Source organism: Lepidochelys kempii, chromosome 11 (genome assembly GCF_965140285.1).
Source record: "Lepidochelys kempii isolate rLepKem1 chromosome 11, rLepKem1.hap1, whole genome shotgun sequence".
NCBI classification, from domain to species: domain Eukaryota; kingdom Metazoa; phylum Chordata; order Testudines; family Cheloniidae; genus Lepidochelys; species Lepidochelys kempii.
In genome coordinates this window covers 80512321-80799467 of record NC_136390.1, presented here as the reverse complement: position 1 = coordinate 80799467, position 287147 = coordinate 80512321, and the positions used below count along the sequence as shown (strand labels likewise).

The 287147-nt window shown below is 47.5% G+C and overlaps 5 protein-coding genes and 1 long non-coding RNA gene across 18 annotated transcripts; 2 read left to right on the top strand and 4 right to left on the bottom strand.

Moving 5' to 3' along the window:
- Positions 1 to 47221: 47221 nt before the first annotated feature.
- On the bottom strand, positions 47222 to 49747 carry LOC144930938 (maestro heat-like repeat family member 5). The gene is made up of 4 exons (XM_078854717.1): positions 49730 to 49747; positions 48494 to 48742; positions 47611 to 47766; positions 47222 to 47368 (listed from the first exon to the last, which is right to left on the bottom strand). Exons 1-4 carry the CDS (start codon positions 49745 to 49747, stop codon positions 47222 to 47224), a joined length of 570 nt encoding a protein of 189 aa, XP_078710843.1.
- Positions 49748 to 72373: 22626 nt separating this feature from the next.
- On the bottom strand, positions 72374 to 136302 carry LOC140895978 (2,7-anhydro-N-acetylneuraminate hydratase). Of its 6 annotated transcripts, none has more exons than XM_073306994.1 (14): positions 136068 to 136302; positions 134578 to 134688; positions 118904 to 118988; positions 115640 to 115713; positions 105441 to 105500; positions 103782 to 103889; positions 96227 to 96283; positions 88490 to 88620; positions 85528 to 85582; positions 80967 to 81059; positions 77957 to 78091; positions 77251 to 77352; positions 75030 to 75194; positions 72374 to 72746 (listed from the first exon to the last, which is right to left on the bottom strand). In XM_073306994.1, exons 2-14 carry the CDS (start codon positions 134668 to 134670, stop codon positions 72597 to 72599), a joined length of 1308 nt encoding a protein of 435 aa, XP_073163095.1. In that variant the 5' UTR covers positions 134671 to 134688; positions 136068 to 136302; the 3' UTR covers positions 72374 to 72596. The 6 variants fall into 6 exon arrangements, with proteins under 6 accessions (XP_073163095.1, XP_073163096.1, XP_073163098.1 ...); XM_073306995.1 differs by having other exon boundaries at positions 136072 to 136302; XM_073306997.1 differs by lacking the exon at positions 136068 to 136302 and adding an exon at positions 135217 to 135235.
- Positions 136303 to 139710: 3408 nt separating this feature from the next.
- Positions 139711 to 239865, bottom strand: MCM3AP (minichromosome maintenance complex component 3 associated protein). Of its 4 annotated transcripts, none has more exons than XM_073306988.2 (29): positions 239719 to 239865; positions 227939 to 229253; positions 213742 to 213962; positions 213163 to 213241; positions 209683 to 209830; positions 207831 to 208027; positions 204964 to 205103; positions 195328 to 195525; positions 194818 to 195086; positions 192744 to 192906; positions 191806 to 191966; positions 188005 to 188246; positions 186906 to 187090; positions 185645 to 185745; positions 182510 to 182641; positions 180347 to 180460; positions 172285 to 172437; positions 162353 to 162550; positions 161910 to 161978; positions 158665 to 158799; positions 155185 to 155338; positions 153903 to 154161; positions 153400 to 153497; positions 150864 to 151254; positions 150192 to 150449; positions 148695 to 148824; positions 145602 to 145799; positions 142427 to 142577; positions 139711 to 141823 (listed from the first exon to the last, which is right to left on the bottom strand). In XM_073306988.2, the coding sequence occupies exons 2-29, from the start codon at positions 229158 to 229160 to the stop codon at positions 141665 to 141667; spliced, it is 5925 nt and encodes a 1974-aa protein (XP_073163089.1). In that variant the 5' UTR covers positions 229161 to 229253; positions 239719 to 239865; the 3' UTR covers positions 139711 to 141664. The 4 variants fall into 4 exon arrangements, with proteins under 4 accessions (XP_073163089.1, XP_073163088.1, XP_073163091.1 ...); XM_073306987.2 differs by lacking the exon at positions 239719 to 239865 and adding an exon at positions 232717 to 232784; XM_073306990.2 differs by lacking the exons at positions 227939 to 229253; positions 239719 to 239865 and adding an exon at positions 220621 to 221179.
- Positions 232774 to 247896, top strand: YBEY (ybeY metalloendoribonuclease). Of its 3 annotated transcripts, XR_012154405.2 has the most exons (6): positions 232774 to 232855; positions 234469 to 234704; positions 239754 to 239885; positions 243948 to 244041; positions 244789 to 244857; positions 247403 to 247417. XR_012154405.2 is itself a non-coding variant. In XM_073307001.2 (5 exons), the coding sequence occupies exons 2-5, from the start codon at positions 234495 to 234497 to the stop codon at positions 247487 to 247489; spliced, it is 498 nt and encodes a 165-aa protein (XP_073163102.1). In that variant the 5' UTR covers positions 232775 to 232855; positions 234469 to 234494; the 3' UTR covers positions 247490 to 247896. The 3 variants fall into 3 exon arrangements, 2 of the variants coding, with proteins under 2 accessions (XP_073163102.1, XP_073163103.1); XM_073307001.2 differs by lacking the exon at positions 243948 to 244041 and having other exon boundaries at positions 232775 to 232855; positions 247403 to 247896; XM_073307002.2 differs by lacking the exons at positions 232774 to 232855; positions 243948 to 244041 and adding an exon at positions 233890 to 234086 and having other exon boundaries at positions 247403 to 247896.
- On the bottom strand, positions 240950 to 255189 carry LOC140895980 (uncharacterized). The gene is made up of 3 exons (XR_012154406.2): positions 254798 to 255189; positions 246489 to 247260; positions 240950 to 241064 (listed from the first exon to the last, which is right to left on the bottom strand). It is a non-coding gene; the product is annotated as an uncharacterized LOC140895980 (long non-coding RNA).
- Positions 254075 to 282855, top strand: POFUT2 (protein O-fucosyltransferase 2). 3 transcript variants are annotated; one of them, XM_073306991.2, is made up of 10 exons: positions 254075 to 254325; positions 255070 to 255320; positions 260555 to 260699; positions 268044 to 268154; positions 272496 to 272562; positions 277245 to 277370; positions 279087 to 279267; positions 280307 to 280430; positions 280657 to 280757; positions 282441 to 282855. In XM_073306991.2, the coding sequence occupies exons 1-10, from the start codon at positions 254174 to 254176 to the stop codon at positions 282698 to 282700; spliced, it is 1518 nt and encodes a 505-aa protein (XP_073163092.1). In that variant the 5' UTR covers positions 254075 to 254173; the 3' UTR covers positions 282701 to 282855. The 3 variants fall into 3 exon arrangements, with proteins under 3 accessions (XP_073163092.1, XP_073163094.1, XP_073163093.1); XM_073306993.2 differs by lacking the exon at positions 282441 to 282855 and having other exon boundaries at positions 254087 to 254325; positions 280307 to 280448; positions 280657 to 280746; XM_073306992.2 differs by having other exon boundaries at positions 254088 to 254325; positions 280657 to 282531.
- The last annotated feature ends 4292 nt before the right edge of the window (positions 282856 to 287147 follow it).

The following is a 287147-nucleotide window of genomic DNA, read 5'->3' as shown; positions in this document are numbered from 1 at the left end:
AATGCTCTTTCTTTTCTTACTTTGACAGTGTAAATATTTGTAAACCATCATCCTAGAACGTGAGCCCTGTATTCTGTGTTTTCATGGACATCAGTATATTTGAAAAAAGGAGAAAAACACCCCAAAATCTTTAATACATTTCAGTTGGTATTCAATGTTTAACAGGGTGATCAATCATACCTAAAAGAATCACAATTAAAAAATTAATCATGATTAATTGCAGTTTTAATTTTTTTAATTGCGATTCATTTTTTTGAGTTAATTGCATGAGTTAATTGCGGTTCTCCCTGCCCCAGCCCAGAGCCTGCACCCCCACCCTCTTCCCACACCCCCTCTCCTGCACCCAAACTCCCTCCTACACCCCCACCCCTTCCCCCAGCCCAGAGCCTACAACCAAACTCCCTTCCACAGCCTGCAGCCCCTCCCTCCGCAGCCCCTCCCATCCCCAAACTCCCTTCCAGAGCCTGCACCCCTCCACCCATCCTGCACCCCCACCCTGTGCCCCAGCTCGGAGCCTGCACCCAGCACCCAAACTCCATCCCAGAGCCTGCATCCCAGACTCCATCCTAGAGTGGTGAACAGGACAGATTACTAACTCATCACGGTGGGTTTCAGCCCCCTACGATCACCTGTCAGGATTTTTCCTTCCTTTAAAGAGGGCAGAACCCAAACCCCATTCAGAAGACGCGGGGAATCTTACAGTAAAGTCTTCCCACATAGTCCCCTCTGTAATCCCATCTGTCAGAGCTTGCCTTAGCACACGAAAATAAGGCCACAGAGTGGTAACCACACAAACAAGACTTTATTTACGATGGGGGAAAGGACTAGGATAGGCTAGAGAAGGGGTGGAGTAACAAAACTTTAACTCTGGAAATACTCCACTCTCACAAACAATTACACCCAGGAGGAAATGTTGATGTGCTTTCTACCTTCTCTTGCAGGGAGAGCGATGGACAGCTTCTGCTCTCTTGACATTGGACGTCAGGGACAGACTTCGATGATGGACACAGGACCGGGTGAGTAGACCTAACTAAAAACCCTCCCTATCCCTCTTTGCGTCGTCTCTGCCTGGAAGTTAGACCCTATCTACGCGGATTCAATCCGTGCGTGGGAGTGTGCTTCCCAACCCAAATGAATATAGCCAATGGCAAAAGGTCACCAGATTCTTTTGCCAAGTCCAAGATGGCCACCTTATAGATAACAGAAAACGTACATGCCTTTCTTCCCTTCTTTTACGAAAATTTGGCAGGGGCAAACACCATTTTACACACCCAGAGAATGCATTTGACCAATCAGGGGACGTTGCGGGGCAGGGTGACCCATCCAGAAGGGGGTTGTATCTCCCCTCTGAGAACTCCTCCCTCTGTCCTCTACAACTGAAGTGGACGTCAGCTCTGTAGGACCACCCCGAGAGGGGATTTGACCAAATAGGGAAAGTGCCATAGTGGAGTGAGCTGCCCACAACAGGATCCTGTGGTCCCTAAAAAGTCCTCACACCGCCCTCTACCAATTGGCGAGGGTTTCTCTCCCACCTTAGGCCATCTCAGAAGGTAAACGTGTACCAATCCAGAACAGGTTTAGCCCGAAGGCCTAGGCCACGATTTCTGCAAAAGACATCCTTGGAACGAGACGGGATCTTCCACGCAGTGTTGTGTTGCGACTTCCAGGAGGATGCTGCCAGCCACGCAAACATGGAGCTCCAGAGATCGGCGGCTTCTGGCCTAGACCTTCGGGCACTGCCTATTCTGATCGGTACGTTACCCTTCTGGGATGGCCTATGGGGTGTGTGAAACCCTGACCGATTAGTAGAGGATAGTGGGGGGATTTCATGGAGCGGTGATGGGCCCCTCTTACGGGCAGGTCACCCCACCACGGCACTTACCCTGTTTGGTGAAATCCCCTCTCTGGCTGGTCCTAAGGGGCGGAGGCTCACCCCAACTGGGAGGAGTTCTCGGAGGGGTCACGTGACCCACTTCCGGATGGGTCACTCTGCCCCAGAACTTTACCCATTGGTCAAATCCATTCCTGAGGCACATGGATGGAGATAAAACACCCCCAGATTGGTAGAGGAGTGGCAGGAGCTCTTAGAGAGGTCACATGCTACTCCTTGCTTCTACTCAGATTTGCATCCTGATCCCGAAAGTCTTATATCATGGTGTGGGTCTTATGGTGACAGATGGGCGATGCCTTAGGGGTAAAGGAGCGAGGTCCCATGGGTGAAACTAAATAACTGTCCTTAGCCTCAGGGTGGTTTGGCCTTATGGCCAGAGCCAAAATGGCTGCCCTCTGACTCAGGGCTGTGTGGCCCAATGCCCAGAGTCCGTGCGGCCGCCCGCTCCGTCGGGGCTGTGTGGCCCAACGACCAGAGTCCGTGCGGCCGCCCTCTCCGTCGGGGCTGTGTGCCCAACGACCAGAGTCTGTGCGGCTGTCCTCTCCGTCGGGGCTGTGTAGCCCAAGGACCAGAGTCCGTGTGGCTGTCCTCTCCGTCGGGGCTGTGTAGCCCAACGACCAGAGTCCGTGCGGCCGCCCTCTCCGTCGGGGCTGTGTGGCCCAACGACCAGAGTCCGTGCGGCCGCCCTCTCCGTCGGGGCTGTGTGGCCCAACAACCAGAGTCCGTGTGGCTGTCCTCTCCGTCGGGGCTGTGTGGCCCAACGACCAGAGTTCGTGCGGCCATCCTCTCCGTCGGGGCTGTGTGGCCCAACGACCAGAGTCCGTGTGGCTGTCCTCTCCGTCGGGGCTGTGTGGCCCAACGACCAGAGTCAACGGCTGTGCAGTCTAGTGGCGCAATGGGGACGTGGGCAGCCACCCGAGGATGAATGGCAGCCAGGGCAGGGGGACCCAGACTCTCCTTACTCCCCCTTGCCCTAGCCCAGGGCCTTGTCCGTGGCCAATGTGTTTGCCGTTGAGTCAGTGGGGATCCAACCAGAACATGCTGACGTCACTCAGCATGACAATGGCTCGTTCACCCAGGTTACTTCAGAGGAGAAGTCTCTCGGCCACGGGCTGGGGGTCTCTGGGCTCCCGGCGTGGGAAACTCCCAGACACTCCGATCTCCCTTGCACGTCTGCAGGCACCCGGGGGTGCGGCTGGGTCTCGGCGCCTCGGGGCTTCAGCTGCTTCTGGACTGGAGCCTCCAAGGTGCATCCTCCATTTTCGGTGCTCTGCCTAGCGTGAGCTGAGCTGCTCCCTTTCACACTGGTGCTCCAGTTGTAGCGTGTCCGGCAGGGCTGGGGAGGGGCTTGGCTTCCTCCGCCTAGACTGTGGGGTTACGTGGGGCTGGTACACCCCGGCACACGCTGCTCGGCCTCTTCTGTCTCCTCCTACCCGTGCAACAGCTGCTTTGCCATCTCACAAGAGATGGGATCAGTGGTGGGCTCAGTTGGCTCCTGTTGGCCTCTAGATGTCTGGAAGAGGGAGAAAGGGCAGGAGCACAAATTAGAAAAACAAAACCTTCAAGCAGGGTGGTTTTCCACAGCACAAAACCACCCCACTTTGCTAATGTTCATTTGCAACTTCCCGGAGAGCTGGCATTTCTTAAAGAGAGCACCCAACCCCCGGCAACCTCCGCTACCCTGGGGGCTGGCAATGGTTAAGGGGAGTCTGGGAGAATTTCTCCTCTCTCCGCCTGGCACTGATGAGTGAGGGAACCACATGCGAGAAGCTGTGTGAATGTCGGGCTCTGTACGGTGGGGTGAGATGTCCTACATGGTGCCCAAAGGTGGGGTTGTGCTGACTCTGCAGTGACTTCATTCCAGGGAGAGAGATGTCAGAGATCAGCTCCAGGGTGCTGCCCTGTAACAGAGGGTGGGAATGGGGCAGAAGTGGGGCAATGGTGCACTCAGGAAAGGAGCAGGGCTAAGGGGGGCCCGAGCTGCAGCCCCTAAAGCCCCTGTGTGCTGCGTTCCAGCCGGGCCGGCTCTGCCTGGCTGGGGTGGGGGCGAGGAGGATCCACGTGCTGCTCTTCCTGTCCCCCCGCAGCCACGTCGCCACGATGAGCACTGCACCGGGAACCTCTGTCCCGGGGGCTGCTCTTGCCTGTCGGCTCTGCCCTCCCCCCGCGCGTTCCCCCGCAGCTCCCATAGGCCGGGAATTGTTAATCCGGCCCTGGCCCTACTCCCCAGCCTGTTCCAATCCTGCTCTTGACTCCTGACTCCAACTCCAACCCTTGGCTCCCCTCGGCTCGACCTCCACCACTCTGAGCACTGGGCCCCAGCGCCCTTGCTCCAACCACTGGGCCCAGCCAGCCGTGCTTTGGCTTCTGAACCCAGCGACAAGGAGGAGTCGTTCACCACACTGCTTTCCATGTGTATGGCCCTGCCCTGATCAGCGCTGGTTTTCATCTGCCATTGTGCTGCCCAGTCACATGGCTTGATTAGATCCCTTTGAACTTCTTCAAAGTCTCCTCTAGGCTGATTAATCTGCATAATCTTGTCATCTGCCAATATCCACCTCGTTGTTCAGCCCCGGTTCCAAACATAAGAACATGAGAAAGGCCAGACTGGGTCAGAGCAAAGGTCCATCTAGCCCAGTATCCTGTCTTCCGACAGTGGCCACTGCCAGGTGCCCCAGAGGGAGTGAACAGACAGGAATCATCCAGTGCTCTATGCCCTGTCACCCATTCCTAGCTGCTGGCAAACAGAGGCTAGGGACACCAAAAAGTTGATAAGCGCCTGGTGTACGTACCATAGCAGGACAAAGAGCTCTTCTGTGTCGGTCCCGGTTCCCTAGTCAAATGCAGAACCCGACACGAGATTTACAAGCTTCTGCAACCATTTATAATGTCTGTTGAGGATGTACCACGTGGTCCTGTCAGATTTCAAAGGCACTTCCTGAAAAGCTGAAACCAAGAGGAAACGGGTTGAAAAGCCTCTGGTGCTGATGTGCCTGGTGCCTAGGAAATCTCCACTCCCAATGGCCATCGCCCCCTGCTAGTAGCTCCCCAAGAGTCTAAGGGCACAAGAACAACAACTCCGCTCCTCCCAAAATAGCCCTGCACAGAGAGGAGACCCCATTCTTGTCACTTCCCCCTCCGCCGGCCTACACCCGTACACACACCCCTACACACAGACGGTTGGGGGCACTTGTTCTTTCGATGGAACAGGAAAGTGACAGCCGCAGCGACATTAAACCATCCAACATTTAGGCCGAGATCCACAAAGGGATTTAGGCTCCTAATGTCTACTGAAATCTTTTGTGGCCCTGTGCCTTCATTCCTCAAGAGGTCACAGGGAGAAGTGTTTCCCATGTGCCCTCATGGGATTTCCTATGAGCTGATGACCAATCTCGGAGGGAATCTCCCTGGCCTGCAATCACTCCATTACAGGGAGGGCAGGTGATGAGGGTAATTGTCATCATCATCATCATCCTTAATAACTACGGCTCTTTTCAATACTGTCAGGCCTTCCATTACAGACTTTCAGACCTTTATGAAGACACTTTCCCCACACAGCTTTAAGGTTACGTCTATACTAGGAGCTAGGGATGGAATTCCCCTGCTCCCATACACATATTGTGGTAGCTCGATGACGCTCGCATGACCATCCTTCTTCCTTAAACGCTGTCCTTAGACAGAGAGGGACCTGTGTCCACATTCAAACCTGTGTTCGGGCCCTGTCTGCACCCCTGTATTTCCCACAGAGGCACAAACACACAGAGGTATTTCCTTACCTTCATACAGGCGGGAGATGCCATCTTCATTCACTGTTTCAGACAACAAATCACAGTAATGGTGGATAGTATTTCCTAGACATACAATGAATACAATGGATCTCATTACTTTTCAAATCCTTCGCTGAAAACTGCTGAAGATGCAGCCATTTCCCCAAGACAGCCCTTCGGAAAATTAAATACATTCCTTACATCTGTTCACAAAGCACATTAGATAAAGCATCAGATGCCCAGCAGTTACTGAGAAGCTGATTTCTAAAGGAGACTGAATTCACATCAAACCAGCATGATGTGAATTCAATCTCCCCTAGGTGCAGCCAAAGAGCTGCTGTGGGCAGGGGAAGTTGGTGCAGTCGATACAGCTAAGTTGCTCCCTTCATCTTGGAATACATGTTAATTCTCTCTCTCTCACACACACACACACCCCGTTTTAGGATTCTGGTGCTGTTGGAGGGAACAGAGCAGCTGTCTAGAAAAGGGCTTTGAAGGAAACATTTAAGAAAGCTCAAGTGAATTTGCTCTGCTTACCAATGAACAAGGCTGCAGAGTGTCGTATTGTTGTCTGTGAGCTTTCCAGGTAGTCTAGGGCCTGGAACAGGAATTTGGGGATGTGGCTCTCGTTGTTCTGCATCTGGAAAGAAAGAAGGAAGAAATGCACAATATACAAATGGCATATTCTCCCCACAGCGAATAGTCCAGGAAAGCCAAAGCATATAGCCAGGCCATGGCAACCGCCAATACGAACCCATACACCAGAGCAGCACCTCTCTGAAGTCACTGTTGTGTTCTCCAGAACCTCCGCTTTCATTTGAAAAGACAAAAGTTTGGAGGTCTGACAGTTGTGGAGGAAACTGTCAACAATGGGAACGGATTGTAACTCCTGCAGAAATGAACCAGCAGAGAGCCTGGAACAGAGTCTTGCAACCCGACCGAAGCGGATGGGTCCTCAGGCTGTGGGGTTAGAAAGGTCTCTCTCAAGTCCCCATTCACCCCTCTCAAGGCACAAGGAATTCACCTACCAGGCACTTCCCGACACTCTTCAAGAGCTGTGAGGAGCCATCCCAGGCCATGCTGCGGAACAGCCTCTTCAAATGAGCCCAGCCGAGAAACACTGCGCAGCGGAAGAGCGTCAGTTTACATCGCTGCAAGAGAAGGGGAGACCAAGAGGGTTCTCACTGAGAGAGGGATAGTGTGGGGGACACTGGACCTTCTCCACCCCTTGTGCTGTGTGCTGTGAGGATGGATGAGGCACGAGGCTCCAGCAGGGAGTGAAGCCGGGAGAAGACTCTGCTTGGGCAAGGGGCTCTGGTGATGACTGGAGTGGGGGCCCCAGGGGATTCTGGCTCTTTGCTCTGAAGGAAATAATGTCCGTGGCACTTACCAGTGTCACACTCTCCTCCTGGTCTGCAAGATGCAGCAGCAGCGGGAGCAATCAGTGGATGATTTCCTGCTGCACGAGGGCTTTGTCCGGGTCCTGCACCCTGCTCACCACGTTGCCAAGCAGTGAAATGGCAGCTGAGCACACACTGCCCCTCTTCTGGCAATGACACACGGGGGGTGGGGACGCCTGGTTAAAGCCAGGCAGTATCAGAGCAGAACGCGACAGTGTCATAATCCGCCCGCTGCTCCGGTTCCCCCGTGTGAACTGACTTGGGTGGGGGGAGCAGGGCGGACACCAGGCCAGCGCCATAGACATCTTGTGCAGGCGTGACACCCTGGGCAGGACAGCGCAGCCCCAGGGTGTCCCAGAGGCAGTTTCTGTCTGGAGAGCCTAGAATCCCAGAACCCGAGAAGATTTGGGGAGAGGGAGGGAAGTCTGCTGGAGACTGGTCTGGGGAAGGGGAGAAGCCGCTGCTGGAGCCTTGCAGGGATTCGCTGCTACAAAACACAGCATTTCTTTTGCTCTTCGGTGCCCCCGAGAGCCGGGCCATTCCCGACCCACCTCTTTCCTGCTGAGAATCTCCACCTCTTTGGGGGCCTGTGTTCTCCAGACAGCTGGGCATCTGCCCAGGGCCAGGCCCCCTCTCCCCCAGGCCAGGCTGCAGCAGGGGCTGGGAGCATGGCGCTGAGACTGAGCTTTGGCGAGAAGAGCTCTGACAGAGAGGTGGCTAAGCAGGACATTCCCCACCCATGGCGGGGGCGCTCCTTGGAGGCTCCATGGCAGGCCTGAAGGGCGGGAGCCAAGGAGATGGGGAGAGAGAGACAAGGGCATCAGAGACAGCTGGAGGGGGGGAACGGGCTTCTCCTGGGGTTCCAAGCCTTACGTCATCAATGAAGGGGCGAAGGCTGACTGCAATGTCCTGGGAGATGGAGCCAAGCCCCTCCCTCTTGAGGAGGTAGATGATGTCTTGAGCTTTGTGCATGGCCTCCTTGACACACCCTCCATCCCGGTCACAAAACCTGGCAACGGTTCCTGGCAGCTGGGCCTGTAACCATCTCACCTGCAGGAATGAAGAAGGCAACTCATTACTTTCCGGGGTGACAGCCTGGAGCACGTGCTGCACCACTCCCGCCTAGGAGAAACCACGGATGGCAGAGCCCCCCAACGGGGCAGAAAGTCGTTCTCCTGTCACTCTGTGCCAGCTGCTCACTGTAACCTTTGTCGTTGCTCACCCCACCTCCCCCATTGCATCCCATCTGCAATCAGGGCTCCGCTCATGGGAGCAGGGAGCATGTCATGCCTTGATTTGCTCAGGAAAGCACCTCCACCATTTGAGGGCTGTGTGTTAAACAACAAGGTTTATGTGGGGATCTGGCTCTCGTTTCCGAGCTATTTGAGAGACATCGGCTTCCTTGGTCCCCTGGGCAATCCACGCCTCTTACCTTTTCTGGCTGGAACACAATACTGCCAAGGCCTCGCAGACTGAGCTTACATATGCCGGGATTTGTGTCCTTGGTCCATTCCATGAGCTGCGCCCGGAGCTCTGATTTTGTCAGCACTGTGTCAATGGAAGGACTCTGGAGAAACTGCAAAGAGGCAAATCAACATCAGGTTGAGGAGCAGAGGTCTTCCTGGGGGGTCTGTTCCCTGGACAGTCGTCTTTACCAAAGGGCCACTTACTCCCACCCAAAGTCTCTGGTGCGTAGGGAGCCAGTTGCTGCTGTTTCAGTTGGTTCATTCCCAAAAGTTGGACTCATGCACAGCTCACAAATCAACCCCCAGGGAAAGGGGCATCTCCAGGCCTCATTGAGCGCCATACAGAGACCCCTGGGACAGAAGAAAAGCAGAACCTCAGAAAAAGGTGAGGAGAGAAGCATGGTCTTGGGGCACTGGAGAAACCTCTCCTCTTGTCCCATAATCCCATCGAGGCACATCCAGCCAGGAGCAATCTCACCCTGTCTCTCCCTCCCTCTCTTTGCCATGCCCCACAACCATCCTTGTGCAGAGAGGAGCTAGCTGGCGGTAAGGCTGCTGAGCTGCTGACAATGTGCCCCAGAGCTTACTGGCCTGAGCTGCTCTCCAGAAAGCCCCCTTGTGCCTATCAACTAATGTATCTCACCTCAATACAGAAAGCCATGGCAATTGTTCTCTGCTCCTCCTCCCTCTCACTCTGGACGATGGTGATTGCCTCTCTGAAAACTGCAGGGAGCTGAGGGTTCTCACACTCGATCATGGCTCTGGAACATGGAACAGAAAGTCCCTTGTGATTTTCAAGGGGGAGAGAGAGTTCCTCTCCAGTTGCTGGGCTGAGCTGGCAGCCTGGAACAGAGGAATATTTCACACGGAAATCCCATTCCCAAGAGAGACCCAGTGAGGAGGAAACTTTGGGCTCCTACCTTGCAATCAGGCCAACACCCTGTGAGTAGTAATATCGGGAGGCTATCGTGTCCCAACCCTGCTGAAACTGGATGATGGCAAATTCCTTCCAGTAGCCGGGCATGGAGAAAAAAGTCTTCACAGCCTCCACTGACGTGCTAAAGAGAAAAAAATACCAGTCTCAGGCAACGAGATCAGCCCCAGGCATGGAAAATCTGCACAAGCCCTGGGAAACACAGCATGGTCAGCAGTAGCTAGCCTCCCCGAGGATAGATCCAGTGTGATATCGTGGTGCTTCCCTGCCCAATGGGCCCTGTCTACACTGCAGTTTCATTGAGTTTCTAACCAATTAGTGACAATGTAGCTTCTTAAGATGATTGGTGTCATCACTCCCTATGGCTGAATACTTGACTCTTTACTGTGACAGGTAACAGGACTCAAGCTGGCATGTGGGGTCGGGTCCTTAGTTGGTGTAAGCGAGCAAAGCGATGTCAGTTTACACCACCTGAGGTGTCTTCCAGCGCTCTGGTTTTCCCGTGTAGATGGAAGCCCCTCACTGTGCCCACAGAGCCAGTTGAACGGGTCCCTCTTCCTCCTGCCTGCCTGTGAGGCTGAGATCCTGCAGGGCCTGGCCCCATGTGCTCCCAGTGTGGCTCTGTCTGCGTTCGGGGATGGAGGCCCCCAGATTTGCTCAGCAGACAGTGATGAAAGCACTGACCCTTTGGCGGGTGGCACAGGTGGATGGATGCACAAACATGGCTGCTGCCTGAGTGTGTGGGGAAAGCAGCTGGCTGTGGATGGCGTCAGATGAGTGACTGTGACTCACAAGAACACACGGCTCTCAACCCTTTTCCCTCAAGAGAGACCTGCACCCAACTGAGCCTGGGCTAACGACAGCACCCGAACCACCGATGGCCATGAACGGACCCCAGGTGTTTAGCAGAACAAATCTGTTCTTCCTTTTCCTTTCAGTCATTACCTTAGGAGACTGAGGCAGCTGGATCCCTCCTCGGGGCTTGGTGTCTCGCTGGCCATGTAGGTCCCTGGCAAGCGCAGATCCATCACATACTGCACTTGCCTGACGCAGAGGATGAGCAACTGGGGATACATTTCCAGGATGGCTTCTCGGTATCCCCATAGGAAAAGGACCTCATAAATGGTCTTCATGGCCTGGAGGGGGGAAAGCATTTCACTCAACTATCCCAATCTGCCCCCTGCCCCCATTGCCATTTGCGACTGTCCTTTTGTCATGTCTCATTTCCTCTCCAGCATGTTACAAAAGAGGATTGGCTCCTGAGAGGGGAGGAGACATTTGGAAGCTCCTAAACCTTCCCCCATTGCTGGAACGGAAGCAGGATGGAACCCTATGGAAAGATCAGAAGAGTCTGGGTGACGTTATTCCCCGTTATTTCTCTTAATGGTGCAGACCCTGCGCTTTGGCTTTCCAGCCGTGACTGGACGGGCTGAAATCATCCTGAGGAGACGCGTTTCTCATAGGCCCAGTGTTTCTGGCCCAGTCAAACGTACTGGACATCTCAAGATCCCATGCTGGGAAGGTTTCTAGCCACAGTTTACAAAGCCAGAAACCTGGATACTTCCAAGAGACGCCCGAACTGCACCTGCTCACTAAAGGGCCATCTAAAGCAGAAGACGACGGAGCCAGGGTACCAGCAGAGAAACCACTTAAGATCTGTAACTTTTACCTGGGGGAAACTTTATTTACACCTCTTTGGTTTGATTGGAGGTGGCCAGGACACACGAAGGTCTGATCTACACGACAGAGTTAGGTCAACACAAGGCCACTTACCCAGCATCACCCTAACTATGGAATTTCCTTCCCATTGGCAGAACTGCTCCTGGGGGCCAAGTTCATAACTCCACGTCCACAAGGGGCAGAGAGTCCAAGTCAATGCAGTTCGGTCGATGCAGTGTCAGCGTGGACACCGCGTTGTTTACGTCAACTGACCCTCAGGAGCCTTCCCGCAATGCCCCACCCTGACCGAGGAATCGCGACAAGCGCTTCTGGTGAGGACGTGCGCTGCTGGCACCAGGGCTGGCTCCAGCTTTTTGGCGGCCCCAAGCGGAGAAGAGAAAGAAAAGAAAAACCCGATTGAGCTGCCCCCGAAGTGGCGCTGAAGAGGAAGAGAGGGAATGAAGGACCCGCTGCCGAATTACCGCCAAAGACCCGGACGTGCCGCCCCAACTTTCTATTGGCTGCCCCAGGTCCCTGCTTCCTTTGCTGGCACCCGGAGCCGGCCCTGGCTGACACAAGCAGCAAAGTGCAGCCCCACCCAAGGGATGGGCTTGCTGTGGCGGCTGTGAGCCGAGGGAGGTTAGGTCAGCTGAGCTGTGTAGTGGAGCTGTGGCCTGAAGCTCAGAAGGGGCGAAGCTCACACACAGACACACACAGACACACACACACACAAAGATGCACCATCCTCCCTGCGGTGGTGCGTTCGCAAAGTGACATCTCAAATCTCACTTACAGCCAGGGACACATAGCCGCTCTTCTCCTCCCGGCGTCTCTGCTGGAGCTTGTCCAGCAGCTGCCGCAGCACCTCCCTGGTGAGCTGGGGTTCTTCACCCAAGGCCTTCCACAGCTCAAGGGCACATCTGCAGAGTCCGAAACAGAAGTCAGACCTTCCCTGCCTGGCCACCTCTCGCCCTCCCCAGGGAGAGGCTTGCAATGTAGGCAGGAAAGGCGTCTCTCAGTGGAAACAACGATTGGTGTGGGGAGGCTGAGGCTGGGCAAGTCCCTTCAGAGAATGTTGTATTTATTCAAAGCTGAGGCACGGCAAGAAATTCAATTTCTTTCATGCTGCTCTTCAATTTGCTCTCCCATGTGACACAGATTTGTCTCTGGGCAGTGCAGAACAGCATTGCAGAAGATGCCGAGGAAAGCCGGAGTTGTGACCTCTGGCTAGGGTCCAAGTTGGGTTTCACGGCCCCTCGGGACATGGGGATTGTGTTCTAAACACCTCAGATGGATGACTCTGCAAAGTGACCAGCAATAACCAGCAGGACTCAGAGTTTACACCATATTGAGATGAAAAGAGGCACTCACCCCTCTCAGAGCTATTACTGCCGGCTGTCTGCAGACTCAGGCAGGCTGCACTGCATTTACGCTCTGGTCATGTGTGGATGATTTTTTGTCTTTTTTGCAACAATAAGCCCTGGAAATTTCTGTCTTCAGAGATTTACCTCTGCTGCACAGCTCCAGAAGAATGAGTGTATTTTTTGACCTATTCCTCAGCCATGGAATAACTAGGGATCTGACGACAGGTAACAATCCTGCCCTGGTCTGCAGAGGATAGACAGATGGGGCTCATGGGCCATTTCCGTCTCTGCCTTCTCTCATGCACTAAGGAGCAGCCAGACTTCATGAGCGAGGGATGTTGAGTGAGCCCCAAAGTCATTTATTGGCCCTGTACTGGATCTGAGAGGAAGTGGGTGACCCATAGAAATCAGGACAATGCTGGAATTCTCCAGAAAACTGGCACGTCTCCATCCCGGGGAGTGCAGGAGGAGGGGTTGGCTCCTCAGCGGCTGGGTTTGGCCATCTCCTTTTAGTAAGCATGGACAGCTCTCTGCACAGCAGGAAACTCCCTCCAACTGTGTGAGCCCCAGGGACCCTTCCCGGCCTGTGGCCTGTCAGTGGGAGCAGGAAGAGAAATAACAGACTGAGGTGATAACAGAGCAGCTTCCTACCTGTGCGATGACAGCGTGTGAGCCACACAGGTCAGAACCACGACCTGGGGGTGGGAGCGAGCCAGCAAGGCCGTGGCCCTCAGCGCTGCTTTTCTGGCTCTGGGATCACAGACGTTGTCGAGCCAGATTAAGATCCCTCCCACGACGTCTCCAACCTGAAAGAATGCCAGGAAGTTGAGGGATGGATTAATCAAAGAGTGGCTTCCTCCCAGGGAAGCCCTCCTGTCAGCCCTGCAAGCCGCCTCTGACCTCAGTTTCCCATCTTGGCTCCTCCCTAATCTGAAGAAAGAGGCTTTGACAAGTCCAGGAACCCCAGTCTTCCTGAGGTCTGGTTTAGCACCTTAAAGCTCAGAAACACACACAAAAGCCTTCCCCAAAACCTAACAGGGGGCACAGCCGAAACTCCCCTGATGTCCCAGGGTCTTCCCTGCCATGGCAAACTGCTCTCAGCCCTGCTCTCAAAGGCTTCCCTGCAGGAGCCTTTCCTCAGTCTCTGCAGCTTCCTGTTGCTCTTTCTAGCACAATCAGTTCCTCCAGACCAGGGGTCTCAACCTAGTTTCCATTGTGGGCCACATCCAATCCTACCTGTTTGGCCCTGAGGATGTCCCATGGGGCGCAGCTCTGTGCTGATTGGGACGCAGGCTGAGAACCACTGCTCCAGACCCCAGAGCCCATCCTAGAGATGGCAGGCCGGGCTAGTTGGATGGGGCGAGCCAGCTCCAGACCCCAGTCCTAAGGAGAACCTCTTTGCTGTGGGATTGTAAAACCTGCCGTAACAAATCTTAAAGCCGGCTCTCTACCCTCGGGCTCAGGCTCTGGCACCAAGAACAGCAGTGTAGACATGGTGACTTGGGCTGGAGCCCAGGCTCTGAAGCTCCCCTCCTCCCTGGGCTTCAGAGATCAAAGTCCAGCCCAAGCCCAGAAGAGTCTGCATTCCTCTTTTGGCCCCACAGTGCCAGCCCTGGGAGCCCAAGTCCATAGGGCCAGGAGGCTTTCAGACTCCTGCTGCAGAGTGTGCAGCACAGGCTAGACAGACCCTAAAGGGACAAGCCCCCCCCGAGGGCTCTTCCATGAGGAATTGGTCATGGCTCTTGCCTCTCTCGAACAAGGAGCAGGAGTTACAGCCCTGGGTGGAGGATTCTGGTGACCTGTTCTGCTAGCGGGGTGGGAAACGGGATCAGAGCTTGGGAGAGACAGAGAGAGACGTGCAAAGCCAAATTCTTCCTGATCCTTCAGCTGGAAAACAAGGCCCTGCAGCATGTCTGAGGAAACCATGTCTGCTCCTGGAGCCTAATGTGGAGGCTCGTCAGCAGACTAGGTGAGTGCTGCCTTGCCAGGGCTGGGGCTGTCACACTCCTTCAGTGTGGCTGGGCGTCCTCAGGGAAGTGTCAGAGCTCCTTCGGGCAGAGAACACTTCAAAACCTGATGCCGCGGATCCCCGCGGCCAAGCGCTGAATGGCAAGGGGCTGAGCCAACCTTCAAAGCACCATGCCAGTGTGTCCCAGGAACGGTTTCCTAGGAGAGGCGATTCTCCCGTCCCCCACTCTTCCCAGCATCCCCCTGCCCCACTGCGGGCGTCTCTTACTCTCTCCATCTTGTCTCCGTGGAGAGATACGATGGCCCTCAGCTCTTCCTCTGCGGCTCTAAATCTCTGCAGGGTGGGTGTTGTCAGACCCTGCACGGCTGTCATCAGCAGGGCGTGGAGCGGGTCTGAGGAAGGGTGCTCCCCGAGGGTCTGCAATGAACAGGGACAAAGCCTGTGGGGACTGAGTTTTTCCCTCGGGCAGCTGCCCTGGAACAGTCTGTCCCCGGGGGAGGCTGCCAGCGCCGAGGGAGCCTGGAGACTCCGGCTGAGCCCATTTCTTAAAAAGCCTCCCCAGGTGCCAAGGTTTCCTCAGCCTTTCGTCCACGCTCTGTCCCCCTCTCCTGAGAAGAGACGGGAGGTTCTCGGGCAGTGCGGGGACCCCAAGGGCCACCCCATTTCTTCCCTCTCTAGCCCCTCCTCCCAGGATGCCCAGCTTTTGCTGAGAAAGCCTCAATGTCCTGCAAAGCCCATTCGAGTTGCTCCTTGAGTGTCGCCGAGGGCTCACTGGAGAACCTGCCCCATGTCCCATCCCACCCCGAGCGCCTGAGGAGATTGGCTCAGCAACTCTGGCAGCCCACAGTGTCTGCGAGGAAAGGAGTGAGAATAGGGCCCAAAGGGAAACGCCCTCTTCCTTCCCCACCCCGCAGCGTGAGGCGCTGCCAGAAAACAGGCAGGAATCGCCGGCAGGAGAAAAAGTAGCTGAGACTGAAGGAGCGAGTCTGCCTGGCTGAGGAGAACCCCAAACCGTGGGCCTCCGGGGCCAGAGCCCTGTGGGTCAGAACTCACTGGGCACAATGTTACTCCTGGGGGCCCGGTTCCAGGGTCACCTCAACCCAGGGCCTGGGGTGCTGGAGGCCTTTGCCCGGGTGTCCCAGGGCAGCCCCTGGGGATTGCTGCGGCTGGCCTGCGTGGCGCTGGATTAGCACCGTCTGTCCTGGATGCCCGCAGCTGAGGACGCAGCAGAGCACACCGGAGTGGCCGACTCGCCTCCACACTCCAGCCCCCCGGCACCTCAGGAGCTCCCAGAATTGCAGACTTTTGTACGTGCTGCAGGGTGCTCTGTCCCTGACAGCAAGAGTCACAAGGGCGTCGAGGTGCCTTTGTAACTCGGACGGAGCCCAGATGTCAGCAGGCGGGATCGAACCTGGGATCTCAATGCAGGAGCCGCTGCCACAGGAGCTAAAACCCATGCAGCTGTTAGCTCAGGCTGGAGAGCAGACTCATCGGTTCTGTCTCGAAGTGGTCCTGGTGCCACGAGATGGGCCAGAACCCCACAGCCAGGAGATATGCGGGTCACCCCAACAAGGGCAGGGATGGGCCTGGTCTGACTTTCAGCCGTGCCTGTGGGCCATGGGAAGTGCCTCAGAATCAGGCACCTGAGCCAGGCACATCTGCCAATCCCACGAAGCACCCCTGGGCTTCTTGAGGTGCCTAAACCCCCTTGTCAAACTGGGCCTCCTTCGACAACCAGAGAAACTCGTAAAGACTGGCTGGAGTTGATCACACTTCAAGAGTGTTCCTTTTCAGCCCCCTGAGGAAGGGGCAGGTCGTTCTCCTGTCAGAGATCCCAGCTCCGGGAGATATGAACACACACAGCAAGGGGTGCTTTCCATGAGCACAGCCACACAGCGTCATTACCATCGTCCTAGGGGAGATGCTCGTTAATGAGGAGACGGGAGCGCGCTCTTCTTCCTGCTCTTCTGGGCTCCCTTTTTCCCACTTCTCCTTCGTCTCCGACGGCTCCTTCTTCGTCCCTGCAGCAGAAAGAAACATTCTTAACATTTTGCTTTTCCATGTCTTCTCCCTGGTTTCCAGAGGGTGGAATCATAGAATCATAGAATCATAGAATATCAGGGTTGGAAGGGACCCCAGAAGGTCATGTAGTCCAACCCCCTGCTCAAAGCAGGACCAATTCCCAGTTAAATCATCTGGGAAGCTGGGCACAGAGCCCTGAAGCGAATTGCCCCGGCTCAGACTGAAGGTTGTTGGCAGAGCTGAGCAGAGAACTCCGATCTCATGCCTCTTAGCCGGGGCTTTTACCAAAGAAGACTTCTTCTTACCTCGGGGCCGGTTTCTTTTCTTTTCTACTCTTCCTCTCCCCTTGCCCACCTTTCCTGTCAGTGACGGGCGACAGGCCTCATTTTGCATTTAACCCCCCAAGAAGGAATGACTCAGCTCTGGTACGGTTCCCAGCTGTGACCTGCTGAGACCACGGGAGCATTTTCCTGATGAAAGGGACCCGATCCAGTGTTAGGATATAGATATTCAGGCCTGTCTGTGAAGGCCTAGACTCTAAGAATTTAGGTGTATTCTTATCGCTTGGCTAGTTCTAGAGGTATAAAAGAAAGAAATCACTGTCTGCCGGTGTAAGGGCCTTCTCTTACTGTGACAGTTTGTGGCCCTGTGCTTAGGTTCAGGCCTTTGGCTAAGCAGCAGAGGCAGCCATAAGCTGGGAAGCGACCGGTCACATCCTCACATTCCAACCTAGTCACATTGAAATAAGGTGCTATTGGGCTGTTAGGCACTATCAGGACAGGATTGTATTCCTATCACCTCCAGAGAAAGATAATCTAGGCATGGCCCAATATCTAAACAAATACTTTGCCTCAGTCTTTAATAAGACTAAAGAGGATCTTAGGGATAATGGTAGCATGATAAATGGGAATGAGGATATGGAGGTAGACATCACCATATCTGAGGTAGAAGCGAAACTCAAACAGCTTAATGGGACTAAATCAGGGGGCCCAGATAATCTTCATCCAAGAATATTTAAAGAATTGGCACAAGAAATTGCAAGCCCATTAGCAAGAATTTTTAATGAATCTGTAAACTCAGGGGTTGTACCGTATGATTGGAGAATTGCTAACATAGTTCCTATTTTTAAGAAAGGGAAAAAAAGTGATCCAAGTAATTATAGGCCTGTTAATTTGACATCTGTAGTATGCAAGGTCTTGGAAAAAATTTTGAAGGAGAAGGTAGTTAAGGACATTGAAGTCAATGGTAAATGGGACAAAATACAACATGGTTTTACAAAAGGTAGATCGTGCCAAACCAACCTGATCTCCTTCTTTGAGAGAGTAACAGATTTTTTAGATAAAGGAAACGCAGTGGATCTAATTTACTTAGATTTTAGTAAGGCGTTTGATACTGTGCCACATGGGGAATTATTAGTTAAATTGGATAAGATGGGCATCAATAGGAAAATTGAAAGGTGGATAGGGAATTGGTTAAAGGGGAGACTACAACGGGTCCTACTGAAAGGTGAACTGTCAAGTTGGAGGGAGGTTACCAGTGGAGTTCCTCAAGGATCAGTTTTGGGACCAATCTTATTTAATCTTTTTATTACTGACCTGGGCACAAAAAGTGGGAGTGTGCTAATAAAGTTTGCAGATGATACAAAGCTGGGAGGTATTGCTAATTTAGAGAAGGACAGGGATACCCTACAGGATGATCTGGATGACCTTGTAAACTGGAGTAATAGGAATAGGATGAAATTTAATAGTGAGAAGTGTAAGGTCATGCATTTAGGGATTAATAACAAGAATTTTAGTTATAAGCTAGGGACGCATCAACTAGAAGTAACGGAGGAGGAAAAGGACCTTGGAGTATTGGTTGATCATAGGATGACTATGAGCTGCCAATGTGATATGGCTGTGAAAAAAGCTAATGTCGTCTTGGGATGCATCAGGAGAGGTATTTCCAGTAGGGATAAGGAGGTTTTAGTACCGTTATATAAGGCACTGGTGAGACCTCACCTGGAATACTGTGTGCAGTTCTGGTCTCCCATGTTTAAGAAGGATGAATTCAAACTGGAACAGGTACAGAGAAGGGCTACTAGGATGATCCGAGGAATGGAAAACTTGTCTTATGAAAGGAGACTCAGGGAGCTTGGCTTGTTTAGCCTAACTAAAAGAAGGTTGAGGGGAGATATGATTGCTCTCTATAAATATATCAGAGGGATAAATACCAGAGAGGGAGAGGAATTATTTAAACTCAGTACCAATGTGGACACAAGAACAAATGGATATAAACTGGCCACTAGGAAATTTAGATTAGAAATTAGACGAAGGTTTCTAACCATCAGAGGAGTGAAGTTTTGGAATAGCCTTCCGAGGGAAGTAGTGGGGGCAAAAGATCTATCTTGCTTTAAGATTAAACTCGATAAGTTTATGGAGGAGATGGTATGATGGGATAACATGGTTTTGGTAATTAAATATTCATGGTAAATAGGCCCAATGGCCTGTGATGGGTTTTTAGATGGGGTAAGATCCAAGTTACCCGGGAAAGAATTTTCTGTAGTATCTGGCTGATGAATCTTGCCCATATGCTCAGGGTTTAGCTGATCGCCATATTTGGGGTCGGGAAGGAATTTTCCTCCAGGGCAGATTGGAAGGCCCTGGAGGTTTTTCGCCTTCCTCTGTAGCATGGGGCATGGGTCACTTGCTGGAGGATTCTCTGCTCCTTGAGGTCTTCAAACTACAATTTGAGGACTTCAATAGCATAGATATAGGTGTGAGGTCTTTTTTAGGAGTGGTGGGTGAAATTCTGTGGCCTGCATTGTGCAGGAGGTCAGACTAGATGATCATAATGGTCCCTTCTGACCTAAATATCTATGAATCTATGAAAGGGAAGTGCCTAGAAAATGTAAAAGGAAACTTAGTTTGATAGCATCCTGTCTGGCAAGAACTCACTTATCAATAGCTGGGATGTGAAATCTTCACTTCTGTATTGTTTTGTCATTATAGTTCCCACTTTGCTATTGTTTGTCTGTATAATCTCTCTGGTTCTGTGATTGTTCCTGTCTGCTGTATAATTAATTTTGCTGGGTGTAAACTAATTAAGGTGGTGGGATATAATTGGTTACATAATCATGTTACAATATGTTAGGATTGGTTAGTTAAATTTCAGGAAAATGATTGGTTAAGGTATAGCTAAGCAGAACTCAAGTTTTACTATATAATCTGTAGTCAATGAGGAAGTGAGGGGGTGTGGGTGTGGGTGGGGGTGGGCATGTGGGTGTGTGAGATGGGAACAGGGAATGGGGGTAAGAAAATTGGAATCATGTTTTGCTAAAGGGGGAGATGGGAAAAGGGAATGGGGGTAAGAAAATTGGAATCAAGTTTTGCTAAAGGGGGAAATGGGAACAGGGAATGGGAGTAAGGAAGTGGGAATCATGTTTGGCTAAGGGTAGGAATGGGAACAGGGACACAGGTGTAAGGCTCTGTGGTGTCAGAGTTGGGAAGGAGGATACTTAGGAAGGAAACTGGAATCATGCTTGCTGGAAGTTCACCCCAATAAACATCGAATTGTTTCCACCTTTGGACTTCGGGTATTGTTGCTCTCTGTTCATGTGAGAAGGACCAGGGAAGTAAGTGGGTGAAGGAATGAGCCCCCTAACATCCAGGAGAAAAGAAATGATTTCCTACAACGTCCAGCCTCTCTGTTCCCTTTACAGCCTGGAGTAATGTTAGTACTCCCCACCCCACAGTGCCAGAATCCAAGAGGGGGTGACCTGACATTGTCAGCTCTCCCCACCTCAGCGATGGACCTCTGCCACCCTCTCCAAGAGGATCCGGCACTAAATGGATTCCAGAGTCTGTGGTACCCATCACTGTCCCATGAGACGGCCCTGATGTGGAAGTGTAAGGGGACTATTGGCCCCTTACTCAAACTCAGTGGGGTTTTTGGTTGGCTAGGTCCCAGTCCCAAAAGGAAGGGGAAGGGTGGATGGGAAACCAGGACTCTGATACTGACAGTCCTCAGGGGCCATGGGGAGAGGCCAACGCTCCAGGTCAGCCTGATGGACAGGGCGGGCAGGCTAATGACGGAGTCAGGGGGTCAGAAAGGTCCCCGTCCTCCGCATGAGCTGGAATTGCCTGGCTCAGGCAGCGTGGGGCCGAGCTAAGGAGAGAGCAGGGGCCCGAGCTGAGCTGGGGAGCAGAGGCGGGCCAGCCAGCGGGGCAGAGAGACAGCCCAGGGAGAGCAGACCCTGGGCTGGGAGCAGGGCTGCAGCCACAGAGCCAGCGGGGCCGGAGAAGCAGCCCCGGGGGCTGGAGGCAGAGCAGCAGCATCCGTGCTGAGGCAGGGTGGAGCCGGAGCTCGAACAGTGGGGCTGGGGCTGGATCAGTCTGGAGCTGGGTGCGGAGAGCAACGGGGGCCAGCCAAGGGGGGACCCTGGCAAAGGGCCCAGCGCAGAGAGACACCCCCAGCCGAGGGTCCTTGCAGGCCAGACTGGGAGGGGGATCTGAACCCGGGGGGAAGGAGGGACCCACTCCCCAAAGCCCGGAGGGGTGTGGTCACCACCAGAGCAAGTGTCCGACCCGCTGCATCCCTGCGGCACAGCCAGGGCCGGAGAAGGGGCCTGGGACCTACAAGGAACCAACTGTGAACGGCCCTGACGTTCCAGAGACATGGTTTGTGACGTTCCCTGCCACAGAGCGGGGTGATGTGTTTTCCTTTCATCTTTCCCATTTTTCCTTATTCTTTTTTAAATTAATTGCTGATTAAATAAACTGTATTTGCTTTAAATCGTATGTAATGATCAGTGGGTCAGGGAAGCGCCCAGTGCAGAGAGAGCACCCCGGAGTCAGGACACCCTAGCCCATGTCCTGGGTTGCCACAGCAAGGTTGGGGGTCGAGCCCCCCAGGAATCCTGGGCCCAGCCTTGTTGAGGACTCTGCCAGACAGAGTGGAAGGGGAGTCCTCCAGGGCAGGGAGGCCTCTGGGGAAAGGAAGTGGGAGCGAGGACTCAGATCCTTCCTCTAGCCCACTTCACTGGCGTAGTGCAGAAGCCAGGAAAGTTCCCCACAATAGCGGGACCGTTCCCCCGCTTCCATAAGGCTTGTAGACTGACTGGTGAGAGTATTCCTCACATGCTCCTTGCTAACCATGTGGTTTGTATCCTCACCTGTAAGATCCAGTTCAACTTGGTCTTGCTTCTCCTGCAGCTTCTCCTCCTCTGACTCCACCTGGTTCTTGGCTGCTTTCTTCTTCTTCTTCTCCTTCTTCAGGGAAAAGCACGTCCACCTTCTTGGAGAGGAAACTGTTCTCTCCTCATCGCTATCTGCCATTGAGTTGTCAGACTGGCTACAGACACAGAGTCTTTTCATGCCTGATAGGATCTTCCACGAGCATTTGCTTCTCGTGGGCTTCTCTGGCAAGGCCTGTTCTTGCTGGCTGATGGCAGAGCATGCCTCCATGGCTGCCGGTTGGACGAACACCGTGTGCACATGGCTCTCTCTATGCTCCCGAGAGGTGAGTCTTTGAAAAAAGGAACAAAGCCTGGAATAGAAAGACGGAGGAAATGGGTTTTTCTGTCCTACTCTAAAGGAAGGGAATTAGTCTGCCCAGGATTCCCAGATCCAAGAGAGTGGTCTTTTGAAGCCATCTGCTCCTCTAATAGTCAGGACTGGTTCATACAACAAAAGAATATAAACAACAAAAGACTGGCCACACTGGCTCAAACGAAAGGTCCATCTAGCCCTGTATCCTGTCTTCCGACAGTGGCCAGTGCCAGATGCCCCAGAGGGAATGAACAGAGAATCATCAAGTGATCCATTCCTGTTGCTCACTCCTGGCTTCTGGCAAACAGAGGCTAGGGACACCATCCCTTCCCATCTTGGCTAACAGCGATTGATGGACCGATCCTCCATGAATTTATCTAGTTCATTTTTGAATCCTTTTTTGTTTGAAATTTGCTACTTATTAACACAGGCTTCAATGGGGGCACTTCGATTTGAACCAAGGACCACTTAATGTGCAGTCGAACACTCTATCACTGAGCTCTACCCCCATGACTAGACCCAGCCCCAGGTGAAGACATTTGAGACCATGGTGAAAGAGGAATTCTTCTGGGGAAGTTCCAGGTCCCGTGTTATGCAGGAGGTCAGACTTGATGATCAGGCCTGGCCTTAGAGCCTTTGAAACTGTGAATTTATGAACCTAAAGTTGCCTTTAACGGCTAGTATGAAAATTGCTGCTCCTGTCCAAGAGGAAATGCTTTGAGATTTCCTTGGGGAGAGGCACCAGGATCCCCGTTCCACCTTTGTCACAGTCTTTCTTGGACACAGCACATCACAGCTTCTCCCCTTTTGCTCTATAACAACAAACCTCCACGCACCAGATCCGTAATCCCATCCTAGCCCAGTCACTGGCTCCAGTTCCTAGTCTGACTCTCACCCCATGGAGCTCACGCCTCCTCTGCCAATGGACAGACATGGAAACAGCCAAGGTCAATTTCTGTTTTCTTTGCTCATTGCCGGGGCCTAGTTGCAAAAATGCTTCATTATTAACCCCACTCCTTTGCGCACAGAATGTTGGGACTCTGGGAACAGACAGGGCCAAGCCAAAAACCAAGACACCTCTGTTCCCAGAGAAGCCAGGAAAAGGAACAAAGGATTGTCATCTAGAAGGCTTGAGGGTCTGGAAGGATGGATTAGCAACTGCAAATATGTTGACTTATTCTCAACTATTCCAAAATCTGGACTGTATTAGCAGGGGGAAAATAACCAGTAAACTTTAAGTGAAGAATTTCCCATACTATTTATAACGTCCAATGAGAACAATAGGCCACCCAAACAATGACAAAGAAATCACAGCGAGACCCATGACAAATTTAGGCTGCAGTTTATTTAAACCCCTTTCCTGGAAAGGAATTGCAGGGGGGATTTGACACGTCTATTTTATGTAGCCCAATGGGGGAATAGTAGAATTTGTAGAGAGTTTTGAAGTCTCTCTCCATGAGATTATTTCTGAGAGAACTACCAAGATGGCAGCCAGGGGATGGGAGTGGAGCTGGGTCACTTTCAATAGCTTCAGATTTATTTCTTCAGCATATTTGAGCTCATTTATGTGCCTTTCAATCATGTAAATTCTGAGACCGATCTTGTCTCAATACACATACATTAGACAATCATGACATGAGACAGACGGTTTCTATTCACTACTTGAAGGCAAGGAGTGCATTAGGGGCAACTCCGAGGGAAATACTATTGATGGAGCTATCAGTCTAAATTCTACACCAGTTTTTTATCTTCCCTTTAGGTTATAGCCATGGAAATTCACCCATGCTAGTCTGCTGAAAGATAAAAGCATCGAAATCTGCCTCCAAAGACCGTGACAGGCTGAAGCAGACGGAGAAGGGAGAGATGCCCACATTCAAATCAAAACGGAACGCTGAGACCTGACTGTTGCAACGCTGGCCCCCACCCGTCCCTGCACCGGTGGGGGGCCAAGCTGAGCCTGAGAAGAGCCAGAATTGACCAATGAACATTGCCAAAGAGCCCCAGTAACACGCCAGCAGCCCCCCATCCACCACCCCTTCCAGCCCCCTGCACCTCCCGCCCAGCGGCAGCCCCCCCTGTCAGCGCCTCCCCCTCCCTCCCCACTCCTCCCGCCCGCCGCAATCGGCGCAATCGGCTGTTCTGCAGTGCGCAGGAGGCTCTGGTGGGGAAGGGGCAGGAGCGAGGGCATGGCAGGCTCGGGGGAAGGGGCAGGGGACTAGGGGGAAGGGGTGGAGAGGTGGCAGGACCTGGGGCAGAGCAGGGGGTTGAGCAGTGAGCACCCCACAGCGTATTGGAAAGTTGGCATCTGTAGCTCCATTCTCGGAGTCAGCGCTGTGCAAGGAGCCGCGTATTAACCTCTGACGAGCCGCATGCGGCCCCGGAGCCCCAGGTCGGCCACCCCTGCCCGAGGGGAAGGAGGCACCAACCTGTCATGTGCGATCGAAGGAGCAGGAAAAGAATCTGGGAATTACCTTCTGTAAAAACTCATCTTTTGTCGAAAACCTGTGGAAAAAGCTGATGCAAGAAGTTGTTGACAGAGGGATAGTCCGCGTCTCTCAGCAGCTCCTTGGGTCACCAGCCGTTGTCAACCAAGGCAGTTGGCAGACTGAAGGCAGGGCAAGAATGCTGAGGCCGAACAGTCTTTGCTGTTGGCATCCGTGACCTCACAATCAACTTAAGCATCAACACACACAGACCCCCCCACCCAGAGAGACACGCACACACAGAAGCTGGTAACATTTACAACATGGAGAGATGCACCCAAAATCTTGAGGACTTTTGATTTGGGGGAGGGCATCATCGGCGCTGACTGCATGGGTGCCCCGAGGCTGGAGCACCCATGGGGAAAAATTAGTGGGTGCTTAGCACTCACCAGCAGCCAAGCTCTGCCCTCCCCCAGAGCATCTCCCACTGACCAACTCCTCCCCCACCCTGCCAGGGCCCAATATTCCCATTGCTCTGACTGCTTGCTGTGTGCGCCATGATCTCTGTGAGAGTAAGGGGGAGACGTTTATGGCGGGCTGGGAAGTTGAGGCAAATCGCCTGGCCGCTGGTTACGCGCAGCCAGGCACCAGGGCGGTTCGAAGAGCACAGCGGGGCGCGCTGCGCATCAGACAAGCATTGAAAACCAGTTTCATGGCTGGCCAGGCTACGGGGTGACAGTTCTGTTTGTTTCTCCTTGATGAAAACCTGCCCCCTTGGTTCTCTCTACGTCCCTGTAAGCCAACCGCCCTCCCCTCCCCACTTCGATCACCGCTGGCAGAGGCAAGAAAGTCATTGTTTCAAATTCATGCATCTTTATTCATTCGTCACACAAATAGAGGGAGAACTGCCAAGGTAGCCCGGGTGGGGTGCGGGAGGAGGGAAGGACCAGGCCACACTGCACTTCAAAACTTCTTGAATGCCAGCCGTCTGTTGCTTGAGCAAACCTCTGGGGTGGAGTGGCTGGGTGCCCGGAGCCCGGCCCCCCGTGCTCTTGGGCGTCTGGGTGAGGAGGCTATGGGGCTTGGGGGGAGGGCGGTTGGTTACACGGGGGCTGCAGTGGCAGTCTGTGCCTTTCCTGCGCCTCAACCATACGCCGGAGCATCTCAGTTTGATCCGCCAGTCGCCTCAGCATTGCATCCTGCCTCCTCCCATCATGCTGCGGCCACCTTTCCTCTTGAGCCCGCCAGCTCTCCTGTTGCTCCCGGCACCTGTCCTCTCGCGCGTCCCTCCTGTCCTCGCGTTCATTCTGTGCTTTCTGGGCTCTGCCACTGTCTGCCTCCACGCATTGGGCTGGGCTCTTTCAGGCTGGGTGGACGGCACGAGCCCAGAGAACGGTTCATCGCGAGTGTGTTTTTTTCCCCTTCTTATCTGTGCCAGCCCCTGGGATGGAGATGCGAGTGGCAGCCTTGAAACATTTGCAGCTGCCGGAGGGAAAAAAGGGAGAGTAAAACTGAAAGAGACACACTGGCCATTTCAAAGGAGGGGCTGATGTTTTCGGGTTAATGCGCAGCACAAACCCAACTAACCGCCCCCCCAACACACGCCCCCCCCTCCAATTCTCTGGCATGATCGCTTCTCCCCTCCCACCACCGCGTGGCTAACAGGCAGGATGATTTCTTTTCAGCCACAGGCAAACAGCCCAGTAGGAACAGCCACCTCTGAATGTCCCCTTAATAAAATTCCCCGATTTCAACCAGGTGACCGTGAATGATGTCACTCTCCTGAGGATAACACAGAGAGATAAAGAAGGGATGTTGCTTGAATGCCAGCAAACACCGGGACCACACGCTGCCATGCTTTCTTATGCAATGATTCCAGACTACGTGCTACCAGCCTGCCGTGGGAAACTGTCCTACCATGGAGGACGCGATAAGGCTGCCCTCCCCAGAAACCTTTTGGAACGGCTTTGGGAGTACCTCCAGGACAGCTTCATTGAGATGTCCCTGGAGGATTTCCCCTCCATCCCCGGACACGTGAACAGACTTTTCCTATAGCTGTACTGGCCGCAAATGCATCCCAAGTCTTCAGGGCAAATTAATCATTAAACACGCTTGCTTTTAAACCGTGTATTATATTTACAAAGGTACACTCACCAGAGCTGCCTTCTCCGCCTTCAAGGTCCTGGAGCCCGGGTTGGGAGGGTACCGTCTCCAGGGCGATCAACAGTTCCTGGCTGTCAGGGAGAACGGTTTCTCCACTTGCCTGGTGTGTGCTATCTTCAACCTCCCCCTCTTCATCATCTTCCTCGTCCCCCAAATCCTCATCCCTGTGTCGTGAGATGCCCTTGCAGGAGTCCACGTACAGGGGTGGGTAGTTATAGGGGCACCCCGAGAACTGCATGCAGCTCAACATAGAAGCGGCATGTCTGGGGCTCTGACCCCGAGTGGGCGTTTGCCTCTTGGGTTTTTTGGTAGACTTGCCTGAGCTCCTTAAGATTCACATGGCACTGCTGCGGGTCCCTGTGAGAGCCTCTGTCCTTGGAGATTTTTTCAAATATTTTGGCATTCTGTCGTTAAGAACGAAGTTCTGATAGCACGGATTCGTCTCCCCATACAGCAATCAGATCCAGTGCCTCCCATTCGGGCCATGCTGGAGCTCTTTTGCGATTGTGGGACTCCATGGTCACCTCTGCTGATGGGATCTGCACGGTCACCTGTGCGGATCAGCCTGCCACGCTGGCCAAACAGGAAATGAAATTCAAAAGTTCGCGGGGCTTTTGCTGTCTACCTGGCCAATGCATCCGAGCTGAGAGTGCTGTCCACAGCGGTCACAATGGAGCACTGTGGGATAGCTCCCGGAGGCCAATACGGTCGAATTGCCTCCACACTAACCCAAATTCAACCCGGTGATGTTGATTTCAGTGCTAATCCCCTCGTCGGGGAGGAGTACAGAAATCGATTTTCAGAGCCCATTAAGTCGACAAAAATGGCTTCTTTGTGTGGACGGGTGCAGGGTTAAGTCGATCTAACGCTGCTAAATTCGACCTCAGCTCGTAGTGTAGACCAGGGCTAAGGGCTTGTCTCCACTTCAAACACCACTGTAGCACAGCTGTGTGCCTCCATGGAGACACCCCCGTGCCAACGGAACGCCATCGCCGGCTGCGGAGAGCTGGGGGACGGACGAATTCTCTCCTGGACCGAGCACTGTCTCCGGGTCGGGGCGCGGGGGGAGGAGGGACGTCTGTTGGCTCTGCTAGGCTGCGCAGGGGTCTGGATTTCACCCTTGAATGATGTCATTCTATTGACCTCATTTTCTAGTGTAGCCAGGCCTAAGTAAGACACCTCCTCTTCCAGCCTCTCTTTTCCCTTCCGTATTGCTTTTTCTTTCTCCTATCCCTCTCCTTCTGCTTCTGTTCAATCAACATTTGACTCAGCCGGCCAAGACTGCATGTTTTGCAACACTGCCGTAAGCCTGTGAGCAGAGCGACAGCTAAATGCCATGCCCCAAGCAGCCTGAGCTGAAACAAGTTTGCTCAGTCTCAGAGTGGCTGGAAGGCCTTGTGCAAGGCTTGTGTTTCTCTGGCAGTGAAGCTGCAAGAGAAGGTCAACACCAGAGCCAGAAGCTGCATCTTCTATCTTTGCTGTTCCTTTCTTTCCCCATTTGGGTGTGTGTTTGCCTTATCTTGCCACCTAGGAAATGGGATTGGACTTTTACAAGAAAGACCACAACAATGACAGCTCCAGCCCATCTCAGCTAACCTCTTCTATTTCCCCAGAAGGACAGCTCTTACCATCTTAAATACCATCTAAGAGACTGTCACATAAGGAAAATATTGCTCGGGCATGTAGGAATAAAATCAGGAGGGCCAAATCGCACCTGGAGCTGCAGCTAGCGAGAGATGTTAAGAGTAACAAGAAGGGTCTCTTCAGGTATGTTGGCAACAAGAAGAAAACCAAGGAAAGTGTGGGCCCCTTACTGAATGAGGGAGGCAACCTAGTGACAGAGGATGTGGAAAAAGCTAATGTACTCAATGCTTTTTCTGCCTCTGTCTTCACGAACAAGGTCAGCTCCCAGACTGCTGCACTGGGCATCACAGCATGGGGAGTAGATGGCCAGCCCTCTGTGGAGACAGAGGTGGTTAGGGACTATTTAGAAAAGCTGGACGTGCACAAGTCCATGGGGCCGGACGTGTTGGATCCAAGAGTGCTAAAGGAATTGGCGGCTGTGATTGCAGAGCCACTGGCCATTATCTTTGAAAACTCGTGGCCAACGGGGGAAGTCCCGGATGACTGGAAAAAGGCTAATGTAGTGCCAATCTTTAAAAAAGGGAAGAAGGAGGATCCTGGGAACTATAGGCCAGTCAGCCTCACCTCAGTCCCCGGAAAAATCATGGAGCAGGTCCTCAAGGAATCAATCCTGAAGCACTTACATGAGAGGAAAGTGATCAGGAACAGTCAGCATGGATTCACCAAGGGAAGGTCATGCCTGACTAATCTCATCGCCTTCTATGATGAGATTATTGGTTCTGTGGATGAAGGGAAAGCAGTGGATGTATTGTTTCTTGACTTTAGCAAAGCTTTTGACACGGTCTCCCGCAGTATTCTTGTCAGCAAGTTAAAGAAGTATGGGCTGGATGAATGCACTATAAGGTGGGTAGAAAGTTGGCTAGATTGTCGGGCTCAACGGGTAGTGATCAATGGCTCCATGTCTAGTTGGCAGCCGGTGTCAAGTGGAGTGCCCCAGAGGTCGGTCCTGGGGCTGGTTTTGTTCAATATCTTCATAAATGATCTGGAGGATGGTGTGGATTGCACTCTCAGCAAATTTGCGGATGATACTAAACTAGGAGGAGTGGTAGATACGCTGGAGGGTAGGGATAGGATACAGAGGGACGTAGACAAATTGGAGGATTGGGCCAAAAGAAATCTGATGAGGTTCAATAAGGATAAGTGAAGGCTCCTGCACTTAGGATGGAAGAACCTAATGCACCGCTACAGACTAGGGACCGAATGGCTAGGCAGCAGTTCTGCGGAAAAGGACCTAGGGGTGACAGTGGACGAGAAGCTGGATATGAGTCAGCAGTGTGCCCTTGTTGCCAAGAAGGCCAATGGCATTTTTGGATGTATAAGTAGGGGCATAGCGAACAGATCGAGTGACGTGATCGTCCCCCTCTATTCGACATTGGTGAGGCCTCATCTGGAGTACTGTGTCCAGTTTTGGGCCCCACACTACAAGAAGGATGTGGATAAATTGGGGAGAGTCCAGCGAAGGGCAACAAAAATTATTAGGGGTCTGGAACACATGACTTATGAGGAGAGGCTGAGGGAACTGGGATTGTTTAGTCTGCAGAAGAGAAGAATGAGGGGGGATTTGATAGCTGCTTTCAACTACCTGAGAGGTGGTTCCAGAGAGGATGGCTCTAGATTGTTCTCAGTGGTGGAAGAGGAAAGGACAAGGAATAGTGGTCTCAAGTTGCAGTGAGGGAGGTTTAGGTTGGATATTAGGAAAAACTTTTTCACTAGGAGGGTGGTGAAACACTGGAATGCGTTCCCTAGGAAGGTGGTAGAATCTCCTTCCTTAGAAGTTTTTAAGGTCAGGCTTGACAAAGCCCTGGCTGGGATGATTTAATTGGGGAATGGTCCTGCTTTGAGCAGGGGGTTGGACGAGATGACCTCCTGAGGTCCCTTCCAACCCTGATATTCTATGATTCTAACTTTCCTTCTAAAAACTCTCCCAGCTAAAGAGAAAGGGCACAAGGGACGCTGTAAAAAGAAAAGTCTTATTGAATATTTTACATTTCTATTGCTTTAGCTCTTTCTCTTTTTTCCTCTGTATTTTAATAAAACACTAACAAGGATTTTAGAGGGGTGTTTGCCTTGGGACTAAGCAGGCTGAAGTTTCTAAATACCAAACTGCAAGCCTTGTTTTACCTGTTTAATGTTGGACAGTGACAGGGTCACGTTAACACCTTTGTCTCTCTTTGAGCCCCTTGATTCTCTTTAAATTACCACCAAAGTTCCCACCCCCTGTGTGAGTGGCATGGGGGACTGAGTGTCTTTTCTCCTTTCTCCCCTCTAGGATGTCAGAAGCACCATAGACAGGTGCCTGGCTCCTTCCCCTTCACACCTCATTATTCTGGCCACAGGCTGAGACAAAACAACTATCCCAGGGCACAACTGCAAAGTGGGGAAGGTGACTCGTGGGGTCGGAATCTCCTTTGGTTTTATTACAAACCTGGGGTTCCTGCATTTCCTACAAAACTAAAGCGGTTTTCTTAATCACCTCTCTGCTAAGGCTGCGTCTACACTCCCCCTTGTGTCGGTAGAACGTATGTGGCTTGGGGTGTGAATAAGCCACCCCCCGAGTGACACAAGTTACACGGACCTAAGCGCCGGTGTGGACAGTGCTATGGTGCTGGGAGAGCTTCTCCTGCCAACCTGGCTACGGCTGCTCGTTGAGGGTGGAGAGCTCCCTACCGTCGGCTTCCAGCGGCTCCACTCGAGACTGCCACTGTAAACTCCCCAGTGCAGCCACAGCCTTAGGGCAGGGATGATGCCCCGGGACTCCAGGGACACAGTCCGGGCCTGTCACTTCCAGGGCACTGGGGTTCTCTTTTGCCCAGGGCAGGAGTGAGCAAACGTCTGTAGGACGTGATGACCGTTCAGAAACCAGTGAGGAATGAACTGGTTTGAGGGGAGTTGATCTCGGCCCAGTTGCAGGTGGGCAGATGTCCACAGAACAAAGACCAGCAGGAACATTGGAATCTATTGGTCACTGAAGGATGGAGGCCGAATAGTGAATTGCCCACGGGGACTGAACTCCCATCCTGTCCCCAGAGCTGGTCTCAGTCAATCAGGGCTGAAGCACATTGATGGGACACCTCGGGGAAGCTTGCCCAGCCATTGCTGGGGCTGTAGCTATTCTGTGGCTGGCTACACAGAGATTCATTCTCCAGGCCCCTCAATTCAGCATTTTGCAGTGGCAAGAAATTCATAGTAAAATACAAAAATAAAATAAATCATGATTATTTGGGGAAAAAACCTGTTTCTTTCTTGATGTGAAAAAGGAAAGTTCCAGCAGCTGGAGGACACGTCTCCTGACCTGGAAATCAGACCTGGTTATTGGTGCCAACAAACCAGTGATCTGAAGGAGACTGTGAGGAAAATCAAAGGTACCGAGAAGGGAGCTAGGTGGGGAAACTGAGGCACGCGTCTGGGACTTTCGAAAGTGACAGGTTCTGACCAATTAGTTGCAAGAGACGCGAACATAAAAATGAAACAAATCAGAGTGAACCAATAAACCATAATTTCTGACTTAGGGGAAGAGGCTGGGGTGGGGGGGCTGGTGGGGGGGAGAGCAGTTTTCCAAGGCAACAAAAATAGCAAACGGTTGGTAATCTGTAGTCATTTGAATGTGATTCATTTTTCCACTGAGAAGTTTCTCTGAAGGAATGAGAAATCCAGGGTCCAGGTGAAGGGAGCCGTGTCCCATTCTCCCGGCTGACAGTCCAGTCATGGCTTAGTCCTGTTTATAAAGAGAGACAAGAGACAATAAAAACAGGGGAATCGAGCAAGACAGTCAGGACAGGGGAGGATAAAGCAGGGAGGGGCAGAGCTGGGCTCTAACTCCCTGCGTGACCTTGGCCAGGTCAGTGAACCTCTCCCTGTCTCCCTTTACAGTGGGGATAGCAACAATTACAGGCCCCACAGGAGGGGGTTGGTTTGATGTTTAACCACATGGCTAAGCAATGAGAACCCCAAATCCCCTTGTGCTTTGGGAGCCAGGATTCCTGTTTGAATTCTGTGTTTCTGATGACTTCAGGCCTGGGCACTGTGATTATTTACCAGTTTCTCGGGCCTTAGGGGGTCACGTCACTCACAGCTGTGAGGGCCGAGCGGTTAAGGCGTTGGACTCGAAATCCGACCGGGTTTCCCTGCGCAGGTTCAAATCCTGCTCACTGTGTTTTAGCCACACTTGCTCACCAGGGCAATACATCTCCACCGGCCCTGGGACGCTCTCCATACACTCCCCACCCCAGGTAAACCCTGTTCTGCTCCTTTCATGGGGATGCCTGGGATGGTGCCTCACGCTGTATCCCTGCGGTCTCAGCTCCCGAGGCCTCTGCCCCTCACCCAGCGCCTCCCGGCTCAGCCCCACCCCTGGGTGCTGCTCCTCTCCTGAGAGTGGAAGGAGCTGAGCACGGGCAGCCCGTATAAAAGGCCACGGGAGGCTGAGCCTCCCCCAAAAGGCCGTCCATGCGGGGGGGAAACGCTGGGGATGTGGGGCGGGTCTCCCCTCCGGAGGCCCGTGGGCCCGTGGTCATCTTTCGAGCGCTGGAAGCGAAGCTCCAGAGAAGTGGGGGCCCCGCCTGCACCCCGCTCCCCTCTGCCTCTTAGCCCGATGCCCTGCTCTTGCTCTGCCTCTTCCCATCCCCCCTCCGCCTCTTCCCCCAAAACCTGCACCCCACCCCCCCTCGGCCTTTTCCCCCGCGGCCCCGTCTTCTCGTGCCTCTTCCTGTCCTGCTCCACCTCCTTCCCCAAGGACCCCCCTGCCCCCCGCTCACCGAAGACAGAGAAAAGGGACGGGTGCCTGGCCCCGTGGCCCCCCGGTAGCCCCCCTGCGGGGAAAGGGGCAGAGAGGAGCAAGCAGGGGGTGAGTGGAGTCCTGGGGGAAGAGGCGGAGAGGAGCGAGGGGCAGGTAGGGGGACCTCGGGGGCCAGAGGAGTGAACAGTGGGGGGGCGGGGCCTCGGGGGAAGAGGATGACCGGGGGCTGGGCCGCTGTGGCAGGGCCATGCTCTAGGCCCCGGTGGCCCCCCAACTTCTCGGGGTCATCTGAAACCCAGGATGAAGGTGACACAGGGCCTGGTTCCTCTTTGGGCTAAGATTCCATAACAGCTCTCCCTTCCTGGCAGTGTGAAGGGGCTGGACAGGGGCATAAAGCCCTCCAGACACGGCCGGAGACAGGGAAAGGGCCGTCAATGCGGAAGAGGATCAGGCCCAGAGTTAGACAAGGGGTGCAGAGAATATTCTGGATTCAGGTCATTGCACTTCGCCCTTGCTCGAAATGCTTCCTGTATTTTCTCCATTTCACTCCCTGACTCTCGGTCTCTGCCCCTTTCCCCGTTTCGTCCTCAGAATTAGCACGTTCAGCCAGTTAATCACAGCAATCCCGCCATAAGACGGCAGCCTGAAATCTCAGCTCTCCCCCGCCCCTCGCACGAGACCTGCTGCCAGCTGAACTGGAGAAAGAATGGGGAACGTCTCTGGCAGAGGGTGTGAAACAGACACCCGGAAAAGGTGAGTTTTCACAGGGATTTCCTCAAAGTAGGAGAAACTTGGGGTGCCAGTTAGTGTCCAGAAAACCCTTCAGGGATCAAACAAACCAAGGCCCAGCCCACCCCGATCTGGGCTCCACGTGGGAGTGAGCAGGGGGCTGCTGAGACACACACAGACTGCTGGGCACGCACGGACTGTGGCTGGGGAGGGGGCTGCCAGACCTCCCTCGGGTGACTAGACAGCAAGTGTGAAAAATCGGGACGGGGGTGGGAGGTAATCGGAGCCTATATAAGAAAAAGACCCAAAAATCGGGACTGTCCCTCTAAAATCGGGACACCTGGCCACTCTAGACCTCCCCCACAGACTGCCACTGAGTGAGTGGGGGGCAGTTGCACAGACCTGCAGTGACCACACGGATTGTGAGGTTTGCTCCCCTCCTGTCTCCAGTGGGGCTGAGGTTTCTCCCTGAGCCTGCTGAGCCCTGTGGCCCTTCCCAGCCATGCCCGTGGGAGCAGAAAACACCGAGAGACCAGGCCGGGGAGGTCATATGGTTTATTGGACCCGCTTCTGTTGAGGAGAGAGACCAGGGCCTGAGGACAAGCTTTGTGGAGCTCAAAGGCTTGTCTCTCCCCAGCAGAAGTTGGAGAATGAAAGAGATCCCCTCCCCGCCTTGTCTCTCTAATCTCCTGGCACCGACCTTGCAAACAGAGAACTCTGAGGCAGTTCAGTGCTTCCGACCGAGCCCCAGGAGCCCGTATGTAACACGGACGTTGCACTCATTCAAACAGTGCCTAGCGCAGCTGGGGGACGGGCTTCAAGCTGTTGCCAGCCACAGCCCCTTCTGTGCCCCAAACCGGGGGCGACTGCGCCTACCGGCCAGACCCCTCTGTTCCAGAACGGAGGTGCCCTTTGGTCTCTCAGCCCGGCGCTCTCACACAACCACAGCAGCTCCAGTCACCAGGTCCCCTCTTGGCGCAGTGGGAGGGGGCAGCAGGACAGAGCAGGCAGGCCTCCGAGGGGGAACTGTACTCCGGGAAGCCGTGACTCTGTCAAGGATTTAGGTGTCATACCGGGCAAGCCGCTCAACATCCGCTCCCGGTGCGATGCTGTGGGGAACAGGGCCAAAGCCTTCGGTGATGACGGGGGGATTTTCTTGGTTTTTCAATGGTTTGCATGCCTCAGTTTCCATGGGTGCTGTTTGTTTAACGAGGTGGGAGAGGTAGTTTGTTGTTACAGAGGACCAGCGGTGATCTCTCCTGTCAGTTGGGCCCTCAGGCAAAGGCCTGGAGAACGGATACCCCAGCGACTGGTGAGCGGGAGGCCCAGCTTGGAAGTCACAGCCAGGTCGGGCCAGTAGTAGGACAATGGGCTGAGGAGAGAAGACCCGGTGACTGCTTCCAGCCAGGGGGAAAGAAAAGAGGGAGGAGAGGAGAGGCTGAGATAGAGGAGACCCAGGCAGCCTGTTCACCTGGGACAGAAGACAAAGGACACAGGCTTGTGGGAAGGTGATATCGGACGCTTAGCTGGAAGGAGGGGGCTTCTGGACTGGGGAGAGAAAACAGCCAGAGCCCACACGGGTGCAGGAGAGACCTAGATGGACTGTGCAGAGGGAGATTAGGCCTGAGGCCCTGAGAGTTTCCTGTGCTGTGTTCAGATGCTCAATAAACCCCTCTCTTTTACGCTGGCTGAGAGTCACGGCAGTCTCGAGATCAGGGTTGCTTTCTTCCCTCTGGGAGTAGAGGCCCCAGGGGTCCAGAGTGAGGGGACTCCCTGAGGGGGCCCACGGCAGACAGTCATGCTCAAGGCTCAGAGAAGAGGGGTTCCAGGAGGCGGAAGGGCCTATGGCTTAACCCTCGAGAGAGTGGATCTCCAAGAAGGGCTGTCACACGGAAGGGGGTTCCTCCCAAGGACTGTACGAGGCTGAGAGAGAGCACAAGTCCTGTGAGTCCGTGACGCCATCCATGGATAGATAAAGAGAGGATGGAAAGGGAGCTGATTCAGCAGTGGGGAGACTGACACTGGAATATTGCATCCCGTTCTGGTGTCCACATTTCAAAAATAACGTTAAAAAAAACTGGAGAGGGTGCAAAAAAGAGCCATATTTGAGGGATGGAGAAGACTTATAAGGAGGGATAGAAAGACTCAGTCTGTTTAGTTTTTAAAAAGATGGAGAGGTGAGCTGATGGCAGCCTGCAAGTGCCTTCGCTGAGAGAAAACACCAAGTATTTAAAGGGCTCTTTAGTCTTGCAAAGAAAGGCAGAACAAGAACCAATGGCTGGAAGCAGAAATCAGAAAAATTCTCCTGAGAACAAGGCAGAGATTTGTAAGAGGGAGGGCGACTCATCACTGGAACAAACTGGCAAGAGAAGTGATGGATTCTCCATCTCTTGATGTCTTCCAGTGAAGACTAGATGCCCTTCGGGAAGGTGCTTTAGTGCAAAAGCAGCTCTTGTGACACACGGGAGGGCTGGGAGATGCAGGGCGTCATATTAGATGCGCCAATGGTCCCTTCTGGCCTTAAGTCGACTAATTTATGAAAAACTGGTGGTTTATTGTATAGCCGGCTCCATCCCCCGACTCACCAGTCATTGAGTGCGGAGATCCGGGGGCAACAACTCCAAGCTCCAAGAGGCTGGGCAGGGGCAGGACATCAGCTGGGAGGGGAGGGGTGGGGGGGCAGTGACATCACAAAGGCCTTTTGCAGGACCTCAGCCCATTGGGCAAAGGTGGTGGGGAGGGGGTGACCTCACAGAGAGACCCCGACATCAGCGGGGCAGGGCCAGGGCAGTTGCTGAGACCCCCCCGGCTTTGCTGCTGCACGTCTCCTTCTCCCGGTCTCCCCTCGAGGACGGGGAGAGAATTAGGATTCACGTTGTAGCATGAGGAGGAGCCTCTGTGGAGTTTTCTCCTTTCCTACCCCTGGTTGTGCCAGAAAACGAACGTCCCTTGGACAAGGTCGGAGGCTGCGAGAGGTTTGGAACCTGTTGGGTCTGATGCACCTGCTGCAGGCAGGATTCTCGGCACAGAAAACACTGGCTTAAGGGGGCAGAATGTGATTTCCTACCGAGCGCTTTGACGCTTGGAATCACTGGGGACCTTGGGGTTTATCCTTTTGGGTTTCCCTTTTCCTCTTTCCTCCCTCCTTTCTCCTCTTCTCTTGCTTCTTTTTCCCCCGTTTCCCTCTCTCTCCCAAGGAGGGGTGTGTGAGGAGGGTGGGCAAGGGGGGGTTGCTCTCATCGCGGGAGGTCCTCACAAAGAGGTGGGTCTGGATCTGAGAGCGATCCGCTCTGATGGTGACCTGGCCGTCCTGTGGGACCTCTGGTGAGACCTCTCAGCCGCCCGCCCCTCAGAGTCTCAGGGCTGGTTGGCCGAGCGGGGGGCTATCGACAGCGAGGAGACTCAGGTCCTTTTGGTCTCGTTTCAAATCAGGCAAATAAGTCACAATCAATGCAACGTATGGGATTAATCTTGCTGCTTCAGGGGCGGAAGGAGGCAGGGTCTTGGGGGAAGGGGTGGAGCGGGGGGGGGTCTGGGGAGGAGTGGGGGTTGCCCCGAGCCCGCACCCCCCTCGGGACGGCCTTGGCAGCAGTATTGGTCCCACCCCGCGGCAGGGCCGGGCTGGAACCAGGTACGGCTGGGGCAGGGCAGGGCAGGGGGTGGGGGAAAGCTGGGCGGGCGGGAGCCGGGGGAGGTACCTCTCTCCAAGCCAGACCTCGTAACCTGAGATCCAGAGAGGCAGGGGGGGCTCAGGACACACCCCTCCATCGGCCTTTCCCGTTGGTTGGCGTCGGTGTGGAGATGTCTCGCACACTGGGTTTTGTGGGTCCTACTTTCAGGCACCTCCTTCTTCCTGTAAGCGGGGGAATAGTCCCGCTCTTGTAGGGAACTGTCCTGGCTTCTGCATGACCCCGGTGAAGTGGGCTAGCGAAAGGATCTGAGTCCTCGCTCCCACTCCCTTTACCCAGTGGCCTCCCTGCCCTGGAGGACTCCCCTTCCACTCTCCTGTCTGGCAGAGTCCTCATAACCCTGACAAGGCTGGACCCAGGATTCTTGGGGGGCTCGACCCCCAACCCTGCGGTGGTCAGCTAGGACAGGGGCTAGGGTGTCCCCACTCCGGGGTACTCTCTGCGCTGGGCACTTCTCTGACCCACTGACCATTCCATACAATTTAAAGCAAATACAAGTTATTTAATCAACAATTAATTTAAAAAAGAATAAGGGAAAATGGGAAAGGTGAAAGGAAACACATCACCCCGCTCTGTGGCAGGGAACATCACAAACAGGGTCTCTGGAACGTCAGGGCAGTTCACAGTCTGCTCCTTGTGAGTCCCAGGCCCCTTCTCCGGCCCTGGCCGTGCTGCGGGGATGCTGCGGGTCGGACACTCGCTCTGGTGGTGGCCACACGCTCTCAGGCTCGAAGTGGCAGGACCCTTCTTCCCAGTGTGGCCCCCGCCCTGTCGGGGTTATGATCCAAGCCTGGCCTGCAGAGCCCCTTGGCTGAGGCGTCTCCCTGTGCGGGGCCCGCTGCCCAGGGTCCCCCTCGCTCTCCCCAGCTGCTCACCGCACCCAGCTCCGGACTGCTCCAGCCCCAGCCCCACCACTCGGTCTCTGCACGGCTGCTGCTCTGCCCCCAGCTCCCTGGGCTGCTTCTCTGGCCCCTCTGGCTCTGGTTGCTCCCACGACAGGTCTGCTCTCTCTGGGCTGCTTTACTGGTCCCTCTGGATCGGCACAGCTCCGCTCCCCAGCTCAGCTCGGGCCCCTGCTTTCTCCTTAGCTCGGCCCCACTCTGTCTGTCTGACCCAGGCAAATCCAGCTCTCACAGAGGACGGGACCCCCCTGGCCTCCTGACTCCCTGACATTTAGGCTGTAGCTGGTGGGGGGGGGGGTTTGAGGATCGGCGGCATCTCAGTGTCAGATTTAGGGAGCTAAAGTGAAAGTAGCAGCCAAGCCCAGCTCAGTATTTTTGTGGAGCTAGCCCCTGGTGCCTAACCTGTTTTGAACAGCCCACTAGGCCCCCATCTGTGTGGTCAGGTGCCCGATCCCAGACCTACATTATTTTAAACAGATGCTTTTGAAAAACGTACCAAAAGTCTAACAGCCTCTAAAAATCAGCTGAATACATTCCGGGCCTACAAGCGCTAAAATACTTTCATCAAAACAGTGTCTTGTGCTTTGAACGGTATCACGACATGGCAGGGGCTGACAGTCAGTGCTAAATGTGTGAAGACCCATTTTTAATGATTCTTGCTAAAGCCAGTCAGCAAATGTCGTCTAGGAGTAAGTGCTGTAATTATGGGGAAGAAAAATCTGCATTTTTCACACGTAACAGAATGGAATAACTGCATTCAAAAATAAAACGATGGAAAACTTGAAAGGCCACAAGCCCTCTCAGTCCTACTGCTTGTTCAGCCAATCGCTCAGACAAACAGGGGTTTGTTGACATTTGCAGGAGCTAATGTTGCCCACTTCTCGTTGACGTGTCACCTAAAAGGGAGACCAGGCATTCACAGGGCACTGTTGTAGCTGGCATCGCAGGATATTGACAGGCCAGATGTGCTGAAGAATCATACGTCCCTTCGCGTTTCAACCACCGTTCCAGAGCTCATGCGTCCATGTTGATGACAGATTGAGATGTCACCAGCGGAAGGTTCATTTCCTTGTTCGGTGGTTGGGATCTTGTCGTTTCCACATTGGCGTGTTGCTCTTTTCAGACTTCTGAAACCACGCGCCACGCCTCATCCCGCTCAAATTTTGGAGTCCAATTTCAGACTCTTAACTCTTGGGTCAAGTCCTGTGGCTATCTCTAGAAATCTCACATTGGTCCTTCTTCGCCTTTTGTCAGATCTGCAGTGAAAGTGTTCTTAAAACGAACACCACGTGTTGGGTCATCCTCCGAGATGGCTAGGAGATGAAATCTGTGGCAGAGTGCAGGTAAAAGAGAGCAGGAGAAGACAATTCTCCCCCAAGGAGCTGAGTCACCGATTTAATTCACACATTACTTTTTTTTAACGAGTATCGTCAGCATGGAAGCATGTCCTCTGGACTGGTGGCAAAAGCATGCAGGGGCATACGAATGTTTAGCATGCCTGGCACATAACTACCATGCAATGCTGGCTACAAAAGTGCCATGCGAACGCCTCTTCTCAACGTCCGGTGGCCTTGTAGGCGCGAAACGTTGACACTGTTTTCCTTTTGGGTGCAGTTCTGGAACAAAACAAAAAATCTACATTTGTAAGTTGCATTTCACGGCGAAGAGCTTGCACTGCTGCACTTTTATGAGGGGAACTGAAAAATGCTCTTTCTTTTATTACTTTGACAGTGTAAATATTTGTAAACCATCATCCTAGAAAGTGAGCCCTGTATTCTGTGTTTTCATGGACATCAGTATATTTGAAAAAACTAGAAAAACACCCCAAAATCTTTACTAAATTTCAATTGGTATTCAATGTTTAACAGTGTGACCAATCATAACTAAAAAAATCACAATTAAAAAATGAATCATGATTAATTGCAGTTTTAATTTTTTTAATTGCGATTAATTTTTTTGAGTTAATTGCATGTGTTAATTGCGGTTCTCCCTGCCCCAGCCCAGAGCCTGCACCCCCACCCTCTTCCCACACCCCCTCTCCTGCACCCAAACTCCCTCCTACACCCCCACCCCTTCCCCCAGCCCAGAGCCTACAACCAAACTCCATTCCAGAGCCTGCAGCCCCTCCCTCCGCAGCCCCTCCCATCCCCAAACTCCCTTCCAGAGCCTGCACCCCTCCACCCATCCTGCACCCCCACCCTGTGCCCCAGCCTGGAGCTTGCACCCAGCACCCAAACTCCATCCCAGAGCCTGCATCCCAGACTCCATCCTAGAGTGGTGAACAGGACAGATTACTAACTCATCACGGTGGGTTTCAGCCCCCTAGGATCACCTGTCAGGATTTTTCCTTCCTTTAAAGAGGGCAGAACCCAAACCCCATTCAGAAGATGCGGGGAATCTTACAGTAAAGTCTTCCCACATAGTCCCCTCTGTAATCCCATCTGTCAGAGCTTGCCTTAGCACACGAAAATAAGGCCACAGAGTGGTAACCACACAAACAAGACTTTATTTACGATGGGGGAAAGGACTAGGATAGGCTAGAGAAGGGGTGGAGTAACAAAACTTTAACTCTGGAAATGCTCCACTCTCACAAACAATTACACCCACGAGGAAATGTTGATGTGCTTTCTACCTTCTCTTGCAGGGAGAGCGATGGACGGCTTCTGCTCTCTTGACATTGGACGTCAGGGACAGACTTCGATGATGGACACAGGACCGGGTGAGTAGACCTAACTAAAAACCCTCCCTATCCCTCTTTGCGTCGTCTCTGCCTGGATGTTAGACCCTATCTACGCGGATTCAATCCGTGCATGGGAGTGTGCTTCCCAACCCAAATGAATATAGCCAATGGCAAAAGGTCACCAGATTCTTTTGCCAAGTCCAAGATGGCCACCTTATAGATAACACAAAACGTACATGCCTTTCTTCCCTTCTTTTACGAAAATTTGGCAGGGGCAAACACCATTTTACACACCCAGAGAATGCATTTGACCAATCAGGGGACGTTGCGGGGCAGGGTGACCCATCCAGAAGGGGGTTGTGTCTCCCCTCTGAGAACTCCTCCCTCTGTCCTCTACAACTGAAGTGGACGTCAGCTCTGTAGGACCACCCCGAGAGGGGATTTGACCAAATAGGGGAAGTGCCATAGTGGAGTGAGCTGCCCGCAACAGGATCCTGTGGTCCCTAAAAAGTCCTCACACCGCCCTTTACCAATTGGCGAGGGTTTCTCTCCCACCTTAGGCCATCTCAGAAGGTAAACGTGTACCAATCCAGAACAGGTTTAGCCCGAAGGCCTAGGCCACGATTTCTGCAAAAGACATCCTTGGAACGAGACGGGCTCTTCCACGCAGTGTTGTGTTGCGACTTCCAGGAGGATGCTGCCAGCCTCGCAAACATGGAGCTCCAGAGATCGGCGGCTTCTGGCCTAGACCTTCGGGCACTGCCTATTCTGATCGGTACGTTACCCTTCTGGGATGGCCTATGGGGTGTGTGAAACCCTGACCGATTAGTAGAGGACAGTGGGGGGATTTCATGGAGCAGTGATGGGCCCCTCTTGCGGGCAGGTCACCCCACCACAGCACTTACCCGATTTGGTGAAATCCCCTCTCTGGCTGGTCCTAAGGGGCTGAGGCTCACCCCAACTGGGAGGAGTTCTCGGAGGGGTCACGTGACCCACTTCCGGATGGGTCACTCTGCCCCAGAACTTTCCCCCATTGGTCAAATCCATTCCTGAGGCACATGGATGGAGATAAAACACCCCCAGATTGGTAGAGGAGTGGCAGGAGCTCTTAGAGAGGTCACATGCTACTCCTTGCTTCTACTCAGATTTGCATCCTGATCCCGAAAGTCTTATATCATGGTGTGGGTCTTATGGTGACAGATGGGCGATGCCTTAGGGGTAAAGGGGCGAGGTCCCATGGGTGAAACTAAATAACTGTCCTTAGCCTCAGGGTGGTTTGGCCTTATGGCCAGAGCCAAAATGGCTGCCCTCCCACTCAGGGCTGTGTGGCCCAACGCCCAGAGTCCGTGCGGCCGCCCGCTCCGTCGGGGCTGTGTGGCCCAACGACCAGAGTCCGTGCGGCCGCCCTCTCATCTGGGGCTGTGTGGCCCAACGGCCAGAGTCCGTGCGGCCATACTCTCCGTCGGGGCTGTGTGGCCCAACGACCAGAGTCCGTGCGGCCGCCCTCTCCGTCGGGGCTGTGTGGCCCAACGACCAGAGTCCGTGCGGCCGCCCTCTCCGTCGGGGCTGTGTGGCCCAACGACCAGAGTCCGTGCGGCCGCCCTCTCATCTGGGGCTGTGTGGCCCAACGGCCAGAGTCCGTGCGGCCATACTCTCCGTCGGGGCTGTGTGGCCCAACGACCAGAGTCCGTGCGGCCGCCCTCTCCGTCGGGGCTGTGTGGCCCAACGACCAGAGTCCGTGCGGCCGCCCTCTCCGACCAGGGCTGTGTGGCCCAACGGCCAGAGTCCGTGCGGCCGCCCTCTCCGACCAGGGCTGTGTGGCCCAACGGCCAGAGTCCGTGCGGCCGCCCTCTCCGACCAGGGCTGTGTGGCCCAACGGCCAGAGTCCGTGTGGCCGCCCTCTCCGTCGGGGCTGTGTGGCCCAACGACCAGAGTCCGTGCGGCCGCCCTCTCATCTGGGGCTGTGTGGTCCAATGGCCAGAGTCCGTGCGGCTGTCCTCTCCATCCAGGGCTGTGTGGCCCAACGGCCAGAGTCCGTGCGGCCGCCCTCTCCGTCGGGGCTGTGTGGCCCAATGCCCAGAGTCCGTGCGGCCGCCCTCTCCGTCGGGGCTGTGTGGCCCAACGACCAGAGTCCGTGCGGCCGCCCTCTCCGTCGGGGCTGTGTGGCCCAACGACCAGAGTCCGTGCGGCCGCCCTCTCATCTGGGGCTGTGTGGTCCAATGGCCAGAGTCCGTGCGGCCATACTCTCCGTCGGGGCTGTGTGGCCCAACGACCAGAGTCCGTGCGGCCATCCTCTCCGTCGGGGCTGTGTGGCCCAACGACCAGAGTCAACAGCTGTGCAGTCTAGTGGCGCAATGGGGACGTGGGCAGCCACCCGAGGATGAATGGCAGCCAGGGCAGGGGGACCCAGACTCTCCTTACTCCCCCTTGCCCTAGCCCAGGGCCTTGTCCGTGGCCAATGTGTTTGCCGTTGAGTCAGTGGGGATCCAACCAGAACATGCTGACGTCACTCAGCATGACAATGGCTCGTTCACCCAGGTTACTTCAGAGGAGAAGTCTCTAGGCCACGGGCTGGGGGTCTCTGGGCTCCCGGCGTGGGAAACTCCCAGACACTCCGATCTCCCTTGCACGTCTGCAGGCACCCGGGGGTGCGGCTGGGTCTCGGCGCCTCGGGGCTTCAGCTGCTTCTGGACTGGAGCCTCCAAGGTGCATCCTCCATTTTTAGCGCTCTGCCTAGCGTGAGCTGAGCTGCTCCCTTTCACACTGGTGCTCCAGTTGTAGCGTGTCCGGCAGGGCTGGGGAGGGGCTTGGCTTCCTCCGCCTAGACTGTGGGGTTACGTGGGGCTGGTACACCCCGGCACACGCTGCTCGGCCTCTTCTGTCTCCTCCTTCCCGTGCAACAGCTGCTTTGCCATCTCACAAGAGATGGGATCAGTGGTGGGCTCAGTTGGCTCCTGTTGGCCTCTAGATGTCTGGAAGAGGGAGAAAGGGCAGGAGCACAAATTAGAAAAACAAAACCTTCAAGCAGGGTGGTTTTCCACAGCACAAAACCACCCCACTTTGCTAATGTTCATTTGCAACTTCCCGGAGAGCTGGCATTTCTTAAAGAGAGCACCCAACCCCCGGCAACCTCCGCGACCCTGGGGGCTGGCAATGGTGAAAGGGAGTCTGGGAGAATTTCTCCTCTCTCCGTCTGGCTCTGATGAGTGAGGGAACCACATGCGAGAAGCTGTGTGAATGTCGGGCTCTGTGCGGTGGGGTGAGATGTCCTACATGGTGCCCAAAGGTGGGGTTGTGCTGACTCTGCAGTGACTTCATTCTAGTGAGAGAGATGTCAGAGATCAGCTCCAGGGTTCTGCCCTGTAACAGAGGGTGGGAATGGGGCAGAAGTGGGGCAATGGTGCACTCAGGAAAGGAGCAGGGCTAAGGGGGGCCCGAGCTGCAGCCCCTAAAGCCCCTGTGTGCTGCGTTCCAGCCGGGCCGGCTCTACCTGGCTGGGGTGGGGGCGAGGCGGCTCCGCGCGCTGCTCTTCCTGTCCCCCCGCAGCCACGTCGCCGCGATGAGCACTGCACCGGGAACCTCTGTCCCGGGGGCTGCTCTTGCCTGTCGGCTCTGCCCTCCCCCCGCACGTTCCCCCGCAGCTCCCATAGGCCGGGAATTGTTAATCCGGCCCTGGCCCTACTCCCCAGCCTGTTCCAATCCTGCTCTTGACTCCTGACTCCAGCTCCAACCCTTGGCTCCCCTCGGCTCGACCTCCACCACTCTGAGCACGCGGCCCCAGCGCCTCTGCTCCAACCACTGGGCCCAACCAGCCGTGCTTTGGCTTCTGACCCCAGTGATATGGAGGAGTCGTTCACCGCACTGCTTTCCATGTGTATGGCCCTGCCCTGGTCAGCGCTGGTTTTCATCTGCCATGGTGCTGCCCAGTCACATGGCTTGAGTACATCCCTTTGAACTTCTTCAATGTCTTCTCTAGGCTGATTAATCTGCATAATCTTGTGTCATCTGCCAATATCCACCTCGTTGTTCAGCCCCGGTTCCAAACATAAGAACATGAGAAAGGCCAGACTGGGTCAGAGCAAAGGTCCATCTAGCCCAGTATCCTGTCTTCCGACAGTGGCCACTGCCAGGTGCCCCAGAGGGAGTGAACAGACAGGAATCATCCAGTGCTCTATGCCCTGTCACCCATTCCTAGCTGCTGGCAAACAGAGGCTAGGGACACCAAAATGTTGATAAGCGTCTGCTGTACGTACCATAGCAGGACAAAGAGCTCTTCTGTGTCGGTCCCGGTTCCCTAGTCAAATGCAGAACCCGACACGAGATTTACAAGCTTCTGCAACCATTTATAATGTCTGTTGAGGATGTACCACGTGGTCCTGTCAGATTTCAAAGGCACTTCCTGAAAAGCTGAAACCAAGAGGAAACGGGTTGAAAAGCCTCTGGTGCTGATGTGCCTGGTGCCTAGGAAATCTCCACTCCCGATGGCCATCGCCCCCTGCTATTAGCTCCCCAAGAGTCTAAGGGCACAAGAACAACAACTCCGCTCCTCCCAAAATAGCCCTGCACAGAGAGGAGACCCCGTTCTTGTCACTTCCCCCTCTGCTGGCCTACACCCGTACACACACCCCTACACACAGACGGTTGGGGGCACTTGTTCTTTCGATGGAACAGGAAAGTGACAGCCGCAGCGACATTAAACCATCCAACATTTAGGCCGAGATCCACAAAGGGATTTAGGCTCCTAATGTCTACTGAAATCTTTTGTGGCCCTGTGCCTTCATTCCTCAAGAGGTCACAGGGAGAAGTGTTTCCCATGTGCCCTCATGGGATTTCCTATGAGCTGATGACCAATCTCGGAGGGAATCTCCCTGGCCTGCAATCACTCCATGACAGGGAGGGCAGGTGATGAGGGTAATTGTCATCATCATCATCATCCTTAATAACTACGGCTCTTTTCAATACTGTCAGGCCTTCCATTACAGACTTTCAGACCTTTATGAAGACACTTTCCCCACACAGCTTTAAGGTTACGTCTATACTAGGAGCTAGAGATGGAATTCCCCTGCTCCCATACACATATTGTGGTACCTCGATGATGCTCGCATGACCATCCTTCTTCCTTAAACGCTGTCCTTAGACAGAGAGGGACCTGTGTCCACATTCAAACCTGTGTTCGGGCCCTGTCTGCACCCCTGTATTTCCCACAGAGGCACAAACACACAGAGGTATTTCCTTACCTTCATACAGGCGGGAGATGCCATCTTCATTCACTGTTTCAGACAACAAATCACAGTAATGGTGGATAGTATTTCCTAGACATACAATGAATACAATGGATCTCATTACTTTTCAAATCCATCGCTGAAAACTGCTGAAGATGCAGCCATTTCCCCAAGACAGCCCTTCGGAAAATTAAATACATTCCTTACATCTCTTCACAAAGCACATTAGATAAAGCATCAGATGCCCAGCAGTTACTGAGAAGCTGATTTCTAAAGGAGACTGAATTCACATCAAACCAGCATGATGTGAATTCAATCTCCCCTAGGCGCAGCCAAAGAGCTGTTGTGGGCAGGGGAAGTTGGTGCAGTCGATACAGCTAAGTTGCTCCCTTCATCTTGGAGTACATGTTAATTCTCTCTCTCTCTCTCTCTCTCTCTCTCACACACACACACACACACACCCCCCGTTTTAGGATTCTGGTGCTGTCGGAGGGAACAGAGCAGCTGTCTAGAAAAGGGCTTTGAAGGAAACATTTAAAAAAGATGAAGTGAATTTGCTCTGCTTACCAATGAACAAGGCTGCAGAATGTCGTATTGTTGTCTGTGAGCTTTCCAGGTACTCTAGGGCCTGGAACAGGAATTTGGGGATGTGGCTCTTGTTGTTCTGCATCTGGAAAGAAAGAAGGAAGAAATGCACAATATACAAATGACATGTTCTCCCCACAGCGAATAGTCCAAGAAAGGCAAAGCATATAGCCAGGCCATGGCAACCGCCAATACGAACCCATACACCAGAGCAGCACCTCTCTGAAGTCACTGTTGTGTTCTCCAGAACCTCCGCTTTCATTTGAAAAGACAAAAGTTTGGAGGTCTGACAGTTGTGGAGAAAAATGTCAACAATGGGAACGGATTGTAAATCCTGTAGAAATGAACCAGCAGAGAGCCTGGAACAGAGTCTTGCAACCCGACCGAAGTGGATGGGTCCTCAGGCTGTGGGGTTAGAAAGGTCTCTCTCAAGTCCCCATTCACCCCTCTCAAGGCACAAGGAATTCACCTACCACGCACTTCCCGACACTCTTCAAGAGCTGTGAGGAGCCATCCCAGGCCATGCTGCGGAACAGCCTCTTCAAATGAGCCCAGCCGAGAAACACTGCGCAGCGGAAGAGCGTCAGTTTACATCGCTGCAAGAGAAGGGGAGACCAAGAGGGTTCTCACTGAGAGAGGGATAGTGTGGGGGACACTGGACCTTCTCCACCCCTTGTGCTGTGTGCTGTGAGGATGGATGAGGCACGAGGCTCCAGCAGGGAGTGAAGCCGGGAGGAGAAGACTCTGCTTGGGCAAGGGGCTCTGGTGATGACTGGAGTGGGGGCCCCAGGGGATTCTGGCTCTTTGCTCTGAAGGAAATAATGACCGTGGCACTTACCAGTGTCACACTCTCCTCCTGGTCTGCAAGATGCAGCAGCAGCGGGAGCAAGCAGTGGATGATTTCCTGCTGCACGAGGGCTTTGTCCGGGTCCTGCACCCTGCTCACCACGTTGCCAAGCAGTGAAATGGCAGCTGAGCGCACACTGCCCCTCTCCTGGCAATGACACACAGGGGGTGGGGACGCCCGGTTAAAGCCAGGCAGTATCAGAGCAGAACGCGACAGAGTCATAATCCGCCCGCTGCTCCGGTTCCCCCGTGTGAACTGACTTGGGTGGGGGGAGCAGGGCGGACACCAGGCCAGCGCCATAGACATCTTGTGCAGGCCTGAGACCCTGGGCAGGACAGCGCAGCCCCAGGGTGTCCCAGAGGCAGTTTCTGTCTGGAGAACCCAGAATCCCAGAACCCGAGAAGATTTGGGGAGAGGCAGGGAAGTCTGCTGGAGACTGGTCTGGGGAAGGGGAGAAGCCGCTGCTGGAGCCTTGCAGGGATTAGCTGCTACAAAACACAGCATTTCTTTTGCTCTTCGGTGCCCCCGAGAGCCGGGCCATTCCTGACCCACCTCTTTCCTGCTGAGAATCTCCACCTCTTTGGGGGCCTGTGTTCTCCAGACAGCTGGTCATCTGCCCAGGGCCAGGCCCCCTCTCCCCCAGGCCAGGCTGCAGCAGGGGCTGGGAGCATGGCGCTGAGGCTGAGCTTTGGCGAGAAGAGCTCTGACAGGGAGGTGGCTCAGCAGGAGATTCCCCACCCATGGCGGGGGCGCTCCTTGGAGGCTCCATGGCAGGCCTGAGGGGCGGGAGCCAAGGAGATGGGGAGAGAGAGACAAGGGCATCAGAGACAGGTGGAGGGGGGGAACGGGCTTCTCCTGGGGTTCCAAGCCTTACGTCATCAATGAAGGGGCGAAGGCTGACTGCAATGTCCTGGGAGATGGAGCCAAGCCCCTCCCTCTTGAGGAGGTAGATGATGTCTTGAGCTTTGTGCATGGCCTCCTTGACACACCCTCCATCCCGGTCACAAAACCTGGCAACGGTTCCTGGCAGCTGGGCCTGTAACCATCTCACCTGCAGGAATGAAGAAGGCAACTCATTACTTTCCGGGGTGACAGCCTGGAGCACATGCTGGACCACTCCCGCCTAGGAGAAACCACGGATGGCAGAGCCCCCCAACGGGGCAGAAAGTCATTCTCCTGTCACTCTGTGCCAGCTGCTCACTGTAACCTTTGTTGTTGCTCACCCCACCTCCCCCATTGCATCCCATCTGCAATCAGGGCTCCGCTCATGGGAGCAGGGAGCATGTCATGCCTTGATTTGCTCAGGAAAGCACCTCCACCATTTGAGGGCTGTGTGTTAAACAACAAGGGTTATGTGGGGATCTGGCTCTCGTTTCCGAGCTATCTGAGAGACATCGGCGTCCTTGGTCCCCTGGGCAATCCACGCCTCTTACCTTTTCTGGCTGGAACACAATACTGCCAAGGCCTCGCAGACTGAGCTTACATATGACGGGATTTGTGTCCTTGGTCCATTCCATGAGCTGCGCCCGGAGCTCTGATTTTGTCAGTACTGTCTCAATGGAAGGACTCTGGAGAAACTGGAAAGAGCCAAATCAACATCAGGTTGAGGAGCAGAGGTCTTCCTGGGGGGTCTGTTCCCTGGACAGTCGTCTTTACCAAAGGGCCACTTACTCCCACCCAAAGTCTCTGGTGCGTAGGGAGCCAGTTGCTGCCGTTTCAGTTGGTTCATTCCCAAAAGTTAGACTCATGCACAGCTCACAAATCAGCCCCCAGGGAAAGGGGCGTCTCCAGGCCTCATTGAGCGCCATACAGAGACCCCTGGGACAGAAGAAAAGCAGAACCTCAGGAAAAGGTGAGGAGAGAAGCATGGTCTTGGGGCACTGGAGAAACCTCTCCTCTTGTCCCATAATCCCATCGAGGCACATCCAGCCAGGAGCAATCTCACCCTGTCTCTCCCTCCCTCTCTTTGCCATGCCCCACAACCATCCTTGTGCAGAGAGGAGCTAGCTGGCGGTAAGGCTGCTGAGCTGCTGACAATGTGCCCCAGAGCTTACTGGCCTGAGCTGCTCTCCAGAAAGCCCCCTTGTGCCTGTCAACTAATGAATCTCACCTCAATACAGAAAGCCATGGCGATCGTTCTCTGCTCCTCCTCCCTCTCTCTCTGGACGATGGTGATTGCCTCTGTGAAAACTGCAGGGAGCTGAGGGTTCTCACACTCGATCATGGCTCTGGAACATGGAACAGAAAGTCCCTTGAAAATCACATAGAGTTCCTCTGGGAGAGAGAGTTCCTCTCCAGTTGCTGGGCTGAGCTGGCAGCCTGGAACAGAGGAATATTTCACACGGCAATCCCATTCCCAAGAGAGACCCAGCGAGGAGGAAACTTTGGGCTCCTACCTTGCAATCAGGCCAACACCCTGTGAATAGTAATATCGGGAGGCTATCGTGTCCCAACCCTGCTGAAACTGGATGATGGCAAATTCCTTCCAGTAGCCGGGCATGGAGAAAAGAGTCTTCACAGCCTCCACTGACGTGCTAAAGAGAAAAAATTACCAGTGTCAGGCAACGAGATCAGCCCCAGGCATGGCAAATCTGCACAAGCCCTGGGACACACAGCATGGTCAGCAGTAGCTAGCCTCCCCGAGGATAGATCCAGAGTGATATCATGATGCTTCCCTGCCCAATGGGCCCTGTCTACACTGCCGTTTCACTGAGTTTCTAACCATTAGTGACAATGTAGCTTCTTAAGATGATTGGTGTCATCATTCCCTATGGCTGAATACTTGACTCTTTACTGTGACAGGTAACAGGACTCAAGCGGGCATGTGGGGTCGGGTCCTTAGTTGGTGTAAGCGAGCAAAGCGATGTCAGTTTATACCACCTGAGGTGTCTTCCGGCGCTCTGGTTTTCCCGTGTAGATGGAAGCCCCTCACTGTGCCCACAGAGCCAGTTGAACTGGTCCCTCTTCCTCCTGCCTGCCTGTGAGGCTGAGATCCTGCAGGGCCTGGCCCCATGTGCTCCCGGTGTGGCTCTGTCTGCGTTCGGGGACGGAGGCCCCCAGATTTGCTCAGCAGACAGTGATGAAAGCACTGACCCTTTGGCGGGTGGCACAGGTGGATGGATGCACAAACTTGACTGCTGCCTGAGTGTGTGGGGAAAGCAGCTGGCCTGTGGACGGCGTCAGATGAGCGAGTGTGACTCACAAGAACACACGGTTCTCAACCCTTTTCCCTCAAGAGAGACCTGCACCCAACTAAGCCTGGGCCAACGACAGCACCCGAACCACCGATGGCCATGAACGGACCCCAGGTGTTTAGCAGAACAAATCTGTTCTTCCTTTTCCTTTCAGTCATTACCTTAAGGGGCTGAGGCAGCTGGATCCCTCCTCGGGGCTGGATGTCTCGCTGGCCATGTAGGTCCCTGGCAAGTGCAGATCCATCACATACTGCACTTGCCTGACGCAGAGGATGAGCAGCTGGGGATACATTTCCAGGATGGCTTCTCGGTATCCCCATAGGAAAAGGACCTCGAAAATGGTCTTCATGGCCTGGAGGGGAGAAAGCATTTCACTCAACTATCCCAATCTGTCCTCTGCCCCCATTGCCATTCGCGACTGTCCTTTTGTCATGTCTCATTTCCTCTCCAGCGTGTTACAAAAGAGGATTGGCTCCTGAGAGGGGAGGAGACATTTGGAAGCTCCTGAACCTTCCCCCATTCCTGGAACAGAAGCAGGATGGAACCCTATGGAAAGATCAGAAGAGTCTGGGTGACGTTATTCCCCGTTATTTCTCTTAATGGTGCAGACCCTGGGCTTTGGCTTTCCAGCCATGACTGGACGGGCTGAAATCATCCTGAGGAGATGCGTTCTCATAGGCCCAGTGTTTCTGGCCCAGTCAAACGTACTGGACATCTCAAGATCCCATGCTGGGAAGGTTTCTAGCCACAGTTTACAAAGCCAGAAACCTGGATACTTCCAAGAGACGCCCGAACTGCACCTGCTCACTAAAGGGCCATCTAAAGCAGAAGACGACTGAGCCAGGGTACCAGCAGAGAAACCACTTAAGATCTGTAACTTTTATCTGGGGGAAACTTTATTTACACCTCTTTGGTTTGATTGGAGGTGGCCAGGACACACGAAGGCCTGGTCTACACGACAGAGTTAGGTCAACACAAGGCCACTCACCCAGCATCACCCTAACTATGGAATTTCCTTCCCATTGGCAGAACTGCAGTTCAGTCGATGCAGTGTCAGCATGGACACCGTGTCGTTTATGTCAACTGACCCTCAGGAGCCTTCCCGCAATGCCCCACCCTGACCGAGGAATCGCGACAAGCGCTTCTGGTGAGGACGTGCGCTGCTGGCACCAGGGCTGGCTCCAGCTTTTTGGCGGCCCCAAGCGGAGAAGGGAAAGAAAAGAAAAACCCGATTGAGCTGCCCCCGAAGTGGCGCTGAAGAGGAAGAGAGGGAATGAAGGACCCGCTGCCGAATTACCGCCAAAGACCCAGACGTGCCGCCCCAACTTTCTATTGGCTGCCCCAGGCCCCGGCTTCCTTTGCTGGCCCACGGAGCCGGCCCTGGCTGACACAAGCAGCAAAGTGCAGCCCCACCCAAGGGATGGGCTTGCTGTGGCGGCTGTGAGCCGAGGGAGGTTAGGTCAGCTGAGCTGTGTAGTGGAGCTGTGGCCTGAAGCTCAGAAGGGGCGAAGCTCACACACAGACACACACACACACAAAGATGCACCATCCTCCCTGCGGTGGTGCGTTCGCAAAGTGACATCTCAAATCTCACTTACAGCCAGGGACACATGGCCGCTCTTCTCCTCCCGGCGTCTCTGCTGGAGCTTGTCCAGCAGCTGCCGCAGCACCTCCCTGGTGAGCTGGGGTTCTTCACCCAAGGCCTTCCACAGCTCAAGGGCACATCTGCAGAGTCCGAAACAGAAGTCAGACCTTCCCTGCCTGGCCACCTCTCGCCCTCCCCAGGGAGAGGCTTGCAATGTAGGCAGGAAAGGCGTCTCTCAGTGGAGACACCGATCAGTGTGGGGAGGCTGAGGCTGGGCAAGTCCCTTCAGAGAACGTTGTATTTATTCCTTTCCCCTCATGGGTTATTGTTCCTGAAGCCAGCACCACTGCTTCCAAACAGTGACCATGAACTGACCACAGAGTGACCAACACACTGCAGACTGCAAAATTCGGCTCTCTTCCGCTAGGGTCAGTGCGGAGGAACTTGCCTGACCTCATTGGAGTTACTCTGGCTATTTGGGGGTGTAACTGAGACCCAGCGTTTGGCCAAGTGTCTCAAAGCACCTCAATCCTACTGCAGTGTGGTGGATGGGATCAGACACTGAATGAGAACATGCCCTGATAGGAGAGGATTCAGGAGCTTGGAAGGGGAGATTGTACTGCCCAGCGTGACAGAGATGGAAGGAAACTAGCATTGAAATCCCTCTCCTCTCTTCTCTCCATTCTTGCTGATCTAAGTCCTGCTGGTGCCCGCAGGCATCTGCAGAGGAAGACTGCAGACGGATCCAAAAGACTTCCAGTCATTTGACTTCCAAGTTTGGTGAGGAAGCTCGGACATGGTGGTCAAGCCCTGGGGACACTGAGAGCTAGGTTGGACAAATCAAGAGCAAATGGCCTGGAAGCAAGGTCTTCAGGAAGCTTGACTGAAATTCTGTGCCGTGGCTGCCGAGTTTCTACAGCTTGTGAGCACAGCCCCTGGAAAGCACTGTGGCTGTTCCAAGGAATTCAAACCTGAAAGGTTTACAAATCAAACACTCAAAGAAATATGAAAACCAACACTGTATTCCTCTGGTAACTGAATTGGGCAAGAAATTCAATTTCTTTCATGCTGCTCTTCAATTTGCTCTCCCATGTGACACAGATTTGTCTCTGGGCAGTGCAGAACAGCATTGCAGAAGATGCCGAGGAAAGCCGGAGTTGTGACCTCTGGCTAGGGTCCAAGTTGGGTTTCACGGCCCCTAGGGACATGGGGATTGTGTTCTAAACACCTCAGATGGATGACTCTGCAAAGTGACCAGCAATAACCAGCAGGACTCAGAGTTTACAACATATTGAGATGAAAAGAGGCACTCGCCCCTCTCAGAGCTATTACTGCTGGCTGTCTGCAGACTGAGGCAGGCTGCACTGCATTTACGCTCTGGTCATGTGTGGGTGATTTTTTGTCTTTTTTGCAACAATAAGCCCTGGAAATTTCTGTCTTCAGAGATTTACCTCTGCTGCACAGCTCCAGAAGAATGAGTGTATTTTTTCACCAATTCCTCAGCCACGGAATAACTAGGCATCTGACGACAGGTAACAATCCTGCCCTGGTCTGCAGAGGATAGACAGATGGGGCTCATGGGCCATTTCCGTCTCTGCCTTCTCTCATGCACTAAGGAGCAGCCAGACCTCATGAGCGAGGGATGTTGAGTGAGCCCCAAAGTCATTTATTGGCCCTGTACTGGATCTGAGAGGAAGTGGGTGACCCATAGAAATCAGGACAATGCTGGAATTCTCCAGAAAACTGGCACGTCTCCATCCCGGGGAGTGCAGGAGGAGGGGTTGGCTCCTCAGCGGCTGGGTTTGGCCATCTCCTCTTAGTAAGCATGGACAGCTCTCTGCACAGCAGGAAACTTGCAGGAGAACCTCTGTGCTGTGGGATTGTAAAACCTGCCGTAACAAATCTTAAAGCCGGCTCTCTACCCTCGGGCTCAGGCTCTGGCACCTAGAACAGCAGTGTAGACATGGTGACTTGGGCTGGAGCCCAGGCTCTGAAGCTCCCCTCCTCCCTGGGCTTCAGAGATCAAGGTCCAGCCCAAGCCCAGAAGAGTCTGCATTCCTCTTTTGGCCCCACAGTGCCAGCCCTGGGAGCCCAAGTCCATAGGGCCAGGAGGCTTTCAGGCTCCTGCTGCAGAGTTTGCAGCACAGGCTAGACAGACCCTAAAGGGACAAGCCCCCCCCCGAGGGCTCTTCCATGAGGAATTGGTCATGGCTCTTGCCTCTCTCGAACAAGGAGCAGGAGTTACAGCCCTGGGTGGAGGATTCTGGTGACCTGTTCTGCTAGCGGGGTGGGAAACGGGATCAGAGCTTGGGAGAGACAGAGAGAGACGTGCAAAGCCAAATTCTTCCTGATCCTTCAGCTGGAAAACAAGGCCCTGCAGCATGTCTGAGGAAACCATGTCTGCTCCTGGAGCCTAATGTGGAGGCTCGTCAGCAGACTAGGTGAGTGCTGCCTTGCCAGGGCTGGGGCTGTCACTCACCTTCAGTGTGGCTGGGCGTCCTCAGGGAAGTGTCAGAGCTCCTTCGGGCAGAGAACACTTCAAAACCTGACGCCGCGGATCCCCGCGGCCAAGCGCTGAATGGCAAGGGGCTGAGCCAACCTTCAAAGCACCATGCCAGTGTGTCCCAGGAACGGTTTCCTAGGAGAGGCGATTCTCCCGTCCCCCTCTCTGCCCAGCATCCCCCTGCCCCACTGCGGGCGTCTCTTACTCTCTCCATCTTGTCTCCGTGGAGAGATACGATGGCCCTCAGCTCTTCCTCTGCGGCTCTAAATCTCTGCAGGGTGGGTGTTGTCAGACCCTGCATGGCCGTCATCAGCAGGGCGTGGAGCGGGTCTGAGGAAGGGTGCTCCCTGAGGGTCTGCAATGAACAGGGACAAAGCCTGTGGGGACTGAGTTTTTCCCTCGGGCAGCTGCCCTGGAACAGTCTGTCCCCGGGGGAGGCTGCCAGCGCCGAGGGAGCCTGGAGACTCCGGCTGAGCCCGTTTCTTAAAAAGCCTCCCCAGGTGCCAAGGTTTCCTCAGCCTTTCGTCCGCTCTCTGGCCCCCTCTCCTGAGAAGAGACGGGAGCCTCTCGGGCAGTGCAGGGAACCCAAGGGCCACCCCATTTCCTCCCTCTCTAGCCCCTCCTCCCAGGACGCCCAGCTTTTGCTGAGAAAGCCTCAATGTCCTGCAAAGCCCATTCCAGTTGCTCCTTGAGTGTCGCCGAGGGGTCACCGGAGAACCTGCCTCATGTCCCATCCCACCCCATAGGGCCCAAAGGGAAACGCCCTCTTCCTTCCCCACCCCGCAGCGTGAGGCGCTGCCAGAAAACAGGCAGGAATCGCCGGCAGGAGAGAAAGTAGCTGAGACTGAAGGAGCGAGTCTGCCTGGCTGAGGAGAACCCCAAACCGTGGGCCTCCGGGGCCAGGCTCCTGTGGGTCAGAACTCACTGGGCACAATGTTACTCCTGGGGGCCCGGTTCCAGGGTCACCTCAACCCAGGGCCTGGGGTGCTGGAGGCCTTTGCCCTGGTGTCTCAGGGCAGCCCCGGGGGATTGCTGCGGCTGGCCTGCGTGGCGCTGGATTAGCACCGTCTGTCCTGGATGCCCGCAGCTGAGGACGCAGTCGAGCACACCGGAGTGGCCGACTCGCCTCCACACTCCAGCCCCCCGGCACCTCAGGAGCTCCCAGAATTGCAGACTTTTGTACGTGCTGCAGGGTGCTCTGTCCCTGACAGCAAGAGTCACAAGGGCGTCAAGGTGCCTTTGTGACTCGGACGGAGCCAGATGTCGGCAGGCGGGATCGAACCTGGGACCTCAATGCAGGAGCCCCTGCCACAGGAGCTAAAACCCATGCGGCTGTTAGCTCAGGCTGGAGAGCAGACTCATCGGTTCTGTCTCGAAGTGGTCCTGGTGCCACGAGATGGGCCAGAACCCCACAGCCAGGAGATATGCGGGTCACCCCGACAAGGGCAGGGATGGGCCTGGTCTGACTTTCAGCCGTGCCTGTGGGCCATGGGAAGTGCCTCAGAATCAGGCACCTGAGCCAGGCACGTCTGCCAATCCCACGAAGCACCCCTGGGCTTCTTGAGGTGCCTAAACCCCCTTGTCAAACTGGGCCTCCTTCGACAACCCAGAGAAACTCGTAAAGACTGGCTGGAGTTGATCACACTTCAAGAGTGTTCCTTTTCAGTCCCCTGAGCAAGGGGCAGGTCGTTCTCCTGTCAGAGATCCCAGCTCCGGGAGATATGAACACACACAGCAAGGGGTGCTTTCCATGAGCACAGCCACACAGCGTCATTACCATCGTCCTAGGGGAGATGCTCGTTAATGAGGAGACGGGAGCGCGCTCTTCTTCCTGCTCTTCTGGGCTCCCTTTTTCCCACTTCTCCTTCGTCTCCGACGGCTCCTTCTTCGTCCCTGCAGCAGAAAGAAACATTCTTAACGTTTTGCTTTTCCATGTCTTCTCCCTGGTTTCCAGAGGGTGGAAGCTGGGCACAGAGCCCTGAAGCGAATTGCCCCGGCTCAGACTGAAGGTTGTTGGCAGAGCTGAGCAGAGAACTCCGATCTCCTGACTCTTAGCCGGGGGCTTTTACCACACGAGGGTTCCTCTTACCTCGGGGCCGGTTTCTTTTCTTTTCTACTCTTCCTCTCCCCTTGCCCACCTTTCCCGTCAGTGACGGGCAACAGGCCTCATTTTGTATTTAACCCCCCAAGAAGCAATGACTCAGCTCTGGTACGGTTCCCAGCTGTGACCTGCTGAGACCTCAGGAGCATTTTCCTGATGAAAGGGACCCGATCCAGGAGAAAAGAAATGATTTCCTATAGCGTCCAGCCTCTCTGTTCCCCTTACAGCCTGGAGTAATATTAGTACTCCCCACCCCACAGGGCCAGACCCCCAGAGGGGGGTGACCTGACATTGTCAGCTCTCCCCACCTCAGCGATGGACCTCTGCCACCCTCTCCAAGAGGATCCGGCACTAAATGGATTCCAGAGTCTGAGGTACCCATCACTGTCCCATGAGACGGCCCTGATGTGGAAGTGTAAGGGGACTGTTGGCCCCTTACTCAAACTCAGTGGGGTTTTTGGTTGGCTAGGTCCCAGTCCCAAAAGGAAGGGGAAGGGTGGATGGGAAACCAGGACTCTGATACTGACAGTCCTCAGGGGCCATGGGGCGAGGCCAACGCTCCAGGTCAGCCTGATGGACAGGGCGGGCAGGCTAATGACGGAGTCAGGGGGTCAGAAAGGTCCCCGTCCTCCGCGTGAGCTGGAATTGCCTGGCTCAGGCAGCGTGGGGCCGAGCTAAGGAGAGAGCAGGGGCCCAAGCTGAGCTGGGGAGCAGAGGCGGGCCAGCCAGCGGGGCAGAGAGACAGCCCAGGGAGAGCAGACCCTGGGCTGGGAGCAGGGCTGCAGCCACAGAGCCAGCGGGGCCGGAGAAGCAGCCCCGGGGGCTGGAGGCAGAGCAGCAGCATCCGTGCTGAGGCAGGGTGGAGCCGGAGCTCGAACAGTGGGGCTGGGGCTGGGGCTGGGGCTGGAGCTGGGTGCGGAGAGCAACTGGGGCCAGCCAAGGGGGGACCCTGGCAAAGGGCCCAGCGCAGAGAGACACCCCCAGCCGAGGGTCCTTGCAGGCCAGACTGGGAGGGGGATCTGAACCCGGGGGGAAGGAGGGACCCACTCCCCAAAGCCCGGAGGGGTGTGGTCACCACCAGAGCAAGTGTCCGACCCGCTGCATCCCTGCGGCACAGCCAGGGCCGGAGAAGGGGCCTGGGACCTACAAGGAACCAACTGTGAACGGCCCTGACGTTCCAGAGACATGGTTTGTGACGTTCCCTGCCACAGAGCGGGGTGATGTGTTTTCCTTTCATCTTTCCCATTTTTCCTTATTCTTTTTTAAATTAATTGCTGATTAAATAAACTGTATTTGCTTTAAATCGTATGTAATGATCAGTGGGTCAGGGAAGCGCCCAGTGCAGAGAGAGCACCCCGGAGTCGGGACTCCCGAGCCCCTGTCCTAGGTGGCCACAGCAAGGTTGGGGGTCGAGCCCCCCAGGAATCCTGGGCCCAGCCTTGTTGGGGTTACGAGGACTCTGCCAGACAGGAGAGTGGAAGGGGAGTCCTCCAGGGCAGGGAGGCCTCTGGGGAAAGGAAGTGGGAGCGAGGACTCAGATCCTTCCTCTAGCCCATTTCACCGGAGAAGTGCAGAAGCCAGGAAAGTTCCCCACAATAGCGGGACCGTTCCCCCGCTTCCATAAGGCTTGTAGACTGACTGGTGAGAGTATTCCTCACATGCTCCTTGCTAACCATGTGATTTGTATCCTCACCTGTGAGATCCAGTTCAACTTGGTCTTGCTTCTCCTGCAGCTTCTCCTCCTCTGACGCCACCTGGTTCTTGGCTGCTTTCTTCTTCTTCTTCTTCTTCTTCTTCTTCTCCTTCTTCAGGGAAAAGCACGTCCACCTTCTTGGAGAGGAAACTGTTCTCTCCTCATCGCTATCTGCCATCGAGTTGTCAGACTGGCTACAGACACAGAGTCTTTTCATGCCTGATAGGATCTTCCACGAGCATTTGCTTCTCGTGGGCTTCTCTGGCAAGGCCTGTTCTTGCTGGCTGATGGCAGAGCATGCCTCCATGGCTGCCGGTTGGACGAACACCGTGTGCACATGGCTCTCTCTATGCTCCCGAGAGGTGAGTCTTTGAAAAAAGGAACAAAGCCTGGAATAGAAAGACGGAGGAAATGGGTTTTTCTGTCCTACTCTAAAGGAAGGGAATTAGTCTGCCCAGGATTCCCAGATCCAAGAGAGTGGTCTTTTGAAGCCATCTGCTCCTCTAATAGTCAGGACTGGTTCATACAACAAAAGAATATAAACAACAAAAGACTGGCCACACTGGCTCAAACGAAAGGTCCATCTAGCCCTGTATCCTGTCTTCCGACAGTGGCCAGTGCCAGGTGCCCCAGAGGGAATGAACAGAGAATCATCAAGTGATCCATTCCTGTTGCTCACTCCTGGCTTCTGGCAAACAGAGGCTAGGGACACCATCCCTTCCCATCTTGGCTAACAGCGATTGATGGACCGATCCTCCATGAATTTATCTAGTTCATTTTTGAATCCTTTGTTTCTTTGAAATTTGCTCCCCCTTATTAACAAAGGCTTCAATGGGGGCACTTTGATTTGAACCAAGGACCACTTAATGTGCAGTCAAACACTCTATCACTGAGCTCTACCCCCATGACTAGACCCAGCCCCAGGTGAAGACACTTGGGACCATGGTGAAAGAGGAATTCTTCTGGGAAAGTTCCAGGGCCCGTGTTATGCAGGAGGTCAGACTAGATGATCAGGCCTGGCCTTAGAGCCGCTGAAACTGAATTTATGAACCTCAAGTTGCCTTTAACGGCTAGGATGAAAATTGCTGCTCCTGTCCAAGAGAAGATGCTTTGAGGTTTCCTTGGGGAGAGGCACCAGGATCCCCGTTCCACCTTTGTCACAGCCTTTCTTGGACACAGCACATCACAGCTTCTCCCCTTTTGTTCTATAACAAGAAACCTCCACGCACCAGATCTGTAATCCCGTCCTAGCCCAGTCACTGGCTCCAGTTCCTAGCCTGACTCTCACCCCATGGAGCTCACGCCTCCTCTGCCAATGGACAGACATGGAAACAGCCAAGGTCAATTTCTGTTTTCTTTGCTCATTGCCTGGGCCTAGTTGCAAAAATGCTTCATTATTAACCCCACTCCTTTGCACACAGAATGTTGGGACTCTGGGAACAGACAGGGCCAAGCCAAAAACCAAGACACCTCTGTTCCCAGAGAAGCCAGGAAAAGGAACAAAGGATTGTCGTCTAGAAGGCTTGAGGGTCTGGAAGGATGGATTAGCAGCCGCAAATAAGTTGACTTATTCTCAACTATTCCAAAATCTGGACTGTATTAGCAGGGGGAAAATAACCAGTAAACTTTAAGTGAAGAATTTCCCATACTATTTATAACGTCCAATCAGAACAATAGGCCACCCAAACAATGACAAAGAAATCACAGCGAGACCCATGACAAATTTAGGCTGCAGTTTATTTAAACCCCTTTTCTGGAAAGGGATTGCAGGGGGGATTTAACACGTCTGTTTTATGTAGCCCAATGGGGGAATAGTAGAATTTGTAGAGAGTTTTGAAGTCTCTCTCCATGAGATTATTTCTGAGAGAACTACCAAGATGGCAGCCAGGGGATGGGAGTGGAGCTGGGTCACTTTCAATAGCTTCAGATTTATTTCTTCAGCATATTTGAGCTCATTTATGTGCCTTTCAATCATGTAAATTCTGAGACCGATCTTGTCTCAATACACATACATTAGACAATCATGACATGAGACAGACGGTTTCTATTCACTACTTGAAGGCAAGGAGTGCATTAGGGGCAACTCCGAGGGAAATACTATTGATGGAGCTATCAGTCTAAATTCTACACCAGTTTTTTATCTTCCCTTTAGGTTATAGCCATGGAAATTCACCCATGCTAGTCTGCTGAAAGATAAAAGCATCGAAATCTGCCTCCAAAGACCGTGACCGGCTGAAGCAGACGGAGAAGGGAGAGATGCCCACATTCAAATCAAAACGGAACGCTGAGACCTGACTGTTGCAACGCTGGCCCCCACCCGTCCCTGCACCGGGGGGGGGGGGGCCAAGCTGAGCCTGAGAAGAGCCAGAATTGACCAATGAACATTGCCAAAGAGCCCCAGTAACACGCCAGCAGCCCCCCATCCACCACCCCTTCCAGCCCCCAGCACCTCCCGCCCAGCGGCAGCCCCCCCTGTCAGCGCCTCCCCCTCCCTCCCCACTCCTCCCGCCCGCCGCAATCGGCTGTTCTGCAGTGCGCAGGAGGCTCTGGTGGGGAAGGGGCAGGAGCGAGGGCATGGCAGGCTCGGGGGAAGGGGCAGGGGCCTTGGGGGAAGGGGTGGAGAGGTGGCAGGACCTGGGGCAGAGCAGGGGGTTGAGCAGTGAGCACCCCACAGCGTATTGGAAAGTTGGCATCTGTATCTCCAGCCTCGGAGTCAGCGCTGTGCAAGGAGCCGCGTATTAACGTCTGACGAGCCGCATGCGGCCCCGGAGCCCCAGGTCGGCCACCCCTGCCCGAGGGGAAGGAGGCACCAACCCATCATGTGCGATCGAAGGAGCAGGAAAAGAATCTGGGAATTACCTTCTGTAAAAACTCATCTTTTGTCGAAAACCTGTGGAAAAAGCTGATGCAAGAAGTTGTTGACAGAGGGATAGTCCGCGTCTCTCAGCAGCTCCTTGGGTCACCAGCCGTTGTCAACCAAGGCAGTTGGCAGACTGAAGGCAGGGCAAGAATGCTGAGGCCGAACAGTCTTTGCTGTTGGCATCCGTGACCTCACAATCAACTTAAGCATCAACACACACAGACCCCCCACCCAGAGAGACACACACACACAGGAGCTGGTAACATTTACAACATGGAGAGATGCACCCAAAATCTCGAGGACTTTTGATTTGGGGGAGGGCATCATCGGCGCTGACTGCATGGGTGCCCCGAGGCTGGAGCACCCATGGGGAAAAATTAGTGGGTGCTTTGCACCCACCGGCAGCCAAGCTCTGCCGTCCCCCAGAGCATCTCCCACTGACCAACTCCTCCCCCACCCTGCCAGGGCCTTCTGCCCACCACAAAACAGCTGTTTGGCTGCATTCAGGATGCTCCCATTTGGTGGGGGAGGAGCAAAGCCATAACTCACCCAGAGATGTGATTGTATTAAATGGTTCGGAGGCTCAGAAACACGTAGAAAATGTTCCAAGGCCCTGAGCTAGTGAAAGTGCCAATCACCCAGAGAGCAGTGGGAGCGGGTCCAAGATGTAGCAAAGAGGGTTTCCTGCAGGGAGAAGGGAAGCAGGGAGATTGCAGCTCTTTGGGACAGAGACTGTCTGTTTGTTCTGTATGTATGCAGCACCTGGCACAATGGGGCCTGATACCTGAGTAGGGCCTGGACACAGTGCTAATAAAGCAAGGGCATTTGTTGAATTACTGAAGTGCCCTGAGTCCCCTGAGTGGAAAGGTGGCAGGTGAAGCGGGGCAAACCCTAGACAGATGGGATCTGCCCAGCCTGGGGCAGCATGTGCGGGAAGGGGGAGGGGAAAGGCCATTGGGAGTGTTTCCACAGAAGGCAAGAAATCAGGGCACCAGCCCTAGCATGGCTGAGTGAGGCTGTTTCCTGGGATAGATCTCCACAGACAGCATTCGTGGGCAGGCTGGGAGGGATGGCCTGGATTCACTTTGGAGTGGATCCAGTGTAAATGAGACTAGACTTGTCCCAGAAGGGCCCAGATACAACAGTGACAGACAGACACTGTGGGTGGAGCCTGTGAATAAATAAATGAGGTGCATTATAAAACAGTAGTAAAATAATCCCCCTGCTCTGTGACCCCAAGTCTGACCTTGTACCTGTCAATGGGGCATCATCACTGAATGGGGGAGCTGTTAATGAGGCCCCACAGGGATTGGCTGTAGCCCCCTCACGTCTCAACTTTTTAGTTAACGATCTGGAAGGAAGTATAAAATCACTGTGGCTAACACAGCTTGGAGGAGTGGTAAATAATGCTGATGATGGGGCCGTTGTATGGAGCAGCCTGGAGAGTTTGGTAAACTGGGATTAGTAAAACAAATGCAGCCAAAAGCGAGGCCCTATAGCTGGGAATGGAGACGGGTGGCCGCACCTAGAGCCTCGGGAACGGTAGCCTGGAAAGCAGTGACTAGGGAAGGATTTATGTGTCACAGAGGACAAAGAGCTGAACACCGACTCCCATTGCTAATGTGATCCTGGGACGTAGAAACAGGGGAGCAGCGTTGGCTTCTTTGTGTATGTAATTAAATCACCTCTTCATTTCTTTAAGTAGCTCGTTGCTTGTTCGGAGGCTTTTCTGGGGGCGCGGCTTCTGCTTTGGTTTTGGTTTTGTTTAAATTTCCCGCTGGTGAGGGCGATTGGCTCCTGGTTGTGCAATCGACTCAAAAAAAAGATTTCAAGGGCTGCTGGCTACTTCCTCTGCTCAGGAAAGTGCGGCCGGACCATGGCTGCCGGGGACCTGGCCAAGAGCTTCCAGGACAAAGTGACTTGCTCCATCTGCCTGGAGTATTTCACAGACCCGGTGACCATTGAGTGTGGGCAGAACTTCTGCCGGGCCTGCCTCAGCCAGTGCTGGGGGGAGCTGGAGCCAAACTTCTCCTGCCCCCAGTGCAGAGAAAGCGCCCTGCAGAGAGACCTGCGTCCCCACGGGCAGCTGGGGAACCTGGCGGAGCTAGTGAAATGCCTGAGGCTGCAGGCGGGGCCAGAGCCCGAGGGGCAGAGAGTGGGTGACAGGCACCAGGAGGCTCTGAAACTCTCCTGCGAGGAGGATCAGCCCCCCCTTTGCTTGGTGTGTGACCGATCCTGGGCGCACCGCACTCGCACGGTGGTTCCCATGGAGGAGGCTGCCCAGGAGCACAGGGTAGGGAACAGTTATCTGCATGGTTGGAGTTACAGGGGCAGCTTCTCTGCAGCTACAGAGCCCCCCCGTGTGTCTGACCAGCCCTGGGTTAGAGCCAGGGAGCTGCGTAATAATGGGATTGTTGTGCAGTGGGAATTTTTCATAATAGTTTGGATGAATATTGTGTGTGCCTCAGTGTCCCCTATGTGGTGCATGTTTAACACCCACAGACCCCCGTTGTCGTCAGCTGGGATCAAAGAGGGGGACCTGTGGAGCTTAATGGATGAGCCTCTACTGCGTGAGCTAAAAGACCTGTTCTCCTCTCCAAGACTGTAGGAGGTTCACACATCTTTAGTTGGTCTAGGTGCTGCTGAAGGGGGACAGAGCGCCACACCAAGCAGGCATGGGTTACACATGGTTAAGGCTATGAGTTTTTCACAGAGGTTGCAGAAGTCACGGAATCCGTGACTTCCAGAGACCTCTGTGACTTCAGCTCGTAGCTCCAAGCGAGCCCCCACAGCTGCCCAGCCACTGTGAGAGGTGTGGGGACCCCGCAGCTGAACTCCCCGTGGACAGGTCACGGGCTTCTGTGAATTTTTCTTTATTGCCCGTGACCTGCCGTGACTTTTACTAAAAATATCCCTGACAAAATCTTAGCCTTACCCATGGTTAGGTAGGTGAGAGGAGGGCGGAAAGGTGTTACTTGTAGAGACCCAGAGATACAGGCATGAGGGACAGCTGGCTGCCTGGGGCCCCATGCCCATGGAGTGTCCCAGAAGACAATGGCCATTCCAATTGTCTGGACATTTGGCACCAAACAATAAATGACCATGGACGGCCCACCCTCCATGGGAAGCCAGCCAAGTGTGCCCAGCTGGAGGACAAAGGACTAGGCTGGGGTTCTACGTGTGGGCTGCTGGAGGCAGGAGAGGAGCTTGTGGGCTCGGACGACAGAGGGGACAGAGGGCTCTGGGACTGACCCAGATGGACCTTTCCATTCTCTGTCTTCACTAAGCACTGTCTGCGTTGTGTTCCAGACATGTCAAAAAACAGGGAGAGTCAATTATTTTTTATAAAGGTCCAAATTTCTTGGTCAAGGCATAGTCAAGGTCCAGACTTCAGAGAAAATAATAAAAAATAATAACAATCATAATCATAATAAAATAATAAAAAAGATTTCAGGATCTGCTCAAAAGCATCTGGTGGTCCAGATTTGGCCAGCGGTCTGCCTGTTGATTGCCCCTGTAATAATCCCCCCTGCTTTTACAATGCTAGCTGAGAGTCACTCCAGGGTAAGGAAGTGGGGTACATGGCTCCCTTGGGGCCTACAAGTCTCCCTTGGGTGTCCAACTCAGGTGGACTTGCTGATTTGAAGCAGGGGTGCTAAAGGCTCTGAGATTCAGAGTCAGGAGGCGGTGAAGCCAAGTGACTTTCCTCATTGGAAAAAGTGTGACCTTAAGGGGGTTACCACACTAAAGAGCTCCTCCCAGGGACTGTTCAAGAGCACCAGACCTATGGCAGGGAAACAGCCTGGAGATGATGGTGCTGGGCCGGAGCGGGCCAGGCCCAGCAGCTCTGCCGGGGAGATACCTTGGAGCTGAGGTCACTTTTTCAGAGGGTTGGAGAAGGGGGACCTGCTCCCACAGCCTCACTCTGCTCAGTGATGATGTTATCGCTGGACACAAACCAGTGACCCCAAACCAGCCCCCAGAGCCATTGTTTGTTTGCAGGAGCAAATCCTGACCCGCCTGGAGCATCTGTGGGAGGAGACAGAAGAGCTCCTGGGCCTGAAATCCGACTGGGACAAGGAGAGGGAGAGGCTCCTGGTAGGTGCCCTGCCCTGCCCGGCCGCTTTGCACAGGGGTGTCAGCAACAGCAGCAGGGGGTCTCTGCGCTGCTTGGGGTCTGGGTCATTCAGAAGGTTAAAGGGTTTCCAGGGTCGCTACAGGGAGACAGGTCAGGGCCATTTTAACCAGTGCAGCGCAGACTCTGCTCTCAGGTACCTGGTGTACACCAGGAGTGAGCCCACCGAAGTCAGTGGGGTCAGGTCAGACTCCTCTGGGACCCTGCTGTTAGTTCCCACTGGGGTCAATGGGTTTACACCAGGGTAGCTGGGAGCAGCCTCTGGCTCTGTCTCTCTCGCGCTGGGAGAGGGGGCGGAGGGAGAGGCCAGTAAAACACTGAATAGGCACAGATGTGGCAGGGGTCGGGCGGAGCAGGGGGAGACTTTTGCTGATCCCAGGGTTCGAGTGTCAGACGTCCCAGTGATGCCATTGGGCAGTTTGGGAAGCACCATTTGCCACGGCCTGGTCTGCACTTCACTCTGGTGCTGGGACAGTGGTGGGGACGGGCTGGGGGCTGGTGATTTTGGGTCACGTTTTTATACTAGCAAAAGCTCTCGTGTAGCCACGGTTACTCTGGCAAAGAGATGGAATGAAACGCTCTGGGGAGCCCGGACAAGGCTTTGTACCATTTCCCAAGACACCCGCTCTCCCCATGTCCCTGCCCTGCCCCTGTGTCTCTCTGTGCACCCAGAGCCCAGTGCAGGGAGGGGACGGCCCCTGAGTCACTCGGGCTGACAGGGTAACTCAGTGCAGGGAGCACGGCCCGGGGCGTCTGCAGGGCCAGGGGCCCAGGGCTGCAGAGAGACAGGAGTTTGGGCTGTCGGGGAGGTGGGGGAGGCTGGTGAAAGGCTGTTCCAGCCCTGGGCTCAGCACAGAGGACCCGGCCGTCCCGTCCCTGCGGAACATCTGGTGTGAACGGGGCTCTGCTCCCTCTAGCACAGCCCTTCAGAGTCTCCACCCCACTGGGGGAGCAGCCTGTGGGGCCGGGCTGGGGGAGCAGAGTGACCCGTCTGGGGCAGGGGGCCGGCTGGGCCATGGCCACTGACTCTCTGCTCTGTCTCTCCTTCCCCTCTGGGGTGTCAGAAGTGCTGTGAGCAGATACACCCGGGCTCCGTCTGCCCCCACAGTCAGGGTATGTCTACACTATGGAATTAGGTCGAATTTATAGAAGCGGTGTTTTGGAAATCGGTTTTATATAGTCGAGTGTGTGCGTCCCCACAGAAAATGCTCTAAGGGCATTAAGTGCATTCACTCGGCGGAGCGCTTCCACAGGACCGAGGCAAGCGTCGACTTCCGGAGCGTTGCACTGTGGGTAGCTACCCCACAGTTCCCGCAGTCTCCGCTGCCCATTGGAATTCTGGGTTGAGATCCCAATGCCTGATGGGGCTAAAACATTGTCGCGGGTGGTTCTGGGCACATATCGTCAGGACTCCGTTCCCTCTCTCCCTCCCTCCGTGAAAGGAAGGGCAGACAATGGTTTTGCGCCTTTTTTCCTGAGTTACCTGTGCAGACGCCATACCACGGCAAGCATGGAGCCGCTCAGCTCACCGTCACCCTATGTCTCCTGGGTGCTGGCAGACGCGGTACGGCATTGCTACACAGCAGCAGCAACCCATTGCCTTGTGGCAGCAGACGGTGCAATAGGACTGGTAGCCGTCATCGTCATGTCCGAGGTGCTCCTGGTCGCCTGTGTGAGGTCGATCAGGAGCGCCTGGGCAGACATGGGCACAGGGACTAAATTTGGAGTGACTTGATCAAGTCATTCTCTTTAGTCCTGCAGTCAGTCCTATTGAACCGTCTTATGGTGAGCAGGCAGGTGATACGGACTGCTAGCAGTCCTACTGTACCATCTTCTGCCGGGCAGGCAAGCGATGAGGATGGCTAGCAGTCCTATTGTACCATCTTCTGCCGAGCAGCCATGAGATGTGGATGGCATGCAGTCCTTCTGCACCGTCTGCTGCCAGCCAAAGATGTAAAAGATAGATGGAGTGGATCAAATAGACCAGATTTGTTTTGTACTCATTTGCAAACACACACACACACACCCCGTCTAGGGGACTCATTCCTCTAGGTCACACTGCAGTCACTCACAGAGAAGGTGCAGCAAGGTAAATCTAGCCATGTATCAATCAGAGGCCAGACTAACCTCCTTGTTCCAATAAGAATGATAACTTAGGTGCACCATTTCTTATTGGAACCCTCCGTGAAGTCCTGCCTGAAATACTCCTTGATGTACAGGCACCCCCTTTGTTGATTTTAGCTCCCTGAAGCCAACCCTGTAAGCCATGTCCTCAGTCGCCCCTCCCTACGTCAGAGCAACGGCAAACAATCGTGCATCTGAGTTGAGAGTGCTGTCCAGAGCAGTCACAATGGAGCACTCTGGGATAGCTCCCGGAGGCCAATACCGTCGAATTGTGTCCACAGTACCCCAAATTCAACCCAGCAAGGCTGATTTAAGCGCTAATCCACTTGTCAGGGGTGGAGTAAGGAAATCAATTTTAAGAGCCCTTTAAGTCGAAATAAAGGGCTTCATCGTGTGGACAGGTGCAGGTTTACATCGATTTAAAGCTGCTAAATTCGACCTAAAGTCCTAGTGTAGACCAGGGCTCAGAGCCCAGGCAGCAGACCCAGCATCCCGACCGTGGGACGGTCTCACCCTCTGGATCCAGCCCCCCTCCATCCCCATAGCCCTGGGGCTGCTGCCGCTGTGTCTGTGTGACCCACCCTGGGAAGGGGAGTGCCCCACAGCTCTGGGCTGGAGAACCCTCCCTGGGACCAGGCTGGCTTGGGGGATCATTAATGGGGCTGAGAGCCTGTCACCCCGAGGGCCCAGCTGGGACCTGGCCCCAGCTCTGTCATGGCCCAAAGCCTGTCCCGTGTGAGGGGGGCCCAAGGGCCTGTGGGGAAAGAGCTGAGTGTCCCAGCCCCGGCCCTCGTAGGGCAGTGTCTCGGTCCCAGAACCCCCACCCCACGGGGAGTGACCAGGCCCCTTGGAGGCTGAGAGGAGAAGCTGAGGAGAAGCTGGGCCTGGAGAATGAGCCCCTCGCTCATCCCTGGGAGAAGCCCCTCCAGGCCCTTGTGGGGAACGTGGGGCTGGGCCAGGTGTGAGGGGAGCTGGCCCTGCCTGGGCTGGGTTTTCTCTCTGGATGGAGAGAGGCCCCCAGTCTCCAGGCCGGCCCCCCCCCCCCGGCAGATCGTGCAGGCAGTGAATTCCCTGGGCAGCAGAGGTCACGGCCCCGTTAGCCCTGCCTGTGGCCCAGCTCCCACCCACTCCCCATCTGGCTCTGGGGGGCAGGAACTAAGAGCAAAGGAGGGGGAGGAATAAACACGCTCGTGTCTCTGCAGGGATGAGAAGGCCATGTCTCCGCATCCGGTGCCTGAGTCCCGAGCTGGAAAAGAGAATCCGGGATTTCCCTCGAGAGAACAATCTCCAGGAGGCTGTGACGGGATTCCTGGGTAAGGGGCGCTGCTTGTCGTGAATTCTCCATCACTGACAATTTAACTTGAGATTGGATGTTTTTCTGAAATATATATGCTAAGAATTATTTTGGGGAAGTTCTATAGCATGTGTTATATAGGATGTCAGATGAGATAATCACAGCGCTCCCTTCTAGCCTTTGAATCTGTGAGTCTAGAACAGTCATATTGCAACTCCAGCTATAAACATAAATCATCTTTCTTTCAGGTCTTTCTGGATTTTTCCCATTGCATCCTATGACAATCACAAATGCAGAAAGATTAAGGAAGAGAAGAGCCTTGAAAAGCCATAACAGCTTCTGAGGAAGAAACTCCAGGTGACTGATAACATCTAACTGAACTGAATTACTCAAAAGATTACTGTACAGACAACGATCAGAACAGTGTGCCAACTAAAAAGGACAATATATTTACTACAGGCAAAGAAATGATAGTGGATGTGAATTATTTCATAAGAACATTATAGTATTTTGAGGCTTTAGGAGTCCTCAGACAAGGATTCTGATTGTCCTCATTTGTTAATTACTTCTTATTTTTCACAAATTATTAATCTTTCATGTTTGTCAAACTGCAGTTACTTAGGCCCAGATCCACAAAGGTAAAATTTAGGCTCCTAAATTCCACTGAAATCCAATGGAAGTCAAGAACCAAAATACCTTTGTGGATCTGGGCCTTCCAGATTACAGCATTCATACAAACTGAATACAAACTCCCGTTTTCTAAATAGCTCTATTGTGGAGGTAGAGAGAGCGTTACTGACTGTCGTAAGAGTCTAATGTATAGGAAGTTGTGCTGGATCAACGAACAGGTGAGGATGCACCTGGAGGCTTCCTTCTAAACGTCACCTTACCATTACTTAAGACAAGCCACAGTTGGTTTTTAATTTTACAGGGACACTCAGACCTGGCCACTGTTGCTTCTTTATTTTCACCCAATGAAGCTGCAAATAGTGTAAGCAGCAGAAAATCCTTTTTTCGGTGCAGGAGTGCAGCACAGAATGTGACACGAATTACTTAACCACACTACTGTTCTTCCAGAAGGTATCCCACAGAACATGACCGCTCTAAACATAGCAAATACTTGGATGGTTTTATACCTTTCTCCCTGAACAGTATTTGATCAAACATTATACATGCATCCCGCTAAAACAATAATTTAAAAATCCAGGAATTACTACATGATGTTCACAGATTATCAGCCACCCATAGCAGCCATTCATATTCCAGCGTGTTAAGCACAATAAGAATTGAGCTATGTTCAGAGGCAGACGGCTATCCCTGTTACTTGGAGGAACTCGCACATCATTCATTCTAGAGTCTTCCATCCACATTCTAACTCGCTTAAATGTCTTAGGTAAGGCTTGTACCATCCCCGAAGATCACCAACCTCAGACTCTGGTAGACCAAACAAAGCCACTGAGTTTGAGTCATAGAACCATCACCCCAAAAGCCTTAATGCCAATCAGTGCAAATCTCAGAATTGATGATGGGGAGCACATGAGATCTTTCTCAGCCCACACAGTGCAGCGCATCACCCCTTTTAAAGCACTCGACGTAACAAAGCTGAGACACGCTCACTGGACGATCACAGTATCCTGCTTATTTAAGAAGAGCACAATACAATAGACCACTCTAGTGCTGACAGAAAAGTCGCCTTCCTCAGCTGTTGCTCCAAGATGGCAATCTGCTGCTGTTCCTGCATGTGAGGAAGTTGGTGGGGCTCAAAAGGAGGGCAGCTCACAGCAAGAGAAATGGCTGAGAAGAGCTAGGCAAGTTAGAGGCACTTGAGATTCATTGCAGGCCTGTGTGTTGCTCCCTTGGCAGCACACCCATAAGGGTGCGGGGAGAACCATGGAAACTCAGCCAGCTCTCACTTGCCAGGCAGCTGGGAATTGGTTACATTTTTAATGGAGTCGTAAAATCTGAGCAAATGTATACATGGAACCAAAGAAAAATAAGATCTTTTGGGTGATACCTGAAGTCCTGCCTGAAAAGGTTCAGGCAGACATGGCTGGTTTGGATTTTGCCTATTAGTACATTTAAACCAGGGGTTCTCAGAACACATTTTTTGGTGGCCTCGGACTGTGACCACCGATTCTTGCTGGTGGCCGCACTGACACTTTTCCCTAAAATACTTAACTGTAGGAAAAACAAATAAATATGCACATACGCGTGTCCAAATCCTTGTAATTTATTTATGTAGGGTTTTTTCAGACTCACAAATAATATGAAAAATTATATTTGTATGTTGAATATTGCTTTTCGCAGCACACTCAGTAGCTAGCTGGGAGTTTGTGAAAAGTGATATTAACAAACATACAAGTATCACTTTTCACAGCCTCCCAGGTAGCTAGTCAGTGTGCTGTGAAAAGTGATACTTGCATGTTTCTTTGTTTCGCTTTTCTCAGCAAGCCCCGGGTTTGGAGAGGGAGGCAGCAGGGGTCTGGGGAAATGGGGGGGATAGAGGTGGAACCAGGGAAGGCAGTGGGGGCTGGGGGCGATAAATGGGGGTTCGGGGAGGCGTCGGGGAGAACGGTGAGCCCTGCTGCCATATGGCTGGAGCTGGGAGGCAGCACCCCCAGGGTCCAGAGCGAGCGGCTGGAGTCCAGGGTTGGTGGCGGCTGCTGCTGAGCAGCTGGAGGTGTGGATCAACACCCACCACCCTGGGGCTGGGGCTGGGGTTAGGGAGCGGGGTGAGGGCTGGGGGTCGGTGCCAGAGCCCGGAGCCAGCACTTGCTGCTGCACAGACGGGGGTTAGCGCCCAGGGCCAAGGTCACGTGGCCGGAGCCTGGGTCAGAGCCCGGGGCTCAAGCCGTGCAGCTGAAGCCCTGCGGCCAGGTTCTCACCCAGGGCTGAAGCCCAAGCCCCAACGTGCCCTGCCCACCTCACAGGTGAGTCAAGAACTCACCTGGCTCCTGCAGCATGGTGCCCCACCTGTCTCCAGAGGCGGTGCATGGTGGCTCATGCAGGAGCACCAGGGAGGGAAGGGGAGAGGCTGATGCTTTGGCCTCTCCACCACTGCCCAGGAGGCTGTTAGGCCTGCACAAAAAGCCCCTGGTGGCCGCATGCGAGAAATGCTGAGTTAAACTCACTTCCATGCTCTCAAAACCTTTGCCATTGTACCTCCTAACTGCTGGTTGCTCAGGTCAGAGTGTACTTAAGGGTTAAGTGAAGTGCTGCTGTAAGAATAAGCTTCGTGTCCTTTAAAGGAAACCAAGACAGAAAAAAATACTGATGATTTTTAATATTTTTTCTTTATCTACAACAATTAATGAAACGATATAGAAAATTCTATTAAACACACCTTTTGCATTTTACAGATTTGTAGTATGCAAAGTTTGATTTTATGTAATGCCCATCCCCATATATATTCCAGATTAGTATAAACAAGACATGATTTCCCTGGTAACTGGGACCAGTTTTTATTCTGTCTCCTCAAATTTAAAAGTTCATTTGTATGTAGGCTTTGGGAAGAGTTCCTTTCTCATTTCTAAACACACAACACGGTTTTCTTTTCTGGATTTCTCAGCCTCAAATACAAGGAGGTGGGTCTGCAGGGTTGCTTCTGGACCAGTCTGAATGAGGGATGGTTTATTCTCCTGTTTAAAAAACAAAATTATTTCTAGTGTTACAGGAATAAAAGACAGAGAAGTCTGGTTTATAAAGCTGGATCTCTGCATCCCTCTCCCAAAAGGACTGCATGATCAGGCTCAAGGGAGTATTCAGAAATAAATTGTTTATCATCCCTTTAATCGAGTTATACCAAAGCAAGAGTTAGACAGTGGTTGGGCAATCACCATACAGTTAAATGGAGTAAATATTAATTAGAATGTTACTGCCAACAGGGCAGGTGAGTGGCAGGGCTCGGGGTGTGGAGGGGGGATGAGGCGTGAGTCAGCCCTGTGAGGGGGAAGATGGGGGGTTTTGTGGAGTGGTTTGGGCCAGCCCTGCAAGGGGGAGGGGAGAGGGCCAACTCTGTACAGGGGGAGAGGGGCTCGGGGGAGCTCAGTGCCACATGGGGGGGGGAAGGGATGGAAGAGGGGCTCAGAGCACCTCCATGCAGGGGAGAGGAGCAGGAAAGGTAGAGGGTCTTGGGTGCGCGCCATGCCACACAGTGGTGGAGGAAGGAGAGGGGCTTGCTCCAGTCCCACACAGGGAGCCCCTTGCTCCAGCGCCAGGTGGGGGGCTAGGGCCAGCTCAGCATGGGGCTTGGGCGAGCAGCACTCAGCCAGCTCTGTCTGAGGCGGGGGGATTCCTCACCACCTCCAGGCTTTTCTGGCTGGCCTGAGGTGGGGCCTCCGGGGGAAGAGGAGCCGGAGGGGGAGAGAGAAGGAGCAGGGGCCACAGCTAGATTTCCAGCTGCACCTGTGGGGCCCCCCAGTTGGTCGGGGCCTCTGGGCACGCCCCTGTTGGCCCATACTGGCTGTGTACTGAGCCCTATTACTTTAAAGACAGTATCAGCTACACAGTACTCAATACCAAACATAACCCAGGGTGACAAAGTGCACTTCTCTGTCCCCCCTCGATTGACTGGGCCGCATAGATGTTTATTTGTCTGCTACAGCCTTTTAGCTCAGGCAATAAATAGAGGCTTGTAGTTTTAGATCCAGAGGTCCAAGTTCAATCCCGGCTGCTGACCCTCATGTACACAAACGCTACTGGAACATAGAGTCATATCATTGCATGTCTATGTTCATAATGTTATACAACACAACGAATTAACAGCTTATAATTCACATTGTGCATTGCTGTTTCAGTTAGCATGTTGGTGTGGCTTCAGAGTCCAAGGTCAGAAGAGACCACTGTCATCATTTAGTCTGACCTCCTGCATAACACAGGCCATAGAGTTTACCCAGAAATTCCTGCATCCGGTCCAACAATTTGTCTTTGAACTAAATTGTATAGGTTAGAAAAGCATCAAAGCCTTGTTTTAAAGACAAAGTGTGGTAATTTAACCACTGGAACAGATTATCAAGAACTGTGGTAATTACCTTCCCTGATAGAACTGGTGGCATCTTACTGCAAGTTTCAACTTTGCTGACTTCAACTTCAAGCCAGTGGATCTTCTAACACCTCTGTCTGCTAGATTAAAAAGAGTCCCCTAGTATCAGATATCTGCTCCCTATGTAGATCACTATAGGACCATCATCAACTCACCTCTTAACCTTCTCTGAGGTAAACTAAATGGATTGAGCCAAAGTTTCTCTTTGCGGGGTATGCTGTCAGACCACACATCATTCTTGTAGCTTTAACTCTCTCCAATTTCTCAGCATTCTTTTTGAAGTGGTTGAGTAGCATTATGGTAGTAACCTAATGCTTGAGAATGAATGTTCCTTTAACTTACGTGTTTCGCGCTTTCTAATGTTTGTGTTTTTGTGAAGACATGCACTTGTGCAACCCTAATTCACAGGGGGTTTTTACATAGGATTGTCATTGTTTTAAAAAATAAAAACAGAAGTAAATGTGAGGGCTGAGGCCCGAAGGCTGTATTAGATCTCTTTTACTTAAAACTTTGCATCTTCAGAAGACAAACCTGAGCTGATGTTCCAGCTTCCTCTGACGCTCAAAGTTTTAACATTTGAAGGAAGAGCCATTTTATAAACCACATTTTATTCACAATTAGGAGATAAGGGACAGCCAACAATACAAAAATATTGTCATTTTAAGTTGTAAACGCATTCCAAATCCACACTTAAGATGTAATTATCCCCTCATCACCCAGAAATCTGACTATAGTCGAGAGAAGTTTCTCACAAGGGGCTTGTAGAATGAGGGAGGAGATGTCTAAATAATGGGACTTCTGCTACCACTGCTGCTTTTATTGAATGTCTGTTATTGTGGAAATCCCTACCCTTGTGGCAGGGTTGACAAAGAGAACTTACAGTTAAAGCTGAAATAAAGCTGTCCATCAGATAGTAGTCAGCTCCATCGTGACCCATTAAATGGCTTGGAATGAACGTGGATTTGTTTGTTGGATAAGAAGTTTTCTCTCTTGTGCAAAAGTCAAAAACTTGCACTGGTCCCCCACCATCACAGAATAGTTCTCCCTAGAAGTCCAAAGTAAAGAACAAAACACACCTTACTAAAAACGTCACTCCGAATTTTTGACAGTGTTTCTAGTGTGTCTAAAGCATGTCTACATTGCCCACGGCGTGGCCTCGCTTCAACATGGGCAGTGTAGACGCACCCTAAATGTAATGTCCACAATGAGTTTGTATCACAATAAAAATGTATATAAAAATCTCTAAATAAGATATTAAGACCACTCCTAGAAAAGTTACGTTGTATGTTTTTAATATCTTCGCTATGGACAGCATCTACGTGGTATTAAAAGAATGGCTAGCTTAATCAGCAGGAGGATCAAAAATGCATGACAGAGCTATTGCACTTGTTTATTTGCTGGCCACTGACCTCCAGTTTGACAAAGGCCTCATATGGTCACAGGCCTTTAAAATGGGTCTCAAAAGTCAACATAAAACAGCAGGAAATATTATATGGTAAAATAGTCTTGGAGAGGCAGTTAGCATACATAGCACTGAATTACTAGACCATCGTGGTTTGCGTAACAGAGGTGTCCAATAAACCAGTGCAGCAACAGAGATGAAAAACAGTTGCACTCAGCAAGACGTTTCCCCATAACGACACTTTGTTAGCAGTTACACACATAGTATGCTGAAGGGTTAGTGTTTATAGCAAGATATTAATTCAAAAATCGCTAAGGCCCATAATCCAGGCATCATCTTTGATTTGGCCCTCTTTTGACTCACACACGTTCAAGCCTTGCTGCTTCTCCTCACATAATGCCGACTGTTCTACATTCCTACCTTTCCAAACTACCATCGCTTTTGCTTAGAATCTCTCATACTTTGAATCCAGGCCCTCAGTGTCTCTGTCTCTCTGGCCTTTAATGGGAATGAGGTAGTGTCCCCATAAGTAAGGTCCTCAGAAAATAACAGACTTTTTTTTTTTCTTTTCTTTTTTAAATTCACGGTAGCGTCCCAGGTAAAAGTTTGCATTTCATGGGACAGGCATGGCTGCTATCACCCCTGAACTGCTGTGATTTTTCCAACAGTGCCAAGGCAGAAGCACAGTTAGCGGGTCAGTCCCATCCCAGAGTGTGGTAGGAGGTGGAGGGCTGGTCCTATCGCAGGCAGTGTTGGTGTCTTACCACACGATGCTGGCCAGTCCAACCCAGCCAAACCCAGGTCAGGGATTGGGGCCCAGCTAGCTCCATGCTCAGCTCCAGCAACTGCTGCTGTTTCCTGTCTGTCCAGTGGGGAGAAGGGGGCAGCCCTGACAACACCACGATTCGATGCCCCAGCCTGGCCCGCCCCATTGTGACCCCCGGCAGCCTGGGAGGAGACAACACAACACCAGCTGGCGGGGAGCTGAGGCCAGGATCCCTCCCCTCAGCCTGATCCTCACACTCTGATCGCCCTGCAGGGAAGAGGGCTACCTCAAGCCCCGATCTCTCCATCGGGGTAGGGCCTCCTCACGCAGCTGCTCATATTCCAAGTGGCTGCAGTGCTGGCCGTTGTCGTTGTGTTGGCTACGGTGGGGGATGGATCCTGGTCTCAGCTCCTGTGCTGTCTCCCCCAAGGCTGCCAGGGGCTGCTCTGGGATGGGCCACTCCTAATCGCTGCATTATCAGGGCTGCCTCTCTCTGCCTGCTGGCCAGACAGGAATCAGCAGTGGCAGCCTAAGCTGGATCTCAGTGCGGAGTGAGCTAGGCCCTGATTCCTGCCCCAGACCATCTAGTGCCATGCGGTCAGACGCTCCCCTCACCACGCCCTGGGATAGGACCAGCTCACCATCCTCCTGCCCCCCTCCTGAATGGGACCAGCCTGCTAACCCCCGCAATGAGCAACCTCAGTGGGGACGCGGGAGCAGTGATGCCCACTTCCACCTCCCTGCTGTTGGAAAGGGCTAATTCCATGATTTCCATGCAGTCCATGAACGTGTGATTTACAAAGGGCCTTACCCATAATATCCTTATAATAGGCCTTATCCACAACTCTCATTGATTTCAGTGGGAACAAGATTATGCTCAGTAAATAGAAATGGTGAGGTACTGAACAGTGGGGCAATCTCCCGTTCATTTACCTTGGTCCCATAGATGGTGGTTTTCCTTCTACACAGCTGCTCCGTAAAGGCCATCATGGTAAAAGCAGCTGTTGCTCCTCCTTCAAACTCCATGTTAACAACCTGCAGAGAGTAGAGAAGTTAAGAAACATACGGCCCCTCTAAAAGTGCCGAGGGGAATCTGGCAGGAGCGGGTGAAGGTGTATTTCCTGTCATCTATCAGATAACTAGGAGTTACAAAGTAGACAGCACAAACAGCTGAAAGATGAAATTAACAGAAGTTACATCTCTAGCACAAGAGGCAAGCTGTAAAATCCATGAGTTGTGTGTTGTGAACATTTCTACTAGAGCAGCACAGAGTTCAAGTGTTGTACAGGCTTTATTTGTCACAGAGTTTTACTTGGTTTTATCTTGTGCTGCGCACAGTATGCTTTTCAACAGGCGACTTTTTCCAGCGGGTTCACGCTGTATCGGAGTGGTGCTACTAGACCTATGCTTGTGGAAGCATGTCCAAAAGACTAGAGCTTATACACCAACGTTTTCTCAAGGGCCAATCTTTCCTTACAAAATCTCAAACAGGGAAAACTTTAACCAAATAAAACAGCTTAACTGATTTATTTGAAGACATACTGGTTTCATACTCAGGACTCATCTCTACAATTTTTTAACGTAAGTAAATAAATAAAATTTTACATACACTACTTAGATGAACAAAAAAATATCATACCTGGTTACTGACAACATCATTGTCACATTCATAAACGCATCTTCCGTATGGACCGCTGCGTAGGCCCTCTGTCACAGATTCTATGTCACAAACTCCACTGTTGCACACAACAGACACTGGCCAATTAAAATAACCCTACAAAAATAACAACAATGTTACTTATGCAAGACATACTGTATTCTTATCTCATCTAAAAAGGCAAGAAACTTGCCTCTTCTTATCTTGGACCAAATTCTCATTTATATGTACAGAAATCAGAACCATTTGCTGCAGCTGGGGCGCAAACCTGTTCCTGTCAGTAAACAACGTGAACTCACAGCATGATGCTGTGGCAAGAGAGGTAGCATGATCCACTGAGGTATAAACAGGGGAGCATCGAGTAGGAGCCCAGAGGTGGTATGATCTCTGTGTACACCGGGTCCACTTCTGGTGTCCACACTTTAAAAATTATGTTAACAAATTGGAAAGAGCTCAGAAGAGAGCTACAGGAGTGACTCTAGGTCAATAGGCAACTTGATTAGTCTAATTTCCTACATGAAGAGAAGATTTCTGATAGTTGGGGGGTTTCTAGGCAACAAAGGCATAAAAAGATCCACTCTCTGGGTGCAGAAGCCAAACAAATTAAGATGGGAAATAAAATTAATTTTTTTTTTAACTAAAAGGGTAATTAGCTATTGGAACAACTTACCTAGGTAGCTGGTGGATTCACCTTGAAATCTTTAAATCAAAATTGGAATTCTTTCTAAAAGATACGCTATAGCTAAGGCTCCGGGTCTGTCTGTCCGTGTCCGACTTCTACAGCGGCCAGTATGGCTGAGCCTAGGGCTCCCTCCCTGCAGCTGGTGCTGTGGGCCCCCCAGGGCTCCCTCCCTGCCCCCTCAAGATTCAATCAGGGTTATTTGTGGTATAAGTCATGGACAGGTCACAGGCCATGATTTTTTGTTTCTTGCCTGTGACCTGGTTCATGACTTCTACTAAAAATACCCGTGATTAAATCGCAGCCTTAGCTATAGCTCAACTGAGGAAGGTGAAATTCCATGGGCTGTGTTATGAGAAAGATCAGTCTAGATGATCATAATGGTCCTTTCCAGCCTTGAAAAGTCTTATGAATACTTGCTATCTTTGGGATTCTCCACTCACCTCCTCAGGTCACCCCTGAATCACAACAAGAAAAGATGAGAAGACCCTGAATGATGCAATGCACACTTTGGAAACTGGTATTTTGTGTGAGGGTTGGAATGATATACTTCAGCCATTCAGCAAGTGCAGTCTAAGCTTGCAAAGTGCTCAAATTGACCTTTCCAGTGCTGTAAACCTAATGAGGAGCCTTGGAACTGTTCTTCAACAAATGTGGGATAGTTTTAATGCCTATGAAATTCAGGGGGCTGCAAGGCCTGCTAACTATGAGTAGAAGTCTGCCAAATGCTGCAAAAGACAGAAGACATGCAACGATGCAACTGCCCACTCATTCAGTGACAAGGAGGCCTTCACAGTTAATACCTTCATCACAATCATCGACAAACTGAAGAGTGCATTAGAACATCGGATTGAGGCTTATGAAAATATTGACAAAACCTTTAGAGTACTGACAAATTTTTTGCCTAACATTTCAAGTTCCAAAGTCAGTGAAGGTATCAAATGTCTGTGTCAGAAGTACCCAAACGATCTTCCAGTAGATTTTACTAAAGAATTTGTTCAATTTGTTGAATTTGCATCACACTCTCAGATATAGAGAGAAAAGATGACAAAAGCAAATCTATTTGGATGTACCAAGTTATCACTGAATCCAGTGACAGAAAGTTTCCCAAATGTTGAAACTGCATTATGGCTGTATTTGTCACTAATGATCACTAACTGTAGTGGAGAATGTTTCTTCTCTCTTCTAACAAGGGTCTAAAAGGTCCTCCAATCCACCATGACTCAAGAGCATCTCAGTGCTTTGTTCCTCTTGAGCATTGAGAATTAAATCATCAGGGTTTTGAATTATGATGACATCATTCATGACTTTGCCAAAGCTAAAGCTAGGAAAAAAATGTGTTTGAAGAACTGAGTGTCATGAGAGCAGAATAACCTTGTTAATTTTACATAAATAAATAATATGTAAATATGTAAGTAGAAAAATGTTTGATGACTTCATAATTTTTTTTGCAATATGTAATTCATACTTAGACCCTTCCCTCCATTAGCCTTAGGCTCCTCATAATCTTAATCCAGCCCTAGGTGGCACCCCGAGAGGGGGGACAACCCATCACACCAATTCCTCACTTTCATACTTGTGTCCTTGTAAAGAGATGTGCCTCTTAGATAAACTCAGCCATCCCCCTACATTACTACAGGAATGTATTGAGATATTCAGCATCTGCAACTCCCACTCAGTTCAATGGAAATTGGGTTTGCACAGCACTTCTGAAAAAAAATTAGGCCATTTCTATTCATATGCTTCTAAATTTACATTTAGCATCTTAAAAGGGTTCTGGTGGATTCTCCATCACTAGAAAATTTTAATCAAGATTGGATGTTTTAATAAAGGATATACTCTAGTTCAACAACAGCTACTGGACTTGAAGCAGAAATTAATTCAGGCAAGTCCTATGCCCCATGTTATGAGTCAGACGAGATGATCACAGTGGTCCATCTGGCCTTAAAATCTATTACTGAAGCTCCCTCCTAACATTTCTTTGATCCCATTTATTTATAAAACCTTTAAAATTCACTTTTATACAAAGTTGGAGTCAGAAAGAAATCATCCCCTTCCCATGGCAAACACTCAGCAAACAGCTTGGATACATTTTGGCCTTCTTGTTTCTTCCAAAACGTCAAGTGTTGGCTATCGGAAGCAAAATATTATCCTTGATGACACAATGGTCTGATGTTATACAGTAATTCTTATGTTCCAAGATCTTAGGAAAACCAAAAGATGAGTTCCTTTTGCTTGGAAACTGAACACATTTTGAGATCAATGTAGTCAATATTTGGAAGATATATTGCTTGAAAACAGTACTATACTCACCTTCTCTGCACGTTGTAGATAAATCTTCTTGGCTGAATATGGACAGGTTTGTTCAACTGAACAGTCTAAGCACCGACTGGCAGCTCCTTTGGGCTAAAGCAAATTTACAGTGGTTCATTATTTATTAATTTTACTCATGTATTTTCATCCACAGAAAGACACTTATTGCAATATTAGGAAGATTTAGCCCCTGGGCCAGCACCAGCCACTGCAGAAGTCACGGAGGACATGGAAAGTCACGGAATCCATGACTTCCGTGACCTTCATGACAGACTTGCAGCCTTATTCATCATCTCCCAAGAAAAAGTGGTTTACAACCATCCAGTTGAGCCTCCAGTCCAAGGTGCTGCAACTAGCCCTCTGTCACCAGGGAGCTAGATAAGTATATGCTAACAGTACTAAATAACATGCTCATGCAGCAAGTACTGTAATTGGTAGTTAAAGTTGGAAAACTATTTTCATTTTACCCCATTTTCACGTGTTCACAATCTTCCAAGAATTCACCTTTGGGGCTGAAACCTTTGATCTCTGCCCAAAAATTATATTTTTTTAAAAGTCTGAGCAAATCTTCTCCCTCGTTTTAAGTTATGGGATAGCAGAAAATATTATGCAAAATATTCATTGTAAAAAATTAAATCTACACATTCCTCAAGATACAGCAGAAGCGGCCAGGGACTAAAACTTTGCAGTTAAAACAGACATAAACACTGTGTTTGGTTTGAGGGCAAAAAGGAAGTTAAAATTATTTCTGAATTAGCTTCATTGGCATTTGGTGCCTAAAGCACTTAGACTCTTGAAAATCCCAGCATAAGGCTACGTAAAACTATTTCCCCATGTTTATTTTCCCCCCTACTGTTCCTCACACATTCTTGTGAACTGCTGGAAATGGCCCATCTTGATTATCACTACAAAAGGTTTTTGGTTTTTTTGTTCTGTTTTTTCTCTCTCTCTCTCCTGCTGGTAATAGCTCACCTTAACTGATCACTCTCATTATAGTGTGTATGATAACACCCATTGCTTCATGTTCTCTGTGTATATAGATGTAAGCAGAGTCAGGATGAGCTCTACCCTGACATCTGGTGGGGAGTCATGGTGGGCTGTGGAAAAGAACTTTAGGGGCTGATCTCATTTGCATAGGCACACCCACCCTGCCTAGATGGTCACTTTGGCTGCTGTAGGAGCCCCAGTTTCTCTGTTATTGGGGCAAGAATAAACTGTTATTATCCTGATTATGTGAATCAAGGACAGTGGAACTGTACTCGGCCTTTTGTTATGATGGAGGGACTCACCATCAACTAAGCAGCACTTGCTAGGCAAGGGTCATGGGTTCCAAAAACCCAGTGAAGGGAGTGAGGCTGGGGACAGGTATTAATACTTGGTGGTATGGGCTCCCTGGTGAGGGCTTTACATGCTAATTGTACTTCCTCCTCTCTCCACTGTGGAATATCAGAGCTAATTTTGATTCTATTAGGAGTCTGGTTACAGGCTGCTGAGCTCAATTCACTTTGGGCTAATGGTGCACCAGCACTGAGGCTCCCCTACTACAAGCTGAAATCACAAAACAGCTAAACTTACTAAGAGCTGAAATCACTGAGTGTTGTGTTAAGTATAGAATCATAGAATATCAGGGTTGGAAGGGACCTCAGGAGGTCATCTAGTCCAACCCCCTGCTCGAAGCAGGACCAATTCCCAGTTAAATCATCCCAGCCAGGGCTTTGTCAAGCCTGACCTTAAAAACCTCTGAGGAAGGAGATTCTACCACCTCCCTAGGTAAAGCATTCCAGTGTTTCACCACCCTCTTAGTGAAAAAGTTTTTCCTAATATCCAACCTAAACCTCCCCCACTGCAACTTGAGACCATTACTCCTCGTTCTGTCATCTGCTACCATTGAGAACAGTCTAGAGCCATCCTCTTTGGAACCCCCTTTCAGGTAGTTGAAAGCAGCTATCAAATCCCCCCTCATTCTTCTCTTCTGCAGGCTAAACAATCCCAGCTCCCTCAGCCTCTCCTCATAACTCATGTGTTCCAGACCCCTAATCATTTTTGTTGCCCTTCGCTGGACTCTCTCCAATTTATCCACAATTTATCAAGTAGTGGGGAGCCTGAAAATATATGGCGGAGCAGTTTGCAGGACGGTGAGCAGAGCAGGGTTTGTGGAGCAGAGCAGTTTGCGGGACGGCTGGCAGAGCAGAGCACTGCAGTTTGCGGGACGGCTGGCAGAGCAGAGCACTTCAGTTTGCGGGACGGCGAGCAGAGCGGCTGGTGGAGCAGAGCAGTTTGTTGGATGCCTGGAGCAGCTCACGGGGCAGCTGGCAGAGCGGAGCCCCATGGAGAGGTGGGGCCATCAGCTTTGGACCACGTAAGGTGCCCCTTAACCACCACCCGCCCCCCCATCTCCACCCAGGTTGGGAGGTAAAACTTTGCAGATAAACTTTCGAACTCTGGGGCTGCCCTGACCAGGGACAGAGACTTTTGGGTCATTGGACTTTTGGGACTTTGGGTGATTTTGGGTTGCTGGGCTCAAGAACCAAAGGGAAAGGACACACCCCAATTTGCTTGGGGGGGTTTTTTTGCTCATAGGTTGTGTTATGAATCCTGTTGGTGGTGTTTCCCCAACATAATGCCACATTGTTTCTCTCTGTCATTAAAAGGCTTTTTGCTACACTCAGACTATGTGCTTGCCAGAGGGGAAGTATTGCCTCTTGGAGGCACCACAGTATATATTTGTCCCAGGTCACTGGGTGGGGGCTCGAGCCGGTTTTGCATTGTGTTATTGGAATGGAACCCCTAGATACTGAACCTGGCCCTTGTTGCTGCCAACTCTGACGGGCAGAAGGGTTACATATATACATATATCTTCCTACTGTATTTTCCACTGCATGCATCGGATGAAGTGGGTTTTAGCCCACGAAAGCTTATGCTCAAATAAATTTGTTAGTTTCTAAGGGGCCACAAGTCCTCCTACTATAAATACAGGCATTTTCCCCATCCTGCTCTTGGAAAAGAAAGCAAGTGCCAGTGGCTAAGTTAATGAAATGCTGAGGTTGCACAATTACAAAAAGTCAAGATCTGGAAAATGCGAAGGGCTCCAGCAGCCACAATAATTCAGCCTCATTGCTCATATACTAATATCTATTCCTACTCATCTGGTTAAACGTTTAACTCAACAATGGTGTTTAGATACCCACAACTACAGGTACCTTAGAAATGCCCAATGTTGATATTATCCACACCTGAGATTCACATTACAGTTTAGGTAACAATATGTATACTACAAGACACAGAATTTACAAGATGGCTAAATTAATGTTGATGATGGATCCTTAAATTACTTTACTGCTTATTATTTGTATTGTGGTAGTGCCCAAAATCTGCTAAGACACATTTCAAGCCCCAAAGAGCTTATACTTCGCAAACAAACCAAATATATGCAGGACAGGGGAAATGGATACATTACACAAGAAAAGTGATCTCGATGATGGCAGGCACATCTTGTTAGCTTCATAGTGGGTTTAGGGTGGTTTTTTTCGGTTGGTTGATTTTTATGTAAGTGTATTCATATTTTGTAGGCAAAGCTGCAACAGTGGTTTTTAAGTTCTGTGTTTCCTTTTTGGTGAATCCAAACAGACAACCAGACAGTTACATTTACATGGCCTTTGCATTTTTATAAACTGATCATGACATGAAACATGATTGTGAGGAATGAACACCTAAGCAGACAAACTCTTTTGTCCTGACTTTTTTTAAAAACAAATTCAGATTATTTAGCTGAATATTTATTCTCTTAAAAGTTAGCTTACAATTAATAGATGCTTTAAATCAACATTAGAAAGTCAATAGTTTTTCCATTAAAAAAAATCCAAGGTCCCAAACTGTGAATCCAAATATTCTATGAACTGTGGGCCCAATCTAGTAAAATTTATGCACATGAGTAATTTTACTCATGTGAGTAGTCCTATTGACACAAATTAAAATCCAAATCTAAAGTAGAGTTAGATACTGAAAGTGGTGTGGAACAATTTTATAGCATGGAAGGTGCTAAAGAGAATGGAAGGCATAATGGGAAAGCCAGGATGAACTAGCTTGGTGCGTCTTTAGACGTAATGCATACTATACTGAGATTAAATATATATTTTTTTAAATGGCATAAGCAGTTTCTGCTTGGGCTATGTCATTTTAGGCTCTCTACACTCCTGAGTTATTTCATTAGGGCTTCAGGAGCTTGGCTACTGTAAGATTAGGCTTCTGTTAACACAAAAGAAGGAATTTCCTGCAATGTTTATGTCATTTTCACTATATTTCAAAATGCACATTTTTAGCAGAAAAAACACTGATAACTACAGGTATGTTTAAGATGGTCACATACTTCCTGGAAATAAAATAAAATGGAGAGTAAATGATAAGTTAGACCCCAAGGTAGCAAAGAAGTATGAACTTAATTTACAGCACGTGCTTAAGTGGTCTGTTGAATCGAGATAGACTTAAGCACATGCTTAAATGCTTTGCTGAAATAAGGCTAGAGACTTTGAGTATTCCTTTATATAGTAGTATTTATACAAACCTTATGCTCATTAGTAAAATGAGAGAGACTGCCAAAAGATGACACCTTTAAGCACCTGAAATAAAACAGATATTTTCATAAATAAACAAACCTGTCAGTATAAAAAAGTGTAGAAATTGTCATTTTCTTAACTGTTCATTTTGGGCCTGATCCAACACACACCGAAGTCAACAGAAAGGCTTTCACTAATTTCAATCTAACCTAGATCAGGCTTTTAGATATTCAAAGTCCTTCAACACCAATTAATTGTTGGTTTTCTGTTACACTAGTGGGGCAACTGTTTTCACTAAGATTTTTTTCTGATGACATGTCTTAGTATTGGAAATAATTTTATTACTCAGTGTGACGGGGCAAGGCCAGATGGCTATGGAAAAGTAGTGGGAGATAGATATATTAGCTCCAGGCTAAACAAATCCCTGGTACCAGGTTAAGTGAAATGGAAGCTGCTCCAGGTCAATTAAGACACCTGGGGCCAATTAAGAACTTTCCAGAAGGCAGGGAGAATGCTATGTTGATAGGGACACCTGAAGTCAATCAGGGGCTGGCTGAAACTAGTTAAAAGCCTCCCAGTCAGTCAGGTGCGGGTGCATGTCAGGAGCTGTGGGAGGAAGTTGAGCTGTTGGAGAGGCTGAGTAGTACACACCATATCAGGCACAAGGAAGGAGGCCCTGAGGGAAGGGTGAAGTGGAGCTTAAGGAAGTGAGGGCTGCTGTGGGGGAAGTAGCCCAGGGAATTGTATATGTCATGTTTCTAAAAGGTCAGCTACCATAGGTGATACTAGTAGGGTCCCTGGGCTGGAACCCGAAGTAGATGGTGGGCCCAGGCTTCCCCCCCTCCCCACCTTTGCCCCTTGATTAATCACTAAGGCTGGGAGACAACAGAGACTGTGCAAGGAAGAATAACTTCTCCTCACCTCCCTCACTGGCTTATGATGAAAATGGCTCAGTAGACTGTGACCCTTGTCTCTAGAGAAAGAAGGGTTACGTGGAAGATCACAGTGAGCCTCTGAGGCTAGCTAAATCCGCCAGGAAACATGGGACCCACGGAGGCAAGGACAGAGCTTTGTCACATCAGGAAATCTCTAACTGAGCAGGGTCCCAGTCAACGGAATGATGTCAGAAGAACTCAGATTTTTTTCTCTTGTCTCCAGTTTGTTATAAGAATTTACAAACAATAACTGGGCTGCCTTCAAGGAACTGGAAAAAAATATGTCTTTAGTTCTATACTAAAAAAATTCTGAGACTAAAATGGGTCTGAGAATACAAAATACAACATCTCTATGTTTATATTTTTAAGTCAAGGATCACAATTTCTTTATGACCTCTAGTCCAGGATAAGTGCTGCATAATATTTACTGGCCCTGAAGGTGTTTGCATTGGTCCCACTGGATGTTCTGAGAGGTGAGGAGCTATCAAACCGTAAAAATCACATCATTCTGATTCTCATCTTCTTTTCCTCCCTCACCCACTTCAACTCTGGCACGATTTTTAGAAACTGATACTTCACAGACTGTTCAAGATTATGGACCAGTGAAGACAAATGACTTCAACAGGAGCTGCACAACAGTAACTGAGACTATCTGAACAGTTAGAAGATGTAATCCAACCTGGCTAATTCTAGTGGTTTTAGAGATAATGTTACAGAAATTAAGTATTTTACAAAAATAAAAGGGGGATAATAAAAATAAGATATTATGGTCTGATATCTCAATCTCTCAGGATAGAAAAATAATGTATGTCATTGAGAAATGGAAATGCTTGGTTTTCCACAAGCTGACCTTCCAAGGAATATTTCTAGCCTTGAAAATTAGTAAAATTATCACACCTTGAAAATGTCTCTGTGGCATTCAACAAAGCACTTAAGCAGGTCCTTAAGTCCCATTTAAGCATATGTTTGTGTTCTTTGCTGAACTGGGGCCCTTATGCACTGGTTCACAAGTAGACACAGCGAGTCCCAGACTCAGGGCCATTGTCATTCCAATTCCTCCATTTTTGAGGATTCTATCCTTTTCTGATAAATACAAGTTTTACATTCAACTTGCAACTAAATTTTCCAGTGAAGCTATAATAGTTTAGTTAGTTAATTTGGCTAGGTTGGTGATTTTGGACAGCCTGGAGATGCAATTTAAAAAAGAAATTAGACCGTGCTTGGAATACTAAGTTTCAGGAGAGAAAGAATGACCTGTGGCTAAGGTACTAGTGTTGGACTCCGGAGGTTTGGGCTGAGCTCCCAGCTCTGTCACAGACTCACTGTGTGGCCCTGGAAAAGTCACAGACTTTGCCTCAGTTCTCAATCTATAAAATGGATATAAAACCCCCTACCTCACAAGGGAGTTGTACGGATAAATTCATTAATATTTGCAGTGCATTCAGATACTACAGTGATGGAGACATGCATGTCCCTAGATAGATACTTTCCGCCACAGTCTGATTACCGCCTTTGGTTTATTCTTCCTGCCAGGACGTAATAACAACTACGAGCATTTTCCTTTAACTAACGTGAACGCCAATATTTAAATCAATGTAATTTAATCGATCATTTTTTGTATCACTGCAGGAGATCTACATTTAGAAGAAGGTTCAGGCTTCTTGTTCTCTAGGAGGGTGACGGTCAATTACACTCAGCGGGGAAAAGAGCTAACTGGGGCTAGGTTTACACGACAAAGTTTTGTCGGCACAGCTATGTCGGCAAACCTCCAATGTACTGACAGTGGAGTTCTTCTGACGACATAAGTAATGTTGTTTGGAGGAGTGGTGCTACTGTGCCGACAGGAGAAACTCCTTCTCTCATCATAAGCTGCATCTACACTGTAACTAGACTGGCAAAACATCTGTAGCATAGACACAGCCTTAGTCTCTCGGAAGGGGAAAGTTACATAAAACGTGTGTAACTATAACACACCATATTTGTGTTTGCACATGTTTATTCTTAGAACAAATATGATAAAAAAGATGCTGTAAACCTTTTATCACCCATCCAAAAATGAATGAGGTCGATGTCATGGCAGGATTTGGCTAACAAAGAAAATGTACTTTCTGCTTCATTCCTCCAATTTCCTCTCACAAACGAGTGGGCAAAATGCCAGAATCCAACCTATGCTTACAAGAAATAAACAGTAATTAATGAAGTGAATAGATACAAGTAATTTATAGTTTAAAATAATTAATAATCCCAAATCTTAAAGGCGGGGGGCTTGACAGCTAAGAAGTTGCTAGATTGACAGGCTCACTGAGGTCTTATAATAAGGATCAGGTACAGCAAGAGAAGCAGCAGTGCAGGCTTACCTCACCCTATGCCCTACAAGTGTTTCTGACTCTTGACCTGAAAGGACAAACTTTAGGGACTCAAGTGTCCATGGCTTTCAATCCCTGGATTCCTTATGAGACTATCAAAGTTACCAATTAGTGCTAACCATGGTTGTCTTCTATATTGTGGACCCCTGTCTACTAGAAACTTGAATGAAGACACCAAATTCATTTCAGCTAGAAAAACATCACCTTGGTGCATACTCCAAAAACATGTTTGAAATTTGTATATTGCATATTCTTAACATACAGAAAACACAGTTAAAGACCACTGATCCTGTAAATGATGCAGATTTCAACCACATATATATATCAGATAAAATTAAAAATAATATTATTTTCAATTTTTTCTTAGTGAAAAGGTTGTGGTAAAATGGAACATTTAGCAAAATACATTACATTGTGTCAACAGTATTTCCATCTGAAATGTCGCACACATTTCACGAACTTCTTCAGTATACTTCTGTGACAAAAGTGGGCTGTGTTTATCAAATGAACTCCATTTTGTACTATGCACTGAAGATATATCTAAACTTTCCCAAAGCAAGTAGGTAAGTATAGCCGTCAGTACGTTTCCTGTATAGGGTGGTGTTTATGTGGCCATCGCTTATTAGCACTGTAATGTCTAGGAAGTGGATCTCTTGTGTGGACTGGTCCAGGCTGAGGTTGATGGTGAGATGGAAATTGTTGAAATCATGGTGGAATTCCTCAAGGGCCAGGATGGTGTTTTCTGGAAGATCACCATCCTGGCCACTATGGATGTAGAAGCCATTTACACACAAAGATGGACTACAAGCCATCAGGAACAGTATCTCTGATAATGTCACAGCAAACCTGGTGGCTGAACTTTGTGACTTTGTCCTCATCCATAAGTATTTCACATTTGGGGACAATGTATACCTTCAAATCAGCGGCACTGCTATGGGTACCCGCATGGCCCCACAGTATGCCAACATTTTTATGGTTGACTTAGAACCACACTTCCTCAGCTCTCATCCCCTAACGCCTGTACTCTACTTACCCTAGGTTGATGACATCTTCATCATCTGGACCCATGGATAAGAAGCCCCTGAGGAATTCCACCATGATTTCAACAATTTCCATCCCACCATCAACCTCAGCCTGGACCAGTCCACACAAGAGATCCACTTCCTGGACACTATGGTGCTAATAAGCGATGGTCACAAAACCACCACCCTGTACCGGAAACCTAATGACTGTTATACTTACCTACATGCCTCCAGCTTTCATCCAGACCACATCACAAGATCCATTGTCTACAGCAAAGCTCTACGATACAACCGCGTTTGCTCCAACCCCTCAGACAGAGACAAACACCTACAAGATCTCTACCAAGCATTCTTAAAACTATAATACCCACCTGTGGAAATGAAGAAACAGATTGACAGAGCCAGAAGAGTACCCAGAAGTCACCTACTACCGGACAGGTCTAACAAAGAAAGTAACAGAATGCCACTAGCCATCACCTTCAGCCCCCAACTAAAACCTCTCCAACGCATCATCAAGGATCTACAACCTATCCTGAAGGATGATCCATCACTCTCACAGATCTTGGGAGACAGGCCCGTCCTCGCTTACATACAGCCTCCCATCCTGAAGCAAATACTCACCAGCAACCACACACCACACAACAAAAACATTATCCCAGGAACCTATCCTTGCAACAAAGCCCGTTGCCAACTCTGTCCACCTATCTATTCAAGGGACACCATCATAGGACCTAATCATATCAGCCACACAATCAGAGGCTCGTTCACCTGCACATCTACCAATGTGGTATATGCCATCATGTGCCAACAATGCCCCTCTGCCATGTACATTGGCCAAACCGGACAATCTCTACGCAAAAGAATAAATGGACACAAACCAGACATCAAGAATTATAACATTCAAAAACCAGTCAGAGAACACTTCAACCTCCCTGGTCCCTCAATTTCAGACCTAAAAGTGGCAATTCTCCAACAAAAAAACTTCAAAAAAAGACTCCAACGAGAAACTGCAGAATTGGAATTAATTTGCAAACTGGACAGCATTAAATTAGGCTTGAATAAAGACTGGGAGTGGATGGGTCATTACACAAAGTAAAAACTATTTCCCCATGCTAATTCCCCCCCACACACTGTTACTCACACCTTCTTGTCAACTGTTTGAAATGGGCCATCCTGATTATCACTACAAAAGATTTTTTTTCTCCTGCTGATAATAGCCCACCTTAATTAATTGGTCTTGTTGCAATTGGTATGGCAAAACCCATTGTTTCATGTTCTCTGGTATGGCAACACCCACTGTTTCATATATATCTTCCTACTGTATTTTCCACTGCATGCATCTGATGAAGTGGGTTTTAGCCCATGAAAGCTTATGCCCAAATGAATTTGTTAGTCTCTAGGTGCCACAAGTACTCCTTGATTTTTTTGCTGATACAGACTAACACAGCTACCCCTTTGAAACCTTTGCTAAACCTGTGTTCCTTGCTTTCCTTTGTCCCCACAGGGCTTAAACTAGAAGCCCAGAGCATCCATAGCCTTAGTGGAGCTCCGCAGGAACATGAGTAAGCAACTGTGAGGCTCAGGAGGTCTCAGACACAGATTTCAAGGTCTAGGGCAGGAATGTCCTATGTCCCAAGGAAAGGCACAAAGAGGTCTAAGTCTTGGAGAGTGTCCTAAGGACCCAGACCCGGAAATGGTGATGAGATGCTATCCAGACCCAACTGGCTTGGAAGCACATGAGAGCCAGTATACATATTCACTCAGACTGGTGTCCATATAAAGGGGTATTGGGCCAGACGGTAACAACTTATACTTCCTATAAACTCCAAAAACGGAGTTCCAGGAAGCAAAACAAAAATCACAGTCCCTCCCAATCTACTTAAGTATAAACAAATAATTTGCCATCTTCTTTGTGAATGATCCAATCCAGATTTGTTTGCCTAAGTGTCACAGCAGAATTTGCTGAATATCTAAAATCCTTTTCACTAAAAAAAGGAAGCTAATTTCCTGAGTGTTAGTAATGTAAAAAGGTCATAGGAAAATTCTGCTTTTCTAAACACCTGATTTCTGCCAGTTTATTAAAAATGCTTACGCTGGGGACACAATTTATGTGACTTTAATTTTGCTCGAGGTAAAGCGTGCAAAAGTAGATAGTATCATTTAACCACTGTACTTGGAAACTGAAGTATTCCTCCTAAAACAGAATAGTGAACAAAGACAATGTTTGTCTGCTTGGAATTTGTAAGCTACATTAGTTTCTGACATACTAAACCACAAATGAAATGGTAGGGGAAAAACATTATTGACATTTAAATAAAATTTAATTTCAGTGCTTGAATTTTTAAATTTTCACTAACTTTAAACAGTGATGATCTAACAGTAAATTTCTTCTGACTTATATCAACTTTAGAAATAAAAATCCAACATTTTACTAAGAAATTAAAAAAATTCATTGGTAAGGCCCACACAAAATAATGCTCTCAGCACCTTTTTGTAGCTCTGATTAGAAGTTACCACAAACTATTTCCAGATATCGCACATTCCTGCTGATTCAATAGATGCTGTTGGTATACAAACAAGGATATACATGAGAAGGAGCTAGATTCATATGGGGGTAGAGTGTGGGAGAAGAGAATCAAATCTGCCAAATAAGATGGGACAAAATATGAGAGATTCTCCCTCGCCCACACACAAATACTTTTAAAAATGGATTACACAGTCAGCAGAAAGTTCAAAACAAAAAATTTGTTTAGGGATGCTTCTCGTTACAAGGGTCATGGAAGTGAAGTCAGCAGTTCTCCAGTGATTTACCCCCGAGTTTTGGCAACAAGAGGATTAAGCCATTTGTTTTCTAAAGCATTTAAAAAGGAATATTTCTAGTTGTTTTATGTTCACAATAGATGATTAATAAAGAATATAAAAAATACACAAGACTTAAAAATAGTAAAATAAAAAAGTCTGTTGTCTCAAATCCTATTTAACTAATTAAATTTTGTAACTAAGAAGGAAAAGGAACAATAGTATTCAGCACTTAATTAGTTGCTTCTAGCACACTTGAGAATATGCTGAATAGCATATATGCTAACTGTTATGTACGCTAAGTACCATTGTGTTCTGCACGGGCTGAAATTGTGGAAAAGCAGCATCACTTGCCCCATAACCTCAGCCGTGCAGAACACAACAACATCCACAGCCTCAGGAACAACTCTGATATCATAATCAAAAAGGCTGACAAAGGAGGTGCTGTCGTCATCATGAATAGGTCGGAATATGAACAAGAGGCTGCTCGGCAGCTCTCCAACACCACTTTCTACAAGCCATTACCCTCTGATCCCACTGAGGGTTACCAAAAGAAACAACACCATCTGCTCAAGAAACTCCCTGAAAAAGCACAAGAACAAATCCGCACAGACACACCCCTGGAACCCCGACCAGGGGTATTCTATCTACTACCCAAGATCCATAAACCTGGAAATCCTGAACGCCCCATCATCTCAGGCATTGGCACCCTGACAGCAGGATTGTCTGGCTATGTAGACTCCCACCTCAGGCCCTACGCTACCAGCACTCCCAGCTATCTTCGAGACACCGCTGACTTCCTGAGGAAACTTCAATCCATCGGTGATCTTCCTGATAACACCATCCTGGCCACTATGGATGTAGAAGCCCTCTACACCAACATTCCACTAATACTGATACTAAATACTAATACTGATACTAAACTGGGAGGAGTGGTAGATACGCTGGAGGGGAGGGATAGGATACAGAAGGACCTAGACCAATTGGAAGATTGGGCCAAAAGGAATCTGATGAGGTTCAATAAGGATAAGTGCAGGGTCCTGCACTTAGGACGGAAGAACCCAATGCACAGCTACAGACTAGGGACCGAATGGCTAGGCAGCAGTTCTGCAGAAAAGGACCTAGGGGTGACAGTGGACGAGAAGCTGGATATGAGTCAGCAGTGTGCCCTTGTTGCCAAGAAGGCCAATGGCATTTTGGGATGTATAAGTAGGGGCATAGCGAGCAGATCGAGGGACGTGATCGTTCCCCTCTATTCGACATTGGTGAGGCCTCATCTGGAGTACTGTGTCCAGTTTTGGGCCCCACACTTCAAGAAGGATGTGGATAAATTGGAGAGAGTCCAGCGAAGGGCAACAAAAATGATTAGGGGACTGGAACACATGAGTTATGAGGAGAGGCTGAGGGAGCTGGGATTGTTTAGCCTGCAGAAGAGAAGAATGAGGGGGGATTTGATAGCTGCTTTCAACTACCTGAAAGGGGGTTCCAAAGAGGATGGCTCTAGACTGTTCTCAATGGTAGCAGATGACAGAACGAGGAGTAATGGTCTCAAGTTGCAGTGGGGGAGGTTTAGATTGGATATTAGGAAAAACTTTTTCACTAAGAGGGTGGTGAAACACTGGAATGCGTTACCTAGGGAGGTGGTAGAATCTCCTTCCTTAGAGGTTTTTAAGGTCAGGCTTGACAAAGCCCTGGCTGGGATGATTTAACTGGGAATTGGTCCTGCTTTGAGCAGGGGGTTGGACTAGATGACCTTCTGGGGTCCCTTCCAACCCTGATATTCTATGATTCTATGATTCCACACAAAGATGGACTACAAGCCATCAGGAACAGTATCTCTGATAATGTCACGGCAAACCTGGTGGCTGAACTTTGTGACTTTGTCCTCATCCATAAGTATTTCACATTTGGGGACAATGTATACCTTCAAATCAGCAGCACTGCTATGGGTACCCGCATGGCCTCACAGTATGCCAACATTTTTGTGGCTGATTTAGAACAATGCTTCCTCAGCTCTTGTCCCCTAAAACCCCTACTCTACTTGCGCTATACTGATGACACCTTTATCATCTGGACCCATGGAAAAGAAGCCCTTGAGGAATTCCACCATGATTACAAAAATTTCCATCCCACCATCAACCTCAGCCTGGACCAGTCCACACAAGAGATCCACTTCCTGGACACTATGGTGCTAATAAGCGATGGTCACAAAACCACCACTCTATACCGGAAACCTAGTGACCGCTATGCCTACCTACATGCCACCAGCTTTCATCCAGACCACAGCACACGATCCATTGTCTACAGCCAAGCTCTACGATACAACCGCATTTGCTCCAACCCCTCTGACAGAGACAAACACCTACAAGAGCTCTATCAAGCATTCTTACAACTACAATACCCACCTGCTGAAGTGAAGAAACAGATTGACAGAGCCAGAAGAGTACCCAGAAGTTACCTACTACAGGACAGGCCCAACAAAGAAAACAACAGAACGCCACTAGCCGTCACCTTCAGCCCCCAACTAAAACCTCTCCAACGCATCATCAAGGATCTACAACCTATCCTGAAGGACGACCCATTACTCTCACAGATCTTGGGAGACAGGCCAGTCCTTGCTTACAGACAGCTCCCCATCCTGAAGCAAATACTCACCAGCAACCACACACCACACAACAAAAACACTAACCCAGGAACCTATCCTTGCAACAAAGCCCGTTGCCAACTCTGTCCACATATCTATTCAGGGGACACCATCACAGGGCCTAATCACATCAGCCACACTATCAGAGGCTCGTTCACCTGCACATCTACCAATGTGATATATGCCATCATGTGCCAGCAATGCCCCTCTGCCATGTACATTGGCCAAACTGGACAGTCTCTACGCAAAAGAATAAATGGACACAAATCAGACGTCAAGAATTATAACATTCAAAAACCAGTCGGAGAATACTTCAATCTCTCTGGTCACGCGATTACAGACCTAAAAGTGGCAATTCTTCAGCAAAAAAACTTCAAAAACAGACTCCAATGAGAGACTGCTGAATTGGAATTAATTTGCAAACTGGATACAACTAACTTAGGCTTGAATAAAGGCTGGGAGTGGATGTATCGTTACACAAAATAAAACTATTTCCCCATGTTTATTCCCCCCCTCCCCCCGCCCCCTGTTCCTCACACGTTCTTGTCAACTACTGGAAATGGCCCACCTTGATTATCACTACAAAAGGTTCCCCCTCCCTGCCTGTCTCCCCCCCGCCCCCGCTCTCCTGCTGGTAATAGCTCACCTTACCTGATCACTCTTGTTACAGTGTGTACGGTAACACCCATTGTTTCATGTTCTCTGTGTGTATAAAATCTCCCCACTGTATTTTTCACTACATGCATCCGATGAAGTGAGCTGTAGCTCACGAAAGCTTATGCTGAGATAAATTGGTTAGTCTCTAAGGTGCCACAAGTCCTCCTTTTCTTTTTGCGGATACAGACTAACACGGCTGCTACTCTGAAACCAACCCTTTACTACCAAGGCACTGATTAATAGGAATAACTAAGCTCAGACAATACCATGACACACACACTTACGGGCTCCAGATGCTGTATGTGGCAGATGTCTCCAATTGCTCCAGCATCTAGTAGCTCCTATATAAACAGACAGCGAGGAAACATAACTCAGTTTGCTCTGCCTACTCAGGGACACAAAGCCTCTTTCTGATACCACAAATAGACATGGCAACTCTTGCGAATTTATCGCGAGTCACAATTTCTGAGTCAAATTAAGTCTCACTCACGATCTAGCGATAGAACTCTCGAATGTCAGGATTTTTTTTGAGCTGCAGCACATTCTGAAAATGGGTTTCTGGTCAAACAGGAGTTACCTCCCACAAACAAAGGAATGTGGTTTCTCCAGTAGACAGTTACTTCCAAAGTACTTTGAAAGACATTGAGAATTTCATTTACATATCAGATAAACCAAGCTATCAAGCTGGGGGGAAGGGGGGAAGAGGGAGAGACACCATGGCTACACCCCAGCAGGGAAGAGAAACTTCATCTGAGGTATAAAGAAGGGGGAGAGCCAAACCTCAAATAAGCAATTGAATCAACTGGGAAAAAAAGAACGTACTCACCTTGTGCGGTAAAGATGGTTCTTCGAGATGTGTGTCCCTGCGGGTGTTCTACTGTAGGAGTACATGCGCCCCCCTGCGCTGCTGATCAGAGAACTTCAGTAGCCGTGTCTGTTGGGCTCGCAGAGTCATGGCGAGAACTCCGAAGCAGAGGGGAGGAGGGTGGGTAGTGGAGCACCCGCAGGGACACACATCTCGAAGAATCATTGTTACTGCACAAGGTAACTTCTTTGAGTAGTGTCCCTATGGGTGTTCCACTGTAGGTGACTCCCAAGCAGTACCCCCCTTGGAGGGCTGGGACTTCGGAGTTAGGTTAGTCACAGATGAAAGTACTGTGGAGCCAAAGATGGCATCAGAGGCAGAGTCCCCGATGATTGCATAATGTTCTGCGAAGGTGTAGACTGATGCATCCATCAACCCTTAACCAGGGGGCAGGTCTAGTCAGGGAGACCAGGGGTTTAAAAAGCCTGCTCCTAAGTGACCAGAGGAGATAGCAAAAAGAAGCAGCTAACAGGGGAGTTTTGCGAAGGAGTTCTCCAGGTGAAGGAGGAGCCTTAGGGTGCACTGAGGATACCTCTTGCACTGAGAATACCTCTCCAGGGGAGAAAACTCCAGTTATTAGGAAGAGACAGGTAATAGTAATAGGGAATTTGATCATTAGAAACAGATAGCTGGGTTTGAAATGACTGGGAGAACTGCATGGTGACTTGCCTTCCAAGTGGGAAGGTTGCAGATCTCTCAAGACATGGGGAGGAGCCTGTGGTCCTGGTACATGGAGGTATCAATAACAAAGGGAAGGATAGGAGAAAGGTCCTGGAGGCCAAATTTAGGCTCATGGTATAACTCATTTGCCTCTCTCCAGTGTCACTATTCTGTAGTATCAAATGTATTTATAGCTAAATATCAATTTAAGTCAAACTTAACAGCATCTCTTTTAACTTGTCAAGATCGTTGTGACCCCGGAAGCCTCTCACTGCCAGCCAGCAGAGGATGCAACATATCGTAACTCATACAAGACCTGACACACTCATTGCCCCACCTCACTATAGTCATAATCTGTATCTAAAAGGTGTCTTGTAAGGTATCCTATATAAACTGGTGACATGCTGGTCATTCATATTATTGTGGGGTGTATGAAGAATTATAAATATGTGCCGGAAATACATTCTCAAAATGTGTTTGGCAGGCAGTGTTTAAGTCATCCTGTTCTGGACAAAGAAACATGGTTCCTCTTGCTTGGATGTTTCTCCAATGTAAACTGAACAAGAGAGACAATTAAATTACTTTTACATGCAAGACAGACAAAGCCATTAGGCAAACCAGTGTGGGGGGTGGCCACTTAATTCTCTCAGTGCGGGATGGACGCTGCAGCTCCAGGAAACCTTCCCACATCCTGAAGCAATATCATTGAACTTTGGAAAATATAAACAAGGACAAAGAGCCATCTTGGGTATCCATTACTGAGCAGATGCAAAATGTCAGAGCTCCTGTACATCTCAGAAAAGTGGAACCTTTTAACAAAGAGGGTTGGAAGTCTCTGAAAACTGAACATAAGTGAGAAACTTGATTAGACCAAGACTGTAGCTTGCTGAAGTTAAATTTAATCACTAGAAAGCATATTTTGGTTGTAACTTTTCATCTCTTTCCCTCTTACTAGACCTCACTTAAATCCTATGGTCTTTGCTAACCAACTTATTTTTAGTTTTACTACAAACCAGCTCAATGCTATACATTTCAAACGAGTGTGGGCTTTCAACTAAACTAGCAGGTTGGTGTTTGTTCTGTGTCTTTGGAGGCAGTGAACTTACTATCTTCTGTGAGGGTCCACTGAGAAGGACTGGATACTGCAGGGGAGCCAGTCTGGGAGGAATTCGGGGCTGGAGGGGCTGTTGGGGTCACCCTTCCAGGCTGGTGGAAGCCAGGGTGAGACCATTGTGCTGTGAGCATGATACTAGTATCAGGGCTCTGAGCCAAGGCCACACCACGGAACCAAGGGTGCAAGGCAGGTGGTGCCAGAACTCCTTACTGGCCCGGGTTGAAACCCAAAGCATCACACTGAGATCTTACACAAAAGTGTACCATTATGGATTTTTTTGGGAAATAAAGACTTGGTATCTTTCCACAAAGTGGGAATTAACTGTTCCAACTCCATACCCCCTTTACCCTTCCAGATAATATGATACTTTTGTAATCCTATATTTTAACTGCCATGCATTTCTAGACAACGTGTGCCCATTTGATAATCTTTCATAATACACATTTCCACAGCTCAAATCTGTCATTAAATCTGATTGTCAACTAAAGCTTTACAAATACAGGTTTCATCTAATTACAACCACTGACAAGGCCCCCACATACTCAATTAAGTACAAAATCAAGCATCCACAAGACTCAAATAGTTGGCAAGGAAGGCAGGGACTCCAGAGTCACACAGGCAGCCATCTCAAAGGAACCACTCTTCATGCACTGGTTGAGACCAGGTCTCCATCCGCCGTTCTTTTTCTGGGTTAAGAAATAGTGAGAATAAACACTGTTCCCTATGTGTTATGATGGTAGTGGTCCCATGGCACCCAAATGTAGGAGGTGGTTTACTTCTTCCCGTAGAGGATGTTTATGAGAGGGGTCACTGAAGAGAGACAGGAAGGGAGAGTGGGTAGGGGGGATGGAGATGAATGGTATTGAATAATCTGTGCTGAGTATTTCTAGAACCCATTTGTCCATGGTGATGGCCTTCCATGCTGAGTAGAAAGGGGTCAAATAGTGTCCAAAATAGGGGTCAATAATGGTTTCAGCACTGAGGAATGGGGGAGGTGTCTCAGGCCCTCGAACAAACCCTCAAAATTATTGTTTTGCAGAGGGTTGCTGGGACACTGATGATTGAGCAGGGAGTGGTCGACACCTTGGAGATCTGTCTGCGTTTTTGTGTATCATATTGTCTCTGTTCCCGGGCGTAGGGGGCAGCTCTTGCAAGCTGGGTTGAATAGTATTTCCCCTGTTTTTTCCTCTGCAGATGTGTATATCCTGAGGGAATGAAGAGTTGCCCTAGATGCCTTCAAGGTGTGAAGGGACTCATCGGTCATCATGGCAAACAACTTCAGACCATTAAAAGGGGGATCCTCCACAGTCGATGTACTTTCCTTGAGAAGCCGGATAAGTGAAGCAATGAAGCCTGACGCATGACTATGGTGGCAGCTTTGGAACGTGCCCCCATATCTGCCACATCTAGAGACGTCTGTAAAGCAATTCTGACTAGGCAATGGCCCTCTGCAATCATCACTTTGAATTGTTCTTTTTTGTCCTCTGGTATATATTCAATAAAGTCTGACATTTTGGAGTACAGTGATTCCTTGCTTAACGTTGTAATCATGTTCCTGAAAAATGCTACTGTAAGCAAAAAGATGTTAAGTTAATCCAATTTCCCCATAAGAATTAAAGTAAATAGAGGGGTTAGGTTCCAGGGAAAAAAATTTCACCAGACAAAAGACATTGCATACAGGATAAGTTTTAAATGATTTTAAACAAACGATGTAATACTGTACTCACCAATGATGATTGTGAAGCTTGGCTGAAGCAGGGGCATAGCGGGGTCGGGGCGTGGGGGCTTGCCTGTTCCCTGGCTGGAATGCCAGGAGGGCAAAATGGGGTGAGTCCCTGCGCCCTGACCCCACTCCCTGGTAGGAGCGTTGGGCGGGCGGAGCAGAGCAAGCCCCCGAACCCTGACCCCGCTCCCCGACTGGAACGCCAGGCAGGTGGGTGGACCAGGGAAAGCCAAACAACCTTATAACGGAACACTGCACGACTTTAAACGAGCATGTTCTCTAATAGATCAGCAACCTAATAACAAAACAATGTTAACTGGGACAAATTTAAGTGAGGCGTTACTGTAATTTGTATGGTCATATTTTTCCATCAGTGCAGCATAGTTAGCAGTTGAAATTGGAAAGTGGCCGATGAACAGGCCTTGCGGTCAAAGCAGTCTAACCGTTTCCATACTTTGTCATAGGGAGTGGATCTGCAGTGGTGTGGGGTGAGAGAACAAAAAGTCCATCCCCTTTGAGTGGACATAATATTTTTTTATCTGCTCTTTTGTAAGTGGGCGGGATAGTTGCCAGGGTCTGCCATATATTTCTTGCTGGTTCCATAAGTGCTTCATTTACTGGAAGTGCAATCTTTGATGATGTTTGCAGAATGTCTAGTAATTTATGTTGGGACACTGGAACCTCCTCTAGAGACTCTAAGGAATCGGTAGTTCTTCTGAACAGCTCTTGAAAGTATCTGAAATCATTGGCTGTTATGTGTGATGGAGGCATCATGGCCTCATCGAAGGAAGAAGAGAAAATGTTGGTTGTTGGGGTAGTTTCTTGTACCAGGGTTTCTTCCTGTTATTCAAAAATTTCACTGAGAGTGGTGGAGGAGATCTAGTCCTCTCTATAGAGTTCGGGAGTCTAGGGTATTGTTTCCTGTATGTCCCCCGGGGTCCCCGTAGGGCCATTATGTAGGGAATGGCATAGATGATGGCATCCATGGGTGCCCATATTGTATCTAGGTGTCAGCTCAGTGGTGATATTTGGGCTGTACAGGTGGACCTAATACCATACTAGTTTGAATGGGAGAGGAATGGCATGATGAGTAAGTGCCCTCTTCTTCATCCTCCCTGGAAAATGGAGGGGCCAGAGGTGAGGTGGGTTGGCATGGGTACCATGTGCACCAGAGTAACATCTGTGCTGAGGAGTGGTGAGTCCGGTGTTGACCAGATGAGTCAGTCCTTGTGGTGAAGGAATTAGTGCAGTACCGATGGTTTCGGTACCGAGACGGTCCAGATGCACTGTGCCATTGCAGCTGGAGACATCTGTGCGGACGTCAGAGCACGCTGCGCCATGGGAGCTGAAGGTGGCGCCGTAGCCTGTGGAGAACCTGTCAGTGTCACACGTTTGGACAGCTCTGTCGGTACTGTGGTGGAGGAGGCAGGCATCTCTTTGCCTCCTGACTGAGCCTGCCCGCTTGTGGTCGCTGGCTTTTTTAGTATGCTACTGGAGCATAGGCACCGACTCCACGGGTGCTCTGGGGCTGCAGCACCCACAGGGAAAAATTGGTGGGTGCTCTGCACCCAACGGCAGCTCCCCGCCCCCCCGCCTTAGCTCACCTCTGCCTCCGCCCCGAGCACGCCGCCACGTCCTGCTTCTCCCCCCTCACTCCCAGCACTTGCACCGCGAAACAGCTGTTTTGCACGGCAAGCCTGGGGGGAGGGGGGAGGAGGCGGGGCCGGGGCAGGGATTTGGGGAGGGGTCCAATAGGGGCAGGGAGGGGCGGAGTTAGGGCGGGGACTTTGGGGCAGGGGTGGAGTAGGGGTGGGGCCGGGGGCGCGAGCACCCACTGGTACCGAAAAAGGTTGGCGCCTGTGTACTGGAGGACCCTGGTGCTTTGTACGTACTCAGCCATGGTACGACTGGTACTGAGGACTGAGAACAAGCCGGAGACCGTTTCTTTTTCAGTGGCTCTTTAAGAGGGGAAGTTGGTCCTTGTTTTCTTGCCATCTTTTTAGAGGAGTGATCTTTCCTCTGTGACACAGGTGAAGTCTGTGTGTCAGAAGTGGTTGTTGGACAACGGCATCCAGAGGGAATCTGCTGACTGGGGTCGGATGCCGAGCGTAGTGACTTCTCCATTAGAATAAGTTTAAGTTTTAAATCTATTGTTTTCCTGGGGCGAGCTTTTAAGTTGTGGCAGCGAGAGCATTCTTGTGGGATGTGTGTCTCAACAAGGCACCAGATGCACTGAGTGTCCATCGGAGATTTGGAATCGCCTCCCACAAAAAAGGCACCTCTTGAAACCCAGTGAACCAGGCATGGCTCCAACCGTAGCGAGTCTGCCATAAGGGTGAAAATGCACTACCCTAGGGGGTAATCAAACTTAAATAACGAGGAAAAAAATTGAGAGAGAAAAAAAAGAAGAAATGGGGATAACGGGGTTAGTGAAATCTAACTAGAGTTCTAAATAGGCCATTCTGATGCTAAAGCTAAGTATCAAGTGTTACGCTTCCGAGAGCTGTGTCAGGCCGAGGGCAAATGAGAAGGAACCGGGGGGGTCTGGTTGCACAGCACTAGATAGGCATCAACAACAGTGCAAATTGGTGAGGGCACATGTGCGACCCAGACAGTCAATGCTGCTGAAATTCTCCAATCAAAGGTGCAGGGACGCTCATTCACCTGAAGTGGAGCACTGACAGGGACACTCCTCGAAGGAGAATCCTAAATTTCAGCTGACATGCATTTCTAGACAATATGTGTGCCAATTTGATAATCCTCCATAATACACATTTCCACAGCTCAAATCTGTCATTAAATCTAGTTGTCAATTAAAATTTTAGCTCTAAAACTTTACGAATACATTTTTCATCTATTTACAACCACTGACAAGGCCCACATATACTCAATTCAGTACAAAATCAAACATCCACAAGACTCTGAAATAGCGGGCAAGGAAAGCAGGGAGTCTGGAGCCACCCAGGTAATCATCTCAAAGTAACCCCTCTTTATGCACTCAAGTCTTAGTCCCCAGAACCAAAGAAGTTACATAGAGGAGTCTCAGTTCCCTCCAGGTAGCAGTGTTGCATTTCCCACTGATACAGCACACTCTAACAGCTCCAAAGTAGCCTTGTAGAAAGATTTCTAAAAGACGTTTAACGCTTGCTGGTCCTGGAATGCCAGCTAATTTATAGCCTAATCCATTTGGGCAATCTCTTAATGGAATTTCATTTACAGCCTTATTTTCTCAGTTAACTGAACACCTAAAGTCCTGGCCTAAACTTTCACAGCTGCTTCTTGTAATTCTAAATGATTATTTTTCATGCGCTGACAACCAATCACAGTAGTACTAGGAGTGTGACACATAGCAGTACAGGAATTTATTGACCCTACTCCCATGACCAATGTCAAGCTCACGAAAGTTAGTACCCGTGTCACATAGCAGGAATGAACATTTACTGACTCCACTGGTTACTGTCCGAGCAATGAGTATACCTTTATCTTCAGCGAGGCTGGGCAGTACCGTAGGACATGGCACACTGCAAGCATGACATTGTTAGCTTTACATACAGACACAATGTCTTTGCAGTCCTCAGGTGTTACCTTATAAACCAGAGAAAACAACCCAGTCAGTTATTTCTATTCTGTCTGCATTATGTACCACAGTTACTGCATGAATCCGCTAACTGTCACAACACTTGCAATTTGAAAAATACGTTTTATTAAATATCTTTGTAGGCACTTATGTGCTAAATTGAAATTTTATCTGCAACTGTATGAAAATGGCACTCACCAATAATTCTCTAGTTATGTATACGTTTGCACTATCAATAGAAACTACATTTAACTAGACCAAAGCACTCTCCTGCAGGGTGAAACTTGTCATCCAAGATTTCAGCACATATTTTGATGTTTGGAAGGACCTACCATACTGGATATCAAAGTATCTGACATTAGAGGAAGGGTGGTTTTAAGGCACTACCCTTGGGACTCCTTGATTTTACGACATTCGACTTACGACGAATGGCACTTATGGCGTTTCTGAATCGACCCCCGATTCGACTGATAACAATTGGTTTTGACTTTACGACACTTGTTCCCGCAATGGAGTGCATTGCAGTTCCAAGTTATGACGTTTTGACTTACGATGCAATTTTTCAGGAACCAACTGTGTCATAAGTCCGAGGACTGCCTGTATTGGGATCAACTCCTAGGCTCTGCCAGACTCTGTTACCATGAGTATGTTGCTTCTCTGTGCCTCAATTTCCATCTATAAAATGAAGATAATATTCCTTCTTTTTCCCACACTGTGTCTATCTTGTCTATACTCTGAGGGGAAAGATGGTCTCTTCCTACATTTATGTATAACACTGAAAGCACACTAATACAAATATAAACAATAATAAAAGATATGTTATTTATATAGCACCCCAAAACTGGTGAAGATTTAATCCATCTGTAAAGCAACTTCAATAGTACAAACTTGGAAGTGCAAAAACATTTATGTAGAAAGACAGGTAGATTGCAGGAACTGGTGTTCCTCCGACTCTCAGAATTAGCTCCCGTGCCCACTGAAGTCAATGGCAAGGCTCCCACCGACATCAGAGGTGCAGGTTCAGGGTACCTTATTGCAGATAGCAGGACAGTATTAAACCAAACATTTCATTTCTTCTTCTTCTAGATTCTGCAATGAAGTCAAAATCCGGTGCCTAACGTTATGGTCTATTGCCAGAGAAATTACATGATATCATAAATTTAACATGACCACCTTACTGCAAGATCCCAAAGCCAGAGATGTGCTGTAAGGAAGCAAACCTTACACTATAGTTACAGACAGGCAGAATATTATTTATTACATTAACACCGACATGTGCTAGGGCTGTACAAACACACACACACTTTAAGGGAGTTTCTACCCTAAGGAGTTTATATTCTAAGTGAAATGAAAATAGGAAGGATCAGGGCAAGGAAGACTATGTACAATTTTTTTTCCATTTTTTGTTTGTTAAATATAAAAGAATATGGATCAGGGCTTTCATAATTAGCAAATGTAGCAGAAAAGATACTAAGACAAATTGATTGAAGATTTTACCCTGATGTTTGAAAATTATCCCCACTGTTTAAACTTTAACATTATGATCTTGCTTAACTTACTGCCATGGGCTTTTCCAACAAAATGTGGTAGCCTTTGTTAGCAAAAGCTATCGCTGGACCCTAGGAAAAGAGAGAAACCAAAGAGACAAGTTACAAGAAACTAAATGTTTCTCCCTATCATTGTTTACTCACAATTAGAAATAAACAACATTTTTCAGACGAACAGTTTATTCAACAAAATATGCAGTTTCGGGCCACCAAAACTACGTGAGAATTTCACACAACTTCACTAGATAGTTTTGGCCCATAACATTTTCTGGGCTAGATTTGCAAGGGACGTTAGATGTCATTCACAAAACCAAAGGAAGCGGAAATGCCTCCCCCACTCCATAGACCCATGGTACAGGACTTACCTAGGGCCCCGTGTACCCTGGCAAGTTTGCGTGCAGTAAAGCAGCTGTGAGCTCTGTAGCTCCCGAGGTGCACAGACGGCCAAGGAACCGAGTGTGCAGAAACTGTGCAGATGCAGCGCTCTAAGATAACCACCCCGAGGAGGGGCGTAGAGCTTTCTGTGCTGGGGCTTACAGCACTCTGGTGCCAGTGTAGTCGCCGGGGTGATGACACTGCTGCGATTGGCCTCCAGGAGGTGTCCCACAATATCTGTTCTTACCTCTCTGCCCATCGGTTTGAACTCGACTGCCCTGCCCTCAGGTGACCCACTGTCAGCCCCACCCCGGACATTCCTGTGCAAATTTGAAAGTCCCCTTCCTGTTTGCTCGGTGGTACGTGCAGTGGTCTCAGCGCATCTTTCCAGGTGGCCACGCCTGCTCCACGCACCAGGCGGTCCCCTGCTTGGAGCAATGTCAAGCTGCTGGACCTCATCGGGATTTGGGGAGAGGAGGCTGTGCAGTCCCAGCTGCGCTCCAGCCGTTGGAATGATGATACCTACAGACAGATTTCTAGATGCTTGACAGAAAAAGGCCATGACCGGGACACACGGCAGTGCGGGGTCAAAGGGAAGGAGCTGCGGAACGCCTACTGCAAGGCATGGGAGGCAAACTGCCACTCCGGTGCTGCACCCACCAGCTGCCGGTTCTACAAAGAGCTGGAAGCGATACTCGGTGGTGAGCCCACCTCCACTGCAAAGTCCCCTGTGGATACTTCATTGGCTTGCGTGCCAGCTGAGAGTGCACTGAGCCGGGAGGAGGCAATCTTAGATGAAGGAGGGAGGGGAACCCAGAGGCAGAGGATGACTTGGAGGCCAGAGATGCATGCAGTCAGGAGCTCTTTTCTACCCTGGAGGAGCCTAGCCAGTCACAGCGGTTGGATCTTGCCGAAGCACAGACAAGAGAGGAGGCCCCTGGTAAGTGGATCTGAGTTTGGGAATTGCTGATGTGAGATGCTGGGGGCAGGAGGGTTGCAGGAAGCAGGCTTGTCTCCCACCGCATGCCTAGTTTGAGCAGCGGAACAGGCTGTTGATACACTCCCTCACTTCACGGAAATCTCCCTCAGAGATCTCCAGGAAACTCTCGTGGAGACACTGGGCAATCCACTGCCGCAGGTTCCTTGACAGAGCTGCTTTGTTTCTTGCCCTATTAACCATAAATTTCCTGCAGCACTGTGCCATTATGGGTGGGGTGAGGGGACACCATTGCTGCACAGAGGCTAGCTGCATAGGGGCCAGGGCGGAAGCCACAGGCCTGGAGAAAACCCTCCCTTGATTCCCTGCTCACCCTCAGCAGCGAGATATCTTCCATAATGACCACCTCCTGTGGAATGTGTGAGGAGAGGAATGATTATCCGGCCCCCCCTACGGTGCTCACTGTCCCCAAGTGCCCAAGAGCCATGTGCCCAGTGTACAACAGGGTCCGGGAACAATGATTTACCCTGCCCCTGCAGCTACTCACCATTTTGGGAGTCTCGTGGCTTGTGTGTGCTTGCCTGGGGTCAGCCAATTAGTATCAGGTGTGAGAGTACTGGCTGTGTTTTAAAGCATTGAAACAGTGTTGTCTATGTTGCAAACAATACTGTTTCTGTAAAATGTTGCATTTAAACTTCACAGAGAGGACCTTGGGAGGCCAGCCTCCCTTATGGGCGGCAGAACGGTTGTGAAGAATTAGGAAGCGTCCAAGAAGAACTAAGGAGGACTTTATGCGTGAGGTTATGATGCACTCCGCCGCTGAGAAAAAGGAATTGAAGGAGTGGCAGGACAGCGAGAAGAGGGAACGAAAGGAGAATGCGGCACACCAGAAAGAACCACCGAGCAGCTCGTAATAGTTCTGGAGCGCCAAGCAGACACACTCCAGGTGATACTAGCTGTTCAAACTGAGCAGCTCTGCGCCCGCCCTCCTCTGCAGCCGCTGTCACAAAACTCTTTCCCATGCGCCCCCCAGACACACACACACACCCCGCCAACACACTCCTATCAACCTCCTGGCTCCACTGTCTACCCGCAGCATTCCACTCCTCCCTCCTCACAGTCCAGCAGTGTGGACTCCCACTACGTACTGCACTCAACACCCATCCCTCTGCAGTTTGGCCCTGCTGACGTACAGCACCCGCTGCATCGTACTCCAAAGGAGAAGGTTGGGTGTGATCCCTGGGCATACACAAATCTGTAGCCATCCCGGGACCCCTCCTCCTCTTGAGACCTTCCGTTCCCCCATCCCCCTCCCTGCTGATGAACTTTTTCATTTGACTCTCTCCTCTGGTTGCTGTCTTTCAATAAAAGAATTGTTTGTTTGAAACCAATCTTTTTTCTATTAAGTGAAAGCAAAATGAGCACTACAAAGCAACATACAATTATGTTAAGGCCCCTTCTTGCATCATGTGCACCATCCACCTCTTAGCATTACAAGCACCGCAATCCCGAGCATAGCAACAAATATTAGTGGCTTTCAGCTTCAGATTTCTGCCTCAAAGCATCCCTGATCCTTGTGGCCCCGTGTTGCGCCCCTCTAATAGCCGTGGTCTCTGGCTGTTCAAACTCAGCCTCCAGGCGCTGAGCCTCTGCGGTGCAACCCTGAGTGAAGCTTTCATTCTTCCCTTCACAAATACTATGGCGCGTACAGCACACGGCTATAAGCATAGGAATATTGTCATCGGCCATGCCCAGCTTCCCATACAGGCATCACCAGTGGGCTTTTAAATGTCCGAATGCACACTCCACAGTCATTCTGCACTTGCTCAGCCTGTTGTTGAACCTCTCCTTGCTGCTGTCAAGTTGCCCCGTGTAGGGTTTCATGAGCCACAGCATTAAGGGGTAGATGGGGTCTCCCAGGATCACAATGGGCATTTCAACTTCCCCTACGGTGATCTTCTGGTCCGGGAAGAAAGTCCCTGCTTGCAGCTTCTTGAACAGGCTAGTGTTCCAAAAGATGCATACGTCCGGCACCTTTCTGGACCAGCCTGCGTTAATGTCTGTGAAACGCCCACGGTGATCCACAAGTGCCTGGAGAACCACTGAGAAATACCCCTTCCAATTAACGTACTCGGTGGCTAGGTGATCTGGTACCAGAATTGGAATGTGTGTGCTATCTATCACCCCTCCGCAGCTGGGAAGCCCATTTGTGCAAAGCCATCCATAATCTCACACACGTTGCCCAGAGTTACGGTCTTTCGGAGCAGGATGCGATTGATGGCCCTGCACACTTCCATCAACACGACTCCAATGGTCGACTTTCCCACTCCAAACTGGTTAGCAACCGATCGGTAGCAGTCTGGAGTAGCCAGCTTCCACAGCGCAATTGCCACGCACCTCTCCAGCGACAGGACAGCTCTCATTCTCGTGTCCTTGCTCCGTAGGGCTGGGGTGAGCTCATCACACAGTCCCATGAATGTGGCTTTCCTCAAGCAAAAGTTCTGTACCCACTGCTCATCATCCCAGACATGCATCACGATGTGACTCCATCACTCAGTGCTTGTTTCCTGAGCCCAAAAGCAGCGTTCCACTGTGGTCAGCACCTGCGTGAATGCCACAAGCATGTCTCATGTCACAGCTACTACGTGTGGCGAGATCGATGTCACACTCCTCTTGCCTTTGTAGTTTAAGGAATAACTCCACTGCCACTCGTGACATGTTGGTCAGTGTGAACAATATTCTGGTCAACAGCTCGGGATCCATTCCTGCACCCAGAAAGAGGCAGGGCAGGGCGTGCAGTACACAAACCGTTGAAAGATGGCCCCAAATGCGGACGAAAACACAGGGATCGCTGGGATGCGAAGCAATGCATCATGGGGAATTGAGACAAGACCCAGGATGTCCCGCTACCCCTTCTACCTTCCCACAAGTCTTAGTGGCAAAAGAGAAAGAGGTGCCCTGTGGGATAGCTGCCCAGAGTGCACCGCTCCGAATAGTGCCGCAAGTGTGAACACGCTATTGCGCAGGCAGCTGTCAGTGTGAACACACAACAGCGGTTTTCCTTCGGCACTCTCTGAGCAGCACTGTAACTGCCGGTGCTGTAACTTTGCCAGTGTAGACGTGCCGTAGGATGTCTGAGGCCCAGGTTCAAGTCCCCATTCCATCTCATTCAGAGGAGGGATTTGAACTAGGGACTCCCACTTCCAGCAGAATAGTCCAGTGGTTATGGTACTGAGTATTCTGGGATAGCATCAACTCAGTCACTCCTATGGAAGCTGTTACACTTGGTATAAAATACTTAAATAGTCACTGGGGTAGAGACAGAGAATGACACTACAGCCTGCTGGTTAGGAGACTGTCTGGAAGGAGACACCTGCATTCCACTCCCTCCTCCAATAAATTATTAAGCTGTGAGAGACTAAAGTTCAAATCCCTGCTGTAAACCAGGCAGAGTTGAGACATAAGCCCAGGTGTCCCCCACCTCAGGGAAGTGCTCTAACCAAAAGGCTATAGGATATACGGGGGAGGGGGAGGGAAGGGTTGGTTGTCTGAATGGTGTTTTTGTATTTCCTTTGCTCTTCATAAAAAGCTGGCTAAAATCAAAACAAAGTGTTGAATTCAACCCAAATATTTTTCCTTCAGATATTTGTTTCTCTAAGAAAAGTGAAAAAAAAATTCATTTTGGGTTGATCCAAAACAATTTTTATTTTTCAGTATTGACTGTGTTAATGTCATGCCTTTTGCATGCAGCCACTTAAGGTTTGTCTTCTGATTTACATTCTTAATTTGCCTTCCTCTTCCTGCTTCATATAACAACTTCCTGAAGACCTTCTGGGTCTGTAGAACATTCAGACTACCAAGCAGTCTTCCCTTCGTTTGTTTAATTGGATACTGCAGTGTATTGTACTGTTTTATTGCCTTTTCGGCTTGGCATCAGTGGGCTTTGAATGAGATCCTTCAGCTGTAAGCTCTTTGGCACAGTCACTCTTTATATAACCTGTTCTATAAATACATAATCTCAAAAAGTGATTTTCTAGATTTTTTTCTGTTAAAAGGTGATATTCATATCTTCTCTAAGGGGTTCTAAATGCTAAGTATGATTATTATTACTAATAGAATATTCCATGTTTTAGTTCACTGACAATACTGCCAAAGTCCTTATGATGTTATAACTTCAATAATACTAGAGTTGATTTTCTAAGGGAAATTTACAGATTGATTTTTTCAGGGGAGGGGGTATTCCTTCTTTGAGCAAGTTAGTGTGGACAGGGGCGAGAAGCTGTAGATGTGATATGTCTTGATTTTAGTCAGGCGTTGGTCATAGTCCCACATGACATTCTCATAAGAAAACTAGGGAAATGTGGTCTACGTGAAATTATTATATGGTGGTTGCACAACTGGTTGAGAGATTGTACTTAAAGAGTAGTTATCATGGTTTGCTGTCAAATTGGGATCGCAGGTCAACTGGGATCCCACAGGGTCAGTTCTGGATCCAATGCTATTCAATAATTTTCATTAATGATTTGGATAATGGAGTTGTGAGCAATGTTCCTTCTAATTTTTTCCATCCGTGTGCGGAATAAATTTTGTTATGTGCACCGAGGTAATGTGCGGCTGTGCACCACCAGTAGAAACAAAAAACCTAGATATAATATATATTTTTAAAAAGTTACCACAGGGATAATTACTCCAGCCAGGACAGGTTAGGTATTTTAGAACTCACTACTCAAAGAATTAAATTAAAGTGTAAGAGAGAAATAAAAATTATGAAATGCGTAGACCAGACAAAAAACTAAAATAACAGCACTTTGAAAGAATAAAATTACAGAGAATATCTGTGCATTGCAGGAAGTACCAAGAAGTAACAACAACAACAACACAAGTATGTGTTGGGGGGTGAGTGTGACAGAGAGAGAGAGAGGGAGAAAGACACATACACACACACAGACCCAGAGTGTTTGCTGGCTGCTGGGGAAGTTTCTGAGAGATACCGTGCGCTGTCTCTTCAAGGCACTCTCACTGAAAGCTCTCCTGCTCCTGAGCCCTGTCCCCCACTCCCCTGCTCTGTGGAGATGGGGTACATAGGCAGGGGGGAGGGGGACAGAGTGTGTGTGTGAGAGACAGAAAGAGAGAGAGAGAGAGATTGTGTGTGCTGGCTGGTGGGGAAGTCTCTGAGAGACCGTGCGCTGTCTCTTTAAGGCTCTTACTGCCCAGAAGGTTCGTTCAGACCTCAGAAGCTCTCCTGCTTAGAGTCCTGAGCCCTGTCCTCTGCTCTGCGGAGATGGGGTATAGGGGCAGGGCACACCCTCACATCAGCATCCCCTCCACTCCCTGGCTCTGCACAGCCAGCAGGAGGGTCCCTGGAGCAACTGGCCAGGGGCTCCAAGGCAGAGGGCAGGAGCAACGTGGCTGCAAAGCAGGGGGGGCAGGGGCACCTGAACACACCCTGCTGGATGTGATAATCAACTGTGCAGCACTTGAATCACTCCTGGGCGGCTGCCCGACCACGCAGCTTAGAGGGATCACAGGTTGCAAGTACACTTATAAAATTTGTGGATGACACCAAGCTGAAAGGGGTTGCAAGCACTGTGGAGGACAGGATTAGAATTCAGAACAACAAACTGGAGAATTGGTCTGAAATCAACAAGATGAAATTCAATAACGACAATTGCAAAGTACTACACATGGGAAAGACAAATCAAATGCACAACTATAAAGCAGGGACTAATTGGTTAGGCAGCAGAATGGCAGAAGAGGATCTGGGGATTATAGCAGGTCACAGACTGCATTTGGGCTAACAATGCAGGGCAGCTGCAAAGAAAGGCTACTAGTCTGGAGCACACTGACAGGAGTTTTCGGAGCCCAGTTCAGAAGCCAGGCTTCAGGCTTGCTCCTTCATCAAGAGCTTGAACATTATTTCCTTGTTTTTACGAGATCTGCTCTTGAACAAGGAGCAGACAATACACTTAGCCTGTATATAGGTGTCTCCCAAACAGACACGAGAGTGTCCACCACTTACTGGGACAGCCTGCCAGCAGAAAAGACAATGTTTAAAGCCTGGAGATCTCCTCGTTAATTAAAATCCAAAACCAACCCTAAAATGGGGAACCGGCAAAGGGGGAACAGCAAACTCCAAACTCAACTCACTGCACTAAGTAAAAGTAAAGCAGACATGCTTGTGGCTCCATCTCAGGCCAAAGGTGGCTGAGAAGGAACAGAGGGCAGTTTTCCCGCACAGCCCTACGTATCCCATATGGGTCATCAGGATGTGGGGGGCACATGTGTGGGTAAAATGGGCACTGCTACCAAAATTCTCCAATCAAAGGCATGGGGGCGGATACTCACAAGAAGACCAGTTGTCCTACCTTCACTGGACATGGAGAACAAGGGACAGGCTTAAACTGCAGTAAGGGAGATTTAGGTTAGGTATTAGGAAAAACTTTCTAGCTATAAGGGTAGTTAAGCACTGGAATAGTTTCTCAAGAGAGATTGTAGAAGAGGGGTGGGCAAACATTTTGGCCCGAGGGCCACATCTGGGTATGGAAATTGTATGGAGGGCCATAAATGTTCACAAAATTGGAGTTGGGGTGCGGGAGGGGGTGAGGGCTCTGGCTGGGCGTGCGGGCTCCTGGGTGGGGCCAGAAATGAGGAGTTCAGGTGCAGGAGGGGGCTCTGGGCTGGGGCGGGGGGATGGAGTGCATGGTAAGGGATCCGGCTGAGGGTGCAGGCTCTGGAGTGGGGCTGGGGATGAGGGGTTTGGGGTGTAGGAGGGTGCTCCAGGCTGGGATCGAGGGGTTCAGAGGGTGGGACGGGGATCAGGGCTGGGGCAGGAGGTTGGGGCGCAGGGGGTTGCTCAGGAATGCAGGCTCGGGGCAGCGCTTACTTCAAGCGGCTCCCAGAAGCGTGGCCAAGTGGCTCTGCTTCGCGCTGCCCCATCTGCAGGCGCTGCCCTGCAGCTCCCATTGGCCGTCGTTCCTGGGAAATGGGAGCTGCGGGGGCGGCCCTTGGGGCAGAGGCAGAGTGTGGAGTGGACACCCTGGCTGCCCCTACGCATAGAAGCTGAAGTGGGGACATGCCACTGCTTCCAGAAGCCACACAGAGCGGCCCCTGACCCTGCTCCCTGGCTGGAGCACCTGAGCGGGACAAGCCCCATACCTCGCTCCCCAGCAGGAGCTCGAGGGCTGTATTAAAACGGCTGGTGGGCCAGATGCGGCCCACGGGCCATAGTTTGCCCACCCCTGTTGTAGAATCGCCATCATTGGAGATTTTTTAAGAACAGGCTGGACAAACAGCTGTCAGGGGCAGTCTATGTTTACTTGATCCTGATGCACCACTGCGGGTGGGCCTTGATTACTTCTCAAGTTCCCTTGCAGCCCTACACTTCTACAATTCTATGTGTAAAATTTTAAAACTCTCATTTAAATTCCTGACCTTTTGATTCTGCTAAAAACCAGATGGTGCCAGTGATATCTTCTCCCCAGTGTGGTGACTTCAGGGAGCCTGTACAACTTATACGTTCTGCTTGATATTATAAAACTGCTGTATCATGTAAGGCCTCTGTGCCTCTGGCCATGCCTACGCTACAGAGCCTATGGCAGCAGAGGAATGCCAGCACAGCCCCCTAGCATAGACACACTCTACAATGACATATTTTATTCTGGCATATGATCACCACTTTCCTGAATGACATTTGCTACATCAACAGAAGCACTCTTCTGTTGACACAGTTGCATCTATATTGTCAGCACAGCTATGTTGGTGAGGGGTGCATTTTTTTTCACACCCCCTGACATAGATATGCCAGCGTAACTTCTAAGTGAGAACAAAATCTGTGTATCCACCATAGCCAACAAGTATTTTCCTCATCTGGGAGGTACAATGGTGGAACTCAGTGACCATCTATTCGGGATGAAGCACCTCGGGACAATGGGCTTGCTCAAGCTGCTCGTGTCTGAAGTGATGGGGGAAGTGGGGTGAGGTGGGGGTGGAGGGGAAGAAATGGTAGAAGAGAGAGAAGTGACCAAGCAAGAGGTTGCAAAAGCATTAACTGGAGGAAGGCTCCAGGAAATGCACAGGAAGTTTTGGGCAAGAAAGGGGAAGGAGAAAACTAGTCAAGGGGAGGTAGTAAACTGAGCAAGACACTCCAGCTTTCAGAATCCAAGCCGTGCAACGGCCCCGGATACCATGACCCCAGCCCAGAGAACATTCCAGTGTGGTGAGGAAACTGAAAAGGTAAATGCATGAAGGGTTTATTATTTCAATATAGATTATTAGCATGAGAAATACATGAAAAAAGAGCAAAAGCATCAGAGAACCCTGCGCAAAGCGTCTATGAGTTTATAAATCACACCCACCCCGCGGCCCCTTCAGGTGGGGATCTGACAGAGGGTGTGTTCAAGCTGCGGGAGGAGGAGTCTGAGGGCTGGTTCTAGGGGCTGGGCCAGGGAACGCGGGACAGAAGATTGGCTGCTTGAGAATGAGGCCGGAGGCCCTAAGACAGTGGCTCTGGCAAAGCTCTGTTAAGGCTCTAGGGGTTTAAGACACCTGGGGATTCAGCAGCTGGCCCCATCACGGCAAGCTGGTGAGCCGGGGGGGCCCAACTGGACATCGGGAAAGGCTGTCATCATTTAATGGGTTAGGTGTTAAGTTCCGGATTTTAATTTTTCTAACTAAGAGGCTATTGGTAGAGAATGACTTAAGTCCTGGCATTGAATGTTCATGCATGTTCATATTTTCCAAGTGCATATCAAACCTGCAGTGAGAAAGAATGGATCAAAGTCGTGAACAAACCAAGGTTGGAAAGACAGAGCTAGGTGAACGATGTACACTTTACAATCTGGGGCTCTCCTTTGTTATTCCAGTTATGATTTTTGTGTAATGCTCAAGAAGTCCATAGTACCTTATGCAGTCTATCGGGTGTTGCTATTATAACAGCATCCGCAAACCTCTCTCTCTCCATGGCTACTTTCCAGTCTGAAGAAAAAGAGATTTAAAATAGCGAATCAACTAATGTCTGTAGCTGAGACAGCCTTTATGTTACAAAAGTGAGCAAGTATAAAAAAAGGAAAAATATTATTTCACATTAAAAAGAATAGAACAAACTATTTGTTACTACAGTGCAAGTTTTATATACACCTCTTGAATTAATTCTAGGCTCAATTCCAAGTAGTCTGTTACACTAAAACTGATTCTGTAATTAAGGCTGAGACAGTATTTTAATGCCCCCTCTGCATTCACTGAAGTCAATTAAAATAGAATGAGCCTAAGATCCTGTTTCAGATACTTAACTTTCTGAAACAATTAACATGACACATTAAGGGACAAAAGGTTACAGCCCAAAGGAAATTTTTAGAAAGCCTGAATAAATGCTCTGAACTCTTTTTAAAAATGTTTCACCACATTTCTAAAATGTTTCATTGTGACTTTCTAAAAGTCACAAAATAAAGGACAATTATATTAACGTGGAAAAACAATTATTTTATCAATCAAAACAAAGATTAATATATTTAAATATACACAAAGCCGCTACATGCATGGCTTACTTAATTGCACAGTATCATGTCATACAGGATTACTCTGACATTGCTCTTTAAAGCAAGTGTATTAGACTGAAAAGCCAGTGATAGAATTAGTAACTGTAGGTAGTGGAAATATTCTTTTGCCTATCACTTTTGGAGGCAGATATTTCATTTATGGTATTTTTGTAACACAAATCCACCTCACTTCAGTGTTAGTTTTAGAGGGTTGTGATGATCTACAGTGACTTTTTCCATCTTTTGCACAAACTACTCCTTGCAGTTGATCTATGGAGTACTTGCCCCAGAACGAAATCTGTCCGGCAGTATTCCTGTTATTAGATCTTCCCAGGAAGTTCAAAACCTGATACCTATACTACCTAAATTCATAGATGGCAACTCTTAATAGGGATGCAGAAAATAAAAGATGCGTATTAGCTAGTTTCTCCCTTATTTTTGCCAACCGTAGCTTTAATACCTTTATATTTTTGTATGTATTGACCCACTGGGCACCCCCAAAAATAGTATACTTTTGATAAGCAATTCAAAGTGTTCATTGTAGGCCTGTACTTAAATAAAATGGATTTTTAAGACGTGTTTAGATGCTTCTTTTCTACTTAACTTAAAACAACTTCACTTTAGAACTTAAAATTTGGCTTGTATGCAGCTCTTACTGAGAAATACCTATACGTAATTTGCTATATTTGAAGACATTGCTAAACAGAATCAGATGCAGTGAACGTCACATAATGTGGATTCACACAGACTGCATGCACTCTTCCAGATGCACACTGAAATAGGCACAGTTGTGTTATTTCAAAGATCCAACCATCAAAAAAGTTTTTCCCCCTTATACTCCTAACTTCTGTCAGACATACTGAAATGCAGAAAGCCACAATAATCATTACTATGAAGTTTCCACCACTGCAGGTTTGCTTAAATCAAATTCCATCATTTTATCAAGATCTAAAGATTCCCTCACTAAGCAGATCCCAGCCTAAACTCACATACTTTCCTTCAAAACAATAGTTCACTATTTTTATTCAGTACAGTGGAACCCCAATTATCCAATCTTATCCAGATCAGATAACCAAAAATCCAGGTAAACCAGATAATGGCCACCAGGTGCTGACAGCCTGAGCCCCAGCCACTCGGGGGGCTGACAGTGGTTGAGTTAATGAGAGCCAGAAAATGGAGTACTCCTGGGGGAATTCTGTGCCACTGCACACACACAGAATTAATGTCCCCTGCAGATTTTTTTGCTTCCCTGCAGAAAAATTATTTCTGACAGGGAAGTAAATGGATGCCACAAGAGAGGTCATGCGCCCCTCCCTGGCAGCATAGGCACATCTTTCAGGCACCCGGAGCAGCTTGCAGAGACGGAAATCACCACTGGGTGTGTGTGTGTGTACAGGGCTTGGCAGGCATGCATGAAGGAGGAGACATCAATCAATGCCGGGGAGGGTTAGGGGGGCTGGGCGTGTCAGTGAACGAGACTCTGTCCCTCTCGCTCGCTACTGCGGCACACCCGGTACGGGAGGCAGGGCTTTGGGGATATTTCTGAGGCGGTAAGCATGAGGCAGGCACTGTCAGAGCAGAATATAGCAGCCTGCCTGCTTAGTGAATTCCCCCAGGAATATAAAACAGGTGTAAAAGATTTAAAGGTCCTTAACATTGCCAGAGTGGTGTAAAGGAGCTTTTATTGTAAACGACAGTATAGCCTTATAAATGCTTTAGTCAATATAAATGGTATAAATTTTTGAACTGAAAAACGTTCTTATCAAAATGTGCTCCATGAACTGTTTACTATTGACCTTTTTGGCAATGGTGAGTAGCCAATATAAATTTTGATTCTAAAGCCCTCACTTGCACTTCAGTTGCCTATGATATAATTCTGAGCATATGGCTGCATATATTTATTGACTAATAACTAGGAACAAAACTAGCTACATTACTATTAGACAAAGGCAATTTGGAGATTTCCTCCAGTGCTCTCCACTCCTATTCTCCATCCATCGTATTGTAGTTTAAAAAAATTACCAAAATAATTGAAACTCGCGTGATTATATTGCATTATTTTGACAAATAAAATATGCAGAATTTTAAAATGTGTGCAGAATTTTTAATTTTTTGGTGCAGAATTTTCCCAGGAGTAAATGGAGACTCAGTGAAGCAGGGGTCTACTGTATTTAAAAGGGTTTAGATGTCAGTGGTAGACATCACATTATGGGTTTTATTATTGTTCTCACAGCAAAAACATTTAGCTATTACTGTAGAATAAAATGTCACAAAAGGAAGACTTGAGCAGATTACCTAAATATGGCAATAGTGGTTGTTTCTATGATCCACTATAAGTAATTTTGCTCTAACATGTACAGTCACCAAGGGAACATCATCCTTCTGAAGATGAGAAGTTATAGTTTTTTTAAACTATGTCAAGACTGCTCAAAGCCCTGAATGGGCATTTTTTGATTTTTTTTTAAAAATACAAAATAAAATTATATTCCATAAATACAAACCCCAGATGTATGTCCTAAAAGGCTCCCCAATATAAACTAATATTAGTGTTTGGATATATAGAAATATATTTCATTAATTTAGTCTTTCATAATATGGCTTATAGAACAAGACAGTGAGGCAAATATTACCATTAAATACATTTTTCTTGTCAATGCAGTGAATCTTCTGAAGGTCATTTCTAGCAAAAGCATGAGGATCTGCAACTCCAACTACCTAAAAAAAGAAGAACATTGTTATGTTCTGCAAAGGACTGTGGGAGTGTCAATACCAGAAAAATGTTAACAAAAGAATTCAGAGAACAGCAACAAAGTGATTAGGCAGATGAAGACATTGACTAAGGTGAAAATATTCCAGGAACTAAGTACAACCTGGTTTAACAGCTATATGGGAAGAGGATAATCATTTACAAGTAAAATAGGGTTTACACATAAAGGAGGAAGACGAATTATTTAGGACAGCATAATTAAGATTACATACAAAAAACCAAGTTCGTGGTTATAAAGTTAAACACCCAAAAGTTAGTAAATGCCAGATTTACAGTCACCCATGAAACCTTAATTTGGCTCCCCTATGCATCTATCTTGTGCAATGGTTACTCCTGGGGGAATTCTGTGCCAAAAATTTAAAAATTATGTACATAATATTTGAAAATTCTGCAAAAGTCTGCATATCTTATTTGTGAAAATAACACAATATAATCATGCCAGTTTCAATTATTTTGGTAATTTATTTCTAAATATCTGTCAGCAAGTATGTCTGTAACAATACAGACCCCCCCTCCCCCCCAAAAAAAAGATTTTGGTAATTTTTTTTTTTTTAACAAATAGATTCCTTTCTAGACATATTAATACAGAACTTTGTGTAATTCATTTAAATTACAATACAGAACTGTATTTCCTGCACCTGTCAGAAGCAGTGAAAAGGCTTGGGGGAGTCAGAGGGAGGAGCAGAGGGAGGGGGAAGGAGCCTAGGAGTGAACCTAGCGGGTGTTGGGTGTGATGGGTTTTTGGGGGGATGGAGGCTGGGATTGTTGGGGAGTTGGGAAGTCTCCCCCATGCAGATCCTGGCTGACCTCAAGCCTCTCCCATTCAGTCAGCCACGTCTGCCCTTGTCCCTGCACCCCCATCGGTCTCAGCAGCCCTCCCCGCCCCATCCCCAGGCTCAATGCTGTCAGCCCACTAGCTCCTGAGCCCATTCCCCAGTCTGTTCCCCCCCCCAGCTATTCCAAACCCCAGTCTGTGACCCCCCAGCAGTCCTGTGTTCCCCACTCTGCCCTAACCTGGTTCTGCAGGCAGGGTGCTGTGAACAACTTCTACTCCTGAAGGAATTCTGCACCATTGAGCATAGAATTTTGTATTTTCCTGCATAAAATATATTTTGCCTAAGAAGTGCTGCAGTCCTGCCTTTTGCCCACCAGAAGCTGCTCTGGCACCAGACCAGCCGGCATGAATGCAGCCAACTGTTCGGCTCCACAATGGCTTCTGGTGGGCAAAAGCCAAAACTGCAGCACTTCTGAGGTAAAATGTACTTTATGCAGGAAAATACACAATTATATGAGACAGAGGAATTCTGCATGTCCGCTGATGCGCAGAATTCCCTCAGGAGTAAGTGATGGAGACAGGTATCCTACGATAATAGCGTGCTATCATCGTAAAGATCAGAATGCATACACACAAGGGGGACAAATGAAGGTTGCCGAGGCAGCCATAGGCCTGGGATTTTTTTAACATCTGAGCGCATAACTTGGCAACCTAAAGAGTTCCCTCCTTCCCTGTATGTAAATACATAAGGTATTTTTAAAAGGTAAAAACAAATTATGTTATGTACAACTGCATAATCATCAATAGGATTTGAACCCTGAACCTTAGCCAGTCCTGTAGCACAAGCTTTGCCTAGGTTAGCTGGCAGCAAGAGAAGACTGCTAGCTTCAGGGTTATGGGCCATTGGGGACATGTGCTGAACTGGGAGGGGTGTGGTCAGGGGAACCCACCTTAGGCCCACCCTTTCCCCACTTCCAGCCACTACAGCTGCTCCCAGGCATTCCCAGGGAAGTATGTGCGAGGGCTTCTGTTGTGATGGTGTGGGCCAGGCTCGTTAGAGTTCTCATTGACTGGTAAGTATTAAAACATGTTGATTTACAACTAAGTATCACCTTTGCATTAAGTCTGGTATTTCTTTTTGCTAACCAGGAGGATACATCATATCAATTTATTTAAGCAATTATATAATTTAACTTTACATTTATTCAGATTCATAATTTGTACTTTTTTACTATGTCAGAAAACGGTGAATGATGCATTTCTTATTTACTAGGTGATTAGTTGTTTACTTGTATGCAGTGTTGTTGTAGCCATGTTAGTCCCAGGATAGTAGAGAGACAAGGTGGGGTATAACTCTGTAAGTGTCTACACTAAAATGTTACTCCCACTGCAGTACCTCACCCACTATACCAGGGGTGGACAAATTTTTTGGCCCGAGGGCCACATCAGGGCTGCAAAACGGTATGGAGGGCTGGGTAGGGAACGGTGTGCCTCCCCAAACAGCCTGGCCCCTGCCCGCTATCTGACCCCTCCCACTCCCCACTCCCTGACTGCCTCCCTGAGAATCATAGAATATCAGGGTTGGAAGGGACCCCAGAAGGTCATCTAGTCCAACCCCCTGCTCGAAGCAGGACCAATTCCCAGTTAAATCATCCCAGCCAGGGCTTTGTCAAGCCTGACCTTAAAAACCTCTAAGGAAGGAGATTCTACCACCTCCCTAGGTAACGCATTCCAGTGTTTCACCACCCTCCTAGTGAAAAAGTTTTTCCTAATATCCAATCTAAACCTCCCCCACTGCAACTTGAGACCATTACTCCTCGTTCTGTCATCTGCTACCATTGAGAACAGTCTAGAGCCATCCTCTTTGGAACCCCCTTTCAGGTAGTTGAAAGCAGCTATCAAATCCCCCCTCATTCTTCTCTTCTGCAGGCTAAACAATCCCAGCTCCCTCAGCCTCTCCTCATAACTCATGTGTTCTAGACCCCTAATCATTTTTGTTGCCCTTCGCTGGACTCTCTCCAATTTATCCACATCCTTCTTGAAGTGTGGGGCCCAAAACTGGACACAGTACTCCAGATGAGGCCTCACCAATGTCGAATAGAGGGGAACGATCACGTCCCTCGATCTGCTCGCTATGCCCCTACTTATACAGCCCAAAATGCCATTGGCCTTCTTGGCAACAAGGGCACACTGCTGACTCATATCCAGCTTCTCGTCCACTGTCACCCCTAGGTCCTTTTCCGCAGAACTGCTGCCTAGCCATTCGGTCCCTAGTCTGTAGCTGTGCATTGGGTTCTTCCGTCCCAAGTGCAGGACCCTGCACTTCTCCTTATTGAACCTCATCAGATTTCTTTTGGCCCAATCCTCCAATTTGTCTAGGTCCTTCTGTATCCTATCCCTCCCCTCCAGCGTATCTACCACTCCTCCCAGTTTAGTATCATCCGCAAATTTGCTGAGAGTGCAATCCACACCATCCTCCAGATCATTTATGAAGATATTGAACAAAACTGGCCCCAGGACCGACCCTTGGGGCACTCCACTTGATACCCACTGCCAACTAGACATGGAGCCATTGATCACTACCCGTTGAGCCCGACAATCTAGCCAGCTTTCTACCCACCTTATAGTGCATTCATCCAGCCCATACTTCCTTAACTTGCTGACAAGAATACTGTGGGAGACCGTGTCAAAAGCTTTGCTAAAGTCAAGAAACAATACATCCACTGCTTTCCCTTCATCCACAGAACTAGTAATCTCATCATAAAAGGCAATTAGATTTGTAAGGCATGACCTTCCCTTGGTGAATCCATGCTGACGGTTCCTGATCACTTTCCTCTCATGCAAGTGCTTCAGGATTGATTCTTTGAGGACCTGCTCCATGATTTTTCCAGGGACTGAGGTGAGGCTGACTGGCCTGTAGTTCCCAGGATCTTCCTTCTTCCCTTTTTTAAAGATTGGCACTACATTAGCCTTTTTCCAGTCATCCGGGACTTCCCCGGTTCGCCACGAGTTTTCCAAGATAATGGCCAATGGCTCTGCAATCACAGCCGCCAATTCCTTCAGCACTCTCGGATGCAACTCGTCCGGCCCCATGGACTTGTGCACGTCCAGCTTTTCTAAATAGTCCCTAACCACCTCTATCTCCACAGAGGGCTGGCCATCTCTTCCCCATTTTGTGATGCCCAGCGCAGCAGTCTGGGAGCTGACCTTGAGAACCCCCAACCCATCCAACCCCCTCTGCTTCTTGTCCCCTAACCGCCCCTTCCCAGGACCCCCTGCCCCTAACCACCACCCAGGACCCCACCCCTTATCCAACCCCCCCTGCTCCCAGTTCCCCGACCCCTATCCACACCCCTGCCCCCTGACAGGCCCTAACCCATCCAACCCCCCCCCACTCCTTGTCCCCTGACTGCCCCCTCCCAGGACCCCAGTCCCTAACTGCCTCCCCAGGACCCCACCCCCTATCCAACCCACCCTGCTCCCTGTTGCCCACCCAGGGACCCCACCCCCTATCCAACCCCCCCGCTCCTTGTCTCCTGACCGCTCCCCCTGAACCTCCGCCCCATCCAACCGCCCCCTGTCCTCTGACTGCCCCCCGGGGCCGCCTGCCCCTTATCCAACCCCCTTCCCCTCCCGCCCCCTTACCAGACCACTCAGAGCAGCAGGACAGGCTTATTGGAAAGCCTGGGAGATGGGGGGGGGCGCACCGTGCTGCCCGCGCAGTGGCATAACTACAGGGGACGGGGGACAGTGGGGGAGGGGCTGGGGGCTAGCCTCCCTGGCCGGGAGCTCAGGGGCTCGGCAGGACGGTACCATGGGTCGGATGTGGTCTGCAGGCCGTAGTTTGCCCACTTCTGAACTACACCAACTTAATAATTCCACCTCCCTGAGAGGCATAGCGCTTAGGTTGACGTAGTCAAGTTGATGCAGTGTCAGTATAGACTCTGCATTACTTAGTAAACTTTACTAGCCTCCAGGAGGTGTCCCACAGTTCCCTACCATGACCGCTCTGGTCACCGTTTTGAACCACACTGTCCTCTGGCCAGATACATACGAGCCTGCCCTTCCTCTTTTAAAGGCCTGTGAATTTTTGACATTCTCTTTCCTGTTTGCTCAGTCTGGAGAGCTCAGGCTGCCCAGCTGATCATGCTGGTTCCACACTGCAGACGTACTCATGCCTGGAGTACACAGGAAGTGGTGGAGCTCCTGGGTCTGTGGGGAGAAGAGGCTATGCAGGCACACCTCTGATTCAGCCGTAGAAATGTTGGTATCGATGAGCAGATTGCTCAGGGCATGGGCAAGAAGGGCTGGTGATGCTCTGTACCTCAAGGGAACACCCAGCACCCCCATGTTCATCCTTGTAAAATGATTGTGTGGTATGCAATGCAAAGTTTGTCATGTCGGGTGCCTTCGGAAGGCTCATGATGCACTGAGCATTGTAGTTATAGTGATGTTATAGTAACTGTTACAGTAATGTTATAGGCTTTAATTTTATGTATATCGTTATGAGGCTGAAAATGTATCTGCATAGCTTAAAATAAGCCCAGGCAAAAACTCTCCAAGAGCAGAGAGGCAGTTCACACCTCATCAGGGCAGGGCTGGGACAAACCCAGCCCAGCCTCACAGGAACAAAGGACCCTGGCCTGGGCAGCAACAAAAGAATCTGTTGGACCAGGGGTGGCCAAGCTGTGGCTCAAGAGCCACATGCGGCTCTTCAGAAGTTAACGTGCGCTCCTCGTATAGGTACCGACTCTGGGGCTGGAGCTACAGGCGCCAACTTTCCAATCTGCCAGGGGGTGCTCTCTGCTCAACCCGTGACTTTGCCACAGGCCCTGCCCCCACTCCACTCCACCCCTTCCCGCCCCTCCCCTGAGCCTGCCCTGCTCTCGCTCTTCCCCCAGAGCCTCCTGCACATCACGAAACAGCTACGTCTACAGACACCACACCAAGCGACTGAAGCGCTGATCAAAGGGGAGAGCCTGCCTGAAGAGCAACCAGCCAGCCTGTCGTGAGAAACATCTACGTTTGCAAGGGCACTGAACGTGTTAAGATCAGCTTAGAATGTGTTCTGTTTTTATTTCAATTGACCAAATCTGACTTGATATGCTTTGACTTATAATCGCTTAAAATCTATCTTTATAGTTAATAAATCTGTTTGCTTATTCTACCTGAAGCAGTGCGTTTGGTTTGAAGCATGTCAGAAACTCCCCTTGGGATAACAAGCCTGGTACCTATCAATTTCTTTCTTAAATTAACAAACTCATATAAGCTTATAGGGTCCAGTGGGCATAACTGGATGCTGCAAGACGAAGGCTCCAAGGGTTGTGTCTGGGACCAAAGATATTGGCTAGTGTCATTTGGTTGCACAATCCAAGGAGTGGCTGACATGCCCGAGGCTGTGCGTGAACAGCCCAGGAGTGGGGGTTCTCACAGCAGAGCAGGGTAAGACTGGCTCCCATGGTCAAGGATTGGAGTGACCTAGCGGATCACTGGTCCAGACAACACAGGGAACATCACAGGACTACATGAGGGACCCGCAGCAGTGCCGCGTGAAAGTCGAGGAGCTGCAGCAGGCATCTCTGAATGCAAGGGAGGCTAACAGTCACTCTGGTGCAGAGCTGCAAACATGGTGCCGTTACAACGAGCTGCACGCCATCCTCTGCAGCAACCCTCCCCCCACAAGGATCCCGTGGATACTTTGGAGGAGTCAGAATCATATGAAGCAAGTCTAAGGGGAAAAACAATTGAAGACAGTTGGCAATTTTTCAAAGAGACATTAGTAAGGGCACAAGAGCAAACTATGCCATGGCATAGGAAAGACAGGAAGTCTGGCAAGAGACCATCCTGGCTTAACCAGAAGATCTTCAATGATCTAAAAATGAAAGAAGAGTCCTACAAAAAGTGGAAACTAGGTCAAATTACAAAGGAAGAATATAAACAAATAACACAAGTATGTAGGGACAAAATTAGAAAGGCCACAGCACAAAACAAGATCAAACTAGCTAGAGACATAAAGGGTAACAAGAAAACATTCTACAAATACATTAGAAGCAAGAGGAAGACCCAGAACAGGGTAGGTCCATTTCTCAATGAGGGGGGAAATAATAACAGAAAATGTGGAACTGGCAGAGGTGCTTAATGACTTCTTTGTTCTGGTTTTCACCAAGAAGGCTGGTGGTGATTGGACGTCTAATATAGGGAATGCCAGTGAAAATGAGGTAGGATCAGAAGAGGCTAAAATAGGGAAAGAACAAGTTAACAATTACTTGGACAAATTAGGTGTCTTCAAGTCACCAGGGCCTGATGAAATGCATCCTAGAATACTCAAGAAGCTGACTGAGGAGATATCTAAGCCATTAGCGATTATCTTTGAAAAGTCATGGAAGACGGGAGAGATTCCGGAAGACTGGAAAAGGGCAAATCTAGTGCCCAGCTATAAAAAGGGAAATAAGGACAACCCAGGGAATTACAGACCAGTCAGCTTAACTTCTGTACCCAGAAAGATAATGGAGCAAGAAATCAGTTTGCAAACATCTAAAAGATAATAAGGTGATAAGTAACAGTCAGCATGGATTTGTCAAAAACAAATTGTGTCACACCAAACTGATACCTTTCTTTGACAGGGTAACAAGCCTTGTGGATGGGGTGAAGCGATAGATGTGGTATATCTTGACTTTAGTAAAGCTTTTGATACTGTCTTGCATGACCTTCTCATAAACAAACTAGGGAAATGCAACCTAGATGGAGCTACTATACAGTGGGTGTAAACTGGTTGGAAAACCATTCCCAAAGAGTAGTTATCAGTGGTTCAGAGTCATGCTGCAAGGGCATGAGTGGGGTCCCGCAGGGAATCAGTTCTGGGTCCAGTTCTGTTCAATATCTTCATCAATGATTTAGATAATGGTGTACAGAGTACACTTAAAAAGAAAAGGAGTACTTGTGGCACCTTAGAGACTAACCAATTTATTTGAGCATAAGCTTTCGTGAGCTACAGCTCACTTCATCGGATGCATACTGTGGAAACTGCAGAAGACATTATATACACAGAGACCATGAAACAATACCTCCTCCCACCCCACTCTCCTGCTTGGAGAGTCTCTAAGGTGCCACAAGTACTCCTTTTCTTTTTGCGAATACAGACTAACACGGCTGTTACTCTGAAACCTGACAGAGTACACTTATAAACTTTGCAGATGATACCAAGCTGGGAGGGGTTGCAAGTGCTTTGGAGGATAGGATTAAATTTCAAAATGATCTGGACAAACTGGAGAAATGGTCTGAAGTAAATAGGATGAAATTCAATAAGGATAAATGCAAAGTACTCCATTTCAGAGGGAACAATCAGTTGCACACATACAAAATGGGAAATGACTCCCTAGGGAGGAGTACCGCGGAAAGGGATCTGGGGCTCACAGTGGACCACAAGCTAAATATGAGTCAACAATGTGACACTGTTACAAAAAAAGCAAACATCTTTCTGGCATGTAATAGCAGGAGTGTAATTCTTCTGCTCTACTCCATGCTGATTAGGCCTCAACTGGAGTATTGTGTCCACTTCTAGGCACCACATTTCAGGAAGGATGTGGACAAACTGGAGAGAGCCCAGAGAAGTGGAACAAAAATGATTAAAGGTCTAGAAAACATGACCTATGAGGGAAGTTTGAAAAAATTGGGCTTGTTTATTCTGGAAAAGACAAGACTGAGAGGGGACATGGTAACAGTCTTCAAGTATGTAAAAGCTTGTTACAAGGAGGAGGAAGAAAATTTGTTTTTCTTAACCTCTGATGATAGGACAAGAAACAATGGGCTTAAATTGCAGCAAGGGAGGTTAGGTTGGACATTAGGAAACACTTCCTAACTGTCAGGGTGGTTAAGCACTGGAATAAATTGTCTAGGGAGATTGTTGAATCTCCATCATTGGAGATTTTTAAGAGCAGGTGTCAAGGTTCCTTCCCCACTCTGAACTCTAGGGTACAGATGTGGGGACCTGCATGAAAACCTCCTAAGCTTACTTTTACCAGCTTAGGTTAAAACTTCCTCAAGGTACAAACTATTTTACCTTTTGTCCTTGGACTTTCGCTGCCACTACCAAACGTCTAACCAGTTTTATTTTATTAGGAAAGAGCCATTTTGAAACGTCTTTCCCCCCAAAATCCTCACCAAAACCTTGCACCCCCCTTCCTAGGGAAGGTTTGATAAAAATCCTCACCAATTTGCCTAGGTGACCACAGACCCAAACCCTTGGATCTTAAGAACAATGAAAAAAGCATTCAGTTTCTTAAAAAAAGAATTTTAATCGAAGAAAAAGTAAAAAGAATCACCTCTGTAAAATCAGGATGGTAAATACCTTACATGAGGTATGAGGGGAAAGCAGCGGACGTGTTGTTCCTTGACTTTAGCAAAGCTTTTGACATGTCTCCCACAGTATTCTTGCCAGCAACCTAAAGAAGTATGGGCTGGATGAATGGACTATAAGGTGGATAGAAAGTGGGCTAGATTGTCGGGCTCAACGGGTAGTGATCAATGGCTCCATGTCTAGTTGGCAGCTGGTGTCAAGTGGAGTGCCCCAAGGGTCGGTCCTCTGGCCGGTTTTGTTCAACATCTTCATTAATGATCTGGAGGATGGTGTGGATTGCACCCTCAGCAAGTTTGCAGATGACACTAAATTGGGAGGAGAGGTAGATATGCTGGAGGGTAGGGATAGGATATAGAGGGCCCTAGACAAATGAGAGGATTGGGCCAAAAGAAATCTGATGAGGTTCAACAAGGACAAGTGCAGAGTCCTGCACTTAGGATGGAAGAATCCCATGCACCTCTACAGACTAGGGACCGAATGGCTCGGCAGCAGTTCTGCAGAAAAGGACCTAGGGGTTACAGTGGACGAGAAGCTGGACAGAAGTCAACAGTGTGCCCTTGTTGCCAAGATGGCCAATGGCATTTTGGGATGTATAAGTAGGGGCATTGCCAGCAGATCGAGGGACGAGATCGTTCCCCTCTGTTCGGCATTGGTGAGGCCTCATCTGGAGTACTGTGTCCAGTTTTGGGTCCCACACTACAAGAAGGATATGGAAAAATTGGAAAGAGTCCAGCAGAGGGCAACGAAAATGATTAGGGGACTGGAACACATGATTTATGAGGAGAGACTGAGGGAACTGGGGATGTTTAGTCTGCAGAAGAGAAGAATGAGGGGGGATTTGATAGCTGCTTTCAACTACCTGAAAGGGAGTTTAAAGAGGATGGATCTAGACTGTTCTTAGTGGTAGCTGATGACAGAACAAGGAGTAATGGTCTCAAGTTGCAGTGGGGAGGTTTAGGTTGGATATTAGGAAAAACTTTTTCACTAGGAGGGTGGTGAAATACTGGAATGCGTTACCTAGGGAGGTGGTGGAATCTCCTTCCTTAGATATTTTTAAGGTCAGGCTTGACAAAGCCCTGGCTGGGATGATTTAGTTGGGGATTGGTCCTGCTTTGAGCAGGGGGTTGGACTAGATGACCTCCTGAGGTCCCTTCCAACCCTGATATTCTATGATTCTACAGGGTAATTAGATTCAAAACATAGAGAATCCCTCTAGGCAAAACCTTAAGTTACAAAAAGACACAAAAACAGGACTATACATTCCATTCAGCACAGCTTATTTTCTCAGCCCTTTAAAGAAATCAGACTCTAACGCATATCTAGCTAGATTACTTACTAAGTTCTAAGACTCCATTCCTGTTCTGTCCCCAGCAAAAGCATCACACAGACAGACTCAGACCCTTTGTTTCTCCCCCACTCCAGCTTTGAAAGTATCTTGTCTCTTCATTGGTCATTTTGGTCAGGTGCCAGCGAGGTTATCCTAGCTTCTTAACCCTTTACAGGTGAAAGGGCTTTTCCTCTGGCCAGGAGGGATTTTAAAGGTGTTTACCCTTCCCTTTTTATTTATGACAGCAGGTTAGACAAACACCTGTCAGGAATAGTCTAGATAATACTTAGTCCTGCCACGAGTGCAGGGAACTAGATGACCTCTTAAGGTCCTTTCCAGTTCTATGATTCGATGGGCCACCGGAGTGAACCCTGAGAACGAGGTGTTGGAGGAGGAAGTAGTAGGAGGAGAATGGAATACAGGCAACCGGGGGATCCAGTGTCGCAGTGAGCCAGGACCTCTTTTTGACTCCAGAGCATTTGAGCCAGTCCATACAGTCCAGCACAAGTAAGCCTGAGGCAGGGAAAGGAACAGCTGGTAAGTGTGCCATTTGCTTTGATATTGCAGGGACACATCTGTTCATTTACTCTCTTTCAATCGTGTTAAAAGAGGTAGTGAAATAACCAATTGAGGTAGAGTCTTGATCTGCTTCTCACTTCCCTGTATAGCTAGGCACGAGGTGTGATGCTGTATGGGATCTGGGGGACACTTTAGGATATTATTCATACCAATATTATAAAATTGCAATGAGTTATGCCAGATATGCCATGTAAAATATCTGCAAAAATGTTATAATTTGCCAGATATGAGAATCTCATTTATGTGTTTGTATCACCTTTGTATTTTGGTTTACAGATATGTATGTATGTCTGTATTACAAAACTTGTGCTATGCTTCTGGGTGATAGCCTCAGGCAGTTTGGCAGCAGCACTGCCTAGCTTGCTTGATAGCCCATTAAGGACCATCAGTTTATACAACTGACCCATTGAGAGAAGGCAGATACCCTTATGACTCAGCAAGGCATGCAGGGACCTGCTGATGGACAGAACTCTAAGGCTTTCAAGCCACGTGCTAGGCAGCTTGTGTTTAAAACAAAGGAAGCACAGGCCGCATGGCAAAAGACTATAAAAGGCAGCTGCATCTTCTCCATTTTGTCTTTGTTCCTGCTTCTTACCTCTTCTACAAACTGAAGCTCTGAACAAAGAACTGAATGACCCATCCAAGTTGTGGATGTGTTCCAGAGGGACTTTCAAGCCAGCAAACTCACCAATACTGCTAGGAACCTGACACAAAGCCTTCAAAGTGCATGTATGTATGTGACTGTTTTACCATTTAACAACTCTCTTCTTGTTCTTTTTTCTTTATAATAAACCTTTAGTTTTAGACACTAAAGGATTGGTTGGCAGCGTAGTATTTTGAGTAAGCTCCAAACCTATACTGACCTGGTAACGTGTCTGACCCTTTGGGGTCAGAAGAACATTTTGTATATGTGTACAGAGTTTAAAATAACTTCTCGCTGTACTGGACCTAGGTGCTGACTTGGAGCCAGAAAACTGGAATGCAATAAAGGGGTGTCAAGGTTCCTTCCCCCACTCTGAACTCTAGCGTACAGATATGGGGACCTGCATGAAAACCCCCTAAGCTTATTTTTACCAGCTTAGGTTAAAACTTCCCCAAGGTACAAACTATTTTACCTTTTGCCCTTGAACTTTATTGCTGCCACCACCAAGCATTTAACAAATATATAACAGGGAAAGAGCCCGCTGGGAAACGTCTTTCCCCCCCAAAATCCTCCCCAAACCCTACACCCCCTTTCTTGGGGAAGGCTTCATAAAAATCCTCACCAATTTGCATAAGTGAACACAGACCCAAAACCCTTAGATCTTAAGAACAATGAAAAAGCAATCAGGTTCTTAAAAGAAGAATTTTAATAGAAGAAAAAGTAAAAAGAATCACCCCTGTAAAATCAGGATGGTAAATACCTTACAGGATAATTAGATTCAACACACAGAGAATCCCTCTAGGCAAAACCTTAAGTTACAAAAAGACACAAAAACAGGAATATACATTCCATTCAGCACAGCTTATTTTCTCAGCCATTTAAAGAAATCAGAATCTAACACATACCTAGCTAGATTACTTACTAAGGTCTAAGACTCCATTCCTTTTCTGTTCCCGGCAAAAGCATCACACAGAGAGAATCTTTGTTTCTCCCCCCCTCCAGCTTTGAAAATATCTCGTCTCTTCATTGGTCATTTTGGTCAGGTGCCAGCGAGGTTATCCTAACTTCTTAACCCTTTACAGGTGAAAGGGTTTTTCCTCTGGCCAGGAGGGATTTTAAAGGTGTTTACCCTTCCCTTTATATTTATGACAAGGGCGCTGTGTGGTTTCTTTTTTGCTGCTTGATAACCAGTGTGAGGGATCGGAAGCACAGTTTGTGTGACTGGTTGGGAAGTTTAACTTCAGTGTTACCCACCAGTCTTGGGAGTATCTGCTCTCCCTTTTGCAGCCTGCCCTAACCTTAGCATTTCCAGTGAGGGCTACCCCAGGCCACAGAGAGATCCCTGTGGAACAGTTTGTATGTGCACTCGGATGTCCCATGAATCCTCCATAGAGATCTCGAGGAAACTTTCCCAGAGGTAGTCTGCAATCCTCTGCCAAAGGTTCCTGGGGAGAGCAGCCTTATTTGTTCCGCAGTGGTAGGACACTTTCCCAAGCCACTCAGCAATTAATTCAGCAGGGATCATTGCAGCACACAGACTAGCAGCATATGGACTTGGTCTGCAGCCACACGGTGCAGGAGCTGTTCCGTTTCAGCTTCCGTGCCCTTAAGAGTGAGATACCAGCTAAAGTCACCACTGCCTGTGGGAAATGGTGCCAGTATTCAATGCAATTGCCCTTTCCACATATACTCATGCCTGTGATTTCCCCCCTTATTGTGCCATCTTGCCCCCTACCCTCTGGGCCGTACTCACCAGGGCTGGGACTGCCGCTGTGCTCTATGAATCCTAAGCAGAAGAGAATGTAGTGCTTGTAAATCTTGTGGCTCAAGGAGAGTGAATACACTCACAACAGTACTTCTGTGTATTGTAGCTAGGGCTGTCAATTAATCACAGTTAACTCACGCAATTAACTCAAAAAATTAATCGCAATTAACCGCACTTATAGCAACAGGATACCAATTGCAATTTATTATATATTTTTTGATACATTTTCAATACTGATTTCAATTACAACACAGAATACAAAGTGCAGAGTGCTCACTTTATACTATTATTTTTTATTACAAATATTTGCACTGTAAAAATGATAAAAGAATTGTATTTTTCAATTCACCGCAGACAAGTACTGAACTGCAATCTCTTAACCAACCATGGAAGACATTCTTCTAGTACACAAAGAGTTGTCATTGCTGTCTGAGTGTATGTCTATGTTGCAATTAAACACCCATAGCTGGCCCATGTCATCTGACTCACGCTCAGGCTGCAGGGCTTTTTAACTGCGGTGTAGATGTTCAGTCTCAGTCTGGAGTCCGGGCTCTGAGACCCCGCAAGGTGCGGAGGCAAAAGCCATAGTCACAAACTCTTGCTGATCCTCCTGAGGCTTACATTTGCACTGGTTATTCCACTGGAGCAAACCAAGTCATCACAGGACTAACAGGATCCTCCAGCTTATTTTAGTAATACACAAAAGGCCAAGCATCTTATCCATTACCAGAATACAGGTGGCAATTGTCTTATTAGCAACTGACTGTACGTTAAACAGCTTGTGTCGAAGGTTAGGGTCTCTGCATGCCATTGCCCCCTCCCAAACAAGTGATTAGCAAGATCAGTGGGACATTCTAAGTAAGATTAGCAAGCGCCACACCTTGAAAATAGCCACAGTCCTGGCAGGAAGAGCGAACAACTACAAGCATCTTGCTGCACAGGAGAATCCTGTGCCATGGTCACTCCACCGCCACTCACTGCTGTCAGCACTGATCAGAAGTGGACAGCACAGCAAAAACTAAGTGCAGGAAATCTCATTCTCATAGTACCATGACAGAGGGGGGCAGTTTGGCATTTGTATAACAAAGTTTGGTTTACTGACACAGTTAAACTGAAGAGGGTACGATGGCAGAGTAGGCTCCTGATGTGTCTCACAAGGAGCTGGGATTAGAACTCTGCTCCTCAATGTCCTTGATTATCACAACCTCTATTGCTACTTTAAAGGGATATGAGGATAATTACACCACTGCTAGCTGTTGGAAAGGGTGCTCTCAGATCCACCGGCCAAAACCCGCATGTCCTATATCACGGACTAATGCGGTGCTGTGGGCACAGCCCAGACTTTGGCCTTTAAGTCTTAAATTTGCTGTTGACTTAGTCAAGAGCTTCTTTAGACTGTGCTCAATGTAATTTAATAGTTGGAGAATATGATGTCAAGCATTTTTCTAGTAGTGCAACTGAACACCAGCTCTGTGTCCCTTGTTCTTTTTCTCCTTCACTAATTGCTCACTTGCAGTCGGACCTATAACTGCTGCAGGTAAGTACAAATGCCCAAAGGGGACTTGTTTTTTTAGCAAGTGTGATCTAAATCAAACCACCTCTCTCATGTAGGATAGTGAAAGAGGAGGGAAGAGAGTCCAGCTTCAAAAGAGAGTTTTGTCAGATTGCTCGTAAATGCTCCAGCTTAACCTTCTCTAAAAAGAGGCTACGGTTCCCCAGCAGCGCATGCATGCACAGGTGCTCTACCTGCAATTCTGAACTTTAAACTGAAGGAAAAAACAACGAAGTGCTCACACTCAATACAGCACTTTCAGAAGCTAAATACAGTAGTTGAAAACCATCACTTTTCTAGCACAATGCATTGCGAATGCTCTGTTTGAAATTTAAAATTCCTGCTGTTATGAGTCATGAATCAATAAAACAGTAAGATATCAGGAAAAGATCTGTTTTCTCATTAACAACTTTCAAACACTTAAAGTAATTTACCTCATGTTTTATATGGTGATTGCTGCAATTCAAGAACTCTGCTCAAATTAACAACCATAAAACACATGACCCCTTGAAAAATGTTGACAGCATAGGACATCTTTACCTTCATTCGATTGGGAAAATGCACAGCAAAATAAGAGTAGTGTTTTCCCCGGCATCCAGCTCCAATGATCAGAACAGTTACACAAGGAGCCATCTCTGCTCAGTCATCTACCTGGAACCAGAAATAAGACAATGTTTTAGAATCATCTAGGTTAAAAATCCCACCAATATTAGGCGTACTTATTTTTATTATGATTAAGTAAGGCTGATGTCAGTACTATCCGATATAAACCTATAGAGCATGAATTCTCAGAAACGCCCTCCCCACCGCCCCACAGATGCTTCCTTTTCCCTCCCTCTCTCACCGCACATTTTGTTTCCTTCTTCCTCAGGCAAGCTGAAGTTTAAGGTCACAAAGTTATACACTCAAAAGTTAGGAAGTACAAGAATTGAAGTTACGCATGGAACCTACATTCCATTGCTTGGCATGAAAAAATACCTCCCCCCACCCCACTTTCCTGCTGAGATTTGACAATGAGACGTAAGTCCTTAAATTAGCTAGGAATTGCAATGCTGAGCACACCCACTCCGAAATACCACGACATTTCTGAGCCTAAATGCCTCAACCAAGTCACACTGGAAGTCTGTGTGAGAGCAGAGAACAGAACCCGGATCTCCTAAGCCCGAGGCCAACACCTACCCGGGAGGGGGGCGGGGGGGGGCCGGAGACCCGCCCCCCGGGGCCGGCAGCCCCGTGAGGGGGGGGGCCCGGAGACCCTCCCCCCGGGGCCGGCAGCCCCGTGAGGGGGGGGGGCCCGGAGACCCGCCCCCCGGGCCGGCAGCCCCGTGAGGGGGGGGGGCCCGGAGACCCGCCCCCCGGGCCGGCAGCCCCGTGAGGGGGGGGGGGCCCGGAGACCCGCCCCCCGGGCCGGCAGCCCCGTGAGGGGGGGGGGCCCGGAGACCCGCCCCCCGGGCCGGCAGCCCCGTGAGGGGGGGGAGGCGGGGGGGGGGCCCGGAGACCCGCCCCCCGGGCCGGCAGCCCCGTGAGGGGAGGGGGGGGGCGGAGCGGAGACCCGCCCCCCGGGCCGGCAGCCCCGTGAGGGGGGGGAGGCGGGGGGGGGGCCCGGAGACCCGCCCCCCGGGCCGGCAGCCCCGTGAGGGGAGGGGGGGGGCGGAGCGGAGACCCGCCCCCCGGGCCGGCAGCCCCGTGAGGGGGGCGGGGGGGGGCCGGAGACCCGCCCCCCGGGCCGGCAGCCCCGTGAGGGGGGGGCCGGAGACCCGCCCCCCGGGCCGGCAGCCCCGTGAGGGGGGGGGCCCGGAGACCCGCCCCCCGGGCCGGCAGCCCCGTGAGGGGGGGGGGCCCGGAGACCCGCCCCCCGGGCCGGCAGCCCCGTGAGGGGGGGAGGCGGGGGGGGGGCCGGAGACCCGCCCCCCGGGCCGGCAGCCCCGTGAGGGGGGGAGGCGGGGGGGGGGCCGGAGACCCGCCCCCCGGGCCGCAGCCGAGCCGAGCCGGGCCGGGCCGCGCTCTCCGGGCGGGCTCACGGGACTCACCCACCGACGGCAGCGCGCGCAGCCGGAGGCACCGGCCGAGAGGAAGCCCCAGCGCCCGAGAGACCGGGCGGTCGGCAGCTCGCGCAGCGCCGGCAGCCAATCAGGGCGGCCGTCACAGCATGCACGGGAGCCCATTGGCTGCCGATGAGCCAACGTGGCGGGGCGGGGCCGCGCTGCGGTGGCCGGCTCGGGGCATTACGGGCGGCCACGGCCCGGCCGGTGCCTGCTGGGCCGAGGGGGGTGGGGCCGAGGGGGCGGGGCTGTAGTGGGGGCGGAGCTGAGGGGGCCGGGCTGTGACGGGGGGCGGGGCCGAGGGGGCGGGGCTGTGACGGGGGGGGGGGCAGAACCGAGGGGGCGGGGCTGTGATGGGGGAGGGGCGGGGCTGCGGTGGGGGGCGGAGCCGAGGGGGCGGGGCGAGGGCATTATCCTGCAGGCGCTCAGTGCCGGTCCAGGGGACCCTGACCTGCAGAGTTGTGCAGGAGGCAGGGATGGGTCGTGCTCTGGGCGACTCGGACCCAGGCCTTTGGCCAGAGTTTGTTTCTGGGCCTGCTGGGAGAGAGAAGGGGCGCGTCCCCCTCAGAGCTGTGCGCCTCGCCCTCGCACCCTGGGACGGCGCGGCCCGCCACGCTTTCACACGCTGTCAGGATGGGACGCGAGCGGAAGGCTGGCTGGGAAAGACCCAGCGCTCTCACCGGCAGGCTCTTGCTTCAGCTGCAGGAGACTCTCCTCCCGCCCGCCCTCCGCGGGGGTGGAACAGCTGAGACCCTCACTGCTGAGGTCATGAACACGCCGGAGACAGGCCTAGGCCTAGGCCGGGTTTGCCACTGGAAGGCCAAGACTACAGCGCTTTCAGAATTCCTTTGGGGGGCGTTTCCCAGCAGGCGGAGACCGACTGCCACCAGCCAGGGGTGCATTTATACCAGCTAGCAAGAGGGCAAATGAAGACCCCATCATTTTGTGGGGATTCTGCTTTCCAAGGTGCATTGCTTTGCATTTATTAACCCGGAACGTCCTCTGCCATTTTGTTGCCCAGTCACCCAGTTTTGTGAGATCCCTTTGCAGCTCTTTGCACCCTGCTTTGGACTTAACTACCTTGAGCAATTTTGTATAGTCTGTACATTTAGCCCCCTCACTGTTTACCCCCTTTCCCAGATCATTTATGAATATATTGAACAGGACTGGTCCAAGTACAGACTCCTGGTTATCCTGCTCTCTGACATGATCTGATGGTCTGTAGTAGACGCCAACTGGTACCCCATCTTGTGCTTTATCGGTTAGGACATTGATGCATCAGCATTCTAGATCATTTTCTTCTGAGTTATCAGTGACATGGGAAAAGGTTAAGTCATTTTTGACAGTGTGCCACTCGCCCTCCCCTTCTGCCCCCTCAATCCTTCCTAAATAGGTTATACCCATTGATTTTAACATTCCAGTCATGGGAATCATCCCACCGAGTCTCAGTAATACCAAGTGTCAGAGGAACAGCCGTGTTAGTCTGTATTCGCAAAAAGAAAAGGAGTACTTGTGGCACCTTAGAGACTAACCAATTTATTTGAGCATGAGCTTTCGTGAGCTACAGCTCACTTCATCAGATGTTTACCGTGGAAACTGCAGCAGACTTTATATACACACAGAAATCATGAAACAATACCTCCTCCCACCCCACTGGTAATTACCAGCAGGACAGTGGGGTGGGAGGAGGTATTGTTTCATGATTTCTGTGTGTATATAAAGTCTGCTGCAGTTTCCACGGTAAACATCTGATGAAGTGAGCTGTAGCTCACGAAAGCTCATGCTCAAATAAATTGGTTAGTCTCTAAGGTGCCACAAGTACTCCTTTTCTTTTTCAGTAATACCAAGTAGATCAAATTTATGCTCATAAATGGGCAATTCAAATTCCTGTTTGTTACCCAGGCTCCTAGCATTGGTGTATAAGCAAATAAGTAATTTTTTCTCTTCATGTCCTTCAGTTTCTTGATTTTGGGTTGAGTGCTCAAACCTTCCCCCTCTTTACTCTGCACTCATTACTCATGTCCCTTCAGTTTATCCTCTCCAGCTGTGTACGGTGCTTCTCAGGGCTGAGGCGCTCAGTGTGCTCCAACCAGAGCTGGAGAGAATGGGGGATAGTTTCTAGGCTGGGTGTTCTTGCACCTGTCCTCCTTGCACACAGCCCCTCCTTCCAGAGCCGCATCAGCCTCCTTTAATGACTCTGCACCCAGACTGCACATGCCATTGGGAAACATTCACTGCAGTGATTTCCAACTATCAGCAGGATCTAAGAGGTCTGTCACGCTGGCAAATAAGCATTGCTTGGCCAGTTCCCATAGCCAGAGGTGCTGGCATTGTACCAGTATATGATGAACAAGTACAACCAGTGCATAATGCAAACTTGTTCCAAGTAGATACATTCACAATGATGGTGGCAACACCCAGGAAGGCTTTATACATGGACTCAGTCTCACAAGAGCGGCAGAGTGCGTGGGGAGCCATGTTTGTCTCCCAGAGCATTCCATCCAAAATGACACGGTTTCAAAACTAAGGTTTTCATAACTGCCAGCTAGCCATGACTTGGGTTCTGGGAGTCAAGTCGGGCTCGCTTCTTCCCCTTTGTTGTCATCAGTAAGCAAGGTAATGGAGGACAAATCAGGCGCTGAGATGAAACCCCACTGACTCCAAATTACAGTAATGATCATGGTTTACACAGACAACTGATTTGAGCTTAGTAAGCAACTGTGCATCAGCAGCACACAGCAGAAGAGAATCCAGCTCACTCTTTCTGAACTGCGTTGACTCCGCGGCACTAACAAAAGCTAATAGATGTGATCATGGCTAGTCACTATATTAGAAGAGACGTGACTGCCTACGCAGGGACAGAACTGAGAGTATGAACGTAGCAGTTACAGAGATGCTTTTCACATCAGGAGTCACACTGGAAGAGTCAGCTGACCATTCACACTCCCCTGGACTCAGGTGAGGATTAGGAATCCTGAAAACATCACCAGTTGAGACAAACTTAACTGACAGTATTTGGGAAACAATTCAGGCTAAGCCAGGAGCTCTGTCGTGCCAGAGGAATTCAGCTGACATAGGACCGGGGTGGAAGGGAAGGCTTTCTGACAAGTCCTAGGATATTTTTTATTTAAATATCAATTATCAAAATTGATAGAGCTGGTCCAGCTTTCCCTTTTACTTCCCAACACAGCAACACAAACATTTGCAGCATATATTTTAAGATACTTATTTGCTTTATCATCTCTCAGCAATTAGGCATAGTCAACGCACGTAAAACTCTGGGGTATCTTTTTCAAAGGTCTAGTCTATACTGCAAAGTTAAGTCGGCTTCGCAACGTTACTCAGGACTGTGAAAAATTCCACACCCAGTGAAACGTAGTAAAGCCAACCTAAGCCTTGGTGTAGACACTGCTAGGTCGTTTTCCGTCGATCTAACTACTGCCTCTCAGAGAGATGGATTCATAACAGTGAAGGAAGAACCCTTTCTGTTGTGTTTACACGACAACGGCACAGCTGCAGCACTGCAATTGTGTCACTGTAGCATTTCTAGTGCAGACATGGCAAGTCTTCAATGCAAAGTAAATGCAGAGTAAGCAGCATTTTTGTGTAGTGATAAATGTTGACAATACAATTTAAGCCACTCAAAATTTATTATATACATGGGAAGGTTACATTGGTACATAGTTGAAAGCATGATCTCAAAAACAGTGCCAAGGTTTCTTGATTCCATTTTACAGTCTTACAACACTAACTGCAAATGCAGAGCAGATCAACCACAGCATTACCAGCGAGCCATTGCTGAGAGCACAAGGCATGTGGACTGGTTAATTTCATTTCAGTCTGTTTCAAAAATAATCCCAAAGGAGCTCCATGGTCTGCAGGAAGAGTTTACCAGCAAGAACAGCCTTCGCGCATACCCTCCCTTTCCTTTTTTTAAAACCCACATTTTCCAGTTTTTATCAGCAGATCCTTAACTTAAAAGATAAACCCAAATTTACTACTGGTATTTTAAGGAGAAATGAAAAGCTTTACTTTAAAAAGAGAGACTGGGAAATATGTGGGGACTTGGGAGCAGGGGGGTGAATGTGTGGGGAGCAGGGAGAATTTTAAATACAAACATTTAAATAGGCAACTCCTTTCCGATGGGTGGGCAAGAAGGAGAAGCTGCTCATTGCTAAACCTGTCGGTAACCATGTTTCAGAATATCTGATCAATCTAAGACTGAAACAATCTGGCTTTCTTACATGAACAAACCCTTCCATTAGAATTCTCTCATTAAACACACTCTCCCATGAGTTCACTGCAGATAATACTTTTATGTTAAAATAAAAATGATGCAACTTTCCAAACAAGAACCTCATGAGAAGCTGAGAAACAGCAGCTGCTAAAGAATTCCTCAATGCCCCTGTGCTACTGAAAAACAAAATCGCATGTGCTCGGTTCTCAGCAGTACACTATTCCACACAAGAGGGAAACCGCTCTTTCAGGACATAGCTGCCATAAACAGTCAACATAACGAAACTTAAGTCACAAAGTACAGAATCCCCTTGCATGGAGCATTATTCAGAGACAACAGTCCAGGAATCTTATGGATTCTTGAGAACAAGAACAATGCTCCAAATGTTTCTTAAACAGGGAGGAGATATTCGTGGGCAGCTAGGAGGCTCAAAAGGCAACTGAACCGTGAATAAAAAACAAGCACACTAGAACAGAACAATTTCCATAAACTACAAACTGCTCAGCCTGTGACTTCTAGCTATATTCTGTGTTTAGATTAGAGTCGCATTGTTCCCTTCTACCTCAGGATCCTCACTGACTTAGGACTAACCAACCTTATGACATTCTTTTAGTGAAACCAAATTGAGCTGCAAGATTCCAGCAGAATGGCTCTTCTTCCTGTACACCCACTGGCAGGATTTTATTGTTCTCGTTTCAGCAAAGACCAAAATCCAATCCCAGGCTAAAGTGTTAACTCTGCCAGCCTGGTGGCCTACAGTTTACTCAGCAGCCTTACTCTATTACAAGAGGGAGCCCACCCAAGAGGCTGGCCAGGCAGGGAGGTTGGCAGTCAAAGAAGGGGGCGGGCTGCTTGGTTTCCCTCACAGCTGTGAAGATGAGCAGATACTGAGCGTCTGGATGGCGGTCAGTCTACCCCTCTCTGCTGGGGCAGTCATGGGACGCAAGCGAGGGGAGTTCATAGAAAGGGAACATTAATGTACAGATTGAGCCTGAAGCACTGCTTGTCATGAGGCAACCAGTTCCCCACCTCTGGCACAGGGCAGCTGGTGTGAAGGAATCATGGCGCTGGAGGACCCCAGACAAAACCCAGACGTGGGCTCACAAGAAATGCAGAGCTGGGCAGACGAGGGGCTGTGAGCAGACACACACCCCCTCTGCTGGGCGAGGGATTGGTGCACAAGATCCATCCCTGTCCAGTGGTATGTTGCCACGATTCCTCCCCGGAGGAGAGGCATAGTTTCTAGCATAGGCCCCTGCTGTGGGAACATTTATTGTCTGACCCCACATCCTGGACAATCATTCATCGTGAGATCTCTTGCTCCACATGCTGGCTTAGTTAAACATGGTTAAACATCCACCATGTCCCGCAGGGCAGAGAGATGAAGCTCACAGGCGATCTCCTCTTCCTTGTTAGCTCTAATCAGCCGTTTTAAGCGTTTCAGTCTGTCCGACAGAGAGGTTCCTGTCTCCTTCACCAGATGCCCATGTTCCACACGACTTCCAGCCTGTCCAGAAGGAAAGATGCATGACTGTCAAAGAATCACTTGTCCGACAGGAACAAGGGAAAGTTAGCCCTGGAGGGATGTGCCTGTTAAATCCCTCTGCTACCTCTGGAGACAGCCTGGCCTCTGAACCAGCAATCTCCTAGCGGTGCAGGCCAAGCACTTCCCTTCCCAGGAGGGTGGGGCATAGCCAGCACTTTCACAACCCATCTCCCACCTTTAACTCGGTGGAGCGGAGTGTTGGCTGGCTGATTCTCTTGCGCCACATCTCAGCTCACAGTTACTATGCACAATAGTAAAGGGGACAGCGACAATGCGATGGGCTGATCAGAAGGACTCATGTTTAAAATCACATATAAACACAAGGCTAACCCTGTGTTTCTGGGAAATATGCTCACAGCAGCCCACTTATCCAGGACAGCTGGAGCCCATCTCCCAGGCAGGCAGAAATTCTCTCTCTCGAGAAATTCACAGACTTGGAATTCTACCATGAAAACCATCTGTTACTCCCATGGCAAGTTCAGGACATCAATCTGTTCAGCGTTTGCTCAGTGCTCTGCAGAGGTAAAGCTCTAATTTCTTGCCAATACATCCATCTCTTTTTACCTGTGCCTGTGGGGACATGGGCGTTCCACTCAGTGGATGGGTAACCTGAGGTGTACAGACCAGGCTCTGAGGGAGGTAGAGGGGAAGAGACACAGAGCATGGGAGCTGCTCAGAGTCTTCTGCTAACCACTGGTGTAGCTGCTCCTCAAACCTAGAAAGAAACAAGGTCATAGGCACAAGTCAAACGGCAGCTCGGCTTTATACACCTTGTGCTTTTCTGCCGAAGCATGCACATTCTCTGGGCTGATGTAACCACAGAGGGAAATCAGGTCTGACCAGCAGCCCGAGCACCCCAGGGACAGTGCACAAGTCAGAAGTCCTGGGAGAACAGCATGGCTCAGGAAAGGGGTAACCGCACCACTTCTCTCTCTACATTGCCAGGGCAGGGATGAGCCCCTCAGTTGCCATGAGCCGAGGCAGTTTCTTCAAGGGAGGTTTAAATCGAACAGATCGCTCCTGAAAATGGCACCTTGCAGAAGGAAAATCAATAGCTTGTTGGATTCCAAACGAAATGACCATTTCCCCGAATTAACCAGTGAGACTCGTCCAGGCCTGAGTGCAGTGAGCGAGTTCATTCTTAGCAATCCATACGGTGTTTGATTTGGGATTCTCCGCACGTCTCCATTCGAAGGTTTGCAGTCTAAGTTACAGAGACCCATTCAATGCAGTCCTGTTGATGAAGTTCAGAGAGAAGTCGCTGACCCCTTAGTTTACAGACAGTGATGGAAATACAGATGGAGAAAAATGAGAGAACTTCCCCTTAAAATGATCCAGGAGGCAGGGATGAAAGCAGAGCTAACAGCACAAGGAGGGTGGTGTAGCAGGGCAGTTGCCCCACTCCTATCAAAGGCTAGGCTGACTGGGGAAGCAGCCACAGCTGGGGCCACGCCCCAATCAGGCCACAGCTGGCCCTATAAAAGGGCTGTGAGTAGGGTGACCAGATGTCTCGATTTTATAGGGACAGTCCCGTTTTTTGGGTCTTTTTCTTAAATAGGCTCCTATTACCCCCTACCCCCATCCCGATTTTTCACATTTGCTGTCTGGTCAACCTAGCTGTGAGCCAGGAGTTGAGTCAGTCTCTCTCTAGCTCTGGAGAGAGAAGGACCTAGCTGCCTGCGAGAGAAGGGTATCTGAGGCAGAACAGTGCTGGGGAAAGGCAAGGGGAGCTGGGGAGCTCCAGCCTGGTAACTCCCAGGCTGCAGGCCTTGTGCAAGGCCTAAGGAAGGTACTGAGCCTGCCGAGGTACAGTCCGGGGTTAGGAAGAGGCAGCTGGTCCAAACCCCCCTTGCCAGTGATGAGAGGCCATTACAGACTGCAGTCTGCCCCAGTGAGCAGGGGCTAGATGACAACCGGCAGTAGCCACTGAGGCAAGATGGAGTTTAGAGAGTTGGGGATTCCCCTGGGAGGGGAGACCCAGGCTGTGGGTTACTGCTGGGGCAGAACCCCGAAGTAAGAGGCACCGGGGTCCGGGAGGGACTCGGGGGCCAGCAGCAGGTGAGCCACCGGCAGGCAGAGGGCGCTCCGGGCTGGAATCGAGCTAATTCCCAGGATCACCAGCAGGAGGCGCCACACCGGTGAGTCATCTCATCACTACAGGTGGGTTCTGCTTGTAATCAATCATTCCATCCATCATGTTCTGAACTCACACAGTGTGGCTCAATTCAAGCAAAGCGCACTGCAGAAAAAGCTGCAAGGAAAAAATCCCCTGTAAAACGGCTAATCTGAAAATCACCCCCCTTCTTCCCACTCACCCTGAGAAAAGGCATCAATCCAATCAGGACTCCAACAGCCGAGCAGGGGTAGGCAGCACACCCCAGAGACACTGACTGTCCACGCCAGCATAGGTAGATAAGAGGGGAAGGGAGAACACCTGATGCTAGAACAGATGCTCATACAGCAGCTTTGATACCAATAGATCCTAAACTGCATACAGTAACACCTCACTTGGCAAACCTTAGCAAATGACACATGACAACCATCAGTTTAGCTGGGTAGAGTCACTCCGGAAGAACAAAAAAAGCAGTGCTCAGAATCAGGATTAGCAATGCCCCTGGAGGAATCCACATTCTTGGGGTATTACTTAGCCATCAGATCAGAGTTCAAGTTATTGGCTTCCTCAAAGCAATGAAAGATGCCAAACCCTGGGAACTTTTAGAGAAATGGATCCCTTCAGTTAAGCAAGGGAAACAGCCCAATGTACTATCTAACCTGTTCCAGGATCCCGGACAGAAAAGGTCAGTGAGAGAGAACAGGGACATACATTCACCTTCTCCTGATCTCACAGACAAGGAACTGCACATGGCAAGGTGAAGTGACAGGGGCAATGTACAGAGCACTCTGCCTTTACCCTAGAAATCCCTTCCAACTGACTGACGTGCAGCATGGAGCACTCCCACTGGTCAAACAACCCTTCCCTGTGTCTGGCACAGCAGCGCTAGTGCTTCACCCACTAAGACAAGACATGTCATTGTGGAGGGCCTTGCTTTGGGATCCAGCCTCAGATGTCACACAGTCCCCATAGCTACAGAGGAGGGCTGGAAGAACAGCTGAAGGCCTGGCCTGATGACTGGCACAACGGCATGCAATAGCATGAGGGCTCGTGCTGAGATTTGGTTGGTAGGATCACACCTTTCAAAGAATCCTGGGTTAAGCTTTGTGATTTCACTCCTCGTACCCTCCGGGCTCATGGAAATTCCGGCTCTTCTGTTGCACTCAGCCTCGCTATAGTACTGATGGTCTGACTGTTGGTGGCAGCCATTGGCTGGATCTCAAACCCCACAGTGCCCACATTATGATGTTTCTGAACCCCAGGAATGGCCCTAGCTGTTTTGCTGGCCAGGGCAGAAAACATTTTTGGCACCCACCTCCCAAGCAGTTGAAGGGAGAAAACAGCTGAGCACCCGCAAGGAATGGGTGCCCATGGTCTGCTTGCCTGCCCTCTAGAACCAGCCCTGTTTCTGATAGCCGAGGAGAGGAGTGGGAGAGGGAAGGAGGACACAGCAGCTTTATGCAAAGGAGAGACTGTCAGCAATAATCTGGGTTCCTCCATGAAACCACTAAACCTCAGCTCCATACAACAGAGAAGCCAAAACTCTGTTCATGAACCCCAGCACCCTGCAAAGCCATCAATGAGTCTGCTAGGAAAAGGGTCTGTGCAGCTGTTCCTGTCACTTACCTCCTGTGCTCTCTCTTCTCCAGCTCCAGATTAGCAGCCAGGCGCTCTGGGAGGCGCTCCTGGGCCGAGGCCACGTGTGTTAGATCTGCTGCACTAGGAATCCTCGTTTCTTGATCCCCCAGCCCGACGACATGCTCAGTTTGAGGCGGCAAAATGGGATAATGTTTTGCAAATGACTGAGGAGAGCATACCCTTGACCTGGAAAAGGAAAGTATTTTAGAGGGAGGGAGGAAAGCCAAAGCCAGTATGCTCCTGGCTGCCTAGAATTCAGAAATAGCAGAACTAAGGAAATAATCACATTTGCTGGGGATGAAATCCCCCTGTATGGAGGGTTCAGCACGAGGCCTCTGCATCACCTACATGCCACTTAGGCCCTGAAAATAAAGCGTACATGGGAATTGAGTGGGGCAAGGAGTTTCTGGGCCCCAACACAGGAGTGGGTTTCATTTAAGGAAAGATACCCCTGAGGCAGCGCATGCTACTTCGACTCTAAGGCCATGTCTACACTACAAACGCATGTTAGAATCATAGAATCATAGAATATCAGGGTTGGAAGGGACCTCAGGAGGTCATCTAGTCCCACCCCCTGCTCAAAGCAGGACCAATCCCCAACTAAATCATCCCAGCCAGGGCTTTGTCAAGCCTGACCTTAAAAATATCTAAGGAAGGAGATTGTTGACTCAAGCTACGTGGGCATACAGCCACCACGATTAGTACAGCGCTAGTGTGGGTGCGAACTTGGTGCCATCTGTCAACGGCGCACGTACTTGTCAGGAGTGCTTGTGTCGATGCAGACTGCAGGGCACCATGGGTAGGTACCTCAGTGTGCAACTCACCACCGGTCAGTGCCATGTCTTTGGGGAAGTTTTGGCAATGCATGGTGGGGCTAAACGAGTCACGCAGGGGTCTGCTTCCCAGTTTGCAACAGTCTCTGTTCCATAATATTGTCCATTTCCCATAATTTTTGCACCTTTTTTCAAAATGCCACAAACCCGTGTGGCCTCTCTCACTGTCTGTCATCTCTGACAGACGCATGGAGCCCGCACAGCTCTGCACTACTGTCATGAGCATCGCGAGCACACGACGCATGATCCCGGAGTATTTGCAGAGCTGCAAGAACCATGGAACCAGTGGAGAACATGACAGTTCCTTGGAGGACAGATGGCTGTGGGACATAGCGCAAACTAATTCAAGGCTGTTGGTGGCATTCATGGAGCCACTTCACCTGCATCAGGCTCACCCATGCTCGACTGGCTGGACTCAGTGGAGTCAAAAACAGGTCCTGGCTCACTCCACGGCTGGATCCTCTGGTCACCTGTCCCGCACACTCCTCCTCTTCCTTACCAACCACCACCTCCTCCTCGCTGTTCACTGCAGGGGCCTATGACTTGGGCTCCTCGGAGGTATCCACGATGCTGTGAGGTGACGGTGGTTGGGTCTCTGCCAAGTATGACATGCAACTCTTTGTAAAAGTGGCAGGTCTGCAGCTCCACACCGGATCGACTGTTGACCTCCTTGGCCTTAGGCAGGCCTGCTGCAGCTTCTTGGCTTTCTCACAGCACTCCTGCTGGTCCCTGTCATACCCCTTCTCCTGCATCCCCAAAGCAATCTGCTTGTAGATGTCTGAACGTTTCTTCACCCGGTTCAGAGCTGGGTCAGCACAGCCTCTTCTCCTGACAGGTGCAGGAGAGCCAATATCTCCTGACTACTCCAGGCAGGAGCAAGTCTGGAGCATGTAGCCAGCATGGTCAGCTGGTCAGTTGAACTCAATAATGGAGGGCTATTCAGTGTGCTCGCTAAGCCAGACAATCAGCAAAAGGAATTTCAAAAATCGGTGGGGCTTTAAATGGTGTCGGGGAAGGGGAGGTTCCAGTCTCCGTGACCCCTGGGCAGTGGAGTTCACAATGGTGACCAGAGCAGTCAGTGTGGCGCATTGTGGGATAGCTGCTGGGGGACAGTTAAGGTTGATGTAAGTAACAGTGTCTGCACTCACCCCGTGTTGACTAAAGTACATTGACCGTGCCTCTATGCCGCTCAGGGAGGTGGTGTTACTCTGTCAGCATAAGGGGGTGCTTACATTGGTGGGAGACAAATTTAAGCATAGACACATGCACAACTGCCATACATGGATCTCACTTTGTAGTGTAGACCACACACCTGAGGGCAGCCAGTGCTCTGATGAGAAACACTAGCCACTGGCTTCATCCTATGCCTTCTGGAGACAGCAAGACAGTGGTGAGTAAGTTGCTAGGGGCTCGCTCCTCTAGAGGGATACTACCCGCCCCAGACACCAGCTCTGTGCTCCTGACACACTTGCTCCTACAAGCAGCTCCTCTGGCTCTTTGCTTACCAAAGGGCCCTTTCCCACTCCATCCTGCAAGCCAGGGACAGAGCCTCCTCTGGAGCGCAACTGCTGGGAAATACAGTTACAATAAGGGATGTGAATAAAAAGCAGCTTTTGATCCAGGCTGACAACAGCACAATGGGACCCTGCCTTCCCACATTTCATTAAAGGCATTCACTCTTCTGAATAGGCCAAAGAGCCCTGGTGCTGCAAGACACAACTTGTAATTAATTTTGATGGAGAAGACAGCACAGACGGTTCCTTTACGCCCAGCACAGCCTCTAACAGACATGTGACAGACACTGACACTGGACAGAATGGTGACATACCATTAGCACGCGATCAAGGCTTTTACCATCGTGGTATAGAAGGTCACCAGACCCCCAGTTAACATTCTCTTCCTCCAATTTTGTGCAGCCAGAAGCAAATCATTTCATGTTTAGCAAGAGTTAAAATGCTTTCATATATTTCATCGTAAGACATGAGAGAAGCTTTGGAAAACCCTAACAAGTCTGCACTGTGATCTCTGGATAGGGCTGTAATATAGTGTGTCTCTCCAAAGAAAGTATCCCTTTTTCATTATAGAAATATGAAGAGCATTGGGAAAATAAAAAACCCACCCTATGCAATCATGAAGACGCTGTGCAATTTCCCAGTATGTACAGAGCCTACTCAACTAGTGACATCAGTGCAATTTATGAAGATATAGTCATGCTATTTATCATGACAAATTTAAAAAATCATCTTGCCTTGTGTGTCCCTTCTGGATCTCCTTCTGCGTTTGCAGTCTGGCCCGCTCCCATGAAAAAGGAAGAGTGAAGGTTTTTAAATGTTCCTCAAAGAAATAGACATATATCTGGCCATCTTCACTCACTGCTTCTACACACCAACAAACATGAAAAATCTAGTCAGGATCAATACAGGCTTTCAGCTTCAAGAGAAATACAACATTAAAACATAGCTCATGGAAATTGTGCATTACGTTTTGAAGATTTCAAGGAATTAGATCTGTTGAATAGACAGAACTTGCAGTAGTGTGCCTTTTGGGCCTGATTCAATATCCAGGAAATTCCAGATCGGATTGTCGGGGATTACTGTAAAATATTGCTTTATCTTCACTTTTAACACCCCAGTGCACCCAACCCCACAATGTGCAAGGCATGAACGTTCAATTCAGCAACAGATATTTTTACACTGAAATGAAGACTGGTGTTTCTCATGCAGAAAACACCTTTTACATTGAATCCATCTGCAATTTCTCTGGAAGGAGTTCGGCCCAAGGAGATTTGTGCCTCAACTCCTCTCACCAGTAATGCTTATTCATAGCAACAGGTTTTACTGGTTTATGTAAAACTAACAAGTCGCCAGAGTTTACCCACCTGCTTTAAACCTTCAGCTGAGATGTGTCGGCCGAGTACTCTCAGACACCCTGAAAAGTAATCATCAGCCCTCTCAAGCCTGCTCTATTTGCAACAGTCTGCACATCTTTCAGGGAGGATATTTACCTCTAGGCACCACAGTACACCCATGAGTTCAGTCTTTCTGCATTTAGCTTAACACGCTGAACAACCATCCACATTTTGTCCTTATTTCTGTTTGCTGGAATATGGCAAAACGGTGATACTACTAATCCTAAGGGTGTGCTAATATTATTAGATATCCATCATCAATTCTCAGAGCACATCCTCAATGCCTGAACCCAGGAGTCAGATTTCAGGGATGCATGATAGATGAATGGTCACTGGCAACATGTCTGAGCGAGAGCTGAACAATGTCACTGGGCAAAACAATGCCTGGCAATTTCAACGTTGGGGCCAAATTCTGACCCCGGATAGGTGCATGAAGCCTCTAGTAATTTGAATGGATCTAAGTGTATGAGGCCAACACTGGCTTATACATTAATCGGATTTGCACTAGACTTGAGAGGTTCTGAACATATTCTTCCATGCAAGCATGAGGAGCAATGCTGGGCAGAGTTCTAGCTTGCCATGGGCTCAGGAAGAGAAAGTCCCATGGCTGGCCAACGGATGTGCAGCAAATGCAAATGCACCCACAATCATCCCACTGCTAAGAGCAGCGGGAATGATGGGGAGCCAGCCCTCCCAGAGAACATGCCATGCTAATGCTATACACTGCCTCTGGAGACCATGGGGATGGGCCCGCAAGCTATGCTGTGTTAAATGTAACAGAACAAGAGAGCAGTATGTAACAAAGCACAGACCAGCCCACCCCAGAACACTGAATACCTGGTATGACAGGCAGCCGGGGGGGTTTCCAGTCTCTCAGTTTATGATCAATGCACAGCACAAAGATCTCATCCCAGGGGATTTCGTCAACAGCAGGTCCATCATCTCCTGAGCTGGCAAACAGCCTGCCCCGCCATTTGCAATACGTTCTGCTCAGCAGGTTCTCCACTTGAGACTGGAGTATCGGCTGGGTCTGGGGAGAGCTGGCGATCTGGGACACGTACTGGAAAATCATGGAGCAGACAGGACGCCAGGGAGCTGGACAAAAACAGCATACGCAACTGGTTAGCATAATCTCCACTGAGTAACTGTTTGCACTGGGAACTACAGTCAGGGAGGAGCAGCAATGGCCAATCCACCGCACTGCGGGGAAGGCTTCCCCAAACTCAGCTCTGCTGATACACCTCAGTCTGAACCTGCTGCAATCTCCTCCCTCCAGGGCTGGGCCTACTCTGAGCAAAGATCAGGATCACGCTAATGTGCATAATGCATGAGACACATGCACTCAGGCTACAGAACAATCATGAGATTTATGGCTCGATTTTGATACAAAAAGACTGAAACACACTTTAAATGTAAGGGGAGAGACATTTGTTGGCAAAGGGACAGACTTTGTATCCTGACACTAAAACGTCTTGAGATGCAGCTTTCTGCCCAGTGCAAACTACATACCCCCTTGAGGAGGAAGGTCCATGTGCGGGATCTGGAAGGACAGCACGGCCTTCCTCAGCCAGCCCAGGTGATCCAGTGTGTTCCACTGGAGGTGAGGAAGCAGCCGATTGCCGCCAGGCTCCACGAACTCAGTGACAGGCCAGGACTGGTCACAGAGCTGTTCTGAGGAAACCACCCCAGACAGGAACTGCAGGACGCTGTTGTACAGCTCAATGATAGCACTGGGCTCTTGGGAGGGCAGGCCAGCCAAACGCCTCTGCCTCTGGTCATGGTAGAAGCGCCCGCTGAACTCACGGCTAAGCCCATCCTCGATGAATTGCTGGAGGGTCTGGCAGCCGAGCTCTGGGGAGCTGGGGCACTGGGAAAGCAGCCATCGCACTGCCTCGGAGAGCTATGGCACAAACATTGACAGAACAAACCAGTCAGCCAGGCCGCTTTAGAAGCTCTGCTCAATATTAACTAGTGACACTACGGACTCAATCCTGCAGCCCCATTGGTTTCGTAGTCCATGGTACAATGCGAACAAATCCCACAGCAACAACCGTGACATTCACAGCAGCAATTGCTAAATTTTGCGGCACCATTGATTTACTCTACCTCCATGAAACAACCTTAATTCCCACCCCACACAAGCACACCATGATCAGAGCTGAAAACAGATGTTGGCACAGAATCCATTGATAACTGTTCCCAACTGATGATTTCCAGATTGGGGTTTGGCATTCTGCTTTCCAGGCACCTTGGCTCCACTCCCTGAGCCTCGGCCCTGGTGACCGGATTAGTCTGCAGTTCCCCATACAGGAAGAAGTTCTCTGATAGCAAAGGGCTCTGGAAGACAAAAGTATTATGAGACCCAGTGGCTGAAAGTTGAACTCAGCCAAGGTGATAATGGAAATAAAGGTGCAGATGTAAAGAAAAGATAATTTAGCCACTGGGACAGATCAGCACTTGGCAGCACGTCAGTCTCATAATCTGAAGGTCCTGAGTTCAAGCCTCAGAGAGGGCAATTGTTTTAGGGGGGAGGGATAACTCAGTGGTTTGAGCATTGGCCTGCTAAACCCTGGTTTCAATCCTTGAGGGGGCCATTTAGGGATCTGGGGCAAAAATTGGGGATTGAGCAGGGGCTTGGACTAGATGATCTCCTGAGGTCCCTTCCAACCCTGATATTCTATGATTCTATGATCAAAGTTTGTGGCAGATTCTCTGTCACTTGGAGTCTGTAAATCCAGAAGGAGTGTCTTTCTTAAAGACAGACTCTATCTTAACCTAAGCTCCTGGGCTTCATATAGGAACCATTGGGTGACTTCCTCTGGCTTGTGTTACAGAGAAGGATAGACTAGATGTCCTAACGGTCCTTCTAGACTCAGTGTATTATTCTGTGTAAAATGCAGACTGGAAGAACAGGAAATGTACTGGGTACATTCTGACCCCTTTAGGCTCTGTTATGGAAGTGGCCAGACAAAGACCTAACACCACACTAGTTCCCCTTCCTCTGTGTGGGGGGAAGGACCAAAGCACCCCTCCCATTTAATGTAGAGGGTACTGGGAGGTGAACAGAGTATGCAGAACAACCAGCTGAGTACAACCTGCACAGGGCCCTTTCCAGCTCAAGACCCAAGTCCTAAGGAACACTGACACTTTCCGAGTACACACAAGGTCGTTACAAGGAAGAGGGAGAAGAATTGTTCTCCTGAACCTCTGAGGACAAGACAAGAAGGAAGGGGCTTAAATTGCAGCAAGGGCGGTTTAGGTTGGACATTAGGAAAAACTTCCTAACTGTCAGGGTGGTTAAGCACTGGAATAAATTGCCCAGGGAGGTTGTGGAATCTCCACCATTGGAGGTTTTAAAGAGCACGTTAGATAAACACCAGTTAGGGATGGTCCAGATTATAGTTAGTCCTGCCATGAGGGCAGGGTCTAGACAGGATGACCTCTCAAAGTCCTTTCCACTCCTACAATTCTATGATACAAAGGTTTGCCCGTAATCCAACATAACATTGTTTGGTTAAACAGCAGACACACCCCCGTTAGCCAATATAAGGTGGAGACAGCTGTGGATTATATTATCCTGCCACTGAAGACCATAGTGCTATAGCTCAAATACTAGACAGGGCAGACACCAGTTTTGTGCAATTAATTGTGTGGGTCTCCAGACCATACGTAGAGGAAAGGCAGGAATACTGGTGGATGGACAAAATGCAGGGGCAGAGTTAAGTTAGGGCTGGAGCCTTAGTTGAAAATGTGTGTGTTATTTTACTAATATTTTAAAGAACAATATCTTCTGAAACATAACTCTAGCCAAGTCCTGCTCTGGCCAAAGGTTGGTTCAGTAGGACCTAAGTTTTCTGTGCACAGACTATGATAAAGCTCAGTCTTAGCAATGGGAAAAACAACCCACAAAATAAAAGGTTTGTAGCTTAAAACGCAGAGTTATTTAGAATGTGGAGAACATTCCCCACCAGATGTGAACAATTAAGGTAGTAGAGACCTTAGTGATAAGCTTTTGAATATTTAATTTTGGAATTACTGTTCCTACCCTGTTGGTGCCTTGCAAGTCACTGACAGAATCCGGAATCTCAACAATAATGTAGTCTGAAATAAGCTGAGCTGAAATCAAATCCTGCAGCATCAAACCTTTAAAGGAAAAGCAATTGCTGAAATAGCAGGCATTTTTCATTATTCATACACAGACAACAGAAAAAAAATGAAATTCTCCTATTCAGCCTATTCCCATTGACAGCGGAGATTTACTACATCTCTGACTGCCCCATTCTTTTCCCACACTGTAGCAACAAATTACATGCAAAGTAAAACTGAAATCCTTGAAAAAAACCCCTAATATTTGGTTTTCCTTTTCAGTTTACAGTCTCTTTCCTAAGGCTCTCTGGATTCGTGTTCGAGATCAGAGGATTCTTCCATCTCACATCTATAGCTCTTAGCCAAATGCTGCATTTGGAGGGACACATTTATCGCTCATTCTCTGCCTTGGGCATAATCCTAAATATTAATAGTTATTTCAAGGTACAGAAAATCACACACCCTCTTCTACTTCCTTCTCTGTGGCCTCTTCTCCCCGCGTAGGGACTAGAACCACCAGAGGTACTATTGGATGGAAAGGCTTCGCCTGAAGGAGCTGTTTCAACTGCAGCAAAGCTGCAAGCCAGTAGACATCCTCCTCAGCCACATCATCACTCCTCGCTCTAGGGGGCAGCAGGAGAACAAGACCACTCGTTCCAAGCAGATCTTTTTCTGCCTCCGCCACGTCAAGCTGCGTGTCACTGAGGGTTCCATGGGCCACCTGTGCAAGCACAGAGAAGACAATTCAGTTACAGCAAACAAGAGGGGCTCAAAACACACTGAATGCTGTAGATCAAGCTAGCAATAGCATTTCGGACAGGAGGCTCCTTCCTGGAACTTTATGGGAGGGGGGGGGGAAAAAAGCTCGTGGGGGAGGCGAGAGAAAAATGAGTGAGACATTGAATACGGGCGCATCATACACATGCACATAAAAACTTCATAACAGGAATTTTATTTAGATTGCCAAGTCAAGCACTCAAAAGCTAGGAAACACCAGGATTAAAGCTGCCCGTGAAACCTTAATTTGGCACCCTCATTATCCAATCACATAGTAGTTTTCATTTATTGAAAAGGACTGAAAAAAAAGAAAAGAAAAAAAGAGGAAAAGGAAAGGAAAAAATAGGGAACTCAAAAATTAAAAAATTTCCATTTCAAACCATTTTTCACAAAAAATACAGATTTTTATCGGTAAATGTCTATAAAGATCGATTTTGCTGATAAGCACACAAACCAATGGGAAAATATTTCCAGTGATAATCAAAATTTACAGACAAGAAAGAAAAACGCTGCTTGAGAACCTACTAGAGTTTGATTTAAGGCGAACATTTTGAAATAGTATGCTGACAATTTGCACTTTAACGATTACAAAGTTTTAAGTCTCAATGTTCAATTTAAATAATTATTGTTGTCCACCCCCACTGCTTGAACCCCCATATTTTACCACAACTGTGAAGATTTAAATAGATGAAAAGTTTTTTAAAAGCTTAAAATAAACATTGATATTACCCATCAAAATTACAAATTACAAAAGAATAAAAACTGAATTTTGCTAAACTGGACAATAAAGCTTTGAATAGGGTTAAAATAATGAAATATTGAGACTCCCTGACTGGTACGACTTCGTAAATGGTGATGAGCTTGCAGATGACACCACACACTCATAGCCTTGGCAAAGCATTTCTTAGCATCAGAGAGGTGATGGGCCCAGGGAGCAGCACACAGCTTACAGACTGCTCTAACGTACCTTTACACACAAGTTGACACAAACAGCCTGATCTCCTTGCATACCAAGAGAGTTAAACAACGCAAGTGTCTGGACTCTCTCCTCTGTGTTGCAGATCATATCCTTGGATCTTTTATCTCCCATAAATTTGGCTTTCAACCAATCCGCTAGTACCCTGTGAACAAAAACACAAACCATCTTTTTCATTTGATGTGATAGGTGGCGCTGGCAGCAAAGTCTATAGTTAAGCGACCACTCTCCATTATAAACCCCACTTTTAAGTTGCTTAGAACTTTGTCAAAGTTTAATTATTTGGGCTAAAACTTTCCATGCCAGGTGTCTGCCTCACGTTCGTTTGTTCAAGCAAAATGGCTCAACTGTTTCTCTGAATGAAGTTAGGGGAAAATAGGTAGCTTTGCCAACTTGAAATTTAGCAGGGAGATAGTCCTACAGGTCCCCAGGAAAATCCATCCAGATTTATCTCAGTTACAAGCCTCTGAAAACTGCCATTTGCAAACGATCAGCTGAACTTTTTGGAAGCTTGCTACTAAAATCTCCAAACCTTCCTTTCATAACGAGCATGTTCCAACCCCGAGCTTCTACGCCCCAGATTCTATGACAACCCTCATAGACCCCACTCATCCTCCCAAATGGGAGGCGCAGAGCTAGTGCTCAAGCAGGGACACAAGCTCAGCAGCAGTGCTCCCCACCACCTGAGACCTAGAGAAAAGTGTGCTGGGCTGAGTGTCAGGAGCCTTCCCTGGCTGATGATAATTCTGTGTACTTTACTGCTCCGACTGAGGAAACCTCTCACCTGCACCTTACTAAGAGTTGGCAAGTATCATTCCTCCCATTTTACAGATGATACCTGAGAGGTGGCACAAGGTCATCCCTGGCAGAGCCGGAAATAGAACTCTGTCTGTAATGCTAGACCCAAGTGTCATCCACTTGGCCATACTCTCTTTCAGAATGAAGATGCCAAAGCTGTTGTCTAACGATTAGACAACACTCCCTCAGAGCTAGGAAATGAACATGGGAATCCTGATTCAAAACAGTGGTCTGCTGTGTAGCAAAAAGAGCTGTACAAGCCACTGACAAAGTATGTTTTGCATGCTGTGATGTTCTGGTGTTCACCCAGGCCCATAAGGGATTTGCTCACCATCTGCCTTGCAATCTTGGGTGTTTTCTGGTTGTGCAACTTTGGTCCAGAGCTCTGATCCCAACAGCCTGCCAGCACCCACAAGCCTCACCCTGAACATTGCCCAACTTGGTTACTCCTGGCAGGCTGATCTCAGTACCCTTCTATCCCCGAATTCACCCTCAAATTGTCCTACCGCAGGGATCAGTCCCTCTCACCGAACAGTCCCAGAGAAAGTGTGAAATTTGCTGCCTCTTCAAAGACAGTGAAACACTCCGACCTGTCAGTTTTCCAAAGCACACACTTCACTGAACTTTCCCAACACTGATGGTTTGTAATGAAAGGAAAATATTTTAACAACCAACGAACATGGATTAAGTGATAAGTAAAAGGGCTAAAGGTAGAAATGGTTACAAGCAAACACGCATCTAAAAGACTAAAATTTAATCTGGAAAGATAGTCTTTGTTCAAGATGGTTTCTCTCACGCAGTCCCCTTTCCAGCTTTTATTGGCCAACATCCCATAGCAAGATCAGAGAGATCAAATTGCTGGGTTTGTCGTCTCCTAAGGTGAAGGGTGAAGACAGAGTCTCTCTCTGTTGCTTACATTCCCAAAGGGACTGGCTTTGTTTTACAAGTCAGGAAGGCCTCCTGCAGATTCTCTCTCTCTCTCAGATGCAGGAACTATGCTAACTCTCTAGTCTCTAAGGTGCCACAAGTACTCCTGATCTCTGTCTCCTGAGTTCAGGATCAGGATAACCCCCTGCTGGATTCATTTACTGATACTGTAATATGTAAACTGAGGTAAACCTACATTTCTCTGTCTAGGACAGATCTGTTAATCACCTTCACCTAGACTAGACAATCTGGTCTTGAACATGTTCTAGTATCATCATGCAGAGGGAATTCATAACTTCACATATAGAACATTGACACATGCATTTTACAATTATACTGATCACCAGCCTTCAGACGATACCTTAACACAATCCCTTTTGGATAAGTATCATGGCAGCAGAGTGTTGGCTGCAGTGAGTTGGCTGGCCTGCTGAGAGTCAGCGCACCGTATGCCTCGGTAGTAAGGGCTCTTAGAGTCATACATCTCCTGCTAGAGGTTGATTCATATAGGGGATAACAGACTATTACTGCTACCATTTATTAGTCCATGCTGTGAATCCAACCGTCCTGCTTACAACCTTGTTGATGACCATGGCAGGGGTCAATATGGGATTGCTTTGTCCCACATGATGGAATTTCTGTTTTTACAGTTAGCTTTTTTAAAAAGGTAGGAAATTACATATGCATTTTAGAAAGGTGCAATTTTATTTTTTTAAAACAGGGATGGCAATCAACCAATAGAACAGCTTACCAAGGGGCCCAGTGGATTCTCCATCATTTTAAAGCTTTGAAATCAAGATTGGCAGTCTTTCTAAAAGATACGTTCCAGGTTCAACCACAAGTTACTGGGCATGATGCCGGAACAGTTGGGTGAAATTCTATGGCCTGTATTGCATAGGTGGTTAGATAAGATTATCATAACGGCTCCTTCTGGCCTTCGAATCAATGAATCAACAGAAAATATCACAGAAAACTACAATGAAAGAACATTAATGTTGTAAAGTTAAACACTCCAAGTTAGGAAATGTCAAAATGAAGGTTTCTCATGCCACCTTAATTCATCCCCCTTGTGCATATGCATTATGATACAGTCTTAACAACAATCCCAGGTTTGTTCCATAGACCGCTGCCTCATTCTGTGCACAGGGTAGACCATGAATGAGGCAGAGAGTTGTGAGAAGAGAGAGAAGATTCTGTTGGGCTGAAGGGACTGGAGTGGACCCAAGAAAGTTGGGTTCTACTCTCTCTCTCTCTGCCACAGACTTTCTATGTGAAGCTGGTCAAGACTGCGTCAAAACCCATACACACCTGGAGCAGGATTAAAGTTGCCCCGGCCACCTCAATTCTCACATTTCCTGGATTTCGAGTGCTTGACTTTGCATGTTAATGTCCTTTTAATGTATGGGGTATGCAACAACAGTCTTAGGGCATGGAGATATTTATTTATGACAGGATGTGAGGGGTGAGAAAGGGAATGTGGCTCCATCTCTAGCAAAGCGCAAGGAATTTCCCCTCTCTGCAGCAAAGCTATTAACTTTAGAAAGGTGCTAGAACACACTGAAGATTTAGCTAAATAAACAGGGAACATTCTACTGACCAGTATTTCACCCCTTTGTCCTGTCATTCATTTCCCTTCTTTCTACTCAGGACATGGGGAGCTACATTTCAATGACAGTACAAACCCATCCCCTCCTCCATTCTGTCTCCATGACATGCAAGGGAATGCCGGTTGGCTCCTCTGCTTACTGGCTGGGATCCTCTGCTGGACATCCTTCGTAACTCGGCAACACCAAGAGCACCTTCCAAAAGATCTGTTCTCGCTGAACTGGAATATGTTCAAGGATCAGTGAAGGCAGATCCAGGGGTGTCCATGCAGCATCACTTAAAGACAGTGAAAAGTATATGAAAAATAACTAAATATCTTGAATTTTTTAATGACTCTTCCTTTTCGCCCTAAACTAGATTTAGAAAAAAAGGTGATTTTTGCCCTATTCTGTTCATTCCCTTGGAAGCACCTGGCATTGGCCACTGTTGGAAAACAGGGTATTGGGCTAGATGGACCATCAGCTGATCTCATGGTCTTGAAAGGTCAGTGTGGCTGTTTGGGCAGCTGCGTGCTAAGGTAACCAACATTTTGAAGCTGTGAACATTGAATCAATGAATGCAGTTATAGTCTGATAAAATTAAGAGCTAATGTAAATGCTTTCTTTAAACGTTTTGCTTTCCACAAAGGAGTTACAAAGAGTTAAATGGGCATTCAAAGCAAGGAAGTCAAAAATTAGACCTACGGGACTAGGTATTCAGCCAATGTGTATTGCCATAGCTCAGCTGATTTCAAGGGTTACACTGATTTACACTGGCTGAGAATCTGGCCCATAAAATTTGTCTTGGTTTGTTGGATCACATGCACATCCCCACTCTCCCCTCACTGTGCCTGACTACTTCGATGTTGTAAATAGGCCAGGGATTGAAGTTCATAAGAAGCCTACACAGGCAAGTGCCTGTGGGTTTAGAGAATACAATGAATGAGTAGGTTCTTTTGGCATCCTGTCAAACAACACTGAGAAAACTAGCTATTAGTTTATGGCATTTTCCCAGGAACCAGTAAAGCAGCCTTTAAACTCATTGATCCAACTTTCCATCATCCTATCAAAGTTCTATATTTATCATTTTTCACCCCCGTAATCATTTCAGATTTCACCACATGTTAAATTGTCTGAAATTTTATGAGTGATCTGGTTGCAGAAGAGACATTTTTTAGTAAGTTTTGGGGCGAACTGGACCAACATCTTGGGACTGTTCAAAACGTCATTTACTAATCTGGAAAAGTTTCCTAGCTTTTTTGCCATGTCTCAGGAAGCAGTCTGCTTCCAAACTCCAACTAGATTTATTCTGACAGGTTTCAGAGTAACAGCCGTGTTAGTCTGTATTCGCAAAAAGAAAAGGAGTACTTGTGGCACCTTAGAGACTAACCAATTTATTAGAGCATAAGCTTTTGTGAGCTACAGCTCACTTCATCAGATGCATATCGTGGAAACTGCAGCAGACTTTATATATACACAGAGAATATGAAACAATACCTCCTCCCACCCCACTGTCCTGCTGGTAATAGCTTATCTAAAGTGATCATCAGGTGGGCCATTTCCAGCACAAATCCAGGTTTTCTCACCCTCCACCCCCCCACACAAATTCACTCTCCTGCTGGTGATAGCCCATCCAAAGTGACAACTCTTTACACAATGTGCATGACAATCAAGTTGGGCTATTTCCTGCACAAATCCAGGTTTTCTCACATCCCCCCCACCCCCATACACACACAAACTCACTCTCCTGCTGGTAATAGCTCATCCAAACTGACCACTCTTCAAGTTTAAATCCAAGTTAAACCAGAACATCGGGGGGGGGGGGGGGGGAAGGAAAAAACAAGAGGAAACAGGCTACCTTGCATAATGACTTAGCCACTCCCAGTCTCTATTTAAGCCTAAATTAATAGTATCCAATTTGCAAATGAATTCCAATTCAGCAGTTTCTCGCTGGAGTCTGGATTTGAAGTTTTTTTGTTGTAAGATAGCGACCTTCATGTCTGTGATTGCGTGACCAGAGAGATTGAAGTGTTCTCTGACTGGTTTATGAATGTTATAATTCTTGACATCTGATTTGTGTCCATTTATTCTTTTACGTAGAGACTGTCCAGTTTGACCAATGTACATGGCAGAGGGGCATTGCTGGCACATGATGGCATAGATCACATTGGTGGATGTGCAGGTGAACGAGCCTCTGATAGTGTGGCTGATGTTATTAGGCCCTGTGATGGTGTCCCCTGAATAGATATGTGGGCACAATTGGCAACGGGCTTTGTTGCAAGGATAAGTTCCTGGGTTAGTGGTTCTGTTGTGTGGTATGTGGTTGTTGGTGAGTATTTGCTTCAGGTTGCGGGGCTGTCTTTGGATGGGCTATCACCAGCAGGAGAGTGAATTTGTGTGGGGGGGGTGGAGGGTGAGAAAACCTGGATTTGTGCTGGAAATGGCCCACCTGATGATCACTTTAGATAAGCTATTACCAGCAGGACAGTGGGGTGGGAGGAGGTATTGTTTCATATTCTCTGTGTATATATAAAGTCTGCTGCAGTTTCCACGATATGCATCTGATGAAATGAGCTGTAGCTCACGAAAGCTTATGCTCTAATAAATTGGTTAGTCTCTAAGGTGCCACAAGTACTCCTTTTCTTTAGATTTATTCTGTTCTCCTCAACAAGGATGGACTTTGTTGAGTTAGTTTGGGAGTTACTGAATTCTCTTTTGTCCACCGGAGGGGAACATCACAGAGTTCACGAATTCCACCTTGTATGTGCTAAGTTACAGATGTCTGCAGCTGCATGTTAATGACTTCTTAAAATATCCACAGGGACCGGCAGATTCTGGTTTTAGACTTGTAAGTGTTCTCTCTCCTTGGTTTATCTCTGCTCTGAGCAGTGCTGTCTCCAGCTACAGCAGGTTTCTAGACACCAAAGTCATAAAGAAGTGGCCTCCTAAAACTAAGGAAATTCTGCCCACCTCCTCCATAACCATCATTACCTATCTGACCTTCAGCTATGGGCTTCAGATCACTATTCTCTCACCGAGAGGTCTATAGCACTTACCAACATTTAAACTACAATTCCAGCCCACTGAAGACGAAGATCTGATGGTCCTTATGTTACAGAGACCACATCTCACTTATTGCTCTCTGCATATGAGCCATACTAGACTCTGCCCCATCTGCCACTCCACACACTCTCCCAGTATCAGGCAGACACTGCACTCTACAGGTTTAGGCACAAGAAAAGGGTTCTGATATTTTGAAGGATCCACCCTTCACCCACCTTCAGTTACATATATCCATAGGGGCTAGTCTGAAAAGTCCGCTAGAGCCCGATTCACCACTCTGCACCAACGTTTTCAGGGCACACAGCAGCTTTGTGCTAATGTAGCTCCAATGAAGCTCCAACTTACCATAGCAACTGCTGGTAAAAGTACTGAACTTTCATTTGGTGCTTTGTCCTGTTTCTCAGCCATCTTAACCTGGAAACAAAGAGGAAGTCTGGTCAGGATGCATCAAAGGTGTTGAGTCCCCTGTACAACACGTATAGGTCTGCAAGAGCTAAGAGTGCTCATCTGTGCACCAAGCAAGCCGGAACACTTAGGAGACTTACTACCATGGAAGAAGATCAGAGAGAAATTCTCTCTGGGTTTTCAGTTTGTTTCTTGTATGTGTCTGACTGCAATGTGTACAGCCAGTGTCTTTTTCATGAGGGTCCTTCACAGGACAAGGGATATAAGAAGATGTGCTTGTAAAACAAAATTTATATTATCAGGAACCTGTGCTCATGTGAAATTATTTTAACTTATCTTTTGAAACTGACTAGATTTCAGGTTAGCTGTGCAAGTGCTCTTACCTGGTGCAGGAGATTCCCAGATTTCCTGCATGTCCCAGGTTTACAATTCTCTTAATTAGGTTCTCCTCAGCAATAGGACACTCTGCACTGGGGGATAATGCTTTCAGTTTGTTTTTTGGATCCACACAACAGGGAGCTGCTGGGAATGCCCTCATTTGATGCTTCAGCTTCTTCCGCGCTGCAACAACTTCCCTCCATCTTTAAAAGAGAAAATACATATATGCTGTACTAATGAATGATGCTTATAAATAAATAAATAAATCTCAAATTGTTTTCACAGATTTTCTGTTCAGAGTTATTCTTCACTATTAACTTTCTGGAGCTACTTTGGCACCTTAGGTTTATTAGCAGTTCAAAGTAGAAAAGGAGAGATCACTTACCTCACAGTAATTTGAGTTCTTTAAGATGTTTTGTCCCTATGGGCACTCCACTGTAGCATGTGGATGTGCCTGTGCGCTCTTGGCTGTAGTCTGCAAAGTAACGTTTGTGGGCCCACGCAGACCAGCGCCTTATGCTGTGAGCGAGGGCATTTAGAGAGGTGTGAGTTCACCACCACTCAGTTAGTTCCTTCTCCACTGTGCAAGACTCCCAAGCAGGAATTCAGTGAGATGGGTGCTACGGAGGTAAGTCCAGGACAGTTTGAAGGACTGTACCACCAAAGGTGGAAGCAGGTAAGATGGTATAGTGTTTGGCTAAGATATGGCTAGAAGACCAAGTAGCAGACCTACAGATTTTTCAGTCAAGCTATGGACATGGACTGAGCTCTAGCAGAATGTGCTGTCACTTCCTGAGGGGGGGGCATGTAACCCTGCATTCCCATAACAAGCCCTGATGCAACCCAAAACTCGCTTAGACAGTCCGTGTCTGGAAACTGGTTGGCCCTTCATCCAATCCAAAAATCAACACGAATAGCCTAGCAGAGGTGCAGCATGGTTTAACCCTTTTCAGGTAGAAGGAAAGGGCCCTCATTACATCCAAAGAATGAAGGCCTGATTCTTCTCTGGAGACCCCACCCCGCCTCTTCCCCTTCCCTCCCCCGCACCCCTCCAGTGCCTCCAGATGCTGAAACAGCTGATCGGCAGTAGGTGCTTTGTCAGCAAAGTCCTCCAATTCACCATAGTTAAGGAAATCGTACTTGGCCAATGAGACCTGGTAGTTTGAAATTTGGAACTGGAGGCTTCCAGAAGAAAAGACCCTCCGGCCCAGAAGGTCTAAGTTTTTGCTTTCTTTATCCATCAGGGTGGACTGAAAATTTTGCTGTCTGAAGCGCTCTGCTGCTACCTGCACCAAGATGGAATTGGGCGGAGGGTGTGAAGAAAGAAACTCCGACCCCATGGCTGGTACCTAGCCTCTCTTTTCGTCCTCCTTGGTGGTAGGCATGCAAGTAGCCAGGGTACACCAAACCATTCAAGCTGGATGAAGACTGGCATAGTTGATCTATAGGGCAACTCTGCCCACTACCGAGGAGTGAAGAATGAATATACAGCTCATCCAGCTCCCTTTGCAGGAGCTCCTGAAACTGGAAGAAGTCGTTAGGAGGTGAGGGAGAGGCTGAAGTGACTGCAACATCCAGAGAGGAGGAAGGAAAACGCTCCTTCTCTGACAGTGCCCTCAGAACTGGACTGAGCAGCTCATCCTCCATAACATGTACAGAGCATCTGCTCGAGGATGCCCTATGCGTGGACAGGAGCAAAGCCTCCCTGGTGGAAGAGAGGGATAATCACGTTGTGTAGTAACTGCGGTTCTTCGAGATGGTTGTCCCTGTGAGTGCTTCACTTTAGGTGGTGTCTTGATGCCCTGCGCTTATAATCAGAGATTTGTGGTAGCAGTGCTCAGTTGGGCCGCGCACAAGCCATAGCCATCTTGCGCCCCTCTGAGCGGTTACATGGCGGTGCACAGCCAACCAGCCCCCTGTTCCTTCTCTACCTCAGAGAATCGGCCTTCGCCTCCGAAGTAGACGGGAGGAGGGAGGGTAGTGGAGCACCCACAGGAACAATCATCTCGTAGAACCTCACTTGCTACATAGTGGGTTGTGGTGGGGGCATTATGGTTTCCTCCAGTGACGAAGATGAGAATATAAGAACGGCCGTACTGGGTCAGACCAAAGGTCCATCTAGACCAGTATCCTGTCTTCTGACAGTGGCCAGTGCCCGGTGACCCAGAGGGAATGAACACAACAGGTAGTCATCAAATGATCCATCCTGTTGCCCATTCCCAGCTTCTGGCAAACAGAGGCTAGGGACACCATCCCTGCCCATCCTGGCTAATAGCCATTGATGGACCTATCCTCCATGAATTTATCTAGCTCTTTTTTGAATCTTGTTAGCATCTTGGCCTTCACAAAATCCTCTGGCAAGTAGTTACACAGGTTGACTGTGTGTGGTGTAAAGAAATACTTCCTTTTGTTTTAAACCTGCTGCCTATTAATTTAATTGGTGACCCCTAGTTCTTGTGTTATGAGGAGGAGTAAATAACACTTCCTTATTTACTTTCTCCACACCAGTCATGATTTTATAGACCTCAATCATATCCCCCCTTAGTTGTCGCTTTTCCAAGCTGAAAAGTCCCAGTCTTATCAATCTCTCCTCAAACAGAAGCAGTTCCATACCCCTAATAATTTTTGTTGCCCTTTTCTGAACCTTTTCCAATTCCAATATATCTTTTTTGAGATGGGGCGACCACATCTGCATGCAGTATTCAAGATGTGGGTGTACCATGGATTTATATAGAGGCAATATGATATTTTCTGTCTTACAATCTATCCCTTTCTTAATGATGCCCAACATTCTGTTCGCTTTTTTGACTGCCGCTGCACAAGGAGTGGATGATTTCAGAGAACTATCCACAATGACTCCAAGATCTCTTTCTTGAGTGGTAACAGCTAATTTAGAAAGCTGGGATTATGTTTTCCAATGTGCATTACTTCGCATTTATCAACACTGTATTTCATCTGCCATTTTGTTGTCCAGTCACCCAGTTTTCAGAGATCCTTTTGTAGCAATTTGCAGTCTGTCTGGGACTTAACTATCTGGAGTAGTTTTGTATCATCTGCAAATTTTGCCACCTCACGGTTTACCCCTTTTCCCAGATCATTTATGAATATGTTGAATAGGACTCGTTCCATTACAGACCCCCTGGGGAACACCACACTGTACCTCTCTCCATTCTGAAAACTGATAATTTATTCCTACCCTTTGTTTCCTATCTTTTAACCAGTTGCCAATCCATGAAAGGACCTTTCCTCTTATCTCATGACATCTTACTTTGCTTAAGAGCCTTGGTGAGGGACCTTGTCAAAGACTTTCTGAATATCTTAGTACACTATATCCACTGGATCCCCCTTGTCCACATGCTTGTTGGCCCCCTTAAAGAATTCTAGTAGATTGGTGAGGTATGATTTCCCTTTACTAAAACCATCTTGACTCTTCCCCAACAAATTATGTTCATCTATGTGTCTGACAATTTTGTTCTTTACTATAGTTTCAACCAGTTTGCCTGATACTGAAGTCAGGTTTACTGGCCCATAATTGCTGGGATCACGTCTGGAGCCCTTTAAAAAAATCTGCATCACATTAGCTATCCTCCAGTCATCTGGTACAGAAGCTGATTTAAAGGATAGGTTACAGATGACAGTTAGTAGTTCTGCAATTCCACATCTGAGTTCCTTCAGAACTCTTGGGTGAATACCATCTGATCCTGGTGACTTATTATTGTGTAGTTTATCAATTTGGTCCAAAACCTCCTCTGATGACACCTCAATCTGGGACAGTTCCTCAAATCTGTCACCTAAAAAGAATGGCTCAGGTTTCGGAATCTCCGTCACATCCTCAGCCGTGAAGACTGATGCAAAGAATTCATTTAGTTTCTCCGCAACGGCCTTATCATCCTTGAGTGCTCCTTTAGCATCTCGATCGTCCAGTGGCCCCACTGGTTGTTTAGCAGGCTTCCTGCTTCTGATGTACTTAAAAAAAATTTTGCTATTATTTTTTGAGTCTTTGGCTAGCTGTTCTTCAAATTCTTTTTTTGGCCTTCCTAATTATATTTTTACACTTCGTTTGCCAGAGTTTATGCTCCTTTCTATTTTCCTCACTAGGATTTAACTTCCACTTTTTGAAGCATACCTTTTGGCCTCTCACTGCTTCTTTTACATTGTTTAGCCGTGGTGGCCCTTTTATGGTTCTCTTACTATGTTTTTTAATTTGATGTTTTTTACTATCTATGTTTCTAAATTTGTTTTTTTTTTTTAAACGAGAGGTGAGTAGGCAGCAATGTGTCATATTTGGCTGTGTCCTCAGGTTTCTCGGTGTCTCCCTCTTGTGTTTCTGAGGGTGCCGGGACAATTGGTGAAGGGGACCGGGCTGTTCTGGACCTAGGCGGGCTAGGGGGCCTGTGGTTTTGGGCCCTGTACATCGCCCATGGATCCCAGTATGACCAGTTCTCATTGCACACACGCAAATCCCCTGTGATCACATCATCACTCTGGGGTCTCAGAGTATGGAGAGAGGAGTCTGTATACTGAGTAAAGAGCCCTTGAAATGGAAGGTCTTCCACTGTGTTTTCAACTTCTCTTGGAAGTCCTGAGGATTGGAGCCAGGATGCTCTTCTCATGACCACCTCTGTAGCCATGGACCTGACAGCTGTATCAGAAGCATCTAATGCAGCCTGCAGAGAAGTTTCGATGACCAACTCTCCTTCAGTGATAATAGACTGAAATTCAGCTTTCTGGTCTTGTGCCAAATGCTCATTAAAATGTGTATACTTGGAGTACGTATTGAAGTCATATTTTGCCATTAAGGCCTGGTAGTTGGCAATGTGAAATTGGAGAGTGGCTGATGAATAGCTCTTCCTTCCCAGGAAGTCCGGCCTTTTTGATTCCTTACCTGGTGGAGAGGGCCTACACTGAATTTGACAGTTCCTTTCATTGGCAGCCTCCACCACAAGGGAGTTGAGGTTAGGGTAGGAGAAGTAGCACTCTGTTCCTTCAGGTGGGATGTAGTATTTCTTATCTGTCTGCTTACAGGGCAGTGGAATTGTGGGAGGTATTTACCACAGGTTATACGCATGAGATACAGTGCCTCATTGATAGGTAAGGCAACCTTTCCCTGAGGACTGGTGTTCAGGATGTCCACCAGGGAATGTTTGGACTCTTGCACCTCCTCTAGTGGAATACTGAAGGGAGTTCTCTAGCCTTTTCATGAGTTCCTGGAATCTCTTGAAATCACCTGCATAGGAGGGAGGTGGTGGCATCACCACGTCATCTGGATATGAAGATGACTTTCCAGACTGAGGAGAGATCTCCTCTCTCTGAGGCTCCTGTTCCTCTTGTACATCTTTTGATAATGGAGAGCAGCATGGTACCAAATGGGCACTGTACTAGAGGACGTTCTGTAGAAGCTGGTAGTTGGTATGGTACCGATGGGTACCAGCGCTTTTTCCTAGACATTATATTAAGTTGCTCACCATAGTGACCCCTTAGGTACCAGTAGTCCATCTGGGGAGAGGGATAAGGTAAGGTATGCCAATGATAATCATAACCTCTGGGCCTATGATGTTCTGGTAGGTTCCCCAGGCCCATCTTCATGCAAGGGGCTCATGGAGGTAGGGTAGTATGGTACCCGAATGAATCCCTGTACTGAGATCGCTGACAAAGCAGCAACAGAGGCTGTCTGTGACATAGAGGCCAATGTATGAGGAGGGAAGCAGACCCTTTGGGAGCTAACACATGCTCCATTAGCATGAGCTTCAGTCTAGCCTCCTTGACCCTCTTGGATCTGGTCTTAAAACCTAGACAGACCATGCATTTGGCAGGGTTGTAGGACTCCCCCAAAGACCACAGGCAGCTGGAATGTCCATCGCTGCTGAGAAATGACCTCTGGTAAGTCTCACAGGCCTTAAACCCTGGGATCTTGGGCATAACAACTATATTCCAACACAAAATCAAAGAAAATGAAACGGAAGGGATGGACTAACACAAAATAAAGTGAAGTAAAGTGAAATAAAGGTATATGGAAACAGAATAATTCAAAGAAAGAATGATCAAACAAAGAAGTAAAAGAATAATGCACAAGTGAAGGCGGGAAGCCAAATACAACAGTCAGTAGACTCCATCTCAAGTTGCAGGTGGTAGAGAAAGAACTGAGTGATGGCAAGACTGTGCATCCCAATATGCCCTCACTCAGAGCACGGAGGCGCCAACTTCTGCTGGTGGGTGCTCAACCCGCCTCTGCGCCCAGCCCCGCCCCCATTCCAACCCTTCCCCAAAGTCCCTGCCCCAACTCCACCCCCTCCCTGCCCCTATTCCAACCCCTTCCCCAAATCCCCGCCCTGGCCCGCCTCCTCCCCTGAGCACGCTGCGTTCCCACTCCTCCCGTCTCCCTCTCGGAGCTTGTTAAGCCGTGAAACAGTTGTTTGGTGGTGGCAAGCACTGGGAGGTAGGCAGAGAAGCGGGGACGCGGCACGCTCAGGGGAGGTGGCGGAGGCCAGGTGAGGGGAGGTGAGGGGAGCTCGGCTGCCGGTGGGTGAAGAGCACCCACTAATTTTTCCCCGTGGGTGCTCCAGCCCCGGAGCACCCACAGAGTCGGCACCTATGCACAGAGGTGCCATTCTACACAGGCACAGACCTGCAAATACTGCTTTCCAGACGCCAGTCAAGAGTGCACGGGTGCGTGACATCCTATGGTGGGGCACCTATAAGGATGTGTACTTGAAGAACTAATGTTGTCCCACAACATACGTTGGTTATGCCAGCATGACAGCAGTTAAGTCACCCACTACCAAAAACCTGGACAGGGTGGCACACACTGACAATTAGGGGGCCTGGTTTTTGCTCTGACTTGCTACCACTAACATCAACGGGTAAAAGTCACAAGAGCTATGGTGTTATGGCAGTCGCACATTAAGGAGCTGAGACCCAGAAGTGAGAATTCTATTCAGAATGCATCTTGAGATAAATATTCTTCTTAATTTCAGTGTTTACTCTGTGCTTGTACAGCATGTATATTTGGTGTATAATCCATTTAATTGCTTTCCCCTGGATTATTAAACAGCTTCCCTCTTGCTGAAAATACCCTTATAAACATTACCAGGGGAGCAGAAAATCTTAAATAATTTTTTTAAGCAATTATAAAAACCTGTAGGGCATGCTACCTGAAAGATGATTTATCAGAAGTTAGAGACTATCTGCATATTAAGATTCCAGGATTGCTATTCTGTAAACTAGAACATCTATGTGCAGTGATGGAAATAGCTACAAGCATAGTTGAGAGCTCTTTTTGTTCAGAATAGCACCAGGCTCAATCATCACTGGAATCTGGGGTCTGTTCCTGTCCAATTCTTAAATTTTCAGCCACTAGGGGCTTTTTACACATTAGAAATTACACCTGTGTGACAGCACGGGCTTTCGTCTCGTCTGTTACATTAAATCAGTTTCAAAACATTTGAGCTGACAATAGAGAAATAATTTTTTTTTATTTACACCCTCAGTCCGTAACAAGGAGTACTGACCCTTCCCTAGTAATCTTCTTTCACACAATCCACTGAGAACGTATTTCAGATCCAGCGGCTGGAGACGGGACACTAGATAGGGAGGGCTTTGGGTTACCACACAGAGAATTCTTTCCCAGGTGTCTGGCTGGTGGGTCTCGCCCACATGCTCAGGGTCTAACAGATGGCCATATTTGGGGGTCGGGAAGGAATTTTCTCCCAAGTCAGATTGGCAGAGAGGGGATTTTCCCCTTCCTCTGCAGCAGGGGGCACTGGTCACTTGCACACTTAGACTAGTGTGTCAATGCTGGATTCTCTGTAACTTCAAGTCTTTAAATCATGGATTTGAAGACTTCAGTAACTAAGCCAGAGGTTAAGTGTCTATTACAGCAGTAGGTGGGCAAGGTTCTGTGGCCTGCAATGTGCAGGAGGTCAGACTAGATGATTGTGATGGTCCCTTCTGGCCTTAAAGTCTATGAGATCTTTACAGTCTCCCTCACATGCAGGGAAACAGATGAGCCTTGCAGCGTGCCCTGAAGGGTCAATACCCCAGGGCTATTTTAGACCGGGGTGAGGGAATTCCAAAACTCCACAAAGAAGGCCCTGCCACCCCCCTGTGACCCTAAGAGTCTCTTTATGCCAACCAGCAAAGGGCGCATTCACACTGTTGTCAGAATATTTAGCTAAACAGCATCTTGTAAGGTATCATATGTAAACTGGTGACACGCTGGTCATGAATATCATCATATGATGTATGTATGGGTTGTGTATTCAGAGTTATATGTGTGGTGTGGAGGCAGCTAATAAACAAGCCTGCTGTAGACTAAGGAATCTGGGTTTACCCGTCTACATGTATCTTGCTAAGGGGCAGATGAGAAGACAGCATGGGTTGATTACAAGCAAAGGACAATGAAAGGACATTTGACTCCAAGGTAAACAAAGTGATAGACACAATGGAGAAAGCAAGTTGGCCAGAGGATGAAGAATGGGTTTGGTGCCTGCTCTCCAAAGAACACACAGCAGGGGAGAGGAACTTTGTCCAGGTTTACTTTTCAAAGAATACATTTCAAAGGTTTTCAGGGAAGGAAGAGGACTCCTCATTTGTTATCCAACATTGATGGAACAAAGGGATCAGTGCCCCCTGATTCTGTGAACAGCTAATCCTCCTGCTTGTGGGGCTGGAGCTGCTGAGAGCTTGATGCAATTGAGAAAGCTGCTTATGTAAAGATTCGCAAAAAGAAAAGGAGGACTTGTGGCACCTTAGAGACTAACCAATTTGAGCATAATCTTTCGTGAGCTGTAGCTCACGAAAGCTTATGCTCAAATAAATTGGTTAGTCTTTAAGGTGCCACAAGTCCTCCTTTTCTTTTTGTGAATACAGACTAACACGGCTGTTACTCTGAAACCTATGTAAAGATTGGAGCTTGCTAAAGTCACGTTTTAGATAGTAGAAAGGTCCCATTGTTGTTTTGTTTTAACCACGTTTTTCTCTTGCTTAGTATCACTAAAATCTAAGTTCTTTATTAATAAAGTTATGCTTGGTTTTATAAGCCATCTCAGTGCAGTGTATTAAAGTGTGGGTCCTCAGCTAGACCGCTAGGCTGGTGGGTGCATTCTCTTTGGAGGCAGCAGACTTGGTAATTTCTGTGAGAGTATCCAGCAATAGGGAGTGGATTCTACAGAGGACCGCTCTTCCTGGAGGTTTGGGAACTGGGGTTCACCAAATGTTACCCGCGAGGCAAGGCTAAGACTGGCAGACTCCCAAGGAGTTTTCTGGGGAATAGGACAAATTGATGTGGCAGGGAGCTGACACACAGTTTAACCTCCAGCAAAACTCTCCCTTGTTGGGGTAACACATGGCTTATGGTTCTGGGTGGCCCTAGATAGCGTCTCCCTCTCTCCCCGCCCCTTGTCTGAGTGAGGGTCCAAGCCAAGCACCCCACTGATCTGGCAATATGGCAGAGGGAAAGAGACACCTTTTGGATAAGTAGATCCTGGGCTATTTAGGGCTTTATAACCCCTCACACCCCCACCCCTCCCCCCAAAAAATCTTAAAATACTAATCAGTGCTTAATAATTAGCCAATGTAAATAAAAAAACACTGGTATCATGTGCTCCTGCCAGGATATACAATGTAAAACATGAGCTACTAAATTCTGTACCAGCATGAGTTTCCAGATAGATTTAAACTGTAGTCCCCGTAGAGCTTGTTAAATAGTTTAATCTAACTTCTTGTTTCCCCTTCCCCCAACCTCTGTTCACTTGTTTGTCTCTCCTTAGATTGGGAGCTCCTCAGGCAGGGACTGTTCCCTCTTCTCTGTCTGGAAAGCACCTAGTAGGGACTATCAGAAACAGCATACTAGGATTAGCAAATGCTACTACTGATCCTGTTGGAGACCACTTGACGGTCTCCTCAAGAACAGTGTCTGTGGTACGGTTTGACAACTCACCGCTGCAGATATTTGCAGAAACACTGGAGCTCCTGGAGTGTCTCCTTAGCACTCTGGAAAATCTCCTCTTCCAGAAACAGCTGCATTACATCAGCACAGACTTCCTCTGAGCAACGGGCAATGCGGGCTTTTTGGTCTCTTTCCAAAGCATACCTGGTGCAGAATGAAACAAAATAAGATTCCAAGGCAGAAATGCCCACTAAGCAGCACTCACGACAGTAAATGCTAAAAAGAGCTGTAAGGCAAAAGGCAGGCATTTCCAGCACAGATAAGTAGTCATTTTAAATCATTTCCCTTTCTGGAAGCCACTAGACTTCTGTAAGTTTCACCTTTGAAAAGGAAAAGCATAGGCCTTTCTTATCTAGGGGGACAGAAGTTGTGCACACCCTGGGGGGGCGGGGGATTCGAGGCCTTTACACTGGAAAGAATGCAAGTAGTAGTCTTCAAAGGGGTTTGCAGTCCCTGTTCAAGGACACATACACAAACACCACACACACATTCCCAAGTACCCATCCAGAATACTAATCATCCCCTCACACTTCCTCCACTTCTAACTCATCCTATTCTACTCCTGGCCACTGTCTTTCCAGTCAGTGATGATTTGTGGAAGAAGAGCATGGGAGATCTTCAATACACACCGTGTTCATAAAAGCATCTCTCTCTGTACTGTGGTGAGGCTTGTTCTATAGAACACTTATTCTATAGTGTTCCTGCTAGAGCTCTCCACATACGTACAGGCAAGGACTAAGTTAATTGTTGGTGCTTAATGGACAATGCACCAATTGCACTCCTGGAAATTGACCTCTAATCCCCTGGTGAGATGCATAATGGTACCAAACTCAGAAGCCCGTGCTAGCCCACTGGGGAGCCTAAGCGGGAATATTTTTTGCCTGCCCATAATAACAACAAAAAACAAATAGAGGGCCCCCTTGAGCTGCTCCGGGCCCTAAGCAATTTCTTAGTCTGCTTATGCCTAATGCCAGCACCGACCAGGCTGAACAGGGTCAGGGGTTCCAGGACAGACAAAGGAACTCTGACATGGGTAAACTCAGAGCAGGGGACAGGGTAAGGCAGAGACTGCACGCTCTCTCTCCTAGCCCCGAGCCTGGAACAAGTGGGACCTAAGAACAGACATGCCAACTCTCTCAAATTGAGGCAACAGTTGTGATTTCTGAGTAGAATTAAGCCTCACTCATGATCTTGCTATAGAACTCTCAAATGTCAGGATTTTTTTCACCCGCAACACATTCTTAAAATAGGTTTCCAGTCAAACAGGAAAAACAACAAGTAGTTCTTGTGGCACCTGAGAAGATTAACAAATTTATCTGGGCATAAGCTTTCGTGGGCTAAAACCCACTTCATCAGATGCATGGAGTAGAAAATACAGTAGAGAGGTATAAAAACACAGCATATGAAAAGATGGGAGTTGCCTTACCAAGTGCCTTACCAAGTACTAACGAGCCAATTCAATTAAGGTGGAAGTGGGCTATTCTCAACAGTTGACAAAAAGGGAGGAAAAATCACTTTAGTAGTGCTAATGAGTTCAATGTAATCTAGGTGGTCCATTTCAAACAGTTGACAAGAAGGTGTGAGCAACAGCAGGGGGAAAAGTTAGTTTTTGTAGTGACCCATCCACTGCCAATCTTTATTCAGACCTAATTTGATGGTGTCCAGTTTGCAAATTAATTCCAGTTCTGCAGTTTCTCGTTGGAGTCTGTTTTTGAAGTTTTTCTGTTGAAGAATGGCCACTTTTAAGTCTGTTATTGAGTGTCCAGGGAGATTGAAGTGTTCTCCTACTGGGTGTTGAATGTTATAATTCTTGATGTCAGATTTGTGTTCGTTTATTCTTTTGCGTAGAGGTTGTCCAGTTTGGCCAATGTACATGGCAGAGGGGCATTGCTGGCACATGATGGCATCTATCACATTGGTAGATGTGCAGGTGAACGAGCCCCTGATGGTGTGGCTGATGTGGTTAGGTCCTATGATAGTGTCCCTTGAATAGATATACAGACAGAGTTGGCAACGGGCTTTGTTGCAAGGATAGGTTCCTGGGTTAGTGTTTTTGTTGTGTGGTGTGTGGTTGCTGGTGAGTATTTGCTTCAGGTTGGGGGGCTGTCTGTAAGCGAGGACTGGCCTGTCTCCCAAGGTCTGTGAGAGTGAGGGATCATCCTTCAGGATAGGTTGCAGATCCTTGATGATGCGTTGGAGAGGTTTTAGTTGGGGGCTGAACGTGACAGCTAGTGGCATTCTGTTACTTTCTTTGTTAGGCCTGTCCCGTAGTAGGTGACTTCTGGGTACCCTTCTGGCTCTGTCAATCTGTTTCTTCACTTCACCAGGTGAATATTGTAGTTGTAAGAATGCTTGATAGAGATCTTGTAGGTGTTTGTCCCTGTCTGAGGGGTTGGAGCAAATGCGGTTGTATCTTAGAGCTTGGTTATAGACAATGGATCATTTGACGTGATCTGCATGAAAGCTGGAGGCATGTAGGTTAGTTTAGCGGTCAGCAGGGTTCAGGTATAGGGTGGTGTTTATGTGACCATCGCTTATTTGCACTGTAATGTCTAGGAAGTGGATCTCTTGTGTGTACTGTTCCAGGCTGAGGTTGATGGTGGGGTGGAAATTGTTGAAATCCTGATGGAATTCCTCAAGGGCCTCCTTCCCATGGGTCCAGATGATGAAGACATCATCAGCCTAGTGTAAGTAGAGTAGGGGCGTTAGGGGACAAGAGCTGAGGAAGCATTGTTCTAAGTCAGCTATAAAATGTTGGCATACTGTGGGGCCATGCAGGTACCCATAGCAGCCCTGCTGACTTGAAGATACAAATTGTCCCCAGATCTGAAATAGTTGTGGGTGAGGACAAAGTCACAAAGGGCAGCCACCAGGTTTGCTGTGACATTATCGGGGATTCTGTTCCTGACGGCTTGTAGTCCATCTTTGTGTGGAATGTTGGTGTAGAGGGCTTCTACATCCAGAGTGGCCAGGATGGTGTTTTCTGGAAGATCACCAATAGATTGTAGTTTCCTCAGGAAGTCAGTAGTGTCTCGAAGATAGCTGGGAGTGCTGGTACCGTAGGGCCTGAGGAGACAGTCCACGTAGCCAGACAATCCTGCTGTCAGGGTGCCAATGCCTGAGATAATGGGGCTCCCAGGATTTCCAGGTTTATGGATCTTGGGTAGCAGATAGAATACCCCTGGTCAGGGTTCTAGGGGTGTGTCTGTGTGGATTTGTTCTTGTGCTGCTTCAGGGAGTTTCTTGAACAGATGGTGTAGTTTCTTTTGGCAATCCTCAGTGGGATCAAAGGGTAATGGCATATAGAATGTGGTGTCAGAGAGCTGCCTAGTAGCCTCTCGTTCATATTCCGACCTATTCATGATGACGATAGCACCTCCTTTGTCAGCCTTTTTGATTATGATGTCAGAGTTGTTTCTGAGGCTGTGGATGTTGTTGTGTTCTGCACAGCTGAGGTTATGGGGCAAGTGATGCTGCTTTTCCACAATTTCAGCCCGTGCACAGCGGCGGAAGCACTCTATGTAGAAGTCCAGTCTGTTGTTTCGACCGTCAGGAGGAGTCCACCCAGAATCCTTCTTTTTGTAGCATTAGTAGGAAGGTTTCTGTGGGTTAGTGTGCCGTTCAGTGCTGTGTTGGAAATATTTCTTGAGTCAGAGACGTTGAAAGTAGAATTCTAGGTCACTGCAGAACTGTACCATGTTCGTGGGGGTAGAGGGGCAGAAGGAGAGGAGTAATTTAGATATTTTAGAGTCCTTTTTCCTCTGTAGAGAAGCCACGTGTGTGTTGTAAATGGCTTGTCTAGTTTTTGTAAAGTCCAGCCATGAGGAAGTTTGTGTGGAAGGTTGTTTTTTTGTGGGCGTTTCCAGTTTTGAGAGCTCATTCTTGATCTTCCCCTGTTTGCTGTATAGGATGTTGATCAGGTGGTTCTGCAGTTTCTTTGAGAGTGTGGGGCACAATCTCTCACCATAGTCTGTGTGGTATGTGGATTGTAATGGATTTTTTACCTTCAGTCCTTTTGGTATGATGTCCATCTGTTTGCATTTGGAAAGGAAGATGATGTCCGTCTGTATCTGCACTTTTCATGAGGCTGATGGACTTCCACTTAGTTACCCCCCCCACAAACAAAGGAATGTAGTTTCTCTACTGGCAGTTAATCCCAAAGTACTTTGAAAGACAATGAAAATTCATTTACATATCAGAAAGCTCATGCTCAAATAAATTGGTTAGTCTCTAAGGTGCCACAAGTACTCCTTTTCTTTTTGCGAAGACAGACTAACACGGCTGTTACTCTGAAAGCTATCAAGCTAACAAGTGAAGGTGTGGGGAGAGACAGTGTAACTACACCCCAGCAGGGAAGAGAAACTTCATCTGAGGCATAAAGAAGGGGGCGGGGAGCCAAACCTCAAATAAGCAACTGAATTAATTGGAAAAAAAAATCCCCACGTTTGAGAATTCTAAAAATGAGGCTTAATCTTACATAGGGCTTGTCTACACTACACAGCTTTTAGCAACAAGACTGTGTCGACAAAAGACAAAACTTTTGTTGACAACGTTGCAGTGTAGACAAGCCCTTAGAAATCCTGTTAGCCGCCAGGGGCGTGGCTGGGGCTACGGCTGTCAGCCCTGGGCGACTGCTCCCCTGCCAGCCTTGGAAGTGGGAGACGGGACCCCACAGCAGCTCCCCCAGGCCTGGGAAGGGTGAAGAACCCTAAGGTGCAGAAGAGAGGCTGGGAGGGCTAAACTATGGCATGGCAGCTGCAGCAGGGCTGAAGTGAGGAGGGCGAGGGCTGAATTAATGGTAGGTTCTGGACAGATGGGGTGAGTGCTGGGAGGGTGAACTGATGGGGTGGTGATGACAGGGTTGGGTGACTGAACTGAGGATGGGGCTGAACTGAGAGGGGTGGAGTGGGGGGACAGGATTAATTGCTAGGCAGGAGTTGGGCAGATGTGGGAGTGAAAGCTCTTGCAGCAGGGCCAGACTCACCTTACCCAGTACGTGTGGGAGAGTGGTTAACACGACTGTTACATGCACACACCCTGGGGACGGGCAGGGGGAGTTCAAAAATCAAGAAACACAGTATGCTCTTTCTTTACAATGTCATGATTTTGGGGGGCCCAACTCATGATTTTTGATCTCTTGAAGTTGACAACACTAACTACATGTGGGGGAAATGCTAGGGTTTAGGTAAGACTTTCTGTGGAGACAGTAAATAAGGAAGTGTTATTTACTCTCTCTCATAACACAAGAACTAGAGGTCACCAATGAAATTAACAGGCAGCAGGTTTAAAACAAATAAAAGGAAGTATTTCTTCACACAACGCACAGTCAACCTGTGGAACTCCTTGCCAGAGGATGTTGTGAAAGCCAAGACACCAACAGGATTCAAAAAAGAACTAGATAAATTCATGGAGGATAGGTCCAACAAATGGCTAGTAGCCAGGATGGGCAGGGATCATGTCCCTAACCTCTGCTTGTCAGAAGCTGGGAATGGGCGACGGGATGGATCACTTGATGACTACCTGTTGTGTTCATCCCCCCGAGGCACTGGGCATTGGCCACTGTCAGAAGATGGGATACTCGTCTAGATGGACCTTTGGTCTGACCCCATGTTGCCGTTCTTATGTTCTTAAGACAACATGCGGCCTTTTGTTGTTTTAACTCTCTTGTCTCAGCTTGCGATGGTCCTTTGGATAAATAAATACTTTGTTTTGAAGAAGCTGTTTGATGTCCCTGCACTTTCTTTCTGATCACAGGGTTCCAAAGGGAAGTCTATAGCAGGGGCCAAAACCTAGATGGTTGGTAAACAGGGGTACTGTGACCTGGGGAGCTGGTCTAAGGGGTGGGACAAATTGTGGAATTCCATCCTGAGACAAGTACACAGGGCTATCCTTTGGAAGGGATGTGCAGGGAGAGACAGAGCAACGGACCAAAGGTACAGCTTGCCCTGAATCATGACCGAGTTTCATGGTGTAACAGTTAGATCTAGCCAAAGCTACTGCTTCTTTAAAGGACAGAGGGACTGCTGTTGACAGATATGAGACATTCCAAATTTACTAGATGCTGAACGTGCTTTTTCCTCTGGTGCATGGCCATCCTTTGTCTCCCTGTGCCCTCACCCCACTCTTCCCTCTACAGAGGTTTAACTTCAGGTGTAATTATATACATCACAAAAATGCAGACCAGAAGCAACAGTACAGCTTTGCACATGGGTTCGCTTTGAGACTGCTACTGAACAATCTAGTTGCCTTCTATGATGAGATAACTGGCTCTGTGGATGAGGGGAAAGCAGTGGACGTGTTCCTTGACTTTAGTAAAGCTTTTGACACGGTCTCCCACAGTATTCTTGCCAGCAAGTTAAAGAAGTATGGGCTCGATGAATGGACTATAAGGTGGATAGAAAGCTGGCTAGATCATCAGGCTCAACAGACAGTGATCAATGGCTTCATGTCTAGTTGGCAGCCGGTATCAAGTGGAGTGCCCCAAGGGTCGGTCCTCTGGCCGGTTTTGTTCAACATCTTCATTAATGATCTGGAGGATGGTGTGGATTGCACCCTCAGCAAGTTTGCAGATGACACTAAACTGGGAGGAGAGGTAGATACGCAGGAGGGTAGGGATAGGATACAGAGGGCCCTAGACAAATTAGAGGATTGGGTCAAAAGAAATCTGATGAGGTTCAACAAGGACAAGTGCAGAGTCCTGCACTTAGGACGGAAGAATCCAACGCACCGCTACAGACTAGGGACCGAATGGCTAGGCAGCAGTTCTGCAGAAAAGGACCTAGGGGTCACAGTGGACGACAAGCTGGATAGGAGTCAACAGTGTGCCCTTGTTGCCAAGAAGGCCAATGGCATTTTGGGATGTATACGTAGGGGCATTGCCAGCAGATCGAGGGACGTGATCGTTCCCCTCTATTCGACATTGGTGAGGCCTCATCTGGAGAACTGTGTCCAGTTTTGGGCCCCACACTACAAGAAGGATGTGGAAAAATTGGAAAACATCCAGCGGAGGGCAACAAAAATGATTAGGGGGCTGGAACACATGATTTATGAGGAGAGGCTGAGGGAACTGAGATTGTTTAGTCTGTGGAAGAGAAGAATGAGGGGGGATTTGATAGCTGTTTTCAACTATCTGAAAGGGGGTTCCAAAGAGGATGGCTCTAGACTGTTCTCAGTGGGAGCTGATGACAGAACAAGGAGTAATCGTCTCAAGTTGCAGTGGGAGAGGTTTAGGTTGGATATTAGGAAAAACTTATTCACGAGGAGGGTGGTGAAACACTGGAATGCGTTACCTAGGGAGGTGGTGGAATCTCCTTCCTTATAAGTTTTTAAGGTCAGGCTTGACAAGGCCCTGGCTGGGATGATTTAGTTGGGGATTGGTCCTGCTTTGAGCAGGGGGCTGGACTAGATGACCTCCTGAGGTCCCTTCCAACCCTGATATTCTATGATCTTCTATGAACCACAAGGGGAAGCAAGAAGCAAAGCTCCTTGAGGAGCTAGTCCACTAGTGAAGAAGAGAGGGTCAATGCAGCAGCAGCAAGGGGCAGAACACCTATGAGGGTAGCGCCTACCTTTGCAGATCTAAGAGGCTCCCTCTTCCTGGATCAATTAACACTCTGGAGAAAGGAAATCCATATAAAAGATTTGACGTCCTACCCCAAAGTTAAAGGTTTGAAAGTTAACAATATACAATACTAAAAAAATATTCCGGCCTTCCTTATACATCATTAAATAGTAAAAAAAAAAAAGGGATGAGTCCATGTTTTCCTTACTCCTTTGCAGGTAATGTTTCGTACAATAGATTTTTTTGCCTGGTTTTTCAAAACCTACTGATGAAAATGTAGAAAGTAAATTGTGCATAGTGAATTGTTTGAAAATTTAACCAAATGATGTTCTTTGCAATGGTTCCATTCACCCTGTACTGGTCCAACAAAAGGAGCAGTGAGACGTCCACCACTGCTTGCCAGAGTCTTACTTTCCCAGGAAAGTAGTTTACAATGCAGGCATTGTGTTATAGAACATACTGTACACCCTACATAGCTAATGTTGCACTTACTTTAATTCACTAGCTGAAGTCTCTTGAACACCTTCCTTTATTACTTCTTCTGTCAGCTCCGCACCCAGTGAATGGCTCAACTGTTTTATCAACCTTTCTCTTTCCTGCTTCTGCCTAAAGGATGGAAACAAATTACACACAAATAAGGACTGGCAAAACCTGTCTGATGATCTGTAACACATACATGCCATATCAACACCACAGATAATTTTGAGACAGAATAATTAACCTCCATATTGGGCTAGTCTAATTTTTCATGTTTCTCCTTCTAAAAGTAGCAGAGGCAAATGTTTTGCAGCACGACCAGCTTTGCAGGGGGTGGAGGCCCGTCCCCCCCACCAACTGATCAAGGGACTGCTTCTTACAATACTCAAATGGGAGATAACTCCTAAGCCACTGCCAGGGCAGCTGGCACTGTGAGAGATGAGGGGTTGCCACCCTTTTCACCCCCTAGAAGCCAGAAGGGAGGAGGAAGTGGCAGGACTAGAGCCCAGTTTCACACTCAGAAGTTTTGGGGTGCAGTGGTATGTGGGGGCACATGAGAACTCCCGCTGCATATCCACTTAGTGTGATCTATAAGCAGGAGACGTATGGTACATGGAACAAGGAGAAACTCCTCTGTAATGTTTTATGAATGCTGTGTGTTGGTTTCTTTATGGGGAACACTTATACAAATGTATGAAACAAAATCATTGAGAGAGAACTGTAGATACATTATCCAGAAAAGGAGTGCCAAAACATCCCTAGGTACTTGGCAAAACCTTTGCTCTGTTATTTGTTCCAAGGGTGGAAAGATAGCCTGAGAGTGGTTGTATCTGCTACATGGCAGACAATAAGCTAACTCAATCCTGTGAAGTTTTACACATCTCCAGAAAGGAAGACTGTTGCCAGTGTTTAACAGACAAGACAGTGAATCTGTTGCTGGAAGTCTATCTGCAACCTCCTCCCTCAGCAAGATGCCCAGGGGTCGCAGGTCAAATAAAGGGACTTTGAAATAGATAAAAGACTGCCTGCAAATTCAGAGGGAGACACTGACTGAGGCTCAGGTTGAGAGGCGGAAACTGCAGGAGTGCGTTGCTCTGTCCTGCCTCAAGGCTGGGAGGGGAGGGACGGGGGTGTGTATACGTCTGGGACAAGTGGGACCACCTAAACTTCCAAGGAAGGTTTAGGTAAGATAATATAAAGATAGGCCTTTTGTTCTTTTAACCCCGTCCTCTGTTTATTTAATTCCTATGGATAAATATTACGTTTAAAAAAAAAAAAGGCTATTCTCTGTCACTGCATTTTCATAGCGGTCACAGGCTCCCACCGGAAAGTCAACAGCAGGTGCCAAACACAGCTGGACCTGCTGAGGGAACACAGCTGGTGAGCAGGGGTGCTGTGACCTGTGGACCCAGTCTAAGATTAGGGTGAAGTGCAGAGTTCCCTGCTTAGCTCTGTCACTTGGAAGGGCTGTGCATGGAATGAACAAGTGAGAGGGCAAAGGTACAGCTCACCCTGTGCCATAGCAGCCATATTCTTAACACAGGTGTCATTATTAAGTATTGCTCTGATTTAATCAATTTTCAAAAGAGACACAATAAAACAATATTTTTAAAAGATCATTTTACAATTTACAGCTAAAATATATTAGAGAATAGTTAAATAAAGAAGAGAAAAAACACACTCCTAGGTAAATTTAGACCTTTTAACAGAAAGAAGCCATCTGACCGACGACTATCCTGGGGCTTGATTAATGCTGACAACCTCAAAGTAAGGGTGAGTTCTAGGGATGTAAAAGGTTAACCAGTAAGCATTAGGCTTACCAGTTAACCAAAGTTAACCGTTAATCCCAGCGGCCCCACGTTGGGCCAGAGGGAGGGACCCCAGCCCCAACCGTGCCAGCAGGACCCCAGCCCCGGCCACGCCAAACCGGACCCCAGCCCCGGCCACACAGAGCTGGACCCCAGCTGCTGTCATGCCAGCCCACCTCCCCCAGCTACCTCAGTTACGGTTAACCCGTTAAAAGAAATAATTGGAATCGTTTAACCAGTTAACTTTTTTAACCAATATTTACATCCCTAGTGAGTACACCCATTACCAGTTCATTGAACCATCCAGTCCCTCAAGTTTTCACCTGCTGATCTTACATTTACTACATCTATAAGAAACGAGACTACTCACTTCTCTTCTTCTGCTCTGCGTTTTTCCTCTTTGACTCGCTCTCTTTCTGCGCTGACTACATCTGTTGCAACTTGCCTGAGAATCTCCATCATTACTTCGGTCAAGAGTTCCTCTCCGGTGGCATCAGAGGTACTGCATGAAGAAAGGCAGCGGTTTTGTGTTTTTCTTTTCCTTTAACGACACACTCCAGCTCAGACCCATTTTTGTTTCCTAACTCTATTTAAATCAGACATATCAAACACTGATTTGATAGCAAAGACTACCCACTCAATAGGAAGGATGAATGGGTTGACTGCCCATCCAGGACTACTGAGGCAACTCACTGATCAAAATTCTTGGCACTCAAACAGCTTGCCAGATACATTCCTGGCTACTCCATATCAGCTCCAATTTATAACTTGCCAGCCCACAATAACAAGGGTGGGAAGAAGTAAGAACTAGTGGATTTTCTGTAATAAGATGACCATTTATCGTAAGAAAATGTCTCTCTTTCACCCTTACGGATCTCATTATAGTGGAGCTGAGGCTCTGCTTTAATTAAGGTTGAGTGACTGTTTAAAAGACAACACTGTTGTAAGTGCTCTAAAACCCACATGCTTGTCTTGGATTATGTTGTGCCTCATTAAAATACAGGGTAGAGTTAGTGGTCCAAAGTTTGGAATCATTTGAGCAAGGGATTCCTGTGATACAGCTATGACCCTAAGAGTACCCTAACGAGAGACGACATACTATTGTCATGATATTTAACCAACAGGTGGCATTGTAATATATCACTGGAAACTAATAACTCACAGGTCATTAATATTCTTGAATGATGTATGTGCAGTTAACCCACACAGAACTTCACAGATGTGCTGGAAATGTGACTAAAATGTGTTTAAACCAGTCACGTGAGGGGGAATTGAGATAAGTTTTCTCCAGACAAAGGAAAGAGGCCAACATCTCAAGTGAGATATGGCTGCAGAAAAAGATCATTTTCAAAAACTCCCCACAGGGGAGGAACTAGCCTGCAGCCTACTCCACACAGCAAAGCATCTACACCCAGCAGGGAAAAGGAACTTTACCCAGGGAGACCTTTCAGAATAATACATTTCAGAGGTTTACTGGTCTATAAAAAGAGAGGAAGAGAACCCCTAAGTTATTTTTCACCTCAGGAGACAAAGGAACTGAGCACTTTGAGCTCTGTGAAGGGTCCTGGCTAAAAAACTGATCAGTCATGCTGGAAGAAAGGAGTGGTGAGAGGGAATGTCTTTGAACAAAGGACTCTAATTTGTTAAGTTATAGAGAAGTCTTAGAAGTGTATTCTTATTTTTGTTTATTTGTAACCATTTCTATCTTTATTCCCTCTACCTGATAGAATTTAAACTGTCCTGCTATTAATAAACTTACTTTACTTCTACTATAAACCAGCTCAGTGCTTTGACTGAAACAGCATGTTTGTTCACTCCAGTTAAGGTAATAGGCTGCTTGGCACAGTCTCTTTAAAGGAGCAGCAACCCTGATAAGGTTTTGTGGGTGCTACAATAAGAGGGGTTGAGCACTACAGAAAGACGTCTCTGAGGAACTCAAAGAATTGGGCTTCACTGATGGCTACCTGCTAGGCATGGTCTGGATTGGCAGAGTGCTGAAGAGTTGGCTGGCAAGCAGAGAGGCTGGTGTGTCAGGGAGCTGACACATCGCTCAGCAGAAGCAAAGCTCTCACTTACTGAGGCTGAGAGGGGTGATCCAGTGGCTCACAGTTCTGAGAACCCCAGCAGATTGTCACAACAGCCTCTCTAAAAAGGCACATGTTTACAAAATCACCTGCTTCTGCTAACTTTTTTGCCCACACCTGGTGATCAAACTGTCACTCCGACCCTCCCCAAGCTGATCTCACCCACTCAGAACTGATAGCAGCTCGTGCACGGTACCTGCTGCCCTTTGGGAGAGCAATACGGAAACCCTATCAAAGTTCACTGTCCCAGCATGGACTGACCCGGACAGACAAACCAAAAGGTGAAATGGGCACGTGCAACAAGACGACTAGTGCTCTGCTTGCAGGCTGGCTGGTGACCCAGTAAGCGGGTGGTTAAAGCTGACACGCTATGGCCTTTGAACCTGAGCTCTGGCCCAGTCACTGAGGGGACAGCCCTTTCCTAGGTAATGACACTGAGTAGCGTCAGAGATCATTCAAACACTGTTTTTGAAAACCTAGCTTGATTAATAGAACTTTGATGAAGACCTGGGTTTCCAAAAAGTGCAGTTCTTCTGTGATTCCTCAACAAATAAGGGCTCATCAAAGGGACCTTTGCTCGCTGGGAAGCACTGACAGAACAGAATTGTAAGGGGGATGGGGGAAGCTGGGCATCTTCCCTGCCAACAACATATTTTGGGGGGAGAGTAGTGGGCAACATAGTTCCCCTTCAGCCAGACCGCGGCCACAGGGGTGAGTGCTGGTGCCTGTTAAATTACTGATTTGCCTTGGGGTTGCAGCTTGGACCCTTCCAAATGTCTTTCCCTACTTCCCATGGTTCTCAGCAGTAGAAAGGAGGACAAGAAGAGAAAGAAGGGAAGGAATGCTGACGAATTCGCCAAGGTCCACAGCATTCACTATCAGATCAAAGCAGAACCAGCACATTGAGCTACTTCTGAGGCCATAGAAAGAGCAGACTGGAGCTGAAACCTAGTAGCCTGGACTATGTAGGAAAGTTGTTTGGCAACCAAGAGTTTTGATCAATGAGATGCCTCTGTTGCCCTGGATGGATGGAGTTAACTCAATAGTCCTTTCCAGACTAGTGGACTGACTGCATATGGTTTTCACCCAGCCTAATCACTTGGACCTTAGAACTACCACAGTCTACTGTCTGGAAGGACTATAAAGGTGCTTTTTTATTTTTAAATATATACACAAGATACATTTCAGGACAGAAAGTGTCATTTTAAGCATGGGGAGGGAACCAATGCTGGCCCTATCAATCCTGACATTGTCACTTTAAATAAAAATAAAACGAAAATATCCTGCCACTTGGACACCTCGCCCTCCCCAATATAAATGACAGTTTGCTGTCTTCACACTAATTGCTAGAAAGGCAAAGTGACACCTAGATAGTGACAGGCCCCTGAAATGTCAACAATAGTAATAATAATTGCCTTTACCACATAGCCGCAGTCACGTAAGCTGCTCCTGTCTTGCCGATTTCTCTGCACTCTCCTTTGAGAACTTCATGCACCAGGCCCTCCAACACTTCTGTAATGTCCTAAAAAGATACATCCAGGAGGAAATAGTGAGAATGAGTGTTTAACATGTATATAGGATTGCACAAAGGTGTCATTTGGGGGAAGGAATCTTTAGAACTGGTGAATTATGTGGCTGGAAGTTAGAAAACCTATCGTTTTACTGGTAAACAGAGCAAACAATCTGGAAGTCGAAACAATATGGAACCCCACTATGCCATTTTCTTCAGTTACTATCAAAATAATAGAAGTGTAAAACATTAACCCCACCAAAAAAGAAAAGCAACTCCTGAATTAAACCTGCAAAAAAGAAAGTATAAAACATAAGGAATGGATTTTTCTTAATATTTCAAATGTTTAATATTTTCATGTATGACAAATTTTTCTCCAAGGGGTACAGTTTCAATGGCAAATATTAATAAAATGAATCTAATTTAATTAAATAGTTACTTTCATTTCAATGGACTCATCTTACCCTTCACTGAAATGCAGCCACCTCTGAGGTGGAACACAGCAGCAACAGGACTATACCAAGCAGCTTTACACAACAGTTTAGGATACACATTGAAGAATGCCACCAAATCCAATTAAAACTACAGGAGGAAGTGAGGGCAAATAGCACAGAATCACCCAAACTGGTATGTGTCCATGACTCAAAGTCAACACCGCTACTCTTGTGAAAAGGACCTCTGTTTTAGGTCTCATTTAAAAGATGACACACTGCTATTCTGGGGGCTGGTTTAGTACTTGACTCACTAAAAGAAAGTGCCACCCGCTGAATCTCAGTAAGTAGTTTTTTCACCATCGTAAGTTTTCATTGGAGGTCTCCCATCTAAACACTGACCATGCGAAATCTTGCTTAGCCAGAGAGATTTGTCAAGGTCATAGTAGCAGGTGACATTTTCAGCATGTCTCATCAGACATTCAGCTCCCATTAATAACTGGAGCCAAGTTTTCCCAAATGCCACAATGAAACTGTACCCAAGTTTCTCTTGGTTTGGGATAACAATTATCTGGAGCAGCTGACTTTCTCTGGTCTCTATTATCTTAACACCAAGATTCAGAAACAGGAAAGGAATTGTCTAACTCCAGTACTGACTATTCTGTAACAAAAGGGCAACTGAAATAATCTTCAATATGCATTTCCGCAGCGCTCGCGACTCCCAGGAGCCGGGTCTCTTACCGTGTCTGTGTACGGAGGCTGAGGTTTCGAAGGTGAAAGCTCAGGCTGCACGATCGGCTGAAAGGGGGACTGTGCTGCAGGAGGCACTGGTGGATGAGGTAACAGCGAAGGCAATGGCTGAGCTGGAGGCTGGACTTGTACCACTGTCCCTTCGGACTCCACGCCTCTCTCTTCTAGCCTTCCTTCTGCAGGAAAACATCCAGCCATTCACAGGAAGTAAAACAGCAGCCGTCTGCATAACTTTTAACCGAGCGAAGTAATTCTTTTCAAAAGTTGGCTTGTTTGATGAATTGCAGTGTCATAAAAATGAGCTCCTATGAAGGCTCAATGCACTGTAATTAACAGTAGACATTCTCGTTTGCATCAGATTACACACTAAATTAACGGGGAATTTATTTATGATACAAAGACTATTTTAAGGACTAGGGAGGAATGAGCGTGGCACTTACACGAGCACCCTTCCTTCTCCTACACACACTAAACACACAGCCTGTTTTAAGTAGTTATGGTTTATCAGTGTGATATTTTTGTATTTTGTCTGTCTGATACAGCAAAAGCGTAAACCCAAAATATTTATTCACTTTAGAACTGGGCAAATAATTGTAAAATTTATTCAACAAACTGGGCCTCATTTTCTATTTGCAACTTGTCTGCAAGGAGTTCATTACATTCTTGAACCAATTCTCAGTTTATCAATCATTCACAAGCATTTAGCTGCACGTGCTCAGGATTCAAGGTTCTACTTTTGCTGGTTAGTTTCTGACTGGCAACAAGGTGTGGTTTCTACTCCCTGACTGGCTGAGTGAAACATTTTAGAATCAGGTTTCACTACAAACACTCATGGTGGGGAGCTCAAAATTTGATTTCCATTAATACATTTGCTGCTTTGATGACACTCTTGCCACAAAGCTTGTTTGCTAGAATACACCGGGAAAGCAGCCACTGAAGCAAGTTGTGGTTTCTATTTCATTGAATATCCATGCAAAGTTCACACAGCTCGACGACAAGTAAATTGGGAAAAACCAACAAAACAAGATTTGACGAGACCGGAGGTCTCTGAGCAGCAGTTCAGATGTTGGCTATGTCCACCTGCTCCTACCTGTCACATTTACACTGGCGTTCTGGATGCTGCCGGCTGGCTCCCCAGCAGCGCTCCCTGCTGTGTACTTGTTCTGCCCATTGAAGCTACATACAGGTACATGGCGAGTTACTGGGGGTAATGCTCCTCCATTTACAATTTCTCCAATGGATGCGGTTAGCTTCTGCTTAACAAACAATGACTTTCTTGGTTTGGGCAATCCTTCAGACTCCAGGAAAGCTAAGCGATTCAACTCCACATAACTAGTGAAAAAACCAAACAAGCAGACAATCAGTGTTGTGACAGCTGGAGCCTGGACAAATCCTGGAGGACACAGGGAATGAGGTAAAACATTCAGATTTATTATTGTATTTTTCTTCACCCACCTGATTTTATAATTGTTAAAAAAATACAACTAACTTCAGTGAAGATTATTTCTGTTTTGTTTCACTAAAAAAAGCTTAAAATATGACAGTGGATGATAAACATAAAACAACAAGTGGTTTTAATGAAAGCCTTCCACCCTCTCAGTACACCTGGGGGGATTCTGCGCGTGTGCAGAATTCACATCCCCTGCAGATTTCTTTGCTTCCCCGCAGAAAAATAACTTTCTGACAGGGAAGCAAAAAGCAGTCACACACCACTCCCTAGCAGTGCAGGTACATTGTTTCAGGCACCCGAAGCAGCCGTCAGAGAGGTAAATCACTGCGAGGCTGAAGACACCACAGCCCGTGGCTCCTACCCTGAGCCAGTCCCAGTTGGGCTGAAGGCAGGAGAGGATGGGACTTCCTCTTCCCCTGCAAGGAGTGGCTGGGGTGGTCAGACCCACGCCCAGAAACCTCTCCCAGCTGCAGGAAGCTCAGCATCCTCGCCTGCTTCCTGACCCCATCACTCCTCAGCTGTGGGGGGAGGGGTAATTGTAACTCCTCCATCCACTCAACCCCCGTGCATCCGGACCTCCCATACCCAGACACCCCTGACAAGCCTCACCCGGTACATCCAGAATCCCCCTAGCCCTCCAAACCTGGACCCCACTTCACTGAACCTCAACCCCTGCATCTGGAGCCACCCTGCACCCAGACCCCCTGCCTCTGGACCGCCACCCCTGCTCCCCCACTGAGGTCCCTGCACTCAAACCCCCACCCTCTGCACCCCCACCCTCTGCACCACCCTAAGCCCCCACATCCAGACCCCCAAGGAGCTGCACCCAGACCCCGAACCCACCAAGCCCCACTCCACCAGGACCCAGACCCCCACCCCCCACGGAGACTCCCCTACACCCAGACCCCTCTGCTGAGCCCCAACCACCTTCACCTGGAAGCCCCTGCAGCGAGCCTCTGTGCATTCAGATCCCCCCACACCTGGACCCCTCACTGAGCTGCCTACACCCAGACTGTCCCACACAGAATCCTCTCACCCCACACCTGGATCCCCCCTCACTGAGCCCCTCCACACTTGGATCCTGCCTGCTCGAGCCTGCCTGCCCCACACCTGGTGTGCCTGGTGTCTCTACAGGGCCCCAGGGTGTTTGAGGGGCAGGCCCAGGCCTTGTGCTGTCAGGGTAGGGTGCAGCCTCACCGTTGAGTGTGTGTCCCGGGGCTGGAAGAGCTGCAGGATGATCTCCCACCTTTGTGCAGCCAGTGGCCTGTGTTCCCCACCACCATGCTGGAGCCTCCTTATTTATTTATTGATAAATAAAACTTGCAGAATTTTGTAGAATTTTAAAATATTGTGCACAGAATTTTTAATATTTTGGTGCAGAATGCCCTCAGGAGTAATCTCAAAACAAAGAAGCACTTTTTGCAGTTATTAATTATGGACTGCAACTTCACTTCTCCCGTTGGACAAGTCCTAGCCTCAGAAAAGACTAAAAAAGAAAAGGCAACTTTTCTATGGGGCTGCATACTTCCTATAACTTGCCCTACCGCAGTGCGTTTCATTGCACTACATGCCATGCGGCATGCCCTTTCCCTACCACATCCCCAAGATGTCTTTACAATGAGAAAAGCATATACAGTACCGTGTACACTTTCCAAGCACTAGCTCAGTGAAACCAGGGCTCAGACAAGGCAGGGTGGCACCGGGTTGGCAACCCAGAACCCCCTCCCCCCACCTTTTTTTTTTTTTTTTTTTTTGGAGATTGCCATCTTACTTGCCAGAATCTCGGCTTACTTTAAAAAACAAAACCCTAGTTCTCATGGTCTTGTCTATACTACAAAAGTTGCATTAGTGTAACTAAATCAATTTTAAATTGATCTAGTTAAACTGGTACAAACCTGCAATGTAGATGTGCTTAAAGCTTACCTCAGTAATTTACTGAAGAAGCTAAACCACATTAAAACACTAATTTAGATCCTTCTATTTTTGCTATACAACCTCCAGATTCAAGGCAGAACTCTCTCCCACCTTGCCCAACTCACAATAGACAAGCCACTACAGCAGAGATGGGCAAACCACGGCCCGCAGGACCATCCTGCCCAGCCCTTGAGCTCCCCACCAGGGAGGCTAACCCCCGGCCCCTCCCCCACTGTCTCCCCTCCCTCGCAGTCACGCCACCGTGCAGGCAGTGCTCTGGGCAGCAGGGCCGTGCGCTCCTGCAGGGCAGTGCATCTGGCTCCAGCCAGGCAGCCCGGCTGCCAGACATGCCGCTCTGAGCAGTAAGGGGGCCAGGGCTGGCAGGTCCCGGGGGGACAGTCAGGGGACAAGGAGCAGTTGGATAGGTGTGGGAGTCCCCGAGGGGCCTGTCGGGGTGGTTGGATGGGGTGGAGGTTCTGGGAAGGTGGTCAGAGAACAGGGGGGGGTGTGCGGGGGAGTTGGAAAGGCGTGGGAGTCACAGGGAGCCTATCAGGGGGTCGGGGTGTGGATAGGGGGCGGGGCAGTCAGGGGATGGGAAGTGGGAGGGGGTGGATAGGGGGTGGGGGCCAGGCTGTTTGGGGAGCACAGCCTTCCCTACCCAGCCCTCCATACAGTTTTGCAACCTCAATGTGCCCCTCGGGCCAAAAAGTTTGCCCACCCCTCCACTAGTTACTGAACTGCAGTGAAAGGTGCTCCCTCGCAAAGGCTAAGCATGCTGCCTTCACATCACTCGTAGCACAAGGTGCTACAAAAGATGAACTTCAGATACATACATTTATAGAAACAAATGCACTCTAGGATTATGTAGTTAATGCCCCAATGTCCCAATATGAATGGTGGAATTTCCCAAAGTGCTCAGCGTTGGCTTAACTCATTTTCCATTTACATCAATGGTAAAACTCCCCGACTTCAATGGCAGCATCAGGGCCAACATTAATCACTCTTGAAAGTCCCACCTTACATCCTAGCCTGTTTTCTGAAGGTTTCTAATGACACAAATAGTGTGTTCTGGTTATTAGGAACATCAAGCACAGAATTCAACAGTGACTGGATAGTTATTTCATTTAGAGCTGCAAGTCACCTTCAATTCATGCAGCTGAAGTTTTGAGACAATCTTCTGCATATTTTACTAACCATTGCTGGTAGCAATGTGGCAATGTAGTCTGCCTGTTAGCTCTAGCATCGCTGGAAGGGACAGATTTCACGGCCAGAAGGGACTACACTGTGATCAGCTTGTCTGATCTCTTGTATAACAAAGGCTACAGAACTTCCCCAAAAATAATTTCTTTTGAAATAGAACAGATTTTTTTTAAAAATCCAGTCTTAATTTAACTCATGTCTCTTTCCTGTTGCCAAGCTGCAGCTCTCATCTTGGATCAAAGATGTGTTTGTACAGCAGCGAGCACAACAGGACCCTGAGCGAGGTTTTTGGGCACTAACAAAAATACAGACTCTCCTTGGTCTTACCCATCGGACACACTCAAGCCATAATAACTTATAAAATCAGTGGCTTCTTCGCAGTCTCTAAACAGTAGCATGCGAACCAAATTATCCAGAGGAAAGACAGTGGATCTCTGAGTGTTCACAGTGTAGGCAATATTGAGCGACTTGAGAGCATCTCTGCGTATCTGGAAAAAGGAAAAAAAAAAAAAAAAAAAAAGCCAAATAGCTATTAAACTTCTGGAAGACCTCATAAAATATGTATTAGACAGAGCTGTTCTTTACAACTAGAAAATTAAGAGGGCACTGTCAATAGGAAAATCGGTTTTGAAAAATTATACATTACCACCACCTTCTACCATCCAAGGAACTGTTTATATTTAATTTTCTTTTCACTTTTTGCATTGTTTGCTTTTTAGCTTTTACTCATTGTGGACAGCGACTCAAGCCTGGCCCCTCACGAGCGTTTTCTTTTGTTTCTCATGCACTAGCACAAATGCCTAAGGGTTTCCAACACCGGAGCACTGACGTTTCCCAAAACGAGTCAAGAATGTCTCTTTGTTCTCTGGTAACATTGCACCTAGCACAATGGGGGTCCATGAGATGGACTTCTAGGCACGATGACAGTACAAATCATAGGAATAAATGAGACCCCAAAATAAAAAAAAAACATCCTGAAAATGTGTTCCATATTTTGTGGGATGTAAGAATATCAAATTTTAAAATGGTTATGCACTCACTCTGAAAGCAAATCCTATATTTTACATGTTTTTCTATGTTGCATTGTGGTGGAAAGGCATTTTGGTTGCTTCCTTTGTAAATCTGAGGTTTTTCTTAAAGAATACAGCAGGCAGAACTATTAGGGTTTAATAGATATGCACTGGGTTTGGCGCTCTTTGAATCAACCCTGGCCCACACTGTATTATTAGACACTGGTACACAACACACACACTCCTTTTTCTTACCTGGTTGAAGTAACAGTGTAAGAGACAGGCATTCAGATAGGAAGCTGCTCGCACCAACTTGAAAAACCTTACAAAGTTATTGCTGTTTAATGCAGCAAAGGCTTGAACTGCAAATCTGACCTCAGCTGAGTTTCGGACAGCAGGTTGAAACTGTTGCACTTCTCTGTTGAGACAAGAAAGATGGGAGTTTTATCATCTAAACATTAATGACCATAGCTCAACAGTGATGTCTGTGAATGTATTTTTAAAAATGGCCACTTTTAAAACACTCACACAATTAAAGATCGTCTTGATGCCTTGATAGCAAAACTCTAATGCATGTAAATTGAATTAGTAGCAGTATCCTTTCATCATTTATGCTCTTATGTAATAGTTCAATTAGCATTAGCATAATGGTATATTGTCATGGCTGACGAAGTTAATTCATTTTAAAATGTATGTATTTAAACACTTTCTGAAAAAAGAATCCCCTGTGACTAAAGTTTTGCGCTTTTCTCAGCCCAAAAGGTGAGTTTTGAGTTACTTACACATGGTGAAAAATGGAAGGTAGTATTGAAGCACTTAAAGAAATTTAATGTTTTTCTGATGCATTTAAAACAGGGCTGTTTATTTCAGTAATCAGATATTCCAAAAGACGTTTATTCAAATGTTTATATTCAAAGGTTGGGTTTTTTCTGGGTGAGGAAGAAGATTTTAGTAAATTCCATTCACCCAGTTTGGGATTGGTAAAAAAAATTAGTTTTTCTTTTTACTAAAATAAGATAACACTTTACGACATACGGCAGGAAAAATGGCTGTAGTTTGAAATATGTCCCATAAATAGTCCTTAATAACAGGAAGTGAAAGTTTGAGAGGGTTGGGGTGAAAATGAATACGTTTTAGGCAAATGAAAAATAAGTTCTGAGCATCTTCACTGAGCATCTGAAGAGTAAAGAAGCCTTGTCCCTTTTATGACATCACTGCAAATTTCCCCACTCCACCCTGCACGGCTGTTGTCAGGATGCATGAGGCTTGCATTAGCACACACACAGGAAAATCTCTCTCTACACCTTACCCACAACCAGCGCCTTAAAACCAGCAAAAAAGCAGATTACAAAACTTGCAGAGAGGCAGCAGTTTTAGGGTTTCTCCATAATGTTTGTTCCATTCTGTGATATCAGCAAATTCTAAACTTACACGTAAAAATCTATAGTTTTCATTGGCAATGATACAGCCATCACAATGTAAATCAATGGGATGCTGCCCTGCTAACCCAGACATACAGAAAGCTGCCTCCAGTCCAACTGGTCCCAACAAATGTGTGAATGTGACCAACGTTCCCTCTAGTTTTTTCTGTCCATGTGCAGAATTAATTTTATGAGCAGCAATACCGAGGTAATGTGAGGCTGTGCACCACCAGTAGAAACAAAAAACCTAGATATAAAAAAAAAATGTTTAAGTTCCCATGGGGATAATTACTCCAGCCAGGACAAGTTAGGCATTTTTGAACTCACTGTCAAAAAATTAAATGTAAGCGTAAGAGAGAAATAAAATTATGAAATGCAAAGACCAGTCAAAATACTAAAACAACAGCACTTTGAAAAAATAAAATTACCGAGAATGTACGTGCATTGCAGCAAGTACCAACAAGCAGCTGGCCAGAGGCTCCAAGGCAGAGGGCAGGAGCAGCACGGCAGCAGAGGGAAGGGGCACTTGAACACAAGTTGCCAGATGTGCACGGCACTTGATTGACTCTTGTGCAGGCGCGCAGCTTAGAGGAAACCCTGAAAGCGACCCTCACCCACTACATTTGCCTCAGTGAAAGGAAAAGCAAAAACCTAATGGGAATTATTCAAATGCTAAAAAGATTAGAGCATAAACAGTTTCTTTCTTCTCCGCTCTCTCAAAAGTAAGTTACAGGAAATGCAATGCAAAACCTGAATATATAATCATGAAACATCTCCATGATGACAATTTGTATTTTTTAAAATGTAACAGTAAAGCCTTCACCTAAGAGCTTCTAAATATGAATTCTATATTATACAAATGTTCCAGAGGCAAAAGATGAGGCAAGTGTGACAAGCTGACAATTCACCTGAGAATATCCCCCTTGTTGAGATTCAGCAGCACATTGTAGCCTCTGAACTCTGCTTCACTCTTGCAGTAAATACCCTTATTAGCCAGGTCCTGGTACATCTCCTTCAGGCTCTGCAAACATTTAGTCATGTTCTCATTGTTGATCTTGGCATCAAAGGAGGACATGGGCTCCTCGCACAAGTGGTGGGCACAATGAATATGAAAGCGAGTGCACTTCTCAATCAAGGATACTGTTAGAGGGTCACAAAGATGTTGCTGGGTTATATCCTGACCAAAAAGAAAAGCAACACATTTGTAAATTTAGAAATAGTTACAAACATAGCCAAATAGATAAGTCATTGTGAATTCCAGCTGGAATTCATATTTTATATTTTTCACACAAGCATTCTACAGAAAACTTTGTCGAAAAGATGAGTCTTTTTTTTTTTTACTTTTTGTTTAATTTTTGAACTGCTACAGGTGTATTTTGGATTCTAACTGTCAAGTGGGTCCAAGTGCCAAGGGTTACCTTTCTTATTCCACGTGTCCTATTCCATACAAAGTCATACCACTCTCGGTAATTCCCTTCCCCTTGGTCCATGATTTGGGTAACTAAATAGTCCATGGTCATGCGCAACACCTCTGAAGGTCTCAGTTCATGGGGCAAAGGCTCCTCCTGGTCTGCCGAAGACCTGCTGTATTCCTTTATTGCAGCTGCATGGTTTACCTGAGAGAGCAATCAAAGAAACACGGAGTGTATATTAAAATCCTGAGTATTAAGTTGACTGTGTTAACATAACCATTGCCAAATATCTACTTTCAGAAAAGAGTAGGCTATTGAAAAAGAGTTTGACATTGTCCACACTTGTGACCAACCCTTGCTGTGGAGAACAACATCTTTTACATAAGAATGGCCATATTGGGTCAGAACAATGGTCCATCTAGCCCAGTATCCTGTCTCAGATAGTGAACGGTGCCAGATGCCCCAGAAGAAATGATCAGAACAGGGCAATTTTGAGTGATCCATCCTGTCATCCAGTCCCAGCTTCTAGCAGTCAGAGGTTTAGGGACACACAGAGCATGGGGCTGTGTCCCTGACGATCTTGGCTAATAGCCATTGATAGACCTAATCTCCATGAATGTATCTAATTCTTTTTTGAACCCAGTTGTTCTTTTGGCCTTCACAACATCCTCTGGCAATGAGTTCACAGGCTGACTGTACATTGTGAGTAGTAGTACTTCCCCTTTTGTTTGTTTTAAACCTGCTGCCTATTAATTTCATTGTGTGACCCCTTGTTAGCCAACGGCCAAGGATGTTTGGTGAGGTGCCACCTATGCCCGTTTATACCATCCGTGACTTTAACCGCTAGGACGCACTGTCCCTTCGCGGCAGGCAGCCCGGGCTAGGCTGACGGATGCCCCAAGGTCCTAACCACCCGTGACTTTAACTGCTAGAGCTCAGAGCTCCTTCGCAGCGGGCAGCCAGGATTGACTGACAGGTGCCCCAAGAGTTTGCCCCGTGGAGGCGGCACAACTCAACGCTAGGCTCTTAGTACTCTCACCTAATGGCCAGGCTTTAGAGCCAAAACGGCTGAGGTTCTTTAATTGTGCTGGCTGTTTTACAGTAAACCAGAGAAAAACAAGTCAGGCTTATGCACAAATGGTTACCAAAATTTATTAAGCTAGATTCTAATCATGTGGTTACAAATTGTTAGTGCCTACTTATTTAAATGTAGAGATGTTACACACACAAACAAGTTACAAAACTGAAGCCACAATCCCAAAGAAAGAAAACAAAGTATAGAGCTCTATTTCAAAATATGCGTACACTAAAGATAGGAGATCAGGTGTGGGTGCTTCTTACCCTCCTTGCATCTCTCGATTCCAGCGGTGCCAAGCCAGGATCGGTCACTCAGTTCCGCGGAAAGACGAATAAGGGACAAGGCGTAGGGACCCTCTTAGCTGCAGAAGCCTTGGGAGGCTGTCACTTATCTGACCAGCAGATAGATAGTGAAAAGCACTCAAAAATCATGGTGCTGTAGGTCCCCTACTTATACCTCTGTACTCCTTTATTCTCTTTCTCCTTTCTTATGCCAAATTGAGGCTGGTCTGTCGGGGTGACGCCAGCTTTCGCAAGAGTAGTTTACACTTGCAAGGGAGAGAAACAATAAGTGTCGACTACTGGACATTTCTTTTATCAGGGTAAATATTTTCCCACCTAGGATGTTGGTGTGTGTGCATCACGCTATTTAGTAGGGGCTAAGAGCCATGTCTGTCACAGGGCCTCTGCCTGCTGTGAGCTTAATCCTTGTATCTGTTCCCAGAGGCACATTGTAGCAGCACACCTGTGCTTTCACAGCTTCAAAGGCTGTGCTGGAATATATGTTAAGTGCCCTGTTCCGGCTTCCTCCTGTGTTTCCAGCAATGCTGGTCTGGGGGGGGGGGGGACGGGGGGGGACGGGACTGGCTGTCTGGCTACAGCCCTAGTTCTTTGAAGGGATAAGTAAACACTTCCCCATTCACTTTCTCATACCATTCATGATTTTAAGAGACCTCTATTATATGCCCCTCCCGTTGTCTCTTTTCTAAGCTGAACAGTCCAAGTCTTTTTGAACTCTCTTCCCATGGAAGCCGTTCCATACCCCTCATAATTTTTGTTGTCCTTCTCTGCACCCTTTCCAATTCCAATATATCCTTTTTGAGATCAGGTAACCAGAACTGCAGAGAGTATTCCAGGTGTGGGTGTTGCATAGATTTATATAGCGGTATTAGGATATTTTCTGTTGCATTATCTATCCCTTTCCTAATGGTTCCTAACATTTGGTTAGCTTTTTTGACTGCCGCTAAACACTGAGTGGATGTTTTCAGAGAACTAGCCGTAATGACTCCAAGATCTCTTTCTTGAGTGGCAACAGCTAATTTAGACCCGATTGTTTTGTATGCATAGTCGGGATTATGTTTCCCAAACTGCATTACTTTGAATTTATCAATATTGAATTTCATCTAGCAGTTTGGGGCCCAGTCTCCCAGTTGAGTGAAATCCCTTTGTAACTCCATGCAGTCTGCTTTGGACTTAACTGTCTTGGGTAATTTTGTATTATCTGCTAATTTTGCCACCTCAACGTACATCCCCTTTTCTAGACCATTTCAGAATATGTTGAACAGCACAGATCCCAATACAGATTCTTGAGGGACACCACTATTTACCTCTTTCCATTGTGAAATCTGACCGTTCGTTCCTACCCTTTGTTTCCTATCTTTTATCCTGTTACTGATCCATGAGAGGACTTTACCTCTTATCCCAGGACTGCTTACAAGCCTTAGTGAGGGACCCTGTCAAAGGCTTTCTGAAAGTCTAAGTACACTATACCCACTGGATCCCCCTTGTTCACAGGCTTGTTGACCCCATCAAAGAATTCTAATAGATTGGTGAGGCAGGATTTCCCTTTACAGAAGCCATGTTGGCTCTTCCCCCACAAATCATGTCCATCTGTTTCAACCCATTTGCTGGTACTGAAGTTGGGCTTGTTGGCCTGTAACTGCCAGGATCACCTCTGGAGCTTTTTTTAAAAATGGGTGTCACATTAGTTACCTTCCAGTCATCTGGTACAGAGGCTGATTTAAGCGATAGGTTACATACCACAGTTAGTTCTGAAATTTCACACTTGGGTCCTGGGGACTTCTTATTGTTTATCAATTAGTTCCAAAATCTCTTTTATTAACACCTCAATCTGGGGCAGTTCCTCAGATCTGTCCCTTAAAAAGAATGGCTTGGGTGTGGGGATCTCCCCAAAGTTCTCTGCAGTGAAGACAGATGCAAAGATTGCATTTAGTTTCTCCGCAACAGCCTGGTCTTCCTGGAGTGCTCCATTAGCACCTTGATCATCCAGTAACCCAAACGACTGTGTGACAGGCTTCCTGATTCTGATGTACTTAAAAATATTTTTCTGTTAGTTTCTGTGTCCTTAGCTAGTTCTTTTCTGGCCTACTTTATAATTATTTTACACTTGTCTTGCCAGAGTTTATGCTTCTGTTTTCTTTACTAGGATTTTTAAAGGATATCTTTTTGCCTCTGCCTCTATTACTCTCTTGTTTAGCCAGGGTTTCATTTTTTTTGATCCTCTTACTTTTTTTTTTTATTTAGGTATACATGTAGTTTGAGCCTCTATTACGGTGTTTTAAAATAGTCTCCCTGAAGTTTTCAGGCATTTTACCCTTGCCAATGTTCCTTTTCGTTGCTATTTAACTCATTTTTGTGTAGGCTCCATTTTGGAAATAAAATGCCACTGTGGTAGGCGTATTTCACATTTCCCCCCTTAAAAAGATGTTAAATTTAATTACATTATGCTCACTATTATTGAGCTGTTCAGCTATATTCACCCCCTAGACCAGATCCGGTGCTCCACTTAGGACAAAAGCAAGAATTGCCTCTCCCTTTGTGGGTTTCAGGACAAGCTGCTCCAAGAAACTGTCAGTTATGGTGTCAAAAAATGTTCTCTCTGTATTCCTTCCTGAGGTGACATATACCCAGTCAATAAGAGGATACTTGAAATCTCCCATCTTATTGCATTTTCTGTGTTTGCAGCCTCTCTAGCCTCCCACAGCATTTCACAATCACAGGTCAGGTGGCCACAATCATCCAGGTCAGGAGGTTGGTAGTGTATTCCTACTGCGATACTCCTATTGTTCAAACATGGAATTTCTATCCATCGAGATTCTATATACAGTTTGATTCATTTACAATATTTACTTTATCTGAATCTATGCTTTCTTTCAAGGACAATAAGGCCATTGCGGAGAAACTAAATTAATTCTTTGCATTGGTCTTCACAGTTGAGATGTGAGGGAGATTCCAAAACCTGAGACATTCTTTTTAGGTGACAGATCTGAGGAACTGTCCCAGATTGAGGTGTCATTAGAGGTGGTTTTGGAACACACTGATAAATTAAACAGTAATAAGTCACCAGGAGCAGATGGTATTCACCCAAGAGTTCTGATGGAACTCAAATGTGAAATTGCAGAACTACTAACGGTTATCTGTAACCTATCGTTTAAATCAGCTTCTGAACCAGATGACTGGAGGATAGCCAATGTGACGCCAATTTTTAAAAAGGGCTCCAGAGGTGATTCCTGCAATTACAGGCCTCAGAGGCCTGACAGACATATTGTCAGACATATAGATGAACATAATTTGAGGAAGAGTCAAGATGGTTTTAGTAAAGGGAAAACATGCCTCACCAATCTACTAGAATTCTTTGAGGGGGTCAACAAGCATGTGGATATAGTGTATTTAGATTTTCAGAAAGCCTTTGACAAGATCCCCCACCAAAGGCTCTTAAGCAAAGTAAACTGCCATGGGATAAGATGGAAGGTGTTCTCATGGATTGGTAACTGGTTAAAAGATAGGAAACAAAGGGTAGGAATAAATGGTCAGTTTTCAGAATGGAGAGAGGTAGATAGTGGTGTCCCCCAGGGGTCTGATCTGGGCCGAGTCCTATTCCACATATTCATCAATGATCTGGAAAAAGGGGTAAACTGTGAGGTGGCAAAATTTGCAGATGATACAAAATTACTAAAGATCGTTAAGACCCAGGCAGACTGCGAAGAGGTACAAATGGATCTCTCAAAACTGGGTGACTGGGCAACAAATGGCAGATGAAATTTAAAGTTGATAAATGCAAAATAATGCACATTGGAAAGCATAATCCCAGCTATACATATAAAATGCTAGGGTCTAAATTAGCTGTTACCGCTCAAGAAAGAGATCTTGGAGTCAGTGTGGATAGTTCTCTGAAAACATCCACTCACTGTGCAGCAGCAGTCAAAAAAGCGAACAGAATGTTGGGTATCATCAAGAAAGGAATCAATAAGACAGAAAATATCATGTTGCCTCTATATAAATCTACGGTACACCCACACCTTCAATACCGCGTGCAAATGTGGTCGCCCCATCTCAAAAAAGATATACTGGAATTGGAAAAGGTTCAGAAAAGGGCAACAAAATGATTAGGGGTATGGAACAGCTTCCATATGGGGAGAGAGTAATAAAACCGGGACTTTTCAGCCTGAAAAAGAGACAGCTAAGGAGAGATATGACTGAGATCTATAAAATCATGACTGATGTAGAGAAAATAGGTAAGGAAGTGCTGTTTACTACTTCTCATAACACAAGAACTAAGGGTCACCAAATGAAATTAATATGCAGCACGTTTAAAACAAATAAAAGAAAGTATTTCTTCACACAATGCACAGTCAACCTGTGGAACTCCTTGCCAGAGTATGTTGTGAAGGCCAAGACACTAACAGGGTTCAAAAAAGAACTAGATAAATTCATGGAGGATAGGTCCATCAATGGCTATTAGTCAGGATTGGCAGGAATGGTGTCCCTAGCCTCTGTTTGCCAAAAGCTGGGAATGAGTGATGGGGAGGATCACTTGATGATTCCTATCTGTTCATTCCCTCTGGGGCACCCGGCACTGGCCACTATCAGAAGACAGGATACTGGGCTAGATGGACCTTTGGTATGACCCAGTCTGGCCATTCTTATGTTCTTATATAGTGCCACTCCTCTACTAGCCTGACTTACTGTGTCAGTCCTATATATTTTGTACTCTGGTATTACCATGTCCCCTTGATTAGCCTCATTCCACCAAGTTTGCGTAATGCCTATTAAATCAATACCTTCATTTAATGCTGGGCACTCCAGTTCACCTATTTCAGTATTTAAACTTCTAGTATTTGTATATTATACCAGTTGTCCCCCATCTGTCATTTCTGCAGGCAGGGCCATAACTACTGACTTGATGGTATTTAATTTATTCACATAAAGGCTTTTGTATGGTCCCCACCACTATAGTATTTGAGCACTTTGCAAATGATAATGGATAATTCTCACAGCACCCCTGTGAGGCTGGGCGGTGCTATTATACCTCTGTTTTAATGGTGGGGAACAGAGGCACAGAGAAACTGAGTGACCCATCCAAGGTCATACGAGGAGTCTGTGGCAGAACCAGAACAGAATTCTGATCTCGAGTCCCAGTCTAGTGCTTGCACCACAAACCATCATTCCTCCCAAAATATCCAGAGTGGCTTCAGTCACAGCTGCAGCACTTCTCTTTGCTGCCTGAAGAGGAGGCTGCAGTGCTCACAGGGTGAGGAATAACTGTTTTGAGAAGGGAGAAATTCATCCCAAAATCAGCAGGGTGTCTTGTCAAGTACATCAGGAAAAAGTAGCATTCATCCCCGAATGAAACAGTGTATAAAAGCCCAGGCTCTCCTCCTTTGGGAGACAGACACACACACAGACAGGTCTTGGTCAGATTCAGTGGGATGAATGAGCCCTTGCTTACACCACAGACAAGACAAAGCTGCTGTATTTGGACTACAGGTATAAAAGCGGATCAAGATATATTATAACCAAATGCTCAAATACAAAATAGGGGATAACTGGCTTGGCCGTAGCACTGCTGAGAAGAATCTGGGAGTTGTGGGTCAGCAGTGTGATGCTATTGCAAAAAAAGCAAATGTAATTCAAGGTTGCATTAACAGAGGCATAGCATGCAAGTCACGGGAGGTGACAGCATAGCTCTACGCAGTGCTGGTTAGGCCTCAGCTGGGGAACTGTGTCTAATTTTGGTCACCAATGTATAGAAAGGATGTAGAGAAGCTGGAAAGGATCCAAAGAAGATCAAAGGTACAAAATGCAAGCCACCTGAGCAAAGTCTGAAGAAACACGTGAAAAGATAGGAGTTGCCTTACCAAGTGGAGGGTAAGTGCTAATGAGGCCAAGTCAATCAGGGTGGATGTGGCCTAATCCCAACAGTTGACAAGAAGGGGTGAATATCAGCAGAGGGAAAATTACTTTTTGTAGTGACCCAGCCCCTCCCAGTCTTTATTCAAGCCTAATTTGATGGTGTCCAGTTTGCAAATTAATTCCAGTACTGCAGTTTCTCCTTGAAGTCTGTTTTTGAAGTTTTTTTCGTTGAAGAATGGCCACTTTTAAGTCTGTTATTGAGTGTCCAGGGAGACTGAAGTGCTCTCCTACTGGTTTTTGAATGTTACAATTAGCACTCACCCCCCACTTGGTAAGGCAACTCCCATCTTTTCATGTGTTGTATATTTATACCTGTCTACTGTATTTTCCACTCCATACATCTGATGAAGTGGGTTTTAGCCCACAAAAGCTTACGCCTAAATAAATGTGTTAGTCTCTAAGGTGCCACAAGGACTCCTCGTTGTTTTTGCTGATACAGACTAACACAGCTACCTCTCTGAAACCTGAAGGAACATGGTATGTTTAGTTTGGAAAAGAGGATATTAACAGAGGACATTAGAGCGGTCTTCAGATACCTGAAAGGCTGGCATAAAAAAGATGGAGAAAACTTGTTCTCTCTTGCCACAGAGGGCAGGACAAGAGGCAATAGGTTCAAACCACAGCATAGCATATTTAGATTAAATCTCAGGGAAAAGTTTCTAACTAAGAACAGTAGGACAATGGAACAGACTGCCTAGAGAGGTTGTGGAAGCTCCTTCCCTGGAGTTTGCAAAGGGAGGCTGGATGGCCATCTGTCTTGGATGGTTTAGACACAACAAATCCTGCATCTTGGCAGGGGGTTAGGCTAGATGATCCTTGCAGTCCCTTCTAACCTTTTTGTGACACTATGCCCCATATTCTTCATAGAGATATAGTTATGTTTTATGCAAGATGGGTCATGTAAGATATTTTTGGAAAGGTTATGATGTACTGACTATGATTATCCTATTTGTATGGATGTATCATTTCTGTATCTGAAGTTAGGAATATTGACTATGTAACAATTATAACTGTGTTTGCACCTGGGGAACGCCCAGCAGACAAAATGCAGTCAGTCTGCCTGGTTAATCAATGGGCCATTACAGAGAACAATAGGACTTTGAAGATGCTAATCTCCCACCTTCCTGAGAAGCTTCCTGGGATGCTGCTTTGAGGTTGCAACATCATGTGATCATGTCACCTGGTACTAGATTCCATCTTGGACTACTAGCATTTTTCCACAGAGGCGGGAAATCACACAGAGACAAAGGATTCCGGTCATATTTAAATCCTATTTAAGGCAGGGAAGTGAGGTAATCAGGGTCGGTTCTTCACTGAATCCCTGCCCAAGACGACTGCTGGAAACACCCAAGACTGATCTGGGGAAGGGAAGAATGGACCCAGGCTAGAAGGTGTCTGGCCCGTGAAAGGAATATCTGGAGTTCTAAGCTGCAAGCAAAAGAAGTTGTTCTTCAAGAATCTTTGCAACCTGCTTAAAACAACATTAGGGTGAGAAATTATTACTTGTAGCCAGTTTCTTTAGTGTATTAAGCTTAGTTGGTGTGTTTGCTTTATTTTCTCAAGTAATCTACTTTGATCTGCTTGCTATCCCTTATAATCACTTAAAATCTGTTCTTTGTAGTTAATAAACTTGTTTTTGTTTCCTATAAACCAGTTTGCGCAATTCATAACTGGAGGGCAAAAAGCTGTGCACATCTTCCTCCACATTGAGGGAGGGGGTGATTTTCATGAGCTTACGCTGGTACAGATTTGGGTGCAGCACAAGACAATACAATTTTGGGTTTACACTCCTGGAGCGGGTGTGCACTTGAGTGCTGGGCAATCCCTGAACTGAATTTTCCCACACAGAGCTGATCTGAGCTTCTGTGTTCTTTTACAGCTGGGTGTTGCCTTACCTATGTGTGTGCCAGAGGAGGCTTGAGGGCCTGGCACAGCAAGACAGAGTGAGCAAGCCCAGGCTGGAGGAACGGAAGGGCTCAGTGGATCCCCAGTACATCAGGGGGCACGCCGGGGGAGAGGGAGCAACCTGTCACACCTATGAGTCTATAATTGTTACAATAGCCTATTATCAATTTAAAAGAGAGCTTTTCCCCTGTAATGGGGAATTTTATATACCCGTACTGCAGCCTTGGAAAGGGTTTTACTATCTGTGCATCTACAAACAAACAAGGGATTTCTTTGTAAAAAACCCAGTTCATATTTAAGTTCTGGGACCTAGAGTCATTGGTCCCTAGAAATTTTCATCAGAATTAAACCAGAAATATATTGCACAGTGTTGACAGCTTAACTGACAATTCAATGACAGCAAATAAACAATCACAACAGCAGCAGTCAGTACATAGAGGCTGGTACCTTGTCAGATCCTGGGACCACTTCAAAGATACTGAGCTGGTTCCTTGTCTCCCTCATATAGCGTTCTTTTTCAGGACACATGTCTGGGCACGTTCCAACAAATGTTTTAGCTTTGCCTAGATCGGTCCTTTTTACTCGAGCTAAACAAGTGTTAAACAAAAACAACGGTTAAGTGTCCTGCTCCTTCATTTCCAACTGATATACATCACCCAGATATAATCAAATCAGATTACAGCCCTAGGTATGCCATGTTTCAGCAGGAACCCAAACATCCACTCTTTATTATTTACTAGAGTGCTGACAGTACACTGTACTGAACAAATGTAGAGGGTAACTAAGATCATTCAGGCACTAACAGTGGGTCACCTGACAGTGGATTCCTCTTCTTCAGTGACTTTGCATCTATCACTCTGTCTAGCCCAGTGGTGGGCAACCTACAGCCCAACAGGGTAATCTGATTGCGGACCGTGAGACATTTTGCTGACGTTGACCATTTGCAGGCACGGCCCCCCGCAGCCCCTGGGAGGGCCAGACTGGGACACTTGGGGGAAAAAGGGGTAGGGGTACTCTGGACGAGTAGTTCTCAACCTTTCCATACTACTGTACTCATTTCAGGAGTCTGATTTGTCTTGCATACCGCAAGTTACACATCACTTAAAAACTGCCTGCTTACAAAAATCAGACATAAGTGTCACAGCACGCTATTACTGAAAAAGTAATTACTTTCTCATTTTTACCATGTAATTATAAAATAAATCGATTGGAATACAAATATTGTACTTGTATTGCAGTGTAAAGTATATAGAGAAGTAAAACCAGGTCATTGGATGATATTTTAGTTTGTCCTGACTTTGCTAGTGCTTTTTACATAGCCTGCTGTAAAACTAGAGAAGTATCTGGATGAGTTGAAGTACGCCCTGAAAGACCTCTGCGTACCCGCAGGGATACACATATCCTTGATTGAGACCCACTGCTCTAGACAAAATCCAAGGGCAGATAGATGTTTTTGATATGATGAGCTGAGTAATAGGTCATATTCAAATAATCATTAGGCTGCAGAGCTGACACAACAGAGAGATAAATGGCAGTTCACATGACTCTTAAGACTAAATTATGCATCTTCCCCCATGCAAAGCCAGGTTATAGAAAGGATGAGGGAAAAGGCATCTACATGCATAAGAAATTGGTGACTAGTCACTCTGCCTCAGGGAAGCCTGTAATTTAGGGCCAAGCATGTAGTACTTGATCCATTGTCTTGCTCCCCATTCCTGTAATCTTGCTATGCCAACATACCCCTTTTCCTTGCAGAGTCCACTTGAACAACATACCCTTTTACTCAGCAGTTTTACTGCATTTAAACACTTCAGCAACACAGACATTTTTCGCTGTCTGCACTCAGTACTGTAACAATCCACTTTCAAAAGGATATCTTCGTCACTAAAAACATGCAGGTTGTTTTTTCTTTAAATGTGCAGGTCTTTCAGAAACTAATGGCGCCACCAGAAAGATGCTGGTATGCATAGCACCATGAAGCAGCTCAATCCATATGAGGTAAACATTCCATGGCTCCAAATTAATTTTAGAGTCATGCCCCTATAAACCCATGTGCTGACTATTTATTGCTTACCAATGTAAGATTTCCAGATCAAACACACACACAAAAACTAGTGTCTATTTGCTAAGACTTTTGCTCCAATAACATTACACAAATACAGTAGTAAAACAAGTTTAATATGAAACTACTAACATGGCATCTAGATAGTTCCCTAGGGAATCCACTGATCCCTTCTCACATATAAAAGACAGGTTTTTAAGAATGGACTCTCTTACAATTTCTGATCTGTGTAATACGTATCTTTACTCCTTCAATGCACTTTAGCCTTGTAGCTGCACTCAAAAGTTAGCTCCCATACAATTCCATGTTTTGAGAAATGTTTAAAATATCCTAAACTAATGCCTCTTTTATACAGTACATGCCAATAAAGTATGCATAAACATTCTTTTGACAGGGATACGATCTGATACTTACTCGTCAGAACAGATATCCATGTGCAATAAAGAAACATGGAATGTTGTAAGGACTATGAGAAACAAGTCTACCTAAACAGAGCAGTCCCTCTGACAGGAGGAGAAAACCATGCTATTTTATAGGCTGTTCTATGCAGATTCTTACAGCACAACCATCCACCATGGTAACTGAGAATCCAGAGTCTAACCTCTTTGGTTTCATACGCAGACATTGTACTCATTTACCTCACTCGAGAGTCCCTTTCCAGCAGAAAAAAAGATTTTAAATAATGTAAGTAGATTTCATAATACTTCATTGCCTAGTTTCTCTCCCTAGTAAATGATAGAGAGATTGTGTTGATCTCATCAGACAAGCCTAATAAGGATCTAGCTAATACAAATGTCCTAATGGTAAAAACTCTACAAAATTATAAAATAACATTCTTACGTCTCAGAAGCAATGTGTCATTTTTATCATAAACCAGTTTTATTAAATACAACAAAATAAATGAAAAATAAAGGTAAAAGTTTACCCTCTTGGGATCTGAGCTCAGGTATTTTATTGTCACTTGAGTAGTCGAGCTGCCCCCCCTGAGGATGCAGCTTTATAGATGTTGAACTTCTAGATTTGTAGTGTCCAAGTTTAAAATAAGACTCTCAAGAGTGACAAGTAGGATACGAGATTTGCTAGGGCAGATCAAACCATTGGTCCATCAGGTCCTACCTCTACTAGTGGCCAATGCTGGATGCCACAGAAAAAGGCCATATTTTGACAGAGAAAGAATTCCTTCCTAGTTCCTACAACAATCAGCATTACATTTGATTATCCTCATCTACACACGCACAATTACCAATGTTACCTTGACGCATTATTTTATCCCTTTGGTCCAGAAGGCGATATTTGTCTTCAGAGGTCTCGGCCACTGAGCCTATCAGGTTACTGACAGAGGATGCTGATACAGCCAAACTCTCAGAGTTCTGCCCTTCAGTCCCAGAATCAAAAGGGTCTGCCTCAAATTGCAGCGACTTTGTAAGAGCAGATTTCTTAGCTGGAGAACTAGAAAAAAAAAACAGATTTGATCAGTGATACTCTACTGGACACTGTGAAAATAAGAGGGACTGCAAGCCAAAGAGAATATACATTTGCCTGGATTTCTACTCTTAACATACATCTCACATTATTGTCTAAAACCATTCTGGAAATGTGATCTTGTCAGCAATGTTCTACTTCTGTACATTACAGTTATGATGGTCAGTGCAGTCTTGAGCATTTAGACAACTCATTTACATAAACGCGTAATTAATTTAAGTGGAAGTTATGTATCTAAATCCCCTAGACAGATCTGAAAAAAGTCTCAAATTTGGACAGCCATGGGACATACTGCATGCAGCAGTTCAAGATCAGCACACAATATGGTAGTTTGATTCTGTTCCTGACTGCAACAAACTTTTTCGTATAATACTAAAGAACTAGAGTGTTTGGCTAGTAAAATCGCTTGACAGACTATTCAGTCTTGAATAGATGGTATCTTACATGTTGGAATGCTATCCAGAAACACAACAGGTTATTCCATTAGGACCATATTCCATACCGACACAAATATATCCAGAGACTATGAAAGGCCCAATCCCGCAGGCATTTTATAACAGCTGATTAACCAACAATTGATTTTTATAACAAATTAGCAAAAAGAAAAGGAATACTTGTGGCACCTTAGAGACTAACCGATTTATTTGAGCATGAGCTTTCATGAGCTACAGCTCACTTCATCGGATGCATACTGTGGAAATTGTTGAAGATTTCCACACTTTCCACAGTATGCATCCGATGAACTGAGCTGTAGCTCACGAAAGCTTATGCTCAAATAAACTGGTTAGTCTCTAAGGTGCCACAAGTATTCCTTTTCTTTTTGTGAATACAGACTAACACGGCTGTTACTCTGAAACATAACAAATTAGGACAGTATTTACAACTGAGATTTATTTGCATGGTGAGCTTCAAGTTTTAAAATGCAGATGAGCAAAATGAGCTGCCACAATAATTTAATGTACAACATTTTATTTTTCTCACACCACAAAACAAAAGTGGCTGAAGGGATTTTGCTCAAATAGCTAAACAAAATTCACCTTTGGGAAGAGAACAAGCTTGGAAAACTTCAGCAAGCTAAGAACATCTGAAAACACAAGTTATAATGGTTTGAAATCTTAACTATAGTGGTTATTATCTAAGCCTATTACAATGAAAAGAACAGAAGAGCAGTTGCTTTATGGTCTTGTAGCCAAAACAGTGTGAGGCCCCATTGGGAAAAAAAGCCACCGATATATAACTTAACAGGCAAATTAAGAATAAATAAGGCATCTTAAGATCCAAATCATGCATGAAATCAGAAGCATTACTGCACATATAGGAAAAAATTATCTGTTCAACATATGCCTCAACCTTCAAATTTTAACAAGACCAAGAGGCTCCTAAGAACACTCACATTCCAACTGGAATGAACAACAGAGAAGGTAAACAATAAATATACAATACAATTAAAGGAACTTATCAGAAACTGCAAACAAAACTGCCATGACTAAATGGGAACTTTGTTTTTTTTTTCTTGTTTACTCAATACAAAATGATTGTGGTTACTAGACATACATTCTGATAGGAAATTCCTGTCATGGAAAAGGTCTCTATCAGCCAGACTGCTAGAGAAATGAACATACCTTTTACTAGACAGGTTGCTACTGGTGGAGGGTCTTATTAAAGATTTGCGAAGAGGGGAATGCTGATAGTTTTGCTCTTCTTTGCTTTGTCTCCCTTCATCTTCATCTGCCTTCTTCTCCTTAGATGAAAATTCTCCCTTACCAAGACCTGAATAATATACCAAGTGAGGTCAGATACTTGCCAAATCATGCAACTGAAATTTTTAAATTTACTTCTTGAAAAAATGTGTTCTAATTTGTTTTAATTGTATTTCCTTATGGTTTTAGAAGTCACAGACATGTGAATTTAAACAGCATTTGCAAGCTATTTTGCATTAGAGGATGTGTCATGCACCAGTTCAATTCCACAGTGCAGGACTATGAAACTTATTGGTTCTGTTGCAGACTGATAGAATGAGACACTACAATCCATACAGTTATGTAGTTCAATATGAACCGACAAAAGGTTTATTGAGCAATAACTGTAGTTGTTTGGCAGATTGTCAACAAATGTAAAGCCTGATTATCTGAACTTTGGATTTCCCAGTTTTGGATGTCTCCCAAATCAGAAATTTGTACAGATATGAATTTTATCAGAAATTGTGATTTATCCAAGTGTTCTGAATGTCTCCCAAGACATTTGGATAATCATTGTACAGACTCATTCTCGGATGCACGTGTCCTCAGAACTTAAATCTGAACTCTGTGGAGAGCTGGGGCCATGCGTATGCCTTTGGCAGCCGCAGCACACATCTGGTATGTTGGCTAGGTTGTTCTGCTAAAATGATCAAAAGTGAAATAATTTAAGATGAAGCTATTTTCACAATCAGGCTCCAAAGTTAATGTCATAATGAGAGGAGCATGGGCAAGTAAGCACTCTCAGAGCTTCAGGAGGACAACACTGCAGCAGTTTGCATTCGTTTTTTGTGGGGAAGTTAGGGCTGTGGAATTATGAGGCAATACTTTTGGTACTGGTATTTGTCCAAGCATTTCTCAAAGGCGGCCACCAGGGGCTTTTCTTGCGGCCACAGCCTCCTGGGCCGTGGTTTGGGAGAGCAGAGGGCAAAGTATCAGCCCAGGGGCCACTAGCAGTGGTTGGGCCCGCCTCCCCCTGGAGGAGCAGGCAGTTAGTGAGTTCCCCACCTTCCTGGGAGTGGTGGAGTTGGGCTTCAGCCCCGGGGTGGTGGGTGGCAGGCTCCAACCACGGGGCTTCAGGCTCTGTCCCCAGGCCCTGTCCCAGGTGTGTGGCTTTGGGCTCCGTTCCCTGGCTGTGTGGTGGCAGGCTCTATCCCCGAGCTTCCCCTGCCCCCATCACCTCTGGCTCCCATTGCCTCCCCCAGTGCCGCATTGCCTGCTGCCTCTGTACCCACCTCCCCTCCAGGGCTTAATTTGTCCCCGGAGGTGAGTAAGTCTGCCATGAAAAGTGATATTAACAAACATACATATATCACTTTTCACAGCAGACTTACTTATAGCTAGCAAGTCTCAAAAAAAAAAAAAAAAAAACCCACAACCCAAAAAAGCAAAAGAAACAACAAGAAAAAAGACAAGATTGTTCAAAGCACCTTATTTGTGTTTCTATTCTGTTTTGGTCTAGTAAAGAATAGAGACAACTATACATTATTTGTATTATTGAGTCTTCAAAAAACAAATAAACAAACCCTACATATATAAATTATAATGGTCTGGACATGTATATGTGTATATTTATTTGTTTTTCCTAAAGTATTTTAGGAAAAATTGTCAGAACGGCCACCAGCAAGAATTGGTGGCCACACTCTGAGGCCACCAAAAAATTTGTTGTGAGAACCCCTGTGCAGAGTACCACGTAGTGATACTTCGATCCTAGGAGTATGTTTACAATAAGGTTAACTAGAGTGTTTTGTTCCAAAGGAAAGTTAACATGGGACGTATACTTCCAAGCTGGACCACCGTCTGCGGGAGCTGTTCATAACAACTCATGTCTGACAGACCCATACAAATTATTACATTTAAACACTTATTTTAACACAATACACTAAAAGGGAAAGACATAACTAAGTAGCCAAAACATGAGGAAAAGAGGAACAGGAAAGAAACTGAAGACATCAGCACCATGTAACCTTACATCAAACATTTAATTCAGCAAGGGAGAGTATATCTGCCCCAGAAGTCAGCTTTCCAGATGGTTCCTAGTTTGCAAGAATACTAGAAGGAGAAAACACCATCTCTTTTATTATGCAAATAGTTCTCACATTAAAATTTTACCCAACAATCTAAAAAGTTTATTTGGCAGCATGAGGGTCTTGCTACTCATAAAACCACAATGTTAGGAACGTTCACAACAGCTAGTGCCTAATCGGCTGGTTATCCATGGGTGCTTTATAAAGGCATTATAGCTTTTAAGTAGGACAGTTAAATTCAAGACCTACATTTAATCCTTAAGGCCAAAAACAAAAAGTGAAGTAGGAGAATAGCAGATTAGATATATAACAGGTAAGGCTACGTCATGGGTATTTTTAGTAAAAGTCATGGACAGGTCATGGGCAGTAAACAAAAATTCACGGCCAGTGACCTGTCCATGACTTTTACTATATACCCCTGACTAAAACTGGGGGGGGAGAGGGGAGGGCATGGCCCTGGGGCACTGCGGGTGCTTGGGAGGAGGCGCAGGTACTGCTGTGGGTGCTGGGGCGGAGGGGTTGGCAGGGCTGGGGCAGGTTCCCCTCCCTCAGCTCCTGGGAAGCAGAGACCTTCAGCTCCTAACTTCAGGGCTGCCTCCGCTGCATCCCAAACCCCTGTTCTGCAGCTCCCATTGGCTGGGAACTGCAGCCAATGGGAGCTGCAGGGGGCGATGCCTACGGACAGAGGCAGCACATGGAGCTAAGAGCTGATGGAGGGGAGTTCCTGTTGCCCTTCCGGAGAGACCCCCCCAGGTAAGCACCCCAATGCCCAGCCCTGAATCCCCTCACATCCAAATTCCTGCTGCTGCATGGCAGGGGACCTGAGACTGCCCCAGCAACAACTGGTGCGAATGGCCCACGGGCTGCCCAAGCTGCTCAGGTGGCTCCCGGGCCAGCTGCATGGGCCGCTGCAGAAGTCACGGAGGTCATGGAAAGTCACAGAATCCATGACTTCCATGACCTTCGTGACAAACATGGAGTCTTAATAATAGGTCGTTGGAAGAAAACCACTCTCACTTAATCAACATCGTCTTATGAACAATATTTGACTTTAAAAAGCTGAGGGTTAGCAGACACTACCAAGAATTGCTTTATTTTTGAATTTTTACTCCAAGTACATTCGTCTTATTTTCTTACAGACTGTACAAATCAGATACTGTACATAAGCACAGCCTTTGCATTTGGTGCCCATCACAAAGGGAGAAACCACCACAGAAACAGTGTTTTACTTCTGGAGCCAAATTCCAACCTGGTGCAAACAGGTGCCACTCCACTGAAATCAACTGATTGTCACCCTCTTATATCATGCCTAGAAGAAATACAGACAATAAAAGCTTACTTGTTTTCTTCTTATGCCAAAATGTTACTATGTCTTTATGTAACCCTTTTGCCTTCTTCCTTGCCTGAGCAGCAGCAGCCTGAAAAACAGCATGCAATACCAGGGACAATTAGCATCGGAACAAGATGTAAAGAAGTCTATACAGCATGTACAAAGATATGTTTGTTCCACGGGGAGTTCGGAGATCTCCCTAGATGTCACTAAAAGCCAAATGCCGTATGTGGCAAGGAGACTGCCCCAGCAGAAGATTGCCTTGTGTGGAGGTCACATAAAGCTGAATTCTATGGTACCCTAATCAGTACTGTATCAGGCTGATAGCTCAAGACTGAAGGCCTCTTTTTAACTACAGAACAGGTACAGCACCTGTTAACAACATAGGCTTCCCCATGCTGTTCCATCAATATACCCCAATCCTGATCTGATGGGATCACCTTTAGTGATTAGAATATAGTCTGGTCTCCAGATGTTGATTGGTTAGAGCAGAAATCCATTAACTCCACCACAGTGAATGGCTGTACACATCCCAAACAAACATTTAGATACTACACATCTATTTTTAAATTTACATTAAATACTCACATGATCATAAAAGTGAATAATAGCCAGCTTTTTGCTGCGCCTGGTAAAGATGCGCCGGACTTTCATCCGTCCAAAATGCTTCTCGAGCACATTCGTGTCATTAAGGTAGTCAGGGATATTTTTGCACTGGATTGCTGTGAGTTCACTTGGCGACAAGCCACCAAGACTGTCCACACTCTCGCTGCTTCGATTTCGACGTGAAGGGGTCACAATAGCAGAATCTGACAGGAAGTGTTGAAAGAGTCCCGAAATCAGGCTCTAGAATTGCCTGTGGTTTCTTATTTTGGATCTCAAGAACTTAGATGTTAAATCAGAAATTTACAATAAGCAGGGGGTACATATTTTTATTAGTAGATTAGTTAATGAAAACACTACAATAATTCAGTGTTAAGGTTGAAATTTCGAATTAGCAAAGCAAGGAAATTCAAAGTTCTCTTTAACGAACCCCTGTATTGAAGAGTCCTTCATTACTACTGGCAAAGTGTGCAATTATGTATTTTAAGAATATTGTTCAGCTTTGTGGAGGCATGAAAATGGACTATGCAACACACAATCACATATAGTTGGTTATGAAGTGAGAGTAAATAAATTAAGATGTAAACAGTTAGGTTCTCTTGTTCATATGTAAAGTCACAAAACTAACTAAATGAAATGTTGTAGCCAGACAGCCAGCCCCCGCCCCCTCAGACCAGCATTGCTGGAAACACAGGAGGAAGCAGAAACAGGGCACTTAACATATATTCCAGCACAGCCTTTGAAGCTGTGAAAGCACAGGTGTGCTGCTACAATGTGCCTCTGGGAAGAGATACGACAATTAAGCTCACAGCAGGCAGAGGCCCTGTGACAGACATGGCTCTTAGCCCCAACTAAATAGCGTGATGCACACACACCAACATCCTAGGTGGGAAAATATTTACCCTGATAAAAGAAATGTCCAGTAGTCGAAACTTATTGTTTCTCTCCTTTGCAAGTGTAAACTACTCTTGTGAAAGCTGGCGTCACCCCAACAGACCAGCCTCAATTTGGCATAAGAAAGGAGAAAGAGAATAAAGGAGTACAGAGGTATAAGTAGGGGACCTACAGCACCATGATTTTTGAGTGCTTTTCACTATCTATCTGCTGGTCAGATAAGTGACAGCCTCCCAAGGCTTCTGCAGCTAAGAGGGTCCCTACGCCTTGTCCCTTATTCGTCTTTCCGCGGAACTGAGTGACCGATCCTGGCTTGGCACCGCTGGAATCGAGAGATGCAAGGAGGGTAAGAAGCACCCACACCTGATCTCCTATCTTTAGTGTACACATATTTTGAAATAGAGCTCTATATTTTGTTTTCTTTCTTTGGGATTGTGGCTTCAGTTTTGTAACTTGTTTGTGTGTGTAACATCTCTACATTTAAATAAGTAGGCACTAGCAATTTTGTAACCACATGATTAGAATCTAGCTTAATAAATTTTGGTAACCATTTATGCATAAGCCTGACTTGTTTTCTCTGGTTTACTGTAAAGCAGCCAACACAATTAAAGAACCTCAGCCGTTTTGGCTCTAAAGCCTGGCCATTAGGTGAGAGTACTAAGAGCCTAGCATTGAGTTGTGCCGCCTCCACGGGGCAAACTCTTGGGGCACCTGTCAGTCAATCCTGGCTGCCCGCTGCGAAGGAGCTCTGAGCTCTAGCAGTTAAAGTCACGGGTGTGGAGAGGCTCTTAGTGCTGCCATTGGGGCACCTGTCAGTCAGTATTGACTGCCCGCTGCGAAGGAGCTCTGAGCTCTAGCAGTTAAAGTCACGGGTGGTTAGGACCTTGGGGCATCCGTCAGCCTAGCCCGGGCTGCCCGCCGCGAAGGGACAGTGCGTCCTAGCGGTTAAAGTCACGGATGGTATAAACGGGCATAGCTGGCACCTCACCAAACATCCTTGGCCGTCGGCTAACAGAAATTGGCGTCACGAACAGGATTGTGATATAGGCTGCACTACAGTAACACAATGAAACCAGTCATGATAAACACCACAGAATTCCCTGAGCTAGAGAAAAGTTTGACCCAAGAGGGATGGGGAAATCCTCTGTGGAGCGAAGAACTGCTGGAGAAATATTGGGGAAAACCAGCAGAGATCTGGCAGCATTTCTGTAACTGGAGAACTGCCTGCAAGATGAAGAAAGGGAAAGGAAAAGGTGCTTGTATATGGCTGCTTACTAACATTTGGCAAGCTGCCTGTAAGGATTATCATAGTCTGGCAATAGAATTTAATAGGCTGCAACAGGAAAGGGACACACTGCGCCAGGAATGCCAGAATTTAGATACCAGAGTAAGAACACTGAATAGGGATATGAAACATCTTCAGAAAAGATTACTTCCCTTAATTGAGAAAGAAGGGATAGAACGAAGGGAAAAGCTGGAGACAAACACGCAGAATCAACCGGGCTAAAGTTGAGACTGCTCTCTGGCTAGACCCTGAGGAATGGGATGGAGACATTTGGGATTCAGCAAATGAGTCCCCCTCCTCTGAGGAGAAAGGTCCCTCTGTAAAATTAAGACCAGCTATCACACATCACAAATCAGAAGAACATGAGGAAAATTTGAGTGGGGCAGAGCTGGATGAAGAAGGGGATGACTATTATCCATCCACCTCTTCAAAAACAAAGAAGGGAGGTAAAAAGGGAAAAGGGAGTAAAGCTCCAACACACTTTACCAAAATTACCACCCGCCAATATACTCCCATGGAGTTAAAAACAATCCAGGGAGATTTTGCTAAAAAGCCTGAGGAAGGTATAATAGAGTGGCTGGTCCGCCTCTGGGACACTGGGGGTGGATATATACGCCTGACAGCCCAAGAAACTGAGCGCCTTAACTTAGGTGCAGGAATATTCCTGGAACACTCAGAGGGGAACACCCCTAAAACACTTTGGTCTCTGGCTTGTCGATGGGCAAGAGGAATTTACCCAGCAGATCGAGATGAACCCACAGTAATGCACGGGACCAACATAGATGAGGTAAAAACAGCTCTATTAACTGTGGCTGTCATTAGCATGCTTGGCCAAAACCCTCAAGAGTTAGCCTATGAAAGCCCATGGGAGGGTCAGGTAGATGTAGATGATCTTAGACCCCTGCTTAAGGGAGTTCCGAGTAACCACAGGGCTATGGCACTGTCCCTTAGATCAGAAGCTGCAGCACGTAACAGTACCTTTCGGGCAGTGCTAAACCTTCTGGTGTCATACTTTAGAGAATTCGGAGACATCAGAGCACTGACAGGCAAAGCTAAGATGCGTTCCCTTCAGGGAAACAAGTGGGCACCATCTAAAGGACATAAAAACAAGCGAGAGCCAACCCAGGAGGAAAAGGAGCTTAGAGCCAAGTTGTGGAGACAATGTCTGGCTTTAGGTTATCCCAGAGATGTGATAAATGGACTGCCCACAGAGCAGCTAAAATTATTCACCACCTTTAAAAGAGCTGACTGGGAGACAACTCATGCGACTCCCAGTGCACCTCTGCAGCTCTCTCCTCTTTCCCCACCTGCAGACACCCGGTATACTCCATTGCTGCAGCAACTGCAAGAGTTACCAGAGCAGGGAAACTAGCTTGCGGGGGTCAATCTCCTCTCCTAATAAACCAGCTTGAATCCAAAGAGGAGAAAACAACAGCAAAAGACCCCCGGATACATGTAACTGTAAATGACAAACACATTATTCCTTTCTTAATGGACACAGGGGCTCAAAGGTCCATGATTAAGCGAGAAAGTTTTCAGGGCTCGCCACCTACTGGCGGAAAGCAGGTACTTGTTACAGGGGTAAATGGCAGTACCATAACTTACCCATTAGTTAAGATAAAACTGGATATCCCCTTGCAACCCCACCATCAGCCCCGAAAATATGAGGTGATTTTGGGCAATGCCAACCTACTGGGCATGGACGTTTTAAGAGGAAAGAAGGGAAGGATTAATGGGGAAAGATGGGCTTTTGGAGTCAGTTCTGTTCCTCATGCCACCCACCTGGAAAAGGAAAGCCCTCCCCACTATTCTGTAAACTTACTTAGCAGCACGCCTGCTCTCCCGCCCTCAACAGTAACAAACATAAAGCAGTATAATGTCCCAGCTGAGGCCATAAGCCCTGTTACTGACCTGATCAAAGATTTGGAACAGCGAGGAATTTTACTTCGTACCCACTCTCGCTTTAATTCTCCTGTGTGGCCCATCAAGAAACCAAATGGAGACTCACTATAGACTATAGGAAGCTAAACAGTAACACTGGACCATTAACTGCAGCAGTCCCTAGCATAACAGATATTGTAAACACCATACAAACCTGGGATAAACCCTGGCTAGCAGTATTAGATGTAAAGGACATGTTCTTCATGGTCCCTTTGCAACCAGCTGACCAGGAAAGATTTGCTTTTACTTGGAAAGGTGTACAATACACTTTTACCCGAATGCCACAAGGGTTTAAACACTCACCCACTATTTGCCATGGGGCACTGGCAAAGGTCCTAGATGACCTTATCCTGCCACCCAATGTACAAACTGTGCAATACATTGATGACATCTTAATAGGTGGGAAAACCTCAGAAGAGGTACAGGAGGCTATGAATCAAATCAAAGGAGCACTAGAAGCCCTTAATTTAGAGTTACCAGCTGAGAAATGCCAAGGTCCCTCCCAAGAGATAAAATTCTTAGGTACTGTATGGATGGGAGGTAGGAGGTCTGTGCCTAATGACACTGTGCAAGAGCTAAATCAGGCACCCTCCCCTGAAAGTAAAGATCAATTGAGACAGATTTTGGGAACCTTGGGGTTTTGGAGAAAACATGTACCTGGCTTTGCCATTATAGCCAGACCATTGTACAATTTGTTAAAGAAAAGTGCTGCCTGGGAATGGGCTCCTGCCCATGAGGAAGCCCTCAGGCAACTGATAGGGGAGATACACACCTATCAGGCTCTGGGTCCCATACATCCTGAAGCCCCATTCCATTTGTACCTAACTGTGGGAGCCACTGGAATGTCTTATGCTCTCTGGCAAGACAGTAACACTGCTCCCAGACGACCAATTCAGTTTGGTTCCAAGTCATGGCAAGGGTCACAGGCTAACTACACGCCTTATGAGAAGGTGCTTCTGGCAGCTTATACAGCCTTGAGAGAAACTGAGGAATTAACTCAGGATAAGGACATCACAATTCACACTCCTCTTCCAATCATTAAACCTATATTGGAAGGGAAAGAGTTACCACCTGGTGTAGCACAAAAGATGACTATCCAAAGATGGGCACTTTACATACACCACAGGGTAGGGAGTGCAGACACTGCACAAAACCCCACTATGATTCAGGAATCCCTATGGAAAGTAGGAATGCCTGATGAATACCGCCTACCTCCACAGCAGTCTCCCATTAAGGATGCTGCCCCATTTGATCCTTCTAAGCCTGAGGGAGTATGGTTCACTGATGGCAGTGCCAGGCTAGTAAAAGGAAAATGGAAGGGAAAAGCTGCAGCAGTGCCTGCAGACACCTCTGCAGCACCCCTAACTGCTGAAATTGATGGGTCAGCACAACTTGCAGAATTAGCTGCAATTAAACTGGCCTGTGAAGCAGGAGCCACCGCAGTATATACGGACTCCTATGCGGTATGGGCAGGTGCCACTCAGTGGATCACTAACTGGAAAAATAACCACTGGGAAATAGGAGGTAAACCAGTCTGGGGACTGGAATACTGGAAGTGGTTATATCAGCATGGCCTGCAACAACCCCTGTCTATAGGACATGTCTCAGCTCATCAGAGGAATAATACCCCAGCTGCACAGTTAAACGATTTAGCCGATGCAGCTGCCCAGCTCTTTACCACACAAGTAGAATGGGAACGCTTATATTCATGGTTACATGATAATTTAGGACACACAGGAAGTGATGAGTTAGTGCGGCAAGCACATATCAGGGGGTGGCCTATCACCCACAGACAGGCTAGAGACCTGGTGCAAGCCTGCACTATTTGTGCTGAGACTAGAAAACATATAGCAGAAGGACAAAGGTTTGCCAGGCTAAGAGATGGAAAAACACTATGGGCAACCTGGCAGGTCGACTATGTCGTACCACTGCCCACTACAAGGCAGAGGTGGAAATACATCTTGACTGGAGTAGAAATTGTTTCAGGGATTGGTTTTGCATATCCAACCCGATTGGCAACAGGGTTGTCCACAGTTATGGGACTAAACCGCTTAACAGCAATTGTCCCAATGCCTCAAGAAATCCAATCAGATAATGGTTAGCATTTTAAGAATAAACTTGTAAGGGAATGGACCCTTAACCATGGAGTCCAATGGACCTTCCACCTTCCATATCGACCTCAATCTAATGGCATGGTCGAGCGCTGGAATGGGTTGCTAAAGAATCACTTGAAGCCTACTGATGGCACATGGGGAGACAGACTGGACGAAGTGGTGCAGAGGTTAAACAACAGACAGACTCCTACAGGAAGTCCAATCAGCAGGGGATTCTTCCCTACAGGGAAAGCTATCTCCTCTGCCAGAACACCACTGCACAGTTCCAAGTATGCTCCCGGAGATACTGTTGTGATTAAACACCCAGCCCTGGGAACCTTTACCTGCGTTTTGCACGCCTATAAAGAGAAAGGTGTATGGAGTGCCTTAAATGCTGATAAAAGGCTAATAACCATTACAGAGGCTTGGATCGCATCCAAGACCGGCTGACCATGTGATTTATTGCAGGAATGGTCCCATGGTTCCGAGCAACCTGCCAGCTAACCTGTCAGCAAAATGGATCATGCAGCAGACCTGTTTGATCACTAGAGACTACTGTGGACTGTTGATATATTTGCCTTTACTTATAATAGCAGGTGTAATTTTTGCTTTTGGTTTTAAAATAAGTTTTTTAGCTAGAACACGACCCACCAGAGATATGTTCCTGCAAGCCCTCATGATCCTTCTGTTGGCTCCAGTCACCTTGGCAATACCAGAACATCCTCTTCGGGGAGCAATCCAAACCATCGCCTCAGCTGCTGGTGCTACAAATTGCTGGATGTGCACCTTGCTGGATTCAACCAATGCACTGGGAATTGAATTTTTACCACTACATGCAGTGGCTGAGAATGGACAAACCTCATGGATGCAATGGTTAGCTCAACACTTGGGATTCTCCCTCTCCCCGTTTTACATTCGGTTGTGAAAACTGTTTTAACCATTTTAATTATTGTAATTGTTTTTTGTGTAACTTTATGTATTATGAAGCGTTTGATTCAAACTGCTCTTTCCTCCACACAAATCAGATACCTAGAGCTAAAAAGGGATCCTACCCAATTCCGCGAACCCTCATCCTCTAATTTGGTTGTTGGGTATTTCTAGATTTCCCCAAGGAGGGCAAGAGGTGCTGGCATCACCGCCACCTTGCAATCTGGGATGTAGTGTGGTGCATCAGGGGGTGGAATGTAGCCAGACAGCCAGCCCCCCCCCCCCCCCCCCCCAGACCAGCATTGCTGGAAACACAGGAGGAAGCAGGAACAGGGCACTTAACATATATTCCAGCACAGCCTTTGAAGCTGTGAAAGCACAGGTGTGCTGCTACAATGTGCCTCTGGGAAGAGATACGATGATTAAGCTCACAGCAGGCAGAGGCCCTGTGACAGACATGGCTCTTAGCCCCTACTAAATAGCGTGATGCACTCACACCAACATCCTAGGTGGGAAAATATTTACCCTGATAAAAGAAATGTCCAGTAGTCGAAACTTATTGTTTCTCTCCTTTGCAAGTGTAAACTACTCTTGTGAAAGCTGGCGTCACCCCAACAGACCAGCCTCAATTTGGCATAAGAAAGGAGAAAGAGAATAAAGGAGTACAGAGGTATAAGTAGGGGACCTACAGCACCATGATTTTTGAGTGCTTTTCACTATCTATCTGCTGGTCAGATAAGTGACAGCCTCCCAAGGCTTCTGCAGCTAAGAGGGTCCCTACGCCTTGTCCCTTATTCGTCTTTCCGCGGAACTGAGTGACCGATCCTGGCTTGGCACCGCTGGAATCGAGAGATGCAAGGAGGGTAAGAAGCACCCACACCTGATCTCCTATCTTTAGTGTACACATATTTTGAAATAGAGCTCTATATTTTGTTTTCTTTCTTTGGGATTGTGGCTTCAGTTTTGTAACTTGTTTGTGTGTGTAACATCTCTACATTTAAATAAGTAGGCACTAGCAATTTTGTAACCACATGATTAGAATCTAGCTTAATAAATTTTGGTAACCATTTATGCATAAGCCTGACTTGTTTTCTCTGGTTTACTGTAAAGCAGCCAACACAATTAAAGAACCTCAGCCGTTTTGGCTCTAAAGACTGGCCATTAGGTGAGAGTACTAAGAGCCTAGCGTTGAGTTGTGCCGCCTCCACGGGGCAAACTCTTGGGGCACCTGTCAGTCAATCCTGGCTGCCCGCTGCGAAGGAGCTCTGAGCTCTAGCAGTTAAAGTCACGGGTGTGGAGAGGCTCTTGGTGCTGCCATTGGGGCACCTGTCAGTCAGTATTGACTGCCCGCTGCGAAGGAGCTCTGAGCTCTAGCAGTTAAAGTCACGGGTGGTTAGGACCTTGGGGCATCCGTCAGCCTAGCCCGGGCTGCCCGCCGCGAAGGGACAGTGCGTCCTAGCGGTTAAAGTCACGGATGGTATAAACGGGCATAGCTGGCACCTCACCAAACATCCTTGGCCGTCGGCTAACAAATGTATATTTCATAAAATAGCTACAAGGGATAGCTCAATGGTTTGAGCATTGGCCTGCTAAACCCAGGGTTGTGAGTTCAATCCTTGAGGGGGCCATTTAGGGATCTGGGGCAAAAATTGGGGGGATTAGTCCTGCTTTGAACAGGGGGTTGGACTAGATGACCTCCTGAGGTACCTTCCAACCCTGATATTCTATGGTTCTATGAACATTAAGACAGCAGAGTGAAGCACTCAAAATTCAGGAAATGCTAGGCAGCCTTAAATCCCACTGTGAGTATACATTATGATGTAGTCCTCTTTACAAAAAGGCACACTACTGAAGAAGGCAGTGGAGGAGAAGAAAGCGGGGAAGGGAAGAAGAGAGACAGAATAAGGAAAGAGATGGGGAGGTTTGCAAAGGAGGAATCAAGACTTCTCTGAATTTCCAGGGAAGCTTTGGGGTGTCAGGGTGGGAGGGGATGGAAAGGCTTCACAGAATTACTGTATAAATATTTAGAAAGTGCCCATTATCACATTATCAGGTGCCAGTGCAAAGGTTAAGATAGGGGTTCTCAAACAGGCATCTAGGGCCCCCTGCGGGGCTGTGAGCAGGTTTCAGGGAGTCCACCAAGCAGGGCTGGCATTAGACTTGCTCGGACCCAGGGCAGAAAGCTGAAGCCCGACCACATGGGACTGCAGCCTGGGGCCCCCTAGCCCCGTGTCATAAATATAAAGGGAAGGGTAAACCCCTTTGAAATCCCTCCTGGCCAGGGGAAAGCTCCTCTCACCTGTAAAGGGTTAAGAAGCTAAAGGTAACCTCGCTGGCACCTGACCAAAATGACCAATGAGGAGACAAGATACTTTCAAAAGCTGGGAGGAGGGAGAGAAACAAAGGGTTTGTGTGTCTGTCTGTAGTCGTCTTGGCCGGGGACAGAACAGGAATGGAGTCTTATAACTTTTAGTAAGTAATCTAGCTAGGTATGTGTTAGATTATGATTTCTTTAAATGGCTGAGAAAAGAATTGTGCTGAATAGAATAACTATTTCTGTCTGTGTATCTTTTTTGTAACTTAAGGTTTTGCCTAGAGGGGTTCTCTATGTTTTTGAATCTAATTACCCTGTAAGATATATACCATCCTGATTTTACAGGGGGGATTTCTTTATTTCTATTTACTTCTATTTTTTATTAAAAGTCTTCTTGTAAAACACTGAATGCTTTTTCATTGTTCTCAGATCCAAGGGTTTGGGTTTGTGGTCACCTATGCAAATTGGTGAGGCTTTTTATCCAACATTTCCCAGGAAAGGGGGGGGTGCAAGTGTTGGGAGGATTGTTCATTGTTCTTAAGATCCAAGGGTCTGGGTCTGTAGTCACCTAGGCAAATTGGTGAGGCTTTTTACCAAACCTTGTCCAGGAAGTGGGGTGCAAGGTTTTGGGAAGTATTTTGGGGGGAAGGACGCGTCCAAACAGCTCTTCCCCAGTAACCAGTATTAGTTTGGTGGTGGTAGCAGCCATTCCAAGGATAACGGGGGTAATATTTTGTACGTTGGGGAAGTTTTGACCTAAGCTGGTAAAGATAAGCTTAGGAGGTTTTTCATGCAGGTCCCCACATCTGTACCCTAGAGTTCAGAGTGGGGGAGGAACCTTGACACTCCCCACAGATCCCCTGCCCTGCCCGTGTCTCCCCCACCTCAGCTGGGGTCTCAGCTCCCATTGTGCTCAGCGCTGCCCTTGCTGTCCCAGTGGGGGTAGGCAGCGAGCTCTCTGCTTTCCTCACTGCATCAGAGCCAGCGTGAGCCCCCTCTCTGGTGTGCAAGGGGGGTGGGGAGCCCCAGGGGTCTGGTTACAGGCAGGCAGGTATCCTGAGCTTAGCAGCTCCTCCCCGCTGCCAGCCAGGTCATCTGCATTTTCACTGACCATTTCCCTGTCCACCGATTGGATCCCTGGATTCAAATTCAAACCCTCAGCAGTTACAGGAGCAGGGCCTGGATCCTGTCCCAAAAAGACACCATCACCCCATAACAGGGTCTCGCAGCTGGTATCCTGGAGAACCCCAACGACCAGCCAGCCCCACCCCTCCTGGATCTGCACAGGGATCTGGGCCATAGGCAGGGCGAGGGGCTTCATCCCTGGGACCCTCACCCAGCTCACACAGCCGGGCATCTGAGGCTGCACCACCCAGGGCCTGACACCAGTTCTCTCTGTCCCAGGAACTCGCCACCCCAGGAAAGTCTCCCCATTGACCATCACCTTCCGCTCCCACTGGGGGTCCGAGGGGCCCGACCCCAGGAGACTCTACACAGACCTATAGGTCGGGGTCAGGAGTGGGGCAGGGGATCTGTGGGGAGTGTCAAGGTTCCTCCCCCACTCTGAACTCTAGGGTACAGATGTGGGGACCTGCATGAAAAACCTCCTAAGCTTATCTTTACCAGCTTAGGTCAAAACTTCCCCAACGTACAAAATATTACCCCCGTTATCCTTGGAATGGCCGCTACCACCACCAAACTAATACTGGTTACTGGGGAAGAGCTGTTTGGACGCGTCCTTCCCCCCAAAATACTTCCCAAAACCTTGCACCCCACTTCCTGGACAAGGTTTGGTAAAAAGCCTCACCAATTTGCCTAGGTGACTACAGACCCAGACCCTTGGATCTTAAGAACAATGAACAATCCTCCCAACACTTGCACCCCCCCCCTTTCCTGGGAAATGTTGGATAAAAAGCCTCACCAATTTGCATAGGTGACCACAAACCCAAACCCTTGGATCTGAGAACAATGAAAAAGCATTCAGTGTTTTACAAGAAGACTTTTAATAAAAAATAGAAGTAAATAGAAATAAAGAAATCCCCCCTGTAAAATCAGGATGGTATATATCTTACAGGGTAATTAGATTCAAAAACATAGAGAACCCCTCTAGGCAAAACCTTAAGTTACAAAAAAGATACACAGACAGAAATAGTTATTCTATTCAGCACAATTCTTTTCTCAGCCATTTAAAGAAATCATAATCTAACACATACCTAGCTAGATTACTTACTAAAAGTTATAAGACTCCATTCCTGTTCTGTCCCCGGCCAAGACGACTACAGACAGACACACAAACCCTTTGTTTCTCTCCCTCCTCCCAGCTTTTGAAAGTATCTTGTCTCCTCATTGGTCATTTTGGTCAGGTGCCAGCGAGGTTACCTTTAGCTTCTTAACCCTTTACAGGTGAGAGGAGCTTTCCCCTGGCCAGGAGGGATTTCAAAGGGGTTTACCCTTCCCTTTATATTTATGACACCCCGGCACTCAGGCATGAAGCCGAAGCCTGAGCAATTTAGCTTTGCGGTGCCCCCTGTGGCGTGGGGCCCTGGGCAACTGCCCTGCTTGCTCCCCGCTAACGCCAGCACTGGCTGTTATATGCAGAAAACCGGTTGTTGTGGCACAGCTGGGCCGTGGAGTTTTTACAGCATGTTGTGGGGGCCTCAGAAATTAAAGGTTGAGAACCCCTGGGTTAAGTAGTATGTATTGATGAACTTGCAAGAGTTCAGTTTTCTTTCTCCTGAAACCCCAGAATGAGGGAACAGCATGTACGGAACCATGATGAATGCACTATAAGGTGGGTAGAAAGTTGGCTAGATTGTCGGGCTCAACGGGTAGTGATCAATGGCTCCATGTCTAGTTGGCAGCCGGTGTCAAGTGGAGTGGCCCCAGGGGTCGGTCCTGGGGTAGGTTTTGTTCAATATCTTCATAAATGATCTGGAGGATGGTGTGGATTGCACTCTCAGCAAATTTGCGGATGATACTAAACTGGGAGGAGTGGTAGATACGCTGGAGGGCAGGGATCGGATACAGAGGGACCTAGACAAATTGGAGGATTGGGCCAAAAGAAATCTGATGAGGTTCAATAAGGATAAGTGCAGGGTCCTGCACTTAGGACGGAAGAACCCAATGCACAGCTACAGACTAGGGACCGAATGGCTAGGCAGCAGTTCTGTGGAAAAGGACCTAGGGATGACAGTGGACGAGAAGCTGGATATGAGTCAGCAGTGTGCCCTTGTTGCCAAGAAGGCCAATGGCATTTTGGGATGTATAAGTAGGGGCATAGCGAGCAGATCGAGGGACATGATCGTTCCCCTCTATTCGACATCGGTGAGGCCTCATCTGGAGTACTGTGTCCAGTTTTGGGCCCCACACTACAAGAAGGATGTGGATAAATTGGAGAGAGTCCAGCGAAGGGCAACAAAAATGATTAGGGGTCTGGAACACATGAGTTATGAGGAGAGGCTGAGGGAACTGGGATTGTTTAGTCTGCAGAAGAGAAGAATGAGGGGGGATTTGATAGCTGCTTTCAACTACCTGAGAGGTGGTTCCAGAGAGGATGGTTCTAGACTATTCTCAGTGGTAGAGGAGGACAGGACAAGGAGTAATGGTCTCAAGTTGCAGTGGGGGAGGTTTAGGTTGGATATTAGGAAAATCTTTTTCACTAGAAGGGTGGTGAAACCTAGGAATGTGTTACCTAGGGAGGTGGTAGAATCTCCTTCCTTAGAAGTTTTTAAGGTCAGGCTTGACAAAGCCCTGGCTGGGATGATTTAATTGGGGATTGGTCCTGCTTTAAGCAGGGGGTTGGACTAGATGACCTCCTGAGGTCCCTTCCAACCCTGATATTCTATGATTCTATGAGAGGGGTGGAAGGTAAAGGAATAAGGTAATTAGGGAATGGAAAAGGGAGGAGGGAAGAAAGCAAAAGAGAGATACCAAACAAAAAGAGAAAACTGGATGGAAGAACCTTATGAATTTGACGTGGAGTGGGAACACGAGGGAGAAGAAGAAGAAGGTGAGATAAAAGTACACAAAGGAGAATGGGAGACAAGAGCGAGAAATACAAGAAGGAACTCTGAAAAACAATCAACCCTGCAAAACAAAAATCAAACACCAAGTACATTATACAGAAATTCCTGCCTAAAGAGCAGCACAACTATGCATCAGCTGAAATAAACTAAGCATAGCAAAATATATGCCTGGATTGGCTTAAATACACTAGCAACCACAAAAGGAGTTGAGAGAAGAGATGTGTGCCCTAGACACTTCTCAATGCCATTTTCTAACCTGTAGCTCATGTTGTCTTTACTGACCCACAACCTCTACTAAATGTCAGTCAATTTCGACCCCTGAGAAGAGTAATTAACTTAATTAAGTAATGCCACAGAGGTGAGCCTCCACTACACTGATATTTGACTAACCAAAGGAAGAAGTATCTGTCTTCACAATGACCACCCCAGATAATTTAGAAGCAACACTGACGTATTTGAAAGCATGCGCTGTTCAATCCACCTTAATCACAACAGTAACAATCACAGTTGGGAGCAACAATTGCAAAGGGCACCTCCAGGGTAGGATGTAAAATTAAATCATTAAGTCTCCAAAAAGGAAAACGAGGAATCCCTTGGAAAAGCAAAACTTTAAAGAGAGCAAGCCATCCTGTTAACTTCCACTGCCAGTAGCATTCATTTCCACTCCCTGATTTATTGAATAGTGCTGATTCCTAACCCTTACCTTCCTTAGTTTTCTCTTCAGTTTTCTCTTTAGCATCTCCCTCTTTTAATGGTGCCGAGAGCCGTGGTGCTGGAAACACAGACTGGCTTGCTCCCAACATCTGTTCATTTTCTCCAGATTCTCCAGATACTCTTTCCTTTTTTGACTCTTTCTTAACACGTCCACTATCTTTATTGCTTTTTAGCATATCCTGCAATGTTCGGCTAAACAAGCCAGCTGCTCCACGTGGCCGGTTTAACCGAACAGGCCGCTTATCTGGAGGATAACCACTCCTAGATACAATCTCTGACTCCTCTGCAACATCATAATCCCGCCCTCTTGGGGAACGATCTCGTTCTTCTTTTCTTTTTATTCCTTTTACAAGGTTGGCAAGTGGCTCACTCTGAGCTTCATCATGTTCTGATTTAGGCGCTATACTGACTTGGAAGTTTCCTCCTAAATCCAAGGACCCAGATGAGCTAGAAAAAGTAGTGAAACTGCTGCTAGGGCTTCCAAAGAGCGGCTTTGTTCCCTTTTTGTCATCCTCTACTGTTTTGCTTGGTACAGAAGAGGCAAAGGAAGACGGCAAATTACTGCTGCTAGCTGGTTTTGAAAAGCTGAAGTTTGAACTGGTACTAGAGCTACTGGTCTCTTGAGAAAGGCCAAAAGGGGCCAGTAATCCAGGCCCACTACTAACTGGATGGGAAAACGTGAAAGATGTTGGGATGATCTGGCTTTGTGTTTTCTCTGGCTCGGAACCAGCACCAAAGATTGGTTTAAATATTGCATTTTCTGGTGTTTTAAAGCTGAATTCTGATCCCACAAAGCCACTGCTTGAAACTTCTCCAGATATAACTCCAAAGTTAGAAGCATTCTGAAAAGTTCCAAGGTTAGTAGGTGGCTTAAAACTGAATCCTTGGTTTCCAACAATAGAGGAGCTAGTTGGTGCAGAAGACGCCACAAAAGGGGTAGGTTGTCCAAGACCATAAGACTGTGTAAACCCAGAGGGTGGCCCAAATACCAAGGTTTGCCCTGAAGCTGGATGGCTTAATCCCGAAGGCTGAGTAAAGCTGGATGGCTGGGCAAACCCCAGGTTCTGTCCAGATCCTCCACTGCTCTGTCCAAACATAGAGGGCTGACCAAATCGAAATGGTGTTTGAGCCTGAAACATTCCTACAGAACTATTAGAAGGTGCTTGGAAAACAGCAGGCTGTTGTCCACGAAAAGGACTGTTAGGGTTCATCTTCAAAAGTAGGAGTTAGTGAGTATCTGCCAAAGAGAGCTCACACCTCGAACATCTGTTAACTTTCAGTTTCCAGTCAGTCATTCTAGTAATCTGAAAAACAAATGTACAATTACATTTTCTAATTGGTTTCCATTTATAATAGGGAAGTTCAGCCAAGATGATTAGTCAGTTTTCTTAATAGTCTTGTGAGGGACTATTTGAAAGTCCTAATCTACCAGTTCTTCTTTATCCATTATTTTGCTGATAACCTCAAACAATTTGAATATATTGGAAAGAGAGAGAACTTCCCTTTACAGAAGACATACCATTTCATCTCTATTGTGTCATATTCATGGGTGTGTTAAAATTGTCTGTAATTGCTTTTCAACCATTTAACCTGGCATCATAGTAAGGTTCACTAGGATTGCTTCTATTGCTTTTTTCAAACATAGGTATTACTCTCCAGTCCTGTGACACAGTAGCGGAATGTGATAATAGATTGCATAGTTTTGTTAGCAACTCAGTCACTTCATTCTTAACTTCCTTCAGAACTCATGGATGTACCATCCAGTCCTGATGACTTGATGCTATTTAATCAGTTTGTTTCAGCACCTCTTCTTTTGACAGCTCAGTCTCTGACAAGGCTTCATTCTTTATTACCTGAAGAGAGTAGGTCAGGATAGATATGTCCCTAACATTCTTTGTGATGAAGACTGAAATTATTTAGCTTCTCTGCAATGTCGTTTTCATCTTTAATTGTTCCCTTTATTCCCTGGTAGTCTAGTTGCACCACCGATTTCTTTACAGGATTCCTATTTCTGATATACCTGAACAATTCTGTTTATTTTGCTCGTTTTCCAATTACTTTTCTAAATACCTCAGCCTTCTTAAACCATAAGGTGGAATTTATCTACTATACATGTGACCATTATGGTATAATTAAGGCCCTGATCCTGCACTTACATCTTTGCAGGCACTTTTACCCATGAGGAGGTTCTCAGTGGGCAGATCCATACATATCCAGACGCATGATCAGGCCTTAATTTGTTTTCATCAGTGCTGACTCAAAGGATTTTTTGTTTTCACTTTGGGCTGTAAAAGCTTTGTGACTATCTGCCTTAAAATATATATATAGTGTTATCTTTAGGTACTACCCCTTCCCTGAAAAATCTTACACTTAATTTTATTGCACTTACTGATACTGAACAGATTAACTACTTTTTGAACCATTTCCTTTGCACTACTTTTAAGAGACTGCTGCACAAGAAAAAGGAAGGAAGTCCGAGCAAAACGCTATTTCCCAGAATAATATACCGTAGCTACTCCCTCCAAGGAGCAACCAGGCTACAGCTGGGCCAGAACTAATACCCTAGCTCTGAAACTCATCTTTCCATAAGGGACAGAGCCAGACCTAGTAGTGTGGACAAACCTGAATTTGGGGGCTTAAAATCATTTTCCATAAGTTCCTGGCATCCGGATTGAACCTACTACAGAAGCCATAAATTCAAACTGCAAAGCTGCATCTGTAGTCCTCTGCCCACGCAGCCTAAGCTGCATTTTCATTTCAGCGCTGCCCCCCACGCCCCAGCTCAATGGGAACTGCCTATTCAGAGACAGCAGGTGTAAAGAGAACAAAGAATAGCAATAATTCACACGTAGCCATACGAGAGGCTCCAGACCCAGACTGTGGCACAGGCAACTCAGGGCAGGGGAACAGGGACTGCGCTTGGACACGGAGGAAAGGAGTCTGGGGGGCAGGGGTGGGGGGCAGGGGCAGTGCCCAGGGACAAGGCCTGGGCAGGGGAATGGGGGCCGGGGTTGGTGGGCAGGGGCCACGGGGACAGGGTTTGGGGGGGGTCGGTGCCCGGGCAAGGGAATGGAGAGGGGGCTGTGCCTGCAGACAGGGAAAGGGGGGCAGTGGGCAGGAGCCGGGGAATGAGGGCAGGGGAGGGGTGATGCCCATAGACAAGGGCTGGGGACAGGTGGGTCAGTGCCCAGGCAGGTGGCATTGGAAGGGGGGGGCCGCGGCGGTGCCCACAGGCGGGGGGCCAGGGAAGGGGGGGGGCCGGGTGGTGCCCACAGGCGGGGGGCCAGGGGATAAGGAACAGAGACTGGAGGTGCCCAGAGGCGGGGGGCAGAGGAACGGGGGGGGCAGGGGCCGGTGCCCAGAGGCGGGGGGCAGAGGAACGGGGGGGGCAGGGGCCGGTGCCCAGAGGCGGGGGGCCGAAGAACGGGGGGGGGCAGGGGCCAGTGCCCAGAGGCGGGGGGCCGAGGAACGGGGGGCGGCGGGGGGCGGTGCCCAGAGGCGGGGGGCCGAGGAACGGGGGGCGGCGGGGGGCGGTGCCCAGAGGCGGGGGGCCGAGGAACGGGGGGCGGCGGGGGGCGGTGCCCAGAGGCGGGGGGCCGAGGAACGGGGGGCGGCGGGGGGCGGTGCCCAGAGGCGGGGGGCCGAGGAACGGGGGGGGGGCGGGGGCCGGTGCCCAGAGGCGGGGGGCCGGGGAACGGGGGGCGGCGGGGGGCGGTGCCCAGAGGCGGGGGGCCGGGGAACGGGGGGCGGCGGGGGGCGGTGCCCAGAGGCGGGGGGCCGGGGAATGGGGGGCGGCGGGGGGCGGTGCCCAGAGGCGGGGGGCCGGGGAACGGGGGGCAGGGGGCGGTGCCCAGAGGCGGGGGGCCGGGGAATGGGGGGCGGCGGGGGGCGGTGCCCAGAGGCGGGGGGCCGGGGAACGGGGGGCAGGGGGCGGTGCCCAGAGGCGGGGGGCCGGGGAATGGGGGGCAGGGGGCGGTGCCCAGAGGCGGGGGGCCGGGGAATGGGGGGCAGGGGGCGGTGCCCAGAGGCGGGGGGCAGAGGAACGGGGGGCGGCAGGGGGCGGTGCCCAGAGGCGGGGGGCCGGGGAATGGGGGGCAGGGGGCGGTGCCCAGAGGCGGGGGGCAGAGGAACGGGGGGCGGCAGGGGGCGGTGCCCAGAGGCGGGGGGCCGGGGAATGGGGGGCAGGGGGCGGTGCCCAGAGGCGGGGGGCCGGGGAATGGGGGGCAGGGGGCGGTGCCCAGAGGCGGGGGGCAGAGGAACGGGGGGCGGCAGGGGGCGGTGCCCAGAGGCGGGGGGCCGGGGAATGGGGGGCAGGGGGCGGTGCCCAGAGGCGGGGGGCAGAGGAACGGGGGGCGGCAGGGGGCGGTGCCCAGAGGCGGGGGGCCGGGGAATGGGGGGCAGGGGGCGGTGCCCAGAGGCGGGGGGCAGAGGAACGGGGGGCGGCAGGGGGCGGTGCCCAGAGGCGGGGGGCCGGGGAATGGGGGGCAGGGGGCGGTGCCCAGAGGCGGGGGGCAGAGGAACGGGGGGCGGCAGGGGGCGGTGCCCAGAGGCGGGGGGCCGGGGAATGGGGGGCAGGGGGCGGTGCCCAGAGGCGGGGGGCCGGGGAATGGGGGGCGGCGGGGGGCGGTGCCCAGAGGCGGGGGGCCGGGGAATGGGGGGCGGCGGGGGGCGGTGCCCAGAGGCGGGGGGCCGGGGAACGGGGGTCGCGGGGGGCCGGGTCGGGCGCTGAGGGGGTCGCCGGGCCGCTCCCCCCCGCCCCCATCTCACCAGAGCGGGTCACCGGCAGAGCCGCCGCCGCCATCGCCGTGCGGGGGGGGGGGACGGGACGTCTCCTCCGCGCATGCGCACCAGCCGGGCGGGGCCGGGACGCGCCCGTTTCCGGTCCGTGCCGCTCGGTTCCGGCCCGGTGAGCGCGAGCGGCGGGGGGGGTTTGGCGCCTCTTTTCCCGGCCCGGGGCCGCGCCGTGCAGGGAGCGGGCGGGGAAGGGGCGGCCCCGGGCGGGTGTCTGCTCCCCCCCCCCGGGACCCCCCTGGGACCCCCCCGCACCCCGCGGAGCGTCCCAGAGCGCGGGGCGGCCCCGCCTCGCTCCCCGCGTCAGCCCCCGGCCAGCGCCCCCCCCGACAGCGCCCCCCTGGCCAGCGCCCCCCCCGGCCAGCGCCCCCCGACACTGCTCCCCCCCTGGCCAGCGCCCCCCCGACCAGCGCCCCCCCGACACTGCTCCCCCCCTGGCCAGCGCCCCCCCCGACACTGCCCCCCCCGACAGCGCCCCCCGACACACCCCCTCTAGACAGCGCCCCCCAGACACTGCCCCCCCCGGCCAGCGCCCCCCCGACACACCCCCTCTAGACAGCGTGCCCCCCAGACACTGCCCCCCCAGACACTGCCCCCCCTGGCCAGCGCCCCCCCGACAGTGCCCCCCTGGCCAGCACCCCCCCGACACTGCTCCCCCCGACAGTGCCCCCCCGACAGCGCCCCCCGACACACCCCCTCTAGACAGCGCCCCCCAGACACTGCCCCCCCCGGCCAGCGCCCCCCGACACACCCCCTCTAGACAGCGCCCCCCAGACACTGCCCCCCGGCGAGTGCCCCCCGACACACCCCCTCTAGACAGCGCGCCCCCCAGACACTGCCCCCCTGGCCAGCGCCCCCTGACACACCCCCTCTAGACAGCGCGCCCCCCAGACAGTCCCAGACAGCGCCCCCCAGACAGCGCGCCCCCACAGACAGTGTGCCCCCCAGACAATCCCAGACAGCATGCCCCCCCAGACAGCGCGCCCCCACAGACAGCGTGCCCCCCAGACAATCCCAGACAGCGCGCCCCCCCAGACAGCGCGCCCCCCCAGACAGCGCGCCCCCCCAGACAGCGCGCCCCCCCAGACAGCGCGCCCCCACAGACAATCCCAGACATTGCCCCCCCAGACATTGCCCCCCCAGACAGTGTGCCCCACACACACTCCTAGACAGCGCCCCCCCAGACAGCGCCCCCCAGACAGTGCCCCCCCAGACAGCACCCCACACACAGCGCCCCACAGGAGGCCTCGCTCTGTCCCGCGGACCTGGGGGCCCCGTGGGTGAGAGCCGTGTAACCCTGCACAGGTTATGCAGGTCAAGCCCGGCCTGAAGGGCCCACCTCTAAGGTGAGAGGGTTGTTTCAGCCTCCAGGCATATGCGCCAGCATATTTGCTGAGATTGCCAACCTGCGGTGACTCTGCCTGCTAGCTTTAACTTATCTAATGCAGGCAATGGAACAGACGCAGGCTGGCTATTGATAGGACTGATTTGTTCTAGATTTGAAATGGTAAGGGGATTGGATGGTTCAGAGGATTGACAATAGGCTATATAGGCTGTTTTTTTGGTCTAAATCAAAGCAGCTGGCTTCTAAAATTATCTGTTTTACCCTCCACCATATCTTTGTCTACACTTTCCCAGATTCTAAAGCAACAATAGTGTCTCATAGCTGCTACTGGATTATTAGTTTCTACCACTGCCTAATATTCATTTTTTAAAATTAATTTGCAGGGCCCCCTTGAATAGTTTCTAATGAGATGAGTTTAGTCATTCGAAATCTGCAGAAAGTCATCCCCCTCAGGCGAATCCCACTTCGCAGAAGAATAGAAATCCTTCAGAAGATTTTGCACGTGCAGCAGTTCGACCTGGGCATTATCTGCGTTAGTAACAGAAACATTCAACTTCTCAATAGCACCTACAGGCAACAAAATGTCCCCACCGATGTGCTTTCCTTCCCTTTTCATGAGGTAAAATTGTTTTTTTGGTTTTTTTTTTTCCTTTCTTCTGCTTTCCACAGCGACTTTCTTGGTCTGCCAGACACAACTGACTTCTTTGCAAGCCATTAGAGAAAACACCGTAACCCTTATTAAATAAATCCTAAAGTAATTTGATATCCTATTTCATTGCAGTGGCTCTCTGTGATGATACACTAGGACATAGTGGTGCTTCAGGGGATCCCAGACATTTTGTGGAACTTGATGGTGATTTGGGACCTGTTTCAGGGCTCTCAGAGGGTATTGTCTTTGAGAACATCTTCAGCAATCCTCATTAGCTGTTTTATATGTTCTTCCTTGCATGGCACCATAAATGCATGAAAACAGAGCCATGAGTAAAGTTATACATACGTATAGGGCCTGTTCCCCAGCATTTCAGGAATTCTACTACCACAAGGCAGCTGGCAGCAGTTAACGTGCCACTGCTGGGAAGCTGAGAGTGGACAACGGGATGGTTCACTTAATGAGTACCTGTTCTGTTTACTCCCTCTGAAGCACTTGGCACTGGCCACTTTTGGCAGACAGGATGCTGTGTCAGATGGACCATTGGTCTGACCCAGTAGGGCCATTCTTATGTTCCTGCTTTTTTCCCTTTTTTTGGTCAGTGTTGTTTAAATCTTCAAAGTAACCAGTAGGGAGTTTGATTATTTAAATTAGGTAACTTGTTGATAATATCTAAATGTCTTTCTGTTGCTCTCTTATGGAAGGAAGGCAGTCAAGATTTAAAAGAAAAAATGTACAGGCTCACACATTCGGCTACCATCAGGTACGAGGTATAGGAAGAGAAGGCATTGGAAATATAACTTTTCCATCAAATGTACATGTTTAAACACTTTGGGATCCCATTTGATTTCTGCTGACATGAGAACAGTATAATTGCTCACCTAGGTTCATAGGAGTGGCCAAAATATTTCCTAGGTAAACAATAATTAGCTAAGTTTCAGAGTAACAGCCGTGTTAGTCTGTTTTCGCAAAAAGAAAAAGAGTACTTGTGGCACCTTAGAGACTAACCAATTTATTTGAGCATGAGCTTTCGTGAGCTACAGCTCACTTCATCGGATGCATACCGTGGAAACTGCAGAAGACATTATATACACAGAGACCATGAAACAATACCTCCTCCCACCCCACTCTCCTGCTGGTAATAGCTTATCTAAAGTGATCATCAAGTTGGGCCATTTCCAGCACAAATCCAGGTTTTCTCACCCTCCAGCCCCCCCCACACAAACTCACTCTCCTGCTGGTAATAGCCCATCCAAAGTGACCACTCTCTTTAAAATGTGTATGATAATCAAGGTGGACCATTTCCAGCACAAATCCAGGTTTTCTCACCCCCCCCACCCCCCTCCAAAAACCACACACACAAACTCACTCTCCTGCTGGTAATAGCTTATCCAGAGTGACCACTCTCCTCGCAATGTGTATGAAAATCAAGGTGGGCCATTTCCAGCACAAATACAGGTTTTCTCACAACCTGGATTTGTGCTGGAAATGGCCCACCTTGATTATCATGCACATTGTAGGGAGAGTGGTCGCTTTGGATAGGCTATTACCAGCAGGAGAGTGAGTTTTTGTGTGTGTGGTTTTTTTTTAAAAAAAGCAGGTGGGGGAGGGGTGAGAAAACCTGGGTTTGTGCTGGAAATGGCCCACCTTGATTTTCATACACATTGTGAGGAGAGTGGTCACTTTGGATAAGCTATTACCAGCAGGAGAGTGAGTTTGTGTGTGTGGTTTTTGGAGGGGGGTGGGGGGGTGAGAAAACCTGGATTTGTGCTGGAAATGGCCCAACTTGATTATCATGCACATTTTAAAGAGAGTGGTCACTTTGGATGGGCTATTACCAGCAGGAGAGTGAGTTGGGGGAGGGGGAGGCGGAGGGTGAGAAAACTTGGATTTGTGCTGGAAATGGCCCAACTTGATGATCACTTTAGATAAGCTATTACCAGCAGGTGAGTGGGGTGGGAGGAGGTATTGTTTCATGGTCTCTGTGTATATAATGTCTTCTGCAGTTTCCACGGTATGCATCCGATGAAGTGAGCTGTAGCTCACGAAAGCTCATGCTCAAATAAATGGGTTAGTCTCTAAGGCGCCACAAGTCCTCCTTTTCTTTTTGCGAAGACAGACTAACACGGCTGCTACTCTGAAACCCAGGAGTAGAGTTCATCACAACACACTGCCTGTAGATCCAGGTTAGGACAGAGTGGGGCACACAGGATGGCTGGGGTCACAGGCGGGGCTTCAGAATGGCTAGCGGTGGGGACAGACTGAAGCATGGGCTCAGGAGCTAGTGAGGTGACGGGACCCACACAGAAATGAGGAGGTTGGTTAAACAAAAATTGAAAGGTCCAGCACCAAAAGTAAAATCCCTGCAAACTGCACAGAAACTTAAAGACACCAGAATAGAGGCTCAACTTAAATGTATACCCCAAATTAAAAAACATAGTAAGAGAACCAAAAAAGAGCCACCGTGGCTAAGCAACAAAGTAAAAGAAGCAGTGAGAGGCAAAAAAGGCATCCTTTAAAAAGTGGAAGTTAAATTCTAGTGAGGAAAATAGAAAGGAGCAGAAACTCTGGCAAATGAAGTGTAAAAATATAATTAGGAAAGCCAACAAAGAATTTGAAGTACAGCCAGCCAAAGACTCAGAAAGTAATAGCAAAAAAAAATTTAAGTATATCAAAAGCAGGAGGCCTGCTAAACAACCAGTGTGGCTGCGGTTGAGGAAGTAAGGGAGATTCCAAAACCTGAGCCATTCTTTTTAGGTGACAGATCTGAGGAACTGTCCCAGATTGAGGTGTCATTAGAGGAGGTTTTGGAACAAATTGATAAACTAAACAGTAATAAGTCACCAGGAGCAGATGGTATTCACCCAAGAGTTCTAAAGGAACTCAAATGTGAAATTGCAGAACTACTAACTGTCATCTGTAACCTATCATTTAAATCAGCTTCTGAACCAGATGACTGGAGGATAACTAATGTGACGCCAATTTTTAAAAAGGTCTCCAGAGGTGATCCCTGCAATTACAGGCCTCAGAGGCCTGTAAGCCTGACTTCAGTACCAGGCAAACTGGTTGAAACTGTAATAAAGAACAATGTTGTCAGACATATAGATGAACATAATTTGAGGAAGAGTCAACATGGTTTTAGTAAAGGGAAAACATGCCTCACCAATCTGCTAAAATTCTTTGAGGGGGTCAACAAGCATGTGGAATAAGGAGATCCAGTGGATATAGTGTATTTAGATTTTCAGAAAGCCTTTGACAAGATCCCTCACCAAAGGCTCTTAAGCAAAGTAAGCTGCTACGGGATAAGAGGGAAGGTGCTCTCATGGATTGGTAACTGGTTAAAAGAAAGGAAACAAAGGGCAGGAATAAATGGTCAGTTTTCAGAATGGAGAGAGGTAAATAGTGGTGTCCCCCAGAGTCAGTACTGGGCCCAGTCCTATTCAACATATTCATAAGTGAACTGGAAAAAGGGGTAAACAGTGAGGTGGCAAAATTTGCAGATGATACAAAATGACTAAAGATAGTTAAGTATAAAGCAGACTTCAAAGAGCTACAAAGGATCTCTCAAAACTAGGTGATTGGGCAACAAAATGCCAGATGGAATTCAATGTTGATAAATGCAAAATAATGTACATTGGAAAGCATAATCCCAACTATACATATAAAATGATGGGGTCTAAATTTGCTGTTACCACTCAAGAAAGAGATCTTGGAGTCATTGTGGATAGTTCTCTGAAAACATCCACTCAATGTGCAGCGGCAGTCAAAATAGTGAACAGAATGTTGGGCATCATTAAGAAAGGGATAGATAATAAGACAGAAAATATCATATTGCTTCTATATAAATCCATGGTACACCCACATCTTGAATACTGTGTGCAGATATGGTCACCCCATCTCAAAAAAGATATATTGGAATTGGAAAAGGTTCAGAAAAGGGCAACAAAAATGATTAGGGGTATGGAACGGCTTTCATATGGGGAGAGATTAATAAAACTGGGACTTTTCAGCTTGGAAAAGAGACAACTAAGGGGGATATGATAGAGATCTATAAAATCATGACTGGTGTAGAGGAAGTAAATAAGGAAGTGTTATTTACTCCTCATAACACAAGAACTAGGGGTCACCAATTAAATTAATAGGCAGCAGGTTTAAAACAAAAGGAAGTATTTCTTTACACCACACACAGTCAACCTGTGTAACTACTTGCCAGAGGATGTTGTGAAGGCCAAGATGCTAACAAGATTCAAAAAAGAGCTAGATAAATTCATGGAGGATAGGTCACTCAATGGCTATTAGCCAGGATGGGCAGGGATGGTGTCCCTAGCCTCTGTTTGCCAGAAGCTGGGAATGGATCACTTGATGATTACCTGTTCTGTTCATTTCCTCTGGGGCACCTGGCATTGGCCACTATTGGAAGACAAGATACTGGGCTAGATGGACCTTTGGTCTGACCCAGTATGGCTGTTCTTATGTTTGACACATAAAATATGCAGAATTTTGAAATATTGTGTGCAGAATTTTTAATTTTTTGGTGCAGAATTCCCCCGGGAGTAACACCGCTATTTTATTAGCGTGCTATTGCAAGTCCCACTAGTCCAAGTCTGTCAACCTGGGCTAGGAGGCTTGGTGCCACGGGCTGTGTCAGCCTACCCTAAGCAAGTCCAGGACATGTGTAAATTTTACACTAGGTGCTGGACCTATACATGTTGCCTGACACTGCACATAGCAAATCTTTCACAGCTAGTGATTCATCCTTTGGATCATACAGTCAAATCCAAGTCCCTTTCTGTCATTTTCCAGTTACTGTCCTAATGGAAGTTAAAGAGCCCCTAGCTAATTTCCTCTGTCAGTAAAAAGCCTTTAGTGTCTAAGGTTCCATTTGCATGAACCACCATTGCTGTATCAGTGCCTAGCTCATTACTTTGTAACAACTTTGGGAAGCCTTGAGGATGAAAAGTACTCTGTATAACCAGATTCTCACCTATGTTAACTTTTGGAAGGGCTTCTGTATTTCAGAATCTGAAAGCAGGTGAGCTGCCTCGGCCGAGTCTTCGAGACGAATACAATCTTGGTGATGTTTTCCTAGGAGTAGAGTATATCTATCAGCAGTGCCAAGAAAATGGGGAGGATTACTACAGCATTCTTACAGTAAGTGTTTGCTTACTAATACAGATTTCTCCTCACAGACTCGATTTAGGAACCACGGCTGAAACAATACTAATATTCACTGTTGGGGGGGATTTTTTGCCAGTTTATGGACATTGCAAAGATTCATCTACAGAAAAATATTCTGAATCCCAAACCTATAATGTAAAGGAATTTAAATTTATGTTCTCCATGTAAGCATGAAGTCATGCTAAAACACATTTCCAATTGCAGTCTTTTCTTAAATGTGGCTAGGATGTCTCTGGTAACTGTGTTCAGTGCTGTTACAACTTTGGAGGAAAGACTGAGTGGTAGAATAATACTTTTGTGAATAACCAAAGGATCAGTTGAACTTAAGTCAAGAAAACTTACAAGTGATGAATAAAATCAGGAGAATGTCACCTCGGCTACCTTGAGGGCTGGGAATTAATCTGCAGTGAGGGGTAGTTGTGGGGAATTAAGACAGTTTAGGAGCTATACTCTATAGATTCACTGTAGAGGCTAAGCAGCAAGCAGGTCTCATCAACTGTCTAACAGCAGAAACTGCTCACACGAAGGAGCAGAAGCAACGCAGCTGCCATAACTTACCTAGGAGCGGTTGCTTCTCTGTCTGAGCTGAATTAAAGTAACTTCCATCAACAGCAGAGGTTCTGCTTTACTTAATGTGGTTCTCTTTGTCCATATAAGGGTTATTTTTAAATACAATAGAACAAGAAAACATAACTCTGAAAAACTAGGAAAGTAATGGGAGCTAAGCATCTCTAGATATTAGCTGTGGAATAAGATGGGCTCAGAGGTGACTTGACCTCTTAGTCTGGTCTGGATCACTTGGCAAACTGGGCACAGACAAACAATATGTGTTGTATAAAGCTAAACGTAAATATATATATCAAGGAACAAAGAATGTAGGTTACACTTATGCAGTGGAGGACTCTATCTTGGGAAGCAGTGACTCTGAAAAAGATAGGGGGTTTGAGTGGATAATCATCTGAACATGAGCTCCCAGTGTGCCACTGGCAAAAAGGACTAATGTAATCCTTGGACACATAAATAAAGGTATCTCGAGTAGCAGTCAAGAAGTTATTTTACCTGTCTATTTGGTACTTGTGCAATCGCTGCTGGAACATTCTGTCCAGTTCTGGTGTTCACAATTCAAGGAAGATGTTGGTAAATTGGAGAAGACTGAGAAAAGAGCCACAAGAATGATTAAAGATCAGAAAACCTGCCTTATAGAGATGGACTCAAGGAGCTCAATCCGTTTATCTTAACAAAGTGAAGAGAAATTTTGTTAGTAGAGAGCTCTATAATCTAATGGACAAAAGCATAACAAGATCCAGCGACTGGAAGCTGAAACTAGAGAAATGCCAGCTGGAAAAAAGGTGCATATTTGGCTTACAGCAACTTAACATTAGATATAGTGCATCACTTGACATTCAGTCTTGATTTAGAGTTGTGTTTAAAGAGATGCTGTACCTCAACCAAAAACTTATGGACTTGGTTTGGGAATTATTGGGTGAAATTCTATAGCCTATTATACAGGTCAGACTAGGTGATCTTAATGGTAACTTCTGGCAATAAAATCATGGATATGGAATTCAGGGACTTAGCAAGATACTTTTAAAAATAAGTTTGATCCACCTTTTAAACATAAGTTTCAGAGTAGCAACCGTGTTAGTCTGTATTCACAAAAAGAAAAGGAGTACATGTGGCACCTTAGAGACTAATAAATTTATTTGAGCATAAGCTTTCGTGAGCTACAGCTCACTTTATCAGATGCATGGAAATCCGATGAAGTGAGCTGTAGCTCACGAAAGCTTATGCTCAAATAAATTTGTTAGTCTCTAAGATGCCACAAATCCTCCTTTTCTTTTAAACATAGAGTGTCATGGCTTTCAGTCCCTGCTGCGGGTCCCCATGTTGGTCTTGCGGTCTAAGGCCTTGTCTACACTGCAGAGTTTTGTCAGCAAAAGGCAGCTTTTAGAGGCAAAACAGTGGAGGTGTACATACTGCAATGCCATTTTTGATGACAAAGCTGCCCCTTTTTAGCGACAAAATAAAACCACCTCAATGAGAGGCATAAAGTTTTTTGCGGCAAACTTAAAGCGACAAAGTATCAGTGTAGACCGGTGGTGGGCAACCTGCAGCCCGTCAGGGTAATCCTCTGGCGGGTCACAAGACAATTTGTTTATGTTGACCATCTGCAGCTCCCAGTGGCCGCGGTTCGCCGTTCCCGCCAGTGGAATCTGTGGGAAGCAGTGGCCAGCACGTCACGTGCCCTGCCACTGCCACTCATTAAATTGCCATAACTAGCCTCTCCCAGTATCTCACAATGCCTACCGTGACCACTCTGCTCACTGTTTTGAACTCTGCTACCCTGCATTGCTGATACACAGGCATGTGCCTCTAACCCTTTTCAAAGCTCTGGGAAGTTCCAGTTTTGTTCAACATCTTTAATAATGACCTGGATGATGGGATGGATTGCACCCTCAGCAACTTGGCAGATGACACTAAGCTGGGGGGAGAGGTAGATACGATGGAGGGTAGGGATAGGGTCCAGAGAGACCTAGACAAATTGGAGAATTAGGCCAAAAGAAATCTGATGAGGTTCCACAAGGACAAGTGCAGAGTCCTGCACTTAAGACGGAAGAATCCCATGCCCTACTACAGGCTGGGGACCGACTGGCCAAGCAGCAGTTCTGCAGAAAAAGACCTAGGGGTTACAGTGGATGAGAAGCTGGATATGAGTTGACAGTGTGCCCTTGTTGCCAAGAAAGCTAATGGCATTTTGGGCTGTATTAGTAGGGGCATTGCTAGCAGATCAAGGGACATGATCATTCACCTCTATTCGGCACTGGTGAGGCTTCATCTGGAGTATTGTGTCCAGTTTTGGTCCCCACACTACAAGAAGGATGTGGAAAAATTGGAAAACATCCAGCGGAGGGCAACAAAAATGATTAGGGGACTGGAACACATGACTTATGAGGAGAGGCTGAGGGAACTGGGATTGTTTAGTCTGCAGAAGAGAAGAGTGAGGGGGGGATTTGATTGCAGCCTTCAATTACCTGAAGGGGGGTTCCAAAGAGGATGGAGCTCGGCTGTTCTCAGAGGTGGCAGGTGACAGAACAAGGAGCAATGGTCTCAAGTTGCAGTGGGGGAGGTCTAGGTTGGATATTAGGGAATACTATTTCACTAAGAGGGTGGTGAAGCACTGGAATGGGTTACCTAGGGAGGTGGTGGAATCTCCATCCTTAGAGGTTTTTAAGGCCCGGCTGAAAAAGCCCTGACTGGGATGATTTAGTTGGTGTTGGTCCTGCCATGAGCAGGGGGTTGATCTAGATGATCTCCTGAGGTCTCTTCCAAACCTAATATTCTATGCCACTCAGCTCAGGCAGCAAAGACAGCAAAGAGCAAATCATTAACATGGAATGCTGTTCTCTTCCACACTATGAACACAGAGACAGGCAGGGGTGGGTGGGGGTGTGGGTGTCCCTCCCTCCCTCTCTCGCCCCCCCGCCCCCCGCCTTGGTTGCTTCTGGCGGCTGCCTGAACTTAGAGACAGCAAGCCGGCACACTCACTCTCCCCCAACACACACACTCTGTTTCCCTCACACACTTCAGTTGAAAAGCTGCTGGCAATCTCAGAGGGTGCCCACAGAACGATGGGATTGAGAAACCTGCATCATGTGACGCTGTACCTGCCCCATGAGGAATTGCAAACCCTTCCCAAAGAACCCTGTGGTCAGTTGCATAGTGGGATAGCTACCCACAATGCACAGCTCTCTGTCTATGCAAGAGCTGCTAATGTGGATGCACTCTGCCAACACAAGGAGCATAGTGTGGACATGAAATAGCGGTTTAATTAAAACAGCATTACTTTTGCCAACAAAACTCTGTAGTGTAGACATAAGCCTTAAACTTTCTGATCTCTTCAAAATTGTTTTTTATTTACTGTTTCATCTCTGTTTTGGGGAGAGAAAAAGGGTGAGCTTTGCCCCAAAGAGGAAAGGGATGCTGAAGGCAAGAATGCTTCTTCATTGAAACCTATTCTTATGTACCTTCATGCAGCTCCTACCAGGGAACCTAAATTTGATTTACTGAAGTCCTAGAACAATTCCCTCCCTTGTCCCCAAGGTTCTGAGTGCCCACAGTTCTAATCGAGGTGAGTGGGAGCTGTATTATTCAGTGCCTCTGAAAATTACCACAGATCCACTGGTGCCATAAGGGGCATAGTTCCATTTGAAATTAGTGGAGTTGCTGAGACTGATAACTTTTGAAGATTAGAGCAGGAGATGGGGTTGTGTTCCCAGTGACCCATCGGGTTATTTTGATTAGCAGCAGATGTATTTTCTTGGACATGACCATAGATAAAGATATTTTACCATTTGAAAATGTCCTTTTTGGGGACAAGAGGTTGAAGATAAACTTGTGGCTGACTTGTCAGAGGAGGCTATTATTACAAACACTTTCCTCTGGAATTTCTGTTTTCTTTTGGTTGGTGACTTTAGATATTACCTGTTCTTGTACTTTTTGGAGTATTAACTGGTTTTCCTCTGAAGGTTTCCCAAAAGCAATAGAATATATACAGCTGACAACATGTGAGAAAGCTAGACTATATTCATACGATTAAAGTTAGTCATTCTTGCTGTTTTTCTGCTCTTGCCCCCTCTTCCCATCTCAGTCCAAGGTATGCAAGGACCATGTGCATTAGACTATTGATCTTCATGTACTGTCTAGTAAAAGTAGTTAAAAGTGCCACAAGTACTCCTTAACTCTATTATTGTCACTTTCTTTGTGAAGAACTGTGCTAAATATTGCAAGACCGCACCTACATACTACAGTGATGCACACATGAATAAATGTTTAGAGATCTGTAAAATACTAAAACCATTTTTGTTTCCTTGGACAGGTGACTGCAGCTCATGGGCTGTGCCATTTGCTGGGATACCGGCACAACACAGAAGCGGAGTGGGAGCAGGTAAAAGGATGTCCTTACCTAAGCTGAGATAGATGTATTAAGAATGCCCGAAGTACACTAGTGATGGTACATCAAATTCAAAACCTTATTGTAAATGCAGAGACATTTTCCTGACTCTTCACACATATTGTAGTATAACCTTCTAATCCTGATGCTCTCAGGGGCACTTTGCAACCAGTCATTCATACATACATTCAAACCATGAAAGTAACAATGCAAAGTTCTAATAGTGCCTTTCATCTTAGAGAATCCTCAAGAACTACATCTGTGTTTAAAAGGGTAGTGGGTTCAAAAACAGGGCTTAGTATGGACACTTTCAACTTTAACTGTGGAGACACAACTGTGCCTCTATGGGGCAGGAATCTGCACAGCAGCCATATAACACTGCAAGGCTACAATACTTTAGAAAAAGAAGTGGTTTAAAAAAATATCTAATTGACACTGTAGTGGGAATTTTAGGAAATAATGCTGTGCAATTATGTTTAGCCGTCCATCAGAGCATCTCAAAAGTGTTATCCTAATTTTACAGATGTAAAAACAGACAAAGAGTTTTAACTATTTGTGCAAGTTCACACAGAAGACTACTTAGAATAGAGAACAGAACCTAGTATGACAAAGTTAGTGGGGGGAGGGATAGCTCAGTGGTTTGAGCATTGGCCTGCTAAACCCAAGGTTGTGAGTTCAATCCTTGAGGGGGCCATTTAGGGATCTGGGGCAAAAACTGGGGACTGGGCCTGCTTTGAGCAGGGGGTTGGACTAGATGACCGCCTGAGGTCCCTTCCAACCCTGATATTCTATGAAAGTCAGGCCAGATGGCTGCAAGAGGGTGTGGGAAGGCAGATATGTAAGCTCTAGAATGTTAAAAGTCCTCTGCCCTATCAGCTGAGAAGGAGTTACCTCAGGTCATTTAGGAACACCTGAATCCAATTAAGGGCTGCCTGAAACCTTTTAAAGCCACTCCCCTGTTGAGAGAAAGCAGGAGGACACATGCTGGCAGGCAGTTACTAAGCTAGTGACAGCAAGGAAATGAGCATCTCCAGGAGCAGAGACTGTGCTCCTTCCCATACAGAAAAGACAAGCCTGAGCACCTGCCAGGGAAGGACTGATTCCCCAGGGCAAACCACAGGATGATACCCCACCCCAACAAGGAGATGGGGGAAAGTATCTCCCTTTGTATTAGTGTCTAGTGAAATAGTTCCTTCTGTTTGTTGGAGGAACACCCCTTAGACCTCCCTGAGGCCTACCCAGAAAATACGGCCGAAGGAACACAGAAGGGGGAAGACAAAGACTGCCCCCAGTGTGGCAGATGGGTTGATTTACCCCATGCCCCTCTCGCCAAAAGGAGAAGTGCTGGGGCTGGTGAGACGAAGGTGCCTTGCCACACGAGGTATGCCAGGTTTCCTGTTCTGTTAACTGGAATATGTATAGTACCTCCCATAAGCAGGTGTAATAAATCACATTGGAATCTTGCCAGAACATCAGGATTAACACCTTTTTCTTGTGGAAAAAGCCTTATGAGCTGTTTAATAACCCATCTAATCAGGGCCTGCTTTTTCCATCTTTTTTGAAAATTGGGACCTCCAACAGCCCAATGCCCTAACTCCAGTTTGGGGGATTAGTTGGATACTTACTCAGAGGGAAGAATCGTCTCTTGCAGCAGAAATAGCCACCATTGCCTGGATTTCCTTTGGTTTCAAATAAGATGACTGACCAGGCTCAACCTAGCTTAGTTTGTGAGAGATGACAAGATCATAGGCAGAAGTTGCATGCCTGCAGGCATATCTCCAGTTTTCTTAATGAACCATAGGTAAATGTGACTGCAATCAGTGGGAACTAAGGACAGTCAGCATCTCACAAGGGTACTGTGTATCTGGAAGGACTGAGCACTAAAAGTGCTTTGAAATCCTTGCATGAAAGGGTCTGTGTAAGAGCCCAGTCCTGTAAATGCTTATCCATGTGAATCTCTGTGTGCTCATGTGCGATGTCTTATTGAGTTCATAGGTAACATTTCTCATGTAAGCAAGTATTTAAAAGGAAAGGCATGATGCAGTTTTAGTGCCCATTCTTGTAAAGTGCAGTTCTGGTCAGAAATGTGACTGTAAATACGGTATAGTGGGTTCTGGATTTATGATGTCTCACTGATTCTGTATCAAATGTGTGGGTGGATGTCCGGCAAAGACATGGTTTCCTGACTGCCAGCTCTGCAGACTCAGATTGGGCTCTTTTCTTCTCACTTGGTCATCACAGTACTTATTTGCTGCTGGTGAAATTGTCCAACGTGACACCTGTGCAACTCAGTTGCATGAAGAGAATCCCGCTGACTTCATCTTAACTGTATTGGCTCAGCGGTTACTTTTGTCCATAACTCGTCTGTTATGACTTTGAATTCACACACGGCCAGATCTGTTGAGTAAGAAGTTGCCATTTTTACATCGTTTATTTTGTGGATTAGAACAGCATTTTAAAGTCTATTGCTTAAAATTATAAAGAATGTACATGAAGGGAAAATGAGCATTCTTATTGAGTTTTTTCCCCACCCTTATAGATGTATCAGAAGGAAAAACAAATTCTTGAGGAGCTAAATGGAATCACTGGTGCAAACCTCCAGCCACTGACTAAAAACCATTTCTGATCACGTCACAAGAAAAAGAAAGAGGACCCAGAAAAATAAATCCTCATTCTACTGAGAAGAAACCAAGTAGCATGGATACAACTAACTTAAATGAATCACTGTTAATACTTAACAGGCATCTATGTTAACTTCATATAGTGTCAACAGAATATCTTGCATTGTAGTGTGTAATAAAATTCAGCCAAACAGTTTCTCTCAAGCAGAGTGCAGTTGTATATGTAACTTGTAACCAGTAATAGATTCCAATATCAAACAATACAAACGTATGTTGAAGTATCTACTGGAGACCCATAGAAGCAGTTGAAAACTACAGTGACTTACTCCTTTATACTGCTGTCCTATCTTTAGTGGGAAAGAGGGTAGAAAAGTGGAATCAGAGTTTCAATTAATTAAATTGTTCAAATATAGTCCTGTGTCCAATATCTGAAGTTGGCTTTGAAAAAGACTTAAGATGAGAAAGATGCTACCCAGAGAGTCTTCCTTTGAGGTTGGTGTATCCATATAAAAGTAGCAGTGATTTAAATCATTTCGTGCATGAGTTGCTGTAGAGCGCCACAAAAAATTTTTCTTCTTGACCTCAGGTAAGTGTGTTAACTCAGTTAGGGCCAAAATCTTATCTTATTCAAAGTAAAAAGCACCTAGCATCTGTATCTGTAAGTAGTCCCACGGCCTTCAATAGGACTATTTATGAAATAATGTCCTCGTTAACAGGACTAAGGTGTCACCGTCTGGTCCTAATTTTGCGGGAAGTAGTCCTGTAGTACTGTTCATCCACTCCTTTTGAATATTTATTTTTCACAGTTATAAAATTTCTCCTACTAACTTGCACCTGGGAATGTGTCTCTATCTGCATGTATCAAATCTTAGCTCTGGACACTTTCAAAGTGTACTCATGGACCCTCCTATGGAATAATGTGTTGCCCATCTGGACCCTGTTTAGAATAATATAACTGTCTTACACACAATGGGAAATGTTTAAAAAAATATGGTGTACGTAACACACATGCTTAAGCATGCCATGAGGGGACTGTTACATCTGTGTCCAACCATTGTCTTGATTGTACCCTGAAGGGGGTTGTGTGTAATCTCTGCTGAAGCTAAGAACTAGCTGATTGTCATAGTTATTGTGAGATGTTTGTACGGGTAAAAGTTTGAGAGCTATGGAACGTACAGAATATTATGTTCCAAATCTGTTTGGAGTGAAACCAATCACCTGAGCTGACACAATCAACATAAGAACACTGAGCATCCCTAGAGCCAGCCTACATTTAGTGTCTGGGGAAGATGCAACCTTGAGCATACTCAAGGAAAAATGAACCCCAGGAGAGTTCTGAGAAGAGGGGGCCTCTTAGGCTATTGTCCCTTAGTCCATGACTGTATCAGAGCAGAAGAAATGGCCCAAGTGGCTATCTATTACAGGAGGGAATGCTCTGTCAGCAGGGATGTGTCTCTCATGAACAGTAGACCTCAGCTTTCTGGGCTGGACAAGCATGAGAAGGATTAACCATTGGGTGATAAATACTTTATTGGCCTGGACAGTAACTTATTAAGTACAGGCTCTAGTTTGCATCTTAAAGGTTTTTTTTTTTTTCCGGTAACCTTATGTTTCCAAATCCTCTTACTTGCCTTTATTTTGAATCTTAATCTTAAACACAGACACGAAATTAAAGTTTTAACAGAGTGCCTTGTGCTAAGGAGAATGTTGAACTGAGATAAAAGTGGTGAACTGGGGTACACTATGTCCATGGAGGTAAGGGATTGGGGAGCATTGCAGGTGTCCAGAAGATAGGTGTAACACAGCAGGGTGTGTAAATTTTCTATCCAGAGGGGAAGAGGAGAGCTCGGGGAGCCTGGAGCAGCTATGTTGCCCGTCAACAGTGGTTGGGGAGAGTTTCCTCTGCTGGACCACAGACAGGGCTCTCTCCTGCTGTGAGGTAGTGATTCACCCCAGCCAGCTCGGGTAGCCCTGAAAACTGTCAGTGTACATTTCTAAAATAAAAGCCACTTGAAGTGACCTTCCTTTACTGTTGGGCACTGAAAAACAGTTGCTCTCTGTAGGCTGTAGCTTCAAAAATATTCCACACACCCCCTTCCCCCCGAGGAAACTAAAATTTCTTCTAGTGCTGTTGTTTATTCTGGGGTAAGCATGTGGAAGCCTCATTCAGGATTGGGCTCCTACTGTGCTAGGGGCTGGAGAAACACAGATGGCATGGACCCTGCCCTAAAGAGCTTACAGAGAGCTCTGTGCAGGCACTGCAGTCTGCATGTACATGAGCAACTGGCAGGATCAGCATCTAAGGAGCAGTCTACACTAACCTTTGTATTGTTAACTTCCTTACAGCAAGAACCATGTTCAAACACACTTCATTAGAAAGCTACTAATGCTGTTTCTGATCCATGGAGAGAGACTCTCAGGCCAAACTGCAAGTTGTTCCACCTGGGCAAAACTCAGTGCCCGTGTAGATTTCAATAGGCACAAGAGTCCTTGTGCATAGAACATCTTGCAGAATCAGTGCCTTTCCAAATAGTTTTTTTAGGCTTTTTATTTATCCTACTTCATCAGTATTGAATTCATCTGAATTAACAGTATTTCACAATCAGTTGTCTTTTCCTCTTTATACAGGAGGTAAGAAAAGTGTATACCTGCCCTTTGTTTCCTATCTTTCAACCAGTTACCAGTCCATGAGAGCACCTTCCCTCTTATCCAGTGGCAGCTTACGTTGCGTAAGAACCTTTGGTGAGGGACTTTGTCAAAGGCTTTCTGAAAATCTAAGTACACTATATCTACTAGATCCCCCTTGTCCATATGCTTGTTGACCCTCTCAAAGAATTCTAGTAGATTGGTGAGGCATGTCTTCCCTTTACAAAAACACTGTTGACTCTTCCCCAACTAATTATGTTAATCTATTTGTCTGACAATTTTGTTCTTTACTATAGTTTCAACCAGTTTGCCTGGTACTGAAGTCAGGCTTACCGGCCTGTAATTGCCAGGGTCACCTCTGGAGCCCTTTTTTAAAAGGGCGTCACATTAGCTATCCTCCAGTCACTTGGTACAGAAGCTGATTTAAATAATAGGTTACAAACTACACATAGTTGGTTTGCAATTCCACATCTGAGTTCCTTCAGAACTCTTGGGTGAATATCATCTGGTCCTGGTGACTTATTACTGTTTATCAATTTGTTCCAAAACCTCCTCTAATGACACCTCAATCTGGGACAGTTCCTCAGATTTGTCCCCTAAAAAGAATGGCTCAGGTTTGGGAATCTCCCTCACATCCTTAGCAGTGAAGACCGAGGGAAAGAATTCATTTAGTTTTTTCCACAATGGCCTTATTGTCCTTCAGCATCTCCATCGTCCAGGGGCCCCACTGGTTGTTTAGTAGGCTTTCTGCTTCTGATATATTTAAAAAATTTTTTTGCTATTACTTTTTGAGTCTTTGGCTAGCTTTTCTTCAAATTGTTTTTTGGCCTTCCTAACTATATTTTTACACTTCATTTAACAGAGTTTCTGCTCCTTTCTATTTTCCTCACTAGGATTTAACTTCCACTTTTTAAAGGATGCCTTTTTGCCTTTGTCTTTTACTTTGTTGTTTAGCCACGGTGGCACATATTTTGTTCTCTTAAAACGTTTGTTAATTTGGGGTAAACATTTAAGTTGAGCCTCTATTATGGTGTCTTTTAAAAGTTTCCATGCAGCTTGCAAGGATTTCACTTTTGGTACTGTACCTTTTAATTTCTGTTTAGCTAACTTCCTCATTTTTGTGTAGTCCCCCTTTCTGAAATTAAATGCTATCATGCTGGGCTGCTGTGGAGTTTTCCCTGCCACAGGGATGTTAAATTTAATTATATTATGGTCACTATTACCAAGTGGTCCAGCTATATTTACCTCTTGGACCAGATCCTGTGCTCCACTTAGGACTAAATCTGGGGTTCTCTGGGGTTGGGACCCCTCAAGGGGTTGCGAGGTGATTACATGGGGGGGTCGTGAGCTATCAGCCTCCACCCCAAACCCCAGTTTGCTTCCAGCATTTATAATGGTGTTAAATATATTAAAAAGTGCTTTTAATTTATAAGGGGGGGGGTCACACTCAGGGGCTTGCTATGTGAAAGGGGTCACCAGTACAAAAGTTTGAGAACCACTGGACTAAATCAAGAATTGCCTCTCCTTTTGTGGGTTCTAGGACTAGCTGCTCCAAGAAGTAGTTATTTAAGGTGCCAAGAAACTTTGTCTCTGCATCCCGTCCTGAGGTGACATGCACCCAGTCAATATGGGGAAGTTGAAATCCCCCATTATTATTGAATTTTGTATTTTTATAGCCTCTGTAATCTCCCTGAGCATTTCATTGTCACTATCACCATCCTGGTCAGGTGGTCAGTAGTATACCCCTACTACTATATTATTATTCGAGCATGGAATCACTATCCATAGAGATTCTATGATACAGTTTGGTTCATTTAAGATTTTTACTTCATTTGATTCTACGCTTTCTTTCACATATAGTGCATGACGTGTTCTGTCCTTCAGATATATTCTGTGCCCTGGTGTTACTATGTGCTATTGATTATCCTCATTCCACCAAGTTTCTGTGATGTCTATTATATCAATATCCTCATTTAATATGAGGCACTCTAGTTCAGCCACATTATTTAGACTTCTAGCATTTGTGTATAAGCACTTGAAAATCTGTCTCTTTGTAGGTGTCTGACATTACATCATGTAATTGAATGGGACTCTTTTTCATTTGACTGTTTCTCATCTATCATACCCGTATTTTATTATCTTCCATTCTGTCCGATTTATAAGGATATAGAGAATCTCCATTAATAGATCCTCCCCTAAGGGATGTCTCTGTCCGAACCACGTGCTCCTCTGCACCTATTGGCTTTCCCTCAGCCCTTAGTTTAAAAACTGCTCTACGACCTTTTTAGTGTTAAGTGCCAGCAATCTGGTTCCATTTTGGTTTAGGTGGAGCCCATCCTTCCTGTATAGGCTCCTCCTTTCCCAAAAGTTTCCCCAGTTCCTAATAAATCTAAACCCCTCCTGCCTACATCATTGTCTCATCCACGCATTGAGACCCTGTGGTTCTGCCTATCTAGCTGGCCCTGCACGTGGAACTGGAAGCATTTCAGAGAATGAGACCATGGAGGTCCTGGACTTCAATCTCTTACCTAACAGCCCAAATTTGGCCACTAGGACCTCTCTCCTATCCTTCCCTATGTCACTGGTACCTACATGTACCACGACCACCCATTCCTCCCCAGCACTACACATAAGTCTGTCTAGATGTCTCGAGAGATCCGCAACCTTCGCACCAGGCAGGCAAGTCACCATGCAGTTCGCCTGGTCATCGCAAACCCAGCGATCTCTTTCTAATGATCGAATCCCCCATAACTATTACCTGTCTCTTCCTAATAACTGGAGTTCCCTCCCCCAGAGAGGTATGGAACTCTTGCCATAGTAACTTTCTTTTCTTTTAAAATAAATCTTAGATTTAGTTAATAAGAATTGACTATAAGTGTGTTTTGGGGTAAGTTCGGAAATATTCATTGCTCTAGTTGGTAATGTGTTTGATCTCTTGGGGCTGGTAAAACTTTATATATGGTGAGTAGATTTTAAGTAACCTTCACTATATAGACTTGGCTGTCTGGGTGGGGGCCAAAGGCTGGATTGCTTGAAGGGAACCATATTTTGGCTTCTTGGTAACCAGTAACTTATTGGAAAATCTGTTTTGTAACTGGCTTGGTGAATCTAATTATGAGAAACATACTTTAAAAACAAACAAAAGGAAGTATTTCTTCACACAACGCACAGTCAACCTGTGGAACTCCTTGCCAGAGGATGTTATGAAAGCCAAGACCATAATAGGGTTCAAAAAAGAACTAGATGCATTCATGGAGGATAGGTCCTATTAGCCAGGATGAGCAGGGATGGTGGCCCTAGCCTCTGTCTGCCAGAAGCCGGGAATGGGCGACAGGGGACGGATCACTTGAGGATTCCCTGTTCTGTTCATTCCCTCTGGGGCACCTGGCCCTGGCAGAAGACAGGATACTGGGCTAGATGGAGGCTTGGTCTGACCCCGTAGGGCCCTTCTTAATATACCACCGGTCTGGGGAGTGTGGGCCCTGGTTGGCATTCTCCGTATAGCCCCTCCAAGGAGCCAGGTCCCGCAGTACCCAGCATTCTACATAATACTTGCCCGCCGCTGTCCTTTCCAGGCCTATGGTGTAGGCCGGGGCCAGCAAACCTGCTCCCTTTTATTACCCCGGCCCGGCCCGGCCTGGCGGCGAAGGCTGGACAGGAAGGCTCCCCGGGGGCTGATCCCCTTGCCCCGGGGCGGCGGGGACCGGGCCGTTTTAACCACAAGGGACCAGGCGCCGCGGGCAGGTGCTTTGGGGGGCTGGAGCCCTGCCGGGGGGCGGCAAACAGGACCCGCCGCCCCCGCCCATCGCGCCCCCAAGCGCCCCGCGGCCTCCGGGGCTCTTCCCTAGGGAGCAGAACCCGCCCGCCGCCCCCGGTACTCCGGGCAGGCCCAGCGAGGGGGGCAGGCCCCGGTCTCCCCGGCGGAAGGGCAGGGGGCGGGGGCCGCTCAGCGCCGGGCAAGCGGCCCCGGCCCGGCCAGCTCCCCGCGGGGCCCGGAGCCCGGAGCCCGCCCCTCCGAGCGAGCCGCGGATCTCGGCCCGGAGATGGCGGCTGGGCGCCCCGGCCGCCTCCTGCTCCTGCTGGGCCTGGCCGCCGCGCTCTGCCCCCCGCGGGCCGCCCAGCCGCCCCCCGCCGCCTTCCGGGCCGGGCACGGCGCCGCCTCGCTCCCCGCCGCCGCCGCCGCCGCCCGCCGCCGGTGAGGAGCGTGTGGGGCGCGGCCTGGCTGGAGCCCCGGGGCCTGGCTGGAGCCCCGGGGCCTGGCTGGGCCCCGCCGCCGCCGCTGCGGGGAGGACCCGGGGGGCCGGGCCGGGCCGCTGACCCCGAGCCGCTGCGGGCGCCTCAGCCGCGAAGGCCGCGCCCGCAGGTGCCGGGTTCGGAGGCCGGCGGCGGGTTGGCGGCGGCCGCGTTGGGGCTGCGAGAGGCGGCCGGGGCCGGGCCGGGCCGGGGCCGGGCCGGGTTCTGTGGCCCGAGCCAGGCCGGGGCCGCCGTGCGCGGGGCCGGGATGCCGGCGGCTGTGGCGGGGGAGACCCGACGCCTGGCCGCCCCCCGTTTCAGCCGCCCTGTCACCGGCCCGCCTGGGGCCGCAGAGCCGGCTCCGGGCTCTTTGCTGCACAGAGCCTCGCGGCAAATGCCCCCGTGAATATTTTCCTCCGCGTTTGGGCGCTTGCCTTGCTCGTGGCCCAGCGCCGTGCTGTCCAGCTCTGATCCAGCTTAGTTAACGGCCCCAGGTTCCTTGCTGCCTTCCTGAAGTGACCTGATGACATTTTGACCTTGTTTCAGCGTATTGCAGCCCTCCTACCCCGTTTTTTGCCCTCCCGTAAGGAGTCATAAGAGAGACATTGGGAGCCTAGTAAAGTGATTCCAAATTAGCGACAGATAAATTCTCTCTGTAAATGCTCGAAGCCTCCCAAAAGTGATTCTAGTTTCTCACTTTCTCCAGGTATCTTTTGTATGATGTAAATCCTCCTGAAGGGTTCAATCTACGCAGAGATGTCTATATTCGTGTTGCCTCTCTTCTAAAGACCTTGCTGAAAAGTGAAGCTTGGGTATTGGTCCTGCCTCCTTGGGGACGTCTTTATCACTGGCAGAGTCCTGACATTCATCAGGTCCGAATCCCTTGGTCTGAGTTCTTTGATCTTCCAAGCCTCAATAAAAACATCCCTGTTATTGAGTATGAGCAGTTTCTTGCAGGTAAAGTACATTTATTCTGTCACCTGTGAGGGGTTAATAAATCTTTGATGTGTTTCCTTCACAGGTTTTTCTGTTTATGATATGCATTAGAACAAGGTGTGTAGGGTGGTACTTTTTGTGCTACTCTAAAGAGGAGTTTTGAAGTCTGCTCAATGATTGACCCTGTCCGATGCTTATATTTTACAGTAGGAAAACTTACTTCTAACAAGTTACCATGTGTCATTGCAAAGAAAGATCTCTTTCTGACCCAGCGAGCACTCTTAGTGTGACTGCACTTCTATCAGTTTAGTATCCTCAAGCTAGCCACTATGAAACTAATCTGAGAAATGAGAAGCAAATTTGAATTAAACAAGAGCACCTGTGTTATATAGAGTATAGGGCCAAGGAAGGCCGGAGGGAAGAAAACGGACACTCTCGTTATCACCTCATTCAGAAGTGGTGACTTTCAAGAGCCACCATATGTTCCGAACCTGATTTTCCTCTCTAAAGTGTAACTACAGAGAAGCTCGTATGACCAAAACAGGTCATTGTGTGTGTGTGTTCTGATTTACACTGGGGACCAGAACAATGGCTAGGTAGGTGGTTCGGGTTGAAGCGAGCGCAAAGGGGTGCTGTGTGCTCCTGCCCGAGGTATTTGTAAAACATGAAAATATCTTGTGCTTTCATTCACTTTAAGTGAAATTGACTCCATCTGCCTAAATCCCAGGTGATCCTGTTCTGTGTGGAGGGGTTGGTGCAATTCACGCTCTCTTCCCTACTCAGGTTCAGTGCGTTATGCTGCTGTACAAGCCCTCCATTCCCCAAGGGGGAATTTCACCCTTGAAGCTGAAGGGTCTTGGTCTTTCCAAGTGGCATAGAAGAGTTTTGTTTGTTTTGTTCCGATCACCATTGTTATTAAGGATGGCTTTCTAAGGTATACTGGAACAAGCATATTTTCATTTCAGTCCACTAGATGTGCTTTGGTTGACAGTGACGGGAAGTGTTAGAGCTTGAGCATTGATTGTTGTAAGGTCAGAGTGTACCCGATAGATGTAGTTAGGGGTGATGACACCGAGGCAAAAGTGTAATAACTTTATGCTATAATGAAACTGATTGGACTCTTACTTCATGTAGGCATTACCTGAATAAAACCTCTCAGGTGGTTTTCTCCACCGTGGCACAAAGTGTACAATAGATCCTCAGTCCCACCACATAACTTGCCTTTGAATTTTTGTGCTATTTTCTAGACACTAGTGTTGTTTTAATGTGATTTCAGTAAAAGTCACAGTGTTCATGGGTTTTAACTTTTGTGTTTTACCTCCATTGCTCGCAATTTTTTTTTTCTTTTGGTTGCGTCTTTCGAAGTGTCTTTCCCTACTGTTGCTATCTTTATACAGTTGAGAGAAAAAAGGTATGCTCTTTCTTGCTCAAAACAAGTCAACTCTATCCGTGTCGTGACACTCATAGGCATTGAGTCTTGTTTTGTGCTCACTCGGCTGCCTTTTCAGTAAAGCTACATAAAGTATAGCAGTAAATCATTGTAAGTAGATATGAAAATGCCCTATTAGATCTAGTCTTTGCCTTTGCAAGGGCAGAAGACAGTTGTCTGTCCCCTTTTGGATTCTAAATGTCTATATAATTAACAAACCCACCACAAGTGCTGATGAATTACCTTTTGGCTGAGTTCAGTCTTACTGATGATCTACTCTCCATCAAGTTATGACAGTTTCAAGGAAGGTCAAATTTCAGGCCTTAACAAGATTGAGTGTCTTATTAAAATATTTGACTTAATTACTGTAAGTACGTGAAGAGACGTTGATGAACATATATAAGGTATGAAATAGGATCCTTAACCTCAGTGCACAAGCCTAACTAGTTCTAAATATTTTTTTAAAATGCTGTAGTAAAAGCAATTACAGACTTACTTTATCACATTGGTTTGAAAAAACAAGACCACTCTTCAATTGTAAAAGCCCAGAAGACATCTGAAAAATTAAACTTTCATGGTTTTACACTCCTAATTAAAACGTAGCCAAATTTCTCTCAAAGTAATAGCCCTTAGGACTTTAAACACGTGAAAATGGCAGGGTTGGCAATTTTCTTATATTTAAAGAGTGATCAGGACTCAGACTCTAGACTCTGGCATGAGAAGACAAGGGTTGTGGGGAGTGGGGTGGAGGAGGAGAGAGAAAAATATTAAAGGTAAAAGCAAAGGGATGGAAGAGGCCAACTCTGAAAATGTTCGTATTTTATAATAAAGCTGTAGGAAAAAGTAATCCTGTTTACCTGGTCACAGCTGTACTTACTCATAGTACAGTAACAGAGCCCATCCAGTGCCGGTGGAAGCTAAAGAAGAGATTCTTATTGACTTCAAGGAGAGTAGAACAAGGCCCCTTCTGAGAAAACTCCCCGAGCATGGCCAGCCTGCGCTCAGTTCTCACATGCTTGCTCTGAAGACCATCTCTCAGGTGAATGACATGCCAGTCTTCTGAGAGTCCCATTGTGCTTGTTTTTTTAAAAAAAAATTATGGATGCACAGAAGAGACTTTGGGGCCAGTTCATCCCTACAGTAAATCCATTTTTCTCTGTGGAGTTACAACAAAGATGAATTTGGCCCTCCATAGTCAAGGTTGTATGGAGACTGCCAGCGTAAGCTACATTTTCTACCCACACTCCTAAATTTTTGATGGGTACGGGCAATTTGTGTGAAAGCTTGTGTGGCTAAGGTAATTAGGAAGATGACTTTTTGCCTGAGAACTTGGAAACTGTAGGTTAAAGTTTCCTTCATTAAGTGGTATTTAGTGCCATCACCTGTGTATTAAAGTCTACAACAGTATCTCAGAATCTTTCAGCCACTTTCTCTCAGCAGAGGAGATATTTAAGTTTAATGTATGAATATAGGTCTATAACTGGGCTGTTGGCCCACACCTTGGGCATGTCTCCTCTTCTTTTAAGAAGAGCGAAAACAAGACAGGAAAAATACAAGGGGGATAAAAGGTAGAGAGCCCTGACCCTTCAAGGTTCAGTCGTCCCCTTTCTTGGCGGAAGCTCTACTTGTTCCAAGGGGTAGCTCCCCATCTCATTGACAGCCTCAAATTCTTAAGTCATCTTTTGTCAGGAGGCACAGTTGTTGGTTCCTCCGGCCAATTGCTTAAAAGGGTTACCACTGTCAGCTCCTTTCTCCAGGTCTGAAATCCCAGGCAGTCCCTACAGGCAGGGCTTAGTATCCTCCACTGGTACCTTCTGGTTACAAATTTGACACCACCCAAGCAATGTTCCCTCTAATATTTTATATCCATGTGCGGAATGAATTTTGTTAAGTGCACCAGTATGGAGGTGATGTGTGGCGGGGGTGGGGCCAAGGGATTTGGAGTGTGGGAGGGGGCTCAGGGCTGGGGCAGAGGGTTGGTGTGGGGTGGGGGGGTGAGGGGTTCAGGGTGCGGGGGGTGAGGGCTCCAGCGGGGGGTGAGGGCTCTGGGGTGGGGCCGGGGATGAGGGATGTGACACATAGCCAGAAAGGGTTAAGCAGCTTGCAGGCTGATTGACCAAGAGTCAACCATTAGAGAGATGTGAGAACAATATGTATAATTAAGGCCATTCCTTGCTCGATAGGTTAGAACTTTGAAATGTATAGCAGATCACCTGAGAATGATGGAAAGCGGGCAATTGCCTTACGTTAATCTGTGTGGGTAATTACCGGCGATGTTTAGGAAATGGATCTACTTCAAAAGTCCCCATAAATTGCCTATTGTTCACTGAATGACTCCAGGCTGTTATGAGAAGGCCTGAAAACTGTATAAAAGATCCTTGGGTCCTGATCCTGTCATCTCAGATCTGCTTAAGCTTCATCGGTGAAGTTTGAGTTGCAAGATTGAGAATCCCAGTCCTAAACTGGAACACCCTGAGTATGATATTGGACATTGGACTATAACCTATGGACTAAATTCTAAAAAAACCTCTTTACAACTATAAAGCTCACCATCTCTGCTATGAATCTGAATTTCAAGAACTGTACTCGTGTCTGTATGTATACTAATCTTTTAACCAATACTCTCTCTTTTTTCTTTTTTAATAAATTGTAGTTTAGTTGTTAATAATTGGCTGTAAGCGTGTATTTGGGTAAAATCTGGAATATTCATTACCCTGGGAGGTAATGTGTCCGATCTTTTGGGGTTGGTAGAACTTTTTTATATGATGAATAAGATTTTCAGTAATCTGAAAAAAAGAAAAATAAGATTTTCACATTTGACTTCGGTGTCTGAGTGGAGGCCTGAGGCTGGGTTACTTTAAGAGAACTGTGTTGTTGGCTTCTGGGTAACCAGTGAGGTGGTATAGAAGCTGTTTTGTGCTGGCTTGGTAAATCTAAGAATTGGAATATCCACCAGCTTTGGGGATTGCCTGCCCCATTCTTTGCAGTTCACCCTAATTGAGTGACCTCAGTTGGTTCCCCTGGGACCCTGGTCACAAGGGGTTTGGGGTGCAGGCTGCCTCGGGGCTGCAGCGGGGAGAGAGGACTCCTCCCAGCCCTCTCTAGCTGCAGCAGCCATGGACAGGGGGGAGAGGCGCCTCTCCTTGCCTATGCGGCCGCACAGCTTAGAGGGAACTTAGCACCCGCCTTACATCTTGGGGGGTTTTGTTTTGTTTTTTCTTTCTCTCATTTTGATGACTTTTCTTTCATTGTGTCTCCTTCACTCTGATGAGGTGAGGCTCTTTTGGGCACCGCACCTTCCTACAGAAGCCAAGTATTTCCTAGAGTTGACATTTTTCCTCTTAGCCAAGTAAAGCCCCGTCATGTACAGTCTCTTCTGAAAAATAAACTCAAACATTCTTAAAAAGCAGTTTTAACAGGAAAAGTTAGTTCAAAGGAAATGCACTGAATGACGAAAAAGATTCATCAAGATAATGTGTAAAAGGAAAGGGGGACATTCAAAGGTGATACAAGGTGGGTTGTTTTTTTTTTGTTGTTGTTTTTTGATAAAATGTTTGGTTTACCCAGCATTCTGAATCTTGGGTTTTGTGTGTTAGATATATCCAAACCAAACACCTTTTGTTTGAGGTGGGTAATGAATAATCCCCAGACTCCTCTGGTTTCTATAGATCACCTTATCATTTTTTTGGTAAGTTGACTAGAACTGTATAGAATATGTTGGAAATTATGGCAGCTTCTTATCTAAAACAGGGCAAGCAATGCTGCTGTATACGTAAATCAAGTACTCTTACATGCTGATAGTTACTTCTCTTTGCTTCCTATTCAGAGTCAGGTGGACCCTTTATAGACCAGGTATATGTCCTACAAAGCTATGCAGAAGGATGGAAAGAAGGAACTTGGGAAGAGAAAATAGATGAGAGGCAATGCATTGATCAGCTCATGTACTCAAAAGACAAACATGAATACTACAGGTAATATTTTACAGGATATGTGACTCCTTCATTTTCCCATTTAGTTCAGTCAGTGAGACATTTGCCTTCCTTCCACATGCAGTCTGGTTTGTTTATTGAACTTGCTCATGAGTATTTGGGTGCTTGAGGCTGATTTTGCTACATTTTTAAAGCGCACTGAAGCTGTCGTGTTGGTTAGGGGAAGGGATGGTAGGAGGCAGCATAAAGTAGTACAATAGTGGAAGCAGGATGGAAATTTATATTTCCTACAGGTTTTGTAAGGACACCTAGGAAAATCAATACAGCAGTCTTCTTATTGCTGCCATATTAGTTGATTGTGGTTTTTCTTTCTTCTGCTTTTTGTGGGGAAAACACTTTGAACAGGTGAGGCTGACCCTGGAAAAGGCACTTTGGAAATATATTTTTCTAGCACAGTTCTTGATTGAAAGCAATGCATCATTGCTCTGGACATCCTCTAGTAGAATCTCAAGGGGTAAGGCCTGTGCTCTGTTGTTTTAATTCTGTTTTCGGGGGTTTTTTTGTACAAGCATTTGCATTCTGCAAAACCAGACATCCGTTCTGAGAACTAAAGAATATGGAAAACTTGAAAAATCACTGAGTGAGCTGCTCTTAAAGTTAGAAATAAGGATTTCTCAAAACAAAAAGTAGCCCTTAATCGAGGATTAATACAGACTAACTTTGAAAACGGTTCCAAATAAAATCTTATAGGCAGTGAGATGAACGTCTGAATTTCTACACGATCACTATAAAATTTTGTTTGCACTTTGAGATTAAACTACTTGGTTCTTTACTAATGGAAGAATAATGGCTTTATAGCAGCCTCTGGCTATTCAGCTATCCTAAATTGTCCCAGGCGTGTTCTGTCACTTATACTAGGAAAGAAGACTGTTCATTTTGTTTGATATGTGGGCTTCCCCATGGTTACCTAGGCCTTTGTTCACTCAATACTGGTTTGCTGCGCGGTGCTCAGCATGGCCCTACACCATCTAACCCATTTGTAAATCCTGATCATTCAGAAACCATTACCAGCTCCTCCGTGCTCAAGGGGATCAACAATCCTGTAGTAACTACAAACTAAAGGTTTATTAATATTAAAAAAGAGAGTTATTAAGAGGTTAAAATGAATCATTTACATTACTGTTGATTTCAGAGTTTGTAGACCAGGATAATAGCAGTGATGTTAAATCTGCTAGCTTGCAATAAGTCTCTTTGGATCATCACAAATATTGGGGTCCTCAGTCCATTGTTCAAAGCTCTTCTTTTGCTGGAAATCATGGTCTAGAGATGTGGAGCAGGAAAGAGGCAAGAAGGTGATGTCAGCCTGGGGGGATATAACCTTGAGACTATGTGCATGGAAAGTTACTGTCTCAAACATGGAGACAGCAAACACATGTTCTTCGTGCCCTGCTGAGTCGCTGGGCCTCCATTGTCCGTATGCTCTCTGAGGCCTCCTCTGCAGCGGCCCGTTGGAAGAGCTGATTCTCCTTAAATGGCCCATCACCTATGGCTGTAAATCTGTCTTGTGGCTGTTACCCCGGAACAGAACATGTTTGAGATACAAACACACAGCAACGATTCATAACTTCATATACAATGATAATACACGCATATAAACAGAGTAACAATACTTAGCAGACTATAACATTTCCATTGATACCTTAAAAATCTTTGTATCATACTTTGTACAAGATCTATTTCAATTGTAGAACAGTGATAACATCAGTGGTATAAATGGTCACCTTTCTTTTTATACAGTGTCACACAAAGGCCTTATAACTGAGTTTAGTGTAACCATGATAGCAATGCAGCTCTGAGCTCGTATCTCACCTAGTGTTGGGTACCATTATATTTCTAGCACTTCTTTTATCAATTGATGCAAACATTCTGAGACACCAGTCAGTTTTTAAAGACTTGGAATATATTTTATATCAATGGTATTTCAGTTTTGAACCATGCCCACAGGGTATTGTGTCTGCTGGCTATTTGGACTCCAAAAGAGAAGTTACCTTTACTTATGATTAGGGCTTACAAGCGATTAAAAATATTAATTGCAATTAAAAAAATTAATCACAATTAATTGTGCTGTTAAACAACAATAGAATAACATTTAAATAAATATTTTTGGATGTCTACATTTTCAAGTATATTAATTTCCATTAAAACACAGAATACAAAGTGCACAGTGCTCACTTTATATTTATTTATGGTTACAAATATTTGCACTGTAAAAAACAAAAGAAATAGTATTTTTTAATTCTCCTAATACAAGTACTGTAGTGCAATCTCTTTATCATGAAAGTTGAACTTACAAATGTAGAATTATGTACAGAAAAAAACTGCATTCAAAAATAAAACTATTTAAAACTTTAGCGCCTACATGTCCACTCAGTCCTACTTCATCCTATCACTCAGACAAATAAGTTGGTTACAATTTTGCAGGAGATAATGCTTGCCTGTTTCTTGTTTACCGTGTCACCTGAAAGTGAGATCAGGCATTTGCATGGTACTGTTGTAGCTGGTGTCGCAAGATATTATGTGCCAGATGCGCTGAAGATTCATATGTCCCTTCAGAAAGAAAAGGAGGACTTGTGGCACCTTAGAGACTAACAAATTTATTTGAGCATAAGCTTTCCTGAGCTACAGCTCACTTCATCTGATGCGAAATAAATTTGTTAGTCTCTAAGGTGCCACTAGTACTCCTTTTCTTTTTGCGGATACAGACTAACACGGCTGCTACTCTGAAATATGTCCCTTCAGGTTTCAACTACCATTCCAGAGGACATACGTCCATGCTGATGACTTGTTCCACTCAACAGCGATCCAAGGCAGAGCAGACATGTTCTTTTTTATCATCTGAGTCAGATGCCAAGAGCAGGGGGTTGATTTTATTTTTCGGTGGTTCAGGTTTTGTAATTTGCACATCAGAGTGGTGCTCTTTTAAGACTTTTGAAAGCATGCTCGACACCTTGTCCCTCAGATTTTTAAACCTTGAGTTGAGTGCTGTAGCTATTTTTAGAAATCTCACATTGGTACCTTCTTTGCGTTTTGTCAAATCTGCTGTGACAGTGTTTTTAAAATGAACGTGCTAGGTCATCATCCAAGACTGCTATAACATGAAATACATGGCAGAACGCAAGTAAAACAGAACAGGAGATGTACAATTGTCTCCCAAGGAGTTCAGTCACAAATTTAATTAATACATTTTTTTTTCATGAGCTTCATCAGCATGGAAGCATGTCCTCTGGAATGGTGGCCGAAGCATGAAGGGGCATATGCATCTTTAGCATATCTGGCACATAAATATCATGCAATGCTGGCTACAAAAGTGCCATGCGAATGCCTATTCTCACTTTCTGGTGCCGTAAATAAGAAGCAGGCAGCAGTATCTCCCACAAATGTAAACAAACCTGTTTGTTTTAGCGATTGGCTGAACAAGAAGTAGGATTGAGTAGACTTCTGGGCTCTAAAGTTTTATAGTGTTTTGTTTTTGAGTACAGTTATGTAACAAAAAATTTACATTTGTAAGTTGCACTTTCACGACAAAGATTGCACTAAAGTACTTGTATGAGGTGAATTAAAAATACTTTCTTTTATCATTTTTACAGTGCAAATATTTATAGTCAAAAATAATATAAAATGAACACTGGACACGTATTTTGTGTTGTAATAGAAATCAATGTATTTGAAAATGTAGAAAAACATAAAATATGTCATTTCAATTGATATTTTATTGTTTAACAGTGTGATTAAGTGTGATTACTTTTTTTGAGTTAATCGCGTGAGTTAACTGCAAATAATTGACAGCTCTACTATGATATAGGCTACTGACATGCATTACCACTATTTGTCATATTTTCAGTATGAGCTATTTATCCCTCTGGCTTATATCAAGCGAATATTGTGACATCTGTATATGACAAACAGTACTTTCGATTACAAACACCAAGCAAGACGGGATCTCTACGTTTCTGTCAAATTCTGTAAAAAGTTCTAGTTTTGCAATTCCTGGATTGTTTTCCTGTCCTATAGTCCAGATATCATTAATTGAGGCTCTGTTTTTATTGTTAAACCTGATTTCTACTTATAACAAGTAAAATCCTGGAAGGTTCTCATTGTCCTGAAGCGTCACTATGACACCACTTGTCATCAGCCTAGATGCTCCTGGAGAAGTTAAGATTCAGGAGTTAAGAGAGAACACCGTATCCCCTTTGGGAGTCTAGTCGCGGGGAAAGGTAGCTGTGTACTTACTAATAAAGGACCTTGCAGATAAAAGGCGATCTAGGTTGTCAGGAGGAAAGCCTCTCCATTTCCCCAGAAAACACAGGAAGTCTACTAGGACAGATCTGAAATCAAGCCCTTTACTGCACACTCGTTTTCTTGTGTATACTCTGCCTGTTATGTGAGTAGCGGTTATCCAGCCCTGCGGCCTAGCGATAAGCATCTGAGTCTGTTTTCCTTTGGTTCTGTGTGATATATAATAATCTGCAAGTGTCTCTTCCAGTGGCAGCAGAGGTGCCTTGGGTGGTTTGTGTGGGGGTGCTAGGGCTGTGACCTGAACTGGGTGCTTCCCCAACTCCTTGTTACAAAACTAGATTGAAACCTGAAAAAAATTAGTTATGGAAACTTCCACCTGTTAGCTCTCTTGGTGGCTTTTTGAGATGCTGAGTCACTGGTCATTAGGAAGAGCTCCGCTCTGTACTGACTGTCAGCCGACTCGCAAACAAAAGGCCTTGTGCCAGTCATTGAGCATCCTCTGCCACTGCCATAGTCACAGAAGAACCGCTGCACGTGACTATTGTTTAGAAATCCGTCTAGACTGTTAGCAGAGGAACGGGATGGAATGCAACTGAGTTCAGTCCAAAGCAGAATGTGAAGAGTTACAAAGTGATCTCACAGGCAGATGAAATTCAGTGCTGATAAATGCAAAGCAATACACATTGGAAAACATAATCCCAACTCTACATACAAAATGATGGTGTCTAAATTAGCTGTTACCACTCAAGAAAGAGATCTTCCATATTTGAAGAGAAGGTTAAAGGACTAGAGACCCAAGTATCAACCCTGCATTGCATCAGAGAAAATGAAGATTTTTCTGGATAGAAGTCAGTGCTTGGCACTGCAGGTACAGCATGCTGAAGAATCCAAGGGCAGTGCAGAACGGGGAAGAAAATAGGCAGTATGTGACCTCTAGAAGAAGAAAGGGGAGAACCCATGTACCCCCAATGCAGATTGAGGTAAGAAACTGTTTTCAGGCTCTCTGTACAGGTACTATGTTGGAGAATGGTTTGGAAGAGTCATCTGAGGGAAAGGATCTGAGGGAGACCCCATCGACCGGAAGGCATGGGCTGCATTGTCCTAAGGATGGGGGTTCCACGACCACTACTCCCAAGAGGAGGAGACGGGTGGTGGTGGTCAGGGACACACTCCTAAGGGAGACAGAGTCATCCATCTGCCGTCCAGACCGGGAAACTCGAAAAGTGTGCTACTTGCCTGGAGCTAGAATTCAGGATGTGACTGAGTGTCTGCTGAGACTGATCAAGCCCCCGCAACACTACCCCTTCCTACTTCTCCAAATGGGCACCAGTGATACTGCCAAGAATGACCTTGAGCAGGTCACCACACAATACCTGGCTCTGGGAAGAAGGATAAAGGAGTTTGAGGCACAAGTCATGTTCTTGTCCATCCTCTCTGTTGAAGGAAAAGGCCGAGGTAGGGACCATCGAATTGTGGTATCGGAGAGAGTGCTTCGACCGTGGGATGTTGTTCCAGGAGGAAAGATTGCTAGGAAGAGATGGAATCCACCTAACAAAGAGAGGGAAGAGCATCTTCACAGGCAGGCTTGCTAACCTAGTGAGGAGGGCTTTAGACTAGGTTCGCGGGGTATGGCGACCTAAGCCCAGAGGTAAGTGGGGAAGTGGGAACACCCTGACATCTGCTGGGAGAGCAATACAACAGTGCACAGACAATCCAGGAAGTTTTTGGAGAGTGTTGAGGACAACTTCCTGGTGCAAGTGCTGGAGGAACCAACTAGGGACCATGCTCCTTTTGACCTGCTGCTCACAAACAGGGAAGAATTGGTAAGGGAAGTAGAAGCGGCTGGCAACCTGAGCAGCAGTGACCATGAGATGGTCGAGTTCAGGATCCTGACAGAAGGAAGGAAGGAGAGCAGCAGAATACGGACCATGGACTTCAGAAAAGCAGAACTGATGGGCGGGATCTCCTGGGAGGCTAATATGAAGGGGAAAGGAGTCCAGGCGAGCTGGCTGTATTTTAAAGAAGCCTTATTGAGGGTGCAGGAACAAACCATCCCGAGGTGCAGAAAGAATAGCAAATATGGCAGGCGACCAAGCTTGGCTTAACAGAGAAATCTTCGAGGGTTGTGGGGACTATAGCCACCCCAACATTTGCTTCAGTCCCCCTGTAGCAGCCACCACTTTCTGGCTGTCCACCTCTGAAGGCAGAGCGGAGAGAGCAGCAGCTGCTGGCCGGGCTTCCAGCTCTGAAGGTGGCAGTTCCAGGAACAGTATAGGGGTACGGCCAGGCAGGGGACCGGGGGGCCTGAGAACGGTGCCTGGCCTTTGTCTCTGCCAGCACACGAGAACCATGAAATTAATAGGCAGCAGGTTTAAAACAAACAAAATTAATTACTTCTTCACACAACGCACAGTCAACCCATGGAATGTGTCGCCAGAGGATGTTGTGAAGGGCAAAACTATAACTGGGCTCAAAAAAGAGTTAGATAAGTTCATGGAGAATAGGTCCATCATTGGCTATTAGCCAAAATGGTCAGGGGTGCAACCCCATGCTCTGCGTGCCCGTAAGCCTCTGACTGCTGGATGCTAGGACTGAACAACAGGGAATAGATCACTATAATTTCTGTGGTCTGTTCATTCCCTTTGAAGCATCTGACACTGGCCACTGATGGAAGAGATGGACCACTTGTCTGACCCAGTATGGCTGTTCTTAGGTTCTAATGACTTTGAGATACTTTTGTTTAGTTGGCTGGAGAAATTACCAGCTTACTTTCATATAAAACCTGGTAACTTTAGCTCTACAAATAGTTACTTTTGATCAGGGAAAAAGTTGTTCCATTTTTTCACTTGATTTTTTTTAACCCCAATAATAAAAAAATATACTCTGAAAATCAAGAGAGCTAAATCCATCGTGATTGCATACAGTGATATCAAAAAGATATTTTCTTTTTTAAGGAGTATGTGTACATTTTTGTTGAGACCAAGGACTATTTTTTCTCTAGGATGTGCTGCTAACTAATCTTACTATGCACAGCAAATTCATCTTAAAATGGTGATCTATTAATTGGAGACTTTTTTTACTATCTTACAGGGGATGGTTCTGGGGTTATGAGGAAACACGGGGCCTAAATGTCTCTTGTCTATCTGTCCAAGGATCAGCATCTATCATAGCTCCTGTTCTTTTGAAAAACACTTCAGCACGGTGAGTTGCCTCTATTATTTTTTGTGTGTGTTCAAAAACCTATCTTCACAGCTAGGAGAAAGGTGGCAAAAGCTTCCGGCATGTTACACCATGATGGTATCTCCTCACTGGAGAAGTATAGTTCATTAGAAGTGTTATAAAATGTCTGGCATCAGACAGGAGGATGAGGTAGAGACGAGGCTTTCTTCAGACAATTAACAGAAGTTTCCAGATCACAGGCCCTGGTTCTCATGGAGGACTTCAATCACCCTGACATCTGTTGTAATATCACAACAAAAAACTTCAAATCCAGACTCCAGCGAGAAACTGTTGAATTGGAATTCATTTGCAAATTGGATACAATTAACTTAGCCACTCCCAGTCTCTATTCAAGCCTAAGTCAGTATGCAAGGTAACCTATTTCCCCTTGTTTTTTCCTACCCCCACCCCCTCCTCAGACGTTCTTGTTAAACCCTGGATTTGTGCTGGAAATGGCCCACCTTGATTATCATACGCATTGTAAGGAGAGTGATCACTTTAGATAAGCTATTACCAGCAGGAGAGTGGGGTGGGAGGAGGTATTTTTTCATGCTTTGTGTGTATATAAAAAGATCTTCTACACTTTCCACAGTATGCATCCGATGAAGTGAGCTGTAGCTCGCGAAAGCTTATGCTTAAATACATTGGTTAGTCTCTAAGGTGCCACAAGTCCTCCTTTTCTTTTTGCGAATACAGACTAACATGGCTGTTACTCTGAAACCTTTTATTAATAGGCCTTTCTGGAGCCACCATCATCCAGTATTTGAGTACTTAGTAAATAATGAATTTATCCCTGTAGCAACCCTAGGAGTTAAGAAATGTAACTATCGCCATTTTTACTGACCAACAGTTGAGCAGTGAGTGAGATCAACATTTTCACAAATGAATGCTAATTTTCAGATGCCTGACTTCAGTTGCTTTGGGCCTGATTTTCAGAGGTGTAGCACGCCTGCTGTTCCTGTCCATATCAGTTGGAACTGCAGAGGTGTCCAGCACCTTTGGAAAGCAGGTTCAAAGTTAGCACCAAGAATCACTGGCCACTTTTGGAAAAAGTCACTGCACGAGTTGCCCAAGAGGATCTGTGGCAGAGCTGGGAATGGAGCCCAGGTCTTCCAGGCACTTCCTGGATCAACATGCACAAGAAGGTTACTAATAACCCTTAAATATAACCGGGCAATATTAGAACGTAAATGATCCTGCATAGAGAGATCTCTGATTGGGTTTGCTGTTGAGGTAACAATAGTTGTAGAATTTGTACAATGAGATTAATACACACAGGACGAGTTTACTTCAATACCATAGTTAAACACATGCAGTTCATAAAAGGACACACTAATGTAATGATAAATATGGTAAGGCTCAAGGCCTTTCTCAATGTTCATCTTCACATCATCCTTCTGTGCATAGATAAATACGTACAGTTCCCCCAGACTGTGATGGGAGTTGCATAGAAGTATTAAAGGACAGAACTGGTTCTATGTGTATTAATGTTGGCTTTAACAACATAATTAGCAATCCAAAATATTCCCTAAGTGCTATGTGAATCAGTAGCACAAGCAGAGCTTTAACTCTTGTGTTTTCTCTCTTGAGGGTGTTTACAATTTTAACCTCAATATTATATTAACACATTTCACTTTTTTCTTTGAAAATGGTAAGACTAAAACTAAACTCTTCACTGGTTTTACTATGAGAATCTACGGTTCTGTATTTGAAATCTTATGCATCTGTGGTTTCACAACAAAGTAACATCACAAAACCATACCTATGTAACTAATGAATGTTGATATGATGCATGTTGTTATGTAGTGTTGTAAATAATAACTTGAAATTGTCACCTATGTGTCTAACATCTTTTTAGTTTTATACAACTTTGTTTCAAACTATCTGGGAGACTAATCCTAAGTGAGGACTAGTCAGCCACAAAATTTAAACTTGCAAAAGTCAGCTGCCATGTAATGTTCAAAAGTCTTACATTTGTTTATAGCAGAAAATAGGGGGAGGTTGTGGTTGGTTTGGTTTTGTTGCTCTTTCATAACTCATGCATTTTTTTGTTCCAGTTTATTTTAAATCACCTTTGGGCTTCTACAAAACATGGTCAATTTAAGCTAAAACAGAACCTTACCATAAGTTTATGAACAGGTTAAAATATATATAATTGTGGCCCGTGTGTTTCTTGGATGGATTTTGGATTTTGTCACAGACACTACCACTTTGCCACAGAATTGTATCCCAGAATCTCAACTTTTGTTTAAAAACTGAAATTTAGATATCTGCCTCTTATGGTTCAGGAGATACACTTTCAAATGTAAGCCAAGCATAAATGATGCTGTGTTATCTTCCCGAGTTTGTAGAAGGCCTAAAACGAAGACTGTCTCGGATATGAACTGCTCAACTGGATTTTAACTTTGATACCTAATGGCTCAAATTTAAATGTTAAGATAAACAATTTACCTGCTTATCATTTTAGTAGAAAAAAATCCCACTCAGTGGAAAAACTTCTGTGGGAGTTGGATCAGACTTAGAGTGCTCATTGCACAGACCTAAACTACTTCCTATATATTTCTGGCTGCCCCAAACTCTAATCTTGATTTTAAAATGATCAGTGATGGAGAATCCCCACACCCCTCAATAAGTTGTTCCAGTGGTTAATTGTTCTCACTGTTAAATATTTACACCTTATTTCCAGTTTAAATTTGTCCCGTTATTTAGTGGTAGTTTACTCAGTGTCCCTTTAAAATGTACGAGAGTGGCCAGATCCTCTCTGCATTGGAGACGTTCTCTTGTTTGCTTCCTGAGGGCTGGTTCTGTCACACAAGGGGCTCACAAATGTTTTCAGAGTATGGACTGTACCTTAACAGAGAGCTGTGTCGTGGCTCACTCCCTACTATGTCCACAGATGTAGACCCCCTATCCTCCCACAGAGGTGCAGAATTAGCACTTGTAGTGGCTGCCAAAGGGCTAAGAGGGGACCACACATAGTACTTCTGACAGAATTCTGCGCCCCTGTGGGGACGCAGAATTCATATGGCCCGCATATTTCTGTGCCCTCAGAGATGTAAAGCACTGGAGTTGGAGAGGGAGCTTGGCATATGTGCCTGCGGGGGAGATGTTGATCACCGTCAGAGGGCGGGGCTGGGCGTGCATGCCTGCCAGCCAATGAGAGAGAGAGACTGTCCCTCTTGCTTTCTACTGCGGCTCGCCGGGGATGTGGAGGGGAAGGTCTTTTTATTATGCAGGAGGAAGGCTCTGTCCGGGGGGCAGAAATGTAGCAGCCTGCCTGTTTGTTAATTGATCTCATTCTCTGAGGCAGAAATGTAGTAGTCTGCCTGCTTAGTAACATTGGTAATGTTCCTACTGTTAGTTAACTGTTGCCATACTCCATCAATTCCCCCAGCAGCATAAAAGCTGTACAAGTTTTAAGGCCGCTACGTTGCCAGAGTGAGGGAATCAGCTGGGAAGATCTATGCGCTGTCTCCCTTTTTTCCTGTGCCAAAGTGGCACAATGGGGTTAGTTTACAGCTCAGGATTTATTTTACTTACCCATTAAAAAAAAAAAAAGACTTTGACAGCAAATAAAACATTGACCAAGCAGTCAATAAAATGTCGGGACAGTCAGAAGCAAGCACTTCCCAAAGTACCCAGCCAGGTCCAGGACAATATGACTTTCATGTGTGAAAGTCTGAGCAATTTAAAATGACATTCTACTCTCTCCCCACCCCCCACCCCGCCCCCAGTTTGGTGTTCTGTAATGTAATTTAAATGAAAATCCAGGGTTATAACTGGAATGCAGGGTATTAGCTACCAAGTATTTGTAACTTAACGTTCATGTATTTAGTAAATGCTGAATAGTTATTGTGGAGTTTTTTCTGTACTGTAATTTAAATAAATTACCAAAACAGTTGAAACTGATGTGATTATATTGCATTATTTTGACAAATAGAATATGCAGAATTTTTAATTTTTTGGCACAGAATCCCCCCAAGAGTAAAGTGCCTAGATGGGAAGTAATATTAGGAGAGTTTTTATTTATATTTAATTACCTTAATTAATTTTAGCAGCCAGTAATGAGGAGAGCCAGCACTGTGTGATAAGACAGCACTGCATGGATCCCTAGTGGTCCCTGGGCCACAATTTGGAAATGCCTTCCTTATACCAAACTGGCTAAAGGTCCTGTTGCTGTAAATACAGCATGCTGAGGAAAGTGTTTCATTCTCAATGTTTACTATACACATAGAGGGCAGTCTTTGCTTCCCTTGCTACTGAACATAGTAATGTAAAGTATATTTCTAAGGGAATTGCACTCAACTTTACCATTTTTAACAGGTCAGTGATGTTAGACAGAGCTGAAAACCTTCTTCATGACCACTACGGAGGGAGAGATTATTGGAATGTGAGTATTTTCTAATTAGCGTCTCCAGATTTTCTATTTGATATTAATAAAAACCTAGTATTGACTGGTTTTTGCTGTGAGGTCCGAGAAGCAGCCAGTCTCATAGATGATCTGTTCGTTGTATGTTGCCACCTGTTGGAGCAGGAAGTGTCGTTGCTGTATCAGACCTAGAATGTTCACGTGCTCCTGCAGGGAGCAATCCGTGGGTGGACCTCTGCTCCTGTTTGGAGCGCAGTTGAAGTCAGTAGGGCGCTGATAACAGACCTCCTCACAGGTACAGGCCTGAGACTATAAACATTTCAGGTGGGATTTTCCAAAATGCTTAACAATGGCCTAATTCCTGACTTCATTGGGAGTAGAGTTAGGTCAACTCCGAGTGTTTCAGAAATTCCAAACCATAGCCTTTTAATTGGAGGCATCAAGGTTGGGAGTTTAAGGTTTTCATCACTGATTCAGTGGTTCCGCCATAAGAAAATAGCGTGTGGTGTGATGTAATGTACTGAATGTTCTCTGCTTCCCTGTTTCTTGTGAAGCTGATCTAGATTTATGTACGCAATTCAGAGAGTGAGCTGGTATGGCTGCATGAATTTCTTAGAGCTTGAAGATGAGTTAGAGTTAAAAAAAAAAAAATCTAGCCAGGTTGGGTTTACAGATGATTACAGTTGCTGTCTAATTTTCAAGAGGAGGTCAGCTTGCTGGAGAGAGTAAATAAATTGTAATCCTAGGCCTCGATCCCGCAAACACACAGGCGCTCGATTTAAACCCGAGTAGTCCTATCATCTCAGTTAACAAATTATTTTCTTGGGTAATTCAGAAAAAATAAACCATGAATTACTTGTGAGGGAAAACTTCCCCCCTAATAAAGAGATGTGGATGGATCATAATTTCTAAGACTGAATACTAATCTGTAAAAATAGGACATAAAACCCATTTATGTCATAATGTATCTTCTCTGATAGAGGCACTATGGACTTTTAAGGCCTAAATTTGCTTGATCAAAATTCATAATCTAAGAATGTTCTTATTTTAAGCAGGTTTTTTAACAGCCGTAATTTTAGTTAGAGATATGTTTAGCATGCGAATTTCCTTATTCTTCCAGAGTGGTGGTTCTATCTGTGTTCATTCCAGTTTATATCCTAGACAGAGCTGTATAGACACAGAATTTGTGAAGATTATCTTAGGCAGCAAAATACTGTATGACAATATTTGCAATATATAATACAATCAGTAACAAAGATGTTTTCAGTATTAAAATGCAAATAATAAAAATACTAAATTTAAATGTTAAAAATTTTAAAAGGCTTGTCCTATCATGGCTGCGAGGTTGTTTGAATAAATTGCTTTATAATTTTTTTATGACAATATCTGTTCTTGTGAGCTAGACTCACTTGTGATAAAAAGTCTGACTTGATGCTGTTTCTTCATTTGATCACAGTAGCAAAATTTAGAAGAGGTGTAAAATGATCCCAGTGCCTGAGATTTGCACTTGTGTGTGAGTTACAGTGCAGATATCCAGGCCCTGTAAGTGGGACAGCAGCCGAAGTGTTAGCACTCGTACCGTGCCAATAGCTAAGAGCCTCATCCAAAGAGAGTTGTGAATTTTATTTTATTTTTTGTCACCAGCAGAATCCAACTGACGACCATGTTTGCAAGTTTTATGCAATGAACACAAACCTTGTATTATGTGATTCCCATCATCAGCTGCTTTATTTCTCACACACAAAAAGCTGTACATGTTGGCCAAAGCGAAGAGCCCGCAACCCTACTTAAAGAGCACATTCCAAGGTTCCCGTATCTGCGAACTGACTAGGCTTCTGCCCCTGGGTTGTGTGTCGCTTTCTTTTTCCCTGCACCTACTATATTCTGTCACCAAGTGTTGACCTCGCTAAGTGCTAAACCCTGCATGATAAGTTGTGTGCCGCGTAGGCAAGCATGCAGGTCTTCTAAGAGTTTCCTGTGATTTTACTCACAGTTTTCCACCATTTTGAAGCAACAAACTTGTGAGAGACAAACATCTTTGCTAACGTAGTTTCTAGGTAGAAATCTGGACCTCCACTTTTAAATGCTGGAAGAAAAGGAAACTAGCGATTACATCCCATCAGCACTTTTCCAGCATCCTCATCCTGTTTTGGGCTCCTCCTGTCACCTTTTTATTTAGGATCAGTTGCACCCGCTAAAGAATGGAAAGGTTACACAGCGTCTCTGAATTGCCTTTTGATTTTACCCTTGTGTGATTCCAATTAATCAAGGCAGAATTGCATGGCAACGGTGACAATGGTGTCAGCAGCTTGTTCAAACCTCCTTCCGTTTCTTTTGTAAGTGTGGTGCTCTCTGTTGTGTAAAATGTGTGCTGTGTTTTGATGGAAGACCTCCTTCTGCTAGTCTCATATTTCAACTTATTAGTTGAATGCAAATACAGATGCACAGTCTTCCTGAGAGTTCCCCCCTAGTGTCACTGAGAACTGGGGCATCAATCCTTTTTTCAGTCATCCATCCATGAGGCTGATGATGGTTTCAGAAGAACATTGAAGAGCTGCTGGAATACCAGGATCAGGGACATAAATAATTGTGGTTACATTTTAACGATGATGGCAGTATTGTAAATGTCTCACTTGCAGAATCATCAGTGTTGTGCTCTTCCACTTCAATAGCCAAGATTTCATTAAGTGATGCATCTGGTCACGATGGATCCAAAGAAATGAGTTTACTGCAGTTTCCTTGCAGAGTGACGTCTCTTGACAATGTTTCCATTTTGAAGAATTACTTAGAAAAATTGTCTATTTTCGTTACTTCAGTCATCCAATCGCTTCCTTCATCTTCTGGCATGTTGAGTCAGATAAATGAATTCATTGATATGAAGATCCCTAAACACTAATCACCCATTTGCAGTATTGATCAGCAGCTTTCACGTTGGCTATAGTTGAAATGAGACACTACTATGAAATAAATTCAACTCCATGAAGACTGGAAAGTAAGATGACTCGCCCACTCTGTATAGCAGCCATGTTAACAGTTGCCCTACCCACCTTCTAGATGTTTCTAGATTGTAACAGATCAGGCCCCCAGGCCCTCCAGGCTGCTGCCCTGTGGTGGTGGTGTGAGAGGAGCACACACATGAAAAATCCCCCGGTAGTGCTGTTTCATCCTGCTCCCTTAGAAGCACTAGCAGGCTGCTCACCTAGTGGTTACTCACCTGATTCTCCACACTGCGAGGACGGGGTATGGAGGGGACGGAGCCCTGGCTCTGCTCTCTCTACTGCGGCTGGAGTTCAGGGCAGTCAGCTGTAACAGGAAAAGAGAGGCAGTACCAGCCCCCCTCACTGCTAGAGCAAGGGGAAAAGAGAACCTGAGCAATTGTTCCTCAGAATGCCAGGTCATTCTTGCTCTGCTCCTGGGGTAGGTAGGGCAGCTATCCACAGTCCCTTACTCAGGGCAGACTATGGGGTTAGACTAGCCCTATCTGAATTTCACCATTCTGGTGAGAGAAGAGAAGCTTTTGTGCCAAGTGCAAATGGATCTTTGTCTTGAAAATAAATTCAAAAATCCTCAGTGCATCTTCATACAGTGTTCATTGCTCAATGGGGAAAAAAGCATTTTGCTTGTAAATCAAGAATTTGACCAAACTTCTGATTATTGTGGTTAACTGAAGTCAGTAACAGAGAATTTCCTTAGTACTGTACGCTTGTACTAACAAGGATGGTTCTGCTTTGCCTCGATTCCAGATGGTAACTGTGTCACAAAACACATTTGAAATTATTAATACCCTCAGGTATGGGGAATAGCTTCATTTTTGCCAGTTTCCCTTTTACTGTGATTGGGGCTTTTGGTGGCTAGAGGCATGTTTCTTAGAGCATGTTTAATTCCAGTAGTAATTTTGTAAGTTAACAAGTCTTTCCACATTTTTCTTTCCAAAAGATGAGCTGCACTACTTCTGTACTTGATCTGGTACAGAAATGCCTTCTTCACTTAACAGGGCAGCCATATGGTGCGGTGGCTAGAGTGAGGGAGAGCTACATATGTTCTGTGGTCTAATGCCATCTAAACCACTGTATGACCCTGCACAAATCACTCGTGACCTCAGGGTATTTACCTTAACCAGCTTTTCAGCTGGATTTAATGAACAGGAACCTCACTGAAAACTATTTCTAAATTGAGCTCTCCTAGTTTAATGACCCCATGTGTTAACACTTAGATCTTTCTGCTACCATGGGGAATGGCTGACAGACCCTGTGCTGGCACAAGGAACATAAGCATTGTGGACACTTGTGTAACAGAGGCACTAGCCATTGGCTGGGTGCTGATAACACATTTGTTAGTAAAATAAATACTATCCTTGCTCTGTTTTGAAATGTGTTATACAAAAGTTAAAAATTACTAAATTTAAACTACAAGGTAGATGAATCTCGACTCTTTTCCCAGTTTGTAGGTCTAGCTATTAAAAGGCACTTTTGAAACACTCCTGCAGTGACGAGTTGTGTATATGGGATGTAAGTGCAGTTACCCACAGGTTGGTAGAAAGTACCCTTAAATGCTGGAAATGGTTACCTTGCAGCGTTGTAGGAATGTGTTAAAAGTAACCCCATTCCTGGAGCTCTAAATGGAAGCAGGTTCTCACATGCATGTGTTTATAGCTATCTCCCTACTCCCAGACAGTCACTCAGCAGCTCCTCTCATCCTGACAGACCCGTCGAAGTATGGTGTTTGCTAAACACCTGCGTGTGGTGGGGGATGAGTTTAGGAGGAAATACCTTCACTCCACTGATGAGGCAGACAGGACAGACTACAATGAGGACTGGACACAGATGAAGGTAAAGTAGTTTGTAATCTGTTTTTTCTGTAACAGATGTATCCAATATATTTGTTTAGTATTTTGACTGCACTGTGAGAGGGATTGGGAAGTAACTATGAATGTGATGATTCTAGTACACAGCATTTCTAGTCTCTCTGCCCTTCCAAGATTTTTCCTCCTCTGGAACGAAGTTTTCCCAGTCAGTTCAGATCTTGTTGACTGAACTGTTTGCTAGAGAGCAGCACGGCAAGTCTCACTGTGATGGGTTTCCTGGGGTGCAACCTGGAACTGGCTTACCGCTGAGCCCTCTGGCTTACCAACCTGGGCTCCCTCTCTCACTGTGATATTGTGGCAAGCTGCAAACCTTTCCAGGTACTGCACTTACACAGACAACCAAGGGCAGGGACACACCCAGCTGAGTTATATGAATGCTTCTCCTAGCTACTCATGAACTAATAATAGAGAGGCTCCAGCCAGTTCCCCCAGCTCCCCAGCCGAGGACCCAGGGCTATACCGACCTGCTCTGGTCAGAAGCCTGACCAGTATAGGTTTATAACCCAGTCCACCCCTCTCTCAATGTGGAGAGGACATGCACCAGCTCTTGTTCCTGAGCAGATTTCCCAAGCACTTCAACCAAAATGCACTGTTCTTGGTAAAATGTAAAACAGATTTATTAACTACAGAAAGATAGATTTTAAGTAGTAAGTGTACAGATCAAAGTTGGTTACCTAAGAAATAAAAGTAAAAATCACAGTCTGTGTTCTATAAACTAGACAGGATTTGAATCGGTCAGTCTCACCCTGATAGATCATACAAGCAGGTTACAGATCTTCCATACACAGGCTGGAACTCTCCTTCAGCCTGGGACCACCTCCCCAGTTCAGTCTTTCAGACATGTTTCCAGGTGTTGAGTTGGGGGGCAATGAGGTCAAGTGATGATGTCACTTCCCCTCTTTTATAGTTTCTTCCAGCTTGCTGGAAAGATCCTTTGCTATGATGTGAGTGAAGCAGTCTCCATTGTCTATGTGCTATCTCTGAGAAGTCTCCGTTGTATACGGTTCCTGGGATAGTCCTTGGGAGTGTGGAGTCCTTTAATGGGCTATCAGCAGCGTCTGGCTCCTCCATTGTTGCACCTGAAAGGCTGGTTGTGGATGTTCCCAGCCTCACAACGTATTTCAGTAACGCACACATAGCAAAACTTCATAACTTCCACAGTGACAGCATATACAATCCAACCGGGTATTAATGTTCAACAGATCAATACTTTTAAAATGATACCTCACAAGGCATACATTGTACAAAACACATCATAATTCTATGATAGTGGTGAATATGGGGATTCCAGGGTGCGGCTTTGAGCATAGCATGTCACACCCAGTTCCAAGAAGGACAACTTTGTTCTGCATCTTGTTGGATGGAGCAATGTGCTGTTCAGAACTGTCAGTCGCTTTAGTTTAATGAGGCCACTCTTTGATGATAAATTTGAGATCTTTATAAACAGCTCTCTCCATCTTGCATGGTTTATTTATTCATTGCTGCCAGATATCAAAACACAGTAATCAGCTGTAAGTGCTACAAAATATTGTCAACACACACCTTACAATGGCTCGCTTTCGTTGAATTAACACAGTGCTGTACCTACTTCAGCGCAAGTGTTCATGTACCCAAGACCCTTTTCATTCTGCGTTGATACTAGTGTATTTTGATTACACCATGTGCTGATTGTTCTCTGAAGGTAAAGCTGGGCACTGCTGTAGGCGGGCCATACCTTGGGGTTCACCTCAGAAGAAAAGACTTCATCTGGGGTCACAGAGAAGATGTGCCAAGCCTTCATGGAGCAGTGAAGAAAATCCGCAGCCTCATGGAGAGGCATAAACTTAAGAGAGTTTTCATAGCCACTGATGCCATTGTGGAGGGTATGCACACCTGTTTAATCCTGGGTCTTACTTCACAATAGAGATTGGTCAATGTGGCAACAGTTGTCACTTCATATTCATGGATTATTGAATATTGATAGCCTTCCTGGGAGACTGATCAGCTCAGGAAATTAAAAGAGGGACTGGAGCCTTTCATCTCCATGCTGACCATTCAAATCCAGCCCAAATAGGTAGTGCCTAGAAAGTAGTCACTGGGTGTTTCACACAGGCTGTTTGGCCATCTGCATGAAACAAGCGTGATGCCCTGGTCCAGTTCCCAGGAGCAGATGTCCACATAGCACAAACTATCATCATGACTAGCTGTAACCGGCAGCTTTGGGAGATCAGAGTATATGGGTGAGGAGATTGAACTTGCCTCAGCCATAGTGTTGGCCTCTCATGGGTAGGGATGAGGCCCATTGATAAAGGAGGGAGGTTCCGGCCATGCTGTACCTGTTCTGGGAAAGAATAAGACTTTTTTTCCAGACCAGTCAAAGTAGCACCTTTCATATGCATTAAATTCACAGGAAAACATCTTGCATTGTTTTTAATAGTCTCTCCTAATAAGGGGTAGGTATTTTTGTCTTTTCTTCCTCTTCTTTCCCATTTCCACTGCACCTTTTCTTTATATGATTCCACGAGTGTCATTAAAAAAGCATTGAGAGGGGAGGCCATTGTGGCATATACCCTAGAGGTGCAATCATTGTCTGTTGCTTCTGTAGGATTAGAAAGTGAGACTAGTGGTACCACCTGTTTCCCGGGCCCGTCAATTCCAGGCCCCCTCAGTCCATCAGCATTTGCTATCTCATCCGTGCAAAGTGTGTCTAACACTCCTTCACTGGCACCTGTCCCCCAAAACTTCCCCAGTCATGTAGCAAGACGTGTTTTACACATCCTAGGTCAAATTTGAGCTTCCTCTGCTTTGCAACCTTTCCACCAGTTTGGTCCAGCTCTTCAGTGAAATGTAGGTATAGGGCAATATTATCGTTTTCTCTAATGGTCCTGTGCCGGGCGGCTTATGGCATTTTTTTTCTTTCAGAGACTGAAGAGCTCAAGAAATTACTGCCTGAGATGGTGAGGTTTGAACCCACTTGGGAGGAGCTAGAAGTCTACAAGGATGGAGGAATAGCAATCGTTGACCAGTGGATCTGTGCACATGCTCGGTAGCTAGTTTGATTTTTGTACGTGTCTGTTCAGTTTGTATGTGAAGGCAGATTTTAAAATGATTGAATCTTGCAAACCTAAATAATGCGACTGAATGAGATGCAGTAATGTCTGTGTTTCTGATTACAGATAACTCATTATAAACAGATTAGACATTGATAAGGCCCTTATTTGTACCTTAAAAACAAAACCTTCTCCAATAACCAGTTTTATTTTCCTTCACAGGTATTTTACAGGCACCTCAGTTTCTACATTTTCCTTCCGGATTCACGAGGAAAGGGAGATCCTGGGATTTGACCCCCAGACAACTTACAACCGATTTTGTGGTGAGAAAGAGAGAAACTGTGAACAGCCAACCCACTGGAAAATTGTTTATTAATAAAACCACTCCAAAGGACTGCAGTAAGTGGTGAGCTCACCAAACCAAGAGAAAACTCACAGGAAACATCTCTTTCTAGCTAAGCTACTACTTTCTCCTCCTCTTCCTGGTGTTTGCTCTGAGTCTGGGTTTTAAGCACAACTGGGTAGCAATACCATGGTCATTCTCCTGACCAGGCCCTGATATAACTGGTCAAAATGAAGTGAGGTAAGGGTTCAGTTTTTGGTGTAGCTGGTAGGCCAGGACAGTATACTCACTCTCTAAACGTTTACTTTAGATTTCAGAGGCCAAGCATTGTTTTAGGAGGCAGCAAAATGTTTTCACTCAAAAACCTTGAAACAATTTTTTGTTTGTTTGTTTTTTATGTACTGTAACTATAACATAGCTATAGACTGTACCACATTCCTGTGTTCAGCGGGTTATTTTCTTTTCAGCTTTATTTGAGTCACTGTAGTATTATCTGTTTACAAGGAGGACGTTTAGGTTTTGTAACCTGCACTTTGTGAGAGCTGCAGATTGTGCACAGAATTTGCAGTTCTGGAGGGAAAATCCAATAGTAATTTTTGAACATTTCAAACTGGTACAAAAATGCATTTCATATTCGTAAGAAGGAAGGATAGGTGGTATTTTTACCAGACCCCAGACCAGTGTCACAGCTAGCACCTTTAACAGCAATTCTTGGCAGAGAGGTCAGTGGCTAAAATACATAAAGACTGAAATACATTGGCAACCCCAAAGCTGGTTGGGTTCTGTTTAGTAGGGCTGCGAGGGAAAGTGTGTACCGCCTGTCATGTACATGTTCTCCCTGAACGGGAGCCTTCATTTTATAGAGCTGTCATTCATCACCTTTCTCCCATGTTAAATTCACTCAAATCAAGGCAAATATAAACAGCATTTAGGGAGTTTCCTGCTTTGCAAGAAGAACTCTTCAAAGCGTGGAGCTGCTTGTTTAGGCTTGAGGGTGTTTTGCAGCTGCATAGGGGGAGCAGGGTGGAGTATTCTTTCTTTCCCCCTCCACGCCTAGCCTGCTGCACATTGGAAGCGTTCCAGGGCATGGCTTCATCCCTGGATTCAGACATGCCAGAACTGACCAGCCATTATAAAGGTCATGGGACTCTTTGCTCTTCCCCTTAATTCTGCGTACCCATCAGATCTCCCAGGTGAATGCTGTGCAGCTGCATGCAGGTGACACTCTCCCTTGGGACTGAAATGTCACACGCAGCAAGGGCACATGGAAGCAGTGTAGTGGAGTACCCCCTTCGGTGAGCCATCATGGCATGGGGAGCTGTTGCTTTAACCACAGTGTGGGCAGAAGAGAGTGCAATGGCCGTCTGAGAAAACACTTCACGAATATGACGCCTGTAACATCTTTGACACCCGCTGTTCAGAGTTGGCTACGTGCAATCAGGTAGACTTCTGTCTTGCCGTTTTAATCTGGCTCATGGTTCTGCGACATCTCCGATTGGTCTGCTTAAGAAAAAGGGGAGCCGTAATTTTCAGAGTTCAGCGGTATGTTTTTCCTCTAAATGTGAACAGAACACGGAGCAGTTAATGGGTTCATCCTCATGTTGTCAAGTGTACTCTTACTGTGCCCTTCACCCACCCCCCACCTCTTTCTTTCTTTCAGCAGCATTCTTCTTAGCTCCATCCTGTGTCCCATTGGGCTTCTTCTCATGTCCACCGCCTACCCGCTTGGGCTCAGTAATATACCCCTCCTGTGCTCTCCATGGGAACCTTACTGTATCCTCCCAGACAGCCAAGCAGGCTTGTCCTGTGCTTTGTGCGGGAAAACTTGTACAGTCTCCTCATAAAGTGAGTAATTTCAGGCCTCCTGTGTTGTTACCAGCTATTTGTTTGTATCTCTGTACAGCAAGGGTTCCTTTCCAGTGACAAAATGAGGCTTGTGGGAGCCTTGTATTCTCCAAGCAGTGCCTTTTCCAACTGAGTTGGACACTGGTGTCATGTAGCCTGCGTGCTGTGCAAAGTATACCTATAACTGTATACCTCAATTTCTTATGAAAAATAAAATGCTTTGTAGTATCTTATGTGAATTTTCCATGTTTCTTACTGCTCTTGGTTCCCTCATGTGACGTACCCAGCTCTGTCATGTCAGATCGATGGATTCTAATGGCAGAAGGGGCCATTATGATCTAGTCTGACCACCTAATAGAAGGCTCTTCAACCTAGCAGACAAAAGCAGAGCAAGATCCAATGGAAGGAAGCTGAAGCTAGACAATTTAGACTGAATTAAGGTGAAAACTTTTGACCAGGGAATTAATCATTGGAACAACTTACTTAGAGATGTGGTAGATTTTCTGTCACTTGCAGTTTTTACATTGAGATCAGATATGTCTTTTTAAAAATATGCTCTAGCTCAACTAGAAGTTATTAGACTCACTGCAGGATTGACTGGGTGAATTTCTCTGCCCTGGATTAGGAAAGAGGTTAGTTCAAAATGATGGTTATAACAGTCCCTTCCTGGCCTTAAAATCTATCCGTCACATGCTCTCATGCAGAGCCAATCCACTTAGAAGCACTGATGAGCTGTTGCACCATACAAAGGTGGCAGAGGCATGACTGCCTGGTGCCTTGTGCTGCCGTTACCCCCTTCTGACTTGCTGCCATTTATGGTCCCTTGGCACGCTGCACAGGTGAATGGCTGGGCAGTGAGGAAGGAGCCTTCTGCAAATGCGGAGTGTAGATAATGATGATCTGGCCGTGTTCTATGAACTAACCTATCAGAGCAGGTGTCTTCACTCCCTGCCCCTCCCACGGCACATGGAGGTGGAACACACCTAGCCAGCGCTCCCGATGGAGCACATCGTTGCACAGTTGTCATGGGAAGCATTCAACACAAGATGAAAGCTGCATGCAGGGCTAAAGTAGTCCATGTGGTCCCAGAGCCACAGGATGTGTGTGGCTGCTATAATGGATATGTTCTGCCACAGTAGCTAATTTCAGTACACAAACGGGGTGATTTTCAGCTGTGATCCAAATATGTTTACATTGATGTGTCTGTGTAGCAGGCTGCACCATATTTCCACCTCTGAGGTGCTTTGCCTCTCTGCCCTCTGGCTGCTCAGTTGGCTTCAAAAACGTTTGCAAAACAGATAGGTTTTGATTGTCCCTTTAAACAAGACAACTTAGTCCCAAAACTCAGCTGTGCTCCTTGCAGTCCGAACCATCTCCTCCTCTGTGATGGATAGGAAAATGTCAGCTCAAGGGTTAATTCATTCTCTGCATTTCACTCAGGGAAAAATGGAAGTAGGAATTTTCATTGCTGAAAATATAAAAGGGAAGAGAGGTGCACAAAAATATCCACCACCAAGTTTAAAACAGTGAAAATTCCACCACTGAGAAAGCTGTGGAATAAGTCTGTATGCCTGTGCTTGTTCCCAAGGTAGGGATGTAAATAACGTTTTAAAAAAGTAAATGTTGAAACTATTAACATTTTAGCACTTAAATGTTTAACCGTTAGGCTCTGCTGCCTCCCCACAAGACCGGGGTCCCAGCTGCCACCCCCACGCCTGGAGACTCAGCTCGCTGCTGGCCACAGGCCCTGGCTGCCTCCCCGTGAGCCCAGGACTCTGCTGCTGCCACCATGAGTCATAGAATCAAAGAAGATCATGGGTGGAAGAGCCCTCAGGAGGTCATCTAGTCCAACCCGCTGCTCAAAGCAGGACCAATCCCCAACTAAATCATCCCAGCCGGGGGTTGGTCAAGCCTGACCTTAAAAACTTCTAAGGATGGAGGTTCCACCACCTCCCTAGGTAACCCATTCCCGTGCTTCACACCCTTCTAGTGAAATAGTGTTTCCTAATATCCAACCTAGACCTCCCCCACTGCAACTTGCGACCATTACTCCTCGTTCTGTCATCTGCTACCACTGAGACCAGCCGAGCTCCATCCTCTTTGGAACCCCCCCCCCCCCCCACACGCCCAGGGCTCTGCTGCTGCCCCACACACAGCCCAGGTGCGGGGCCGGCAGCCGGGACCCTGGGGGTGGGGTGGCAGTGGAGTCCTGAAGCCAGAGTTGAAATGTTAACAGGAATACCTTACTGATAAGACTGAAGCTTATTGGCTAATCAGTTAACCGGTTTAACATTTTGCATCCCTATCCCAAGGGAGTTACTCCAGAGGAAGATACAAAAATGGAAAGGAACCCTAATCTAATCTGTGATCCTTCACGATAAAAGGACTAGTAATCCCATAAAAGCCTTGAGGAAAACCTACCAGACCGGGGCCAGTGGAATATCGCTCCCCTAGAAATGATTTGATGTGCAATGGGCTCTGTGTGGTTGCTTTGTTTAGACCAATGAATGGCCACACAGTCTTTTTGCCACAGGGTGGTGACAGCAGACAGTCAGATCAAGCTGCCTTCGAGCTGTGTCTGCACACAGAGCAGTAGCAACTGCTTGCGTTTCATCCAGCACCTCAGATAGGGATGATGGCGCAGCGTAAAACCTTAAGGGTGGTGTTTTAATGATGCTGGTGTAATTAGTACATGCCAATGACTTTAATCAGACTTAAATCTCGTATCCTGCTCAGTTTAGGCATAAGAAGCAGAACGTGTCAGCATGGTGATTTTGAGGTCCCATCTGTACTAGAGCATAATAAGCCTTCATTGTTACAGCAGATGTGTGTGTGATGCTGTTAGAAGAACATCCTGTGAAGAAAGCACACACCACGTTCACACCTGCAATGTATGAGAGTGCACGAATGTCCCTGACTGGACTTTGCCCCACCTCATGGGCATTGACTTAATTGTTCTTTGCCAGGGCATGTACCCCTCTGTATTGTAGGGTTTTTTTGATGGTTGTTGAATAGAATCATCTTCAGTGTTTAAGGGTAGGTGGATGGATTTGTTACAACATTGTTATTTATAAATTGGCTTCATTCTCATCAGTTGGAGGATCTAACAACACTCAATGCAGCTAATTGGCAGAGCTGGAACTCAGCTGCTACAGTCTCCTACAGCATGACCCCATGTTGCAGATAACCCTCTCCTGAGCAGGGAGTGCCAGTCAGTGATGCTGTGGTATGGAAAGCAGGGACTGGGGTGGGACCGTTAGATTCCTTATAGCTCACAAACCACTGACACAGTTTACCACAGACCTCCGGGATGTTGAAGGATTATATCCAAGCCAGTGCAACCCATCTCAACACACACTTTTTACTCGTGAGTAGTCAATTTCAATGTCCTGTACAGGATCACACCAGGCATCTCTGGGGGCACCTTGAAGACAGCGTGGGTGCTTTGCCTCTTCTGCATAAAATCCTTCTGTTCGGCTGCTCTGGCCTGCAGTGTAAACCTGAAACCTCAAAGCTGCTGGAACTGGATTGTCTGTTGATGCACTATTTGATCAAATTTATCTAGAAACCGTACAGGGACTAGTATAGACTCCGCTGATCATAAGAACTGAACATATAACACTCCACACTCCCATCTGAGATGTTGCTAACATGTTTCTGTAACTTCTTTAGCAGTGCCAAGAAGTCAGCATCCAGTGAGCAAGAAATAATTAAGTGGCATTGTTGAGAACTATCATAGTTCCTAGTGGAGTTGCCATGTAGTTTCCAATCTCTGTGCTAACTTGTGCTTCGGAGTATACAGTCCTGGGTTACAAATGGACCTTGCCTGTGTGCATTTAGAGCAGCTGCTGTGGATCCTGGCATGTGAACTCTCCAGGTCTATAATTTGGCTTATGGAGAGGGGGATTGGATCTGAAGACCTCAGCTGTTACCAGTAGCCAAGATTTTAAAAATGTTAGTGATTTTGGGTGTCTCCATTTTTGATGCCCACCTGGAGAGACACTTTTAGAGGGGCCTGATTTTCAGAGGGATGAGGCAGCTGAAAATATTGCCTAGAGTGTTTGGACTCACTGGAATGCATTGATGATCAAAAGAGTGAGACAGTTACTCTATGATTACATCACCACAGGAATAGCACTGGAGCTGTCAGACAAGTAAGCAGGATGCCAAAGGCATGACGAGACTGATGTCCTGCAATTACAATACTTCACAAATTGTTGGAACAAGCATGGACTGGCTGAACCCCAGCATGACGGTGGCCATTTCCATGGTGTACTATTGGAGAATCGGCAGACACACATGGCCAACACACAGAGCTATGTAGGCAGGAGAGGGGAGGGTGCTTGTAGCTATCTTGCTCCAGCTGTTCAGAATCTCAGAGCAGCCGTAGTGCCAGATTGAAGCAAGAAAGCTGCTCTGGGGGCTCCAGAAACAATCTGCGAGCGCTCCATTGCTCGGGCTGGGCCATGTGTTGAAGCGTTAACTTGGGCAGCAGTAGTCTGGATTGCAGAGAGCTCATCCACCC

Bases quoted from the DNA above. Each gene is read 5' to 3' on its own strand.
- POFUT2 (XM_073306991.2), top strand. From the start codon at position 254,174: ATGGCGGCTGGGCGCCCCGGCCGCCTCCTGCTCCTGCTGGGCCTGGCC. The intron at 272,563-277,244 runs GTGAGTATTTTC...TCATCCTGACAG, and splicing joins GAGGGAGAGATTATTGGAAT to ACCCGTCGAAGTATGGTGTT. The intron at 280,758-282,440 runs GTGAGAAAGAGA...TTCTTTCAGCAG, and splicing joins AACTTACAACCGATTTTGTG to CATTCTTCTTAGCTCCATCC.
- LOC144930938 (XM_078854717.1), bottom strand. The intron at 47,767-48,493 runs GTAAGGCTTGGA...TGTCATTGCCAG, and splicing joins TTCGCCCCTTCATTGATGAC to GAGAGGGGCAGTGTGCGCTC. The intron at 47,369-47,610 runs GTAAGTGCCACG...CTTCTCTTGCAG, and splicing joins AGGAGGAGAGTGTGACACTG to CGATGTAAACTGACGCTCTT.
- YBEY (XM_073307001.2), top strand. From the start codon at position 234,495: ATGAGTTTAGTCATTCGAAATCTGCAGAAAGTCATCCCCCTCAGGCGA. The intron at 239,886-244,788 runs GTAAGTGTTTGC...TTCCTTGGACAG, and splicing joins ATTACTACAGCATTCTTACA to GTGACTGCAGCTCATGGGCT. The intron at 244,858-247,402 runs GTAAAAGGATGT...CCACCCTTATAG, and splicing joins CAGAAGCGGAGTGGGAGCAG to ATGTATCAGAAGGAAAAACA.
- MCM3AP (XM_073306988.2), bottom strand. From the start codon at position 229,160: ATGAACCCTAACAGTCCTTTTCGTGGACAACAGCCTGCTGTTTTCCAA. The intron at 208,028-209,682 runs GTATGTTCATTT...TTTTTTTTCTAG, and splicing joins AGCAACCTGTCTAGTAAAAG to TTCTCCAGCTAAGAAATCTG. The intron at 141,824-142,426 runs GTAAAAAGAGAT...CCTTCTGGACAG, and splicing joins CCATGTCCCCACAGGCACAG to GCTGGAAGTCGTGTGGAACA.
- LOC140895978 (XM_073306994.1), bottom strand. From the start codon at position 134,670: ATGGCTCCTTGTGTAACTGTTCTGATCATTGGAGCTGGATGCCGGGGA. The intron at 105,501-115,639 runs GTACTATGGACT...CTCTTTTCCTAG, and splicing joins CACCCGATAGACTGCATAAG to GGTCCAGCGATAGCTTTTGC. The intron at 78,092-80,966 runs GTGAGTATAGTA...TTATTTTTGTAG, and splicing joins ATCTACAACGTGCAGAGAAG to GGTTATTTTAATTGGCCAGT.